The sequence below is a fragment of the Heloderma suspectum genome, chromosome 10 (genome assembly GCF_057233095.1).
Source record: "Heloderma suspectum isolate Gila_16-S chromosome 10, 16-S_ref, whole genome shotgun sequence".
Classification (NCBI taxonomy): domain Eukaryota; kingdom Metazoa; phylum Chordata; class Lepidosauria; order Squamata; family Helodermatidae; genus Heloderma; species Heloderma suspectum.
The window spans coordinates 3,034,587-3,316,514 of NC_139467.1; the positions used below are offsets into that span (position 1 = coordinate 3,034,587).

Sequence of the window (281,928 nt, forward strand, 5' to 3'; positions counted from 1 at the left end):
GCTGGCAAACTAAAATTAAGGTTAAACATGCCCTAGTACTGATTTCCAAGTTTTATAAAAGTGTCTGTTAAGGAAATCAATGTAAAACATATAGCGCTTAAAATTAAGTATTAAACCATCAGTTTTCTCCAATACAGCCATCCATTTCCCTTTTCTGTGCCATGGAGATTGTTGATGCCTTATTAAATCTTGTGCACACTAGCTAATTCCATTAGGAAACTGGTGACACTTCTCAAGGTCTTTATGTCCTTGTTACAGAGCAAGAAATCTATCTTCTGGCAATCTGATGAGTTTGTTCTGATTTGTTTGAGGCAGATGAGGACAGAGAGAGAGCACTGAGCCATCGGCTTCTGGCCTCCCTTCACCTGAGTCAGCCGTTGCAGTAGCAGCACAGCAAAGAGAGAGAAAGACAGAGTCCAGGTTCAGGCGATCAGTGAGGGAAATAATGCACCCTCCCCACATGTGCCAGTCGCGCAATCGGGATTACTCTAATTACTCACGCTGCATTGTGGGTTGGCACATCATCCGAACCTGTGTGCGGCATGAGCGTAGTGCATTTTCGCCCACCCTACAACCGATGTCTTGCAGTATGGGTTGTAGGGTGGGTGAAAATGCACTATGCTCACGCTGCACGCTGAGTTCAGACAACACGGCAACCCGCAACACGGCGCGGGTAATTAGTGTAATCCCGGTCAGTGACTGGAGCACAGGGGTGAGGGAAACAACCAACACTGTGTTGTTTCGCCCATGGATATTCTGAACACCGTCTGAGAGAAGACAGTGCGTGAATGAGTGAGTGTGTGAATACTGATTTGTCTTATCTCTCCCCTCCTGCCATCCATTTCCCTTTTCTGTGCCATGGAGGTTGCTGCTGGCTAAATGTGAGTCCAAAGGAATGCTTTTCTATTCACCTCTACCCCAACTTTGCACTCATTGAAGTCACTTGACTCAGTTTCCCTTCTCTGTGAATTGTGGGTTCTTGTTGGAAGAGAAACATGTGGCTTGAAACAAGTGCTTTTGTATAGCTTTGCCAATTTCCCCTCTCTCCCCCAGTTTTGCACTCATAATCTTAAAGTAACCACTGATCAGGGTTTCTCAATAACCTTGAGGAAGTATATTAAATAAGATGACACAGGACTATCACTTTTTGTTTTGCTTTTATTTCAGCATTTTGGATCTATGAACGATAAAGATACTAACTTAGTCAGTTCAGTTTTAATGTTTATAACTCTAGGTCATTACACTATAACAGAAAGAAACCATCCAGAATATCACAAAGGTAAAAACAAGCAAATTGAACATAGATGAAAGAAAATGACTGATAATTCAGGGCTGGCAAACAAACTAAGTTTAAAAATCCCCCTTTAGTACTGATTTCCAAGTTTTATAAAAGTGTATGTTAAGGAAACCAATGTAAAACATATAAAACTTAAAATTAAGTATTAAACCATCAGTGTTCTCCAGCGGAGCCAGTTTCTTCGAGTGACCAGCCACGGTTTATCAAAACTTGGTTTGTCAGAACTCTGTTTCTTGTAAAAAAATATTAATTATTTTAATATGGTGTTTTTATTATTTTATCCTGTCTGCTGTTCACTGCTCCAAGATTTTTGGATGTGGATATATAATATACAAATATTATAAATAAATATACAAATATTATAAATAAATACACAAATTTTATAAATCAATAAATAAATATTCTGCCCTATTAAATCTTGTGCTAATGCCATTAGGGAACTGGTGAGTCTTCTCAAGATCTTTATGTCTTTGTAACAGAACAAGAAATCTATCTTCTGGCAAAGTGACCATTTTCAGTTGCCTGGTAGATCTTAGAGGGTAAGAAATCAGTTGCCTTGTAGATCAAGTTCCACTGCCCCACAATTGCAGCTGCACATCCAGGTGGAGATCCCTTCTTTCACCCCTCATGATAAGCAACTGGATTCCCAGGGGAGGTGGATGACCCCTGAAAGCCACCCTGATAAAACTGGTCCTGGTTTGGGTGACATGCTGACCCACCATAAGTTGTTGCAGACAACAACCCATCATGGTTTGGCACATCATGTGAACCCAGTCAGTGACTGCATTCACACGGCACATTAACCCATTGTGGGTTGATTGTTCGAAGAACCCACAATGGGTTAGCATGTCATGTGAATCCAGACCAGTTTTATCAGGGTGGCTTGTTTTTCCCGAACATTTTGAACACTGCCCTTTCAGTGGGTCATCCACCTGCCCTGGGAATCCGGTTGCTCATCATGAGGGGTGAAAGAAAGGATCTCCACCTGGATGTGCAGCTGCAATTGTGGGGCTGTGGAACTTGATCTACGAGGCAACTGATGTCTTACCCTCTAAGATCTATGAGGCAACAGATTTCGCAGTGAGGTGGCAGGATTATTAAAGTTCTAGCCTTTATGCTCAGCAGTTAGCCTTTGTCATTGGACAAGCTGAAAGCCTACGGCATTATGCTGACGTATTGCAGGGTCTCGAGCCAAGTACAGCACTGCTAACTCACGTTAATCAGGATCGAAGGAGAGACCTCAGTCTCTGTCCATTTCCATTTCTAGACTGCATTCGCCCCCTTGGCAGGACTCTGGGATTCCTAATTACAGCTTAGCCAGCCGTTTGGTCTCCCCATCATCACCTTCATCAGCTAAATGGGATTGAAGAGCATGAGATGTTGTGGTCTGAGGTGATAACCCCATAGTCTGTCCCAAAGCTGGTAAAGGCACGATGGGCTGTGCCCACAGAGGTTCCCAAGTGGTTGTCACTAGCATAGTATCACAACAACAACATGTTTATTGCTTTTAGCCATAGGCCATTGCAATGGAGCAGAACAAGCAACGTCCCTCAAAATGGATACAAATGAGAAATGCTAGGGAGGGGTTATACATGATATTTGAATATTACAAATAAAATACACCTTAAAACATCCACTAAAATAGAAACCTAGATCATGTTAAAATTGTTCACAAAAACTAGCTATAGAATCAACATTCATATAAGTACTAGCATAAATGTGAAATAAGGAAACACATGAAACTTGAAAATACTCAAAAATACAATGAAACTTAAAACTTGTTAAAATTCCTTACGAGGTAGACTTATCAGATCATTAAATCTCCCTTACGGACTACTGCCATCTCCTTCAGAGTTCTAGCTCTAATTTTCTTTGCTACGATTGCATACAAAGCAACTTGATGAGACACATATTCCTGTTCATCAAGTAGTAGATGGATTATTAGATGCTGGACTGGCCATCCAGTATAATGTGACGCAAAGTGAGACAAGAAACGTTTTCTAGGACAGGTATACAGTGAACAGCACAATAGTGTACTAAATCCTCCACACAACTGTTCCCACATACACAAAGTCTCTGATTAACAGGGATATGAGAGTACCTGCCATCCAAATAAGCAGATAGCATCTGTTGGAATCTTAGCTCTGTAAAGGCCTTCCTCAAGACTGGATAGATAATGGTTGTTGGGTACTGAGACAACTGGTGGTCTTTTTTAAAGGCGGCAAACCATCATGAAGAGCGGTTATTATTAATAATCTCCCTATCAAGGGAATGATGGACTTTTTCAATTTCTTGGTTAAAGCTGGGCTGAAAGCCAGACAAAGCTGCAGAACCAATGGAGATTGAGCACAGGTTCATTCTTATCTGGCAGGTCTTTGCCCATCCCTCCTGTCTCAGTTGTTCATACCAACATTTCTTAGGGAGTCTAGAATCTGCCAATTCATTCAGTCTGCACCAATATTATATCATACTTTTGTTAACTCTAGATTCGATAGAGGCAGACCAGACTCTGCTCTCAGCAGGGCTGCTGGTGTGCCTGGGGGTAAACCGAGTATTTTCCTTATACAACCATTTTGAAGTATTTCCAATGGGGCAATATTCCCTTCACCCCAGATCTCGGCTCCATAGCACATTTGAGGGTCTACTTTCCCAACAAATATTTTTAGGACTGGCTCTACTAGTTGACCACACCTGGAGAAAAAGAATGTCAGGATCTGTAGTATGGATCTGGATACTGTCAATTTGATTGCAGCATAGTGTGTTTCCCAACTAATTCTTTCATTAAAATGGATACCCAGATATTTGAATGAGCTACATTGTTCGATAGGATGGCCGTCTATTGTCTGTTTGTGCTTTTTGTTTCCTTTCTCGAAAACCACTATCTTGGTTTTAGAGTAATTAATACTAAGATACTAATTTCTACAAAAAGAACTAAACTTGACTAGCATGTGTCTCAAACCTATCTGGTTAAGTGACAGGAGGACTGCGTCATCCGCATACATCAGAATTGGGACCTTGTTTGAGCCAAGAGTTGCAGGGGAAGGTTGGGGATTCCATTTCTTGCGCTAAGTTATTAACAAAGTAGTTAAATACGAAAGGAGCCAAAATACAGCCCTGACGGATTCCCTGGCCAACTTTAATGTCTTCTGTAAGGTGACCATTTAATCCCACTCTTACCCAGGAGACATTTTTGTGATGGAGTGTTTTAATTAACCAAAGAAGTCTTGCATCAGTGTTGGAATCGGCGAGCTTTTCCCATAAATGGGCCCTGTTTACTGTGTCAACTGCAGAAGTTAAGTCAAGTGATCGTGATCAGCCATGAAGTCCTTTGTGTTCCCCTTCTGAAACAGAGAAAGATGCCCTCTTCCTCCTAATTGTGCTCTAATTTTTGTCCATCCTACCCCTCACATGGCTCACCCTTTTCCATTGAAACCCAAAGTTCCATTAGTGGCCCCCAAACCATTTCCATTATTGGCCCCCAAACCGTTTCCCGAGCTCCCTCCCTGCTCCTTATTCGGCAAAGGATAACTCCTCTGTCTTTTCTTGCTCTCTCACTATTGATAGGATTCATCTGCCAACCCAATGCTACGGTGCTGGTGTACTAAGCAATTTTTCTTTCTGTAAACTGTTGTGGTAAAATAAAAATTATGTGTTTCAGCTGTTAGTATTCTTGAGCCAATTTCCCCATTTTGTCAGACTACAGTGCATAATCAACGACGCACATGCCACGGTAACAATCCCAGTGTTTCTGGATTTCTCAGGTACATGTGTATATATATATATATGGGTTCACACACCTGTGTGAATGAGGACATTCAATAATGCAACTTTTCCCCAGGACTCTCCTGAGCTTACCTTTCCCACTCCCAAATTAGCATATGCTATTTGAAGATGAATTAATTGACTTCACGATATGGATATCATAGGGGTTCTTTATTTTGATTCAAGCAATAATAATTTCCCTCAACAACTCCCCCTCCCCCAGTACACATCATTTCTTGGCCTGGGAAGAACCGATGGAGGAGGAATTGCGAGTAGTGAAAAGGAGATCACAGGCTGTGGTCACAGGTTTTTTACCTGGACCATGGAATTTGTGACACGAGCTCCATAGTGCCCTGCCCAGCATTTCGTGTCTTTCCCTTCATGCTGGAAAAGTACAGAGCGAGCTCCACGGCCATAATTTCTGAACACATGGGATACCTGCAGAGGCAAAGAGAAGTGGATGAAGACAGACTGAGCCACAGTTTGGACTCAGCAAAACCTTCTAAAATCATCGCAGACTTGTAAAGAACAAAGCATACATTCGGAATGTGTTGGTGTTGAAGGAGCACAAGCTGCATCACCAAATGTTAATTTCTTATGGTTACATAATACAGTAACTTTAAAATGATCATACCTGACTGCTCCAATTTAGGTTTTTGCTGGTTACTATGCCTCCTTAAGGTACCATTAGTACATACCCTCCAGTCCCATGCACACACACACACACACACATTTTAGTTCTAACTTATTTTGGATCATTCTATTTTATACTATTCTATCTAAATTACAAACATACATAAATTGATAAAATCTTATTTATGCAAATCATAGATGTAAATCGTACATGTTTTTTTCTCCTTCCCCTGCCCCCCAATTAGAAAGCAATACCCCTACTGGTTGCAATTTGCTGTATGCATCTCTGGTGTGTTGACCATGGGTGCTTCTAGACAAGGCTACAATCACTCTGCCTCATTCAAGGAATGTTACAGGTGGTCTAGACATTGTCTTCTTCCTCTTGTAATCCTCCTGTGTTTTCCCACCCCTGCATTGATCTTTTTCCTTAATGCAGAAAATCTGTTAAGGAAAAAGGATGCAGTTGTGGCACATTGCCTTCAGATGGTGCTAGGAGTCCTCTGTCTGGAAGCACTCTCCAGTCCAGTCCATTATAAAGATGAAAGAATCTCAGCTCTTAACAAAAGGCCTCGGGGCCTGCTGTGGCAAAGAGCACCTTTTGATACTTGGCATTGTTCCGCTCTGGGATAGGGTTCGGATTGGCCCTGAACTCAGAAATTACTGTCCTTTGGTCACCTGCCAAGAGGGTGACATGGATTTTGTAGACGCAGCCGCAGTCTTCACGGGCGCCCCACCTGCAGAGAAAGGAGGAGATGTTGGGGTAGAGCTGGAGCAGCAAAGCAAAGGACTGCATGGGTTGCAGAAAGATAGCACTTTCCCAAAAGCACTGGAGCTTCAAATGCTCCTGCTACTTTGCAAGCCTGGCGTTCTCCTTTCCCCCTCCCCAATAGATTATGTTAACTGAGATGGGGTAGGGCTAAAGAGGAGCTGTACTGACCAGTCAGAGATCAAAATATCTGGTTGCTTGGTGTCCAAGAGATGCTCTGAATAACCTTCATGAAGCAAATCGACCAGCTGCCATTTTGCACACCATCTTTAGAGAGAGGGGAAGAAACAAACGAAAACATGTTAGCATAACCATACCATGTCCTAGTATGCTGGCTTCCAAAAGTCCTCCCAATGGGTCTTTCATGCCTACTAAAGAATTGTGCAGTTACAATGTGCAAGGCACTGAACATAGCGACACACTCCTTATCCTGGAGAAGGCTGGCAAAATCACAGTAACATGAAACAAACAAAGAATGTGTAATAAGTTTGGGTCCATATCTTAAGAAGATAACATGGTGGTTTTTATTAAACAGAGTTATAACAATGAACAGTTCTTTTCTGGAGCTCCCTCAGCCAGTCCAGGCTCCACCGCCTCACCCTACTTTCTAGGGATCATCTCCAAATTCTCATCCCAATGTTTCTTGTAAGGAAATGTCTCTAAATTATTACAATCGCTACAGAACGTGGTGACCTGCAAAGGGAATAGCAACGAACAGTGGCAATAGAGGGAGGAGAAACTATGGGTCTACCTCCAGTGTTCAGCTGTGATTCAAAAGGATGCTGTAAGCCAGAATTCTCTATGGCTTCCCAAGTGACAAGAAAATGGAGCTGACAAAGAACCGTCTGGGAAAAGCTCCCACAACAGACTCACTCATGTGAAGAAGCAAAGCAGGTCTGGGCCTCGGCTCCTTCAACACAATCCTTATTTTGTTCAACACGCCAGCCGTCCCCTCCATTTTGGACTTTCCAGTGCTGGAACTGCCCTGTGGATACAAAAGCAAGGATGTTAGGAAAGCTGGCACAGAGCAGAGGTAGTGTTTTCAGATTCAAGGTGTAAGTTGCCTTAAATTGAAGTACTTCTGCTTAGTAAATGGGCTGCTTGTGAACCAAGTTAGAGTTTCATTTTATTTATGTTCGGGTCAGATGGCCTGAAGAGAGGGTTAGGGGTCAGATCCCTCCGCTTTGAATTCAGTATGATCGGGGCATTCCTAGGGGTGTGTCTTCCACCTGGCAGTGCCCTCTGTAACTTAGGTAACGAAAGTAACTTGTCTGCCTTTACAGCACGTCAAAGCCCTAAAACACTCTTTCAAGCTTTCAGAATCGCCCTGCACTCCCACTTCACCGGTGGGAGTAATTAGCCTCGGTAATTATGCACTTCTCTGATGTTTTTGTTACTTCTCTTCCTTGATGTTGTGTTAAATAGCTTCCCTGGTGTTGTGTAAAGTCGCTTCTCTGATACTTAAAAGCTTTATCAGAGTGGCGTTCTAGTGAGGTCTCAGGATCATGGGCGCCTGTCATTGTGAGCAGGGAGAAAGTGCCCCGAGAAGGAGAAATGGGGGGTGGAAGCTATAACTCTGTGACAGTTTGCTGGAATGGGGCGAACTTGGGTCGGGGGGATTGCCCTCATGTCATGGGGAGCTTTCAGATGAGGTACTGGATAATTGGGTTGTTTTTGGAGAACTGTGAATTAGTTACTCTCCATTCACAATAATGTAGTAGCAGGGGGGAGCCTGGACATGGACCGTGAAACAAGCCTCTCTCATTGGTTGAGCAGCCCCTGCCTGGTTGATGACATTCAGTTCTTCTCCCCCCAGCCAACCCGGAAGTATGGTCCTTTTAAGCACTGTGTGACCCATGAAAACTGGATTTTAAAGGTATGGTACACTTGGCTTTTCTTGCTTCGTGTGCCCCTGAGAGAGCAAAGCCGATTCCATGAAAATCCAGATAATATTCCAGCGCACTTCTCATTCCGTTGTCATGAAGATCTGCCCCAGGAGATTCCATTCAAAAACGATCCCAGAAATATGTCTTATCTACTGTTAGATGTTGACTTTTTTTTACTTATAGGGTGTCTCTTTTTGTACTGCCTACTGCAAAAACCTGTGCAAAACTGCTTTATATTGTCATGGTGATGCCCAGATCTGACAATGATTTTATTCTTTATTTTATTGTTTTCATTCTTTGTTTTATTACCCATTCGGCTCTTTTAACTCTGGTTGTTATTTACTCTGCTTTATAACCGGAGCATTTCTAGAAACGGTATTTGCAAATAATATAATATAATATATTAGTGTGTTTGAATTTTTGCAAAGTCCAGTGGCCTTAAGCAATAAAAGTTTGATTGATTGACTGACCAAGAGACCTATTTTCAGGGCCCAAATTCAGCTCCGGAAAGTGTTGAGGAATGGCAGAATGCACCTGAGAACGGGCAGAGTGCCATAATGAGCTTCTACACATCTGAGAATAGGGAGTAAGCATTTCCAGGTAACAGTTCTGTATTTTTGCTTGTTGAGCCCAGTTTAGAGATGTAGGCATCCCCCCTCCATCTCCCCCTGCCTGTCCCATCATTGCCAGCTCTCTCACCTGTTCCACAAGGGTTCTTGATCAGGTTCCTCCCAAAGTACCCCCCTTGACAAGCCATTTTGAGCAGTGACTGGCAGCATCAAAGATACCCTGCTGAAGCTTCCAGCTAATGGGTTGCTCAGTTAAGAATTCAGCAAGCAATGGATGCTCTCCTTCTCTTCATTGGTCTCGTGTATGAATTCACTATGAGCACTCTCTTAAATACATTTATCCAGGGCTAACAGGTGAGCAGTCTTCACCTCTGGGAAGTACCTCCTCCTAGCTGACAGAGGAGAACGACACCAAGGGGAGGGGCTTGCGCTCATTCCCCAGACCAGCTCTAGCTGGCTAGCAGGCAGAAGCCTTCTGTTATGGCTCATAGCCAAACTGTTTGTCCACCGCTTGGACCGAGCCCTGCTTTTTCCTGCTTGGCAGGAGAGGCACAGCAGGCATAGGAGAGATGGAGGCCTGCTCTCAGTCTTCTGTATTCTCTGGCTTGCAGCCTGAATTCTTTCCACAACTATTTATTTACTTAAAATATTATTTAAACTATTTCTAGGCCATCTTTCCAGAGAGGAGCCCTCCCAAGTTGGCTTAGGACAATAAAATAGACAAACACAATTTCATTTAAAAAAAATTAAACCATCCAAACAAAAACACATAATCAGGGGAGGGCCAGAATAAACAAGGTCTTCCTAAAAGCCTGCAATGGTGGGGCCTGGCAGGCCCTCCGTGGCAACCCTTTCCAGAGTTGTGGGGCCTCTGCAGGAAAGGCCCTCTCTCGTGTCCTTGCCCACCTAGCTGCCCTCAAAGGTGGGCAAATAAAAGGGTTTCGGTTGCTGTTCTTCAAGTGTGGGTTCGTTAAGTATTTTTTTATTATTATTATTTATTATTAAATTTATTAATCGCCCATCTGGCTGGTCACCCAGCCACTCTGGGCGATGTACAACATACAATAAAACAATTTAAAACAATAAAATTCTACCATAAAATTTTTTTTAAATACCCTAACCCACCCCAAATGCCTGCCTGAACAACCACGTTTTTAATGCACAACGGAAGCTCATTAAAGAGGGGGCATGACGGAGTTCCCTAGGGAGGGAGTTCCACAGAGTGGGGGAACTCTGTTATTGAGAAAACCTGATCAGAGGTCAGTCAGATCTAACCACCACAGTCAGTCGTGCAGCGGGGTGGACGGTACACGAGCAGAGTCCCCAGACTGCCCTTCGGGCCCAACCTCCAGTACATGCACTCAGCATCCTTGGTCTCCCGGAGAGGGGGTCTGGTGAAGACCAAGGACTCTCAGAAGATAACAGCCACTCCCCCTCCCCGATCCCCAGCCCTCGGCTGCTGTGCATACGAAAATCCGGCTGGACACATGGCTGCAAGGGTTGGAGCTGCAGCCTCTGCCAGCCAGGTCTCCGTAATACATGCCAGGTCTGCACCCTCGTCCAGGATCATGTCATGGATGAGGGAGGTTTTCTGGGTAACAGACCTGGCATTGCAGAGCAGCAAACGAAGGCCAGAAGATGAGGTCATGCCTCCCCCAGCCATCCTTTGGCTCTGGACAGGCCCGGAGCAGGGGACAGATACTACACATCTCTCCCTTGTTACCTGGCATGGCCTGCCCCTAGCGCTCCGCCAGTGCCTGCCGCCCAGCCTCGGTATGTTCTGGCCCCCAACACTCCCCCCACTGCCTCCATCAGGTGGACACATGCCCCCTCGCTCCCGCCTATCAGGCAGGCTATCCACCCCTAAAAACACAACAAAATCCCCCCCCCACAAAATAAAACAAACAAAACAATTAAAATCCCCTTAAAAATGCTAGGCAGGAGTCCACAGGGAAGGCCTGGTGGTGGTGGTGGTGGCGGCGGCGGCGGCGGCGGCGGCAGCAGCAGCAGCAGCAGCAGCAGCAGCAGGCCTGGCAGCAGCAAGCATGCCTCTTCCCCAGTGGTGGTGGTGGTGGTGGCTTCTCCTGCAGGCCTTGGCTCTCCCAGGCCACCTCAGCCAGCCAACTTATGTAGCCCCTCCAGAGAGGGGCAGGTGGAACAGCACAGCTGGCTCGGTACCTGGGGGCCTGGTCCTGCAGGGACTGGCGGTCTGCCAGGCAGAAGTCCACAGGGAAGGCCTGGTGGCGGCAGCGGCGGCAGCGGCAGCAGGCCCAGCAGCAGCAGGCGCGACTCTTCCCCGGTGGTGGTGGTGGCCTCTCCTGCAGGCCCTGGCTCTCCCAGGCCACCTCAGCCAGCCAGCTTATGTAGCCCCTCCAGGGAGGGGCAGGTGGAGCAGCACAGCTGGCTCGGTACCTGGGGGCCTGGTCCTGCAGGGACTGGCGGTCTGCCAGGCAGAAGTCCACAGGGAAGGCCTGGTGGTGGTGGCAGCGGCGGCAGCAGCAGCAGGCCCAGCAGCAGCAAGCACGCCTCTTCCCCGGTGGTGGTGGTGGTGGTGGCTTCTCCTGCAGGCCCTGGCTCTCTTTGAGAGAGTACTTTGGTCCCACACCATTAGGCTGATTCATTTGAAGCCCCTGATTATGTTTTTCCAGGTTCTTATCCCAAATGAGCATACCACCAATATACATTCTTGTCCCTTTTGTCCCTCAAAGATTTGTTGCACTTTCCTATGGAATGGTGCAGGAGAGAGCTTTAAAACAATTTCCAGAGATGTAGCCCTTTTGTCTGTTGAAGCAAAACCAACAAAGAGTCTTGTGCTGCCTTGTTGTTGTTGTTGTTCAGTCGTGTCCGACTCGTGACCCCGTGGACCACAGCACGCCAGGCCTTCCTGTCCTGCGCTCTCTCCCGGAGCGTGCTCAGGTTCATATTCATTGCATCGGTAATGCTATCCAGCCATCTCATCCTCTGCCGTCCCCTTCTCCTTTTGCCTTCAGTCTTTCCCAGCATCAGGGTCTTTTCCAGTGACTTTTCTCTTCGCATTAGGTGGCCAAAATATTTGAGCTTCAGCTTCAGTATCTGTCCTTCCAATGAGCAGTGCTGCCTTAAAGACTAGCAAATATATTAGGGTGCATCCTTTTCTGGGATGGAGTCCAGTTCATTAGATGCATGTCTGACTCTAGTCCAAAAAAGCATACTCCATAATAAATTTATTAGTTTTATCCAAATAAAGATGTCCTAGAAACTGTATTCAGGTTTTGAGTCTTAGTCTGTGGGTGTCTCTACATTAAGCAAAACACCCTGCATCCTTTCTGGGGTTTCTACTTCGCTTTCTTTGTGGGATTAGGGTGGGCTTCTATACACAGCAGACACATGGTTTGCATAGAGGAAGCGCCTCCCTCCCTCCCTGGCATGTGTGTAAAAGAGCCGAGGGTGGGGGGGATCTTGCTTTCAGCACTTAACTGGTTCCCCGCAGCCCTAGGCACACTTACTTGGGAACAAGCCCCATTGAAGTCAATGGGCTTACTTCTGAGTAGACATAAGAACACACTGTTCTTATGTCTGTTTTAAATCAGGGATGTCAAATCTCTTCCAGCCTACGTGCCAAATTCTATTTTGGAGAAGCTCTCAGGGGTCACATCCCAGTGGTGGGCTGAAGGCAAAGGGGTGGGGCCAAAGACAAAAGGGGTGGGACCAAAATACCTGAGCCACAGGAGAGGCATTTCAGCATTTCCGAAGGGAGGTGGGGGATACGCAACAGCCAGAAACCACAGAACAAGTAGTGGCCCTGGAAAAAGGGGTGGGGCCAGAGGAATGGGCATGGCCACTTGAGGAGTCCCGGGAGCTGGATTGTGCCCCAGGAGGGCCTGAGGTTCTGCACCCCTGTTTTAAATGAACTGTACTTGAGTTAATGCATTGCAATGTAGCTGGAAGTGGAAAATGCTCTCTCTCTACATATGCATTTAACTGCTTGCAGTCTAGATACAAAGAGCCATCCTTTTTTGTGAACCCAATAGGTAGGCATTTCCACCGTTTCTGTCATTTCTAAGTCCACCAATTTATCCAGTTCAGTTTCAAGACGGTTTGTCTGTTTGTTTTTATTTTTGCACAGCTAGAGAATAGGTTGGTCTATTTTGTTGGTTCATTTTGTAGGTAGCTCCATATTACATTCCATGTTTAGTTTAGCCACTTCCTCAAACACATCAGTGAAATGATCCTCCTCTTTGATCCTCCAAGAAGTACATTATTTTGATCTAAATCCACTGCTTCACATGTTTTAAGTCCTAGGGCTTTTCTAAGGACTTCTCTACACCAGCATTTTAAAAGGGGCTTTCTGCTTCTGTTTTAAATGCAGGATCACAACAACTCCCTTTTTCATGTGCTTCCTTCCTCCTCCTTCCCCCTCCTTCTCCCCAGTCTTCCATATCTTTCATTGATCTTGCTCCTCTTCTTGCCACTTTCCCTCTTTTTCATGGAGGAAACTGAAGCGGAACACAACGAGGTAATTTGATAGCTCATTATCTGTGATCTATTTAAAAACGGAACAAAGGGCATTTAGTGCAGGAGGTGCCTTGAATGATCACGGTGTCATGTAAAGAGCACGCAAACTTCTGTGGAGGAGCATTCTCAATCGCAGAATAAAAGCTCCGTGTGAAGGAGCCCTTAAGTGGCACCTTTTACCGAGGCGTCTGCTCCCAGATTCTTTCTAATATTAAGATCAGCTCCTTTACATGTGTTTTTTCCCCAGGGTTTTTCTTTCTTTGCCTTTATATATGTTCCGTTACCCAACCACTATAATTTTCTTCACTGGAGTCAGAGCTGCCTCCTTTCTGTAACAATGTATGCACGCTCTTCAGCTTTTCCTTACCACTCTGAGTTTGCTTGCAGACTCTAGTAAGTGCCCCATCTTTTGGCATTTGTTCAGGGGCGATCCTAAAGAATGGCTGGTGGGGCTCTCCTAGTGACAGCCCAGTTACTTGTTTTTAACTGCAAGCACAGTATGCCTGCCGCTGCACTTCTCTCTGGTTCTTTTTCCTCCCTTGTGTACTCTGTCATGCCCCTGCTCCCATATCTTTCCGTCAGCACTTCTTGATAAGGTTAGGTTCCCCAAAGGGCTGCAGGATGTTCATCTGGCTCCATTCGAGAGCAGTGACTGCAACTTCGAGGGCACTCTACTGTATGGGTCCCTCCCTCCCTGAAGCTTCCCGGCAGTGCATCTCTCCACCTGTGGTACACCAGGCAGCAGCGGGTCACCAGGGCCCAGCCTGGCACCCAGCTCAGGATCAGCACCAACAGTTCATCCAGCAATGTGTTCAGAGATGCACTGGATTTCCTGTTTGCATGGGAGATCCATGGATGCTCTCTTGCTCTTCATTTCTTCCTGCACTTGCCTTCTGGTCCTCTTCTCTGTTGTGCATCCTGGGTGCACGTGTTCAGTCTGTTCCCACATCCACAGTGCAGCCATGCGGGGGGGGGGGAGGCAGGGCATCAGTGAGGAGCGCTATCTTTGTTGTCACCCAAATGTGGGCATTAGTGGTTCCTCTGCGCCTGTGCAGGAGCTAGCATTTATGTTTGGAAAAGGGGGGGGGGCACTGATAGCCAATAAGCATGTTTTATGCACCTATGCAAACCCGCAGGCCTCTCTGGCTTTCTATCTCACTCTCACTGAGGCAGGATTGGGCAGAGAGAGAGCACCGAGTGTTCAGCCTCCGTTCTCCCTTTACCTGAGTCAGCAACAGCAGCACAACAGAGAGAGAAAAAGAGAGACCCGGAGAGAAGAAAGTGAGTGAGTGAGTGAATGAGTGAGTGAGTGAATATTGACTTGTTCTTATCCTCTCTGCCCGTTTCCCTTTTCTCTGCCATGGGGGTTGTTGCTGACGACATGTGAGTCCAAAGGAGGGCTTTCCTGTTCACCCACCCAACACACACACACACGCACACACACAAAACTTCCTTCAGCTACGTGCATAGTAAAAGACAGAGGAAAGAAATGGTGGTTCAGCTATTAAAGAAGGAGGGCAAAATGATAACAGATGACAAAGAAAAGGCAGAAGTGCTCAATTCCTGCTTTGGCTCAGTCGTCTCCCAAAAGAGGGTCTATGATTCCCCCCTGGCAAAGGCAAAGTACAGGCTGAAGGAGCAGGATTGCAGCTTGGGATCGATAGGCATAAGGTCAAGGAACACCAAATTACTTTGAATGAGTTCACATCTCCAGGGCCAGATGAACTACATCCTAGAGTAATAAAGGAACTGGCAGAAGAACTCTCAGAACCACTGTCTATTCTCTTTGAGCAATCCTGGAGGACGGGGGAAGTGCCAGATGACTGGAGGAGGGCTAATGTTGTCCCTATCTTCAAAAAGGGTAAAAAGAGGAACCTGGGAACTACAGACCAGTCAGTCTGACATGAATCCCTGGGAAAATTCTGCAGCAGATGATAAAGCAATCCATCTGTAAGCACCTTGAAAACAAGGCAGCGATTACTAGAAGCCAACATGGATTTGTCAAGAACAAATCTTGCCAGATGAATCTGATCTCATTTTTTGATCAGGTAACCTCTCTTGTGGACTGTGGGAATGCTGTGGACATAATATACCTCGACTTCAGCAAAGCTTTCGACAAAGTGCCCCATGATATCCTGATGAGCAAACTAGCTCAAAGTGGGCTAGATGAAACAACGATCTGGTGGATCCACAGTTGGCTACAGAACTGGACTCAAAGAGTGCTTATCAGTGGGACCTTCTCAAACTGGGGAGAGGTAACGAGCGGGGTACTGCAGGGCTCAGTCTTGTGCCCAGTGCTCTTCAACATTTGTATTAATAACTTGGAGGAGGAGGTGCAGGGAATGCTGATCAAATTTGCAGATGACACAAAATTGGGCCAGATAGCTAATACTTGTCAGGGTGGAAACTGAGCCAATAGAGCCCCAGAGCTGTTCTGATTCTGAGGAGGAACAGCAATTGGTGGGAGAGGAGCTCACTCATCTCTCACAAGCACAGCAGCTGGCAGAGATTCCTCCTGCCAGCATTCCTGGGATAGATAGTGACCCTGGCAGTGAGAGAGCGCTGGAGGGGGGCTGGCTGGACGCTCGACGCGGACGCAGGGAGCGACAACAGATGGAGGACGCAGAAAGGAGGCGTAGCGTCGTTTGGCGCACAAACAGCGGTCGCGTCCCGAGGACCCAAGGGAAAGAGGGAGGAATTCTCCCTAGCCCATAAGTTCAGGGTCTTCCCGTGATTCTCCTTCAAACGGGGACCAACTGCCTTTCCTGGAGCTTAGGCTACTCTGCTATCTTTCCCTAGTGCTGTTCCTTGCTTTGTCGCTAGTGATTAGTATTCTGAAAGAGTCATAAAGTAATAAAGGAATAAAGTCTCGGAAAGAATTCCTCGTCATCTGTGTCCTGAGTTAGCTATTGGTGGGGACTGCAAGAGGCAGGTAGGGCGCTCCTGACAATACTTTGGAAGGCAGAAACAAAGTTCAAAGTGATCTGGATAGACTGGAGCGCTGGGCAGAAAACAACAGAATGACATTTAATAGGGATAAATGCCAAGTTCTTCACCTAGGAAAAAGAAACCAAATGCACAGTTACAAGATGGGGGATACATGGCTCAACCACACTACAAGTGAGAAAGATCTTGGAATTGTTGTTGATCACAAGCTGAATATGAGCCAACAATGTGATGTGGCTGCAAAAAAGGCAGATGCTATTTTGGGCTGCATTAACAGAAGCGTGGCTTCCAAATCCAGAGAAGTACTAGTCCCCCTCTACTCAGCACTGGTTAGGCCTCATCTGGAGTACTGTGTGCAGTTCTGGGCACCGCACTTTAAGACGGATGCAGACAAGCTAGAGAGGGTTCAGAGGAGGGCAACAAAGATGATCAGGGGACTGGAAACAAAGCCTTATGAAGAGAGACTGAAAGAACTGGGCATGTTTAGCCTTGAGAAGAGAAGACTGAGGGGAGATATGATGGCGCTCTTCAAGTCCTTGAAAGGTTGTCACAGACAGGAAGGCCGGGATCTCTTCTCGATCATCCCAGAGTGCAGGACACGGAATCATGGGCTCAAGTGACAGGAAGCCAGATTCCGGCTGAACATCAGGAAAAGCTTCCTGACTGTTAGAGCAATACGACAATGGCGCCAATTCCCTAGGGCGGCGGTGGGCTCTCCCACACTGGAGGCATCCAAGACAAGGCTGGACAGCCATCTGTCAGGGATGCTCTGACTTGGATTCCTGCACTGAGCAGGGTTTGGAGTCGATGGCCTTGTAGGCCCCTTCCAACCCTACTATTCTATGATTCTATGATTAACTTTGCACTTATTGAAGTTACTTGACTCCGTTTCCCTTCTCTGTGCAAAGTGGGTTCTTGTGGGAACAGAAACATGTGGCTTCAAATGAGTCCTTTTGTCTAGCTGTGTGGATTCCCCCCTCCTCCACTGTTTTGCACTCATGATCTTAAAGTGACCTCTGATCAGGTTTTCTCAATAACTTTGAGGGAGTGTTTTAAAGATGTTGACACAGCAGTATCACTTTTTGTTTTGCTTTTATTTAAAAGTTTCAGCTTTGTGAACTAGAAAGATACTAAAATGCCCCTGCTGTTTTCGATTTTCTTTTCCTTTTATTTAAACTAAGCTGCAGCACCCCCCACCCCCCACACATGCTGCTTGATGGAAATAATGCCCTGGAGTGATTTGTTACAGGGCCACTGTCACAACTCTATGTTAAGGGTGAGTTGGCTGGATCAAATTCTGCCATTATACGCTGAGATGGGGTGGGTGAGTAGGGTCTATGGCTTATATTGAGAAAATGGCTAAGCAGACTGCTCTGAAACCTCGCAGTGTAAGAGAGGTGGGTTTGAGGATGGTACGTGCCAGTTTTGAGGTACAAGGGTCAAGAAATGTCTTATCTATAGGAGTTTAATGTCCTTGCTGTTTCAATGTTCTTTTCCTTTTATTCAGACTAAGCTACAGCAACCCATCCACCCCACCCCCGATGCAGCTTGATGAAAATAATGTATTTGAGTGAGTCAATAAAGCAGTTTAGCCCTGCCCTCCTGTCGTCTGACCCTGTCCATTCTAGCACTAAGGTCTTACCCACTTTACACAAAATCTTGTCAGATTGTTTCTTTAGGAACAACTTCTGAGTTTGAGAGTATGCCATCCTCTGGTTCTCCGAAACTGCGCTATCTGCTCATGCTCAGAACGTTTGTCCAGCCAATATTCGGGGTGTGTGTGTGTGCTGTTGTTATTTTTAATGGCGTGTGTCCGTGCACAGACCGGGGGCAGAGGGATGGCCGTGGTCAGGGACAACCTGTTGATTGCTCCTCCAACAGCCAGAATTGCTCCAGACCACCCCCCTGCCGCTGAGCAAGCGAATAAACAGGAGAGTCACCCTGGGTGGCCCTCACCCTTCCGTTATCAGGCAGGGCGTTAGCCAAGCCAGTCTCCAATCAATCTGGTTTACAAAACCACATTTGACTTCAAAAGAGGAAGCTACTCTAAAATGAGGTAACTGGTGAAAGGGAGTTGAAAGGGGGAGTCAAGGGGGTTAAATCCCCTCAAAATGCTTGGGGGTTACTCAAAACACAATCATAGAAGCTCAGCTAAAACGTATACCACAGGTTCGGAAAGGAAGCACCAAGTCCAAGAGGTTGCTGGCCAATGTAAAAAGGGATCCAGGGCAGATCTGGGAAATTTCAGGCCAGTTAGCTTAATGTCTGTTCCAGGTTAATTGGTCGAAACCATTTTTAAAGATAAAATTAGTAAGCATATAGACGGAAAAGCCCTGCTGAAAATTAATCAACGTGGCTTCCACAAGGAAGTACTTCCTCGCTAACCTTTTGTACTGTCTCACTAACTTTTAGAGTTCTTTGAGAGTGTCAGTAAACATGTAGACGGGGTGAACCAGTAGACATTGTTTACTTGGACTTCCAAAAGGCTTTTCACAGTGTCCCTCACCAAAGACACCTAAGCAAACATAGCAGTCATGCAATAAGAGAAGAGGTCCTTTTATGGATCAGTAACTGGTTAAAGAACAGAAAACAGAGAGTGGGATACATGGAAATCACCTGCCTGCCACCTCCCAAAGAAGAGTGATGGCTGCGTAAAGAATGCAAGTACAAAGCGACCCCCCTGTGGCATCCTGCGTTTCGGCACTCTGCTTAGTAGAGGCTCTCGTTTTTGCCTGTCAAAGAGCTAGTTCCACCTGAAAGTTTGTGTGCCAAGTGAGGGAGAAGAAGGTGGGGTGGGGGGAGTGTCATGTTGCGAATTCCTGGCTAGCCTACCTAGCGATGGATGGCCCCAAGAATTTTCCCCTCACTCAAGCCTCAGTTTCCTTAGTCCTCGTTTGAGAAGCATTGAAAAGTTCAGTTGTTGTTTCTTTGCTGTTAAGAGCCCTGCAGTTCAAAACTGCCCTGTAACTGTAAGTTTACTTTTGCAAAGGGGAGGGGATCATAGCCGATTATAGTGTGTAAAGCCATGTGAAAAGCTTTCAGAATGACAGTAGATCTCTCCTTTTCTCTTTGCAGAAGAAATGGTTTTGTTGTTTCTCATGTGTTTGAAATAGCTTAGATTTAGATTTCCAAGTAGACCCATTGAAAGCTCAGAAGCACTGGCAATGATTTTTTACAAGCTCCCTAGTTTAGACAGTCGCTTCCCCTCAGCAGTCTCCGAGCGACCAAGCCGAGAAAGTGTGAGGGGAGGAGAGTAAATTTTTAGCGTGAAGAGGCATTATGAGAGCAAAAATAATGTAAAGGCTCAGCTTCAGTAATGCAGTAGGCCAGTAGGACTTGATTAGAAGTAGCCTAGAAGGGCTTGGGCCTATTCAGTTTTTAGAACGTCAGAGTCTGTGTGAGCTTATCTCTGTCAGTGTTCTCAGAGCAGAGCCAGGGGGAGTCACCCAACTCCTTGTCCGCCTCTGGTCTAGCCTTGGTCAGACTACAGTGCATACTCGACCACGCGCATGCCACGGTAACGATCCCAGTGTTTCTGGATTTCTCAGGTACATGTGTATATATATATATATATATATATATGGGTTCACACACCTGTGTGAATGAGGACATTCAATAATGCAACTTTTCCCCAGGACTCTCCTGAGCTTACCTTTCCCACTCCCAAATTAGCATATGCTATTTGAAGATGAATTAATTGACTTCACGATATGGATATCATAGGGGTTCTTTATTTTGATTCAAGCAATAATAATTTCCCTCAACAACTCCCCCTCCCCCAGTACACATCATTTCTTGGCCTGGGAAGAACCGATGGAGGAGGAATTGCGAGTAGTGAAAAGGAGATCACAGGCTGTGGTCACAGGTTTTTTACCTGGACCATGGAATTTGTGACACGAGCTCCATAGTGCCCTGCCCAGCATTTCGTGTCTTTCCCTTCATGCTGGAAAAGTACAGAGCGAGCTCCACGGCCATAATTTCTGAACACATGGGATACCTGCAGAGGCAAAGAGAAGTGGATGAAGACAGACTGAGCCACAGTTTGGACTCAGCAAAACCTTCTAAAATCATCGCAGACTTGTAAAGAACAGAGCATACATTCAGAATGTGTTGGTGTTGAAGGAGCACAAGCTGCATCACCAAATGTTAATTTCTTATGGTTACATAATACAGTAACTTTAAAATGATCATACCTGACTGCTCCAATTTAGGTTTTTGCTGGTTACTATGCCTCCTTAAGGTACCATTAGTACATGCCCTCCAATCCCATGCACGCACCCACAAATTTTAGTTCTAACTCATTTTGGATCAGTACAATTCCTGTGTATTGTACTTCATGCTATTTTATACTATTCTATTTTATTTAATTTTACAATCACACATAAATATATAAAACCTTATTTATATAAATCTTAGATGTAAATTGTACATGTTTTTTCTCCTTCCCCCACCCCCTAATTAGAAGGCAACACCTCCATCAGTTATAACTTGCTGTATTTATCTCTGGTGTGTTGACCGTGGGTGTTTCCCAGACAAGGCTTTTGTTCTTCAATCAGTCTGCTCATTCATGGAATGTTACAGGTGGTCCAGACATTGTCATCGTCCCCTCAGAATTCTCCTGTGTTTTTCCACCCCTGCATTGATCTTTTTCCTTAATGCAGAAAATCTGATAAGGAAAAAGGATGCAATTGCGGCACACTGCCTTCAGACAGTGAGAGGAGTCCTCTGTCTGGACGCACTCCATAATAAAGATGAAAGAATCTCAAAACCTAACAAAAGTAACTTAGGCCTTACAGGCTGCTGTGGCAAAGTGTACCTTGTTATACTTGGCACTGCTCCCATCTGGGATCGGATTTGGGCTGGCCTTGAACTCAGCAAGTACTGAACTTTGGTCACCTGCCAAGAGGGTGACATGGATTTTGTAGATGCATCCACAGTCTTCACGGATGCCCCACCTGTAGAGAAAGGAGGAGATGTTGGGGTAGAGCTGGGGCAGCAAAGTAAAGGATTGCATGGGCTGCAGAAAGATGATTTTCCTAAATGCACTGGAGCTTCAGATGCTCCTGCCTTTTAACATGGAATACCTGCAGGGTGCTAAGAACTGCAGGGTGCTAAGAACTGTAGAGGGCCTGGAAGCAGCATATTGACTGCTCTTTGAAAACGTGGGGGTAAGCACACCTTAGGGTGAGATTTCTCCACCTTGCCATTAAATCCACAAGGGTTACTAGCCCCAAATACTGTGAACAGCCCCACCTGCCCACACATATTTGTTTTCCGCATTTCACTCCTGAAAGTGTGGAATGGGTGTGAGGGGAGAACCAATTTGTGAAAAGATTCCCTTCCTGGCTGTAGGTCCCTTTTGTTGAGCACAGGTGACCAAGAGTGTGGCTATTTGCAAGCCTGGCTTTCTCCTTTCCCCCCTCCATAGAATCATAGAATAGTAGGGTTGGAAGGGGCCTACAAGGCCATCGAGTCCAACCCCCTGCTCAATGCAGGAATCCAAGTCAGAGCATCCCTGACAGATGGCTGTCCAACCTTGTCTTGAATGCCTCCAGTGTGGGAGAGCCCACCACCTCCCTAGGGAATTGGTTCCATTGTCGTATTGCTCTAACAGTCAGGATGTTTTTCCTGATGTTCAGCCGGAATCTGGTTTCCTGTAACTTGAGCCCATTATTCCGTGTCCTGCACTCTGGGATGGTCAAGAAGAGATCCTGGCCTTCTTCTCTGTGACAACCTTTCAAGGACTTGAAGAGCGCTATCATATCTCCCCTCAGTCTTCTCTTCTCAAGGCTAAACATGCCCAGTTCTTTCACTCTCTCTTCATAGGGCTTTGTTTCCAGTCCGCTGGTCATCTTTGTTGCCCTCCTCTGAACCCTCTCCAGTTTGTCTGCATCCTTCTTAAAGTGTGGTGTCCAGAACTGGACACAGTACTCCAGATGAGGCCTAACCAGTGCTGAGTAGAGGAGAACTAGTACCTCCCGGGATTTGGAAGCTATGCTTCTATTAATGCAGCCCAAAATAGCATTGGCCTTTTTTGCAGCCACATCATATTGTTGGCTCATATTCAGCTTGTGATCGACAACAATTCCAAGATCTTTCTCGCTTGTAGTGTTGTTGAGCCACGTATCCCCCATCTTGCAACTGTGCATTTTGTTCCTTTTTCCTAGGTGCAGAACTTGGCATTTATCCCTATGAAATGTCATTCTATTGTTTTCTGCCCAGCGCTCCAGTCTATCCAGATCACTTTGAAGTTTGTTTCTGTCTTCCAAAGTATTAGCTATCCCGCCCAATTTTGTGTCATCTGCAAATTTGATCAGCATTCCCTGCAACTCCTCCTCCAAGTCATTAATAAAAATGTTGAAGAGCACTGGGCCCAGGACTGAGCCCTGCGGTACCCCACTCGTTACCTCTCCCCAGTTTGAGAAGGTCCCATTGGTAAGCACTCTTTGAGTCCGATTCTGTAGCCAACTGTGGATCCACCGGATCGTTGTTTCATCTAGCCCACTTTGAGCTAGTTTGCTCATCAGGATATCATGGGGCACTTTGTCGAAAGCTTTGCTGAAGTCGAGCTATATGATGTCTACAGCATTCCCACCGTCTACAAGGGAGGTTACTTGATCAAAAAATGAGATCAGATTTGTCTGGCAGGACTTGTTTTTGACAAATCCATGTTGGCTTCGAGTAATCACGGCATTGTTTTCAACGTGCTTCCAGATGGATTGCTTTAGAATCTGCTCCAGAATTTTCCCAGGGATTGATGTCAGACTGACTGGTCTGTAGTTCCCAGGTTCCTTCTTTTTACCCTTTTTGAAGATAAGGACAACATTAGCCCTCCTCCAGTCATCTGGCACTTCCCCCGTCCTCCACAATTTCTCAAAGATAATAGAAAGCGGTTCTGAGAGTTCTTCTGCCAGTTCCTTTATTACTCTAGATTGCAGCTCATCTGGCCCTGGAGATTTGAACTCATTCAAACTAATTTGGTGTTCCTTGACCATATGCCTATTGATCTCAAGCTGCAATCCTGCCCCTTCAGCCTGCACTTCGCCTTTGCCAGGGGGGTCATAAACCCTCTTTTGGGAGAAGACTGAGCCAAAGTAGGAATTGAGCACCTCTGCCTTTTCTTGGTCATCTGTTACCATTTTGCCATCCTTATTTAATAGCTGAACAACCATTTCTTTCCTCTGCCTTTTACTATGCACATCATAGTAAATGTGCATAGCTGAAGCTGAAGAAAGCCTTTTTGTTGTTTTTAGCACCCCTCGCTAACCTCAGCTCGTTCTCAGCTTTAGCCTTCCTGACGCCATCCCTGCAATTCTGTGCTACCTGCCTGTACTCTTCCTTTGTTACTTGGCCTTCTTTCCACTCCCTATATGTATCCTTTTTTGTTTTCAGGTCATCCCTAAGCTTTTTGTGAAGCCACATTGGCTTCTTCTGTTGTCTTCCACCTTTTCTTCTTGTTGGAATGGTTTGTGATTGTGCCTTGAGAATTTCCTTTTTTAAAAGCTCCCACCCATCTTGGACTCCTTTTCTCATTAGCGTCGCTTGCCATGGGACCTTACTGATCATTGTTCTGAGTTTATTAAAATCAGCTTTCCTAAAATCCAGGGTACGCGTTTGACTACACTCGGCTTTTGCTTCCCTTAGAACCAAGAACTCAAGTGCAACATGGTCGCTTTCCCCCAGAGTTTCTGTAACTGCTACTTTATCCACTAAGTCATCTCTGTTGGTTAGGATCAAGACAAGGATAGCTGATCCTCTAGTTCCTTCCTCTACTTTCTGTAGGAGGAAGTTATCCGCCACACAAGTCAGGAATTTCCTGGAGGGGCCATGTTTTGCAGAATTTGTCTCCCAACAAATATCGGGGAAATTGAAGTCCCCCATTACTACTACATCATGCTTCCTTAAAACATTGGCTATTTGCTTTTCAAAAGTTTCATCCTCGTCTTCTCCTTGGTTGGGTGGCCGGTAGTAGACTCCAACCGCCAGGTTCCTTTTATTCTTTGCTCCATTTATTTTGATCCAGATGCTCTCGATGGGGCTACCAAGCTCATCCTCCTGTATTTCTGTGCAGAGATATGTATTTTGCACATACAGTGCAACCCCACCTCCCTTTCTGTTCCTCCTGTTCTTTTGGAACAAGTTATATCCTTCCATTGCTGTAGTCCAGTCATGAGAGTCATCCCACCAAGTCTCAGTTATACCTATCAAGTCATAATTTCCCTCCTGTATTAAGAGTTCAAGTTCATTCTGTTTGTTTCCCATACTCTGGGCATTAGTATATAGACATTGAAGACCATGTGCTTCATAGTCTGGCTTTCTTCCTACATGTGTCTGAAGACTATTATTGGGCGCTATCACAGCTGTTCTCTCCGTTGCAGTGCATGCGCCTACGTCCATTGTTACCCCCAACATTACATCTCCCTTCCCCGTAGGATTCAGTTTAAAGCCCTCCTGATGAAGTTCTTCATGCTGTGGCCAAACACATTCTTCCCAGCCTTTGTGTGGTGCAACCCGTCCCTTGCCAACAGCCCATCTTCCAGGAAGTATTGCCCGTGGTCCCAGAATCCAAATCTCTCTTGTCGGCACCACCTTCGTAGCCAGTAATTCACCCGGAGTATTTTTTGTTCCCTTTCTATCCCTCTTCTAACTACTGGAAGGATGGATGAGAAAACTATCTGGGCCCCAAAGTTCTTGCGTTTCCTTCCCAAAGCTTCAAAGTCTGACGTGATTTCTTCGTACCTCTGCTTGGCGGTATCATTTGTTCCCACATGGATGAGAAGAAAGGGATACCTGTCCGTGGGCTTTATGAGTGCAGGCAACCTTTCAGTCATGTCTCTAATTCGTCCTCCCAGGAGACAACATACCTGGCGAGTCCACGGGTCTTCACGACGTACTTGGGTCTCGATCCCACGTAGCAAGGAGTCTCCCACTACTACCACTCTTCTCTTCTTGTTGTTGTAGGCCTGGGTTTCATCGCCTCTGTTTGACTGACCTTCAGCCTCTTGCTCACTCTCATGTAGGTTCCCCTGTGATTCTTCCTCTGCAGGCTGTCCTCCAGTCTCATCTGCAAGTACCTGGAATCGGTTCCACAGCTCCACTGCTTCCACTGGTGCAGAGTGGCATCTAGTTCTTCTTCTCCTAACTGTCACCCTTTTCCAAGGAGTATCCTGTACTCCATTTTTCTTCACCTCAGCATTTCCCACTGCCTCATCTTGCTGTTGCTCTTCAAGCTTCTGGTCTTCCCTTTGCTGCTGTAGTTCCCCCATTCTGTCCAAGAACTCTTCGTGTTCTCTTATTCCCTGGAGGGTCGACAGTCGCTGCTCCAGTCCACTTACTTTTTCTTCCAGCAGCGTGATCAACTTGCACTTGTTGAAGGTGTAGGCCATGTTGTTCTCAGGCAAGAAAACAAACATTGCACACACCATGCAGGTCACCACCACTGGAGAGTCTTGTCCTTCCATAGTCTCTTTTCCCTTTTTGTGTCTAGCTTTGAGATTGTTCTAGACTAGCCTGTGCCTGTTCCTCTACTCAGTAGAGGTTAAAAGCAGAGTCCCACTGGTGTGAAAGTGTGTGTTACAAGACAAATAAATGGAAAAAAGTTAGTTAAAAATAAATTTAAATTTAAAAAAATAAAAAAAAATGTTAGGGGCCTCCCCCTTGACCTCCCCTGCCGAACTCCCCTGGCCAACTTCTGTTTGCTCCCCCTGTTCGCTCACTCTGGTTGCTCGCTCTCTGGGAGCTTGCTTGCTTCTGTAGTCCCTGGACCAGCTGGAGCAGCTTGCTCCACAGTAGATTATGTTAACTGTGACGGAGCGGAGCTAAAGAGGAGCTGTACTCATAGAATCATAGAATGGTTGGGTTGGAAGGGGCCTACAAGACCATCGAGTCCCACCCCCTGCTCAATGCAGGAAGCCTGATTCTCAGGCGGTCTCTCATCCAAGTACTAACCAGGGCTGACCCTGGTTAGCCTCCAAGATCAGACAAGATCAGGCACATCGAGCCCTATACTCACCAGTCAGAGATCAAAATATCGGGTTGGTAGGTGTCCAAGTGATACCCTGAAAAACCTTCATGCAGCAAACCGACTAGCTGCCATTTTGCACACCATCTTTAGGGAGAAGAAACACAAAACAAAAGAGAACATGTTAGCGTTACCATACAGTGTTATAGTATGCTGGCTTCCAAAAGCCTTCCCAATGGGTCTTTCATGCCTACTAAAGAATTGTGCAGTTATGATGTGCAAGGCACTGTACATAGTACTACGCTCCTTATTCTGGAGAAGGCTGGCAAAATCACAGTAACACGAACGGAACAAAGACGTGGCGACCTGCAAAGGGAATAGAAATGAACAGTGGCAATAGAGAGAGGAGAAGCTAAGGGTCCACCTCCAGTGTTCAGCTGCGATTCAAAAGGATGCTGAAAGCCAGGATGGCCTCCCAAGTAACAAGAAAATGGAGTTGACAAAGAACCATCCGGGAAAAGCTCCCACAACAGACTCACTCGTGTGAAGAAGCAAAGCAAGTCTGGGCCTCAGCTCCTTCAACACAATCCTTGTTTTCCTCAACACACCAGCCATCCCCTCCATTTTGGACATTCCAGTGCTGGAACTGATCTGTGGACACAAAAGAGAGAGTGTTAGGAAAGCTGGCACAGAGCAGAGGTAGTGCTTTCAGATTCAAGGTGTAAGTTGCCTTCAGTTGAAGTACTTCTGCTTAGTAAAAGGGTTGCTCGTGCACCAAGTCAGAGTTTTATTTTATTCATGTTCGGGTCAAATGGCCTGAAGAGAGGCCACCCCACACAGGCCCTTCGTAACACAACTTCCCAGATTACACCACTAAGAGGACAGGACTAAACTTATGAAGTAAATCACCCAAATGCATTCCTTGGGAAGGGATGCTGCATCTTAGTTGTAAACAAATGAAGAAAAAGGAAATCTGAATAGCAGGCATGTTTCATTATCTGTAAACTATAGAGGTCAAACTTATACATAGAAGCAAAATGGGAAGTGATAGTGCTGTCACAATTTAAAATAGCACCCCCCCCCCAGAAGCTTCTTGAATCTTGAGAGGTATGTGACACTCATCAGAACCCCATCCTTCGCCATCTCTCCTTCTTTTACAGTCTTTATTCCTTTTCTCCTCCAAACTCAGGATTAACTTTAACCAGGGGATTACATTCAAAAACTATCCCAGAAAAGATACATTACCTATTGTTAGATGTTGGCTTTTTTGTTCCTTGTAGGGTGTCTCTTTTTGCATTGGCTACTGCAAGAACCCATGCAAAAGTGCTTTACATTGTCATGGTGATGCCCAGATTTGATAATGATTATTTATTTTTATTGTTTTCGTTCTTTGTTTTATTGCTTATTTGGCTCTTTTGGCTCTGCTTTTTATTTACTCTGATCGGAGCATTTCTAGAAATTATATTTGCAAATGTGATTTGTTGTATTATATCTTTTTGAATATGTCTGAATTGTTGCCAAGTCCTGTGGCCATAAGCAATAAAAGTTTGACTGACTGACTGACCAACCAAGAGAGCTATTTCCAGGGCCTGAGTTCACCTCTGGAAAGTGTTGAGGAATGGCAGAATGCACCTGAGAACGGGCAGAGTGCCATAATGAGCCACTACACATCTGGGAATAGGGAGTAAGTATTTCCAGGTAACGGTTCTGGATTTTTGCTTGTTGAGCCCCAACAGTTTAGAAATGTGGGCATCCCCCCTCCATCTCCCCCTGCCTGTCCCATCATTGCCAACTCTCTTACCTCTTCCACAAGGGTTCTTGATCAGGTTCCTCCCAAACTGCCCCCCTTGACAAGACATTTCGAGCAGTAGCTGGCAGCGTTGAAGGTAAGGATGGACAAAAGTCCCTTACCTGGTCCCGCAGCTGTTTTCGGTGGGGGGGGAGGCGCTCCGTTTCTCCCCCCGAAATTCTGGGGGGGGGCGCCCCGCCCCTCCCGGCCGAAATTCAGGCCGGGGGGGAGGTGTCCCATCCCTCACTACCGAAATTCAGGCTGGGGGGGAGCGCCCCGTCTCCCCGGCCGCAAAATAAAAAAGTAAATTGGGGGGAAAAAAAACGTGATAGGCTACGTAACGATTTACATAGCCTATCACGGCTAGATTTTCAAAGTCAGCCATGATAGGCTATGTAAATCTTTACGTAGCCTATTACGGCTGACTTTGAAAAAAAAAAAAAGCGCGTACACACATGGCGGCGCCCATGGGCGCCGCCATTTGCGTTCCTTATTTGGGAACGAGTAGTCTACGTAAAGATTTACGTAGACTACGGCGAAAATAAGGGCGCCGCCATTTGCATACGCACTTTTTTTTCCCCTCAAAGTCAGCCGTGATAGGCTACGTAAAGATTTATGTAGCCTATCACGGCTGACTTTGAAAATCTAGCCATGATAGGCTACGTAAATCGTTATGTAGCCTATCAGTTTTTTTTTTTTTTTTTTTACTTTATGGGGAAATGGCGGCGGCGGCAGCCGGTCGGAAGACCGGCCGCCGCCCCCGCCCCTGCCGAAACGTCGCTGAAACACCACCGGGACCCACCGCCGAGAGGGACATTCGCACGAGGTAAGTCCCATCCGGGGGGGGGCAGGGGGGTGTCGGAGAATTTCCCCACCAATTTCGGGGGGCCGAATGTGTTGGCATTCGGCCTCCCGGAGATTCGTGGAGAAATTCTCCACCATCCCTAGTTGAAGGTACCCACTGAAGCTTCCAGACAATGCGGCTCTCAGTTAAGACCCTTCACCTGTGGCACACCAGGCATCAGTGGGTCCCCAGCTCAAGGTTTTTGGGCAAGGTGATTGAGCAGGTGTTGGCGATGCAGTTGAAGGCACACTTGGAAGAAACCGATTATCTAGACCCATTTCAGTCAGGCTTGGGGCTTGGGCATGGGACAGAAATGGCCTTGGTCGCCTTGGTGGATGATATGAGGAGGGCTCTGGATAGGGGTGAATGCTCCTTCCTTGTTCTCCTCAACCTCTCAGCGGCTTTTGATACCGTTGACCACAGTATCCTCCTGGATCGCCTGGAGGGGTTGGGCATTGGAGACACCGTATTGCGGTGGTTCTTGTCCTTCCTCTCTGGCAGGTCCCAGAGGGTAGCACTGGGAGAAGAGGTTTCGGACCCATGGCCACTCACTTGTGGGGTGCCACAGGGTTTCATCCTCTCCCCAATGCTATTTAACATCTATATGCAGCCGCTGGGGGCTATCATCAGGAGGTTTGGGGTGCGGTGACATCAATATGCGGATGACACGCAGCTCTACCTCTCGTTCAAATCTTCACCAAGGTTGGCCGTAGAATCCCTGTCCAAATGTCTGGAGTCGGTGAGTGGCTGGATGGGGAGGAATAAGCTGAAGCTGAACCCTGACAAGACCGAGGTACTTTTGGTGGGAGACAAGAGGAGGCTGGGGGATGTTGACCTGGTGTCGAATGGGGTACGGCTACCCTTGAAAGACCAGGTCCGCAGCCTGGGGGTCATTTTGGACTCCCAGCTGTCCATGGAGGCTCAGGTGTCAGCTGTGAGCCGGACAGCGCTGTATCAACTCCATCTGATACGGCGGCTGCGCCCCTTCCTTCCCGACCATCTGCTCCCATCGGTAGTACGTGCCCTGGTCTCCTCTCGTTTAGACTACTGTAATGCGCTCTACGTGGGGTTACCCTTGAAGACGGTTTGGAAGCTGCAGCTGGTACAGAATGCGGCGGCTCGCCTGATTAAAGGCAGCCGCCAGCGAGATCACATCACTCCAGTGCTGAAGGAGTTGCACTGGTTACCAGTTGCTTTCTGGGCCAAATTCAAGGTGTTGGTTTTGACCTTTAAAACTCTATGTGGTTCCGGCCCAGCCTAGCTTAAGGAGCGCCTCCAGCAACACCAGACAGGCCACTTAACAAGATCAGCCTCGGATGGCCTTCTCTCTGTCCCATCAGCCAGGACAGCTAGACTGGTGGGGATGAGAGAGAGGGCCTTTTCTGTGGTGTCCCCCACTCTGTGGAACTCCCTCCCTAGGGAACTCTGCCATGCCCCCTCTTTAATGAGCTTCTGCCGTGCATTAAAAACATGGTTGTTCAGGCAGGCATTTGGGGTAGGTTAGGTATTTGAGAAAATGTTTTAATTGTAGAATTTTATTGTTTTAAACTGTTTTATTATATGCTTGTACATCGCCCAGAGTGGCCGGGTGACCAGCCAGATGGGTGATTAATAAATTTAATAAATAAAATAAATAAAAAGATCAGCAGCAGCAGTTCATGTGACAGCAGGTTCAAATTCAGCAAGCAGTGGATGCTCTCCTGCTCTTCACTGGTCCTCTGTAGGAATTCACTGTGAGCACTGTCTTAAATACATTTGATTGATTGATTGATTGATTGATTATTAAATTTATTAATCGCCCATCTGGCTGGTCACCCAGCCACTCTGGGCGATGTACAGCGTACAATAAAACAGTTTAAAACAATAAAATTCTACAGTAAAAACATTTTCTAAAATACCCTAACCCACCCAAATGCCTGCCTGAACAACCACGTTTTTAATGCATAACGGAAGCTCATTAAAGAGGCATGGCGGAGTTCCCTAGGGAGGGAGTTCCACAGAGGGGGAGCCACCACAGAAAAGGCCCTCTCCCTTGTCCCCACCAGTCTAGCTGTCCTGGCTGATGGGACAGAGAGAAGGCCATCCGAGGCTGATCTTGTTAAGTGGCCTCTCTGGTGTTGCTGGAGGCGCTCCTTAAGATAGGCTGGGCCGGAACCATATAGGGTTTTAAAGGTCAAAACCAACACCTTGAATTTGGCCCGGAGAGCCAGGGCCTGCAGTAGAAGCCACCACCACCACCGGGGAAGAGGTGTGCCTGCTGCTGCTGGGCTTGCTTCTGCTGCCGCCGCTGCCACCACCACCACCACCACCATCAGGCCTTCCCTGTAGACTTCTGCCTGGCAGACCGCCAGTCCCTGCAGGACCAGGCCCCCAGGTACCGAGCCAGCTGTGCTGCTCCACCTGCCCCTCCCTGGAGGGGCTACATAAGCTGGCTGGCTGAGGTGGCCTGGGAGAGCCAGGGCCTGCAGGAGAGGCAAATACCACCACTGGGGAGGAGGCGTGCCTGCTGCTGCTGGGCCTGCTGCCGCCGCCGCCGCCACCACCACCACCACCACCACCACCAGGCCTTCCCTGTGGACTCCTGCCTGGCATTATTTTTAAGGGGATTTTTAATTGTTTTTGTTTTGTTTGTTTTGTTTTGTTTTTTTTCTGGGGGTTTTGTTGTGTTTTTAGGGGTGGGTAGCCTGCCTGATAGGCGGGAGCGAGGGGGCATGTGTCCACCTGATGGAGGCAGTGGGAGGAGTGTTGGGGGCCAGAACATACCGAGGCTGGGTGGCAGGCGCTGGCGGAGCGCTAGGGGCAGGCCATGCCAGGTAAGGGGAACGAGGGAGAGATGTGTAATATCTGTCCCCTGCTCCGGGCCTGTCCAGAGCCAAAGGATGGTTGGGGGAGGCGTGACCCCATCTTCTGGCCTTCGTTTGCTGCTCTGCAATGCCAGGTCTGTTACCCAGAAAACCTCCCTCATCCATGACATGATCCTGGATGAGGGTGCAGACCTGGCATGTATTACGGAGACCTGGCTGGCCGAGGCTGCTGCTCCAACCCTTGCAGCCATGTGTCCAGCTGGATTTTCGTATGCAGCCGAGGGCTGGGGATCGGGGAGGGGGAGTGGCTGTTATCTACTGGGAGTCCTTGGTCTTCACCAGACCCCCTCTCCAGGAAACCAAGGTTGCTGAGTGCATGTACTGGAGGTTGGGCCTGAAGGGCAGTCTGGGGATTCTGCTCGTGTACCGTCCACCCCGCTGCACAACTGACTCCCTGGCCGAGGTGCTTGAGGTGGTCTCTGATGTGCGTGTACAGTCCCCTAACTTATTGGTGTTGGGGGACTTCAACGTACATTCGGAGGCCATCCTCACAGGAGCACCTCAGGACTTCATGGAGACCATGCCTCCTGGGAGCTGCACCATATTCTAACTGGGCCCACCCATGTAGCCGGTCATGCACTAGACCTTGTGTTTGTTTCTGGAGAAGCGGGGAGTGATCTGGAAGTCGGGGGTATATCCACCACCCCCTTGTCATGGTCAGATCACTATCTGGTGACATTGGACTTCTCGGTTCCACAACCCCTCCGCAGGGGTGGAGGACCCATTAAAATGGTCCACCCCAGGCGTCTTATGGATCCAAATGGATTCCTGAACGTGCTTGGGGATTCTCTGGGGCACGCCAACGGCCACTCGATCGAGACCCTGGTGGGTGGCTGGAATGCCGCAATCACTGGGGCATTAGATCAGGTGGCTCCGAAACGCCCTCTCCCCCTGAACAGGGCTCAGACTGCACCATGGTTCAATCCGCGGTTACGAGCTCTGAAACAGGAGGTGAGACGGCTAGAGCGCTGGTGGCGGACGTCTCGCTCCAAAGACGATCAGACACGGGCTAGAGCTGTATCTTCAGCCTATCATGTGGTGGTGAAGGCAGCAAAAAAGGAATATTATGCTGCCTCTATCGTGTCTGCAGAGTGCTGTCCCAGGAGGCTGTTCCAAGTGGTCCGGAGCCTGGTCGGTCCAGTTGCTCCGGAACCGCTGGAGCATTCGAAGGCCTCCTGTGAGGCCCTCCTGTGAGGCCTTGGCAAGGCACTTTGTGGATAAAATTGATCGGATTAGGAGTGTTATTCCGTGTGCTGTGGATACAGTTAGCAAGCGTGAGGCGGCCTGTGGCAAACCGGTTTTGTGGGATCGGTTCCAGCTTCTTCCTTCTGATGAAGTGGACAAGGTGCTTTCATCTGTACGGCCGACCACCTGCTTACTTGATCCTTGCCCGTCTTGGCTCATTATGAGCTGCAGATAGAGGCTGGGTGAGGGGATCAGGGCGGTGGTGAACGCCTCCCTTGAGGAGGGAGTGATGCCATCAGCACTCAAGGAGGCAGTGATAAGACCACTCTTAAAGAAGCCCTCCTTGGATCCCCAAGTTTTGAACAACAACCTTCTCCCATTCTCGAATCTGCCATTTTTGGGCAAGATCATTGAGTGATGCAGTTGAAGGCACACTTGGAAGAAGCCAATTATCTAGATCCATTTCAGTCGGGCTTCAGGCCTGGGCATGGGACAGAAACGGCCTTGGTTGCTTTGGTGGATGATATGAGGAGGGCTCTGGATAGGGGTGAATGCTCCTTCCTTATTCTCCTCGACCGGCCAGATGGGCAATTAAGAAATGTAATCAATCAATCAATCAATCAATCAAATAAATAAATAAAACATACCAATACCATTTCATTAAAAAAGGAATTTAAACCAAAACAAAAAAAACCACATAATCAGGGGAGGGCCAGAGTAAACAAGGAGCTTTTTGGACCCTTCCTAAAACCTGCAATGACAGCCTGCAGTGATGGGGCCCGGCAGGCCCTTGGTGGCAACCCTTTCCAGAGGTGTGGGGCCAATGTGAAAAAGCCCCTCAATTGTGTCCTTTCCCACCTAGCTTCCCTCAAATTTGGGCAAATGAGAGAGGTCTTGGTTGCTGTTCTTCAAGTGTGGGCAGACTATATGGGTCCTTGAAATACTTTGGTCCCAAACCATGTAAGGCTGATTTGTTTGAAGCCTGATTATATTTTCCCAGGTTCTTATCCCAAATGAGTAGCAGGGTCTATGGCTTATGTAAATTTGGTCCTGTTTAACCTCAGAACCTGCACCAAATGGGTCCGAAGCACCCCAATGGGTAACCAGGTTAATCCCAACAGGTAAATATCACAGAACATCACTACAGACAAGATTGTAACTTGAAACCATATTTATGGCTTTATTGCTGAAAATTCAAGAGAAATACAAAACAAAGGAAATAGCATGGTGGTTATATAGCATTAGAGATTCTCTCTCCAGTTACAGGGAAAGAGAATGCAACAAAAGCAGAAGATAAATCAAAAGAATTGCAGTTGCCAAAGCTGGTACTATGAACTTGGCCAATAAGATAAAGGCTTGAGCTTCTAACATTGTTATGACTCCTCTTTCCAACTTACTCCTGTTTACTACTGGCAGTTCAAAGCTAAATGAAAACAATTCAACCTATGTGTTAACCCTCCCATGGCCTCCTCCTGCTTCTTATTTGAATACAAAACTTATCTGAAGCATTACTAAGTTCCTCTAGGCATAGGAAGAGTAGAGGAAGGAGTTGGAGTGAACAGAAAACTCAAGACCTAGGAATAATTCCAGTTGTCACCTCTGAAGATGGGATTCCAAATCCCCTCCTCAGATATAACCTCCAAGACTCACAAGCTTAGAAAACACTCCAAGCCCCAAACCCAGAAATAACTCAGAAATCATTCTAAGTCCCAAAGTTGAAGAGTCTAAAAAGGTCCATAGTTACCTAAATCCGTGCGTCTGGTGGCACGGCAGAAAGAGGGACGTGGAGCAGCGGCGGCGGCAGGAACAAAAAAACACCACCCCAGAGCTCTCATTCCCTGGGCTTTTATACCCCTGCCTTGGTCAAAGGTGGGGCCCAAGGAGCAATGAGACAATCAGCCTCCAATAGGAAATGGGGTGCACGTTAGAGCATTTGCTCACCAATCAGAAACAAGGTGTCCCACCTATCTCCCGTAATTTCATGTGCCTGGGGAACGTGTCTGGCACCATTACAAATAGGCTACTTTGAAATGTCCCAACATATGACCCAAAGTCTACCATCTGGGTATGCTATCTTGATTGACGCATTGCTCTTCGGTATATCTTCTTTGAACTCCCGGTCATCTTTGGCCATTTTTGGTCATATCCGCCCAAACAGCTCCTCCTAGTTGTCGCTCGTGCTCAGGGCTACACTTCCCCGCCCAACTCGCATTGAGTAGGGACATTCTCTTATCAGCAGGTGTACACCACAAGAAGTCAAAATAGTACTTTTCCTCCTCTCAGTAGGCATCCGAGCATGCTCAGCTCTGCTGTTCATCTCACTTAGACACTCTGCCAGCACGTCGTGGCTTTGAGCAAGCTCTGTGAAGACGCGCGTAAAGACTGCTGCATCCCCCCCCCTTTCTTCAAAAACAGTCCTGAAAAATCTCAGAGTCTCAGTTAGTGAAATAACATCATTTAGTATAGAATCAAACTTCATGGTCTTCTTGCCCAGGGGTCAAGAGTCTGGAATATAAAGCTGCTTATGAGTCTGGGGTCTTCTACGGGCTCTTCTTGTAGGCCTCTCCCAGATTAAATCAGCCATCTTTACTCTTTGTTAACCCTTTTCAGTACCAGATTAACAGTTTATATTGAGGAAATGGCCAAGCAGACTGATCTGAAACCTGACAGTGTAGGAGAAGTGGGTTTGAGGATGCTCCGTACCAGTTTTGAGGTAGAAGGGGCAAGAAATGGCTTATTTATAGGGGTTTAAAATACTTGCTGTTTCAATTTTGTTTTCCATTTATTTAAAGTAATCTACAGCATTCCCCCTGCCCCCGCCCCTCCAATGCAGCTTGATGAAAGTAATGCATTTCAGTGATTTCTCAAATCACTTTTGCCCTGCCCTCCTGTTCTCTGGCTCCATCAATTCTAGCTCTAATGTCTTATTCGTTTTACACAAAATCCTGTCAAAATTGCTTCCTCAGGAACAACGTCTAGATTTGAGAGCATGCCAGCCTTTAATTCTCTGAGGAAAAATGAGAATAAAGTTTATCTGAAACTGCTTTGCCTTGGAAATGTTATAGGACAACTTTTCTTTCCTGTCAGAAAGTTCAGGAGTTCCAGAGGCCAGATGTGGGGCCCACCAGCCAATCCCCAGGCCCCCTTTCCCCCTCCCCTGAACTGTTATCCCTAATCAACTGAACAGCATGTGGGGCGGGGGTGTGGAGAGATAACTGGGAGTACAAGAGGCCTCCATCTTAGCTCTCGAGCTTGTTCTCTTCCCCTTTAAAGAGCTGTGTTCCTTCCCACCCATCTCTTCAAGTTGCCTTACCCACATAAATAGTACCCTAAATTGTAGGAAACAACCTCCTACTCCACTATATACAACAGTAAGTTACAAGAACGTGTGTGTGTGTGTGTATTTAAACAGCATACATCTTCCAAAAATGAGGGAGGAAAAACCAAACAACCCACCCCTCCACCAACACAAAAGTCTTTTCACCATTATTCTGCCCATCTCCGAGTGCTTCTGGATGGATGGCTCATAGCATTGTGTATCTTTCCCACAGGGTTCTTGTTAAGCCTCCTCCTGAGAAGAAAGGGGAACCAAAGTCCCTCCATGTTTGACCTGTGTTTCCCCCTTTCCATGATATGCTGGGGACGTGTACATGCCAAAGAGCAGGTACTATCAGCAGTTAGTCTTTCGTCCCTGAATCTTGGTGCTCTGCCCTGTGAGTCAACACAATGGAATGTTAACAGCCGTCTGGCCTTACCCAGCTTCCTGATAACGTGAGAGATTGCAGTCTGCCAGCGTTCTTTTCAAGAACTGACTCCCTTTTTTCTCCCAGCAACTTAAATCACATCACTGAAGTTTGTGAGACAGGATTTGCCAACTCAGCATCACTTTTTTTTTTTAGTCTGAAGCAACTTGCTTACTGCTTAGTATAAAGTGTGTACCGCCCCTTGTTCGGGGCTGATTTCTCTTTGAGATTTCTGCCTTGCTCGAGCAATAAACGTGTCTGATCCAGAAGCTTACCCGTATCTAGTTATTTTTATTGGACCATCAGCTAGCCAACGAACCGAGGGGCCCTTTCTCCCCTCTTACCACATTCCCAAAGGGCTGCAGGACACCCACCCAACACCACCCTGCTTGGGGGGAAGCAGTTGGCAGCCTCAAGGACTCCCCACTTAGATAGTTCCCTCTCCTACTGAAGTTTCCACTAAAGAGATAACATTTTCACACTCAAAGTGCAATTTGACTTACATCCAAATACTTCTGCTTAGCAAGTAGGTTGCTCATAGCAGATTAAAATGGCCTGAAATGAGGCTAGTCCACAAAGGCCTTCCTAACACAACGGGACTAAATTTATGTAATAAATCATCCAAAGGTATTCTTTGCATCAAGCTGCATCTGGGGAGAAGTGAGGCAGCTTACTTTAAATGAAAGGAAAAGTGAAAAAGAAAGTTCAGACAGCAGGGTGTTTTGGGTATATTTCTAGTTCTGAGAGCCCAGACTTCTAAACAGACGCAAAACGGAAAGTGATGCTGCTTTCAATATGCAAATACACACACAAGTTTCTTGCAAAATATGTGACATTCATCAGAAAGCAAATAATAAGCATCCTTTACCCTCCCACCTTCCGTTACGCTCTTCCTCATTTTCCCTCCAAATGCAGGATCAACTTTTAACCAGGGAAACTATTTTCAGGGCTTCAGCTCCGGAAAGTGTTGAGGAAGAGCAAAAGACCTCTGAGGACATATGCAAATGACTTTTCCTCATAACACCACAAGTGACCTGCACACATCTAGGATTAGGGAATGAGCATTTCCTGGTAATGGTTCAGAATTGTAGTTTGTGGAGCTCCACAACTTCCTGGTTCAGAAATTTGTTGATCCCCCCCCCCGGCCCCTTACCCCCTGTTCCTTCCCACAGGGATCCTTGATAAGGTGAGGATCCTCCCAAAGGGCTGTAGGATGTTCACCTGGCTCCACTCCATTGGAGAGCAACGACTCACAGCCTTGAGGGCATTCTGCTTGGATGGGTCCCTCTCCCACGGAAGCTTCCAGGCAGGGGGTCTCTCCACCTGTGACACACCAGGCCCAGGGTCCGGGCTAAACCCAGCTCAGGATCAGCACCAGCAGTTCTTCCAGCAATGGGTCACCTCCACTGGGCACCAGAGTTCCTTTCTGCAGAGGAGATCTATGGATATGCTCTTGTTCTTCTTTCTTTCCATGTCTGGTCATCAGTCTGAACATTGCAGAGGAGGCAAGGGACAGTGATATCTCTGATCAGCCACATTTGGGGGCCCAACCCTCCACCAGAGAGAGTTCCTCTGCTGGGAGCAGCCATAAGGTGGCATCCAGAGGCCAAGAGTGCAGGGAAGGTGTCGTTCCCTGGGGCCTCTCCTCTTGACCCACCCCTTTTCAACCCCAGAAATGTTACCGGCAGCAGCAGAGTGGTTGCTCCGGCCTGCTTTTTCCCTTTAGTGGCAGAGCAGGCACATGGGAGAAAGATGGCTGCCCTGCATCTTGCCTTTCCTGAGCAAATATCTCCCCATTTCCCTTCTACCATGCAAGGAGCATAGAAGGAGCCTAACAGCAGCACCGAGACCTTCTATGTGCAGTAAACAATGCTCAGAGCACTGTTGTGGAGTTGGGCGGTAATATTAGGAGGGGCCCTTTGCCTCCTAAACTTTGGATACGTGCCCCAGGGAGATGCGTTTGGTCCCCTTCTTGCTGATCTTGAGGAGAGCCGTGAAGGCCTCTTTATGCCACTCAGCATTTGGATGATTTTCAGGGGCTGTGCTTTGACAACTGTTTTATCTGCTGCTGTTACTTGGTTCTTTTATCTGCTGATGGCGTTTTTATCTGTTTCATGAGATGGCTTATCTACGGATGTTGTTTTAATAGTGCTGTGTTGGTGTTTATCGCTTTACGAATTTGTAATTTTACTGACTGCTGGTGGCCTGTGCTGGGAGGGCAGCTGATCCTGAAAGGTGGCTTTAAATCCAGAAACGACTAGTGAGGGAGTGTGTGAGCAGCAGCAGCAGCTGCCGCCCCGGTGGGGTGGGCACGATGTCTGCTGCCGCACTGAGGTGTCTGCCACTGCAGAGCCCCGAAGATGGTGTGCCCCCACCAGTGGAGTCATAAAATCATAGAATAGTAGGGTTGGAAGGGGCCTACAAGGCCTGATGTCAGGAGCCACTGGGGCAGCTTGTTAATTTTTGACCCCGGACTCAATGGCCTTCAGGGTGGGGGTGGAGTGGGGGGCCTTAGACGGCCTTGAGCGTGACTTCTGTTGTGAAGCACATGGCCGTAATTGCTCTTCCTGCTCTGCAGCGGTTTCTGCTTTCCTGATATGTTAGAGCAAAAAGACAAACCAAAACCCTGTTTGCCAACCCAGATAAAGAGAGAAATACTCTTGGGCATGTGCATGTTCGCAGTTTAGACTCACATCTTGGCACCATCAGGACTACTGGAATAAAATGGAGTTTGCATTTGCTGCCCTGATGCTAAGCGCCTTTACAGGGGAATAAGCACCATTTTATGTTTTGTAGAAAAGGAGGATTTGTATTAAAAGTAAAAATAGTAAGATGTAACTATGCGCAGGCCCAGCTGGTTTTATTCCTCAGAATCTGGTGTCTCCTTGGGTGGAAGGAAGCTAGAATCACCTCAGCAGCTCCACTGCAGCATTATATGCAGAGGAATGGCAGCTGTCTCCCTGTTCTGAATAAGCAGCTGTCCCTTCTCACACCCTCCCACGAGGCAAAGGCTGGGAGCGTGACAAAAGCCATTGGCCCCGAGGCCCAGCAGTCCTGGCAAAACGGAAAGGGCAGCGCTGTGTGCTCCTCCTGCTAAGCAAGCAACTCCCACCTTCTCCTTATGAAGGCCAGCCTCTGAGGTAACAACGGGAGGGCCGCACCCAGGATCTTTCTTGCAAGGGCTTTCTGCACTGGACAAAGATAACATACCTGTGGAAATGCAGGACAGAAAGGAGGCAAGAAAGCTCGTCCTACATCCCTGTAGTAGCCACATATTAGTATATTTCTCCTCATCTTTGTGAACCAAAGAGACACGAGGGGTTGCAAGGTGAATTAAATGCAGATATTGATGTGTAAATGGGACGCCCACATCAACTAATGCTTATTCTTTTAAAAAGATTATGTGGCCTAAAGCAGGGGGTAGCCAATGTGGTGCCCATGGGCAGTAATACGCCCCCGGGCAACTTCCTTGACACTCACCAAGCTGCCCTACACCTCACACTTAAAAAAAAAAGTATTATTGGCAGCTGGGATTGCTGTGAAATAGGTTGCTGTTGGTGCTGAAAACTGTGGGTTCAGCAGTTCAAACTGTTCAGTGTGTGTTGGGGCTCCGACTCCCCCCCCCCCCGTACTCAGTCTTTTGTGCAGGTTATTTTGTTCTCTGCCACACCTCCCATGGCAGCCATTTTGTGAGGGCACCCAGGACAGTTCTCAAATTGCCACATGTGCCCATGGCCCAGAAAGGTTGCCTACCCTTGGCCTAAACAGAGGTTTACAGCAAACAAAGATCTTTCCTGATGTAGGTTCTCAGGTCACAGTTATAGCAGAGGCAGTGAGAAACTTTGTTAAAAAGGCATAATCTTGTTTAAAAATCAGGTGGATTCATGATTTATGTCAAGTTTACATCTGGGTTGAAATGCTGCTGCTCAGTTTACAAGGAAAAGAAAATCTAAGGGGACAGGAGCTCTTTAGTATCCTTTTAGGGAGCCCAAATCAAAGAACTAAATAGAAACAGAACAGAACGTGATTGTGTTGACAATATAAACACCCACAGTGTTCTTGAGAAGTACATGTCATTTATCAGAACCCCTTTCACTGCCTCACTTTCCTTTATGGTCTTGATCACTTTTTCCCACCAAATTTGGGGTTAGGGAACTATTTTTAGGGCCTGTGTTTAGCTCGTGAAGTACATCTCATCCACTTTGGCCTTCAGCTGCATCGATACTGTGGGGGCTTCCAGGGATATCTCTACACCAGCCTAAAATCCTACATTTAAAACAGGGCTTTTTGCTTCCATTTTAAATGCAAGCTCACAACAACTCCCTTTTTCATGTGCTTCCTTTCCCCTGCTCCTTGTCCCCGTATCTGAATCTCCCATATCTTTAATTGATCTTGCTCCCCTTCTTGTCTCTTTTCCTCTTTTCATGGAGGGAACTCAAGGAAAACACAATGGAACAAAGGGCATTTAGTCCAGGAGATGCCTTGAAGGTGAACTGCGTCATGTAAAGAGCCCGCAAACTCCATGAAGGAGCAATCTCAATCGTAGGATAAAAGCTCCATGTGAAGAAAGCCCAGGCGAGGCTTTAGCACCATCGCCATGCCACATTCATGGAACTTTACGGGGATTCCAGGCGACATCCCCTGCCACTCACAGCGCTCCTTGTTTTTTCCACCACTTCTTTTGTCTTTTTACCATGAAAAATCCATTAAGGAAAAAGACAGAATTGCTGCAAACTATCTTCTGAGTGTTAGCAGGAGGAGCCCTCTGTCTGAAAGTCCCCTGAGTGAACCTTTTGACGTTACACAGCATGCTATCAAAATATATTTTTTAATATTCCAGTTTGGGGAATTGGAAACTGTTTCTTAACAACATCAAAGCCAGTGAGCAGGCACAGTACATTGTAAGCAGCTAAAGAGAATTAGAAACATTGAATGAGAAAATGGATGGAAATACATGGATTACAACGCATGCTGTTTGCAGCTGGCACATTTACAAAATATAGTGCAACAAATGATCCATTCTATGAAAAATACATCTTTCCATCCATTGTTTTGGACAGCCACAAACTACAAGCAGTTGCATGGGAAGATATAGTACGTGTTTCATGGGGAATAGCATGCCATCAGATTCATGCAGCTGAAAGGTTTCATCCAGCTGATTTGTACTTATTTCATTTCTATACCACCCAATAGCCGAAGCTCTCTGGGCGGTTCACAAAAATTAAAACCACACGGCACACAATGAAACAATTTAAAATATTTTGTTGTTGTTCAGTCGTGTCCGGCTCTTCGTGACCCCATGGACCATAGCACACCAGGCCTTCCTGTCCTGCGCTCTCTCTTGGAGCGTGCTCAAGTCCATAATTTAAAATATATAGAACATTAAAACCACATTAAAACATCGTCGTAGCACAAACAAATGATGCTGTAAGTGATTTATGGTGAGTGTGATATTGGTGGTAACTCACGGAGAAAACTCTTGTACTGTCTATTTGGTTGCAGTAGTTGTATGAGGTATTCAAGTCCAAAACTGAAGTATTGGTGTCTAAAATGCTGAAGAAATGTTTCTCTGGCTTAGCCTCCATTGCAAGGAAAAAATTAGGCGGGGGCAATTAAAAAACAGAATGAGCAAGGAGACAAATCTTTAAAAGCTGCTAAAATATCCTCTATAAACAAATTCTTTAAAGGTTTTAAAAATATACATCCCAGGGTGTTTTGGTTGAAAACAACCTTCCTCAAGGGCATAGTAGAACACTGAACAATCTTCTGGTCTTGCCAAAGCTGAGATACTCCTCTCAAAACAACATCTCCCTACCAAATCTATAGAGCAGGATTGGAAAGCTGTGTCACCTTCAATGGTGACTCATTCTATGGGATTAGATGCAGACCTTGTCTGCCTTTCACATGGAGTTGTCCAAGCAGCTATCAAAGATGAACTCAATTACTACACATCATAAATGGGAGCACAATACTGCCACGTACTTTCAAATGTGTCTTCAGACTGATGTGGTGCCTGCCTCTTATCTACCTAGTTATAGGCATAAAATCAGCAACAATGCATGCTGGAAGTGGAAATGCACTTGTGAATGAGTACTCCTGAATCTCTAATATTTTCTCCGGTTCTGCTAACAGTAATTGTTCCACTGGTTTTGTTGTGAAGCCAACACAACCAAATGGCAACATAACAAACTTTAGAACAGCGGTGGGGAATTTTTATCTTCTCAGGAGCTGAATTCCAATTGGGGAGGGGTCTTGGGGGCCACATTCCAGCAGTGGGTGGGGCCAAGGACAGAGTAGGTGGGGCCAGTCGTAATTCTTACCAATCTGGACATTTTCTCACCAAGCCTACTCAGGAGCCCCAGTGCAAGCGCTTTCAGGCATACAAAACACAGCTCAGTTCTGCATATGTCTACTTAGGAGTAAGCCCCAATGCAACAGCAGGACTGGTTTAAATACCTTGCTCTTTCAATCCCTTTAAACTTTAAATGGAAAAGACCCTGATGCTGGGAAAGACTGAAGGCAAAAGGAGAAGGGGATGGCAGAGGATGAGATGGCTAGATAGCATCACCGATGCAATGGATATGGACTTGAGCACACTCCGGGAGAGAGAGCAAGACAGGAAGGCCTGGCGTGCTACGGTCCATGGGGTCACGAAGAGTCGGACATGACTGAATGACAGCAATAACAAACTTTAAATAGTCTGGGTTTTTAAACTTTAAATTCCCCACTGATCCGAGACAAAATGGAATTTTTCTGCAGAGTACTGAAGAAAGGCTGTCTTCGGCTCTTCTCTCTGATCAATGATAAGGGGCCCGCCCGCCCCGCCCCACGCTGGAGGGAGAAGTGGTGAGGCCGGCAGAAGAAACTCACAGGCTGGATGGGGAACGCCTACGGGCTGGACTGGGCCCATGCAGCGGAGGCTCCCCTTTCCTCCTTTAGAAAGACCCCAACTGATTTCTTTTCTCGCTGTTGCAAAGTTAGTTACTTTTGGAGCACCTGAGATGTTCGTTATTTTGCTTGAAGTGTTCTTACCAGGCTCACTGATTATGAAATTTATGAACTGGAAGGGGGTTTGTCTGGGCCAGTGAGTTTTTGTTTTGTTGACCAGCCCTGTTATTTCAGAATCCACCATAACCTACAATGTCAGTCTCTATAAAGCACAAAGCTGCACCTGCATGGACTTTAGTGACACAATTGTGCAGCATGGCTATGTGGCGTGCAATGCAGGGATGCGTTCTCTGTTAACTTGTATCGCACAGAACTCTTGCTTTATATTTCCCACTCACTCATGGTGTATGGCTGCTTCACAGCAGCCCTTTTCAGCAGTGCCGACTTGCTCCTGTTGCCAAAATCCCATGAGAGATCAGTTCCCATTGACAAATGTACTTAACCAGTCCTGCTTGTCCAGTTATAAACTGCTTCCTGGGTTCTCTGTATTGCTTGCTCCAACAGCATGACAGGAGCAACTCCACAGGGAGGTCCTCAGTTACGCTTTACAGCGAAATGGTGTGAAACATTCCATAAGTATCTGGATCACCAGTTTTGCGCTGCTGCATTTTTCTCAATGTACCATGATACACACCACACATGATGAATGCTCTCATGTTCTGCAGGAAAGCAAAACTTCTCTGTTCTGTTTTAATGGCAGCAACCTCATTGCTGCCCTTTGTCAACCATGGACATTTCACAGCAAAGATCCCACTACCAACAAGATTCAGCAGGTACACATGTATACATGTGAGTTCGCATGCATGTGTGAACAAGGACAACATTCGGTGACAGACCTCTGTTCTGTGTCTTTTATGACCCTAGCTTTCCCACTCCCGAACTAACTTGCTATTTGAAGGTGGATTAATTGACTTCATGGTAAATAAATCCTAGGGGTTCTTTATTTTTAGCAAAGCAGAAGTAATTCAGAAGGTCCCTGTATCTCACCCTCACACCCCAAATCCGCAAATGGCACCCTCTCATCACATCACCAGCATTATGTCCAAGGCAACATCGCTGTCCCTCATCTGGAGCAGTTCTCCCTGAGAACTGCCAGTGGAGGAGGGAGGAGCTGGCAGTGGCAGAAGCACCATCCCAAAAAGAGATCACAGAGGTGCCTCGGAGAGCTTTACCAGGACTGTAGAGTTTGTGATGCGAGCTCCATAATGCCCTGCCCAGAACTGTGTGTCTCTTCCTTCATGCCTGAAATGTATGTAGCGAACTCCAGGGCCATAACTTCTGAAACTGTGGGAGACCTGCAGAGGCAAAGAGAAATGAGTGAAGACAGAGTGAACCACAGTTTAGACTCGCATAAGGGTGCAATCCTATGCATGTTTAGACAGAAAAAGCCCTACAACTCCCAGCATTCCCCAGCCAATGATTCCCCAGCATCATTGGCTGGGGAATGCTGGGAGTTGTAGGGCGTTTTTTCTGTCTAAACATGCATAGGATCGCACCCTAATTCTTCTAAAACAATCACAACATGGAGAGAGGGGTTCCACTGAGAAGGCATTCAGAATAGGTCAGTTTTAAGGGGCACGAGCTGCATCATCAAATTATAATTATAATAATTTAGTAAAATAACTTAAAAAAAATCTCACCTGACTAATTAGGTTTAGTTTTTTGCTATTCCACAAAACCAGGGTACTATGAGCATTTCTACATCAGGCTAAAATCTTACAACTTTACTGGGGCTTTCTGCTTCCATTTTCTTTGCAGGATTACGTCGGGCTCCTTTAGAGCACCTGAAGTGGGACTGAAAACTTCCTTTCTTGGCCAAATCAATGCTCTATATAGTCAATGAAACCACGCCATCTACTGGCTGAATTATAGTCCTACACGAGCATTACACACTGCTGATATGCCATGTTAATTTCTATTTCAGCTTATCGCTGATCTTTTTGAAAGTGGGATAACTGGCGAAAACATGGGAGACATCGTGTAAAGGACCTGCAAACTTCCATGAGTGACCAATGATGAGCAATGACGAATAAATTGCTCATGTAGAGAAGCCCTATGCCTCCTTAATCCACATTCCCATGCACACGCACCAAGCTTAGTTTTGGATCATTACAATTTCTATATATTTTATTCCATTCAATTAAATTTTGTAGCTATACAAAACATTTTATCCAATTCCCTGCAAACTCTTAGAGGTACATTGTGTGTGTGTGTGTGTATGTACACACACACACACACACACACTGTACATTTCTTCTCCCCTACTCATCTTTTAAAGGCTATTCTCCTATTGCTGTACTTAACCCTAGTCTATTGACCATAAAAAAGATGAAAGAATGAAAAAAATAACCAAGCATATTGAATCTCAACAGCCAACAAAGGTAAAATAGGCCTTGCAGGCTGCTGTGGAAAAGAGCACCTTTTGATACTTGGCGTCATTCCACTGTGGGATGGGGTCCGGATTGGCTGTGAAATCAGCAATTACTGAAATTCGGTCACCTGCCAAGAGGGAGACATTGCTTCTGTAAATGCAGGCACAGTCTTCGCGGGCACCCCACCTGCAGAGAATGGAGGAGAGGGTGGGGTAGAGCTGAGGCAGTAAAGTAAAGGGCTGCAAAAAGATAGCACTTTTCCAAAGGCATTGGAGCATCTAATGCCACCTAACATGGAACATCTACAGGGTGCTAAGAGCTGTAGAGGGCCTGGAAGCAGCATGTTGACTGGTCTTTAAAGGTAGGAAGGGTGGATGCACCTTGGTGTGAGATTCCTCCACCTTGCCATTAAGTCCACAATGCTTACTAGCCCCAAATACTTTGAACAGCCCATGTGACCACACGTATCTCTTTTCCTCATTCGTGGCCTGAAAGGGGTGGGTCGGTGGGTGGGGGTGAGAACCAAGTGGTGAAAAGATTCCCTTCCTGGCTGAAGGTCATTTTTGTTCCGCACAGGCTATTTGAAAGCCTGGCTTTCTCCTTTTGCCCCTCCCCAATAGATTATGACACGAAGTGGACCTAAAATGGAGTCGCACTCACCAGTCAGAGATCAAAATTTCAGGTTGGTAGGTGTCCAAGAGATTCTCCCACAAACCTTCCTTCAGCAGATCTATCAACTGAGACTTTATACACCACCTTTGGGGAGAAAGGGAAAAACCCAAGGAACACATGAGTGCTATTCTACTATGTACCGTGTGCTGGACTCCAAAAGCTGTCCAACGGACACAAGGGTCTTCATGCCAACCAAAGAATTATGCAGTTATAGTATGTACACAGCAGCAAACTTCCTGTCCAGAGAACGATGGCAAAATCACAACAGCATGAAGGAACAAAGAATTTGAATAGCAATAATGGCAATATGGAGCAACAATGGCAATATGGAGAGGATACACTATGGGCACACCTCCAGCGTTCAGCTGCAATTCAAAAAGTTGCTGTAAGCCAGAATTTCCCAGGGCTCCCCAAACATCAGGGAAATGGAGGTGACGAAGAACCACCTAGGAAAATCTCCCCAAACTCACTCACCGATAGGAAGAGGCGAAACAGGTCTGGGCCTCAGCTCCTTCCACCTGGTGCTTGTTCTCTTCCACGTGCCACCCGTCCCCTCCATGTTCGACCTTCCAGTGTTGGAACTGCTCTGGACACAACACATAAATACAGGTCGTGGTTTAGACAGCTGTTTTAAGGTGCCAGTTGACTTAAATCCAAGTACTTCTGCTTAGTAAATAGGTTGCCCATAGCAGCATGTGTCTTGCATTTTGTTTTTGTTTTAGTGTCAGAGGCCCTGAAGAGAGGCCAGTCCATAAAGGCCTTCCAAACCACTGACCTCGTTCACATGTATTGACAACCCAGACTATGGTTTGAATATGGGTTGTTGTTGGATCGTGGGTTTTCGCTACATGCAAACCCTGCACTATGGTTTAACTATGGGTTATTAACCATGGACAACCCAGGAAGAGAACCCATGCTTTGTTGCTGGGTTGTGAATTATTTATTTATTACATTTTTATGCTGCCTAATAGCCAAAGCTCTCTTTCAGGTCACAACAATTAAAACAATAAAATACAAAACCATAAAATACAGATTATAACATATAATATAAAAGTTTAAAACTATAACATAAAAATAAAATAATCAACAGAAGCAAGCAGCAAAACATTTAAAATACACGACCGGATAAAAACAAACTGCTTAGCAACCCACAGTTAAACCACAGTGCAGGGTTCGCACGTAATGAGTTGCCCACCTCCACTTTACAGTCTTCATCCCCTTTTCCCTTCAAACCAAAGATTACCTTTTAATCAAAGAAACTATTTTTAGGGCAGAATTCAGCTCTGGAAAGTGTTGTGGAACAATAAAATGCCTCTGAAAATATGCAGAGTACCTTTCCGCACACCTAGCCACTAGACAACTGGGACCAGAGTCCAAGCATTTCCAGATAATGGTTTTAGATTTTTGCTTTTTGAGCCCCACTATGTCTCAATTTAGAAATGTGGCCTCTCCCCTCCCCTGTTCCATCATTCCCAACTCCCTCACCTTTCCCACAGGGGTTCTTGATGAGGTTCCTCCCAAAGGGCTGCAGGACACCCACCCGGCTCCACTCCATCCGGGGGTAGTGACTGGCAGCTTTCAGGGTGCTCCACTTAGAGGGGTCCCTCTCCCACTGAAGCTTCCAGACTGTGGGGCTGTCAATCAGGTCCTTCCACCTGCAGCACACCAGGCGGCAGCGGGTCACCAGGGTCCGGGCTGGCACCCAGCTCAGGATCAGCACCAGCAGCTCATCTGGCAACGGGTTCAAATCCACCAGGCAATGGATTTCCTTTCTGCACAAAAGATCCGCGGATGCTCTCCTGCTATTCACTGCTCCCATTTCTGGTCTCACCACGATCAGGTGCCTAAAAAAGTGAAATACATTTTTACCTAAAATGTTCTGGGAAGGATTTGTTGTTTTCAGCCACTGAATCCCAATTCATTTAACCCCATCCCCACACTCTGGAAATGAAACACCTCAACCCGCTTTCCTGCTCTGGTGCTTGGAGTAAATGGGAGTCCAGATTACCTCCGCCCCACAAGTTCAAACCCTGGTCCTCCCATGACTGAGAAGGGATGTGGTGAATAACAGCACTATCTACTCTGAAGTAAGTCCCATTGAGTTTAATAGGCCCTCTTACCAGGCAAGTGTCAATAGGACTGCAGGGCAAAGCTGATGCCCTTGAGAATAATATAGTCAATGAATCAGAGTTGGGGCGGGTGGGCGTGCGGGGGGGGTGGGGTTGTAGGCATCTAGTCCAACCTCCTGGTTGATGCAGGTGATCCAGAGCTCAGGCATCATTGACAGATGGCTCCAGAGCCTCTGAAGGGAGGCCCACCACCCTTCTAGGTCATTGGTTCCATGGTTGAACTGCTCTTACCATCAAGACGTTTTTCCTAATGTTCAACCAAAATCTACACTCCAATAACTGAAACCCATTAGACCTAGTCCTGCCCTCTAGGGCAGCAGAATACCAGCCTTTGCCCTCTTCTATGCAACAGCCCTTCAGGGATTTGAAGAGCATTAGTATATCTCTGCTAATCTTCCCTTCTTCAGGCTAAACAGGCCCAGTTCCTTCAACCTTTCCTCACAGGACTTGTTTTCCATCTGACCATCTTTGCTGCCCTCCTCTGAACCTGTTCCAATTTGTCTGTATCCTTCTTAACATGTGGTGCCCAGAACTGGACATACAGTCAGGGCCAGAAATATTGGAACAAGGACAACTGTTTTGGCAGTTGGCCTCTGTACACCACTACATTGAGGTTGAAAGGAAACACACCCAGATGGGAGCAAAGTCAGGACTTTCAGCTGTAATTCGAGGGGTGTGACAAAAGTGGGGCACTAGCCATTCAGGAAGGACAGCCAGTGGCATACACACACACCCATCGTTGGTTGCTCATAAGTAATGGAACGAATAGTTGAATCCTTGTTCCAATATTTCTGGCCCTGACTGTAGTACTCCAGATGAGGCCTGACTACTGCAGAATAAAGTAGAACTATGACTTCCTGTCATTTGGACACTATGGTTCTATTAACACAGCCTAACATCATATCCGCCCTTTTTGCAGCTGCATCACTTTGCTGACACATGTACAGCTTGTGTTTGACTACAATGTTCATAGCCTTTGTATCCAAGCCATGGATGCTTCCAAGGCATGTATCCTCTGTCTTATTCCTGTGCATTTTTTAAAAAATTCCCCTCTAAATGAAGAACTTTGCATTTGTCTCAGTTTAATTTCATTTTGTCAGTTTCAGCCCAGTTTTCCATTCTGTCAAGGTCATCTTGAATTTTACTCCCATCTTCTGAGGTGTTTGCTATCCCCCCTAGTTTTGTGTCATCTGCAAATTTGCCAAGGATTACTTCCACTTCTTCATCTAGGACCATAACGCTATGCTTGTTCGGACAGCAAAAAGTCTCACAACTCCCAGCAAGGACTTAGAACTCGCAGACTAAGCATGCACAGGGTTGTACCCTAAGTCATTTATAAAAATGTTGAAGAGTACCAGGCCCAGGACAGAGCCCTGTGGCGACCCACTCGAAACCTCCCTCCAGTTTGATGAGGAAGTGTCCAGGGTCACTCCTTGAGTAGTTTTCCAACCAGCTGTGGAAACACCTGATATTATCATGTAGCCTGCAATTAATCAGTTTGCCATCCGGAATATCATGGAAGACTTTGTCAAATGCTTTGCTGAAATCAAGTTATATGAAATCCACAGGGCTCCTACAACCCACTAAGCTAGTAATCTGATTGTTTAAAAAGATAAAATCACTGTTGGCTCCTCACACTGGGGGCGGGGTGAGAACGAACGACCCCCTCCCCATTGTTAAAGGAGCAACGGGGCGTATGTTCTAGAACAGGAGCAGTCGCACCAGCCCACACCAGCAATGACTTAGTGGATAAAGTAGCAGTTACAGGAACTCTGGGGGAAAACGACCATGTTATACTTGAGTTCTTGGTTCTAAGGGAAGCAAAAGCTGAGTGTAGTCAAACGCGTACCCTGGATTTTAAGAAAGCTGAATTTAATAAACTCAGAAGAATGATCAGTAAGGTCCCATGGCAAGCGACGCTAACGAGAAAAGGAGTCCAAGATGGGTGGGAGCTTTTAAAAAAGGAAATTCTCAAGGCACAATTACAAACAATTCCAACAAGAAGAAAAGGTGGAAGACAACAGAAGAAGCCAATGTGGCTTCACAAAAAGCTTAGGGATGACCTGAAAACAAAAAAGGACACATATAGGAAGTGGAAATAAGGCCAAGCAACAAAGGAGGAGTACAGGCAGGTAGCACAGAACTGCAGGGATGGTGTCAGGAAGGCTAAAGCTGAGAATGAGCTGAGGTTAGCGAGGGATGCTAAAAACAACAAAAAGGCTTTCTTCAGCTACGTGCATAGTAAAAGGCAGAGGAAAGAAATGGTTGTTCAGCTATTAAATAAGGATGGCAAAACGATAACAGATGAAAAGGCAGAGGTGCTCAATTCCTACTTTGGGTCAGTCTTCTCCCAAAAGAGGGTCTATGATTCCCCCTGGCAAAAGCGATGTACAGGCTGAAGGGGCAGGATTGCAGCTTGAGATCGACAGGCATATGGTCAAGGAACACCGAATTACTCTGAATGAGATCAAATCTCCAGGGCCAGATGAATTGCATTGTAGAGTAATCAAGGAACCGGCAGAAGAACTCTCAGAACTGCTGTCTATTCTCTTTGAGAAATCACGGAGGACGGGAGAAGTGCAGATGACTGGAGGAGGGCTAATGTCATCCTTATCTTCAAAAAGGGCAGAAAGGAGGAACCTGGGAACTACAGACCAGTCAGTCTGACATCAATCCCTGGGAAAATTCTGGAGCAGAGTATACAGCAATCCATCTGTAAGCACCTTGAAAACAATGCCGTGATTACTCAAAGCCAACATGGATTTGTCAAAAACAAGTCCTGCCAGATGAATCTGATCTTATTTTTTGATCAAGTAACCTCTCTTGTGGACTGTGGGAATGCTGTGGACATAATATACTTCGACTTCAGCAAAGCTTTTGACAAAGTGCCCCATGATCTCCTGATGAGCAAACTAGCTCAAAGTGGGCTAGATGAAACAATGATCCGGTGGATCCATAGTTGGCTACAGAATCAGACTCAAAGAGTGCTTATCAATGGGATCTTCTCAAACTGGAGAGAGAGGTAACGAGTGGGGTACCGCAGGGCTCAGTCCTGGGCCCAGTGCTCTTCAACATTTGTATTAATGACTTGGAGGAGGAGGTGCAGGGAATGCTGATCACATTTGCAGATGACACAAAATTGGGCGGAATAGCTAATACTTTGGAAGGCAGAAACAAAATTCAAAGTGATCTTCATAGACTGGAGCGCTGGGTAGAAAGCAACAGAATGAGAATGACATTTAATAGGGATAAATGCCAAGTTCTGCACCTAGGAAAAAGAAACCAAATGCACAGTTACAAGATGGGGGATACGTGGCTCAACCACACTACAAGCGAGAAGGATCTTGGAATTGTTGTGGATCACAAGCTGAATATGAGCCAACAGTGTGATGTGGCTGCAAAAAAGGCAAATGCTCATTTGGGCTGTATTCATAGAAGTATAGCTTCCAAATCCCGGGAAGTACTAGTTCCCCTCTACTCTGCACTGGTTAGGCCTCATCTGGAGTACTGTGTCCAGTTCTGGGCACCACACTTGAAGAAGGATGCAGACAAACTGGAGAGGGTTCAGAGGAGGGCAACAAAGATGATCAGGGGACCGGAAACAAAGCCCTATGAAGAGAGACTGAAAGAACTGGGCATGTTTAGCCTTGAGAAGAGACGACTGAGGGGAGATATGATAACGCTCTTCAAGTACTTGAAAGGTTGCCACAGAGAGGAAGGCCAGGATCTCTTCTCCATCACCCCAGAGTGCCGGACGTGGAATCATGGGCTCAAGTTGCAGGAAGCCAGATTCCGGCTGAACATCAGGAAAAACTTCCTGAGTGTCAGAGCAATACGACAATGCAGCCAATTACCTGGGGAGGCGGTGGGCTCTCCCACACTGGAGGCGTTCAAGACGAGGCTGGACAGCCACCTGTCAGGGATGCTCTGACCTGGATTCCTGCATTGAGCGGGGTGTTGGACTCGATGGCCTTGTAGGCCCCTCCAACCCCACTACTCTATGAGTCTGTGAACCACCGAGCGCTCTGTGGCACCTGGAAGACTGACGCATTGATGGCGAAGCCAGAGCCCGGCCCCAGCTGCGGGAAGGAGACCGTGAGGCCTGCAGGCGAGGGAGCGGACAGAAAGCCTGCACACGAACAGGAAGGGGCGGGGCGCAGACCTGCAGGGCTGCACGAAGCGGGTCGCCTCTTTGCGTCCCGAGGGGCATTTCTCGCCCCTCCCCAGCAGCGGCCGCGATGCATTCCGGGGAGCCGCTTGAAGCAGGAAGCGGAGCCGGCGGGGCGGTTCCCGTGTAGACAGGAAGGGCCGCCGGGCGCTGGGGCAGAGAAAGGGCTGTCGACTGCGCACGTCGGGGGGGGGCGCTCTTTGCCCAGCCGCCCCCGCCCCGCCCCGCGCGCAAGAGCCGCCTCCCGCTCGCGCTCCCGGGCATCCCGCCTCCGACGCAAGGAGGCAGCGCGCGGCCGCCGTGAACGAGCCGCCCTTGCGCCACGCGTGGCGAGAAGCGGAGTCCGTCACGGCCGCGCGGCTGTGCTCGTTGAGGGCTGGCTGGGGCACGCTGGGGTTGTGGGGCCTTTTCTGCCCAACCGTGCATCGGGGGGCGCCCGAAGTGATGCGTCCGCCGCCTTCAGCTCCCGAGGGGGCCCCTCCATGGCTGTTTGCGCCATTACAGCTGTAACCCTAAGCGCACCTGTTGTTGTGCAGTCGTCCAGTCGTGTCCGACTCTTCGTGCCCCATGGACCAGAGCACGCCGGGCCTCCCTGTCCTCCGCTCCCTCCCGGAGCGTGCTCAGGTTCATATTCATCGCATCGGTGATGCTATCCAGCCATCTCATCCTCTGCCGTCCCCTTCCCCTTTGGCCTTCAATCCTTCCCAGCATCAGGGCCTTTTCCAGGGAGTTTTCGCATTAGGTGGCCAAAATATTTGAGCTTCAGCTCCAGTATCTGTCCTCCCAATGAGCACTCAGGGCTGATTTCCTTTGGGATGGACTGATCTGACCTCCTTGCAGTCCAGGGCACTCGTAAGAGTCTTCTCCAAGACCCACTGAACTCAACGAAACTTCTGAGTAGACGCATCTTAAGGTCGGGCTTTACAACCACATTTTTCAGCTCAACCCAGAGAGAGCATTAAAATAAGTTTTTTAAAAATAATCTATTCTATTTTTTGCCTCTGCAGGTCTCTAGCGGAACGGTGGAAGTTTCATGTGCCTGATGAGGTCGGAGCGCGGGGAGAGCTTAACTAGGGCAGCGGGAGGGCCGGGTTATTCCAGGAAACTCGGGCTGCGCGTCCCTGCTCCGCCATCCCGTCCACGCGCCCCCAGCCAGCCTCCTGGGACCGCCCGCCGCCCCGCCCGCGCAGGGAAAGGCTTCCTGGGTGGGCTGCAGCCGGGTGCGCTTTCATTTCCGCCTCCTTCCCGGAGGGCCGCCCCCGCCCCCGGCTCCGTCCCAGGGTTTAGCGTGGCCGTTGTGGCGCACAGACGCCTCGCGGGGAGACGCGAGCGGGAGGGGCTGCGGGGCTAGAGCCCTGGGCCCAAATGCCCGCCCCGAGAGCGGCAGGTGGCGAAGCTGCTGCCTAGAAAGAATTTTAGGGCGTGATCCTTGGCATGCTTTGACAGAAAAAGCCCTACAACTCCCAGCATGCCCTAGCCAGCATGGCTGGCTGAGGCACGCTGGGAATTGTAGGGCTTTGTCTAAACATGCATAATTTTGTGCCCTTAGATAGACAGACAGATAAAAGCAAACTCCATTTTATTTCTGTGGCTGTGATTTCCATTCATTTCATGTATTACATTTCTATACCACCCAATAGCCCAAGCTCTGTGTGCGGTTTACAAAGACTTAAAACCTTAAAATTACAGTATTGCACATAACACGAAAACCATTTACATGCGAACTTATAAATGCACACGCACACACACGCACGCGTGCACATAACATTAACAATCAACAACAAGAAGTCCAAAGACCCACTGAAAAACCCCGCATGCTACCAAATGCCTGAGAGTAGCAGAAGATCTTAACCTGGTGCAGAACAGACAACGATGCCGGCACCAGGCCAGCCTCTCTGGGGAGAACGTCCACAGTCAGAGCCAGCACCGAGGAGACCCTCTCCTTTGCTGCCGCTCTCCAAGCTCTCCTCAGAGGAGCGTCTTGGGTGCAGAGCATAGCGTGCGGGCTGGTTCATGCCAGGAGAGGTGCTCCATCAGGCATTGCTGCGCTGGTGCTATGATTTAAGTGAGTTCAAAATGCCAAACCGCACAGGCTCAGAGGTAGGTTGTCTTTAGTCAGGGTTGGCAAACAGTTTTGCTGTTGTTCTAACGCGTCAGGCACACAGAGGCAGTTTTGAAGCATGGAAGGGCAGTTGGAAGGAGGGGAGAGAAACGTTAGTTGCATCTTTGTGTTATTTCATGCAATGCTAGTTGCATGAATTTGCGCACGCAGCCATCTAAAGGGTGGTGGGGGAGGCAGAAGACACAAGTCCAGGGCCAAAACTTACCTTGCTGCGCCACTGTCAAGAGGTTGAGTTCCATAGCCTTGAATGGGATGAAGGGTTTTTCTCACACTGTATGCAGGAACTGGCTTACCTGGTGCCAGGGTGTTCCTGTTATCAGTAGCAACTGTTTTGGGAGTGTATTGTTCCAGATTTGGGGGGGGGGGTCACCTGAGGGAATGTTCTTGCATACAAAATAAAAATCATACACATGGAAAATGAGCATGTAAGAGGCCAGGAGAAAATGCTTCCCTTTTCCTTGCTAGTTTTATACGCAGGTGGATAGGGGCGGAGGGATGGAGGAACGTGCAGTCATGTAAGGCCCTCCCCCATCCCCATAGCCTGGGGTGGTACAGCCCAATCACAGCACTACTTTCCTCTCTGCTACTGATTGGAACTGGGTAGAAGAGGAAGAATTGGACAGACCTGACTGTGCACTGGGGAAATCCCGTTGTTTGCATGCGTAGGGTTTTGGGCACTGGGTTTTGGGGTGGAGGTCAAAGCGGCTGCCTTCACTGATCCTGACATATGGTCAGTGGCTATCCTGTAGGGCTTGAGATTCGTCCTTCCCCCCTTAGCATTGAGAAGAGGGGCATGGGAGTCAGGGGACAGCAAGTTGGCCTCTGATATGGAAGGCTAGGATTCCAATCCTGCTTCTGGCAGGCACTCACCGAACGGCTTTGGGCAGGTCACTGTCTTTCAGTCTCACTTCCACTTCTGTAAAATGGGAATTCCTGTGACCTTTGTCGCAGTAGAGTTGCAAACGAAAACAGGGTTCCTCCTATGGCTATTACTGGGATCATGGAGGTGGCCAGAAAACACACCACCTCAGAGCACTGCCTTCGAGAGTCCAGTTTATGCAGCACGTTCTCTGCAGCAGGGTGTCCTCTCCACATTGCATGGTGTGGAGACAAAGCTAACCTTGAACTAATTCCCCTTAGGGACATAGGAGGCTACCTTATGCCGAGGCAGCGCCTTGGTCCATCTAGCCCAGTGCCGTCGACACTGACTGGCAGCAGCAGCTCTCCAGGGTTTCAGGCAGGATTCTTCCCATGCCCAACCTGGAGATGGTGCTGCGGGCTGAACCTGGGACCCTCTGCATGCAGAGCAGGGGCTCTGTCACAGAGCCACAGCCCCTCCCTTCGGTTGTCACTCCAGAGCCTGCGGCGAAGGAGGTCTCACAACTTTCGGAAGACTGCTTGCGCGTCTGACTGCTGGCTGTCTCCAGTTCTCCACGAACAGCCTGCCACCACCGGGCTGCTGTGACGCCATGTGATGTTCCCAGATATTCATGTTGCTGAAGGGGAGGTGCAAGAATGGAGGAGAACGTCGGCCCCAGAGCAGTTAGGAAGCTTCTGCAAGGTCCTGTTTGGCTGGGGGAAAGGCCTCATGCTGGCTTCAGGACAGGGCTGCTGTCTGCAAGGGAGTGTCAAGCAAGGGAGCACTGGAGGCAGGGAGACGCTGAGGCCAGCGCCACGCTGAGGCCAGCGCCACACTGAGGCCAGCAGGAACGGAATCTCAGCTCTCCTGAACTGATGCAGCAAAGCAGACCTTTGGGGCGGGGTGTGTGTGTGCTAAATCGAAGCGTCTCTGCTCCCAGTACAAGCTGAAGATTAATTCATGCCACTCTTCTCAGGCAATCCAATATTTGTAATACATCCAGAAACAGGTTAGTCCTCTTCATTTGCACTGCCGCTGTCAGCGCAAAAACCACACGTTCCTTCAGCCTCCCTGGTCCCACCAGGTAGGTGATGTCCTTGGGCAAATCAAACAATTCTTCTCATGGAGACAAGGTGCGGCCCATCCGGAGTTGGAGGCCGGCAGCCAAAAGAGGCCATCCCGGGTGGGAAGAGGTCAGAAGTGCTCCCGGCTGGGTCTTACCATGACCATGGACTGAGTGAACCGGTTTCTGTAGGTCATCGCGCAGAACCGCGTGTTGTTCCCAGAGTGCATGAAGCGTACGTAGCGAACTCCAGGCCCGTAATGTGTGAACACGTGGCAGACCTGCAATGGAAAAGGAACATGAGTGAAGCCCAGCTGAGTCGCACGTTGGCCGTAATTGTGCTAAAGGGGCGAGGTGAGCGATAATTCAAGCGTCAGTGTTGAGATATGTGACAAAGGTGACCCAAAAGGGCCCTTTGTCTTTGTCTTTCAGCTGTGCTGAAAGGCCTTTGCCCAACCGCCTCACACCCAATCAGTCAGTCAGCTGATCTCCACCCAATAGAGCACGCTTTTCACTTCCTGAAGACAAGACTGAAGGCAGAAAGACCCACAAACAGGCAGCAGCTGAAGGCAGCTGCCGTGAAGGCCTGGCAAAGCATCTCGAGGGAGGAAACTCTGCTTTTGGTCATGTCCATGGGTTCCAGACTTCAGGCAGTCATTGACTGCAAAGGATTTTCATCCAGGTATTAAAGGCGATGCTTAAGTTTGAAAGGATGTTGGTTTGTTCCATTACTTATGAGCCCCCAACGATGGGGGGTGTGTATGCCGCTGGCTGTCCTTCCTGAATGGTCAGTGCCCCACATTTGTCAAACCCCTTGAATGACAGCTGAAAGTCCTGGCTTTGCTCCCATCTGGGTGTGTCTCCTTTCAACTTCAGTGTGGTGGTGTACAGAGGCCAACTGCCAAAACAGTTGTCCTTGCTCCAATATTTCTGGCCCTGACTGTAAGTGAAGAGCAACTACTGATCTGGGATGATCTGGTTTGGGATGCAAATAAACTGAAGATTTTATTTTGAGGTGATTTGGATGATAAATTAATTGGCTGTTTTTGCTGTCTGTGAAATTTAAATAAATCCTAGTAATTATTTCTAAATTTGCATCTGTAGATATCAACTAACATATGCAAATGTTATGCAGATTTATGTCCCATGGGCCTGGGGCCAAACCTTTTAAGTGCCTCCCCTCATTACCCATTCAGCCATTTGCCTAAGGACACAGGCAAATGGGTCTTGCTGAATTCTTCCCTTCTGCAACCCTCTCTACCCAATGTGGGTGAAAGCAAGGGGTGAAGTCTGACAGAGCCCCAGCTGCTGCTCAGCTTGGAGGAAGGAGAGGGTACAAAGAGGCTTTTGGCCCATGTGGGAGAAAGCAGACTGGGGACATGGGAAAGGGTGTGCCCTTGAGATCAGGGAGCTCAGAGCCAGACTGGACCTTGCCCCGACCTCTAGTTGTCCATCCTCGTTCAAGGAAAGGTTAGGCCCAAAGTAGGGAGAGTTCTGAATAGTGGAGGCTGGTGGCTCCGATGTCAGTGAGATGGTGAATCTGCTCCGGGTTTCAGTCAGAACTGTATAGGGGCTCTCCAAGGTGCTGAACCCTGTCCTCAAAATGGATTTGGCACCTTGGATAGCTTCTTTAGAGTTCTGACTGAAACCCGGAGTGAATTTACCGCCCCACTGACACCGGAGCCACCGGCCTCCACTGGTTATGAAAAGGAAGAGATTCCAGGTTAGTGTGGGGATTTTGTGCTAGGGTTGCACAAAATGTGGAGTGGGCCATGCGTCTGCTGATGACCAGCCCAGGAATCAACCCTTCTCCATGAAGCTCACAGGAGTCAGGTGTCAGCATGCCAAGCAAAGGAAGAAACAGCTCCCACGGCCCAAGCCTAAAGAGTGTGCCAGTGTTCTTGAAATAGCACCTGATGAAGCCGCAAGCCATTTGGCCATGGGATAAGATCCTTCGTCGCTTCAAACTTGGCAATGATGGTGCTCTTGCTGGATGCCAGAAGCTTGACACAGATGGGATATTCACAGTCAGCGGAGTGGTAACGAATAATCCAACTGGGGGAGGAACAGAAGAAGAGACAGCGTCACCCACCAGAATGTCCCGCAGGCTGGAGAGTATCAGTTCACCAAAGCATCTCAAATTAAGCCAGTTTAAGATTGTCCACAGAGAGCTAGTAGCTGCATGGGAAACTGGAGGGAGACTCCTTAGAGTGCTGCAGCCCTGCCCTGTCCTCGCAGCAGCCCTGCTCGTGAACGATGCGCCTGTTGTGACGGCTGCTTGGAATGGGGCTGCAAGGCCAGGAGGCTACACGGTCGGTCAGTGGGGGAAAGATGCTTGCCGTGAGCTGCGTGTGACTTAGGCCAAGTTAGCCTTGAGATGTTTGTGAGAGAGTGTAGGGATGGTTCTTGAGCAGAAAGTAATTTCTTCAGCTCTCCGGGGCAGAAAGAATTGGCTAGAGCAGTTCCGCAACCTGGAGCTCTCCAGATGTCTTGGACTCCCAGCATGCCCCAGCCAGCCTGATGGCTCAACACAGCTGCCTTCTCCCAAAAGTAACAGGACGTGGGCATGCCAGGCTGCTGCAGGAAGCATCAGGCCCAAAAGAAAGGCACTGGACGGCCAAAGCCAGGGATTGGGGCGCATGCAGGGGGTGGGGGTGGGATGGTGCTGGTTGATGGTGGCCCATAAGAAGGCTGTGCAGTGGGTGGAATGCTGGTCACCACTGAGGCCATCCACAGACAGAGGCAACTGGCATTTGGGGAGCTACAACTGGCGGGCCTGCCTAAATGCTCTGTGCAGACAGGCCTCAGCCTAAATCTGATGCCCTCAGAGGAGATCCTGTGGTGCGGCATCTTCGCTCCCCCCCCCCCCCCCGACTAGGCCACGGCCAAATAGCTGAATGGGTGGTGGAGGCTGGTGGCTCCGATGTCAGTGGGGCGGTGAATCCGCTCCGGGTTTCAGTCAGAACTCTAAAGGAGCTCTCCAAGGTGCTTCACACCAGCATATTTTAGTTTAATGCTCTTCCTTCCAGGAACTCAGCTTCTGGCAAGGCATTGCAGCCCTTTATAATGGGAAGAAATGTATGAAAGCCAGGAACCAAAGAGAAGGTTGTAGATTTGGGGGAAGAGGCATGGCCACCTGGGAACCCTGGAGGGCTGGATTGGGACCCCAGCCAGGGTGGATTTGGCCCATGAGCCTGAGGGGCAACATCGCTGCTGCAAAGACGCAAGGCCTGATGGGGTGCAGGGCCAGGCCATCCAGGCTCACCCATGAGCAGTGCATTTCCGGGACTGCCTGTGCCAGCAGCAGAGACAGCATTGGTCCCTTGTATTCATGCAGACGCAAACCAGGAAGTGATCTGGCGGGGTGGTGGGGGTGTTCTTGTCTTTTTATGCACCATGGACTTTCCGGGTCTATTTCATCTAGAGAGGCCCGGGATGGGGCCGTGGGGCGGACAATGCGTCGCTAGAGTTGGGGGCAAAGCTGGGAGTCAGTCAATCCCACTGAAGGGGCCAACCCAACAGTACAGAATTGAATCACTTTTACAGCAGTAGCGGGCAACTGTTGTTTGAGAAGGCCGGGCTGAAGGCGTTCTCATTTCTTGCCTCGTGGTGGCATTTCCCGGTGCAAAACGTGTGAGCAGGTAATCTTATGCTGAACAACATCTTACTCACCGGTCTGAGATAAAAATATCCGGTTGGTAGGTGTCCAAGAGATCCTCCCACAGACCTTCCTTCAGCAAATCAACCAGCTGCCATTTTGCACACCAGCTTGGTCAGGTAGGAAGAGAGAGAGGAAGAGGTATGTATGTATAGCATGTCAGTACCCAAAAGGCCCCTCCACTCGAGGGGAAGGTCCTAGGATCATGCCCCTAAGGCATGGAATGCGCTGTACAAAGTGACACCCTCCCTGGCCTGGAGAAGGGTGGCCTCTTCAGAGAAGGAGACAAGCACCCCGCCCTCCACTACTGCGTTTCTAACAATTACGCAAACGAACAGAATGATACCTTCAGTGAAGCCACGGAACTACCAATAAAAGCTGCAGAGCAGTAACATAATAAAATCTCAGCTGCAACTGAAGCCCACCTCAACTGCAGTTTAAAAGGGCAGGATGAATAAAAAGGTCTTCAGCGCTGATTTAGCCCATCTGCTGCCTCCTTTGAATCAGATGTAAAAGAAAGATCAGAATTGGGTGTCATCAGAGTACTGACATAAATGCTATGGTGGGGCCAAGCAGGACCTCCCAACATGGCTGCTTTCTGGAATCAGTCCTCCAGCTAGGAACAGAGCCATGGAAACGCCCCCCCCCCCCATGCCCAACCCAGAAAGCCCTTGCCCAAGAAAGAAATATTAGCGACCGGCTGATAGCTGGAATATTTTTTTATTTATTTAAAGTGTTTTTGTCTTGCTCTTAAGCCAAAAAGGTTCCCAGAGTGGCTTTCAAACCACCGTTAAAACAAGCCATTTTCATGTATTTATAACAGCGCCAAAGAAAAAAGGTTGTTTTTGCTCATCCCTCCACAGGTTAAGGGCTTCAAGCAGCCCTTTTGCTGCCTGAAGCCTAACGGTAAATGGTACGCTCACCCCAAGGCCAACCAGTTTTGGAACTTGAGGCAGAAAGTCCCAGAAGCACCTCTCCCTGGGAGTAGAAGTACAATAAGAAATAAGTTAGGGTGCAATCCTATGCATGTTTAGACAGAAATTAGTCCTACAACTCCCAGTATGACCTAGCCAGCCAAGCTAGCTGGGGAATGCTGGGAGTTGTAGGACTTATTTCTTTCTAAACATACATAGGATTGTGCCCTTAAATAACTATTCATTGCTCTTTCATGACAGCCAGCATCAGCTGCATGAGGCAGATGCCTCTCCCTGCCCCTGTAGGGCAGGCCCCGGCAAAAATACTTGCACTGGAGAGAAAAGGAGACATATTCCAGGTTTCAGCTGTGGCTCATAAGGGCGGTGCAGATCAGAATACCCAAGTGACAGGGAAGACACAGAGGCAAAACATGCCTTGGTGTAAATGTTAGTGGTTGCGACACTGACTCACTAGGGTCTGAGGTTCCAGCCAGGAGGGCGCTCGGCTCCCCTCAAAGGGTGAAAGGTCTCCCCCACCATCCACTCCTTACGATGGCCAAGCCAGGTGGGGTTGTGATCTGCTGTGTACACGAATAGGGGGTCAGAATATGGCACACGTGGAAGGCAGCTGCATTGAGTCAAGGGGCAAGTTGTCTTTAATCCAGGTACTCTCGCTAAGATGGGCTGCCCGTTACAGGCTAATGTTTATTTTTCATTGAGTCACATGGCTTGAACAGAGGGCAAAGGAGCTTCCAGGCTGACACAAGTCCTCACACATGAGGGGGACACATAAGTGCTGTTGCACTCACACCCTGCTTGTGGGCTTCCTGTGGGCAGCTGGCTGACTGCTGTGTGAGCAGAATGCCCCACTCGCTGGATTGTCACCTTGCTGTGGTGAGTGGGCTTGTGTGTTCTAATGAACCCTGTGAGCGAAGCCGTCGGGAGTTATGTACTCCCAGCAGGGACACCCATGGCGGCAAGGTCAAGGGGGAGGAACCAGACAAAGAATCCAAGAAAGTCCTCAACGGCAGAACAGGCGGAAGATAACAAGATGTATGTTATAATGGCTGTGAAGGTGGATGAAGGCTGCAACAGATAAAGGACTACCAATTGTCATGTTATTCATGCCATTGGATTAGAGCCTTTTTCTGTGAAGACTGCGTGTTGATCATTGTGCACTGATCTCCACACATAGAACAAATTCACGCACAGGCGTCTTCCAGTCCACCTAACCAATCAAAAGTCCCACGGTGATCAGCGAATGGCAACGGGGGCAGGACTGTGAAATCCAGAAGCCCCTAGTCATGGACTGGCACATGGGTGGTGGATACAGATTCAGTCATCCTGACTCAAGGACCGAGGCAGTCGAGTAGTTCAGCAGCTGCATCCACGACTGAGCAGTCCTACTTAGGATCCACTCTGACCACCCCGTGTAGGCAGGGGGCTAGAAAAGGTGCCCTAAACATAGTCTGCCTCACTCCTCCCAGACTGGATTACCGCGTCCAGTGGGGTCACCACTTAGCGGTCGCAAAAGACAAATGAACTTTGGAACATGGAATATACGGACACTGCTGGACAATACAGGCAGTGAACGCCCTGAACGCAGGACTGCCATCATTGCAAGGGAGCTGAGACGTTTTAACATTGATATAGCAGCACTCCAAGAAACCCGAAGAGCAGGAGAGGGACAACTGAAGGAAGAAAAAGGAGGTTATACCTTCTTCTGGAAAGGACTGCCTGAACAAGAACGACAAATACATGGAGTAGGCTTTGCTATTAAAAATGATCTTATGAAGCTCTTGTCAGAAGTTCCTACTGGCATTAACAAACGACTCTCAACCTTTCGAATAAAACTCGCCAAAAATCAGCAGGCAACTATTTTAAGTGCCTATGCACCAACGTTAGATGCTAATGAAGACATCAAAGAAAAATTTTACCCCCAGCTGGACACCATCTTATCAGAGATACCTAAGGAGGATAAAATTATCCTCCTGGGCAATTTCAATGCAAGAGTTGGGTGTGATTTTGATTTGTGGCCGGGGATCATTGGGAAAGGAGTCAGCAATAGTAACCAGAATGGAATTTTACTTCTGAATAAATGTGCAGAGCATAATCTTGTTATTACCAACACACTCTTTCGCCAGAAAAATAAATTTAAAACATCATGGAAGCATCCTCAGTCAAAGCACTGGCATCTGTTAGACTATGTAATTGTCCGTGCCAGAGATCGTTGTGATGTACTCCTCACTAGAGCCATGACGAGAGCTGACGACTGCTGGACAGACCACTGATTAATTTGTTCTACGATGACCATTAAGATTGTCCCTCAACGTAGGCTCTCCAAAGTCTTCCTTCTCCAAGAAAGAAAACTAAGATGTAAAATCAACACCCAAGCCCTTCAAGATCCTATTAAGCGAGCCTGCTTTCAAACAACCCTCAAGGAACATCTATCTATGGAAAGCCCTGAAAATGTCGAGGAACACTGGAATAAACTGAAGACCTCCATTATCGCAGCCTGTGAACAAACTATCAGATACCAAACTAAGAAACATCAGGATTGGTTTGATGAGAATGATAGGGAGATTGAACATATTATTGATAAGAAAAGGAAAGCCTTCCAAATATGGCAAAAAGACATCAACTATGCCGCTAAGAAAAAAATCCACGCCAGTGCAAAGGCTGAGGTCCAAAGAAGAACTAGAGAACTTAAGAACACCTGGTGGATAAAGAAAGCTCAAGAAATCCAGCATCTTGCAGATGTCCATGATGCACGGGGTTTTTTTAATGCCACAAAGGCCATCTACGGACCAACAAATCATGGTACAAACCCCTTATGCTCAATAGATGGTGCCAAACTTCTAAAGGACAAAGAGTCTATTGCACTGCGTTGGAAAGAGCATTATCACAACCTCCTTAACCGTAACTCTATTGTGGCTGATGAGTTCTTCTCGCAAATTCCACAAAAACAAACCAGAGATGAGCTTGCAGTATCCCCTAGTCTGGAGGAAGTCAGTAAAGCCATCAACCAAATGAAAAATAACAAAGCTAGTGGACCCGATGGGATCCCTGCTGAAGTTTTTAAAGAAGGTGGGCCTGAAGCTACACAACAGCGTCACAAGCTCATCAAAACAATCTGGATGAGGGAGGAGATCCCAGCAGACTTCAGGGATGCCATAATTATCACTCTCTTCAAAAAGGGCGATAGAACAGATTGTGGAAACTATCGAGGCATCTCCCTTCTAGCTACAGCAGGCAAAATCCTGGCAAGGATCCTCGCAGACCGCCTTCTATCTATCTCAGAAGATATCCTCCCTGAATCCCAAAATGGCTTCCGCCCCTCCAGCGGGACAGTGAATATGATCTTCACTGCATGACAGCTCCAAAAAAAAATGCAGGGAGCAAAACCAACCTTTGTACATGGTGTTTATTGATCTGACTAAGGCCTTCGACACTGTAAACCGAACTGCTCTCTGGACCATCCTTCTGAAAACTGGATGTCCTAATAAATTTGTGAACATCTTGCGGCTCCTCCATGGCGGCAACAATTTTGGATAACAATGGCTCTCAAAGTGATCCATTTAAAGTGGGATCAGGCGTTAAACAGGGATGCGTCATTGCTCCAACCTTATTCGTTATCTTTATCGCTATGATTCTACACCTTGTTGAAGGAAAACTTCCCACTGGTGTAGAAATCATATATTGAACGATGGAAAACTTTTTAATCTCAGTAGGCTGAAAGCAAAAAGTAAGGTAATTACAACCTCTGTCAAAAAACTTCAATATACTGATGATAACGTAATCTGTGCACATTCAGGGGAAGATCTCCAAACTATCTTAAACATCTTTGCAGAAGCATATGAAAAGCTCGGCCTCTCGCTTAACATCAAAAAACCCAAAGTGCTTTACCAGCAAGCACAAACCAATCCCTCTATAGCGCCATCAATCCAGCTTAACGGTGCGATGCTGGAAAATGTTGATCACTTTTCTTATCTTGGCAGCCATCTCTCCACAGAAGCTGACATCGACGCTGAAATTCAGCATCGCCCGAGCTCTGCGAGTGTGGCATTTTCCCAAATGAAGCGTCGAGTGTTCGAGGATCGGGACATTCGCAGGGAGACTAAAATGCTTGTTTACAAAGCCATTGTACTACTGACCTTGCTGTACGCCTGTGAAACATGGACCATCTATAAACACCACTTCCAACTTCTCGAAAGATTCCATCAACGCTGCCTCCGAAAAATTCTGCAAATTACTTGGGAAGACAGACGGACTAATGTCAGCGTACTGGAAGAAGCAAAGATCACTAGTGTTGAAACAATGATTCTCCAACATCAATTTCACTGAACCGGCCATGTTGTTCGAATGCCTGATCATCGTCTCCCAAAGCAGCTACTTTATTCCCAACTTATGAATGGAAAATGGAATATTGTTGGACAGCAAAAGGGATTTAAAGATGTTCTTAAAGCTAATCTAAAAAATTTAACATAAGCATTGAGAACTGGGAAGCTCTAAACCATGAGCATTCCAACTGGAGATCAGCCTATATTAAAGGCGCTATGGACTTTGAAGAAGCACGAGTACGGGGCGAAAGGGAGAAACGAGCTCAGCGGAAGGCACGTCAAGCAAACCCTCACCGTGACCGCCTTCCCCCTGGAAACCGATGTCCTCACTGTGGGAGGCTGTGTGGATCCAGAATCGGCCTTCACAGCCACCTGCAGACCCACTGTCAAGACTCTACTCCTGGAAGACAATCTTACTTGGTCACGAGTGATCGCCATGATGATGATGATGAACAGAATGCTGGACTAGATGGACCCTTGGTCTGATCCCGCAGGGCTCTTATGATGTTCTCAGACCACGCTGATAAGATGGATAGGCTAACCCATTTTCCTTTCTTGTTGTCTTCTTTAGGGCAAAGCCCTTTTAATATATCATAAAATCTGTTTAGACTCAAGCTACGTCTGGGTAGAGAAACATTGCTCTTTGCTTTACAAGGAAAGGAAAATCCAGAAGGGCAGGAACACTTCAGTTCCTTTTTATAGAGCCCAAACATGCAAATAGAAGTGGAATGGAAACTGATTCAGCAGTCAACATAAAAAACACCCACAGTATTCTTGAGAAGTATGTGGCATTCATCAGAACACCATATGGAATGAACACCTTTCACTTTTTTGCTTTCCTTTTCAGACTTTCTCCCTTTCTCCTTCCAAATTTGGGAAGAATTTAATCCAAAGCAACTATTTTCAGGGTTTTTTTTTCAAACTTTGCCAAGTGCTGAGTAATGACAGAATGCCACCTCAGAGCATAGGCAGAGTGCATTTCCTCCTCCTACTGAGTGAGCACAAGTAGATCCTACGTGTCTGTGATTAGGGGATATGTATTTCCAGGATGAAGGGTATGAATCCCAGGCAGATGTAAAGAGCCCCGCCACTTCCCAGTTCAGTTATTTGGGGGTACCACCCCATCTTCTCCCTGCCTGTCTCTTTGTGCCCTGCCCTCTCATCTTGCCCAGAAGCATTCTTGAGAAGGTTGTGCCCGAAGGGCTGCAGGACGCCCAGCCGGCTCCACTCCATCTGCGGGCAGTGCTTTGCAACCTCGAGAGCAGCCTCAAAGGCACCCCGTCTGGATGGGTCCCTCTCCCACTGAAGCTTCCAGACGGTGGGGCTGTCAATTAGGTCTCTCCACCTGTGGCACACCAGGCGGCAGCAGGTCATGAGGGTCCAGGCTGGCGCCCAGCTCAGGATCAGCACCAGCAGCTCATCCGGCAAGAGGTTTAAATCCACCAGGCACTGGATTTCCTCTCTGCACGGGAGATCTGTGGATGCTCCCCTGCTCTGCATTGGCTCCATGTCTGGGCTCCCTGTGATCAAGGCTAATTGCTTGCTTGAAAATATGATTTGGTGGAACTCTGATATTGCCCTGATACTTCTCACCTTGGTAACTGCAGTTCTTATCACCGTTTCTGTGACCTGGAAAAGATTAAGAAAGCGGTGTTTCTTGTTCCCCTCTTTGCAACAAACAGGGACGCACTTTTGTGTGGGTAGGCCAGAAGGCCGGCCGCTGGGAGCCTTCCGGGAACTTGGCGTGCACACGCCCACAGGTGGAGCATCGGCACGGCTGGGGAGAAGCCCTGACTGGCCTGGGCGTGTGCGTGCATGTGTGTTATTCTTGTACATAACAAGGGCTGCCCCTGTATTTGTCCCCGTGGGGTGCAATAGGCAGAATTTCAACAGGCGCATTTCCTAATTTCTCTATACTGAGAAAGGGCTGCACCTGTTGAATTTTGGCTTGTCTGTGCTGCGTTTTACGCAGTTGCCAAGTCACTGGCCTGTGAGGTGAGAGGGGGTGCTTTGCTTGGATGCCAGGCCTGCTCCATTCTGGTGCTTGCTTTCCAAATCTGAGGGGCGACATGGCTAAGGAACCTTACATTCTAGACATGTGCTGGGAGCAGTGAGCAGGGGAGGACCTGCGGCATCTCCACCTAAGGCAAGATCTGCGGGGAGGGGCCCTTTTCCGGTCAGTCTCTTGTCCCCATCCACCCTCCCCAGCACAGCCAATCGGGAGGGACTGTGAGAGCTGGAGGCCAAACACCTGGAGGGAGCAGCCCTGGCCCGGGCAATAAGGGCTACAAGAATCGCCCTCTTCAAAACACAGGTATCACAGACATGGATCTCTGATGCAAGATGCAGAAAGGGCACGCCTGTTGGGAAGATGCAGATGAGCCCGTAAGAGGGCACCCAGCCACAGAGACAGCAGCAGAGACCGCCCCCGCCCCCCCCCCGCCAAGTGCATCAGGTGCAGCAAAGGTCCGTTTGCTTGCGCTTGCTTTTGCAGCTCTGAGCCCTGTGAAATGGACGTCTCCCAGCCTCCCTCCCTGCGATATGGGGCTAACAACACCCGACCACGCTGCAGCGCTGTCATCAACGACTCTCATCGCCAGCGCTCCATCTGCCAAGTGGGGCGAAAATTACGGAACAGCTTATTTCTCCCCACCTGGTGCAGGAAACATTTTGCAGGGCAATTTCGTTTTAAAAGGATTAGCGCGTAGGGTGGCCGTGCGTCCTACTGGCAGAGGACTGTCCCCATTCGAAGGGCTGTCCTGTCCACGCCCGGTTTCGGGAAAAAGAGCTGCGAGGGAGGGGGCGGGGAGTTGCCCATCGACACCTGGCACCTGCGCGGCCGACCGCGCAGGCGGGCCCGGGGGTCACCTGCTCGCCGTCTGGTGCATCACCGTGGGATTCGCCCGCCGCACTGGGGAGATGAGGCGGCCTTTGCCTTGACGCCGCGGCCAGCGCTTGTGAACGGGCACGGCTACGCACAGCTCGGCGGATGCGGAGGGCGGCGAACGGCTGGCCGTGGTAGCCGGCCCCCATTTCGGCGCGGGGCCGGCGGGCGGGGGCCGCGCTGCCGCCTCCTGCTCCCCCTCGAGGGCGAGCGAGCGAGCCAGGCCGAGAGGGCGAGGCGCGGGAGGCGGCCCCCCGGCGGCCGCTCGCTCCTCCCCGGCCGTTCATCGACCTCGCAAGCGGCGCAGCCTCCCCGCCGGGAGCGCGGCAGGGGCCGGAGGCGGGCAGGAGGGGCCCGAGCGAGGTCAGTGCGCGGCCGCTGGGGCTCCGGCCAGCCGCGCGCCCACTGGCTGCGGGAGCCTCGAGGCTGGCTGCGCGTGGCGCTCTGCGCACGTTCGGGGGCGTCTCGCCCCCGCGATTACGCGTCCCAGCGCCGAGCGCTGGCGACCCCGCCGGGCGGCGGGAGGCGCGCGGCCGGGCGCCGGGAAAGGCGCCTTCCCCCACCGGTGCCCGCAGGCCTCCAGCTCCCGCAGGCCTCCGGGGCGGCGGCGCGCGGGCCGTCTCCCCAAGCGCGGACCGGTGGGGCTGCGCTGGCGGCGCGCGGGAGGGGGCCCGGCGGGGCGCGGTGCCGCCGCCGGCTTCCGTCCGGCGGAGGCGGCGGGCCCCTTCCGGGCGTCAGGCGGAGGCCGCCGGAACGCTGAGGGCCCGTCCCGGGGGGCTCGCGCCCTGCGCGGCCCCTCTGCAGTCTCGGCTGGGCCGGAGGGGGCGCCCTGCGCCGCCCTTCTCAGGCGGGCGAGCAGCGCCGCCGGACCCCCCGGCGGGCGGGGGGCGGGGGCCCCTCCCGCTTCGGCCAGGACCCGCCCTGCGCCTCCACGGGCGGGCCCCCGCTCTGGCCGCCTGGCGCTGTCCAAGGAGCGTCTTCCGCGGAAGCGAAACTCTGGGCCGGAGATGATTTTACGGCCTCTCGTGGGGCGGCTCCTAGTTGCGCGGTGCGCGATCTACGGCGGACGAAGCTCAGTTTGGGATGGACGCCCCCAGTTCTTTGTCCATTTGTACGAGTATCGGCAATTACTGGAATGCGGGCAGCGCATCTGGCCTGCACCAGAATGCAGTGTTGAGCCAGATGTAGCGCTAGAGCATCTCACACGGGACAAAGTTCTCCTGGTGGTCTGGGCATATCATTTGGGGTGGCCCAGTTTTGGGGTGTACCCCCGTCCCTAATCGCTCAGTGTATTGCCTGGGGGCGTCCTGTATTAATGTGCCTTGCACCTTGCGCTTTTGATCAGAATGCTGGTGCGTTTGGAAGAGGACAGGCTGCTATGGAGATGTACAGTGTAGGGCACCCCAAATCTTCTTTGTGGGTGCCGGAGTCTGGACCTGTCGCTTCCTTCAGACTGCTCACACAGCTCTCTGTTGAATAAGGAATTAGAACTCAGATCCAACCGCAGCTGTGTGCTAGTCTCTGCGATGTCACTACAGGACTCTTAGAGAGAGGTCTCTGCCCCAAGGAGCTTATGATAAAACATTTGATGACAGAGAGCGGGAGGAGCAGGGAGAAGGTCACCAAACAGGAAGTCCTTCTGTGATGATGAATAACAGGAAACAGGTCTCCTCTCAGGGGTCATCCGCCTGATAAACATTTTATAGCAGTCTCCATCAAGTCCAGCTTTTACCAAATGGTTGATCACTGAGGAGGCACCCTCACTGTTCCCTGAATGGCATTTGGAAGCCCCCCTCAATAACCCCCAAAGAGTTTTCACAATCATGGCAGGGGAAATAAGCCACCGTGGCTCATTTCCCCACCTTGTGGATTTGCATAATTGCCCTCGTTGGCGTGGCTTGTGTTGTGCAAAACTGGTAAGGACTGCTTGTTGCCATGTTTAACAAGGCACGCAGAACCCATGGCCTATTTTAGACCTGGTTCTCATAATCACTGCAGCCCTCCGTGGCTTATTAGCCATGGTGGGTTGTGGTGCCCATGGTTGCCAGGGTGGCGATCCAAGCCTCTGCGGTTTCTTGTTTCATGCAAACCCAGCAAGGATGGGTTTTTGGGGTGGGTGACAAGCTACCCAGAACCCATGGGCTGTTTTAGGGTTGTGGGTGGCTTGTCAACCACCCCAAAAACCCACCGTTACCAGGTTCACATGTAGCGAGAAACTACGGTGCATCCCCGCCATGCCCCGAATATTCAAAATGGTGGCCTCTGCGGTAACGAAAAGCCCCGCAGCGAAATTCACCCATGGTGGCTTCTTACTATGTGTGAACTGGGCCTTGGAGTTCTGGGGTGGCTTGTTAGCCATGGCAATGAGCCACCCTCGCTGGGTTCGCATGGCATGTGACCGGCACGCGCAGCGGGGGAAATAAGCCACCATGGCTGATTTCCCCTGCCATGATTGTGTGAACCTGGTCAGCGTGTGTAAGGGTTCCAGTGTTCTACCTTTGGAGGAGCTCCCCCCATGTATCTGCATGCACTGTTCTTGCATGCACCAGCAGCTTGTTTGCATGATTTTGTGTGGATGAGGAGGAAAGGCTTCCAGAGTCCTCAAAGCTGATCTTTGGAAAGCCTGACGTCTCTCCCTGTGGCCTGAGTGTCTCTGAGGCTCAGCGCCACAGGGCTGAGCCCTCAGCCGCCCTCCCAGTTCAGAACTGGGGAGGAGGACAGGCCTGTCCCCTCCCAGGCACCCAAGGCCTCAGGTACAGGATGATAAACGACAGGGGTTCAGCAGCCACGGAATTGAGCTGGCTACCAAAGCCAGCCCCGTTTAGCAGAGCCCTGCAGATGCAGCTCGGTAATGCTGAGGAGCCAGCTTTAGCGTTCAAGGGGCAGTCTGGCAGTGGAGCACGAATTCGAGCAGGCTGACGGGTGAGGAGCCCGCAGCGCTGGGGGTCGTGGTATCTGCCAAGTCAGCTCACGCAGAAAGTCAGCCGGTGTGGAGGTAACCCTGCGAAAGCTGTACTTTGTCTTCTGACTCTTGCTGCTGGGTGGGACGAAGCAGCCATGACTCAGAACTCTCTGCTCTCCTGCCTTCCCCAGCCTCGGATTCTGGAGTCCAAAGCATTGCGACACCGTCACCCGTGACTTAGCCATCCGTGCTCTGGCCTGAGGATTTCAGCTTGTCCTCTAAACCAGGTCTGCGCTCGTGTCTGAAGGCTTTCAGCAGTGTTGCTGGCGAGGCGGACACCTCAGAAGGACCATGAGCAGGCTGCAGAGGTTGCTTGGCTTCTTCTGCCTGTGGATCCCTCAGCTGCGATGCCAAGGGTCCAGCGCCACCCAGCCGGAGCAGGTGCACCTTTCTTACCCAGGTGAGTGCTATTGCTCAGGATCTCTTGGGGTTTCAGTCTCCCTACAGTGGTGGTTGTCCTTTATGCCCTACATTGGGGGCAGAACCTCGGGCGCATGGGCCAAATTCAGCTCATTCGGGGCCCCAATCGCCCCCCCCCCCCCGGTTTGTGGTTTCCCAGCTTTTGTGCATATTTTTCTCAATTCTGAGAGGCTGAAATGGTTCTCTGGAGGCTGGGTGAGTGGCAGGAAGAGCTTTAAGTGAAAACAAGCTGGTGTTTGGGGTATGTTTGGCCCTGCCCATTTTGCCTTTGGCCCCACCCAGCCCTGCAAATTCAAGAACTTCTCCAAAACTGAATTTGGCCCTTGGGTTGAAAGAGGTTCTGCAGCCCTGTCCTAAAGGGTCTGGACCAGGCTATCTTAGAGACTGCAGCCCCCAATAACACCAGGGCGGCATCAGAGGCCCTGCTTTCTGACGTAATTAGCGAAGGTGGATTGGTGGGTACCAGGGAGGACTTCTTCCCCTTCCCAGGGGTGCTGCCACAGTTCTCTGCCCAGTGAGAACTCCAACACATTCTCTCACTTCCCACTTTTCGATAGATTTTGAGGATTTTGTTTTTTTTAATTCTGGAAGGCGTTCTATGATTGCTGCTGTTTTGAGTGGTTTTTGTTTTTGTTTTGCTGGTTTTATGTTGCTCTCTGTATTACTGATTTAAATTTGATTTATCCTTAATGTGTGTTTTTATTACTATGTTTTGTATTTCTTGTAAGCTGCTTTGAAATTCTGTTTTGAAAAGCGATGTTCCAATTATGTAAATAAAATGAAACAAATCCTGCCTGAGGCAGCATGAGGAAGAGGGAGAGGAAGGGAAGAATGCGGGTTTGTGTGTAGCTGGCTTTGAGGGACGCAGGGTGGGGAGGGAGGGTGGGTCTGGGTTCCTGAATTCCCATGGCTTCTTTACATAACCATCACTGTACAGCAAGGATAGAAAGTTAAAAGACTGTGACAGGGGAGGTCTGAGGTCATGTTGGGAGGCCTCGAGTTGGTCTCTCTGTGTCTCCATCTGTCTGTCTGTCTGTCTGTCTGTCTCTCTTTCTCAGTGTAGCCTACCTCACAGGAATGTTGTGAAGATCATGTAAATGTAAGCCTCAGATACAGGATACAAAGTGACACACTGTTAAAATGACAATAGTTTCCACTTGAAATTCGGGGAAATGGTATCACCAGGGGTCCCCAGCACAGCGCCCACGGGTGCCATGGTGCCTGCAGGCCATGAAGCAGTCCCCAAGATGCTGCCCATGGGCACCCAGAATTTATTGTTATTGTTGTTATTATTAAGTAATTATCCTTTTTTGAATATACACACATGGATTTGTATGAAATGCATACAGCTTTCTAGCAAGTAAACATCAGCTTCAACAAAAGCAGACCCAATATCCAAATAAGAATGCATTTGACGGTGGGGTCTCCATGCCACCTGTTCAAATACTGAAAGCGTTGTAAGGTCCTCAACCCATTGCATTACAGGAGGTGTTTACTCTTCCAGTGTTATAATATCAGTCTTTTGGCCGTCCAAAGGGCGTGGAGAATCCATTTACGCTGACCATTGGTTAGTTTCCATGAAGCAGGTAAGTAATTTAAAAGTGCATATGCATCAGTGAATGCTAAAGACTGTTCCAGTTCAAAATATATCTGTGTAATAACCTCCCACCAAAAGAAGCAACTGCTGGACTTTGCCAGAACATGTGTTTAAAAGGAGCATTAGCTGTATTGCACCACCAGCAATACGTCGAAGTTGACGTTCCCTTATTTCAGAGACGTTGCGGTGTCCATTTCACACGAAAGAAAAGTTTTTGTTGAGTAAGACGCAGCTTAAGATCCACAGATGTGGCAGGTAGACGCCAAAGTGATGATCCACTGAGGAGGCATTTTGTGGTGGTGCCCACAGGGGTTTCTCAAATTCCCAAATGGGCCCACGGGTCCAAACAGGCTGGGGACTCCTGGTATCCCTTTACCCTGGCGGGCCATAGATCTGTGATGGAGTGCGTGCTTTGCTTGCAGAAGGTCCTGAGCTCAATCCTAGACTAGAGCTGGGAACAATCCCTGCAGTCCAGTCCATAAGTGCACACATGCTGTGATTGAAGTTAGCTGCTGGTGCCTTCCGCAGGAGACCCCACCTCCATGATGGTGACCTGGACAACCTTTGATCCAGCAGAATCCATTGTCATGTTTGGCCTGGATCCCGGAGAGGCCTTCACTCTCTTGGCCAGAGGAAACGCCTCGCAGTTTGTGGATGGCGGGAAGTTACACCGCGCCATGTTCATCCATCGAGTTTCCCTGCAGGGCCTTGTGCCAGGACAGCGCTACGGTAAGGGCAGGTCGTTCTAGCGTGCATTTGGGGAAAGCCGCAAAAGACATGCAATAGATCCACATTAGCTGTGCTACCCAAACCCCTTGCAAAGGACAGCAGGGTCTGATCCTGGAAAGAGGGACACTGGAGGCGAGGATTCTGTCTCTCTGGTGTGTTTCGGTTTGAGATGGGCTTACTATAAGCCAGTGTGGGGCAGTGGAGAGAGCGTCGGGCTTAGCCCAGGGAGACCCGAGTTCCACCCTCGGCTCAGTCCTGAAACGCCCTGAGCGGTCTTGGGCTGGTTGCTGTTTCTCAGCCTACCCAACCTCGTGGGGTGGTTGTGAGGATACAGTTGTGGAGGAAGGAGAAGGAGCACATTTGCATCACCTGGAGCTCCTTGGAGGAAGGTGGTGTAATCAGTTGAGGTGAGCGGGTGATGCAGGGACCTCAGGTGGGCGGCTTTGGGGCCATTGAGGGTGGCAGAGGGGGCGTCACGGCACACGTGGCCCACAGGGGCACCATCTCCCCGATCGTTCTGCACTAGCCCCCTTGGACGAACGACCAAGCACATGAGCAGCGCTTCTGCAAGAGAACGTCCTTCTGGATTGCACCTTGTGTTAATTAGTGGAAGGGCCTCTGCTTGGAACCTGCTGGATTCTCTGCACCGGGCTTTGAGATTTCTTAGGTGCAGAACCTCAGGCCTGGGGGCCCAATCCAGACCACCTGAGGTCCCAATCCAGCCCATCAGGGTTCCCCCGATGGCCATTCCCCTTTCTCTGACCCTGCCTCCTTTCCCCCCAACCACCAGTCATTTGGGGGCTTCCCAGCTTGTGTGCGGTTTTCCCCCCATTCTAAAAGGCTGAAATGCCTCTCCCAGGGGTGGATTTCCGGCAGTAAGAGCTTTAAATTACAATATGCTGCTATGTGCCCTTTTGCTTTTGGTCCCACCCACGTTCCCCTTTGACCCTGCCCACCACTGGCATGCGGCCCCCGAGAGCTTCTCTGAAATGGGGTTCGGCCCGTGGGCTGAAAGTGGTTCTGCACCCCTGTCTTAGGCCAACTAGGGCTGCTTTGGTGGGAGGTGAGCCAAAAGCAGCATTTCCAGACTGACACTCAGGGGCCTCCTGAGCCAGTCTTCCCCCCTCTCTGTCTCTGCAGCTTATCGCTGTGGGAGCCGGCAAGGCTGGAGCAGGCCCTACGGCTTCCAGGCCATGCTGAACGGCAGTGACTGGAGCCCGCGCTTTGCTGTATTTGGGGACATGGGCCTGGTGAACCCCCAGTCCTTGCCAAGACTGCAGCGCGAGACTGGGATGGGCTTGTATGACGTGGTGCTGCACGTAGGTATGATCGGAGGGGGCCTTCTCCTGCCTGGGTTTTTATCTGGAGGGGCATGGAATGCCAGCTCCCCCTTAGACCCCTCTAGAGGTTGAAGGAGAGGGCAAACGTGTGCACTTAAAAAAAAAAAAAAATCCCCCTTTCACCCCCTGCAAATAGTGCTTGCCCTGTTTGATTCTGATTCTGTTTCTCTCGACAGGGGATTTTGCCTACAACATGGACACGGTAAGAGGTCTGTGGGTTGCCTACATTTGGGATCTGGAATTAAGTGGTTTTAAAACCATGGCATGTCAGCCGCTGTAGGCCAGCCTTGCCCAACCTGGGGCCCTCCAGATGTGTTGGACTACAACTCCCAGAATCCCATCTGGAGGGTGCCATGCTGGGAAAGGCTGACCTATAATCATGTGCAGAGAGGATCTTCCTTGTGTCTCAAAGTGGGTGGCCATGTACTGAACATATGTGCCGGCTGTGAACCCCACCAGGTCTGCGTGGGCATGTTTGTGGTGGCTGCCTGGCTGTTTCTGATCGACAGCTCAGTGTGTTTCTCTACACGGACAGGAAATCACAATGATGTAGCACAGGAACCCACATTGCGTAACTGTGCATCGTGTCCTTTACTTTGCTCCAGTAAGGTTGGGCGGGTGTTCCAGGATCAGATCTTGCCACGGTGACGAGACATGTGCCACAGTTACATTGAGATTGACGTTACTGTGATACTATGTGGGGCTGCTTTCGAGGGTCCCTGGAAACATCTGGTGGGCCAGAACATGGCCGCAAGCATGCTTGTGGGAACACAGGCGAGGGAGCACACGATGCCCGCTTCAGAAAAGTTACGCTGGCTCCCTGTCTGTTTCTGGGCACACTTCTGGGCCCACCATCCCTTGCAGCCCCCGACTGGCTTTTCCCCTCGGTGGGTCAATGACAGCCTATCACAGGGCCCTCTGAGATGTGGCACCAGCATTTCTCTTCCCAAGCATTCTGTCCTGTGTCTCACAGTCTGATGCCCTTGTTGGAGACGCCTTCATGAGGATGATTGAGCCAGTGGCTGCCTTGCTGCCGTACATGACTTGCCCAGGGAATCACGAGGAGAAATAGTGAGTAGCGATGGGCCGGCCACAACCATCAGCAACTGTTCCAGCAGCCCTTGTGCTCTGCCTCCATGTAAATCACCGTCCCTGGTTTTGCTTTAAGAGAGGACTTGGTTCTTATCATCGTGTTGGTTTGACCTGCTGGCCTCATTCTGATTCTGATTTCAGGGAGACTTACTTGCAAGTAAGTGTGCCTAGGGTTGCACCTAGGGATGTATGGATTTTGTAAAATCCATTCCGTCTGTGTTTCACGGATGTTCGTGAAATATCCTTTCATTCCATCATCCAGTCATTGGCGGAATCAGATTTTTTTCCAATTTCCCAAAAATCGCATTCGCACAAAAGCACAAATCCACCCCCCTGCACATCCTCCCCCAAATACACATTTTCCTGCTTTAGCCTATGGGGGAAATGCACATATCCAGACATTGTTTTTCTGCTTTATGTATTTTTCTACAACTAAATTTGTGGAAAATTCTGGAAAGTAAGAAAACCCTGGTCCTCAAGTCCATGTAATCCATGCGACTCGGGAAACACTGGTCTGCTGTGGGATCTGTGGGTCAGATTCATAAAAATCTGAATTCATTTGATTCCAGTGAGGATTTCTGGGACACGCCTAGTTGCAGCAGGGCTGGGCAATGTGTGGTCCTCCAGATGTTTTGGCCTACAACTCCCATCATTCTTCACTACTGGCTATGCTGGATTGCAGCCTGAGTAGGTTGATGGATGCATCTCGTCTCCAGTGCACACGCCTGTAAATGCACACACCGCGACATGAAAGTGCCCAGTAGGCTACCACTCCATGGGCTGGTGAGGCTCAGTTTGCATGGTGGAGATTGCAGGACAATGATGTTTTTCTGGCATCCCCTTAAGCAAAAGAACAAACACTTCCTTGGCCTCTAAGTTGTTCAGGACCGCTGTTGCACAGCCAAGTGATACAGGAGCCCAGGGCTGTTTAAAAAGGGAATTGTTGCATTGTATGGTGGTATGTGACTGTAATTTGCGCACGTAGCACATGTTGCTACAACACACCTGTGCATTTTCTGTGTGCGCAGACATGTGTGCTCACGCATGCATGCACACACACTTGGTTGCTTAAGATTCACATTCCATGACATTTAGAAGCCTACACAGAGTGGCAAAAGTCCTCGCAATGGGGGAATTTTGGTAGAGTTGGATACAAATTCAGACTGAGAAGTTCCTTTGTCCGCAGCCCCCTCGCTCGCCCCTCCTTCACCTTCTCCCTTGCTCCCTCTTTCAGCAACTTCTCCAACTACCGCTCTCGCTTCAGCATGCCGGGTAACACGGAGAGCCTCTGGTACAGGTGAGTGTCCTCCTGTCCAGCAGGGGGCAGCCTTTCTGAGCCACAAGTAGGAGGTGATGGCAGAGGAAGAGGGAGAAAGAAACCTTCCTGTCCGACCAGCCATTTTAGCCGCTCATGCATGGTGGATTAGCAAAAGGCTTTGCAGCTGGCATGCTGAAACAATCATAATAATGCATTTGTGTATGCCAGCCTTCCCCAACCTGGTGCCCTCAACATGTTTTGGACTTCACCTCTCAGCTGCCCCAGCCAGCATGGCCAGTGGTCAGGAATGCTGGGAGTTGTAGTCCAACGTACCCTGGAGGGCCCCAGATTGGGGAAGGCTGATATATGCTGATTTATTTTAAGAACATCAGAAGAGCCCTGCTGGATCAGACCAAGGGGCCATCCAGTCCAGCATTTTATTCACACAGAGGCCAACCAGCTGCCCACGGGAAGCAGGACATGAGTGCAACAGCCACCCCTGCCCATGTTCCCTCCCAACTGCTGTCCCTAGGCATACTGCCTCTGATACTGGAGGTAGCATACAGCCATCAAGCCAATGATAGCCTCATTACTGATAGTATTTGACGTCATTTTCAGTGCAGGCTCCCTGGAAATGGACTGTTGCAAAGGCTCATAAGGTGGAGGGAATTGCTGGCTGATCTCGGGTCACGCTGGGCTTCTGGGTGACACTGCGTTGGTGTAAATTGGTGGAGTGACTTCAGAGTCTCTCCTCAGAATGCCTGGCTGTTATTTTACAGTAGCCAGGGGATAAATCCAGCAGGCTGTACTGAGGGAGATGAGACGGGGAAGCCGGGCCGTTCAATTGTTTTCCCCACCTCTTCCCTCTGCTTCCCTTTTCCCTTGTGTGTCGTGTACTTTTAGGTGGTAAGTGTCAGGGTGGACACTGAGCCCATAGAATCCCAGAGTAGTTCTGATGCTGAGGAAGAGCAGTCGCTCCTTCGGGAGAGGAGCGCGCTCCTTTTTTCCCAGGACCAACAGCTGACGGAAATTCCTCCCACCCACATTCCTAGTTTAGAAAGCAGTCCAGGGAGTGACTCAGCACAGATAGCAGACTGGGGGGGATGCGCGGTGCAGACACAGAGAGCGGCGCCAAATGGTTCGCGCTCAAAGAACGGTTGCACCCAGAGGATCCAAGGGAAAAGGGGAGGGATTCTCCCTAGTCCTTATATTCAGGGGTCTGCCAGTAATTGCCCTTCAAACAGGGACCAACTGTTCTAACTTAGGGCATAGGGATGCTGCTGCTCAGATCTAGTTGCTACCTGTAGAGCTGTTAAGTTGTAAAAGAAGAATAAAGCTTTGAAAAGAATCCCTTTGTCTGTGTCTGGACTTGGCTACTGGATTAGACTGAGAGCCCTCCAAGGAGCCCTTGACAGCAAGACTGTGGACAGGGACTCCCTTGTTTTACCGATTGCACATAAGCCATTCCGGGAGCCTTTTTGGCCGAGGAGCGGGATAGAAGTGCTTTAAAGAATCTTAAAAAAAATAAGCTTAGGGTGGAGGCAGTCATGAGCCTGGACCGCTGCCCTCATCTGGGCGTTCTGTCGTGGAATCTCTTGCTCTTTACACGATTCCCTTGGGCCGCTGACTTCCAGCTCTTCCTTCCAGCTGGGATGTCGGCCCTGCGCACATCATCTCCTTCTCCACCGAGGTGTATTTCTTCTTGAAATACGGGCAGCAGCTGGTGGCAGCACAGTTCCGGTGGCTGGAGAAGGACCTGCAGGTGAGGAGCGGGACCCTGAGGCTGGGTGGGCCGAGCTGCGGCGGGCGGCTGGAAGGGGCTGGGGAGACTGGAGGCTCCAATGTCGGTGGGGCGGTGCATCCGCTCCGGTTTTCAATCAGAGCTGTGAAGGAGCTGTCTGAGGTGTGAAGCAAAGCACCGTGGACAGCTCCTTTAGAGTTCTGACTTGTTCTGACTGAAACCTGGAGTAGATTCACCACCCCACTGACATCAGGGCTGCCAGCCTCCTCTGGGCTCACCCGTTCCCTGCCGACTTCTTTCCCCTTTGTGGCAGGAGGCGATCCGGCCGGAAAGGCGCAAGGAGCGCCCTTGGATCATAACCATGGGGCACCGGCCCATGTACTGCTCCAACAACGACAAAGATGACTGCACCCAGCACGAGAGCATTGTGAGTCCGAGGAAGGAGCCGAGAAAAGCCAGATCCTGCAGAGCAAATTGTGTCCATCAGTGTTCTGTATAACTACTTCTGTTTTACTCAGATGTTGGAAGGGCCAAGAAGCTATGCAGGCAACCCCTTCTGGACGCTAAGATTGTACTGGGCCTCGGGCCCCACACTTTCAAGCATAGCGTTGCAACCATGAGGGTTAGGAACTTTTTTTTTTTAATGCAAGCTGAGATTCTTGGGAACCTGAGTTCTGAGCCCAATACTATGTTCTGGGGTGCTGCAGAACTGAGTCGTTGGGAAGGGAGTTTCCAAGAGTTGGTGTGGATTGATTTGTTGTCTCTCCCTCTCGCCCGCCCGCCCGCCCGCCCCAGGTTCGCCGAGGCCTTGATCCGCACCAGTATGGCTTGGAGGACTTGTTCTACAAGTATGGTAGGTTTTAAGGCTCTGCTTTTCCAGCGGGCTTTCTGCCAACACCCCCATTCTGCCCTGTGAGATTGGGTGAGGGGATACAGTCAGACAAGAACCCCAACAATGAAGCTGCTGAATCTCTGTGACTGAGGTCGTACTTTGCACACAGGAAGTCCCAGGTGCAGTCGCCAGTGTCTCCAGTCAAAAGTGGCAGGGCTGGGAAAGGCAGGCAAAAGAAGGCCCTTTGGGTACAACTAGCCTGTGGGACTCAGTGCCACAAGGTGTGATGATGGAAACTAGCTTTAAAACAAGCATTAGACCAGCCTTTCCCAGCATGGTGCCCTCCAGATGTGTTGGGCCAGGTTGGAGAAGGCTGAATTCTTTTGCTGGTTTGTTCCTTATATTTATACCCCACCTTCCCCCACGAGGCCCAGGGCGGCGCACATGACTGCCCTCTCCATTTTCTTCTCACAACAGTCCTGCCGGGAGGTTGGGCTGAGGGTTCTGGACGGGCCCAGCGTCACCCAGTGAGCTTCATGACCAAGTGGGGACTTGAACCCGGGTCTCCCCAGTCCAGTCCAGCGCTCTCACCACGGCACCACGCTGGCGCTCTCTGAATTCGCCTGTCCGTCGCAACATGGAACCTCCGTGTACACAAGAAATCTACCTGATACTGAGAAAATAACAGCGACTGCTGGCCAGTCCCCTTCATGCCCTGATCACGAACTTCCCAGGAGCAATTGGTCGGCCACTGTTGGAAACAGAATGCTTGGTTCAGATAATCTGATAGGAACGTAGGGAGCTACTTTAAACCGAGTCAGACCTGTGGTCTGTCTAGCCCAGTCATGTCAACAGCTCCCGGGGGTTCCAGGCAGGCCCTTTCCTCGCCTTCCCTGGAGATGCTGCCGGGGACTGAACCTGGGACCTTCTACATGCCAAGCAGGGCTCCGGCTCCGAGCGACAGCCCCGCGCCACCACGGCAGCCCCGTAGGGAGCTGCCTCATGCAGAGCCAGGCCTGGTCCATCGCGCTTCAAGGCCCTTGCCAGCCCTGAGGCCCTCCCAGCGGAAGGTGCCAGGGCAGGAGCCGGGGCCTTCCGCAGGCTGGGCGGGTGCTCCGTCACCAAGCGACGTGCTTTTGGGGTGCTGTTCTAATGCAGGGGCTTAGCTGCTGCTGGTCTGGATTCTGCCCTCCCTGGGGGCCGTGCTGCTGCTGGCTGTCATTCGCCCACAGAGCTGTGTGGCGCTGACGGCGGTTGTGGTGAAAGCGGTGGGGGCCGGTGGCGCCGAGGTCAGTGGGGCGGGGGATCCCGTCCAGGCTTCAGTCAGAACTCCACAGGAGCTCTCCAAGACTCACCGGCCCACTGACCTTGGAGCCGTCGGCCTCCGCCAGGGGAAGGGGGTTATTGCTGGACTCGTCCGGGGAGCAGATGGTCAGGCTTCAGAGATCTGGCCCTGAGGCAGGGGTGCAGAACCTCAGGCCTGGAGACGAAGCACGGCCCCCTGTGGCCCAAATACGGCCCTCTGGGTTTCCAGAGCACCACGGCCCTTTCCCCAGCCACCAATCGCTTGGTGGCTTCCTGGGCTTTCTGCAGTTTTTCCTCCCATTTCGGGAGGTTGAGATGCTTCTCCGAAGGCCTGGTTGCTGGCAGCGAGAGCCTGCAGCTACAATATGCCGGTACGTTTAAGTATGTTGGCCCTGCCCCTGGTGCTTTTGGTCCTACCCACTTTTGCCTGTGGCCCCGCCCACCCCAGCACGCAGCCCCAGAGAGCTCATCTGAAATGGCGCTCGGCCCTCGGGCTGCAAGCGGTTCTGCACCGCTGCCCCGAGGGAACGCCCACTAGCATCGGCTGCTGTTCCTCCCAGGCAGTCTCCTCTCCTTGGGGACGGGGACTTCTGCAGCCCCAGCCTCACTGCACCTCCTTTTCTTTTCCCCATTTGCCAGGGGTCGATCTGGAGCTGTGGGCCCACGAGCACTCCTACGAGAGGCTCTGGCCACTCTACGACTACAAGGTGATTCCAGACCTGGGAACGGGCCAGGGTCCAGTTCAGGAGGGCACCTGGAACGTTGGCGCTGCTCGCCCTCAACGCTGCTCACCTTCCAGCCTGGAAGAAGCGGGGAGCCCTGCCACTAACCAGCAAGATCTCCCTGCGGGAGGGGGGCAGCGGGGAGGGGGTGGGGGAGAGACCTGGAGCCCTCTCCATGCTGGAATCCCCCTCTCTGTCATGCCCTTTCCATGGTTCTGCGAGCAAATGAGAGTGGGAAACTGGCCCCGATCCATGTGATATCTTTTTATTTGTTTGTTACATTTCTATACTGTCCAATAGCCAAAGTTGTTTGGGCAGCTCACAGAAGTTAAGACCCTAAAATACAATGTAATCAAACCTTAGTTTAAAACAGAAGAAAACCAGTGTAAAAACCAGCAGGATGAAAAGTTCTAAAAATGCAACAACACCATTAAAAACAAGACCAAACTAAAAAGCCTGGGAGAATAAAAAGGTCCTCACCGGGCATTGAAAAATCCTCCATGTAGGTGCCAGGCAAGCCTCTCTGTGGAAGGCATCTCACAACTGGAGAGCCACCACCGAAAAAGACCTTGCCTTTTTTGATGAAGGCTCGAGGTCCCTTCACTCTGAGAAATGCTCTGTCCCCAGGCAACTGGTCAGGAATGGAGGGGTGTTTTCTGCAGGCTGGCTGCCAGCAATCTCTCCATTGCTGCATTCCTGCTGTTCATGACCTCCGATGACGTTCTTTCTCTCTCTCCCCCTCTTCCCCACTCTCTTTGCTCCCTCCTGCAGGTTTACAATGGCAGCACCAAGGCCCCCTATTCCAATCCTGGCGCTCCTGTGCATATTATCACCGGATCAGCTGTACGTGGCAGGTTTGGGTGGGGGATGGGCTTAATTTTGAGGGAGGGCACATTTTCTGGGACCTGTGAATTGATAATAGTAAGTCTCTGAGCATATACAGAGTTCTTTGCATTGGAAACTGTCCTATGCCAGGTCATACTGTTTGTGCTGATAGCTCAGCATCATGGTAAACTCCCTTGGACATTGCCTTGCATTTGAGCTTCTTCCCACCCCCTGCCTCCAGGGTTGTCAAGAACGGCTGGACCCCTTTATCCCTGAGCCGCGAGAATGGAGCGCTGTGCGGATTGAGGATTACGGATTCACCCGCATGCAGATCTTCAACAGGACCCACCTCTGGCTGGAACAAGTCTCAGATGACCAGGTAGGTGCTGCTGGTTCTCCAAATAGCAACCTGAACGCAGGGATCTCCAGGGCGCGTCCGTCTGCCTCCTGCTGCCTCCAGGTTTGCACCAGCCCCTCCCCCTCCGGGGTCGAAGTACATGCAGCATTGACACCACTCTTCTTACCCCTGGGTGAGAAGAAGCTTCTGGGTTTCTGATCCCAACCCCTTGCTCCAGCCACAAAGACTTGCCTGTTTAAAATGCGCTAACTGGGACCTCCAGACATGTCCCGTCCCTGCATTGTCTGCAACACCCTACATCTGATATGGCTGCCTCCCTGAGCTTGCAGCCGGATCGCACAGCTTTCCCTGGAGTGTCCCTGAGCCCCAAATCCCTGTTGTTGCCTTTCAGAACGGGAAAGTGGTGGATGGGATATGGCTGATCAAAGAACGGCATGGCCCTGAAGCAGGGCACTAATTCTGCTGAGCTGGATGATCCTCCGTGACATCGCCACGCCCTGCCTGGTCCAGACGGCTGGAGACGTTTTTGCCTTCTGATATCCAGCAGCCTCTGATGGAGGAAGAAGAGGACGTCACAAAGCCAGCCCCCCTCGGTGGTTGTCATGTTGCACATTGCCCGGGGACTCTGCCATGTCCTCTTCCTGCCCTGGGACAGGATAGCTGACACACTGGGAATCCTCATCAGCCCCCTACCCAACCTTTTTTTTGGAAACTTCCGAGTTAGCAGGAGACCCATCCAAGGAATATTTCTTCCCTGGTTTCGCCCAAGCGCTTGGCCAGGAGTGAAATTGCAGCCAGGCCAATTGCTCTTTGGTGAGGTACAGATAATGTCCCTCTTGTCCAGCAGTTGGACCAGCCTTGCATTTGCCAGGACCTGAATGAGAATCATGCCCTTCGGTGCAGGCTTATAAACAGCCTCCCTCCTGTTTGCATGTGGGAAGCGTGAAATACATCCACGCTGACTAGGAAAGGGAGCCTTGCCCACACAGATGAATCTTTATTCCTATTTATATAAGTATAAATATACAAATTATAAAATACAAAATATATAAGTATATGAATTATAAAATATATAAGTATACGAATTACAAAATATATAAATATAAATATATAAATTTATATTTATTTATATGGTGTGAAAGAATGTAGGTATATATGGACAGACAGGTAGACTAGTAAGAAAAACACTGTGGACTGGAAACCTTTGTGGACTTATTTGCAAGGCTGCTTCGAAGTAGGTCACAAGAGCCCTCCCTGATTAGAACACACGTCCATCTAGTCCAGCATCCGGCCTGCTGCAGTGGTCAGACAGATGCCTCTGGGAAGCCCACCAGTAGCACTTAAAGGCAGCAATGGCCCGCTCCCACTGTCGTCCCTTAGCAGCTGCTGTTCAGGGGTACTGCCTCTGAATCTGGCCATTCCACATAGCCATCATGACTAGTAACCATTGATAGCCTTATCCTCCAGGCCTTTGTCCAATCTTCTTTTAAAGCAGCCTTAGCCGGTGGCCATAACCCCATTTTGTATACTACTATGTCTTGCTGAGAGAGTAGTATACAGCAGTCCTGCAGTGTAGCCCACTGTTATACCCCTATTGCAGGTTGGAGAACTGTGCTGAGAAGGTAGTTTACAGCTGGTGTGATCCTGCCTTGGTGTCTGTGATCCCAATATTAGCCTTTTCTACAGCACAGAATAAGTTTTGGGCTGTGTGTGATGTTTTTCTACATTGTTTTACAGGTTTGGGGGTCTTTCTGGGCTGAAAGGTGACTCAAATATATCAATCAATCAATCAATACATCTATTCTGTTCCACAATACAGTCGTTTTCTTCTCTTGCCCCTCAGCCAATTTGCCCCTCGAACAGAGGCAAATTTTTGATTCAGATCTCTGATATGAGCATGACAGAATGAAAATTGAAAGGCAAAGTCTTCTCAGTTTGTAAATTTCAGGTGAAATTAACATTCAGTGGTAAACTGTGAATGTTATGCAATTTCAGGCTTTTGCAAGACTCTAAGAGCAATGAAACTTAATGGCATCAACACAATTGTGTGATTGTGTTTTGCTGTACCATTGAACCGAGAGTTTTGCTGTGGCATTAAACAGAGATGACTAAAACTTGTTAATATACAAGACATTACTTGAAGAAAACTTAAATATAGGGAAAAAACCTGGAATGGAGTGTCATTTTTAATTCAAAATCCTTAACCAGTTATTTGTATCAATGTCCAAGTCAGCAGGTACCGGACTTTGAAAGGCCGGTCAATCCCAGTTCTTAAAAGATGCCATGCAGGGTATTCACAGAAGGAGCAACGAGTCTAGCCAGGAGTGGGCAACATGGCGCCCACAGTGGCACGGCACTAGGGACGTGTGGAGCGATATCACTCCATTGACTTCAATAGAAGCAGGGAACAGGGTGCCCTGTTGAAAAACGGCTTGCGGGGGAGGAAGCAAGGGGCTGGGCTTCCTCAGACTACCCCTGCTCTAAAGGATAGAGACAGAAGGGGTGAGAGAGAGACGGGTGAAAGGTGTGCGAGGAGAGTATGTGGATGTGTATGAAGAGGGGGAGTAGTGTGTCGTGTGTGGGGCCTTGGCCACACCCATCACTGGCATTGGGCCCTGAGAAGGCTACCCAGGGGGAAATGTAGCCCTTGGGCTGCGGAAGATGGCCCGCTCCTGCTTTAGCCGCTCTCTCCACGAGGGGGTGTCCTTGCTCTCTGCATTTGCTCTCTCTCTCTCTCCCCACTTCTCAAACTTCTGTTCTCTGAACCAGACTTTTTTCCTTTTCTTTTCTGAATTATTCGGGGAGGCTCACTTGACCCTTTCACATGAAAAGCAGCTTTGCATTTATTGCATTGCAGAGCTTCATTTGCATGATGAAAGCACCGAAATCCTGGGAGATTTCATTTATCTTCTCTTGCCTTTAAGCAGCGGTCCAGCTAGCCAACTTCACTAGTGCCCCAGGCCAGGAAGTGTCAAATGATGCAGTATTTAGCCAGGAATAATTATTAAAATAAATGGGGAACATAAAGGCAAATGCTATTTTGGGCTGCATTAATAGAAGCATCGCTTCCAAATCCCGGGAAGTACTAGTTCCCCTCTACTCCGCACTGGTTAGGCCTCATCTGGAGTACTGTGTCCAGTTCTGGGCACCACACTTTAAGAAGGATGCAGACAAACTTGAGAGGGTTCAGAGGAGGGCAATGAAGATGATCAGGGAACTGGAAACAAAGCCCTACGAGGAGAGATGGAAAGAACTGGGCATGTTTAGCCTTGAGAAGAAAAGGCTGAGGGGAGATATGATAGCACTCTTCAAGTACTTGAAAGGTTGTCACAGAGAGGAAGGCCAGGATCTCTTCTCCAACATCCCAGAGTACAGGGCACGGAATCATGGGCTCGAGTGACCGGAAGCCAGATTCTGGCTGAACGTCAGGAAGAAATTCCTGACTGTTAGAGCAATATGACAAGGGAACCAATGCCCTGGGGAGGTGGTGGGCTCTCCCATGCTGGGGGCATTCAAGGTGATGCTGGACAGCCACCTGTCAGGGATGCTCTGACTTGGATTCCTGCACTGAGCATTGAGGGGGCTGGACTCGATGGCCTTTTAGGCCCCCTCCAACCCTACTATTCTATGATTCTATGGTAATTAAAATGATGTTCAGAAATCATTAGAATTATTATTCCATCATGATTAATTGCAACAAGGAGTCTTGTGGCACCTTAAGCACCCCCCCCGCCCCATGCCACAACAGAGCGTGCAGCATTTCAGATGGTCTCAAGAAGGCATCGCCCAACTTGGGATTTTGGATTTCTGACTCCCAGCCTGGCCTGGGAACCTTTCTTTTCATTTTTTTTTTTCGCAAGGGGCTAACCCACTCCAGTATTCTTGCCAAGAAAACCCCATGGAACGTATCACAAGGCTAAAAGATATGACGCCAGAAGATGAGCCCCTCAGGTCGGAAGGTGTCCAATATACTATTGGGGAAGAGCAGAGGGTATTTCCAAGTACTGCCAGAAAGAGTGAAGCGGCTGGGCCAAAGCTGAAAGGACACTCAGCTGTGGATGTGTCTGGTGGTGAAAAGAAAATCCGATGCTGTAAAGAACAATATTGTTTAGGAACTGGAATGTCAGATCAATGAATCAAGGTAAGCTGGAGGTGGTCAAACATGAGATGGCAAGATTGAACATCGACATCTTGGGAATCAGTGAACTAAAATGGATAGGCATGGGCGAATTTAATTCAGGTGACCATCATATCTACTACTGTGGGCAAGAATCCCTGAGAAGAAATGGAGTAGCACTCATAGTCAACAAAAGGGTGGGAAAAGCAGTACTGGGGTACAATCTTAAAAATGATAGAATGATCTCAGTACGAATCCAAGGCAAACCATTCAACATCACAGTAATTCAAGTCTATGCCCCAACCACTGAGGCCGAAGAAGCTGAGGTTGATCGGTTCTATGAAGACCTACAACACCTTCTAGGACTAGAACTAACACCAAAAAAAATGCCCTCTTCATCATAGGGGATTGGAATGCTAAAGTAGGAAGTTAAGAAATCACCGGGATAACAGGCAGGCATGGCCTTGGTGTACAAAATGAAGCAGGACAAAAGCTAATAGAGTTTTGTCAAGAGAACATGCTGATCATAGCAAACACGCTTTTCCAACAGCACAAGAGACGACTCTACACATGGACATCATCAGATGGTCAATATCGAAATCAGATTGATTATGTCCTCTGCAGCCAAAGATGGAGAAGCTCTATACAGTCAGTCAAAACAAGACCTGGAGCTGACTGTGGCTCAGATCATGAGCTTCTTGTTGCAAAGTTTTGGCTTAAATTGAAGAACGTAGGGAAAACCACTAAACCATTCAGGTATGACCTCAATCATATCCCTGATGAATATACAGTGGAGGTGAGGAATAGATTTCAGGGATTAGACCTGATAGACAGAGTGCCTGAGGAACTATGGACGGAGGTCCGTAACATTGTTCAGGAGGCAGCAACTCAATCCATCCCAAAGAAAAAGAAATGCAAGAAAGCCAAATGGCTGTCTGATGAGGCTTTACAAGTAGCTGAGGAAAGAAGGGAAGCGAAAAGCAAGGGAGAAAGGGGAAGATATATCCAACTGAATGCAGAGTTCCAGAGAATAGCAAGGAGAGACAAGAAGGCCTTCTTAAATGAACAATGCAAAGAAATCGAGGAAAACAACAGAATGGGAAAGACTAGAGATCTCTTCAAGAAAATCGGAGATCTCAAGGGAACGTTTTGTGCAAAGACGGGCATGATAAAGGACAAAGAAGGCAGGGACCTAACAGAAGCAGATGAGATTAAGAAGAGGTGGAAAGAATACACAAAAGAACTATACAGGAAAGATCTGAATGTCCCTGATAGCCATGATAGTGCGGTCATTGAACTTGAGCTGGACATCCTCGAGAGTGAAGTCAAGTGGGCCTTAGGAAGCATTAGTAACAACAAAGCTAGCGGAGATGACGGTATTCCAGCTGAGCTATTTAAAATCCTAAAAGGTGATGCTGTTAAAGTGCTGCACTCAATATGCCAACAAATTTGGAACACTCAGCAGTGGCCACAAGACTGGAAAAGGTCAGTTTACATTCCAATTCCAAAGAAGGGCAACGCCAAAGAGTGTTCAAGCTACCGCACAATTGCGCTCATTTCACATGCCAGCAAGGTGATGCTCAAAATCCTACAAGCTAGCCTTCAGCAGTATGCGAACCGAGAACTACCAGAAGTACAAGCTGGGTTTCGAAGAGGCAGAGGAACTAGAGATCAAGTCGTCAACGTTCGCTGGATCATGGAGAAAGCAAGAGAATTCCAAACCTGTACGAGGGTCAAGAAGCAACAGTAAGAACCGGACATGGAACAACTGATTGGTTCAAAATTGGGAAAGGAGTACGACAAGGCTGCATATTGTCGCCCTGCTTATTTAACTTATATGCAGAGTACATCATGAGAAACGCCAGGTTGGATGAATCACAGGTCGGAATTAAGATTGCCGGGAGAATTATCAACAACCTCAGATACGCAGACGATACCACCCTAATGGCAGAAAGAGAAGAGGATCTCAAGAGCCTCTTGTTGAAGGTGAAAGAGGAGAGTGCAAAAGCTGGTTTGAAACTCAACATTAAAAAAACGAAGATCATGGCATCAGGCCCCATCACTTCCTGGCATATGGAAGGGGAAGAAATGGAAGCTGTGACAGATTTTACTTTCTTGGGCTCCAAGATCACCGCAGATGGTGACTGTAGCCCTGAAATTAAAAGACGCTTGCTCCTTGGGAGGAAAGCTATGGCCAACCTAGACAGCGTAGTAAGAAGCAGAGACATCACCTTGCCGACAAAGGTCCGTATAATCAAAGCTATGGTTTTCCCTGTAGTAATGTATGGCTGTGAGAGCTGGACTATAAGGAAGGCTGAGCGCCGAAGAATTGATGCCTTCGAACTGTGGTGCTGGAGAAGACTCTTACGAGTCCCCTGGACTGCAAGGAGGTCAGATCAGTCCATCCTAAAGGAAATCAACCCTGAATGCTCATTGGAAGGACAGAGACCGAAGCTGAAGCTCCAATATTTTGGCCACCTAATGCGAAGAGAAAACTCCCTGGAAAAGACCCTGATGCTGGGAAAGACTGAGGGCAAAAGGAGAAGGGGACGCGGGGGATGAGAGGGCTGGACAGCATCACCGATGCGATGAATACGGACGTGAGCCCGCTCCGGGAGGGAGCGCAGGACAGGGAGGCCTGCCGTGCTCCGGGCCGTGGGGTCGCGAGGAGTCGGACACGACTCGACAACAAAGACGTCTAACTCACAGAAAAGCTCTCCTTGGTAATAGTCTTTGCAGTACAACATTGGTTGTGTCACTCATGTAACTAAACCAATCAAGTACTCAATCAACCAAAACGATTGAAATAATTATGAAAAGGTAATTAACAATCACTTCATGCGCAGCTGGCCAACCAAAACTCCGCCCACGCGCGCGACCCTGACTCCTGACCCCCCTTCCCCCCCCAAATCAGCTTTGCTGCCGCAGCCTCAGCACGAGGGCGCGTCCCCTTTAAAAGCAACTTCTCCGCCCCCCGCACCTCACCCATCAATCGTCCTCCGCGTCAGCCAATGAGAGTAGTGCTCCCCCCTCCTCGGCTCGCCCGGCGAATGGGCGATGGCTTCTTAGGGGCATTGTTCTGCCTCCGCCAGTCAGGAGCGACGCGTCCTCCTTCCGGTCCCCTTAGCTACCCTTTGGGCGGGGGCGGAGGACTCTGTTGCCAGGGCGACGGGGAGCGGGGCTATCCCCGGATGTTGCCTGCTTCGGCTTGGCTGGCTCCCAAGATGGCGGCGGCGTGAGCGGGGTAGTGTGAGGGAGCTGGAAGGTGGCGGTGGGGGACGGAGAGGGAGCGGCGCGAGCGGGAAGGCAAGTGGGTGAGGGGGCGCAAGAAGGGGGGCCTGGGGGTCTCTTGCTACGGCTGGGCAGGGGGGCTAAAAGCGGTTGGGGCGGGGGGCTCCTTGAGTTTGGGGGTCTCATGTGGGGGGGTCTTACGGGGCTGAGAAGCAGCCAAATGGAGGTGGAGTTGGGGGCAGCTGGGGTGTGTGTATGGGGAGGGGCACTCCGGGGGGCATCGTTTGTAAAGCCTGGGTGCGTGTGGGTTGAAGGGTAGGGGTAAAAAGCTGCGGGGCTGAGGGGGGGTGTGGTTAGGGGGTATCATGAGGGGTGAGATGCGCCAAAGTGTGAATGTTTGGGGGTGAAGATCATTGGGGAAGGAGCAGCTGGGGGAGATGAGGGCAGAGGAGAGGAAGTGGGGTCACTATGGTGAATAGAGAGTTCAGGATTTCATTTGTAGTAATAGTTGTAGACTACTTTTCCACACACAGGCCCTTAAAGTGGCTTGCGAAGTTGAATTTTGAGCATATGTTTATAAAATGCAATGAAAATTAGTGGCAAAACCAGTGTGTCACATAGAGGTGGTGGTGGAAATACGGGAGAGAACCAGGACACGGACTGGTCATAACATTAAATGGTCTTAATACCTCGACGAAAGGCCTGAAGCTGTTATGGGGAGAGAGTTCCACAATGTCAGTGCCACTACCATGTCCCATGTCACTGCCAAATAACCCCCTGATGGTCTAAGCTGAGGACCTTAACAGGACAAGTTTATATGGGACAAGGTGGCTCTTCATTATTTTTTTCATTCCAACAAAAGACATCCTCAGCATAATTTTTAACTACTACTTCCCTTAGGATGATGCCTTTTGGGGTGGGTAGTCACCAGAGGACAGATACAGGTAACTGTCTGGAGGGCTGCTTGGGGTGACATGGTGAAGACTGAGAGAGAACAATTCACAATTGCTGTCTTCCATTGCCTTCCAATGCCACCCCCAGCCCAAATTATGGAATGCTCCTACCATGGACTTGGGGTGTTCTTTGGGCTCAGATACGTTGGTGGATTTAAAATCTCCTTGCTTTGGTTTATTGCCCTTCTTACCATGCGTGCACAAGACACTTCTCTAAGGATACTACCTCTCCAATTTCAGAGAATAAGTCTTTCTGGAACACACATGCTTGAGGCAATCCAGCTCCAACTGGTGTGATAGAAAACTTTTCCTGATGTGACTCGGACCCTATTCCACCTGAGGACAGCCTGATGTCATTGTGGTGGAGACTGTTTCTAGTAGCATGTTAATCAAAATGCAAAGGAATCAAGCATGGGTAATGTTCAGATTGTGTAGTCTGGGGCAAGGAGTGCCCTCGTAAGGTATTCAGGGAGCAACAGAGACAGGTCAGAGCTTTCCCAGAAAATAAAAGCTATTATTGAAAACAGTAACTCACTGGTTAATTATGAGGCATTCCCAGGAGGGGAGAACAAGGGAGGCTTGTGGGGGCAATTGGTGGTAAGGAACTTCAGCTTAGATGAAAAAGCTGTGGAGAAGGAGGATAGTTGCAGTAGGACTGAGAAAAAGGCAGGAAAATAGGGTGAGAGAGGAGAGATTATTACCTATCCTTTGACTTCGGCGCAGTCTGGACGGAGAGCACATGTGATGATCACAGGATGCAAGGTGGACACCAGCCAGGAATTTACAAGGGAGTGGAGGGGAGAAGACGCATAACAGGAATGTTGAGGATGGTGGTGGTGGTATATCCAGGCACTTACAGACTTGGGTGTTGAAGACCTTGCAAAAGGAGGGGTGGCTCTATGAGGGTGCTTTCCAGGAACAAACAAAAGATTAACAAGCAGGTGACAGGTGAGTGGTTTCTCCTCGGATTTTTCTCGTACAATGCCTTTCTCTTTTAGGGTTCTAAGTAGCCAATTCAATAGGTGTGCTGTGAGAGTTTATTAGATTGGAACTGGGTATGGCGTTTACACAGTTGGACTGGGGGGAGTCCTATGCCTGCTGAATAGAGGGTGGGAATAGAAGAGAACTAGTGTATGCTTGCTGCTTTTTTGCCATTTGTGGCCAATCCTGTGCTAGCTCAGTTCTCCAGCCAAAATGGAGGCTCTTGGAGTAAAGGTGCTGGGGAAACACTCAAAATGGTAGAGAAATGTGTTTCCTTGGCACCCCCCCCCCCACAAAAGCATTTGAGATGAGAGTAGGTGGGGGAGCCAGTTATGGAGCAGTGCAACCATGAAGTGTTGGAAATGAGGAGTTTAGAGGGTGATGGAATATGCAGAGTGCTGTGTGCAGTAGTTTAGTACGTTCCAGATTTTTGCTGTTTTATAAACAACATATGCTTCGTGCCCACATAAATGATCAGTCTGTATTTATTGAACCTAAAATAACCTAGAACATCGTTTTTCCACTGAAAGTTGTAAAGCACTCTTCTGCAGCATGGCAGGATGATCTTCCACCTGGTTCTGCCTTTGACCTCACTTGAAGCCAAACTTATTTTAGCACAAGCCTCGCCCCATCCAGAGGCCTCCCTTGTCATCTTGAAGTGAAAACAGGGAAGAACTATCCACTTCTGCCTGGTGGAGAAGTCAGTAGCTTGCTTGGACAACAAGCTGGTGTTTGTTTTAACTGTTATAATAAGCTGCCTTGAGCATTTTAATAGAAAGACAGAGTATACATGTTTTAAACAAATGAGGGTGCAATCCTATGCATGTTTAGACAGAAAAAAGTCCTACAGCCCCCAGCATGCCCCAGCCAGCATTGCTTTTTTCTGTCTAAACATGCATAGGATTGTGGTCTAAAAGGCATAACAGAGGGGCATCTGGATTGAGCTCAAGGGAGAATCCTTAAATCACACAGTATGAAATGGTGGGCAGGGAGCAATGGAGCTTTGCCTTGAGTAGGAAGCAGAGATAGGTCACAGGAGAGGTTTCCATATGTGGAGGAGAGTGGCAACTTCTTTTGGTTGCTACAGTCAGGCAAGATTTAATTTTCTACACTTTGAATCTTGAGGGTGAAGCCACATGTCAGTGTGGAGGCAGACGTAGATTGATTTTGAGAGGCAGAGAAGCGACATATGCCATTTCAAAAACCATCTGGCAACAAAACCCTTGACTCCCTTCTCAAAGAACGCCAATAACTGCAACTGTCTAAAACCCCTGTTACGGTTATTAGCTACTCTTCCATGTTCAGTCAAGCCACAACTAGCCCAAGTGGTGTTTGGAGAGCAAATAACTTGGAGGCTGAGGAAAACAGGGCATTGCGTGTGGTAGGCAATGCTACTTTACAATAGCAATTTTGAATGTGGTATTGGAATGCAATTTAATGTGGGACAAAATGGACCCATATCCAAAATATTACTCTGCTCTCTTTTTGTTTGATGGGGAAGAATCAGATGAGATTTCTGCTGCAGCCTACTGTGAACTCTTGGAATGGAGCATCAGAGTATTTGCACAAACTGGTCTCTTTCCCCCATCATGTTTGGTAACTGCATCCCATTGAACAGATGCCTCCAATAGATTTCTAAATCACCTTCAATTAGCTAAAGTGGGAATGCCTGTAATTGCTGGGAAGTGAAATGCAAGTGTAAATTAAAAGTGAAGTGAGATTTAGCCTCTATCCACCCAGAGATATTTCTACTTATGAAAGAGAGGGAGAGAGAGACCCACCAGTGATGTGCTTGAAAAGTATTGCCTTTCTCTAAAACCTATTGATTGGTGGATGTGCTTTTGGGCTGTTCTCTCTACAGAGTTGCTCCTGCTGATTGATGCATCTCGTTCAAGTGGACAGAGCCCTGTTGATTAGTACATCTGCTGTGACAATCAAGGCTGCGCTGCAACACACAGTGTGTATTGTGGTAGTTATAGCCACTAGCTAGCAGACCTAGAGATGGATTACTGGCTGAGCAGCAAGGCAGACTCATCCTTGCATAATGTTCAGACCGTAGGATGTTCCACAGTTGTAGTGCAGCCGCTGAGAACCACTGCCTATGTGCCCCTATTTGTCCAGGCTTTGAACACAGGTGGCAAATTCAGGAAGGGCCTCTCTGGTGTTTGGGATTGTGATGGAACTCCTCTGATTTGGCGGGGGGCGGGGGTTGGATCTGTTACGGTGTGAGCAACAACACTACATTTTTGGAAATTATGTTCCCCTTTAGGTTGTTTAGGACCTGCGCTTCCTACGGTAGGCTCAGGAGAATGCCTACAACCTATGTTCACCTTTTTTCCAGTACTTATGTGTGGTTCACAGCTTCCTGGAGAATACAATCTCATCAGATATACTAATAGGAACTCCAATTCTCCAAGTGCCTAGCCTTAAGTAGGCAAAATGGCACCATCCATATACAGGAGGGAAGTATCAGCCCCAAGGTTTGCAAAAGTACCCCACCCACCCCTTAGGAATCCGCACCACTACCAGAACAACCCGTTGAGAACTGAGCATGCTTGGTGTCCATGGAATGCTGGCTGACTGCTGAGGATGGGGAATGGAAGGGGCTGAAATGGAGTGCATGGAAGAGTTCATGGCTGGCTGGAACCCTGAAAAAGGACATTCCACATCACAACAGTTTAGATTGTTTCAAGGATAAGCATTTCGCTCTTATGCTTACAGAAGTGTAATCTGAGAATGCTCTAGCACAGGGGTGGGCATCTTGTGGCCCTCTAGATGTTTTGGCTTACAAGTCCCATCAACCCTAGCCAGGTTAGCCAGTGGTGAGGGATGATGGGAGTTTTAACATCCATAGAGCCAAAAGTTGTCCACCCCTGCTCTAGCAAATATAAAGGTGTGAAAGAAGGGGAAGAAAAAGAAGCTGCAACATGCATTTTGGAGAAGGACCATAGCTCAGTGGAGGAGCCCCTGTTTTGCATGCAAAAGGTCCCAGGTTCAGTCCTGGCAGCATCTCCAGGTGGGGCTGGGAAAGTATCTTGTCTAAAACCCTGGAGAGCTGCTGCCTGTCTGTAGCAATACTGAGCTAGATGGGCTGGTGGTCTGTCTTGGTGTAAGGCAGCATCCTATGTTCTTACCACATCTCATCCTGAGCTGAATATACACCATCGTTTTCTCAGGGCTGACATAATATCCTAGGTAAAGTAATACTAGTTCACCAACTTGCATTTGGCACCAGCCATGTTTATAAAATGACATGGAAGTTGGAAATTATGCTGCAAAATTAATTATTCATGCAACCAGTATCTATGTTTGTAGCCTGCTTGTTTTTCAGAGAATACAAACACCATCTTAGCCTCACAATAGCTGTGTTGCATTGTTTAGGCTGAGTGTGACTTGCCCAGAGCCACCCTATTTGCTTGATATATTAAGGTGCGATTTTATGCATGTTTAGACAGAAAAAAGGCCTACAGCTCCCAGCATCCCCTGACCAGCCCTTAATGGGAATTTGCATTTGGATTTTCTTCATCCGGGCTCAACACTTGTTGCTGCATTAGCTGCAACCACTTATGGTTGGATGTGTCTTTTGGACCTCTTGAGCTTGGTAGGCGATGGAGACAACCCAGTTATGGTAAATGCTTAAAGTAAGGATGTGGTTTTTGTGTTCACGTAACTCCTCATCGGATGAATTTCTGTACGCTTATTTACCCAATCCCGTGTCAGCAGTTCTCCCCGGGGTTATCTTGAGGGAGCAACCCATGTGATGCAAAGAAGGAATTCCAGAATGTCTCAGTCACACACCCTTGCTGACTACTGTCAGATGATCACAGAGTCACTGTTTCTTTATGAAACTGAATTCTGTCCACCATAGAAACTGATACTGATTAGCCTATGATGTGTATGAGAGAAATGACTCAAACATCTAATTTATATTGGTCTATAATAGAAACGAGTCTGGTCTTGCCAGGAGTTTATTGTCTTTCAACTCTTTTCAACCTCTGTTTTAACCCTTGAACATGTCAACAAATAGAGGTTGAATGCAAGGGTTTGTATCCCAGGATAACTAATCATATAAACAGGTTCAAAAGCCCTCTGAAAATGTTTCACAAGAATGACAGCCATCCGATGGCTAAAAGCAAATCTGCAGCTCTTGGCTGCTTCTGACAAGATGTTGCTTTTGTGTATCGTTACCAGCTTGGAATCACTTCAAAGGAGGAGAGGATCCCTTTGCAAGGAAGCAACCAAAGGAAAATGCAAGGAAGCAGAAGCTTAAACAGTAACTACACTTGGCAAGAGTCAGTGGCACAGTTACAAATTTGTACTTGTTGTGTTCATTATAGAGGGGACAACTTATTCAGCACTGAAATGTCTGCTATTGGAGTGGCTTCTCTGCAAATGATGAGGGCTAGAAACTTGGTTCCTTATTAAGAAAAAGAAAAAAGAACTAGAATTCTTGGGCTCTAATGAGATGTGGGGCAAAAAGCACAGGGAGTGAGCTGTGGAGCAAGTTAGCCAAGCCACAGGCTACTGGGTAGCTGCAAATTGCAGTTTGCTGCAAACCTCCAGGTGGGGGAGGATAGATGTGAATGACCCTGGCAATGTGAAAGAATGCTTTCAATGTGAAGGCGCAAACAAGGTCTGAAAGCTAGCCAAGGAGTAGCTTTCTCTTGCCAGTGAAAACATTAACTAATCCTGACAACATTTTAAGGAAAATGCTCAACTTCTGGTAAAGGAACAAACCTGCTGGATGAATAAATATATTGTTCTTTGCATGTTGCAACTCTGGCTGAGGATAAAAAGACTTTTAAAAAATATGGATGAATCCAGAAGCATGTTTTAGTTGAGGAAATGAACTGTTTGTAAGCCATGAGAGAAGAGGAGCCTGGCTGTGTACAAGCTGGCCTGTCTAGTATTGCCTAAAGTTCTGGTCCTAGGATAAAAGAAATAATTTTCTCCTCTGAATTGTTTTCTAGGCACACATACATACATACATACATACATATTTGGCCATAAAGATTAGAACCTCTCCTTAAAATTGCTAGTTGAACTTTACTGCTTATTGTTATGAATAAAAATATACAATAACTGCCCATTCGTGATCAGAACAAGGTTTCATGCCATCCAGCATTCCATCTCCAGTAGTTGCCTGCCAGAAACTTACACGCAAGATAGGAAGATGAAGAAGATGGCCTTTCTCTGCTTGTCCATTCCCAGCACCTGGTATTCTACGGTTTATTGCCCCTGCATGTGGAGGCTCCATTTAGCTAGTGGAGGATGGAAACTTCTACTAGGGAAAATTACAACATGAGGGGCTTCTTTGTTTTTTAAAAGAAGTTTAGTAAGGGGGACATGATGGAGGTTTACAAAAGTATGCATGATATGGAGAAAATGGATAGAGAAGGTTTCTCCCTCATGATATTAGAACCCAGGGCCATCCAATGAAGCTAAATGGCTGGAGATTCAGGAGAGATAAAAAGTACTTCACACATCATGTAGTTCAACTGTAGAATTTGCTACCACAAGATGTAGTGATGGCCACTAACCCGAACAACTTTAAAAAGGGATTAGACATTGTCGCTTATATTAATTCCAGTATGTAGAGGCAGTATGCTGGGTAACACGAGTGGGAGGGAACATTGTATTCATGCTTTTCTTATGAGCTTCCCATTGGGGCATCTAGTTTGCTGCTGTGGGAACAATGCTGGACTAGAGAGGCCTTGGTGCAGCTCTTGAATTTGTCTAATTCTCTTTTTAAAAGCCATCTGAACTCGAGGCAATTTCCACCCATTTTGTTAATGAACTGTATGTGTTACTCTTTTTATTTATATAGCGCTATCAGTATGCATGGTGCTTCAGAAAGTTCAAGAGGACAGGTCCCTGACCAAGCTGCTTCTAAAATTTGACACAGAGGAAGGGGGGGAGGAGTAGAGGCAGAGTAAACAGGGAAGCAATATGGGCTTGTTTCAATTGCTTAGACTCAGGCTTAATTACAAGAGTGTGTTACAGTAAGGCATGGGAACCAGGGGCCTTTGCCAAATACTTCACAGAAAGTTGTGTTTTGAGGAGGGATTCGAAGGTGGCATGATGCAGGTGCTCCTTGGGTTGTACTATCATGAGAGGAAAATGTATCCACACCATTCATGATTTTAAAGGCCTATCTTGTATTTTCCTATATTAGCATTTTAAGATATACTCAAAAGCACCTTTTGTATGTCTTTGTGAAATGAAGGTTTTGCACCCTCCCTGGGGTAAGTCACCTCTAATATGATCTGTGCTTTTCACTTTTCTATGAAATGGACATGTGTAGCAAGGTTTGTGATGTGATGTGAAATTCCTTGATGAAGATTTTGCTAACATTTATCAGCACCCCCAGAAGGAAACTCTTCTTTTTATAAAAATAGGCCAAATTTGTTGTGATTCTGGATGAACAAATATTGCTGCAGTGCATTTAAAGAGGGAATAATATATGGCTTATCTGGCAAGGAGAAATGCCTGAAACTGAGTATGGAGCCATTGGGGCTGTAGTTCAGGACTGTCTTCTCTGGCAGGCAGTAGTTCTCTGGGTTCTCAAGCCAGGGTCTTTCCTATCACCTACTAATGCTTTAACTACAAATGATGCAGATTGAACCTGCTCGTGAAGCTCAAGCTATAACCTTGTCTAAATTGATGGATGAAATGGAGGTATAAGAAGAGAAGGGAGTTCCGTTCATTGACATCAAATCAGCCATGTTGGATTTTTGAAAGATGAAAGTTGAGGAAGCAGGATTCCAAAATAGATGTAAAGAGCATCTTTTATTTTTCAAGACTTCCTCTAGATACCTTGCTCCTTGATTTTGCTCTTTTAAATTTATTGATTTAAGTGGGAGGAAGAGAATCAGGAGGGGGAGGAGATAATTTTACATCTGTGTTGGATGCCTGATTTTTCTCTGGAGCCTTATGTTCTAATTTTGAGTGGCTAAAGAACATATGGAAGTGTGTCTCTTTGAATATCTATGCTTGAGAAAAAGATATGTTCCATCTGTTAAGCAAACAGTTTCATATATTCCTATTTAGTATAAATGCTGGTTAAGCGGGGAGGAAGCCTTTTGTCTGTGTCCTTGACTTTACCCAAAATTCCATGGAAGTACGCTTTGCTGTTAAGGGGCTTGAACTAGACACTATCATCTTAAAAAAACATATTAGTATCTGGGATGCAGATGGTCCCAGGTCCAGTCCCCAGCATCTCCAGGTAGGGCTGGAAAGCTCTTGCTTGAAACCTTGGAGATCTGCTGCTGCCAGTCTCTGTCAACAGTACTGACCTACACAGACCAGTGATCTGACTCAGTATAAGACAGCTTCCTCTGTTCCTAGAAATGAGGAATCCTTTCTTAGCTTTGATTCCTTTGGGTGGTGTTGATTTTGAATGCAGTTTTCCTTGGTGATCCCGGGCAACTTGCTGATGCAAATATCCTGATGTATGGAAATGTGATAATTTGAGGAGAGGAACTGCAAGGCAGAAGGGGAACCTTCTTGAGGAGAAATGGAGCATTATCACAATTTTAAGATGGCAAACTGAAAACTGATTAAAAATGGAGGTACTCCAAGAATCCTTCAGGCTGTCCATGGTTATGCCTGTATTTCCAGCATTTTAAAGCCGCATTTTCTGTCAGACTAGCAGTCAGAGTTGTTTACAGCAAGGAAATAAAATAGCATAAAACAACACTAAAAAGTTAATAAAACATTAAAACCTGAAACAATTATAATAGCCAAAGCCAGATAAATAAAGCAGCAGCAGTTGAGAACATTGCAGAATCAGACAGAAGGATTGTCTTTAAAAGCAGATAAGTTTTTATCAGTCGTTGAAATGACAATAAGGAGGGATCTCCTGAGGCAGCATGTACCACTCTGGTTTTCCCCCTTACCCTCCCCATCTGTCCAAAAGATAGAATGCAGAGTCTCTACCCAAAGAGGGGATGCAGAGCTTCTCCTTTCAGTCTCTGAGAAGGGGAGGAACATTTGGCAACACGTACTTCCTAAAATATGTAGGACTTGGGCTGTTGAGCTTTAAAGCCGGGCCCAGGTGGTATCCATCCTAGACTTCTTAAAGAACTCAAATATGAAATTGCTGAACTTCTAACAAATACGCAACATGTCCGTAAGATCAGTCTCTATACCAGAGGACTGGAGAATGGCCAATGTAATATCAAATTTCACTGCCAATACATCCCCCCCCCCATGGTATGGGAACCCCTGGAATGTTAATGGCCAGCCCATTTCGACTGTGAATGACTTTTTGTTGCTGTTGTTCAAGACATTTCCTGGATACCCTGCCTCTTGCCCTTGAGTTCAGCTGCACCTGCATCTCTTAATAAAAACTGACTTCTCCTGGAAAGGCTGTGGAGACATGGAGGAATTTGTAAAGCGGAGACAGGCAATTGGCTTTTAAAAAAATAACTCTATATAGCCCAAGTGCAGCTGATAATTCAAAGCAGTTTTCGCAGCCAGTGCGAGGGCTCCCTAAGGATTTGCGGCTTGCTTTTTCCAAGGTTTAAGCAATTCTTAAGATGGAAGCTGTGCTGTGTTAACTGTGCTTCTTCTCCCCCCCCCCCGTTTCTAGTGCCCCCCTTTCTCTCCAGGCTTAATGGGAACACATTCATTCAAGAGAGCGAGATGCTTTCTGAGTGCTTTGCTGATTTGGCTAATCCCAGATAGCTAATTCTCTTGTATGGGCCCAGTGAGGCAAGTTGCTGTGTAAGCCCCAAACACAGCTCAGCAGCAGTGTTATACACCCATATTGGGGGAAGAAAAATATTTGTGTTTCTTTGCATTCCTCAAAGGAAGAAAATCTCTGTAGCTTTTTGCCAGCTCCTGCTGCCTTTGTGCAGTCTTAATGGTACGGTTCAGAACTAGGCTCGCTGCATAAGTCAGAGGTAGGAGAAAAATCTCTAGCTCTCAGGGCCCCAGATGTATGATGTTGATGCCTAGAATTTTTTTCTTTGAAAGCCCTGGGCTTCCTCCTTGAAATAGCAGTTCTAGAGCCTAATCATCTGGGAGCATCGCTTGTGCAAGCAGCACCTGAAAAGAGTCTGCCACAAATTGGATCCAAGCACAGGCTACTGAAGGAAATAAAGCTCAGTCCCATCTCTCTGCTTGTATGACAGGTCTGTTGAAAGCCCTTTCTGGATCTGGGTTGTATTTCTAGTTTATTTTACCACACCACTTGCCTTTCCCTCCATTCATATCCCTGTTGAAGACATCGGCACACCATTCTGGACTTGCTTGCTGGTGAAGTTACATCTGTGGGCTTTTCAGGCCAGGTGCTTTGCTCAGAAGGACCAAATGGCAAGGGTTTGGGAAACTCACTCTTCTGTGTGGTGTTGCATTCATACAGGCACATGATGGAATGTGTGCTTTGCTACATCCTGCTGATGGAGACAGACAGGGAGAGGGGTGTAATCTGTTGGCCTGCTAAAGGGATTATTTGAGTCAGGCGGAGAATGAGAAAAGCAGGGTCCCGATCACTGGTGCAAGACACTCTCACAGATTATGTCCAAAGCAAGCGCCATTTATATAAGTAAGCTAAAAGCCAGTGTATTTTGCAGGTAGTAGGTACTGGTTTTTCCGAACCAGGAAGTCTGTGAAAGATCCTAATAGTCTGCCCTATTTGTACCACCTGTGCTTAATCCAGATAACTAGGCAGCCTGAAGAAATACCAGAAAGTGCTTTGCTCTCAGCTTCATTTAATCCATTGTTAGGGTGCATTCCTGGACATTTTCTGTGCTTTGGATGGTTCAGTCATCACCTATCCTCCATGTGTCCTTTTTCTTTGTTTACATTGTGGCCTTGAAAATCAGTTAGGATTTGGAATGCTGGGGATGCTTTTTGAATCAGTGAGCTGCACTCTGGGGAGCTCTTGCTAACATGGCGAGCAAGCAGTGAATGGCTTTAAGGTTGAGGGAAGGCAGAAGAGTATTTAGAGTGTAAATGACAAGGCAGTTGGCAAGGAATGATTTTAATGGGCAAGAATTAGGTTTAAATGATTTCCATTATAAATGGCTAGTATAGTTCATGTTTCAAAACCAAGTGAGATGGAATGATGTGTCATAGAAAGAAAAGGCAGTAATTAATAAAACAAATCTTAGTTAAGTCAGCACACAGCAAAAAAGGGTTGGTAAATCAACAACATCCAGGCATTTCAGGGGTGAGACCACATATCTGTGTCTAATTAATGCTTCTGGGAGTTGGTTGGGGCCCTAAGACCTGCTATCGGGTGAGAAGGTACTCAAAACATTATGTTGCATCTTTTAATTGCATATTTGCTCTTGTACTTTATGGAAGAAACTGGGGAGAGCAGACACTTCCCAGGTTCTCTAGTGGGGAAGTGTCATCTGTACTTGGTCCAGTGCCAAAGCAGCTGAGGTGAGCAGCAGACCTGAGTGAGGAAAGCCAAGGATTGTTTAAGAGCGAGAGCTTCTTCTGTGAGAGACTAAAACTCACGTAAGGGTGCAATGCTATGGGGATAGGTGGCTGCCTCCATACTCAGAGGCAATCATCTATCCAATGCAGGGCAGGACAAGTGCAGAGGGGATTGTCCCCTCTGTGCTTCAGCTGCCTTGCATTTGCGGCTAGACAGAAGATTTCGGCTGTCTAGCTGCGGGAAGGTGGAGTGGGGGAAGCGGCTGCTAGACGACACATGGGATGTGTTGTAGTGGCATTTCTGCCTTCCCTGCCCTGGAACACTGAGAGCCAGTGTGGTGTAGTGGCAAGAGTGTTGGACTAAGAGCTGGGAGATCCAGGTTCTAATCCCCTCTTGGCCATGGAAGCTCACTGGGTGACTTTGGGCCAGTCACAGACTCTCAGCCCAACCTACCTCACAAGGTTGTTGTTGTGAGGATAACATGGAGAGGAGGAGGATAATGTAAGCCGCCTTGGGTTCCTTGCAAGAGGAAAAAAGGCGGGGTATAAATGCAATAAATAAAAATAAACACCCTGTTTTCGCTACTCCATGATCCTCTTCTGAGCGCAGAGTACGGGGCCATTCTGAGCTGCCTCCCAGGCAGCGCAGGAGGAGGGGAAGGTCAGTTCTCCAGGAACCGTGGGCTCGAGGTCAGTTCCTGGAAACCGACATATCCTATGGCTGTCTAGCCACTGACTAGTGGTCATAGGATTGCTCCCTATGTTTTTAAGTAATGGGCATGTTTCCTGCTAATGAAAATTAGCAGCAGTGCTATGGGTTCTGCCCAACTTTCTTTCCCCCAGTCACACATGTGTGTTTAGCAGATAAAATATGCTGTAATTTTGGTAACAATGTAAAGGACTAATTAAGGGTCTTGCTCAGTCAGCTTGCAGTTTAATTGCCACCAAATGGTAATCACTTGGTGAAGTGCTGCTGCAGTCACAAGCCCTGTGATGTTATTGTTCTGCACCTGAGAGGTTTGTGCAATACATGGAGGAAAAGGACATTCCCTTTCAGGGGCCACAACTGGGCTTTCTCTGGGGGCTGGGGTGGGGTGATGATCTGCTGAGGGCCCTTAAAAAATAACTTAACTCCTTTGTGGCGCTAGACATGTATTTATGATTATTCCTTTAATGTTTATGTCTTGTCTTTCCTCTGAGGAGTTCAAAGTGGCAAATGTGGGGTTCCCTGGTAGTCTCTCATCTAGGCACTGACCAGATCTACTTCGCTCTGTCTCGTCCCTTCAGGCCACCATTCCTAGGAAAACAAGTGAAAACATGTGCGTGTGTGGGGTGTGTATGTAATGTGTTCAGTGTGTAGTTCCCTTGCGTATGCAGAGATCGCTCCCTGGACTGTAGCTCAGTAGTAGAATACATGCTTTGCATGCAGAAGGTCCCAGGATCAATCTCTGGCATCTTCAGTTTGGGCTGGGAAAAGACTCCTGTCTGAAACCCTGGGCTGCTGCTGCCAGTTGGTGTAGACAATACTGGGCTAAATGGACCAATGGTCTGACTTGACATAAGGCAGCTTCATATGCTCCCCTTCCCATCTGGCTTGTCTAACCTGACAGTGAGCACTGCTGCAATGTGTGAGGATGCTCACAACAGCGCCGTAGTTGAACCTTGTCTCCAGATTGTCAGAGAAGGCTTTTTGAGCCTGGCACCTCCACCAGAGGTAGTCCTACCATAAGGCAATGTGAGATGAGTGATGAATTTTAGGCACTGTTAAGGCCATCAGAGTAGGGAAGATGGGCTTGACCCTATTCTGGCATAATCTGTCAGGTTCTCCTATGTAGTCTCTGTTGACAAGAACAGTGGATTGTGTCCTCGGTTTTAAAGAATAAAGTGGAGTTGCCTCTTGAATATTTTGCTCTGGTGCAGAAAATGCCTTGGGCTGGCCCTGGTGGCTGCATAACTGTTTAAGAGCTGGTCTCCAATGTGCATGTCTGCTGTTTTCATGCTTCTTAGGTGGGATAGCTGGAGATGCCTGTGTTGGATCTGTTCACATTCCTTGCATGCTTGCCTTCCCCATTCTCCCTCCTGCACCCCTCTTCCCTTTGAAGATCTTTCAGGCGCTGACCGCAGCTAAATTGGCTAGGCCTGTTTGCATCTCCCAGAGTGTCTCAGAGCAGAGGTTAGTTGCTCTGTGTGTATGTGTTTTGAGAGATCACTTGTCTTCCCCCATTTGGTGATGCCTGTATATACACTTTTGCCTCCTAGATATGTTAATTGTTAGGGAGAAATGAAATCACAAAGTGCCTGGGCCTGTAAGTGATAAGCATATATGTATGTGCGTCCACAGCCAGATAGACAATGGTCAAAATACCCCTTTGGAACAGAGGCACTCTGTACTCTAGCTTTGCTGAGTTCTTTGGCATCTGCACATCAAAAAATTGTGTGGCAGAATATTTCAGCAGCCCTTGTATGAAGCTGGCAGTCAGTGTCTGGCAGTGGCTGACTTTCCCAAACGTGGCTAATGGGAGTAACTCCCCTGGCAGCACGTGTGAGGGATTCCAGAAGCCCTCTGCATATCTGTCTGGTTATAGAGTAATGTGCTTCAGCCAGCAGCTGATAAGTGAGGAGACCCATTAGGAATGCTGCTGAGGCCAGTGTGCTTTAATGGACAGAGAGGAGCTGGATTTGGATAATGGAGACACGCGTGCAGTCCTGAAACTCATATGGCGGCCTGGGGCAAATCTCTTTAATTCAGGCTTGTAAATGCCTGCCAGTCCCAACCAGCATGGCCAGTGGTCAGGAAATATGGGAGTTGTAGTCCAAAACATCCAGAGAGTACCATGTTGCCTATCCCTGCATTAGGAAACAGTTGTAGAGTGGCTAAGAGTGTGAGCCATAGAATCATAGAATAGTAGGGTTGGAAGGGGCCTATGAGACCATCGAGTCCGACTCCCTGCTCAATGCAGGAATCCAAGTCAGAGCATCCCTGACAGATAGCTGTCCAGCCTCATCGTGAATGCTTCCAGTGTGGGAGAGCCCACTACTTCCCTAGGTAATGGGTTCTATTGTTGTATTGCTCTAACAGCCAGGACGTTTTTCCTGATGTTCAGCCGGAATCTGGCTTCCTGTCACTTGAGCCCATGATTCCGTGTCTTGCGTTCTGGGATGATTGAGAAGAGATTCTGGCCTTCCTCTCTGTGACAACCTTTCAAGTACTTCAAGAGCGCTATCATATCTCCCCTCAGTCTTCTCTTCTCAAGGCTAAACATGCCCAGTTCTTTCAGTCTCTCCTCATAGGGCTTTGTTTCCAGACCCCTGATCATCTTTGTTGCCCTCCTCTTAACCCTCTCCAGCTTGTCTGCATCCTTCTTAAAGTGTGGTGCCCAGAACTGGACGCAGTACTCCAGATGAGGCCTAACCAGTGCTGAGTAGAGGGGAACTAGTACTTCCCGGGATTTGGAAGCCATGCTTCTTTGAATGCAGCCCAAAAGAGCATTTGCTTTTTTTGCAGCCATATCACACTGTTGGCTCATATTCAGCTTGTGATCTACAACAGTTCCAAGATCCTTCTCACTCATAGTTTCGTTGAGCCACGTATCCCGCATCTTGTAACTGTGCATTTGGTTTCTTTTTCTTAGGTGCAGAACTTGGCATTTATCCCTATTAAATGTCATTCTGTTGTTTTCTGCCCAGCGCTCCAGTCTATCCCGCCCAATTTTGTGTCATCTGCAAATTTGATCAGTGTTCCCTGCACCTCCTCATCCAAGTCATTAATAAAAATGTTGAAGAGCACTGAGCCCAGGACTGAGCCCTGCGGTACCCTGTTCGTTACCTCTCCCAGTTTGAGATGATCCCATTGATAAGTACTCCTTGAGTCCGATTCTGTAGCCAACTGTGGATCCACTGGATCGTTGTTTCATCTAGCCCACTTTGAGCTAGTTTGCTCATCAGGATATCATGGGGCACTTTGTCGAAAGCTTTGCTGAAGTTGAGATATATTATGTCCGCAGCATTCCCACAGTCGAGCCAGGACAACCTATGTTCGAAACTCAGCCTCAGCCACAAACTCACTAGATGGCCTTAGGCAGGCTACTCTCTCATCTGTCGTGTATCTCTGAAATACATAGCTGCTCCTACTGGCTTGCCTCAGTAGGAATGTCTGAGAATAAACATGAAGTACTAGACAATGTTTGAGGCGCTGCATAAATAAGTATAAATATGAATGCCATTTGAACAGTAAAAAGTGCTATAGAAATTATTGATAACTGCTCCAAAAATTGTTTGTATGAAGAAGTGAAACATTAGGTCTCCTATGGGGAATCAGTTTACTCTTGATGTATTCTAAATTCTAAGCATGAACTGAGATGAGACATAAAACTGAAACTTACAGTTCCTGTATCTGCTACCCTATTTAGTCCTCCTCCAAAGTGGCTTAGTCTTACTCTTCCTGCAGTTGCTAATTATTCTGGGTGACAAGAGCATCTTCTAGCCTTTAGATTCCTGCAGCAGCTTTTCCAGAGCTGGTTTTGTGCATCAAAGTAGAATGAAGATGGATTGGTTGATATATGAAATGGGGAGCTTTGGAAAAAGCTTAAGTCTGTGAATTCTGCCTATTGTACATATTTGCTGAAGTTCATATCTAGGATAAGACTAGAGTTGCAGAAACTGCAACTCTACCCAGGTTGACCCATTCTTTCCCCACAAAAAACAACGTAAAGTGACGTATGCAGATAGTTGTGGAGTGAGGGAAGCCAAGATAACCCATTTAAGGGGGTGGGGTCTGTCAGGAGGTGATTCTTCATTAAATGAGCAATTTTGGATCCTTTGGTGTCAAGTATATCTTTGTGGTATTGCATAGGAAGTTGCTTGAGAAATGTGAGGAAGGGCCAGGTCTGTTAAGCCTCACCATCTGCTCATGAATGTCACAGGGAAGTCTTTATCTCTTATTTTCGCTCTGCATGTGGCTGCATTCCCACTGCAAATATTTAAGTTTGTCTGATTAAAAACAGAGATGCGCAATGTGTGGGCTGCATAACATAGTGGACACATGGGGGAGATTGGGAAAGTGAAATCATTCTCTAGAATGAACAACGAAAGAACTTCTGTCAAGGCTTTTAGGGAATGACAAAGTATTTAGAAGGTTGTAGGGTAATACTACAGCCCTTCGTTGCTTCCAGAACCTGAGTTGGAATTCCTTATGGTTCTTTCAGACTTGAGAGCAACCTTCCTCAACCTGGTGCCCTCCAGATGTGTGGGACTACAGCTCCCATTATCACCAGCTGTCATGTTGGTTGGGGTGATGGGAGTAGTATTCCCCCACACCTGGTTGAGGAAAGCTGCTCTAGATGCAGTCCACCAAACCCTTTCAAATGAATGGCAGTTGTGCAGGAAGCAGTCATAAGTCTGAGCGGTGGAGTGGAAATGGAGCTGTTAGGATTATGTTAGGATCTCCTGTTCATCACTCTGTTAGTTTGTATCCATCATAGTTCATTCCTGGGTCTGCTAGCCATAACTGACTCTGTGGCGAGCTTTGGTTGGGAGTACCAAATATTTATATTATCATAGGAAATATAAATGGCCCTTTCTTTTGAACTAGAATGATGTTCTGGAGTATCACCTCAAATCTCCTGACAGGCCTAAGATGTAACTGGCAGATCAGCTGGTTGCTGCTCCCTTTTTTCATATTTGGCTCTTTAGGATTATGCAGGGTTGCTATAACAATTGTCTGTATAGATCTTTTTACAGGGAATTCTGAGATCATCCAAGGAATGGACACTGGCTGGTGTTTTTAAATAGTTAATTTCAAATCTCCTGCATTCTTATTTGAAATGCAGTATGGTGCCAGATAAATCTTGGCTGAAAGTGATGGGGAACAGCTGACTTAATGGGAGTTGATGGATATAAATTGTGATTGCCCAGTATGTTCAATGTGGTTTGTGAAAACCTCACTTGGTATGGATGTATTTCTCTTACTCCACAATATTTTCATGTTTGGGATCAAACATGCTTGATGGGAGCCCACCTTGGCAAACCACTGTGTCTGTTGGAATTGCTCTAAGTGAGTTTATCTGCTCAAGCAGTTGAGAGAGCAGGCTAGCTTAACCCTGAGAGCCATTGTATAGCAAAGCAAGTAGGGAAACAGCTGTAGAGAGTAAATTAAGCTTAGAAGGCCTGCAAATAACCTGCAGGGGGAAATAGCGTTTTCTGAACTCTTTCTCCCCCCCCCCTCGCCCTGCCCAGTGATCTCCTTCTGTGTCCCGAAATTTTATTTTTATTTATTTATTATTAAATTTATTAATCACCCATCTGGCTGGTCACCCAGCCACTCTGGGCGATGTACAACATACAATAAAAACAGTTTAAAACAATAAAATTCTACAATAAAAACATTTTCTAAAATACCCTAACCCACCCCAAATGCCTGCCTGAACAACGTTTTTAATGCATGACGGAAGCTCATTAAAGAGGGGGCATGACGGAGTTCCCTAGGGAGGGAGTGCTTTCATTGCATGAATCAACCGATATGCAGGCGATGTGCTGTACATAATATAGTATCAGCAGCTCTTCTAGTTTATAAATTGTATAGATTTAATTTTTTTAAATGAGTATGTTACAATACCATTTATAAGCTGATCCGGTACCAGTCAAGATCAGGCCAAACCTCAATGAAGGAACCTGAATTAACAGTCAACATTTGTATTCAACAGCCAATCAAGCTGCATTAATAAACAAGGCTTGTTTCATCTCATCCTTTACATTGATGTCAGGTTTCAGCTTATCAATACACATTGCATGTTTAATCTTTCACCTTTTGGAGGCTCCATTCAACTGCTAGCACAGAGATCTTCACTAACATTGCTCTACAAGCATATTTCTTCCTCATATGAAAGGTTCAAGGTCTAGCACCTGTTTCATTATGCTGAACATCAACCAAATGCTCCTTAGATGTTTTTGCATGGTCAAAAAGCCAAGTGCTCCTTATATCTTTTTGCATGATCAGCTCTGTTGAGTTGATAATTGCATGATCAACTCAACAGGCTACATTTCTTTGTTTCTACCGTATATAAATACCTCAATGTGGGCTATGCAGCTGGGGATTGCAGCTGAAAATGCAAAGGTCACCATTTTACCATAATTGTGCAAGGAAGGTAGGCTTCTGTTATGATTTCTGATAGTGGAAACCCTTAGAGACCCAGGCTTGGTATCTCCCAGAAAGTAGAATCTTCTTCTGGAGGCTGAGAGGGGGGAGAAATAACCCACAATCTACCATGTGTTGTCCAGTAAAAGGGTAGATTTTTTTAAAAGAGCACAATTAGTGCTAGCAGTACTATCTGCTGCCAGACTGCATTAAAATCATCATTATAGCAAATTCCTCTTGGAGGCCACTGGGAGATGAAGATTGATTATACATAAGTGAAAAGGGATTTTGGTTTCATTTGTGATTGCTTTATTACTTAAATCTTTTGTTGCCTTTGGGGTTTTTGTTCAGGTTGGCACAATGTTGTAGAGGTGAGTTGTCTCTATGTTTTATCATGGAGGCTGACCTTGGCTTGTCCTTGAGTGGAGCCTGTTTTAAATAAAAAGGCCGGCTTCTTGACTGTGGAAGTGCTTTGGGTCTGAAGTCTTTTCCTTGTGCTGTTTCATGAGTTGTCTAGAAGTAATGGCTAATGCTGTTTTTTTCTGTGACAGGTAAACGTAACTTGACTGATGTCCACAGAAATAGCCCATTGCTACATCTTTTTGTTAGTTTCTTTTATGGTTGCTTCCATTTAACAGCTTTTAATTAGTTTGGTTTTAGTAAGAATGGGTGTTAATGTCTCACATACCTTGGTGTACATCAGCTTGAACACTTCTGTAAGTCAGAAAAGCAACTCGAGTGCTATAAATAGATGGTGGAAGGAACAAGGACAAAAACCTATGTAAAATGCAAGAATTGTCTTCCTCCGTGATGTGTGGGGTCACAGCAGAACTGTGAAATGTTTGTGCTGTGTGCTCAGATGAGCCTAAAGGTGGTTCCTCTTAGGCCCCTGTCCTGTTGCCAGAGGTTCCTGCACCTTGTTCTGTGATTCTTATGCACACTTTGGGAGGAGAGCTGCGAGGTCCTTGGATATTTTCCACATATTAGAATTAAATTGGCTGCTACTTGATCTGCGGCAAGAATGTAAAGAATACATATCCATGTTAAGAATACATATCCAGTTTTCTCTTCCATGTTCTATCCTAATTGTATGTGGCACAAATGGCATGAGGGAAAATTAGAGGCAGTTCTGGGGTCTCTTGTGAGAACAGTCTGTGCACCGCAGTTCTTTCTCTCCATGACTGCCTATTTGGGGAAGTACTGAAAGTGATTCTCTGAGTTTGCTGGTTGAATTGGATCTTGCTCTAAAGAGATGAGGATTCAAATTCCAGGAGAAGGAACCAGAAAGTGCTGTGCAGAACCTAAGTGACTCAGCCTTTGGCCAGGAAGATGGCTGAGAAATATGCCCGTTTCATCCTCCTGCTGTAATAATGATTGGAAATTTAGTCATTGTGTGGCATTTGGGAGTCTGAATCTGGAGGATTTGATTTCCTACAAACTCCCAGAAAGTTTTAGCTGACAGAGTCTGTTTTTAGTATGACTGGAGAACGAGGAGTTAGTGGACCTGTTTGTGACTAGTTATTTCATCTTCCTTGGTATGCTGCCTCTTGCTGGCTGCTCAGTGAAAAAGGCCAGGGCTAGTGGATAAGAAAAGAGCCCCTGTCAAACTCTGCAGGTGAGTTGCTCTGCATTGGTTCTTTAATGAGAGTTGTCCTGCAGAAGGCTAAAGGCCAAACTAGGCATGATGCTGGGATGCCTGTGGCTGGGTCTCCTCCTGTGTATGTGTGCATGTGCAAAGCAGCTGTGAGTGGAGCCTGAATTAGATTGGGGGAAAGGGTATTTCTGATGTAACTTGATTTATTTAATAGATGTGTTCCCCACCCTTCAATGTAAAAACATTTCTAGGGTGGCTTATGTAAATCAAACAGAAAACAACAATATACAGAAATAGGATAAATAAAAAAGCAAGATAAAAGGAGTAACTGAAAGAGCCCTACCGCAGGTTAAAAATTAGAAGCCTAGGAAAATGAAGATATTTGCCTGGTACCAGGAAGACACAGTTAGTGCCAAGCAAGCCTTGCTGGGGAGAGCATTCCATAAATGTGCCACTGTAATTGGGAAATACCCCCCGCCCCCGCAAGCTGCTACTTGGCTCACAGTGAAAAAATGTGCAGGCATCCAGTTCTTGTATCTCCCAGAATCTTGTCTACTTTGGCTCTTAGCTATGTAGAGATTTCTATAAGAGCATATAAGGTTAAATAGGCACAAACTTAGACTTAACCCTTGTCCAACAGGGGGTACAAACTTGCCCCAACTGCACTTTGAACTGCAGATTTTACACAGATATAGTCCTACAACATAGGCCTGCCATGATATTATTGTCTTCTGTTATCTGCATAATGTCCCCATATTTCAGCCTTTTACCATTTTCTTTTTGGAAACAAAAATATGCCTCGGGCATAAAGTAACCCAGTAATCTACTGATTTTGCCATGAGCGTGTCTTTATGCCCCAAACACAACCAACTACTGGGATTTAAAAATGTCCCATGGGTTTTTCCAAAGAAAACTACTCTAGGGAAGCAGGCTTAAGTACTCTGGGCGTCAGTAGGTTGGCACGAGCCATGAGATTTTGTTGGGTGAACATTTACTTCACCAGAGACATTCCTTGTGGGTTGACAAAAACACCCCACTGACCAAAAAACATTAATTTTTAGTAATAAAGCTTTACCTAAAATTTTATGTTGATAATTTATTATACTTTTCTAATACTTCAAGTTTACAACATTTTTTAAACACCACAGACACATTTGAGATTGTGGGGCATTTTACCACCCCAGAATACATTGGAAAATGGTTTGGGGTAGTAAAATGACCCCAAAACACATTTGTGTATAGTTTTTAGGGTTGTTGGATGTTAAAAAAGAAGATTGCACAAATAGTTGGAAACACTTGAGGCCTAGTCTTATATGGGCATTAGACCTTGAGACTGTAGGGCCTGCAGTATAGGTGGTAGTGATGGTGGGGAGGTAGAATTTTAAAATGTTTCCTGCTTAAAAAAATGTGTAGTGTGGGGAATCATTCAAAAATACAATTTCCCACCAGCAGATTTAAGGGGTTCAATGCATTCTACCACATTCTTTTTTTAATCTGAGACCAGGTCTCTGACTCCTCTGACCTTAGGACCACTACATCTAAGAACCCAGTGGGCAGTTGGAATCCAGGTACAGATTGAATCCTGTTTCTCATGGTTCTTGAACAAACAGAGGATAGTTCTTACAAAGTGAATTGTTTCTCATGTGGCTGTATGTTGTGCTTGTGATCCTTCGCTTGGGGGCACTAAATGTGTTCTGTGCTTCCCCTCATCCTTAATTCTCACTGTGCTTATTTGGGTTTATCTCCACCAGAGTCCCTCAACCCATGCATTTACTACTTTTTCATCTCACATTGTAGGCTGTTGCTTATGAAAGTTCTGGGTACCTCATCATGTTTGATTTTCCTCCTTTTGTGACAGCAGTTCACCTGTGGAATAAGCAGCCTAGATTTACGTAGTCACTTGCAGGGGCTGATGTTGGCCCATCACAGAGTTGGTGTGCCTAATGGGACATCTTGCTGGAGACCTTCCTTCCAGTTTTGCAGTGAGGGGTGTGTGGCCATACTTCCCTACAGCCTTCTAGAGGGGGGAATACCTCAGGGACTGCCTCTTTGTATATCAGCTCACAAGCCAGTTGTCAGGTGATCAAGATATTTTGTATGTCCCCACTGACTGTGTTTGTATGCAGCTGTAAACTAGGTTTTTGGTGAAGCCTGACTTGCCATGAATGTAATGTGTGCTTGTGCATGCAGCTGGTTTGCTCCCACTTGCTCCTTCCGCTAGTGTGAATGGCTAAACTAACCAGAAAATGAAAGCTTACCTTGAATCAGATGTGTTGCTCCAAAACAAGCCAGGATTTGTATGCCAAGAACAAATCCTACGTTATGATCCTGGCTTTTTAGAAATGCTATAAGTGTCCTTGGGAAGACATTGGTCTTGAAAGGTGGCTAAGTGGAATGAATACATAAAAAAGGGTACAACAAACCAGGATCATGTTATGGTAAGCCTTATTTTATGGTTAGTTGAGCCATTTGTGCTAGTGGGAAGAGCCAAGTGGGAGCAAATGGGCTGTGTGCAGCCTGCAGCTCCTTCCAAACTGGCCCTTTGTGTGAGGTTACAGCTGTGCAAGTAAGAAGCAGGGCTTTGCCACGATGGCAGTATTCTTTGGAAGTGCTTATTAGAAGAGAGGAGGAGTTCACCTCAGGCTGCTTGCCATTAGGGCTGCAAGACTTCCTTCCACCACCATCTGGATAATTAGGTAGTTCTCTAAACTGTGTTTAGATTATTGATTTGGGATTTTATTTTACTGTGGTGTGTGTTAAATATTGTATCGCGCTTAGAATGTTACATTAAATAAAGCAAATAACACTGAGTAATACTGAGGCACAGTCATAGGCTTAACCCTGACTCAGTAATACAGTGAGGGAATAATCCTGCTCCACTAACCTCCTTGCTTCCTTGTAAAGCAATATTATGGATCCTAAGTTTCCTTTCCCATGGGGACTCTGAACCCAAGGATGGAAGTGGATCATGTATTCTCGCCAGAGCTCAATTTTTGCCCAGTTTTCATCCTGGGTAGCTCTGCCTCCCCGTCCCTGCAGACAATATCCTCAGCTATTGAAGCCCTCTGGAGAGGGTTGAACCAGTGCGACATAGTCGTAGGTAGCATGTCAGACCTGGACAAGGGAGACTTTGGTTATGAGGATGGGTGGTTCACTTAAGTCTCCCTTGCCTGTGTGCTTTCTTTGGGGCAATTAAAAATTAGCTGTGGAACTCCTTGCCCACACCTAAACAGTCACAAAATCCTGTTACCTGTTAATTGGCTGTTTCCCTGAATGGTGTGTCCTTGCAGATGTTTTTGAGATGGTGCATTTCCTCTGCTGGTGCGTGGTGCAATAGGCAGCCAGGAACTTGAATCTCTTGGATGTTCCTTAGCTCGGACTCTTGTCTTTCCAGCTGGAGAATTGTTCTGCCCCACCTCTAGTTGCAGTGAGAATTGGAATGAATAAAATTCCCAAAGTTCCTTTGAGAAACCACAGTAGTTAAATTCACTTAAAACCCATCCAGGTTTGTAGATGTTGTCTTCGACGGTATGTCTTCAATTCAAATTGCCTCAGCTAGAACTCAGTAGATTGTCTTAGCAGCCCCCAACCTTCAGCATGGGAATAGTGGCCTACATGGTTGTAGTTGTAAGGATTGCTGAGAGAATGGATGTGGCACGTGTTGAACGCTCCAGAGTATTATGGCACTTGAAATTTTAGCATGGCCATAGACGTCATCATTCCTGGGTCGGCACTGGCTTCCCTCAGAATTCTGGGCATTAATCAAGGTGATGAGGTTAACTTGTAAGACCCTAAACACCTTCTGCTGGGCTTGATTTGTAGATGCACAAGAGTGGTTCTTTCAGGAATACTTTTTAAGAAACGGAAGTGTGTGTGGAGATATGGTTCGGTTTAATGTTTCTAAGTTGCCTATGCTGACTCCATTGTGGGGAGTTGGGGTAAAGCAGGCTGGATATCCAAAGAAACATGTTAATGGGCCCTGCTATCTAAGCAGCTTGTGGACACCATCTGTAGACTGCATATTGAAAGCGTGAGGTCTTGGGTTTGGCAATTAATAAATGGCATGCTTTCCTTGCAGCATTTTGCAGTGTGTGTAGAGTGGGGAGCAATTGAGTATTCGGTTGTACTTTGTGATTCTGAGTAGCTCCCCTTTGTGGATATGGGAAGTTCCTAGATCAGTGTCTCTCACATCTTCAGTGTTTCAGGACCCTAGGTTACCTTGTCCTTCCCCCTGTACTCACTTCTACTTTTTTCCTTTTTATGTGGAACCACCAGATGCTGTGCTCGATTGGCTGTTTTTGTTTCAAATGCTGCTGCCTCATTGGCTGCAGGCTGAAATCTTTTTGGGCTATCCTGGCTCTGGTTTCCTCTGGCTTTAGTTCTTCTTTCTGTTAACCCCTTTCTCTTCTGCACAATTGTGTACATGACACGCCAACAGGCTAGAACACAACCAAAATCTAGTAGATGGAAGAGCTGCCAGTGGAAACAATAGCAAGGAAATCTTATGAGCCTGAAGTCATTCATGTGTGTTGGGTGTGTGTGCGCGTGTGGGAAAACCTTTAAAATTTAATCCTGACACATTTCAAGGCATACTATGGGGCTTAGAGGAATTTGTCTCTTATAACTCTGGATAAATAGTTTGTACCATAAAACCTCAATAGTTCTGTGTGGTTAATAAGTGTCTGTAAAATTCTAATGTTCTGATGCTGGGTCCCACTAGGCTGAGAGCTCGGCTCCCCTCCCCCACAGGAGAACTTAGAGCAGGCAGAGAGAGGAAGAAACCTGGTGAAGAGTCTTCGCCAGGATTGTGAACAGATTGCAGCACACTTTATTATGTTCCTTTAAAGCTAGAGACAATTTTACATTGTATGATATATTTCTGAAGTCCCAAAGGCACCAACAAGATAGTACTAAAAATGTGATTCTTTGCGAAAGCTAATGTGTCTACATACAGTTATAATCCATTGTCCTGAACATTATGCATGCCCCAGGTGTAGAGTAATTTTAAAAGTTTTTCCTTACTCTAGCAATCAAATTTCTGGTTTTATATCTCATAATAAAAATATCTAAGTCCTTGCTGTAGAGTAGATAATTTTTCAGTCTCAGTTGTCATATTATTACACATACTGAATGGCCTAAAGCTATGAAGATATGATGGGTTCTTAATATCTGTTAGAAGAAGTGACAGGTTTAAAATTGGAAACTTTTGCTTGAAGGATAAGATTTCCCCTTTCTTAAAAGTACTTATTGGGATCCTCTCTCTTTGCTTTCTTGGATTTTTAAAAGCTTCAGGCTGCTCCCTTGCCTCTGACATATTTAAGTCCTGTTTCTAGTGCTGGAAACCCTGCCAAGTGAAACAGTGAGTGAGCTGTTATAAGGGTCCAAAGTCCCAGTTCTGTTGGATCTGTACTGCTGTCCATTTGAACTAACATAAGCAATGAAGTTGATATGAGGGGCAGGGGAAGAGAAAATATGGCCAATGGCCATGCTGGCTGGGAATCATGGGAACTGCAGTCCAACACAACTGGAGGGCACCAGATTGGGGAAGGCTGGGCTAGACAGAGGGAACACTTGTGTCCTGGGAAAAGGTTCCAGTTTCTCTCTGCAGATAATGGCTGAAGGAAAAAGGAAATGACTCTGGACTGAAACTCTGGGCATGTGGCAATGTGGAAAGGTATACGGAGATCAAATGACTCTGTCCGTGTGTGTGTGTAATTGGCGGGGTCATAGATATTCTGCCTCTGAAATCTAGAAATGATTACAGAGGGGAAAGCAGTTGATAAGGAAATGTGATTTCATAGATAGCTGGGTGTCTCCTCTCTTGTTTGGTGCTGGACATTGTTTATGAATGTGTGTGTAGTCCAGTGGATGACATTTGCCATTTCAAGGGCCACAGTAAGAGGTGAGATAGGGAAGCAAGGGTGAGCCCCCATGCATAATTTGATAACTTCTGTGCCTGTTACTTCTATAGTCACAATCCTTAAAGCAGCTTAGAATCTCCCATCCCTGTCTCTCCCGTTCAAAGCCTGGGGGCAAGGACATCTCCCACCCCCCTTTCCCCATCTTTGACAAGGCTTTAGCTGAGCCAAACCTCACCAGGATTCAGCATTAGACCCCAGTGTTCAGGGTGTGCTCTAGAAGATGTGGAGTAATGGTTACCTTATGAGCACATGTAGAGTGCTTTTTCCCTATCCTCCCCTTCCCCAGTAATCAGCTCACACACACCTAAGATTAGAAGGCTTCCAGATCAAAGGATGCGTGGCCTTTGAATGTGTATCCATCAGTTCATCCATACTCAAAGTTACAAAACAGTGCAGGACTGGACAAAGAATGTAGACTGTCTCCTCCTCCTCCTGTGTGCCTGCGTCATTTTGCCATGGGCGGCACTGTTGCTGCCTTCTCTTCTGCCACCCAGTGCAGAGACTGCTAGTGGGAGGGGGTGGTGCTTCAGGGTTTGCAACGTCAGGAAACTTGTGTAGTAGCTGAGGGAATGCGAGTGAAGGAGTGTGCGTGTCCCTGCCAGGATCAAGTGTCTCTTCCTGGGGCAAGGCAACTGACACACTCTCTTCTCCTGAGCAGAGAGGAAAATCCAGTCTCCTCTTCCGGAGGGGGAGAGTCTTGCTGCTACATTCTCCCCTCCACCCCACCCTCCTTCGCCCTGTGATCTGTTCCTCTCCAGCACCCTGAAACTGACTTTGCAGGAAGTACAGCAATGATAGAGGTAAGCAAGTTAATTTGCTTGCCAGTTGCTCCTTCTCTTGCTCCTCCTCCCCCATGGAGTTTCATGGGTACGGCGCTTTCAGGAAGGGTGGATTCTCTGTCCTTGCTGTGGAAGCAGGAGAAGGCCAAGCTCTCCCCAACTTTTTCATCTAAGCAGGGCACTCTGGTGCAAATGGAAATATTCCACTGCTCAACTTGAAAGACACCGCGAGGTTTTTATTAGGCTGTGAAAAAAGAGGAGAGGTTTGTTATGGGGAGTGTGCGGGGTTGATTAGCTCTTTCTGTGTATGTTGAATTTCAACCTAATTATATTTTGTGTAGAAATCTTTTACTTCAACTTTCTGGAGAAAGGGGACCTTTTTAATACTTTCTAGAACAAATCTGTATTATGTTTGCTTTAATTCTTTTAAATAAAATGGCTTAGCACTAACTAAAATTAGGGCTGCCCATTTACTTCTAAAAATGGGAGGGGGCGCAACAGCATATGACCGCTAAAATGTAATTATGGCTTTCTTGGTCAAATTGTCTTCAGTGGATGTCTGCACCGCCCAGTTGATTGTGGCCTGTGAGAATTTGGGGTGGGGGGGTGCACATGGGGTTGGGAATGGGTGAGGTTGTTGAGAACTGTAAAAACGTGGTAAGCTGTTCCTGTACTTGTAAGTCCGTGTACATATAACAGGGCTTGAGAATGAAAGCCCCATAGATAATACAAACTTCTAGGTGCCTCTATGTATGTGACACACCCATTTACCCAGACTTGCATACAGTGTTGTAAAATTGAGTGTGTGGTTGTGAGAAGTTTTTTGGAAGGGGCTGTAGAGAGGGAAATAAGAAAGGAACAGGATAGGGAAAAGGTTTTGGTGCAGGAGGTATTGTGGGGAGGGGACATGAATCATAGGAATGTGGGAGGGGACAGGAAATCTTACCCCTGGTGTTGAGTGCAGGATGCAGCATTTACCAAGGCATACATGCCTACAGGTGTCGCAGTTCCCCCTAAGCCATCATTTTGCAATTACTTTCACAGAGTTTTCTGCTTCTTTGAGGACTAGAATCATAATGAGACATTCTGAAGAACCGCTCTGGTAATTTATAGCAGAAAGAAGACTAGAAGTATTACGGTGAAGCTTCAGAAATTTACTGATTGAATGTGGCACAACTTCTGCAGGCTGCTGTTTTGCTTTGCTTTGCTTTGCTTTGCTTTGCTTTGCTTTGTTTTATTATATTTCTATACTGCCCCATAGCCAAAGCTCTCTGGGCAATTTACAAAAGTTAAAACATTTAAATACAATATACAAAGTTTAAAAACTATTTACATAAAACTTAAGGACAAACAACATATAACTAAAAACAACTTTTAACTAAAAACAATTTGTTTAAAACATCCAACAATAAAACACAGCTTAAAATAACACTGCTTAAAAATAATATTCAGAAGTCAGCAAAAGGAACAAAAGTTCTAAAAAGGGAAGGCCTGCCAAAATAACAGCATCTTTAATGCCTGCTTAAAAACCTTCAGCGAGGTCAGCAGGCGCATTTCAACCGGCAGGTCATTCCACAACTGAGGGGTGGCAAAGGAAAAGGTCCCCTTGCATGTGGCTGCCAGTCTTGCATTAGGCAGCCGCAGCAGAGAGCCCCCAGAGGACCTTAGGTGGCAGACTGGGATGCGGGGAGAAGGCGCTCCCTAAGGTACCTTGGACCTAGACCATGTAAGGCTTTAAAGGTAAAAACCAGCACATTATATTTTGCTCGGAAACAAATTGGCAGCCAGTGTAAAGATTTTAAAACCAGTGTTAATATGGTCTTCACGGGATGTCCCAGAGACCAACCTGGCTGCCCTATTTTGTACCATTTGGAAGTTTCCGAACTAAGTATAAAGGCAGCCTCAAGTGCAGCACGTTGCAGAAATTGAGCCTGGAGGTTACCAGCACATGCACCACCATTACCAGGTCCATATGTTCCAGGAATGGGCGTAGCTGGCGTATCAGCTGAAGTTGATAACAGGCACTTCTCACCGTTTCCTCCACCTAGGGTGCCAGGAGAAGGGTTGGGTCAAGAAACACTCCCAAGCTACGAACGTGCTCCTTCGGGGGAGTGCAACCCCATCCAGAACTGGTTGACATACCTCAATACCTGAAGTAGGACCCTTCACGATGAGCACCTCTGTCTTGCTTGGATTCAATTTCAGCTTGTTCTCCCTCATTCAGCCCACTACCAACTTCAGGCAGTCATTCAGAGGAGCCATAGCTTCCTTGGATAAAGATGTTAAGGAGAAGTAGATTTGGGTGTCATCAGCATACTGATAACACTCAGCCCCATATCTCCTGATGATCTCTCCCAGTGGTTTCATGTAGATATTAGGGATGGGCGGATTCCCTACCTGCCGGTCCGTGGGGAATCCACCCGTGGGGGGGAGGCGATCCATTCCTCCACCCAGAATCCTCTTCGGCCGGCTCTGTGGCGATTCTGCAGAGCCGCCAGCCGGCTCCGAAGCGCCAGAGATACAGCTGCCAAGCCGTATTGCTGGCTGAGGGGTATTGACTGCAAATGCAAATATTTGTGTAGCCCATTGTATGGAAAAAAACGCAGGGACGCAAATGGCATCCAGAACACCATTTGCGTCCGTAAAAGTCTTAGTTTAAGCTAAATGCAGCCATTTACGGCCGCATTTACCTTAAACTAAGACCTTTACGGCCGCAAATGGCGTCCTGGATGCCATTTGCGTCTGCAGTCAATCCCCTTCAGCCAGCGATATGGCGTGGTGGCTGTATCGCTGGTGCTCCGGAGCTGGAGGATCCATCTGAAGAGGAATCCGGCCTCATTGGAGTCCATGGCGGAATTCTCTGCCATCCCTAGTAGATATTGAACAGCATCAGGGATAGAATGGAGCCCCAAGGGACTCTACATAATAGTTCCTTTTTCGAGGAACAACTATCCCTGAGCGACACCATCTGGAACCATCCTGAGAGAAAGGAGCAGAACCATTGCAGAGCAGTGCCCCCAACCCCCAACTCCCTCAGGCAATCCAGAAGGATACCATGGTCAATGGTATCGAAAGCCGCTGAGGCATCCAAAAGAACCAACAGGGATGCACTCCCCCTATCAATTCCCAGGCAAAGATCATCCACCAAGGCGACCTTGGCAGTCTCAATTCCGTATCCCGCCCTGAAGCCGGATTGAATTGGGTCCAGATAATCAGTTTCATCCAAGACTGCTTGGAGTTGAATAGACACTGCCTTCTCGATTACCTTGCCCCAAAATGGTAGATTACTTACTGGCCTTACTTACTTTAAATTATAATGTTATTTAAAACATTTATACCCCATCTCCTAACTTATTTGAAAATAAGAACCTAGAAACCTTTATTTGAAAAGAACTTCCATTGAAAACATCCTGAAAATAATTGACCAAGGTGGGTCGTGACTGCAAACATGGAAAATCCAAGTCTTTAAGCTAATTTACTCCTTTGCTTACTCGATCATAGCCAGCCTAGGAATGTACTGCAACTTCTTTTGTTCTATACCTGTACTTGAAATAAGAATTCTGTGTAACTCTAAAGTTCACAGTCTGCATTTTGAACATGAGCCGTTTTTTTAAAAGCCATCTCATAATTTGCTCTGTTTGTTAACAGAAATGAAAGGCAGAAGACCTAGTTAGGTGGGTAGAGAGCAGTGCACAGACTGTAGTAAGAGTGGTTGTTTATATAAAGTGCCATCAGTGTACATGGTGCTTTACAGAGCTTAAGAGGGCAAGTCCCTGCCGCAAGGAGCTTGCAATCTAAAGTGCAATAGAAGGGAGAGAAATAGAAGCAGGGACAAAAAGGGAAAGTGTGCATTTATTTCTGTTACACGTATGCAGGCTTAATTACAATTGGGCTAATGGAGATTAAGGTGTTATGCCAAGTGTTTCATGGAAAACATTAGGTCTGAGAAGGATTAGAAGGTGCAGGTATTCTGTGAGGGAGTTCCAGGCATAAGGGGAACCAAGGGAGTAAACCTTTTGTCGTCTGAGGGTGATAGAGCTGGAAGAATGGAGAGAAATATATAAAAGTGGGGAGATAAAGTGAGGGAGGGGAACAAGACTCGGGGAGGACTTTGTAGGTAAAGATGAGTTTGTAGCAGTGTGTCCATCCATCAGCGCTAGTGGACTTGTGTGCTGAAGAGAGAGAGCGAATGTGATGGGGATCTGAAATGCCAGCCAAAGTTTTACAAAAACATGGGGAACCCTGTTTCCAAGTCATTGAGTTCTGCGCTAGGAGAGGCTTCCATGGCTTACAGCACAATAATGGCTTTGCAGATTTCTAGAGCCCAGGATGATAATTGTTGTGTGTAGCTATTTATATTTACTTTGCAATTTTTGTTCCCTGTCTACCAAAGGCTAAGCCTTCCCTTGAGCCCCCCCAGGCCCCCCCCCCCCACGCTTTGCTGGCAGCACAATGGAGTGTAAATGCCACTGCACTCCAATAGGCCTTTCCTGGAATTTTCATTCCAGAGCATCAAGCCCAAAGAGGCAGCTGAGTGGCCTTAATGGCTTGGTGGTGCCATTGCCAGAAAGCCCTTTGGGGTAATATTGAAGGCAAAACTGGGCACTGATTGGCTTATTGTGGAATGAATTTTTCTAGGTGCTAGCTGAGGTCGAGTTCATGCATATGATCAAGTGAGGTCGAGTTCATGCATATGATCAAGGTGTTGGGTTTCTTTACATGTTGGAGAGGAGGGAGGTGCAGTACTGAGCAGGATTAATCAAGTTAATGTCTCCAGAACCTCTGTAAGCTTATCCTACAGCAGACCAAGCCATTTTTGCTACAGAGTAATGCCAGCCACTGCTCTTCTGAAAGAAGAGGGACAAGCAATGAGGTGGCCAAGTTTGCTCATGACACCAAATTATAGGATGGTTAAAACAAAAAGGAGCAGCAAAGAACTCCAGATGGATCTACCCAAACTGGGGAAGTGGGCATTAAAATGTCAAATGTAAGCAAGTGTGAAGTGATGCACGCTGGGGCAAAAAATCCTGACTTTGCCTATATACACTGATGAGGGTCTGAACTCTCAGTGACTAACCAGGAAAGAGCTCTTGGGGTTGTGGTGGATAGGTTGATGAAAACATTGATCTAGTGTGCAGCTGCTGTGAAAAAGCCAAATTCGCTATTGAGGATTGTTAGGAAAGGGATCTAAAATAAAACTGCCAATATCATAATGTCTTTATACAAATCTGTGGTGCATCTGCACTTGGAATACTATGTACAGTTCTATACACCTTGAAAAAGGATCTCCTAGAGCTGGAGAAGGTGCAGAAAAGGGCAGCCAAAATCATCAGAATGCTGGAGCAACTCCCCTATGAGGAAAGGTTACAATGTTTGGGGCTTCATTGCTTAGAAAAATGGTGAGTCAAGGTTGGACATGATAGAGATGTATAGCATTATGCATGGCATGGAGAAAGTGGATAGGGAGACATTTTTCTCCTCCCTCATAGTACTAGAACCCAAGGTCATCCCATGAAGTTGAGTGATGTGACTACTAGGCAAGATGGTATATATCACCTGCCATATCAGAGGCAGTCTGCCTCTCAATACCAGTTGCTGGGAAACACGACCAGGAGGGTGCTGTTGCTTTTGTATTCTGTTTGTGGGCTTCCCATTGGGGCAAATGTTTGGATCCTGTGAGATCAGAATGCTGGACTAAAGAGGACTTTGGTCTGATCCAGTATGGCTTTTCTTAAGTTATGTTCTTATGAAAGGTTGAACAAAGTGGATTGTGGTGCTGTGCTGCAGCCAGTGCTCCTAAAATTGTATTTGGGTAGCAACTGAAGAAGTTGTGTGGGAACAGGAAAGGTGCAGGGATCAAATAGTGGGACTTTGTACGTAAGCCAAAGCTGAGCAACTTCTAGATCGCCGACGTACACTGCTTCATCGACTGTATTGAACTGCCCTGTATTTGTCATGGCACAACTGTTTTGGGCTGGTACATTCTGCCTACATGCGTGACACGGCATGGTGATGGCACAAAGTAGCTTCATTGTGTCAGCACCGTGCACTGGAACTGGAGAGGCAATTGATGATCTCCAAGGATTGTACTGTGCCTGCATGTACTGCTTACAAATACTTGTTGCTGTTGACTTCACAGTGGAAAGAACAGTCCAATAACTGATGCCTGTCCTGTCACTCTAGTGTGTGGTGCTATTTGCACTGGTTACTAGTCCCAGCTTTACTTTTTAGCATCCACAACATGCTTGTGCAGCTGATCTCTGTGGGTGAAGGCCTTGTGTCCAGATGGGTCTTCATGCATATCGAACCTGTGAACAGTGATTATCCAGGCACGAGGTCTTGGATTACAGAGTCATTCAAAACCACATGGCATGAATACATTTTTGCTTAAGGTGCTGTGGGCTATAGAGCTAGACTGGTGAAGGCATGTACACCTACTGCAGTGCCCAGCCTAGAACATAGCACAGCCCCCTCTCCCTCCCCCACCCCTATCCCACCTGACTCACCAGCAACAATAGCTGTGTAAGGCTCAAGAGATCCAGACCAGGGTACTGCTTGGTTGAGGAGGGCAAAAATGATGATGATGCATTCCCCTTGCTGAATGAGCTCTAGCGGTCCTGTTGATGGTCCACAGACTGCCAGTTGCCTCAGCTATGTTTCTGTCATAGTTGGCCAGCAAGGTCATTAGGAGAAGGGCTGTAGCTCAGTGGCAGACCATGTGCGTTGCATGCAGAAGTCCCAGGCTCAGTCTCCAGATAATACTCAGAAGGACCCGTGTCTGATCGCTAGAAAGCCACTTCCAGTCAGGGTAGACATTACTGTGCTAGTTGGACCAACAGGCTGACTTGGTAACAGGCAGCTTCCTAAGATGTGACATGGTCATTTTCAGGGGAATGCATTATGTTTTTTCTGAAAAATTACTCTTGCACAAACGGCAGGAGTACCCTTAGTATCTCTGTAGATGTTCGTAGACTTTTTTTTTCATGTAACACCTATGTTAAGTTCCTCTAATTTACCCATACTAGTAGATGTTGTTCCAACTTTTTTTTAAAGTGGCGCAACCAAACCAGTTTATATCTGATCCTGAAGAAACAAGTTCTGTCAGTCTGCTGCTCTCTCTCCTTTTTTATTTTAAGGTGGTGGTTATACTTCCAGCCAGTGGCAAGATCTTAACTGCTGGGTGTATGCTAGTGGAGGTGGGCGTGCTCTGCTCCTCTGTTTATCCACAGCTGTGAAAAAGTGTTGGTTTATGGCTGACTAATTAAACAAGGCAGGGAGATAAAGGGAATTTGACCTAGGTTAAGGTTGCTGGCTATGGTTAGAGAGCCCTGGGGGTTGGCCTTTGAGCAATTTAACCTCCTCCTCTCCTTCAGCTAACACATGGGCCCCTTTGCTAAGATGGCAGTGAAAATATATTGGCTCTAGCTTAAAACAGGAATCTTGAAATCTGATGACAGTTCTTAGATGGTTAAAATCTCTTGGGACGGGACTCTGTGTATCCCATTAAAGCTGCTCATCCATGAAGTAACAGTAGCTGATTACTGCTGAGGTTATTCTGGGAGTAAATGTACTTCACCTCTGTACAGTTTGCATGGCCGCCTCAGTTGGTGGGGATTAAATTGCTGCTCGTTGCTTTTCATAAAAGAGGGAGCAGGGCCTTCTGCTGCAGTTGATCTGAGGCTGTGGAATGACCTCCCCAATGATGCCTCCCCCCCCGCCCCGTGTGTGTGTGCGCGTGCACACACGAGCGTAAAATCCAACTTTTCTGAAAGGATTATATTTGTTCGGTCATGTAATGAAGTCTCATTGTCCCTATTGCGTAGGGTTGTATTTTGTGGGGTGGGTGGTGGCAGCAATATTTCTTTATTGCACACCCAGACCATTGCTTTAAACATGGCAAAACAGGTTTAAAACATGGCAAAACAGCATAGAAAAATTATTTTTAAGACTAAAAGGCCACGAACAGCAAAGGCTTTCATATACAGATCTATGTAAGAAGGAGGATGGGGTATACCACATTTAAAAACATATTATGATGCATACCAACTAAGACATATGTTAACAATAATAAAGGAAGGGGCGAGGGTAAATTGGATAGAAATAGAAAGGGAATTGATGGGGTTAAGGGAAGAGGAATTACAGAATATGTTATATATTAAAAAGTATATAAAACAACAAATAAGAAACCATGGAAGTACAATAAAAGGATTATTAAAAGCATGGAGCTTTAAGAAAGAGAAACTAATGCCAGGGGTTTCTCCATTAATACCAATTTGGGTGCACCCGGAGTTTGATATAAAAGGGAAAGCAGTGGGGAAAAATAAGTTGAAAGACATAAGATTGACCCAAATGAGAAATTTTTATGAACAGCAGAACCCTATAACACAAGAAGTGTGGAATAATCATGTACAAAGTATGGGGATGTCATGGTTAGTATGGATGCTAATCAGTAAATTTATAAGAATTAGAAAGATAATAAGGCAAAGTACAAGAGAGAATGGGAAAAACTTATAGATAATTATCAATTAGGAGGTAAGGGTATAATAACCCAAACATATAAAATTCTGACACAGCAGGTGATAAGGGGGAATGTAACAGTAAAGCAGCTATGGGAAAGAGATATTGAAGAGGAGATAGAGGAAGAAGATTGGAAACAATTTTTAGATAGATTTCCCTTTCAAGCAATAACCACCAAAATAAACGAAGGTGGACTAAAGTTGGTTCAGAAGTGGTATTTGACACAGTGAAGTTAGCAAAAGTGAATAAGAATCTATCGCCTTTGTGTTGGAGAGGATGTGGAATTAACAGTACTCAGATACATATATGGTGGGAATATAGGAGGCTTAGAAAATTCTGAGACAAGATATTTCAAGAAATAGAAAGAATTACTGATCAAGAGATTTGTAAAACACCAGAATTAGCTTTATTGACTATGTTTGTAAAAGAAAATAGAGAGATTAGAGAAAAAACATTAATTGGCTTCTTGTTGACAACCATGAGGCAATTAATTGCAAGTAATTGGAAGACAGCCGGGATGCTGACAGTATCTTTGTGGAAAAAGAAAATTTGGGACATAGCAATAAATAAAAAGTTGACACAGAAGTTAAGAGTGCACAGAGGAATAAAGAAAAGATACACCTTCAAGAAGGACTGGCAAAAATATATAGACTTTATGAAAAAAGATTTGAATAGAATAATGTTGGTAGAAGCTTATAGAAATTTGTGGGGCTCATGAAAAGAAGGTAATAAAGGAATGAAGCAGGATTATTACCTCAGAATAGAAATGGAATATAAAGGAGGGGAGAAGAAGAATCCTGAAACTGTCCAAGCTGGGGGAGGGATTGGGGAGGGACTCTGAATCAATATTAATGTGGTGTTGTATTTTCTTTTGAAAAATAAAAAAGAATATTGCTTTACAACATGCCAAAAATAAGTGTTTGCACCATAAAATAATAACAAATATAAAATAAGCTGCCCCAAGCCTGGGTGAGGTAGAGTAAAAATAATTTAAATAAACATACTCCTGTTGTTTAGAGTAGGCACTGAGTAATGGAGGATCCTACGTTTTCAGTAAGGGGTCTTCTAACCAGCTTTTTCCGATCTTAAGTCTCTATTCCAGAACTAGGGGAAATGGTAGTAGACCACCACTAAATCATCTGGTATTAGTGGAACTATTACCAGTCAGATATGAACTCTCTAGTCGTGGTAATGACACAGCCAGCAGTGAACTTCCATTTATAACTATTTCTTCATTTGAATCAGACAGAGGGGGACGGGGTCTCTCAGTATTCAGTATTCTAGCCCACTCTCTGCCTTATGACAGTCTTGTACCCATATTCAAGGCAGGTGTCTGTCAAGCATTTTTGTGAAAGCTTCCAAGTAAGGGGATTCCAGAGTAAGCTTCTTTGATGGTGTGTTGACTTTTGGTCAGTTTCACTCCCTAATTCTTAACTCAAGTTGTAGAAACCCATCACTATTTCTCCTAACTGTTGGTGCAGAAGATAAGAATTGGTTCACTTTTTTGAAATGTCAGAGACAGAGGCCTCCAACAAAGTAATTGCAGAGGTAAATCTGATCAGGATTGTAAAGCACACTGAAATGTATTAATAATCAGGAAATTTCAGGCATTACCTGGAAGCTGAAAAGAAGTTTGTACTTTCCAATGCATCAATGTTATTTGGGGTCAGGAGGAATTTTCCTTCATGTGGGCCAGTGACTACGTGGTGTTGTCTTCTGCCGACTTGCTTTAGCAATCCGCATTTTCCTATTCCTCCAGGCATTTTTTATATGATGTGCTTTATGAAACCCAGCGTGGTGTAGTGATGAGAGTGTTGGACTGGGAATCGGGAGATCTGGGTTCTAGTCCCCACTCTACCATGGAAGCTCACTGGGTGACTTTGGGCCAGTCATAGACTCTCAGCCCAACCTACCTCACTGGGTTGTTGTGAGGATAAAATGGAGAGGAGGAGGATAATGTAAGCCGCCTTGGGTTCCTTGCAAGAGGAAAAAAGGTGGGCTATACATGCAAGAAATAAAGAAAATAAATTTACCCTTACTCTGTTTGCAGTATTATCTAATCTCCACGTGGCCTGGACTAATTTGTGAATAGAGAATAGAGGGACCTGATTTGGTCTGGGGGCTTGATCTTAGATTCTCAGGCTCCAGCTGCTTTGTCCAAGGGTCCAGTAGCCCTTGATGTTTGGAGACCGCTGGCTGTGTACTCCTCTGCCTGCTTTGTCTGGTGCTCTTACGTATTTGCTCAGATGAAGCAGATTTTCCCATAAACATTGATGGAGGAGACACCCCCCCCCCCCGGTGGCTTCCTGAGGCAGCATTCTTACAGAACTTGTAGGGTTCTGGAAATGTTCCTGGTTTGGGGAGAGTTCTTGCACATCTGTATGTACTGAATGATCCATGCCAAATTCTTCCTTTTCTTTTTCTGCTGCTGTCCCTGCCTGGTGCTTCATCGCTAGGGGAAACCCTTGTGCACAGTCAAGCAGCAAGGGCCAGAGCAGAAATTAATGGCTAGAGTATGTCTCCTGTCCACTGCTTGTCCTAGCAGGTCTTGGGATGGTTTGCCAGAATTGGGGAAAAAAGCCAAGGAAAATGGGAACTAGCCACTTCCTGCAAAGAACAGGCAGCACAGAAGTTAAATAGTGTGGCAATAATGTGTGATAGGTTTGAGTGCTAGCTAGTTCTGCTTTCTAAGGCATGTGTGAATGTGCTGTCCTGCAGCATCTGTGATCCAGTGGTATCAGTCAACAGTTAGCCTTGAGGGCAAATCCCCATAAGGCTTTGCCATAGCTTTAGCCTGGTGACTCACCACATTGGGCTCTCTCACAGCCCCCCATGGATTCCCTACCAGTCCTCCAGTATGGGTGCTAGGGGAGAATGCATGGTACCCCTTTCAGCTTCTAGGAATACGTTGGTTTTGCACCAAAGGGTCAGTCCAAAGTGATGTGTAGATGCATCCCAAAGATCATAGTGGTGAAACATCCTTGCAGAGTTCTGGGGGTGGGTGGGGAATAAATATATAATAAGCTTGTCTTTTCACTCATTTTACATGTTTACCCTGGAGCAGGCGTGGCTGAATGGTTCTTTTCCCTTCTCAGTACAATTCTGTCTTTGTTTAGCTAGCATGTGATGGATTCCATGCAAACAGTGTGAAATTGCTAATGTACTCTAAAGGGGCAGCAGTTCTTCCTGGCTTTTTTATGACCTGAGGCTGAGGGGCTCCATGCAAGCTTTGTCCTTGGCCATTAAGTCAGGTCAACAAGGGGTTATTAGAGCAAGTTTCAGTGAGCCAAGTAGGTGGTGGTAACACTATCTGTATTGGGTGTGTATACTGGGCCAGGCTGGGGAAGGTATGTGTGAACAGGCTTAAGAGCAGCTCTGTTGGCATGGGCAGGGCTGGCTAGGTCTCTTTGAAGACCACTGTGTCTCTCCCCCCACCCCATACTTGAGCAGATCACCCTGTTCTGATTAAACATTATTAGTATTTCAGTGTGTGCAAATATACCTTCCAAGTACTTGCTGCTGCCTGTTTGCCAGCAGTAATAAGTGACCAGCAAGAAGAATGAACTGCACCACTAATATGTTACTGTTAATTCCTGTTTGATCATGGACACTTGTGACTTGGCCAATTCATGGCTCATGTAATGAACTTTAATTGTGAGGTGTTGAGAGACACTTGTTCGCTAGGTGTGAAGGACAGAAACATTAGAAATAAGCCACAGTGGTCATTTGCTCAGCTGTGTCCAGCTTGTATGGTTGGTGTTTCCTATGTTGCTCACTTCCCAGTGAAAGTTGGGTAGGGTTCCAAACGAGAGAAGTTGCCTGCAGTCTTCCCCCTCCACCCAGCCCCAAACCTGTGGTGCTTGGAGCACTGGGAAATGGACTTTTCTGAGTATGTCCTTGGCTTGGGTTGAGTATATAGTCTTGCGTTCAACTCGGTCCCAGGTTCAGTAATCTCCAACTAAACGGCATGGGGAAGATTCCCTTCTTCCTGAGGATCTTGGAGACCTGCAGCCATTCAGCATAGATAGCTTTGGATTAGATGGTCTGTTTCCCTAGAAAGGAGCTTCATATGAGGCCTGAATTATAAAGTGGGAATATGTTTGCATGTACCTTTCTTTTCTCTTCTGTTATTAGCATCTTATCCCACTTTACTCTGCAGTAACTGCTACCATGGAAGCTGCTTCTACTTAATCCGCCAGCTGTAATTATTCTCTGTTTACATCTGTGTCTTCCTTCTCGCACTTCATACTGGGAGTAGCTGCTTTGCAGGCATGCACACAGGGAGTAAGGGAAACCCAGTATTTAAGAAAGATGTTTCTTCCCAGGAGGACAATAGTTCTTGCTCCCTCCTGAACTGAAAAATATGGGCATTGTTGAGGATTGCCAGTAGGAAACTTCTAAGCGGAGGAGAGCTGGTCTGTATTGTTGTGGGTAAAACTAAGCTGCGAATTGGGAAGTCCCTGCTTTGGATCTTGCCTCATCCGTGAGCTCACTAGCTGGCCTTAGGCAAGACACAACCCCTCAGTCTCCAATCTGTAATGGGGATTATTCTCACATACTTCATGGATTATACTGTAAGGATTATAAAACAACCTCTATGAAGGGCTTTGAACACTGGAAAGCAGTATAGTAGTGACTATACAAATGATGACTGTATAGCCCCAAGCAAGGGGCATTTCTTAGCAGTGATGCCTGGTAAAAAAAAGGCTTTTGTGTTCTTTGGAGCAAAGATCATATGGAATTGTGGGGTGGGGCAGGAAGAGAACCGATATGTCGAAGCCCAGAAGCCCAAGCACGTTCTTAGAAGCTCCTGAATAGTAACTAAATTGGTCACTAATGCCACACCATCCCTTTGAGGGGTGCAGAGTTGTGTAGGGGAAGCTAATCAACATACAGGTTTTTTTTACAAGATGCAAAATTGAAATTGACTCTTGTGTTGCACACTAGGGTTGAAGCTTAATCCTTGGTTTGGAAAACTCAAGGCCATTAAGGCAAATGTGTTCTCCAAGTGTGAGCCACAGGATTTTGAGCATTTTGTGGTCCAGGAGCACCTGCCAGGATATGTGTTTCACAGCAGACAGTATTAAGAAACTTCTACCCAGCCAATGGGTTGAGGTGAAGGGAGGAATCAGCAGTCATTTAATTGAACAGAGGATGGGCCAAAAAGTAATAAATGGGAGTTTCTGTGCTCAGATACTGTCTTTTGGTTGCGGCAGCCTGTGGAGGTAAGCACACCAGGCCAAAAAGAAGTCTCACGAAGAGGAATGGGCTTGTAAGTCTGAGTACACATTTACTGCTTTCCTTAGCACCAGTACTGTCTTTCTGCTGAGTTTTATCCAGATCTGTGTGTGTCTAGTGAAACTTCTCTCTAATCCACTTTGCAGTTTCTTCTTTAGCTGTGCTCCCTTAATCATTGCTACCAGGGGAAAAGGTGGGGGCATGCATCCTTCTCTAATGAATTTGTTGTGTGTATCCTTAGCTCAGAACAGATGTCTCTTAGAGCTGTAATAACCAGCATGGTCTGGAGTTTGTCAGCTCTTTTCTGTCTAGTGAAGATCTGTTGAGTCAGATGCTCATGTATTCTCTGTGGTCTCCATGCAAGCCCACACTTGGGTTCTATGTCTCCACAGTTCAGTGCTGGCACGAGCCTAAGTTAAGGTGGTGCTCTTGTGTACCAGTTCAGAAGTAGCATGTACCCTGTTTTATTTGTGTCTTGTTCTCTAGAGCCATGAAGGCATCAACTGTTCTTCACACCACAGGTTAGAGAGAAAAGTAAGAGTAAGCCTGGAGATGGCTTTGCCTGAGGACTAGCTGTGCATTGGATTGTTTTAGCTCTCGGTTTGAACTGGATGGAGAGACTTGGCTTTTGAGCTCTGTCTGGCAAGCACGTCATGATTCTGGTGGTTTTAAGGGTGTGGGAAAAGCTGAATACCGCAGAGGAGGAGGAAGAGAGCTCTGAGAAATGCAAGCTCATCCCTTGGAGATCAAATTGGGGCTGTCTTCAAAACAGCTTTTGCAAGCCTTGTTTCCCTTCTGTTTCACGGCAGTTCCTGCTCTAATGTGCAGTGGCAGGCCAGAAGTGGGAGGAGGATGTGGTTACTGACTCCACTGGAAGGCTTTTCTCCCATATGCTCTCCTTAATTTAGCAATCCAGGAAACCAAATGGCTATAGTGCACAAAAAGGGCATCTTTAATTACACTTGCCTGCTCCATTTTTCCCTGGATTTCGGTGAGAGAAGATATGGTTGCCATTCAGCTGGCCTGTTCTAACTGGTGGTTGTTCTGTGCTCCATCTTGAGAATTTGGTGGGGAGGGCAGAGGTGAATTTTGAAGATAGCTGCTGTAGGTAGCAAATTTGGAGCCAGGGTGGGTGTTAATTTGTCTTGTGATTTTTCAAAAGCCAGAGAGAAGTTCTGAGCAGGACTCCAAGTTAGGAAAGTGAGGCTTAGGGTAGCACCTCCCTACCCCAGTGGCTAGTAGAAACAGATGAAATTATGCAAAGTAAACCTAATCTGCCAGTTGTCTTAATCTACATATTGTCTTCTAGGTGCAGAACTTGGCTCTGCTGTTGGTGAAGAGTTGTGAATTTTCAAGAGCATGCGTTTGTTCCTGATCAGCAGCTAGTTTTGCCAGCAACCCACTCTCCTTCAGAGTGGAGTGTGCCAGCAAGGCCCATGGCCACCACTTCCTCCACACAGTTTGGCAACTGGGGGTGATACTAGAGGGGGTGGATTTAGCTCTGGAACCTCCAGTTGTCACTCTGGCACGGGCAGTAAATTCCTACAAGCCAGCATCAATTGTCTAGCAATGAGCCCTTTGGTGTCAGCATCAACATGCTAGGAGAACCGGGCACCTGGGTTCCAGATTTTTTCCAGATTACGCTCCAATTGTCTCTCACTTTCCTCCTAATATTGACCTGCAAAAAGGGTGCTGCCTGTCTAGCAGCCCTTCTGGCTTATGGGCAAACCCCAAGAAAACAAACTGCCTTCTGGAACTTGTCACTGTGTGTTAATGGAGACTGTGTGCTCATATTCTTGCTGTGATTGGCCATTTCCTTAACATTGTCAATGACAGGATATTGGCAGTTGAGCATACTTTTGTCCCACCCTCTGGTAGCAAGTTGAGGGCGTTGGTTCTATAGAACAAGAGGCACAGCATGCATGAAATTATCTCCTATTAGAGCTACAGTCATGTGAAAAAGAAAGTACACCCTCTTTGAGTTCTATGGTTTTACGTATCAGGACATAATAAAAATCATCTGGTCCTTGTTGTTGTTGTTGTTCAGTCGTGTCCGACTCTTCGTGACCCTATGGACCATAGCAGGCCAGGCCTTCCTGTCCTGCGCTCTCTCCCGGAGCGTGCTCAAGTTCATATTCATTGCATCGGTGATGCTATCTAGCCATCTCATCCTCTGCTGTCCCCTTCTCCTTTTGCCTTCAGCCTTTCCCAGCATCAGGGTCTTTTCCAGAGAGTTTTCTCTTCGCATTAGGTGGCCAAAATATTTGAGCTTCAGCTTCAGTATCTGTCCTTCCAATGAGCACTCAGGATTGATTTCCTTTAGGATGGACTGATTTGACCTCCTTGCAGTCCAGGGCACTCGTAAGAGTCTTCTCCAGCACCACAGTTCGAAAACATCAATTCTTTGGCGCTCAGCCTTCCTTATAGTCCAGCTCTCACAGCCATACATTACTACTGGGAAAACCATAGCTTTGATTAGATGGACCTTTGTCGGCAAGGTGATGTCTCTGCTTCTTACTATGCTGTCTAGGTTTGCCATAGCTTTCCTCCCAAGGAGCAAGCGTCTTTTAATTTCATGGCTACAGTCACCGTCTGCGGTGATCTTGGAGCCCAAGAAAGTAAAATCTGTCACTGCTTCCATTTCTTCCCCTTCTATATGCCAGGAAGTGATAGGGCCAGATGCCATGATCTTCGTTTTTTTAATGTTGAGTTTCAAACCAGCTTTTGCACTCTCCTCTTTCACCTTCAACAAGAGGCTCTTTAGATCCTCTTCGCTTTCTGCCATTAGGGTGGTATCATCTGCATATCGGAGGTTGTTGATAATTCTCCCAGCAATCTTAATTCCGACCTCTGATTCATCCAGGGTGACAATATACAGCCTTGTTGTACTCCTTTCCCAATTTTGAACCACTCGGTTGTTCCATGTCTGGTTCTTACTGTTGCTTCTTGGCCATTGGAAAGGTTTCTCAGGAGACAGGTAAGGTGGTCTGGTACTCCCATCACTTTAAGAATTTGCCACAGTTTGTTGTGATCCACACAATCAAAGGCTTTAGCGTAGTCAATGAAGCAGAAATAGACGTTTTTCTGGAATTCTCTTGCTTTCTCCATGATGCAGCGAATGTTGGCGATTTGATCTCTAGTTCCTCTGCCTCTTCGAAACCCAGCTTGTACTTCCAGTAGTTCTCGGTTCACATAGTGCTGAAGCCTAGCTTGTAAGATTTTGAGCATCACCTTGCTGGCATGTGAAATGAGTGCACTTGTGCAGTAGTTTGAACACTTTTTGGCGTTGCCCTTCTTTGGGATTGGAATGTAAACTGACCTTTTCCAGTCTTGCAGCCATTGTTGAGTGTTCCAAATTTGTTGGCATATTGAATGCAGCACTTTAACAGCATCATCTTTTAGGATTTTAAATAGCTCGGCTGGAATACTGTCATCTCCGCTAGCTTTGTTGTTACTAATGCTTGCTAAGGCCCACTTGACTTCACTCTCTAGGATGTCCGGCTCAAGTTCAGTGACCGCACTATCATGGCTATCAGGAACATTCAGATCTTTCCTGTGTAGTTCTTCTGTGTATTCTTGCCACCTCTTCTTAATCTTATCTGCTTCTGTTAGGTCCCTGCCTTTGTCCTTTATCATGCCCGTCTTTGCACAAAACGTTCCCTTGAGATCTCCAATTTTCTTGAAGAGATCTCTAGTCTTTCCCATTCTGTTGTTTTCCTCGATTTCTTTGCATTGTTCATTTAAGAAGGCCTTCTTGTCTCTCCTTGCTATTCTCTGGAACTCTGCATTCAGTTGGATATATCTTCCCCTTTCTCCCTTGCTTTTCGCTTCCCTTCTTTCCTCAGCTACTTGTAAAGCCTCATCAGACAGCCACTTGGCTTTCTTGCATTTCTTTTTCTTTGGGATGGATTGAGTTGCTGCCTCCTGAACAATGTTACGGACCTCCGTCCATAGTTCCTCAGGCACTCTGTCTATCAGGTCTAATCCCTGAAATCTATTCCTCACCTCCACTGTATATTCATCAGGGATATGATTGAGGTCATACCTGAATGGTTTAGTGGTTTTCCCGACGTTCTTCAATTTAAGCCGAAACTTTGCAACAAGAAGCTCATGATCTGAGCCACAGTCAGCTCCAGGTCTTGTTTTGACTGACTGTATAGAGCTTCTCCATCTTTGGCTGCAGAGGACATAATCAATCTGATTTCGATATTGACCATCTGGTGATGTCCATGTGTAGAGTCGTCTCTTGTGCTGTTGGAAAAGCGTGTTTGCTATGATCAGCGTGTTCTCTTGACAAAACTCTATTAGCTTTTGTCCTGCTTCATTTTGTACACCAAGGCCATGCCTGCCTGTTATCCTGGTGATTTCTTGACTTCCTACTTTAGCATTCCAATCCCCTATGATGAAGAGGGCATCTTTTTTTGGTGTTAGTTCTAGAAGGTGTTGTAGGTCTTCATAGAACCGATCAACCTCAGCTTCTTCGGCCTCAGTGGTTGGGGCATAGACTTGAATGACTGTGATGTTGAATGGTTTGCCTTGGATTCGTACTGAGATCATTCTATCATTTTTAAGATTGTACCCCAGTACTGCTTTTCCCACCCTTTTGTTGACTATGAGTGCTACTCCATTTCTTCTCAGGGATTCTTGCCCACAATAGTAGATATGATGGTCACCTGAATTAAATTCGCCCATGCCTGTCCATTTTAGTTCACTGATTCCCAAGATGTCGATGTTCAATCTTGCCATCTCATGTCTGACCACCTCCAGCTTACCTTGATTCATTGATCTGACATTCCAGTTCCTAAACAATATTGTTCTTTACAGCATCGGATTTTCTTTTCACCACCAGACACATCCACAGCTGAGTGTCCTTTCGGGTTTGGCCCAGCCGCTTCACTCTTTCTGGCGCTACTTGGAAATACCCTCTGCTCTTCCCCAGTAGTATATTGGACACCTTCCGACCTGAGGGGCGCATCTTCCGGCGTCATCTCTTTTAGCCTTGTGATACGTTCCATGGGGTTTTCTTGGCAAGAATACTGGAGTGGGTTGCCATTTCCTTCTCCAGTGGACCACATTTTGTCAGAACTCTCTGCCATGACCTGTCCGTCTTGGGTGGCCCTGCACGGCATAGCTTATGGCTTCACTGAGTTACGCAAGCCCCTTCGCCACAACAAGGCAGTGATCCATGTAGCAGGTCTTAAAATTAGGTAAATACAACCTCAGATGAACAACATTACATATTACACCGTGTCGTTATTTATTCTACAGAAATAAAGCCAAAATGGAGAAACTGTGTGTGAAAAACTAAGTACACCCTTACTGCTTCCATAGGTTGTTGTTCTTCAGTCGTTAAGTCTTGTCTGACACTTCGTAACCCCATGGACCATAGCACGCCAGGCCTTCCTGTCCTCCGCTCTCTCCCAGAGTATGCTCAAGTTCATATTCATCGCATCGGTAACACTATCTAGCCATCTCATCCTCTGCCGTCCCCTTCTCCTTTTGCCTTCAATCTTCCCCAGCATCAGGGTCTTTTCTAGGGAGTTTTCTCTTTGCATTAGGTGGCCAAAATATTTGAGCTTCAGCTTCAGTATCTGTCCTTCCAATGAGCAGTCAGGGTTGATTTCCTTTAGGATGGACTGATTTGACCTCCTTGCAGTCCAGGGCACTCGTAAGAGTCTTCTCCAGCACCACAGTTCGAAAGCATCAATTCTTCGGCGCTCAGCCTTCCTTACAGTCCAGCTCTCACAGCCATACATTACTACTGGGAAAACCATAGCTTTGATTAGACGGACCTTTGTCGGCAAGGTGATGTCTCTGCTTCTTACTACGCTGTCTAGGTTGGCCATAGCTTTCCTCCCAAGGAGCAAGCGTCTTTTAATTTCATGGCTACAGTCACCGTCTGCGGTGATCTTGGAGCCCAAGAAAGTAAAATCTGTCACTGCTTCCATTTCTTCCCCTTCTATATGTCAGGAAGTGATGGGGCCAGATGCCATTTTATTTATTTATTTGTTTGTTTGTTTATGTATTATTAAATTTGTTAAGCACCCATCTGGATGGTCACCCAGCCACTCTGGGCGATGTACAACATACAATAAAACAGTTTAAAACAATAAAATTCTACAATAAAAACATTTCCTAAAATACCCTAACCCACCCCAAATGCCTGCCTGAACAACCACGTTTTTAATGCACAAAGGAAGCTCATTAAAGAAGGGGCATGACGGAGTTCCCTAGGGAGGGAGTTCCACAGAGTGGGGGCCAGCACAGAAAAGGCCCTCTCCCTCGTCCCCACCAGTCTAGCTGTCCTGGCTGATGGGACAGAGAGAAGGCCATCCGAGGCTGATCTTGTTAAGCGGCCTGTCTGGCGCTGCTGGAGGCGCTCCTTAAGATAGGCTGGGCCGGAACCATATAGGGTTTTAAAGGTCAAAACCAACACCTTGAATTTGGCCCGGAAAACAACTGGTAACCAGTGCAACTCCTTCAGCACTGGAGTGATGTGATCTCACCGGCGGCTGCCTTTAATCAGGCGAGCCGCCGCGTTCTGTACCAGCTGCAGTTTCCGAACCGTCTTCAAGGGTAACCCCACGTACAGCGCATTACAGTAGTCTAGACAAGAGGAGACCAGGGCATGTACTACTGATGGGAGCAGATGGTCGGGAAGGAAGGGGTGCAGCCGCCATATCAGATGGAGTTGATACAGCGCTGTCCAGCTCACAGCTGACACCTGAGCCTCCATGTACAGCTGGGAGTCCAAAATGACCCCCAGGCTGCGGACCTGGTCTTTCAAGGGTAGCCGTACCCCATTCGACACCAGGTCAACATCCCCCAATCTCCTCTTGTCTCCCACCAAAAGTACCTCGGTCTTGTCAGGGTTCAGCTTCAGCTTATTCCTCTAAGATGCCATGATCTTAGTTTTTTTAATGTTGAGTTTCAAACCAGCTTTTGCACTCTCCTCTTTCACCCTCAACAAGAGGCTCTTGAGATCCTCTTCGGTTTGTGCCATTAGGGTGGTATCGTCTGCGTATCTGTGGTTGTTGATAATTCTCCCGGCAATCTTAATTCCGACCTGTGATTCATCCAAACCGGCGTTTCTCATGATGTACTCTGCATATCAGTTAAATAAGCAGGGCGACAATATGCAGCCTTGTCGTACTCCTTTCCCAGTTTTGAACCAATCAGTTGTTCCATGTCTGGTTCTTACTGTTGCTTCTTGACCCTCGTACAGGTTTCTCAGGAGACAGGTAAGGTGGTCCGTTACTCCCATCTCTTTCAGAATTTGCCAGAGTTTGTTGTGATCCACACAATCAAAGGCTTTAGCGTAGTCAATGAAGCAGAAATAGACATTTTTCTGGAATTCCCTTGCTTTCTCCATGATCCAGCGAATGTTGGCAATTTGATCTCTAGTTCCTCTGCCTCTTCGAAACCCAGCTTGTACTTCCGGTAGTTCTCGGTTCACATAGTGCTGAAGCCTAGGTTGTAGGATTTTGAGCATCACCTTGCTGGCATGTGAAATGAGTGCAATTGTGCGGTAGTTTGAACACTCTTTGGCGTTGCCCTTCTTTGGAATTGGAATGTAAACTGACCTTTTCCAGTCTTGTGGGCACTGTTGAGTGTTCCAAATTTGTTGGCATGTTGAGTGCAGCACTTTAACAGCATCATCTTTTAGGATTTTAAATAGCTCAGCTGGAATACTGTCATCTCTGCTAGCTTTGTTGTTGGTAAAGCTTCCTAAGGCCCACTTGACTTCACTCTCGAGGATGTCCAGCTCAAGTTCAATGACCGCACTATCATGGCTATCAGGGACATTCAGATCTTTCCTGTATAGTTCTTCTGTGTATTCTTTCCACCTCTTCTTAATCTCATCTACTTCTGTTAGGTCCCTGCCTTCTTTGTCCTTTATCTTGCCTGTCTTTGCACAAAACGTTCCCTTGATACCTCTGATGCTTCCATAGGTATGAAGAGGCTAAATAGCAGCGAGATGCTGCTAATCAAATGCCTTTGATTAATTGATCATCAGCAAGTGTGACCACCTCTATAAAAGCTGAACTCTCAGGAGTTTGCTGGTCTCGAGCATTCAGGTGCGTGTTAACACAATGCCAAAGAGTAAAGACATCAGCAGTGATCTTAGAGAAGCAATTGTTGCTGCCCATCAAACTGGGAAGGGTTATAAGGCCATTTCCAAACAGTCCATCATTCTACAGTGAGGAAGATTATTCACAAGTGGAAAACATTCAAGACAGTTGCCAATCTTCCCAGGAGTGGATGTCCCAGCAAATTCACCCCAAGGGCAGGCCGTGCAATGCTCAGAGAAATTGCAAAACATCTAAGAGTTACATCTCAGACTCTACAGGCCTCAGTTAGCATGTTAAATGTTAAAGTTCATGACAGTACAATTAGAAAAAGACTGAACAAGTATGGTTTGTTTGGAAGGATTGCAGGAGAAAGCCTCTTCTCTCTAAAAAGAACATGGCAACATGGCTTAGGTTTGCAAAGTTGCATCTGAACAAATCACAAGACTTCTGGAACAATGTCCTTTGGACAGACGAGACCAAAGTGGAGATGTTTGGCCATAATGCACAGCGCCACGTTTGGCGAAAACCAAACACAGCATATCAGCACGAACATCTCATACTAACTGTCAAGCACGGTGGTGGAGGGGTGATGATTTGGGCTTGTTTTGCAGCCACAGGACCTGGGCACCTCGCAGTCAATGCATCGACCATGACCTCCTCTGTATACCAAAGTATTCTAGAGTCAAATGTGAGGCCATCTGTCCGACAGCTAAAGCTTGGCTGAAATTGGGTCATGGCAACAGGACAATGATCCCAAGCATACCAGCAAATCTACAACAGAATGGCTGAAAAAGAAAAGAATCAAGGTGTTGCAATGGCTCAGTCAAAGTCCAGACCTCAACCCGATTGAAATGCTGTGGCGGGGCCTTAAGAGAGCTGTGCATAAACAAATGCCCGCAAACCTCAGTGAATTGAAGCAATGTTGTAAAGAACAGTGGGCCAAAATTCCTCCACAACGATGTGAGAGACTGATAAAGTCATACAGAAAACGATTACTTCAAGTTATTGCTGCAAAAGGTAGCTCTAGAAGCTATTGAATCATAAGGTGTACTTAGTTTTTCACACACGGCTTCTCCATTTTGGCTTTATTTCTGTAAAATAAATAATGACACGGTGTAATATGTCATGTGTTGTTGTTCATCTGAGGTTGTATTTACCTAATTTTAAGACCTGCTAAGGACCAGATGATTTTTATTATGTCCTGATACGTAAAACCATAGAACTCAAAGAGGGTGTACTTTCTTTTTCACATGACTGTAGCTTATAAAATGTTGCAAGCTTTTGATTCCAAGAGGAGGTGGCTCAGCTGTGAAGGAAGCTAGAAGAATCACCTTTGGGTTTGAAAGTTCGCAGGTGACCTTGATCCAGTGAAAACTTCACCTTGAGGAGGTACTCGGGGGCACCTAATAAGTGTTAGGCTCAGTGTGTTTATGTTTAACCTATTAGTTTTGCTGCAGTGCTTAAATTGTGGCTAACTCCATGAACATTCTCAGTGGCCTCTTCTGTCTATCCAGATTCCAAGAAGGTATATCTAGCCCAGGGATAGGCAACCCTTGTGGGCTTGTAGGCATATCTGGATTTTTGAGGAAGTATTGAGGGCGCCACCACAAAATTGGCTGCCATTGGGGTGCTTGGCACTGTGATGGAGAAAAAACAAAGGACACTAAAGTCATTGCAGAGAAGAATTTATTTGAAATATCTTTAAGAATATTAAGATAAACTCAGGTAAAGGTTAACATATAGAAATATGGAGAATGGGAGTCATTGAAACTTTTGACCTTCTGCATGCTAAGCATGTGCTCTGTTCTGTGAGTGAACTCACACATAAGCACACAATAGCTCACTCACCTACTGTCTTGTGGGACAGAGGAAGTAAGCATTTATTGAGGTTGGAGATGCTCAGTACTTTCTCTTCTTCATACTTCTATCCCCCACAGGTAGCACTGGATTTTCCTGGTTGATGGGAGCTCCGGTCACCCCTCTACTCACTTAAGCTCACACAGGCAGGCAGACACACATTTTTCTTGAGGGGAGTGCAACTCACAAATGCTGCTTACAGGACTCACCCTTGACTCTTCACATCTTCACTTTGCAGTGTGTGTTCCCATCAGGGGTGAATGGGTGGATAGGTTGGTGGGCTTGTGATTTCCTCCTCCTTCCCAGCTCTGTTGCAACTTCCTTCCTCCTCCCCCCACCCCGGCTCGCAGTTTCCTTCCCTGCAATTTCCTCCTTCCTCATCCCACCTTCCCCACAATTTCCTCCTCCTCCTCCCTTCTCTCGCATCTTCCTTCCTCCTCCACCCCGGCTCATAATTTCTCTCCTCATTCCCCATTCGCAATTTCCTCTTCTCTCTACACCAGTCACAACACCCTTCTATTCTTCCCACCCCCCATGCTTTTGCTGTGCTTACTTTAGGGAAGGAAAGGCCACTGTGGCTGCGGGAGGAGTGGTGATGCCCGTGGGAAAGGCTGGGGGCAGGGGCAAGAGCAGCGTCAAGAAAGGCTGCAGAGGTGGGGAAGATACAGTGGCAAGTAAGGGAAGGCTGCAGTGGTGTGGGGGGGGGTGAAGGAAAGGAAAGATCACAATAGGAGGCGAGGAAAGGTCTGGAGTCGAGTGGGGTTGGACTGGCAAACTTGAGGATCTTGGTACCCACTAGTGTGCCCAGGGGCACTGTGTTGCCAACCCCTGATTTAGCCATATGTCTTTTCACAACTTGTCTTCAGGAGCAATGGTGTTGAAGAGAGGGCTTAACCACACAGGCCCAGTCACAAGCTGCAGTGAGAACAAGTTTGTGTGCACCTCCTCCTCCCCTCCCCTTTTAGGGGAGAATCTAAAGCTCAGTGGTAGAGTGTATGCATTGTATGCAGAAAGACCGAGGTGCTATCCCTTATTTAGAAGGAAGAGAGCAGGAAGCTATAAGGTTTTGCTTCTAAGTTTGTAGCAAAACAAACTTTCCCATGTTGTCTAAACACAGCAAAGTATGGTTTGAGCACGTTTGGACGAAATAGCAAACATTTTGCCACAAACGTAGAAGCACAACCTTCTGATTTCCCTTCGTATGTGATTGATTAGAGAAAGGGGAGGAGGGAGTGTGCTAGCTGGAGGTTTTCCACAGCTCACACTCCTAACAAACCATGGCTTGTCCTTGCATCTTAACTGAGGGAGGATGTGCCTTCTTGCCCTGTGTGGCAGAAACATCCAACCGTTCCCAGCTTTAAATCACAGATATTTGCCAGAAAGCCTTAAAGCAGTGTTTGCAAGGATTCAAGGGACGTGGAGTGGGGTCAAGCATAGAATGCAAACAGGACAAGTTTAACACAGATGCAGTGTGGACATCTGGGAAAAGAGTCACAGATATGACACAGGTGTGTTACGTAGCACCTCAGATCCAGTTTAATTGGCTTTAAGATGTGACTTCCCAAGAGCTAGTTGCATCCGGCAGTGTATTCAGGGTCATTGCGGCAGCCTCCAGTCCTGGTTTCTCTGAAGGATTCACTAAGGGGATCAGAGGCTCCTGCAAATTTTTGTGGGTCACCAGTTCAGATCCAGAGCAGGTCTATAGCGAGCAGTTTCGCCAAATGGTTCCCACTTGGGTCACAAAGTGGGCAGGCTCAGAACTGTTTCTGGTGGATGGGTGCCAGTGTTGCCACCAGCAGCCGGCGCGTCAAGGTAGCAATGCCGTGTCAGTGCTGACCCTTCCTGGCTATGGGGTGAGGTGCTTTGCCAGACTTGCTGTGGTGACCATATTTCCATTTCAGACCAATTAAAGATACTATCCTTGCCCATTTGGTGTAGCAAACCCTGATTCACACCCTAAAGAGGCATTCCTGTCTCTTCAGGAAAAGGTCTAGTTTTCTTTTCTGCCTGGTTTCTTTCTTTCTTTCTGTATTCTGAAGTTTCCTATTCTTACAAATAACATTTTTAAGAATAGGAAACTTCAGAATACAGAAGTATTCTTTCATTTGTTGTTGTGCATAAAGTAACATTTTTTTAAAAATGCAGTTCTATATTTTCACACCACTCAATGTAAAATGGAGAACAGATTATTTGGAGTTGGTATTTTACTTATTTATAACAACATTTTTCATTTTTATCCTACCTTTTGACTTCCACAGAGAGGTGCCAGGACTCAAACTTGCCTCATTCTCCCTCCAAGCCAGTGCCCTCCCCCCCAACTCCCCAAACTCTTCTCTGATCTGTAAACCTTGGCTCCTATTCACCAGTTGGGATGAGAGGAGGACTCTTTGGGCGTGCAAGAATTGCACTCCTGATTGTGTTTCAGGGATTAGGGATTTAAAGCAATTTTCTATCTTGTACCCCTTTGCGGTCAAGTCCATCTCTGGCAGATCGTTGAAGTCTGTTACAACAATCGAAGATGATGTATGTTCACTTTTATCCAAGGAGCAAACGTTATCTTGCTGCTTCATCCTCCTTTGTGATATAAAAACATCACCTACATCTGTGCATTCACTTTGTGCTTGAAAGCGAAAATGTGAACCAAGATGGATCTTTCATGGCTTTTGTTTTGTCCTTTGTTGTTGTTGTCAAATTGTGCTGTTCAAGCCGATCTCCTTGGAAGGTCAGGAATTGACCCTTTCTGCAGTGCAGAGTCCCTCCACCTTGTCATGTCTGAGAAATTTGATAAGGGGTTGCCTCAGTGCTGTCATAGACCTGAAATCAAATTACTACCAAAAAGTGAGTGCATGTGTCTTCAGTGGGGGGGGGAGGGGTAGAGAAGCCATCCATTTACAGTGACCTTGTTCACATGTAACGATCAACCCATGGTGGGCTGTCATGCCATGCAAACTGGCCCACACTGACCCAGTTCACATGTAACAACAACCCATGGATTGTTTGGGCCATGCGGGAGGATGCTAGTGTGCTGTCTCCCGCTTGCTGCTTTCACTTTGCATCTGGTTTAGAAAACAATCCAGGAATGCCACTTTCCTGGATTATTCAGCATGATGTGCGAACCCAGAACTTGGAGTTGTTGAGAGGGAAACAATTATGCGAGGGCTAAGCAATCTTTGCATAACTCATGCTTCGCTTGATATGACAAGCCATGTACACGGGTTGGATATGCAAAGTGGTGCTTGCAGTCACCGTGACTCATTGTGGGTTAAATAATCCATGATGAGCCACATCATGTCATGTGAACTAGGGTACTATCTTAAGAATGGATTGGTGCAGGTTAGAAAGATTGTTTAGGAACATAGTTCACATTGCAAATCCATCAGGAGCTTGAAGGGTCTTTTCCATAAACCTGATTTGCGCGAACATGATCCAGGACCCTATAGGCAACCTACAGGCCAAGTGAAGCCTGATTCTCTCTCCAAGCCTGTATCCTTTCTCCAGTTTTTGTCTCCAAAGCTGTCCCTGACTGTCTTCATGTGAACAGTGTCATTTCTGCTGGTCACGTTGCTTGCATTCTGTGCTGTCCAGGCACATTTTAAGTGTAGTGCCTAGCATTGCTGTGCCTTCCTGAGAAGGATGGCACTTTCACACGGGAGGCAGGCTGGGTGGTATCCTACATGAGTCCTCTTCCTGAACCAGATGGGCAACCTGTGAAGGGGAGGAGCGAGGGCACACCTCCTGGAATGTCCCTGTTCTCTATCTGCAGTGGTTAAGCTATCACTTCCCTCTTAAGAGGAGTCTGTACTCTTGCCCTGTCTCACTGGAATTCCTCTAAGTCTATGTGATAACTTTGCATGCTTTAACCTCTTGTGCTGTTCACAGAGAGAGGAATTGGTTAGGAAGGAAGCAGCAGCAGCTTTGCTTTCATTATGTTTGTATGATACCATTGTTGTATATATAAGAATTTAGTATTTGTTTTTATTTCTTAAATTAATACTCTACATTTTGTTCTGGTAACTCACAAGGCAGCTTGGTTTAGTGTTAAAAAAAAGTGCAGCATGGAAAATTAAGGGAGATAATAGATCCCAGCCTCTTCTGGTTAGCTGTATAAGTCTAGTCTGTGGATGATTTTCCTTCTCCTGGGTTGGGCAGTATGGTTAAAAGGAAAGAAACTTGATCGTCAGTAGGTGAGATCATCCTGGGTATAAGCAACCATTTTGACTGCTGCAGCCATCTTCTCAGTATTGATTCCTAGTAGTGGTTTTCAGCCTGTCGGGAGCAAAATGTTTCCCTGTTTCCTTAGCCTCTCTCTTGTCCTTCGTCTTTATGTCCTGCCGGCATAAACAAACCTGGCGCTTGTTTACACCACCAAGGGAAAATCTGTTTGGACCCACCTTGGTGTCAGGCTTCCTTTCCAATGCTGGCCTTGCAACCCAGCAAAGTCCACTTTTCTAAGCTCTCTGCAAAGTCTTCCTCTGCCTTTATGTCTAGTGAAGAAGAAACTGTGACAAGATTCACTCCTCAGTGCTGATCAGAGTCTCTTTGAATAGTTTCCTAATGTGGTTGGAGGCACCTTCCCTGCCTAGGTGAAGAGATGGCTGCTGCCCTAATTGAGCAAAAACAACAGGGATGTTTTCATGATTACACTACCAGCCAGACAGGCTTGACTAGGGACCAATCCTGCAAAATGTGGAGTGCTTCCAATTGTAGTCTATTTCAGGAACACCTTTTGGGATCATCAGGACTTGATCACCGGTGGGACTGACTCAACCGTCTTTCCCCTCGAGTGGAGGAGACCAGCAGGCTTCCTTCAACATGAAGCCTTCCTTGTCCTGCTTGGAGTACAGATTATTCAAATCAAAAGTATTTCTCAGAGTAGGAGGTAGCTTTCCCAAAGGATCCATGAGGCAGTGATGTGCAAATGAAAGCAGAACATAAAGGCCAAAGAGAAGCTGGGAAAGGACTGAGCTGGGGTGGGGAGAAAAAAGCTCACACCTTAACAAATTATGGCTTGCTTTGGCACTGGCCTCAGAAAGGGAGGCCTTTACAGTTCATCACGATAGTGATCCATGACTCCTCTTCATTCCCAGCATCTTGTGGCCCAGAAGTATTTTTAGAAGTGCAGGAATGTCATTGGGAATCTTTGTGTTTAAAGTGCTACTTGTACACTTTATCTATTGTAGCTTGTGTAAAGAGGAGTGTGTGAGCTTTGATTGCATCCATCTGATCCTCATGCTTTTGGGTAAAATCTCACTCCAAAACACACCTGATTTTTATGTGTATCTAGTGAGTGCCTTTCATATCTTCGAGTTGTCTTTTGGAAGCTTTGAACTGCTGTTGTGCTGATCTTGGGAGGCCTGCTGTGAACCTGACTTGGAGCAGTGATCCTGCAAAGTGTTCTGCCCTGGATCATGCAAACACCAGCCTTGACTCTGTTGATGTTAATGCTGCCTAAGGGTTGTGGCCCCATTCTTTCCTATTGGTAGAGGCCATAGCTCAGTGGCAGAGCACCTGCTTTGCCTGCAGAAGGCATCTCCAGTTGAAAGGATCAGGTAGCAGGTGATAGGAAAGACCCCTCTCTGCCTCAGACCCTGGAGAGACATTGCTTCCAGTCAGAGTAGACAATACCAGACTAGATGGAAACGTATCCTCAACCCTATGTAAGGAGCTTCCTGTGTTGCTTGCTAGTACAACTTTCAAACAACTAGACTAGTCTTGCTAGCCTAGCTGCTTGCAAGCTTGCCTGCATTGCCTTTCTCTTAATATCTTCAAAGTGCCGTAATCGTGTAGAACTACAAATGACAGAGCGCAAGGCAGGGGACCACCAACCTGTTTTGAGCAAACACAGTTAAGGATTGAGATGCTTTTTGGCTTTTTCAGTCAAAGATGTGGAGTTTCAGTTGCTTACAACAGTTTGCCTAAAGCTCCTTGAGGCACTTGAGTTAAGCAGACTTTTACTCAAGCAGCCTGAAGGAAAGCCTGTTTGCCTGCCTTTCTCTGGTTTACCTGCCTTTGTCCGCCATTGACACCATTATCCTACTGGCTAAATAGGCTATTCCTGGACCACAGCTGGAGGAAAACCAGCTGTTACAAAATCATGCTGGGAAGCCCCATAGTCTTCTTTCAGAGTTCAGACATTAAGACAGTTTACAATCATCTCTTTCTCCAGAATGGCAATGGTGTTTAACAGAAATACTCCATGTGTCCTGTGTAGGAAGTGGGGAGGAACTGGGTAGTCCGACTTCTGATCTCTCTGCTGGAACCCACAAGTTTCTCTACTGGAGATCACAGCACAGCTACTTGACAACCTGTGTGGTGTAGTGGTTTAGACAACTGCTAGATAGAACTGGGAGACACAGATTCAAATCCCCATGCAGCCATACAGCTTACTGGGTAACTGTGAACCAGTCACTGTCTCTCAGCCTAACATACCTCACAGGGCTGTTGTGTAGATAAAATTATGCTGTCTTGATCTCCTTGGAGGAATGGCGGAATACAAATGTTGTTGTTCTAGTAGTAGCAGCAGCAGTAGTAATAATATAATTGAAAATCCTTCTGAAATAGGATCTCCACTAGTACCAACATGTACATGTGCTATTTTCTAACCAACATGCCACAAAGCATTTTGAGAGCATCTGCTGTCTGTTTGTGAATGTGTGAGTGCTGGGGATGTTTCTGCAAAACTGGGTTTGCTTAAATCTTGAGCTATTGCGTTGCAGGCTGCCCAGCCTTGAGCGAAACTATATATCTCCATTTGTCTGTTTCTTTTTTATAATTTCATATCTTTTTTTAAAACCCTCTGTGTTTTCTTTTAGGTCTGCTAGTCAACATCACCATGTTCAGCAAGAAGAAAAAACGTATTGAGATATCTGCTCCCTCCAACTTTGAGCACCGGGTCCACACAGGATATGATCAGCAGGAACAGAAGTTCACGGGGCTGCCAAGGCAATGGCAGGGCATTATTGAGGAATCGGCCAAGCGGCCAAAGCCACTGGTTGATCCAGTGTGCATTACGGCTGTCCAGTCCAGCTCTCAAAAGGTAGATGGGTCTAGTTTTGTTCTCATGTGGTACCTGAACTTCATACATTCTGTTGAATGGAAGTGTACTTCTAAGCTGGAATGAGCAATAAAAATCTAACTGGTAGTTGCAGCCCATCCCCATTCTGATATGGGCAGATGTGAGCTCCAGACCCTTAGATGTCTGTCTAAGAAGTGGTGGGTGGTGGTGGGGAGCTTCCTGAACCTCATGCTACAAATGGCTGGAGAACAAGACCTCTAAAGTAGCTGTGGGCTAATTTTACACAATCACTTTGTCACCATAAGGTTGGTGTGGTGTAGTGACTAGTCTTGAGAACTTTTCAACACATCTCCAAGAGTGCAGCATGCCATTTCCTGGAGAAGTGTTTAGAAACGTAACCAGGTGATAAGTCTCTGTTGCAGTATGCCATGGAAGCCTAGGAGGGCATTTGCAAGACTGTTGACCACATCAAAACAGCTACTTGAATTCGGTTCTGATGACCCAGTGGAGGAATTCTGTGGAACCTGAATGGGAGTTCTGACCAAGTCAGAAGTTTGTTATTTTACTCACACAGTATCCAATTTGTCCTTTGTTTTTGAGCTTGGATGTAGGAGTGACTAGAGTTATGGACCTTGGGATGTAATGCAAGAAGTTGCCCGTTTTGAACACAAAGAAGAGGCTTCCTTACTGAACCACCACCAGGCATAGATACTGGAACTGCTAGTTCAATTCTCGGATATGGAGTTAATTTGTGTCTGATATGTAATGAGTTTGCAGTCCACTACTGTGTACATTTTGGAGTGGGGGGACATGAGCTGCGAATCTGACACATGTCATAAATATGTGACAAGCCCAGTCACTAGGGCCAGAATATTAACACAGAGATTGGATCCCAGTACAGCAGCCAAGGGGTAAAATGTAGCACGTGTGCCAGCTCTGAGTTGGCCTCTGGGGACAGAAGCAGCTGGTTTCCAGAAGTGTCACAAGGCTCGGCTCAGAGCGGAGGAGCTGAAATTCCTCCTGCTCAGGGGGGTTGGTATGGGACTGGGTGCTAGCAAGCCAGAAACTAGATTCTGGAAACAACATAGTCTGTGTCCACACAGTCAACCGGTATTCAGCCAGAACTGGAAACTGCGAAGCCTAGAGGTGTGTGTCTGTGACTGGGAGGGGGTTTGCTTCCTGCACTTGCTGATTTGTTTTCTTCTGGAGAACTTAAAGATAAAGTTGGGTAAAGAGAAAAAAGGGCTCATCCTTGACAGGCTCAAAATTGCTAAGCTTAGCAGGATGGACATCCATGGTGGTAGGGAGAGTGGTTGTGTTTTGCTGTTCTCCTTTGCTATGAAGACTTGGATTCCTGCATTGAGCAGAGGGTTGGACTCGATGGCCTTGTAGGCCCCTTCCAACCTTACTGTTCTATGATTCTGTGAAGATAACTAGGGATGCTTGCTTCACCTCATAGTTCATGCCAGTAGCAGGTGGAAATGGGAATTACTGGTAGGGTTATTTCATAGAGAAGATGTCTGTATAGGCATTAAGTCAGCAATGGTTAAGTTTCCAAGGCTAGCAGGATTCAGGGCCCTGACAGGAGCAAAAATGTGTATGGGTCAGTTAAATGATGCATTGTATTGCAAGATATAGAACAGGCAAAAATGACACTTTGTTAAATCAAAACGTTTGGATGTTTTTTAACTAGGCCAAGTGGTTTATGCCCAAATGTTTAAAATTTTAAAAATCACATGGAATGTATGTTTGTATGCCCAGGTGTGTGCTGTGGCTGATCTAGACAGGCGACAAGCAAAATAATATTCCTGCTCTGTGGTGTGTTTTTAAACCGGGCAACTGGAGAGGGCAAGCCAGGAGTGACTGTTGGTCTCTTCAAGCTGGAGCAGCTGGTTGCTATTCCAAAGAACCAGGCAGGCTGGTAAACACTGCCTTGTCCCTGACCAAAGAAGAAGTGGCTTTTGAATTTCAAAACACAGCAGAATCTACACCTTGTAATTTTAGCGGAGGGTGACTCGGGAGTGATCTCTTCCGGGGGAGAAGTGAGGGAAAGCCTTATGTCTGAATGAAAGCTGAGACTTGTTGTTCCAGTCCTTTGACAACCTAGTGAAGAGCATGGTGAGAGCTGGTCTTTGTCCAGGAGGCTGTGATGTCAGGAGATTTCTGTCTTAACCAGGAGTCCACCTGTGCTTCTGTGGGGGAAGTGCCCCCTCCTCTCTTCCCGCCATGTGCTCTAGTCTCCACCCCAGTATGTTTTAGCTGCAGTATGCCAGTACGTCCATCTTCCTTGATAGCAACCCCTAAAACCTCTCAATCCTTCCTGCCCTTTTCCCATTGCCCCACACTTTTCTATACTGCTCATGATGGCTGACAGTGCTCCAGTTCCCTGAGCAGGCTAGTTTGTGCAGAATTTGGGTGATGGTTCCTTGTGGGAAGCCACACAACCATACCTCTCCCTGCCTTCGCAATAAATAATTTGGCCGTTTTGTGGGGCTTGTTTTCCCTTGGAGGCGTGATACTGGATACATTGCTGGGGAGGGTGAGGCACTGTATTGGCTTCTCCTCGTTTGGAAGATGCAGTGGGGAGAGGCCCATGTTACCCTCCCTGATGGGCAAGACTCCTGTTCCATTGGCCACAGCTGTAGGGTGGAATCTTAAGTTTCTGCAGCCTCTGCAAAATGCCTCTTGTTTACCAAAGAGAGTACTTCAGAGACTCATTCAAAGAAACAGGGAAACAGGCAATTTGTTGCTATTTCTAGGCTGTTTCCTGATGATCCCAAGCAAAAGGAAGAAATTGTGTTTACAGCTGTTGCTGTGCAAAGTGAGTGACTCGCTTGCTCTTTGTTTATCATGATTAGGCATCTGGTATCTGCTATGAAAGGTAGATCCCTGAGAATCTCCTTTTGCACTTTTTAAAAAGCCCTCATGGCTGTTGTATATCTTTTTACATGTGGACAGTGAGTGCTCTCCATTAGGTATTGCACTGGCACGTGGTGCAGCTCTTGTGCTGCTCCTGTTAATTTCAGTGGGGCTTTGGCAGGCGAAACACTTGAGCAGGCCCAGTGCATTGTCCATCTCCTAGGGTTGAGGGAGCGGAGCATCCATTACTTATTCTGTAGCTTGTGCCTCCCTTGGGACTCCCCCGCATGGGACCTTCCCAGATGCCCCCTAATGCCCCTATCCCCACCTTGCTGCTCCTGCAACTACATGCCCGTGCAGAAGAAACCTCCTGTTTCTACTCACCACTCGTATTGGGTACAGTTAATGTGAAATTAGACAAGCTTTGTGCCAAGTGTTCTCACTTGACTGCTACGCGTTACTGACTTGCGCTGTGTATTTTCAGCCCTAATTGGGAATGTTTTTGGCCCAAAATTTGGACCTTGTTGGCTCAAAGGCTGGAATGTTTTTTGCACTGAACCTGAACAGCCATTTTTTCTGGCCTCCTCGATCGCTTCAGCTGAGCAGTGGTTCAGATCCTTGCTTCCACTTCCAGATCCACTCTCTCTTCACAGTGTGCTTCTCAGGATCTTTTGGCTCTTGATGTTTCTTGCTGCTTAGATAAAGTCTGAGCGGTCTGTTAAGGAAATCTTTATGCACTTACATGGCTCATATGAAAGACGTTTCACAGTGTGGAGTTATGCATTGCGTAGGCTGGGGCTAGAGATCAGCGCTTGCCTATTAAATATTCATTGCGGGTAGCCTACATCGAATAAAAAGGGTTTGGGGGTTGGGTACTGAAATGGAGCCACAGTGGCATACCATAGGTTGTGTGCTAATTTACCATGGCGGCGGGGGTGGGGGGGCTTCTCTCTCTGTCAGCAATCTCCCCTGCCTGAGATGCTATTGGGGGGCCTCTTTATACAATCAGCAGGACGATGTGATAAGGCTTTTCCTGGACATGTACCATTTCAAGCTATGGAAGATTTGCATCGCATATTTGAGTTTCCTGTTGCCAGGGGAGAGGCAACATGTTTCCACAAAGAAAAGTACCATGTCTCCCTAACTTGCTAGTTTTCTGTATGTAGGTAATTATTTTCATGGGGAAGCATTCATATTCTGCCCCACCCCTGTCTGCAGCCTGAAGTAGCATAATCCAGGAAAAAGCTTGCTGATTGTATAAACTAGATCTCAGTCACCTTTTGCAGCAAGATCAGGGGTTCCTGGGGTTGCTGAGGGTGCTCAGATCTGCTTTTCATCATACAGGAGGGTAGTGATGAATAAGAGTGTGTCTTTTGGATATATACATTTATACAGTTATCTTCCCCCCCCCCCCCCACACACACATTTCTAGTAGGCATTGGGGAGCTCAAAGCATACTGTTTTGCAGCTAGACAATAACTCAGACGTTGACTTGAAATCTGCACTTGATGTGAATGTGCTTGTTCCCTTTATTGGCTTGGTCCACATGTGAGGCTGTTGGAGAGTGTTTGCAGCCTGCTGATTAGAGGAGTTGGTGCATGACATTCCAAGGGTGGATTGGAGGTGACAGCATTGTGTTTGCTTTGGGTAGGGGTTGGAGGAGCAGGTGCAGAGCTGGCTAAGTGGACAGCAGTCAGATAAATGGAGGGCATATCATACTATACTTGCAGCTTGTGTGTTCCGTTTTGGCAGGGGCAGAATAACTGAACCCTGCGTTAAAGCGTATATGCCGGTTGTCTGCCATGTATGCTGCTTTCTTTCACCACTGAATAATCCCAACCAGTCCCACTACGTCTTGGATTAGGAATGGTTTCCAAGGCAGAGGGTGTGACTGCCCTGTAGGCTGGAGCCCTTATGCTACTTGTACTAGTAACGGAGCATTGCATGTAGGCTAGGAATAGGCAGAGAGTAGCTGAAGCTGATTGGTGGGAGATTCAGGACAGATAAAAGGAAATATTTCTCACACAGCGCATAGTTAAACTGCGGAATTCGCTACCATGGGAAGTAGTGATAGCCACCAGTTTGGATGGCTTTAAAAGGGGATTAGACAGATTCCTGGAGGAAAAGGCTATTAATGGCTACTAGTCTTGATGGCTATGTGCTCCCTCCAGTACCAGAGGCAATGAGCCTATGTACACCAGTTGCTGGGGAACATGGGCAGGAGGGTGCTGTTGTGCTCATGCCCTGCTTGTGGGTTCCTGGTCGACAGCTGGTTGGCCACTGTGTGAACAGAATGCTGGACTAGATGGACCCTTGGTCTGATCCACCATGGCTCTTCTTATGTGCTTATGTTCTTGGTAGTTTGTTTCAATCGGTCACAGATACAAGAGGTATGAATGGTATAAGTCAGCATTCCCCAACCTGGTGCTGTCCAGATGTGTTACACTGCAACTCTCAGAATTCCCAGCCAGCATGACCAATGGCCATGCTGGCTGGGAATTATGACAGTTGCAGTCCAACACATCTGAAGGGCGCCAGGTTGGGGAAGGCTAGTATATAAGTCAACATCAATCAGCTAATGGCTTTTCTGTTGTGTCTGGCCCAGGTTTTGTTTTTAAGGCCTCTGGTGTAAAATCAGCAGCAACATGGCAGAAAGAGCGCATGGAGTGAAAGGAGTGATCCAAGGAAGCTGTCCTTCTACATTCACTGACACAGCTCTAGAATCTGTACAACAGGCACCATACAGCTGACTCTGCCTCCCACACCCCTCTGCAGTCTGCACCCCTCTGCAGTCTGCACCTCTCTACCACTCTTGGGCTAGATTCTGTGGTGTTTCAGGGTTACTAGGGTTGGATGTCTTGGTCACATGTCCCACCTTTGTAGCCAGAATTCACTTCATTCACAGCCTGGCAGTGTAAGCTCAAGAGTGTTGTGGCTGGCATGCCTGTCTAGTTTTGTCAGAAGTTCTTCTACCTGCGTGGCGAGGCCTGGCTGTTGTGTTCACTAACCTGCAGCATATGGCTGATCGGTGTGCTATGCAGAGTGCTTGGCCCAGTGCAATTAGAGGTGTGTGCGCTGGAAAGGCTAAGCAACAAATTGGAAGATGCTGTGGTTGAAATGCCATGGGGACATGGAAGGTCCTTTAAATGTGAAAAATTTGGATGAGAAAATTGTTGAATTTACCTCAGAGGATGAGTTGCACAAAATAGATGGTGCGGGGGGAGCCTTTTCTGGGTCCATTTTTCCTTGGTGGAAGGCAGCACAAGTGTAGCATTTTGCAAACCCTGCCTTCTGGCAAGAGTAGGCAATGCTGCAAACTGGAACAATCTGAAATCGAAGCTTTGCAGGCTGATCTGTTTTAAATAATGTAATACATTTTAGCTCAATAACATCTTAAGACTGTGATTTAGACAACAGGGAATCTTGCACACTCAGATAACAAATCGAGCAGCCTTATGACTTCCTTTCAGCCATTGCTTTCCAAATCCAGCACTGCTGCCCTGTGTAGTTATCCGTATTTGCGGCTTTTAAAGAATGATCAGTGCATGGATAGAATGAGCTTACAAGAGAAAATGATCTGGGGCAAGAACAGCTTGTTAACGACCTCACTTCTCCTGTATATGAACACCTTCTCTTCCCCCGCCCTCTGCATTTCCTGCTTCTGGATGCTTCGTTGTGTGTGCAAAAGCTGAACCCTCCTCAGGTCACTGTCAAGCTTCCATCAGACACCTTAATTTTTTGTTTTGTTCTTTATGTTGCTTATCGTATTTTCTTTTGTGTTTGTATGTCTTTTCCCTCCCTTCCATTTTCTGTACCCCGTGCATAAAGACCATCGTGCGAGGGAACAAAGCTGCCAAGGATGGTTCCCTGGCCTGGCTACTAGATGAGTTTGAGAACATGTCAGTGTCACGCTCCAACTCTCTGCGCAGGGACAGTCCTCCTTTCCCACCCCGACACAACCAGCTGTACCAGGAGAATGGCCTGAGCGAGGCCCTGGCCAGGCCCCGCCACCACCATCACTACCACCACCCTGAGGAGGATGCTGGGGGCAACAGAAGCAAAGAACACAAGGAAAAGAACCGCCACGGATCCAAGAACGAACTGGATCAGAGCAGGGAGAGGAGCAGGGACGACAGGACTGCCATGCAACATCCACGGGGGCAGGAGCCCACCAGCAAATCTCATCAGTCTTCCAGCCACCATTGGCTACCACCTCCCGAGTACCACAAGCCCGTCTCAGACAACAGACACAGAGCACATGAGCGGGATGGGAGGAGGGAGCCCCCTGCTGAGAGGGAGCTGTCTGACCGTGTGGTCAGGAGGGAGCATGTTGATGGTCCTGACAAAAGACCCAAATCTACATATACTGGGGAGACCAGCCCACAGTTGCCCCGGGAAAAACGGCCCCTCTCAGGGCCAAATATCCGGACCCCCAATATCCCTGTCTCTGAGGGGGTCATGAAAACAGCACAGCAGACTGGACGGCCTTTTAACACATATCCACGAGCAGACACAGATCCTGTCCGGGGTGCTCAGGTAAAGATTCTCACTCATCTTGTAGCTTGGGGCGCATTAGGCCTGGCCAGCCAGGATTGATCCGCTGGAGGCACCATACTCTTGGTACGTGAGCTTTTCAGCAGTTGAAGAAGCCGTTTTTGTTACCAATTTAAGTAAGGACTTACATATCCTTCTCTGCATAGTCTGGGTGGTTAATTGTGTGGTGGGCCGTGAGCTCTTTTGGAACCACAAAGGCTGTGTCTTCTGTGCTCTGCAGCTGTGATGGTCACAGACTACACCATCTGCAGTGGCTGCTTCTTTGCTCTTCTCCACTCCCTGAACCATTGCTGTGTTGTCTGTCCCACACCAGCCCTGCCACATTTCTCCTTGGAGCAGCACTCCCTTGCTTTGCCACCCACCATATTCCTGCAGTGTGTGGGCAATCCTGCCTTGCTTCTCCTGTGCTCTAGCAGTCCTTGCTTCCACTAACCTGAGCCACTCCTTTGCTGCCCACCTTCTGAAGGAGATCTGCACTCTGTTTGGCTCTCCCTGTGTGCACTCTTACAGTCCTGTGCAGCACTCTGTCCCATCTTCTCCTGTACAGCAACTCTTCTTTCTGTCTCTCTTAATAGAAACCCTACAGCAGTGCAACACCTTATTATATTGTGGATGCTCCAGGCCTCCATCACAAGGGGAATCTACTGAACAACTGCCGGATATCTGACACCTTTTTCTGGGTTCATTTCTTGCACCTCTGTCACCTTTCTTCCTTCTCCTCCAAGAACAAAACCATCCTTAGCTGCAAATTCTCTTTGCATCCAGCTAACCACTAACCTCTCCACTTTGGTTGCTGTCCTTTGTGCTAATCCAACAGGAAGTTAGGCTGCTTTCCTCTTCCTCTTTCTGTCAGCAGTGTGGAGTTGGGTGTGTTTGTTCTAGGCAGAACTCTCCTACAGGCAGCTGGAGAGAGATGAGCTGCTAAGGCCCGATTCAGCCCCTGCTGCTGCTTTCCTTTTTCCAGGTATGGCAGATGGGAGGGGCCAAAACTCAGTAGTAGAGCACATACTTTATACATGGAAAGCCCCAGGTTCAATCCTGGCATCTCCAGTTAAAAGGAAACCATATGTGTGGGCTTTCCAGAGGCACCTGCTTGGACGCTGTAGAAAGACAAGGGTGCTGCGCTAGACGGGCCTTAGGTCTGATCCAGCAGGCTGCTCTTAGCTTCTTATGATATAGGTTAGAAAGACTGGAAAAGACCTCTGCCTACATCTCTGGGGAGCTCCTGCTGGCTAGAGCAGGCAACATAACCCATCATGGGTTAATTAACCTTTGAGGGGCCATAGCGTGTGCTGTCTGCCATTCTGAATATGCAGCCCCTAACCAGGGGTTGCTGTGGCTTGTCATGTCAGATGAACCCAGCCAGGGAGGGTTATTCAAGGGTTAACAACTCTCACATAACTCTAGCACAGATAGTGGGTTATGCAAGGGTAGTTTAACCCTCAAATAACCCTGGCTGGGTTCGTATGACTCAACAAGCCATGGTTGCGTATTCATAAATGCAGGTAGCATGTACTGCGGCCCCTTGAAGGTTAATTAACCCACAATGGGCTGTTGTGTCATCTGAACCAGGTTCATGCCCAGCTGAATGGACTAGCGGTTTCTCACTTTGTATTAGCTTCTTAGGCAAGAGCAACCCACAAATCTCGGTATATGGGAACATGCAGATTGATACAAACAGATATTACTTCTGATCAGATCTGTGTATTCCTGAGGGGGGAAGGGAGGAAAGGAGGGCATTAGCACACAAACCTTGACCACAGGTTAAATTCATGTTTCACACATTACCAGGACTAAAAAAAAAAAAATCTCAAACCCCAAGCTACCAGTATCGCAACACTAGTATCCGATATCCAGTATTCAGGGCTTAAAGGTCCCCTGGGGTGTTCCTTCTCTGCATGTTCCCTTTCTAAGTATGCAAGATGCTGAGGGGGATCCTCACACCTGCCATGCCTATGTAAAAGTGAAGTGTGATCCAGCCCCAGGTGTCGGTGCAGTGAGATTTCCCCTTTCAGTTCTTAACACAAGTTTTTTCCCTCCTGTTTCTAGGCAGACCATAGACCTGGGAAACCCCAAGAAACAGCATCCAACGGCCCTATAAGTGGAAGCAGCAGCTCCTCCAGGGCCCCCCAGTCCGACCCAGCGAGATCCAGGAACCCAGAGCCACCCCACCCAGGACTCTCCCAACATGCCTCAGACCCCCACTTAACACATGTCCCACCACCCGCGCCTCAGCCTCTGTGCTCCCAGCAGCCCCCCACACCACAGCTGGCACCACAACCACCTGTTCCACCTCCCCCAGCCCCGCAGCAGCCTCGATCCCCACAGCGCGAGCCCCAGCGGGTCTCCCATGAACAATTTCGAGCCGCTTTGCAGATGGTGGTTGATCCGGGCGACCCCAGGACCTACCTAGACAACTTCATCAAGATTGGCGAAGGCTCCACAGGCATCGTCTGCATTGCCACCATCAAGAGTACCGGGAAGCTGGTGGCGGTCAAGAAGATGGACCTGCGCAAGCAGCAAAGGCGGGAGCTGCTCTTCAACGAGGTGGGAGTGGAACCTGGGCCTGCTCTGGAACCTTTGTCCACCTGCATGTGTGCACGTGTGTCAGTGGTGGTGTTTCCCTCCCTCTTCCCGAAAGGGGATGGTGGTGGGATTCTGGGCAGTTTTGGCAGGATGAGTTTCCTTTGACTCAGTGAGCCTGGGAGACTTGCGGTGATTTTCTGCAAAATGGGCTTCTTTGCCAGTGTGCAGGATTCAAAAGCGTAAAGTGGGGCAGCCATAAGCACTGGTAGTCCCAGCTAGAATCTGTGCGCTGGGATTGGGATCTGATTTAGTATGTGTGACATATTTTGTGAGCCAAACTAAACAAGTACACTATGTTAATTTTTATGTGCTGCATAAATATGAGTTTTCCCAATAGCTACAAGTATTTCAACTGAATTATTTGATAAGGAGGAAAAATTAGCAAATGTGCACTTAATGCTTTAAATGTTCAAATACATTTAAAGCTTTTCTTGGAAATTATTTTTATGGAATACTTTGAAATATTTTAGGACATGAAAACTCAACAGTGTACACTTGTATACATTGGGGCTATTCACACAACATGACAGCCCACCGTGTGTTATTTATTTAACACACAGTGAGACTATGGCACGTGCAGCTGCCATTTTGAATATGCAACTCTCGCTTGGAGGTTGTTGTGTTGTGCAAACCCGGTAAGTGTGGGTTATGGGAGGGTTAAACAGCCCTTGCATAACCCATGGTCTGTTTTAGGGTTATGTAAGCGTTCTTTAACCCTCGCATAACCCATGCTTGCTGTGTTCACATTACACAATAATCCCTGAGCGGGTGTTGGATATGCGGAGGCATTGTGACTTGTCATGGGTTAAATAACCGATGACAAAATAGCCAGTCATTACTTACATTTAGAGAAGGGAAATGGAGGTACTGGAATCTAGCATGCCCAGAGAGCTATGCTTTGATATATATTATATATGCATGCATGAATGTAAGCTTTGTAGAGATTGTTGCCTGAAACTGACCAATCTGACTGATATCCATTCATGTATTACTAATTCAGTTTAGCTCAATTCTTTTGCATTTCGTAATCTTTGCCAGTGAGCATTTAATTTCCTCTAGAAGAAAATGCTCCATGATCATTTCAGAGGGAGGTATCACAGGAGTGTATTTGGCAAGAAGGCTAAACGAGCAATATGCACAACAATTATGAGCAAGTTCCATTGTGGCTTTTACTTGAACGTTTCCCACTGAGATTTGTGTGCTTCAGGACCCATCTAATGGTGAGGCTTGAAGCAAAATGAAGCCCCACCCCCACACCCATCCTCTTGGGAAAATGGGGAATGGAGGGAAACAGTAGTGGACCTGAGCTGTCTGTGTTCCAGTTTGCTTCAAGGATTTCAACATCTAGAGTGAACTGATCCTTTCCAGATTACCTTTAGGGTTAAAAATTCTGGTGTGTGCTTAGGTTAGAAGCCTCTGCTTTTTGGCCCTGAATTTCTTCTGGAACATGTTATCCAGCAGCTTTTTCCTTTTCCACTGCCACTGTCCCATTTTTTCCTTTCTAGGTCGTCATCATGAGGGACTATCAACATGAGAATGTGGTGGAGATGTACAACAGCTACCTGGTGGGAGATGAACTGTGGGTTGTCATGGAGTTCCTTGAGGGAGGCGCTTTGACTGACATTGTTACGCACACGAGGTATTGGGGGGGGTGGAGGAATGTTTGTGGGTTTTTTTTTCCTGTGGCACAGCTGCTGCACTAGTAAGAATTGTGGCTGGCCTTGGGGAGAAACGCTTTTTCCATGCTGATTTCCTTGAATCCTCTTAACCACTGCAGAAGTGTGTGACTTAGACCTGGTTTAGATAACACACCAGCCCACCATCACTTTATTAACCTTCAGGGCGCCATGGCATGTGCTGCCCACCATTATAAATATGCAGTCCCCTGCTGGGGCTTGTGTTGGGGTTATTTTGAGGGTTAAACAATCCTTCCAGAACTCATGGTCTGTTTTAACCCTCATACCATAAACCTCAGATAACCCTACTGCTCAGGTTTGGATGATGCGACAAGCAACATCAACCCCCAGCCAATGGTGGCTGGCACGTGTGTGCTAACTGGTCCATTGTGTACAGTGCACTCTGTGGCCAGCTAAAAGGAGTCAGAAGCATGCTTGTGTTGATATTAAGGCCTGCAGGGAAAAGGAGCATTTCTGAAACGGGGGCTGGGGTGGGGGGTGAGGTTTTTATTTTTAAGTGCTTCACTATGGCCTGACCTTGCCCTTGCAACAGGAGGCTCCCTCTTCACTTCAAAGTCAGCTCAGCACGGCCAGTTTGGGACACAACTGAAAGTTCCTGTGTTTAACTTGGAGCAGAGCTTCAAACGATGGTCCTCCTGGGACTGGCTTCTCCTGGATTATTAAGTTTGTAGGCTAGACTGTTGAAGGGGGCGGCTCACTAGTTATGTTACTGGAAATGTTTATGGATGCAGGTTTTCCCAAAGGTAGGGAGCCCAGAAAACCAGTAGGACAAAATAATTGGGGGGTGGGGTACACTGATGGGGAAGATTAGTTGGCTTTTCTGCCTTGTGATGTAGTCAAGGGCTTGGGAAGTAGTTGGGATGTCTTGGGTGGGGTGGGGGTGGGAAGGATGATGACCCAAAGTTTATATTTCCACTCCATTGCCTCCTGCTTAAAGGCAAAGTGATGGAAGGTTTTCTCCCCTTTCATAATAATAGAACTCAGGGTTACCCAGTGACACTGATGAGGAGTAGGTTCAGGATAGACCAAAGACTGTCCTTCACTCAACACATAACTCAGTTTGTGGAATTCTCTGCCACAGATGTGGTGATGGCCAGTGGCTGAGATGGCTTTAAAAAGGGGGTAGGCAAATTCTTGGAGGGGCGGGGGAGGGTGTATGTAGCTGAATGGAACCTTTGTGTTCAGAAGCCACTGAATGCCTCTTGCTAGGGAGCAACAATGGGAGTCTTTGCCTTCATGCCCTGCTTGTTGGCTTCCAGAGGTTTATGGCTGGCTACTGTTGGAAAAAGGATCCTGGGCTACCTGGCCCCACTTTGGCCTGTTCCAGTAGGGCTGCTCTTAGATTCTTATGAGAAGAGGGGAATGTGTGACAGGTTCTGGGTTCCTTCTTCTGCTTTCAGGATGAATGAAGAACAGATTGCAGCTGTCTGCCTGTCTGTCCTGAAGGCACTCTCTGTCCTCCATGCACAGGGTGTCATCCACCGAGATATCAAGAGTGACTCCATTCTACTCACGCATGACGGCCGGGTGAGTTGCAAATGCCCCAGATCTTGATTTTGAGCTTGCAGAGTCCTTGGTTTCCTATCAAGCCCACCGATGTGTTGACTAGGGGAGGAATCGTGCAGTCTCTAGTATAATGTTCTCTATCTGGGGCTGTCTTTAAAAACAGTCTGGAAACTTGAGCTGGTGCAAAAGTCAGTTTCCGGAATGTGTGTAGGGACTAGGGAGCTCACACCAGTTTTGCATCGTTTGCATTGGTTACCCATATGTTTCTGGGCTCTGTTGAAAGTGAGCCTGTTCTGGTTTGGGAACAGGTTATTTGAAAGGCCACCTACACCCATATGAACCTTCCTGAGCTCTTCTTTTGGGCCTACCCCAAAAGTTGATCAGGTTGATGGTTACAAGGGACAGGGATGCTCTCCTCATTATATGATCAGTTGTTTTTGTGCAGCTTACACGTTTATTGTAAGCTGCCTTGTGAGCGCTTGCCCTAAGGGTAGAAATAAGTAAAAAAGAGAACAGAATGCACAGTCTGTAGCAGCCTTCGCCAGGTTTAGTCCAGCACTTCTAGAGAGCACCCAGGTGGGGACAGCTAGTCTATGGTCACCTTTTGCTGAAACCGCCAGGGCCTGCAGCACCACCTGGAGGTGTCTTTTCAGTGGTGTGGCCCAATCCCATCATTCCCAGGTGGACTTCACAAGCCATCTCCAGACTCCTGAGAAGGCAGTTATTTCTGGAATCTCAGGTGCCTCCCTCTGCTACCTCCCTTTGGAAGGCCCAACGCAATTATATCCTGTAATGGCTTAAATTTTCTGCCAATTTTTTTTTAATTCAAGCCATGTTGCTTTCTACACACAGGCATGGGGCAAAGATAATTTTTTTGTAGGCTCTTGCCCTGTTGTGAAAATATTCATGAACCTTTAACCCATTTGCATTTCATAGGTTTGGTTCTGGACTGAAGGTGTCTGGGATGAGAAATAAAAACACAGCTTGGTTTGAACTAACTCTGGAAATCAGCCAGAGTGCAGCTTTCTGCCCATTCTAAGAGGCTGAAATACGTTTCTAAGGCTTAGTTACTGGCAGTAAGAGTAAGCTAAAACATGCTGGTATTTTTGGCTCCACCCCTTTTGTCTTTGGCCCTGTCCACCGCTGGAATGCGCCCCCCCCAAGCTTCTCCGAAATGACATTTGGCCCGCAGGTTGAAAGAAGTTAATAGAATCATAGAATAGTAGAGTTGGAAGGGGCCTATAAGACCCATCGAGTCCAACCTCCTGCTCAATGCAGGAACCTTAAGTCAAAGCATCCCTAACAGATGGCTGTCCAGCCTCGTCTTGAACGCCTCCAGTGTGGGAGAGCCCACCACCTCCCTAGGTCATTGGTTGCATTGTCATATTGTTCTAACCATCAGAAAGTTTTTCCTGATGTTCAGCCAGAATCTGGCTTCATGTAACTTGAGCCCATGATTCCGTGTCCTGCGCTCTGGGATGATCGAGAAGAGATCCTGGCCTTCCTCTCTATGACAACCTTGCAAGTACTTGAAGAGCGTTACCGTATCTCCCCTCAGTCTTCTCTTCTCAAGGCTAAACATGCCCAGTTCTTTCAGTCTCTCTTCATAGGGCTTTGTTTCCAGTCCCCTGATCATCGTTGTTGCCCTCCTCTGAACCCTCTCCAGTTTGTCTGCATCCTGTGTGGTGCCCAGAACTGGACACAGTACTCCAGATGAAGCCTAACCAGTGCTGAGTAGGGGGGAACTAGTACTTCACATGATTTAGAAGCTATGCTTCTATTAATGCAGCCCAAAAGAGCATTTGCTTTTTTTGCAGCCACATCACATTGTTGGCTCATATTCGGCTTGTGATCTACAACAATTCCCAGATCCTTCTAGCTTGTAGTGTTGTTGAGCCATGTATCCCCCCCATCTTGGAACTGTGCGTGTGGTTTCTTTTTCCTAGGTGCAGAATGTGGCATTTATCCCTGTTAAATTTCATTCTGTTGTTTTCTGCCCAGCACTCCAGTCTATCCCGCCCAATTTTGTGTCATCTGCAAATTTGATCAGCATTCCCTGCACCTCCTCATCCAAGCCATTAATAAAAATGTTGAAGAGCACTGGGCCCAGGACTGAGCCCTGCAGTACCCTGCTTGTTACCTCTCCCCAGTTTGAGACGATCCCATTGATAAGCACTCCTTGAGTCCGATTCTGTAGCCAATTGTGGATCTACCGGATCGTTGTTTCATCTAGCCCACTTTGAGCTAGTTTGCTCATCAGGAGATCATGGGGCACTTTGTCGAAAGCTTTGGTGAAGTCAAGATATATTATGTCCACAGCATTCCCACAGTCTACAAGGGAGGTTACCTGATGAAAAAATGAGATCAGATTCATCTGGCAGGATTTGTTCTTGACAAATCCATGTTGGCTTTGAGTAATCACTGCACTGTTTTCAAGGTGCTTCTAGATGGATTGCTTTATAATCTGTTCCATAATTTTCCGACAGATTGATGTCAGACTGACTGGTCTGTAGTTCCCAGGTTCCTCCTTTTTACCCTTTTTGAAGATAGGGACAACATTAGCCCTCCTCCAGTCATCTGGCACTTCCCCCGTCCTCCATGATTTCTCAAAGCAAATAGACAGTGGTTCTGAGAGTTCTTCTGCCAGTTCCTTTGTTACTCTAGGATGCAGTTCATCTGGCCCTGGAGATTTGATCTCATTCAAAGTAATCAGGTGTTCCTTGACCATATGCCTATCAATCTCAAGCTGCAATTCTGCCCCTTCACCCTGTGCTTTGCCTTTGCCAGGGGGGTCATAGACTTTCTTTTGGGAGAAGACTGAGCTGAAGTAGGAACTGAGCATTTCTGCCTTTTCTTTGTCATCTGCTATCATTTTGCCATCCTTATTTAATAGTTGGACCACCATTTCTTTCCTCTGTCTTTTACTATGGATGTGTCTGAAGAAAGCCTTTTTGTTGCTCTTAGCATCCCTTGCTAACCTCAGCTCGTTCTCAGCTTTAGGCTTCCTGACACCATCCCTACAATTCTGTGCTACCTGCCTGTACTCTTCCTTTGTTGCTTGTCCTTCCTTCCACTTCCTATATGTGTCCTCTTTTGTTCTCAGGTCATTTCTAAGCTTTTTATGAAGCCACATTGGCTTCTTCTTTTGTCTTCTGCCTTTTTTTCTTGTTGGAATTGTTTGTAATTGCGCCTTTAGAGTTTATTTTTTTAAAAACTCCCACCCAGTTCTGCACCTCTGCATTAGTGTGTGGGGTGGAATCACTGAATGGCAGAGCACAAACTTTGCATGCAGAAAGTCCCAGTCCATCCTTGGCATCTCCAGTTTAAAAGTATTTCAGGTAGCAAGGCTGGGAAGGGCCCTTCTATGCCTGAGACCATGGAGAACTGCCACCTACCAGAGCAGACTGAACTAGGCTAGATGGACCTGTGGCATGGAAACATAAATCAGCTTCATATGTTTGTGCCTTTTTTGTCCCTGTCGTTACTTTTTTAGAAAATGTATTGGAAGTAGACCTGTTCCGTGGAGGCAGGGCTGGAAAAATACTTTCCAAAACAAACCCCTAGAACAGTCTCCTTCAGAGCCTGCAACACCATCAATGTCACCTTCGCTTGGCTTCCTTGCAGGTCAAACTCTCTGACTTTGGATTCTGTGCGCAAGTGAACAAGGAGGTGCCGCGGCGCAAGTCCCTGGTCGGGACACCTTATTGGATGGCGCCAGAGCTCATCTCCCGATTGCCCTATGGGCCAGAGGTAAGTGGGCACCAGGAGGAGGGGCAGATAGAAATATGGGCTTTGATATATGGAAGAGAGCATTCCTTCTGGATAGGGAACAGTTTGGCAGGGGCAGTGTCAGGGTTCTTACTGGGCCCAGAGAAGGACAGCTCAGCCTGCTTACCTGGCATCTGAGGGAGGTTCTGGGCTTTGATGCTGAGAAGGAAACAGAAAGATTTTAGGTACCAGGACTGGGAAAAGCCTTGCCTGAAATCCTGAAGAACTGGTTGAACTCTGATGCAAAGAGTTGTGGCTGCCTCCCTTCCATCACCCCCAATTTAAAAACAAGAACAAAAAACTTCCACTATATACTTGCCAAAATCTAGACTGGGCATCTTTTGGTGGTGTTGCAAGACCTCCCCGTCAGGGCTGGTCTTTGAGGCCGGGCAGGATTAATGAGGCTCACATTTGCTCTAGTTGGTAATTTGTTTCTGCCAGACCAGAGGGTCCAACTGCTGCTCTTGTCATCATTTGGTTCCTCTTAATTTCCCATCCTTTTTTTTTCAGGTCGACATCTGGTCCCTTGGTGTGATGGTGATAGAAATGGTTGATGGGGAGCCCCCTTATTTCAATGAGCCCCCTCTAAAGGCAATGAAGATGATCCGGGACAACCTGCCCCCCAAACTCAAAAATGTGCACAAGGTATTTGACTCCTTTTCCTGCTCTCTGCTTTTCCCCGCTTGGCTTTTCTACTTTGGGAGGATCAGATTTGTGATAGGAATTGAAAGTTGGACGTCCAAATACTGGTGTAAACAAGCACCTAGATTGGTTACTCCTCATCAGAGTAAAGCAGGATGAGGGGTGTCTATAAGACTACCAAGTGGCTTGACCTCTGAAACAAACTTGGTATTGTCACTGACTTAGGATGTCACCTGATTGATGAAATCTTAGGGCGTGATCCTATCCCAATGCTCGTAAGGCTCTGAACTCAGAGGCTTATGGGCATCCATTGCAGAGCGGGAGGAGCGGTGGAGGTGATCTTTGCTTCCGCACTCCTTCCACTCTTCATTTCCGTTAGATGGGCTTTTATGCCTGTCTAGCTGGGACACTGCGGAGGAGATGGGAAGGAGGCTGGAGAGGGCCGGGAACACTTTGTAAGCTGGCCTCTCCAGTCCCTTCCCTGCTCACAGAAACAGCCCCTTTACCTCCTCTCTGAGATCGCTTTCCCGACCTCGGAGAGGCAGCCAGCATGGTTCTCCCTGTGCTGGCTGCAAGGGGTTGCAGGGAGGGAGCGCAGATGCCTGGAACAGAGGATGGAGCACTGTCTCTGACCTCAGAGCCAGGAATCCGGGATATCCTGTGACCCCCCAGACGCTGCCGTGGGGCCATTGGATTGCTCCCTTAGTCTATTAATTGTACGAGTCTGAAATTGTTTTCAAATTCAATGATTAATAGTCATGAAAGGGGAAAAAAACTGTGCCTTTTGTTTTTGGACCATAACCATATGTCACAGTGGGCACCATCTGAGGTGTTCCCTCTTGTGTGAGTGAAATGTAGGATTGCCTGTTCTAGGAATTGTAACCCCCGACCAACTGCCTTAATGAAGTTTTAAATGGATCAGTTTTAATTGCCTAAAGGTTACCCTCTTACTCGCTGAATTTTCTGTAACCAAGGAGGACAGCAGGTGGCTCTTAGCTTATCCAGCCATTGCTCTTCCGTTGTAAACTACAAGTGGAATTGCAATTGACTTTCCACACTATTGAGAGCTTTGCACTTTAACTATGCATGTGTACATCCTGCTGTGATCTCTCCACACCAGTGGGCGTGACGTACGTAACTGCTGTAGGTGGGGCCATTTGAAGCTCATCACACATTCATTATAACCTTTGTGGGGGGTGTTTATGACCCCATTCTTCTTTATTTATCGCTAAAACACTTTCATTAACAAAAAATCTAACCAGAAAGTATTTTAGTAGTAATTTAGTAATAATTAAAATATTGATTAAAAAAATAAGACTGGTTCAGAAAACGGCACATATAATGAATATGTGCTGGGTTCACGTTTCTGATACATCATGGCCCATATCAAAATCCCATCCTTCAAAAAAGATGGAAGAGTAATGCTAAAGGCATCTACACCTGTGGAAATTGTGTTATTCTTCTGTTTTTATGGGAAAATTTGGATGGCTTGTGGTCTGGGAAAAAACAGAAGAACTTGTGGATGTTCTGTAAAAAGTGAGCGAAGAAAGCAGGGCAATTCCATACTAAACCCTTTGTGTGGAAGTACCTGTGAAGATTTGCTCTGTTAAGTTTTTAGTCCAATTACCACTGTATGGGGCCAAACTTTGGAGAGAAGCAGTAACATCAGATTTAGAAATCTTGCAGAAGAAACGTTTAAGGGAAATTTTAGGACTTCCTACTGGGATTTCATCCGGTCCTCTCTGAGCCAAATTTGGGTTAGCTCCTGTTGCAGCCAGAATTGATCTATTTGATGTGTGTATTGGAATAAATGAAATGGATGAAACCAGCTGTACCCAAGTTAATGTTTGTGTGTGTGTGCCCGTGATGCTCAAAGATGGTATGGCTATTAATAGCATGCATTTTTTGAGGTGGAATGAAAAGCTTAAGAAAAATCATGTCAGGGCACATTATGTTCAAACACTGATCTTCCAGCAGTTATGTAGAGCCTTCACAGAAGTTCGATTTCAAGTAATGCCATCTGCATATATTGAAGAAAGATACACAGGTATTCCTCTGCAGGAGCATAAATGTGTTTTTGGATGCAACCAAATTGGCATAATTCACTATTTACTGTTTTTGCCCTTTATATGCAGATCCAAGGGGGAAAGTATTCTGTCTCAGTATTGGGATAAAGCACCACAAGCAAGTGTGATTGAACGTCTAATGGATAATCAATTTTCTATAACCTACATGGTGGGATTGTTTGTCATAGCAGCTAAGAAACTACATTTGCATTTTTAAACGATTTCTCTTATTGATTGAACAGGATTAACATGGGTAGCAATGGGTGACCAGTTTTATGAATATTACGTATACTCTAATGCTTGATAGATTATTTATGTAACACATGGACTGAGAGGCTGCAAAGGCCTTCGGCTGTATGCAGTAAAGCCATGTTCTGCTGCTGATTTTTACAGAGCTTGCTAGTGGCATCAGATGATAGCAGACATTGACCTGGTTTGTTTGTAATGGCAGGAGCAAGTGAGTGCGCTGCCTCTGGCACACTCCTCACTTCCGCTTCCATTTTTCAGCCTGTGATTGCCCTGGTCGCAGGTTGCTTTCATGATGTCTGAACGTGGGCACTCTGGGTAGCTTAGGGGTTGAACAACCCAGAGTTCACCCAAGGACCTTTAAACCACCCAAAGTGCCTGGGTTCGTCGGGCAATCAAAGGTTGTGAAGTGAAAGTGAGCCATGCGCTGGAGGGAGTGTGCTTGCTCATGCCCGGCACATTGTGGGCTTGCTTTTTGTCTTCAGCTTCAAGTGGAATCACTCCATAATTAAATACAATTCAACCTTATTAACTGTAGGGCTAATACAGTTGATTTCAAAAATGAATTGGTCCCACTAAATTAGGTCCCTACAATCCTTCCCAATGAGAATAGAGATAGACTTGGGATTTAATATCTATTCTTTTAACTGAAAGAGTACAGTTCCACAACAGGCTTAGTTAAAAGAAGATATGGTTTTATTGAAAGTAGAAAAGATAATTATTATGTGAGCTCCCTCATTATTAAGGAAAATATAGTGGCTGGTAGTCACCCCACTGGTAGGTAGGTAGGTAGTGTGTGTGTGTGTGTGTGTGTGTGCGTGTGTGTGAGAGAGAGACTGAGAGAGAGAGAGAGAGAGAGAGAGAGAGGGGAGGGGGGAGAGAGAGAGAGATCCTTCATTGAGCTCTGGAGCAGGCTTCTCCAGAGGCACCTAGTCACCTGTCTGTGGGCTTGATGGTTGCTCTTGGGATCCTCAGTGAGGGTGAGGGAGTCTTGGGCTCTTACCTGGGGCAGCCTCTTCAGCCAGTGCCACTTAAAGCTGTAAATCATTGGTGCTAATGGGGCTGGAGTGGTGGGGGGGGGGGAGAAACATTTGGAGGAGCTGTTGGCTTCAGCCTGACCATCCCTGGCTTCTCCACAGTGCTGGAGTTAGGTTGCACCAGTGAAATTAGGCATGTGACCTAATCCCTCCAGCAGAGGGATATCACTTCTGCTGGCCAGCTGATTCCTGGTTGAGGGTACCTAAATCAGGAGCTGGTCTCAGACCTCCAGGATGGGGAGTTCAAGTCTGTGTGGGCTTGGCATGGGAGGGGAGCCACCCAGAGTAAGGGAGTAGATAGGTGGATGGAGATGCCGGGAGAGACAGCCCCAGAACAAGCAGATTCTCCAGACCTGTTTCTCCTTTTGGACCAGCACTGTATGGGGTCCTGTGCTTCACCCCTCTGCAGGGGATAGCACACTTTGTCATCCCTTTTCTCCTTCCCCCTGAGGTGCTTTGCAGCTGCAGGAAATTGTGGTTGCTGAGAGGGAATTCCAGGATGGAAGGCACTTCTCTGTCTGCTTGTGCCATTGGGAAGGCGGCATGTCTTTTCTCTTTCAGCTGTGACTCAAGCTGCTTTGCTTTGCTCTCTTCCTCTCTCCAGGTTTCCCCTTCCTTGAAGGGATTCCTTGACCGCTTGCTGGTCAGAGATCCAACACAGAGAGCCACAGCAAACGAACTCTTGAAGCACCCCTTCTTAGGAAAAGCTGGGGCCCCTTCCTGCATCGTGCCCCTGATGCGACAGAACCGGATGAGATGAAAAGGGGCAAAAGCAACTGGACATCTTACCAAAGAGAGAGAGAGAGAGAGGAAGCCTCCATCGTCCCTGGCCAGTCCCCCGCAAGGCAGCTGGAAACCTGCCAGCGATGATGGGGGCTCTGTGATGCCTCCCAGCCCGGTTCCCTGGGAGAGTTCTCTCATTTTCTCCAGTGTGGGCACAAAGAGCTCGGCAGGGAGACCTGTGATATATGTCCCTGTGGAGGGCGCTGCCTTTCCTCTCTGCCTACTGTTGACACTGGAGCTTCAGGACCCATAACTGACATTCGGCTGGCCGGCCTGTCACTGTTTCCCCATCTCTGGCAGGGACACTCCCTGTACCACCGTTATGTACTACTGAGTTGGAGTGGAGTTTAGGCTGTGGGTTTGTTTGTTTTTTAAAGACTGTAACATTTCTGATTGCTGTTTAGTCGTTTATATCATGGACCTAGGACAGTGGTGCTTAATGGGTTAGTGGGAGGCAAAACACAATTCATCTCCAGTCTGGGATTTCAGAGACTGTTTGTTCTTCTCTCCCAGCAGCACTTCTTTCTCCCAGCTAGTAATGACAGAGGAGGTGTGGAGGCCATTGGCAAAGGATACCCTGGAGGAGTGGGAAGATGCCCCCTGTGTGCACATGTACACACACACACATACATACACACACACGGTTAAGACGCTTCTGAGCACCTCAGTTGCTGCGGATAGCAGGAGGGACAGCAGAGAGCGGAGCTGGGCACCCCCTTTCTGAGGAATCCTCTCCCCCAGAACTGAACATTTCTCAGACTGTATACTGGGGGAAACACCCTCACCACTGATGCTGCTTTTCCTGGTATGGGAGAGAAAGGAACAAAGCAAGATGGTTTCTTGGGGGCCCCAATCTCAAGCAGGGAAGACTCTCAGCTGTATCGAACCTTCTTCCTTTCAACACTTTTTTCTATAAATTCCTCCTGGTTCTTAACTGCCACTTGTACTTCTGGGTTCTCTGTCTAAATGGAGAGGGCCATTTGCCCATCCAGACCCGGTCTCCTGTTTTTTAAACTGCCCTTTTCCACAGGGACCAAAAATATCCTGGACTGTCCTGTGAGGCTACAGGTTGGGACTTTCAACCAGCATTCCGTTTTGCAGAAGAGCATCCCTGCTGCCACAAAGGAAGCAGACCTCAGGGTGGGACGTGCTTTTATATTTTTGGAGTGGAAAGGGGGACCCCTGCCTAGCAGCAAGCCCTCCCCTCTGAACTTCTACACAGCGTGCTTAGGAATGCATGCCCAGGTACCCACCTCTAGGCCAGGCCAGGCCATAGGCAGGCACAACTCATACCCTGCTAGGTTTCCTACTGCTTAGCTAGGAACTGCACCCATTGATGATTCTGACCTGAAAAGGATAGTTTTGTTCTCATGCCCTTGACTTCTTGCTTGATTTTTGCCTAGCCCCAGAAACAGCCAGGTTGCTCGCCATCCCTTCCTCAACCCACTGCATCCCTTAAGGATGTGACATGAAAGGATGCCTGACCAGAATAGAGCTGCGCTTGCCCCCCCAATGCCTTTTGCCTCCCCCTCCCCCACTTTCTCTCTCTCTTTCTCTCTTCCTGCTTGGCTCCTTGCTCCTCTAACTAGTGGCAGCCATGCCCTCTGCTTGCTGTTGTGCTGTGTGCTTGTTCCTCATCCATATTGCAAAATGGTGGCTTGTGGATTTCTTCAGCCTGAATGTGGCTGGATTTGTGGGCTGCCCTGTTGGGGGGGGTCTCATTCCAATCTTGATTCAAGTACGCCAAGAACAGGCATTGCTGTGGGTTTGTGCTGCCTCAGAAGAGGACTCTGCAGGCTTGTGCTTGGGGAGAACGTACAAGGGAGGTAAGGGTGTGGATGAGCCCTCCTGGGCATTACTAATGTCTTCAGAATGTGTCCAGCAGTGAGGTGGTGTTGCTCCACCAGTGGAGGAGACAGACCACTCCTCTCGTTAGGAGCTTATTGCCAGCTTGGCGAGAGACTGTGCCACCACTCCGGATCTTTAGAACGGCAGCTGATCCGAGCTTATAAAGTGGCACGTTCCTCGACTCTTGCGTTGTGGGCCCTGGTGGCTCTTTGGAACCACCAAAGCCTCTTCAAGGCCTGCCTCGGTAGTTGTTGGGGTACAGTAGCAAAAAATGGAGGCCGTCCACTTGGCTTCCAAAGTATGCCCAGTGCCATCTTGTGGATTGGGCAAGGCAGGAATGTTGGAGCAGGAAGACTGGAGGGAGGGAGGCAGCTGACCAGAGGCCAAGTCAAGTGTGGCTCCCTCCAGCCAGTCTTCCCTCCTGGGCTCAGGGAAGGCTTTAGCCTTAGGGCAGCAGAATGGAACAGGGGTGGCATTCTCAGTCTCCTCTGAGCACCTCGGAGGGAGGCTTGCTAGGAGCCAAAGAGGTGTCGGGGGATTGCCTGCCCACGGACTTGGAGTGGGGGGACGGGGGTGGGCCCCTTTTGAGTGAGTTCAGCTGCCTTGATGGAGAGACAGCAGAGCACCATCTCCAGAGGGCCCTGCTGTTCCCCTTGCCACGACTTCCCTTGCATGCTGTATAGTGAGGGATTTTCTGCATGCAGAGTTATGGGGGAAGGGTCTTGTTTTTCTTCAAGGGTTTGGGAAACTTCCTTCCTACCTGGTTTTCGATTCTTACAAGTGTATATTACACATCTCCTTCACCATGATACTACTGTAGGGGTGGGGGTGGGTTGGAGAGAGCATCTCATTTGCTTAAGTCCCTTCTAGCCTCAAGTCGTCTGTATTTAACACAGCAGGTGCCTCTCTCACTCTGCACTCCCCCTCCCCCTACATAAAACCAGGATTTCCTAGCTGCTGCTTCTGCCTGCGTTTAGGGGACTCTCCTTGCAAAGTGTCTATCAGTTGCTTGCTTCCTTCTCAGAGAAGGAGCAACCCATCCAAAGGAAATAGCCAGTTTTTTAAAAATTCTGTGGTTTTCACTTCTCACTGGTGTAAATTGGGCGCAAACTGGTGTATTTAGGAATACTTGTTTGGGCGAATGGGAAAAGACTGTAGGGCAAGATTTGCAAAAGGGCCCAGGATGCAGCCCTCCCCCACCAATGCTGTTGGCCAGCAAACACCATGGTACATGACACTTCCATATTTTGGTTTTCTGTTGCTGCTGCTTCTCTCAAACTGACTGGTATTTCACTTCTTCCGGTATCCTTGCTTCCAGCCAGCCTCAGATTTTCTGACCTGCCTTTCCCTCCCATTACACCTGCTCTGCTTGCAGAAGGTGTGTGTGCTTGAGCATCAACGCTGCTCTTGCAGGTCTGTCTGCTCTGCGCCACAGTGAAGTTGAACTGTCACCGGTGGCTTCCTCAGAGTTTTCCATTTTGAATCTCAGAAAACACTAGTCTTCAGGGCCTAGCAAAGGAATGCTCAAACCTCTTCCTATGGCCAGGGTCCAAGCATCAGTCTTTCGCCAGCGCTCTTGACTTACCACCATTGTAACCAAGGGCAATCCAGGTCTTCTCTAAAAAGCTGGATGTTCTTAAAAGCTGGGAGCAAGTTTTAACTCTACTGCAGTTTTAAATCTGAGCCACTCTGCTGACATAATCTTCTGGTAATTCTCATGTAAATGGCGACCCATGGAAGGAGGTCAGCAGCCAAGAATTGCTGGCTATGACTCTCTGACCCACCCACCCACTTTTCTGACTGCCACTGCTGTCTACTTCAAGAATCTTGTTTTTAATAGCACTAACACTTCATGGATGCAAAAACACTACACTTTTACCTGCATGGAAAAAGACTTTAAAATCTCACATACTTTGAGATACTGTCAAGGGAAGTCATAAACAATAATTCTTCAACTTTCCCGATTCCACACAACCTTGCTACCACAATATGACTTTTTCCCAGTTCCCTGAGATGTAGGACTGGAATTTTAATTACAGGCCTGGTAGAACCGGCCTCAACACCCCTCCCTCTCCTCTGCCTCCTTGTAGCTTGAAGATTTTTATATAACTGGAGGCTTGGGAATGAGGGTCTTTTCCCCCCTATGAGAATGACTACTGATTCATTTTGTGGGTTTTTGTTACCTTTTTTAAAAAAGAGAAGTTATTTATATTGTAATTTTTTTTTTGTAAGACAACAGTATTTTGCGTTTGGATGATTTTTAAAAATCTGTTTCAGACAGACTGCTGTGACTAATTCTAGTAAAGATTCTGTTATGAATTGTATAAAGAACCTGGATTTCATGTCGTGAGATTTGGCTGTGGGCTTTGTTTTGGTCCTTTTCAGATGTGATGTTGAACTTGGTTTAAGTAGTCAAAATTCTAGTTTTACAATTACAGAGGTTTACTATTTCCTTTATGTTTAACTCTCTTGGGTCTCTTTTTGGGGGGGAGGTTCACCTTGGAGTTTTGTGTATGCATGGTTAAGAGCTGAGATACACAGTCACTTGGCACAGCTCTTCCTGGAGTGTACCACTTCACATTGCAGATAGGGAGCCCTATATTATGAAAGTTCACTCATTATTATTAAACTGCTTGCACCCAAGTTTTCTATGTGAAGGAGAAAGTTGGACTAAACAAATTTTTATATGGTGTAGCATTCAAACATGTTTCCCATATCTCTACTCTGAATTGATAACAGTCTGGCAATAGCTGCGGCATGTGGTCTTTCTGATTGTGTGTACATAAATTGTTCCCAATATTGGTGAGGCATTTGCTGTCTAGAGTGAATTCAGACAACCATTTTGTCCCCCCACGTGAGTTTATTGGAAATCCAGACAAGCCGAAAACTTCAGTGATGCGAACTCAGTTGCTTTCAGTATGACAAATTAAGAGAGGCTCTCCCCCGCTTCCCATTCTTTTCTGGGGTACAAAATATGACATCCAAAGGGCGACGGGATTACCTATCAATGCAACCTGCCTCCTTGGTACTCGTGCATGGAGTTTTCATTTGGATTTTGCATTCTTTTCCCTCTAAAGTCTCAATGTTAAACTGGACAAAATGAGCAGAACCCCCTTTTTTTCTTCCTGCCAGCCTTGGAATTCCCCCTCCCTACTGTTGGCTGCTTTTAATAGCCCACAGCCGTTGCAGCAAGAACCCCGGGGCTTTTTCTGCTCAGTAACAGATTTCTAAATTAGCTCAGTAAGAGATTCTAAATTATTTTCTGCTCAATAACAGATTCTAGAAAAGTGTCTGGCTGGTGAGCTAGTGGTGGAGGGGAGAGAAGTGCTGTGATGCTGGGAATACAGAGCAGTGGGTTTTCAAAGGAAAAACCACCACTTGGATGGGGACACCAGTGATTTTGGCAAAACCCTTGTATGTATTGCCAGCACATGCTGCTAATCAGCCAGACCCACCCAAGAAACTAAGTGGGGTGTGAGGGGAGCTTTATATCAGACTTCCTCAGCTTGATGTCTTCCAGATTTGCTAGACTGTAAGGCCTGTCATCCATGCTGGCTCAGAATTATGGGAGTTGTAGTCTGACACATCTGGAGGACACCAGGTTGGGGAAGGCTACTTTATATGATAAGCTTCTGAGCTGGGGGAGGGGAGGAAAGGAGGAATAGTTACTCTTAAGTTAAATGAAAGTTTATTAGTAAACCAGTTGCCTACTTTGACTTCTTGAAAGACCTTATGAACTATTTAGAGTAATTGTCATCCCTGTGTATTGGCCTATAGAGGGCATAAAGATGGCCAGGTTTCAATGCATCATTTTTTGTCTCCCCATCACTGCCATTTTCAGATTTCACTGCCCATTATCAATGCTTTGATATTCAGCTTGCAAATCATTCCTTCTTCACTCACAGGGGCCAGGATCAGCCTTGGATTAGTTCCTGGTTTGATGCACCACCTGGCTACCATTGCTCAGTGAGAACAAATTGTCGATATTGCAGGGGGCCACGCAAGAGGCGCTGGGTTTGTTCAGAAGGTGAAAATTCCTCTGGGGTCTCGGCATCTCGGCCTTCTCCCTCCCAGCAGCGGTCCTACTTTCAAAAAGATAACGCTTTTCCAGGGCTAGCCTGATCCTAGGCATGTAATCCTTTTACAAGGGCCATCAGCTCTAGTACATCTGAATACACTTCTAGTCTGGCTTTGTGTAGGTCTCAGCCAGGAGGAATATGTGTTTCCTGGCCACCCAAATGTGCCTCTGGGCCTCGACTTGTGCGAGGCCAGGGCTGGTGCCAAAGGTAGGCATAGTTTGCCCCCCCCCCCAGCAGGGCCCCCCTGACAAGAGCCCCCTGGACTTCCTCCTCTTCACCACTGCAACCTGCTTGTCCACCTGCCTGCCTTTGAGCTCTGGCCCAGACAATGGTGAGAAGGAGCAGCAACAGATGTCACTGTTGACTTGCTATCTGGCTTTCTGCCTAGCAAGTAAGTGAGCGGTAGCAATGGTGAGAAGATGTAGAGTGAGAGCAGTGTTGGTGAGAAGGCAGACTCACTGAGAGAGGGGCCCGTTGAGGGTGCCTCGCCCAAGGGCCTTCCAAAACCTGGAGCTGAGTTTTGGGGCAACCCTCAATCCCAGGGATGTAGGGTAGTGTGAAAATGGGTCCTGCCCTTAGATTCTGCTTTGAAATCAGCACTGGGGTGCCCTCCTTCAAGTCCAGCAACAGTAAGTGTGTAAATTCCTCTACCCCAGAGGTGGACAGCCTTTTTGCGGCTGGGGGTATTGGTGCCTGTGGAACCTTTTTGGGGCTGCATGAGTGGGCAAGGCTGATGGTAAACAGGTGGCGGTATATGCCCTGGACATACATGTGTGTGTGCGCGCGCACGTACACACACACGCACTCCCCCATCCTGTGATTATTTCTGATCAGGATTTGGGTCGGGGTGTGTGTGTGGCTAGGTTAAACCCTGAATCTGGTCAGAGTTCCACTGTACCTCTTTGTCCACATTTTAATAAACGGGGAGCCCCAGGCTGAGCATATTCCAGCAATCTAAAACAGGAGCTTCGTTGTGTATAATGACTATAAACCAAACTCATCTGCTAGGAGACCAGTGTGAGCCAAGCCTGTGGCAGTTGCTCCTGCTCCTTCATTGCCATAATCTGCATGACAGCCAAATCCTAAGTACCATTAGGTGCTGCCCCCGCCCCCCTTTAAGCATAAATGCTGAGTTGGGCTGGACTGTAATTCACCCCTTTCAGCCATGGAAGGGGATGAATGGAGCAACTGCATTTTATGTACTGAAAGGGGGTTAAAGGTGGACTACTTTGCCTCATTTGCTGGGGCAGCACAAGGGTGGTTGTTTCAGGTCAAGCAAGTTTGAAAGATAATCTAATTCCCCTTAGGTTGAGAAACCAGGGGCCAGCTGGCCCGGCTGCCTGTGGTGCCAATACCTCGGCTCCGGGTTTGCTGTTCTCCTGAAACGACTGCAACAGCTGGGGAGCCTTTGCTTTCCTCTTCTCCAGTGGAACATGCTTCCTTGTCCACCTGTAGGCAACGTGGGGACACAGGCTCAGGAGTTGCTGGCAAGGCTATGCAGCACCGCAGGGCTCCTGCTTGGGGTTACCTGGCAAGGGGCGCATATGCTCTCCTCCCCCCTCCCCCCTCCCCCCTCCCCCCTCCCCCCTCCCCCCCTCAGTCTAAGAGAGCAAGAGGCAGGATTTTGCTCCCCTGCGGTCTTTCTGGTGCGGGAAGCAGGATGATGGCCCTGCTTCGGGCTCACCCACGGCGGGGCCGGCGTTCTGTCGGAGAGCCCCGCGGCGGCTCGCGGAGAAGGGCCGGGCCCGTGCAGTCCCGCATCCCCGCCTCCGCTGCGGGCCCACCCGTGGAGACGGGGCGGCCGGGAGGATTCTGGGTAGCAGCAAGCGGGGTTTTAAGACACGGAGATCAGGAGCGAGTTCTCAGTTGAGCAGAAGGAGGCCAAAGGAAGGACGCAGCCCCAGGCACGCTGCTCGGTGGGGCTTACTCCGAAGCGCAGCGGAGTTCCGGAGTAAACGTGCAGCGGATTGCCCATGGCACCCCGATCCCATGTTTGTTTACTTGTAAGTGCGTCCGACTTGGTTCACGGGGCTCACTCCCAGGTAACTGTGTCTCAGACTGCGACCTCAGCGCGCAAGGCCGGCTTCAGGTGGCGTAAATTTAAACGACAAGAACGCCTCCTCCGCCCCATGCCGTTCGCCTAGAAGGTCGCGAGTGCGGCGAACTCTCCCACGCACGATCACTCCGGAGTAAGTCCCGCAGCGCTCAACGGGTCTTCCCCTGCAGCGATCCCGCCTCCCCATTCAATCCGGATTAACGGCTCGAGCAGAGGTAAATTCTGCTCCCGTCTTCAACTCGCCCAACCCCGGGGGTGGATTTACAAGCCCCGTCCCGAGCTCGGGCGCGCACCCCCCCCAACTTTTCCCACGCTCCGACCACCGCCCTGCTGAGTCCGCAAGGGGGCAGTCCTCTGCAGGTTTACCTCGGAGTAAACCCCTCAAACAGTGGGATTTACTTCCAAGTAAGCTTGCCTAGGAGGATTGGGGCTCCTGGCTTAGGGGCGCGCCGTATGTATACTGCGAGGCAACTAATCCGAATTAGCTGCGCAGATTGTGAGAATGATCGGGGGTGTAATAAGCCCGGAAGGGGCGGGCTTGCTCGTGGCCCCCCCAAGGGGCGGAGCCATTCCTCACTGAAATACGCCTCCGGGCCCCACGCCACCGGTCGGCTCCTGCCCTGAGGAGATCTGCGCGCCCCTCCCCGGAGCTGGTCAGTCTTTGGGAGCCACGTCCCGGCAGGCGGAGGGGCGTTGCGGGGGCGGGCGAGGGAAACTGAGGCTGAGCCATGTCATTTGCCTTGGGCTGGGGGAAGACGAGGCTCGAGCCTCATTTGCTGGGGCGGCATCAAGGGCCCCTGCCCAGGCTGCGCCCCATAACGGCGTGGTCCTCTGCTCACGTTTGAGAGCTTTTCGCCGGGCACTTTTCAGAAGTTGGATTTCTCTCTTCTCCCCCTGCGCCTCTCTGTTCTCTCCGTCTACTTTTGACTTGGGGTGGGGGTGTAACCAACCTTCCCCAACCGGCGCCCCTCCAGATGTGTTGGACTACAACCCCCATCATTCCCAGCCAGCCTGGCCAAGGGCTGGGAATGATGGGAGTTGTACTCCAACGCATCTGGAGAGGCCCCGGTTGGGGAAGGCTGCTCCATAGTTTCTGTTACTCTGCGGCCCCACTTGTTCAGGGAAGGGTCCAGTGTTTGACTTGTGAAGTCTCTGTTAAAGGCTGCTTCTGAGCATATGCAGAATACCTCGCCTTGCATCAGCGAGAAGCCAGAACCAGGCTTATGGGGCGGTGCGTGTGTGTGTGTGTGTGTGTGAAATTTGCAGTGGCGAAGAAAGCAATGGCTGAAATAAAGCAGTGGTTGACCTACGGTCTGCATGGAAGTCCTCCCTGATCAAGGAGAACCCCTGCAAACTGACTTGCCTTCTTCCATACTGGCTGGTGGTTCCTGGGAGTTGTAATGCCGCACATCTGGAGATCGCTGCTTATTTGCAGTAGGTCAGCCAGGAATTCCAACTCCCAGTGGCTGAATGCTAAAGACAACAAAAAGTATTTTCCTCCTCATGGATCAGGCATCTGGAAACAAGGAAGGTTGGGGGAAACAGGAGTTAGATGTGTGTGCTAAAGGATTTGACTGTGAGCTCTGGTTCTAGTATGAAAGAAAACTCCGGGCTGAGCATGTACCCAGAGGGTCATTGTTCCTCTTCCTGAGCCATTGTTTTGCACCCAGCTCCAGCTGGTAGACCTCATAGTTACTGAAAAACCAAGTCATTCCTGCAAGCCTACAGTTTGCTCATCCTTAACCTAGTCAATTTTCAACCATCCTGACATTATACGGGCATGACCTTTCAGAGATGTGGTTGGTAAATCCCAATTTCACCGTAGACTCACCACTGAAAGTGAAGTGACAGAAATGCTTGAAGCCAAGAACCTGGTGCAAGAAAGTTTCTTTCTACATGCTCAGAGGCAGACTTGACTTTTTTTTACATGTTCTTTCGCCAAGGCCATCTGGAACCAAAATACCTCTTGAAAAGCTACCTTTTCCATTGAGGCAGGGATGTTGAAGGACCGCTGGGGTGCAGCTCCCCAGAGCTTCTCAGGAATGGAAAGAGGGTCAACACCCTGCTTTCAGGCTGGCTTAACCCTTTACTTAACTGCTGCAGAAACTAACCCTAAGTACAGGCTGCTACACTTGCACATAATTCTTCTCCCGGTACCCTTGCCTCTCTGTTCTCTCCATCTCTGTCAAACTTTAGACTAACCCCTGGGTGGGACTCCTCTCCTTTGCTTATGTTATTCTAGCAAATGCGATGGCATATGTGTTTAAGGAGTAGTGACAACAATTTCCAGAGCAAGGGGCTATGATTTCACAGTCAGCATGAGCCACAAATCTGGAAATTAAAGTGTCCTTCAAAGAAGGTGGGTTCCTCCATGATGGCAGAGTTCTGCCCTGGACTGCTTCCAGCAGGCACTAATCTCCTTCAGTGGGGTGGGGTGGTGTCCAGCAGCCCCACCTTGGTCTGGGTAGCCACACACCACCCTGCAGCCACTTGGCAACCTGCCACCTTTGCCATCCTGATGCCCTCCAGATGTGTTGGACTGCCAGACTGGCTGGGCATGATGGGAGTTACAGTCCAACACTTCTGGAGGGTGCCAGGTTGGCGAAGGCTGATGGATGCGCCTAGCAAAACGTCTTCCTCCTGGAGCTGCTTCTTCTCATGCAGAGCACTCTTCTGGGCACGCTGGCGGTCTCCCCAAGCCCTCTGCCTGCCCACCCCGCAGAGGTATCTGGGCAGCGTGATGAATTTCTCCTGGAGGCTACAGTGGGGCTCCTTTCCAGATTATTTCACTTCATTCTTATCCCACTTTCCAAGTTGCTCAGGATAATGGTATACTAGTTCTCTCCTCCACGCCCATTTTTATCCTCCTAATAACTCAGGGAGGGCAACACCCAAGGTCACCCCAAGAGCTTTGTGGCTTAGTGGGGTGGGTGGGAGGATGAATCTGAGACTCCCTGGTCATAGTCCAACACATTTTAACAGCTGCATTGCACTGTCTCTCTCCAAGCCATCAAGGGCCTTAATCAGAGCATTGTAATTTCTCACGTTGTGAGGTTTACGATTCAATGGCAAGCTGGAGGATGGGTTAAAAAGTTACCTTTTATGGAACTGCCAAGCCTGGTTGGTAAGAATCACTCTTTAAAAAGAAATGTTTCTAAGTAGTTGTGGAAGAAGTTGTGATGAATTTAACTGTGAAGATGTTACTTTCTTCCTGAGGCATTTTATGAGCAACTTCTGTTGAAATAACCATACTTGGTGATCAGAAGGCTGGTGGTGACTGCCCCAGTTCTGAAAATTCTAATTAAGTTTCCAGTCCTCATTCTTATGCAATGGGTTGACTTCTAAAACTAGGTGTGGGGGATGAGGACTGGAGCCAAAACCTGCCTTCTGCCTTGGATGGTGGGCTGTCAACTGATGTTTAAAAAATAAATCTGTAATTACAGGAGTATTAATAGATTAAATCAGCATATATTTGCATATTAATTGAGACAGTCATTCCGAAGAAAAAAAAGCATTATTGATTTGCTTAGTTGATGTTTGAAAATATTACAACAGGTAGCACCCTGGAAGTTGGAGCAGAAGCAGGACAGCCTCCCTAAGATGGCGGCTGTATGTATTTACATTTAAAGAAAAACCCTGCCAAATTATTCAGGGCCACCTTCTTAAACATTTAATCTAATGATATATTGCCCAATCAGCCCTGCCTGGAAGCCCTTCTCCCTGCTCCTTAGAAATTAAATTTGAGCCAGGTGCATCAGACCAGGACGTGTTGGTTTCTTACGATCGCTGCTTGTAGGCGTTTGTACAATATGGCGGGACTAAGGGGTGAGCCAGTCCCATGATTTGATGCTGTGTTAAGCGGGTTTTTTTTGGTGTGGGGGGGTGTAAATATTAATTTGAGCTGCCTCCTCTGCCACAGGCTCTCTGCATAACCTTGGTCTTTGACCCTAAAGGCTTTTATTCCTCCCTTGCCAGAGCTGGTAGCCCAGATGGCGCCCTCTTGTGGGCCAAACCAATTCATGCACAGCCTCTTCGTGGGCCTGGTTGTCGTGGGTCTGGGTGATGCTGCACTTTTGCTCGGAAAAGGTAGGCATATGCCAGTGACTTGGTGGGCCTGCTTGATGGCTACTACATTGTCTGTTTTACATTCTCTACAATCAACAGGGCTGTTCATCATGGGGCCTCCTTCTAGAGCAGAGGAAAGTGCAAGCTTTAGGGTTTCTCAGCACCCTTTCTCTTTTGGCGCTGGGACTGTGGTGTTGAAACTGATGCGTCAATCAGCCGCCTCTGAGGCAGTCAGGGTCCTTCCGGCTACCAGAGGCTGAGCCTAAGAATGGCGGCGGGGGGGGCTGCCTTTGTGTCCTGTATGAGGCTGTCCTGAAGGCACCTGGCTGTCCACCCTTGGAAACAGGGTGCTGGACTAGATGGTCTCATCCAGCCAGGTTCCTTTTTGTGTCTCTTAAGGAGTTGGAAATCTCCTGGCTTGCACCAAGCAGCTGCTCCTATGGGTAAAACGAGGTGCGTGGCTGCTTAGAGGCAGATGGCTGGCCGTGGAGCAAGGGGACCCCGCCTTGCTCCATGGCCAGCAGTGAACTGGCACAAGCATCTCGATAGGTCTGTTGCAAGCAGCGGAGAGTGTGCTTTCTTGCGGTCACAGTGACTGGATGTGAGCTTCCCAGGAACTGGAGTGCTGAGGCCAATGGGGCAGAGGGTGACCGAGTTTCCCTCGTCTCTCCACTTACTTAGTGATCAGCATTTCACTTCTGCTGGTGGATTCCCTCTTCTGCAACAGAGTGCCTGTGGGGAGAGCTGGCAGGGTGGCACCACAGAGGTCAGCAATGACAAGACAGTTTTGTAGAATGACTCATAGCAACGAGGAGGAGAACCCCGGCATTCAGCATCCCAGCGCAGCCTCCCACTGTGCCCTCTCCCTAGCACATGGCACGAAGGACTCCCAAAATCAGGGCTGCTATGTGATGGGAAACCTCAGGATCCTTGGAATCATTGCAAGGGATGGGGGGGGGGGCAGGATGGCATCACAGTGCCTTCACTCCGGGTGGTCCTGAGCATGGCCCAGCCCAGAGAGGGATTTGCGCTTTCAGGGCCAAGCCCCAGGGTCAGGTATGTGACGCTGCAGAGGTTCAGCCAGCAGCCATGCTCCCCTCTGCCTCTGGCTGGCTTGTGTGGAAGCCTTGATGGGCAAAGGGTGCTGAAGGTGCCCCCCCAGCATTATTTTAGCCAGCTCCCACAAGGAACAAAGGCCGCTTCCCCTCCCCACCTCCCAAACTCCATCACGCTTGAAGCTCCCTTATGTTGACTCAGACCACTGGCTGTGCCTTCTAGATGTGCCTTCCCCAACCTGGTGCCCTCCAGATGGTTAGACTACAACTCCCATAATCCCCACCCAGCACAGCCTTTGGCCATCAACCTTCCCTAACTTGGTCCCATCCAGACAGCTTCGACTTGCAGAAGCTCTCTGAACTTTCTGGCCCTGCCACCCAAGAACTGAGAACGGCAATGTTGGGGGTTGAACGTCTGACGCTTTGATGGTGTCCAAATGCTCGCAGCAGAGGACCTGCCGCTGCGCCATATCCCCCCACACCCAGCTTGCCATGGAGTAGCTCCCTAGGGGCCGGCCCTCTCGCATTCTTTTTTCCTTTTTGCACCAATGCTAAAATTCTGTACCAAGAGAAGCAGAATCCTGTGGCCTGTATAAATTATGCAAATGAGAACATTTGCATAATTTCCCTTGAATTGCATAGCTCCTGACATTTTGATTGTGCTGTGCCAGTTTATTTTGGTTTGTTGTTCTTGGGGAGGCTAAGGCGCCATTCAGGGTGCTGAAACAGAGAGCTCTGACCTCTGGCTCCTGAGTCTCATGGTGAAAGCATTTCTTTGCAATCGTAAGTGCTGGAAAGTTGATTTTTGAGATACTCAAGAAACAGAGTACCACATTCTGGGCATCTCCTGTGTTTTTGCAGAATCATGGCCCTGCCTGGAGGGGTGGTAGCTTCAGTTTTTATTGTGTGCCATCCTTCCAAGAGAGAGGCTGTAGCTCAGTGGTAGAGGCCCTGCTTTGGATGCACAAGGTCCCAGGTTCAATCCCTGGCATCTCCAGGTAGGGTGAGGAAAGACTTCAGCCAGAAACCCTGGAGAGCCGCTGCTGCCAGTCAGTGTCAACAATACTGGGCCAGATGGACCCAGGGTCTGACTTGGTATGAAGCAACTAATTATGTTCCTGTGTTCTTTCCCCCTCTTCCTAGATGCCTTAATCAAGCTGTTTTTGTCTACTCTTATGGCCTGTTCATTTAATGGTGGCTCAGTCCTCAGACAGGACAGGAATTGGATCACCTCAACACACTCCTTGTTGGACATAACTCCACAAAATCCAGCTCATAACACGTTTGTGATCCCAGCCCCCTGCGCCTGTCTAAGATCCGCTCTCCCCCTTTCATCCCCTCTGTCTGTGTGTCTGCTCTGCAGGGTGTGGAATACCGAACCCTCCAGCTCACAGCACCTACCAGTGCCAGCCCCCACTGTGCGAGGGCCCACTGGGCTCCGGCGTGGTTAGATCTGGCACCATGGTGGAGCTCTACTGCCAACCGGATTACATCCTAGCCAGCCTGCCTGGCCTCGCCATCTGCCAGGGAGGGTGGTGGCGCATGCTGAGAGATGTGGTTTGCAAGCCCCAAGGACGTAAGTAGCACAGCCTCCCTGCTCCCCTGTTCTTGGTGTCCATTCTGCCTTCCTGCTTGCGCTCCCTCATGCCAGCTGAAGGCAGAACGAACCAATTGGAATGAGCACAATTTGCTCATTGGACTTGCCCAAGGGACCTGGCCCAACAGCGCAGTTCGGAGTCCAGAATGTTGATGGGTTCTGGTGCTCCTGTGCCACCTTCTGGACAGCAGTGCAGCTGCAGTGCAGTCACTGATTTGGAGCTTGATGGGGAACCCGCCCTGCCCGTGTCTCTCTGGAGGAGGAGGAAAGAAACCGCAAAAGGATCTTGCAGAGCCCTCTGCCCACAAAGCTGGAGTCATCTTGGGCTGTGACATTCGGGATCTAGGCTGCTGCTGCTTCTCCCCCAACCTGCCCCAAACCGTTCCCAAGAGGAGAGATGGCAGGGAGGGGGTTGAAGTGACCCACTGCTCTGTTGGGCATCAGCTGTCATGAGCCATCAGTGAAACCCTGAAGCTCTGAAAGGAGCAGCTCAATTTTAGCCCCAGAGATGCAGTATCCTAGCAGACGGCTTTGGAAGCATATTTCCTCGGCCGGAGGCCCAATTTATTTCAGTGGGGTTTGCCATTTGGTAAGGTAAGAGCCCGCCTTATTGGACCAGCGCAGGTTGATTTAACAGTCTTTGCCAACCTTGGGTCCCCAGATGTTGGACTACAACTTGCATCATCCCTAGCCAGCATGGCCAAATGACTGGGTATGATGGGACTTGTAGTCCAACAACATTGGGGGACCCGAGGTTGGCAAAGGCTGATAAGCGCAGGCAACCTTTGAATGACTAAGAATTCTCCTTGGTTCTGCCTCAGTCTATTGACAACTCTTGGCGACAATATTGTTTGCTTACTGCCAGGGCACCTGAGGCAGTTTACAATTTAAAATATTTGAAAGACAACAGCTAAAAGGAAGCTTCAGGATCAGAGGCAGAATTGGCCCTGAAAATATAAGCGTGTGTCTGCTGTGGGTCCACAGCAGGGCTGGTCTGTTGCACTCATCCCTTGGTTATTAGCTCACATCCTTGCAGCGTTGTTTTACAGTAGCAACAATCCCCGCCCCCAGTTACGCTGCTGAAATGAAGAACATTTGAGTGTAACCCAAAGTGGATTTGTGTGTGGAGGGATTGTGAGGTCGCTTTGGTGTTGGTGCTCAGAACAGCTGCCCGGGCTCAGAATTCCCTAGTTCTAAATGCAGTGGAGGCTGGTGGCTCCATTGTCAGTGGGGCAGTGCCTCTGCTCCGGGGTGCAGTCAGAACCAAGCTCCTTTGGAGTGCTGACTGGTTCTGACTGAAATCCAGAGCGGATGCATCACCCCACCAACTTTGGAGGCCCCAGCCCCCCCATCTCAATGTCTGTTTCTCACACCAGGCCCCAGCTGCAGAAGTGCTGGTAGAAAACAAAGCACATCTTGCGAGCCTGAGGCCCGCCTGCTACGCCGGACGTATTCATGTATTGCCTTTCTATCCTGCCCTTTTCCCTCTCGCAAGGACTCCAAGGCAGCTTACACTGTCCTCCTCCTCCTCCATTTTAACCTCACAACAACCCTGTGAGGTAGGTTAAGCTGAGAGTCAGTGACTGGCCCAAAGTCACCCAGGGAGCTTAATGGCCCAGTGGAGACTTGAACCTGGGTCTCCCAAGTCCCAGCCCAACGCTCTAACCACTGCAGCACCTGTCTATCAACATGGTTGGTAGTATTCAGCACTGATATCCCCCCCTACCTCACAACATTAATTGTCTCCCTTCGATCTCTCCCCCCTCCCCCCACTGCTGTAGCTCCACATCCCCACAGGTTTTTCGCTGTTGTCTCCATCCCTATGATCATAGCTGCCACGGTGACTTTCTCAGCCTTGGTGGGGACAGTCACAATGTGCGCAATGCTGAAGCCGAGATGCTCCCTCTGCCGCTGCACCAGGTGAGTTTGAGAACCCCCCCCGCTAATCGCACACTCATTCTCCAAGTGCCAATCCTCATGTAGCCAGAATCCATGTACAAGAGAGGGGCTATGAGCAGGCTTCGGGGAATCCTAAGGTTTGCAGAGTATTAAAAAAAAATAGGAAAAATTAAGGAGTGGGGAGGGAAACTCAGAACGGCCCAGTGAGAAATCAGCATGCTCGGTGGCCACGACTGTTGTGGGGGTGGGATGTGGGAATGGAAGACCAGAATGGAGGAAGAATGGCATGGAGTGCCCTGGGAGAGAGTCTGGGTGGAACCCTGAACAGGAGCACCACATACTGCAGCACTTTGTTGCAGACTCTGCTTGTGGAATCATGTTTCCATAGAAGCCAGCCTGGTGTGCCCTTGTTTCCTTGGAGGAGGTTTCCTTCAGTCCTGAATTCCTGACTGTTATGGGATGGAGTCCTGGGGTTGGGGAGAGGTAGGCGAGCTGGGTAAAAGCCCTTGGTTCCCAACTCTCGTCTTCACCCAAATGTCATGCCGTCTGCTCAGCCACAGTGTAGACCAGAGTTCCCTTCTTGACCTGGTTTTGAGGCCCAGCCCTCCTGCCCTCTGTAGTCGCCAGATTCCCCTTCCAAATCCAGTGATGATAAAGCCCAGAAGTTGTGGCCCTCGACTTCCTCCTAGAAGACACAACCCTTACAGCTGTGCACGGGAGGCAGCACGTGCTCCATTCCCACGTTTGCAGAATTACAGTGGCCGTGGCTCCGTGGCTGAGCCCTGCTTCACATGCAGGAGGCCCCAGGCTCGGTCCACAGCAGCATTTCTGGGCAGGGATGGAAAACCCCTGGCCTGAATCCCCGGAGAGCCTTTTCTGCCAGTCGCTGGGCTAGATGGACCACTGGTATGTTCCTGAGAGTTGGAAGGGATCTCAAATGCGATCCAGCCCAACCTCTGCCCAGGGCAGGAAATCCACTACCACAGCACCCCTGCCAGGTGGCCTCCAGCCTCTGCTTGGAAACCTTGAAGGAAGGACAGTTACCACCTTTCTAAAGTTTAGTTGAAATCGTTAGATTTAGGTCTTCAAGAACAGCCTTCTCTTGGCCTGGGGCCCTTGAGATACGTTGGGCTGCAACTTCTATCATTCCCAGCCAGCCATGGCCAATGGCTGGCTGGGATTGATAGATGTTGCAGTCAAACATCTCTCGAGGGCCACAGGCTGGAAGAAGGCTGTTCTTGAGGGTGCTCACCAGAATCCCCCCCCTCCTCCTCCACAAGATATGCCAAGCTCCATCCCCATAATAAATGTACTACAAAACGATGATGTATTTGCACAGCACTTTATAGAGCGTTCACAGCCTTTCATGCCCAATATCTCGACACTCCCTACAATGGTTCTGCGAGGTAGACCAATGCTGTCCCCAAACTCCAGCCAGGAGGCTAAGAGAAGAGAGGCTTGGGCAAGGTTACATCCAGGGGGACATTTCCCAACCCTCATTTAACTTCCAGCATCTCTTGCACTATGCCGGCAGACTGGCTGGTCCTACTTCTCCCCGAGAGCCCGGAAGTCTGGCTTTCCCAAATTCTTTGCCACAGTGACCTTTACTCCCTCCTCCAAGGTGGGGATTCCGCCACGATTATGTTCAAGAGAACTTTGGGCATGGCTCTCACGCCACGATGTTTTCTCCCTGTCAACAGCACGTACGAAGCCTTTGACGACTCGGACACCGCGGAACACGTGGACGAGCTGTTCGTGAGCCAGTCATGCAGCGGTGTGGGGCCCCTGCCCTCCTATGAAGAGGCGGTCTACGGTCACACAGGAGGGCCCTTGCCGCCTGGGGGCCATGGCCCAACCCCCCTGGTCCTTTCCCAAGACATGTTGTCCTGCCCAGAACTCTATGGCCCCAGCCACATTGCTGGGGGAGCCATGTTCCTGGACAGACCTCCTTCGTACCAAGAAGCCTTGGCAGCAGCCACTGAAGTGGAAAATGTCCCAGGAGGAGGGCCACCACCCGCAAGGCCCCCACTCTTGTTCCCAGTCCTTCGAAAGGAGAATGGCCCCTAGCAATGGTCACAGCACTCAAACTGGCTTGGAGGCAGAAGGGTCTCCTTCCTCTTCCAAAGGACCCCCCCCCCCAGTGTTCGATACTGGGAATGCCGCCAGGAAGCCTCGAAGGCTATGGTTGTAAGGGTATATGCCCTCCTCGATCTGGTGCCTTCCAGATGTGTTGAACTGCAATGCCCATCATTGCATGGCCATGTGGGCTGGGAATGATGGGAATTGCAGTCTAACACAAGTCAGGGAGGGCTGGTATGCACAGTTTTCGGCAGGAGCTCCATCTGCTTCTAATCAAATACTACCATGGGAACAGGGCCGGGGGAGTGTGCCCTTTCAGTGGCTCCAAAGGCATCCCCTCCTCCATGCCATTTTGGGGAAACAATTGAGCTAGTCAGATTTCTGGTTCAAGATGGAAGTAGAAGTTCTCCCCTAAGAATTTGGTTTATTTCTTTTTTTTAGTTGACATTTTAATTTTTTTTAAAGTTCTTTGGTTGCCATATTGAAACTGCTATAGGGTGGTGGTTATTTTTTTCAGAGCAAAATGTGAATGTTGGATATGGGGGAATCTCAACCAGAGGTGTTGGTTTGCTACTAGGATTCCTCTCAGTTTGTTTAGTAAGCCCTCCTCTGCCCCGCCCCTGTGCTTGCTGTGCGTTTGCTGGGGGCTGTATGTGATGATGGGGAAGAGGGGTGCAGGTAGGTGGCTGGCTGGCTCCGCCACAGATTAATCCCCTGCACCAGCCGTGCGTGGGAATCCTTATTAGTGGGTTGGGGGCTTGTTCTTAAACCTGTCCCCTCTGGTAACAGCCCATAGTTTTGCAGGAGCAGCCAAGTAAAGACCTGATTTGGGGCTTTGCTGAAGAGGCAAAGCAAGGTTAATGCTTGCAACAACTCCAGGGAGATAATAACCCCCCAACTCCAGCAGCCTTGGTTGTGTGAATATGCTCCAACATACTTGAATGCTGTTAGTTGTGTTCAAAATCTTTTTTTAAAGCTACATTAAAACTCCTTATTCTGTACATAAGGACTGTTTTTACTTCCACTAGAGAGGCGAGAGAGTGAACTTTCCAGGGTTAAAGGTAGAACTGGGGAGTTGGTGGATTCTGGTGGTATGAGTTTTAGGGTGGTAGATGTATTTATTAAAATTGTTTCCAAACAGCTCGCCATCGAGACATTATTTCCCCCCATCCCCATCTCTCCACGTGAAGCGCAGCTCTGACAGTGCCCTGCCTCTCAGGATTAGGTCTGAAGGTGCATGACTTCAGGAAGCACCCCCCCCCCCGGGGCCGCATAGGGCAGGTTGTCATTCTAAGGTGGTTGGGGAGGAAACATGCTTTGAGCAAGGTGGGGCCTGTCCATGGACAGGTGAATGGCAGACAAAGCTCTCCTGTTGAGTAGAAGGATAAACACTAGGCTGGGTGTATACATGCCTTGATCCAGTCCCTTTTGTGATGGCTTCTTGTTGGCGTGGCCAGACCAGGTCTTAACTGCCTGCTGAACAGGTTTGCTAGGTGCAGCCTTCCTGGGATTGTGAAAGGCTTTACTTGGGGTGGGGGAGTGAACATCTGTACTCAAGAGCTGTTTCCTATGCGCACAGGATGGGTGGGGCATCAGGGCTCTTGTAGCTTCAGGAGTTAGGGGCGCAGGTGGTTCTGTCAGGTGCCGCTTCTTTCATCCTTCCACGACAAGCGCCACCTGCCATCGCTCCTGCCACCATGCGCACACTTTTAAATTCCACTATGAAACCTACAGGTTTCCCGCTCTCCTCCTCCTGAACTAGATCCCTGCTGGATCAGATCAAGGGGAGATCCACGTGGGGCAACATGTTGTCTCCAACAATGTCAGGAAGACAACAGCACCCCCCCCCTCCACCCCGCTGATGTCCCTCTACCAGCAATTGCTACTCACAGGTAGATTGCCTCCAAAGCTGGAGGCTCTACATGGCTATTATGTCTAGTCCCCTTTTGTTTAAACAATTTTGGTAAACAATTTTTCCACCATAGACCTGTTCAAAACAGCAGGCATAGGTACTGCATCGTATGCCATGATATCCGGTTTAGAGAGAAATAAGCCCTACAGCTCGCAGGCAGCCATGCTGTGAGTTGTAGGACTTATTCCTGTCCGAACAGCCAGGGGCCTGAGCCAGCGGCCCATCTTCTGGCCGCAGCCCCGCTGGCTGGGCAGCGTTGGGGGCTGGGGGACCGTCTCCGCCGAAGCAGGCAGAGGGTCGCGCTGCCCGCTCCCCTAAGCGACGGCGAGCGCCAGGGCGCTGCGGGCTGCCGGAGCCAGCGTTCCCGCCCGGGAGACAGTTTGCGCAGCTTGGCTGCCTGCCTGCGGGGGTGTTCCTGCAGCCGCCCCAGGCTGCCGCCCCGCCCTGGGGCTTAAAAGGCGGGCCGCGCGCCCTGGAGGCGCGGGCCCCGGTCATGGCATCGCGGCAGCGGCAGCGGCAGCCCGGGCCGCCGGAGGCGCAGCCCGACTGGCGGCAGCGCTTCGACGCGCTGTGGGGGCTGAGCCGCAGGGGGATCCCGCTCCGCCGCGGCGCGGACTGGCGAGCGCGCTGCGCCCTGAAGCCCTTCGAGAGGAACCTGCTGCGCAACGCCAGCCCCGAAGGTAGCGCGCGCGGCGGGGCTCGCGGGGCGCTTCGGCCGCCCGCGCCTGCCTCGCGGGCGCCCTCCGTCCGCGCCGGTGCGCTGGGCACGCCGCGTCCTGTGCGGCGGCTTTCCCCGCTCCGGCGCCCTCCGGGAGCTGTGGGCCAGGTCCGTAGCCGGCCTAAATTTGCCCCCCCCCCCAGCAGGGGGCAGTTCCTGTGGTTTGCAGGCCTTTCAAAGACAAAATTGTAAACTTTTTAAATTATTTGCTCGTAATTTTTTAAAGGGAGGACAGAGAAAATGTAGGGCGGGCAAGCCCCCCTAGCTGCAGGCCCACTGTGGGCCACGACGGGAGTTGTAGTCCAACACATTATCTGGACGGTGCCGGTTTGGGGCTCTCCGGTCCTCTGCTTTGGGGCGTCAGACTCCCTCCCAGCCTTGCCAGTTTGCACCAGTAAGTCGCCCCGCTTAATCAGGTGTGGGGCGGAGGGTGCTGCCAAGAGCTAAGCTCGCTGAAGGAGCAAAGCATTTCCTGAGAGGCTTCAGCTCTTCTGTGGCCTTTGCCGAAGCACCACCGGCAGCTTCTTTTCCGTGAGAATTAACAGAACTGTGTTCGGCACCACAGTTAAGTCTTCGTACGGTCTAGCAACTCAGGTTTAGCAAAGCTTCTTGACTCCTAATTTAAGCCTGCGCCAGACAGACAACAGTGTTGCAGCATAACTTTTAGAAGAAGGGCATTTAAAAAGTATTTATTTATATTTATTTATTACATTTCCGTACTGTCCAGTAGCTGAAGCTAATGGAAAGCATCACATCAGAACTCCTTTTCCTCTGCATTTTCATGGGGAGAGGTTGATTAGCCTCGCCACCTATATTTCCTAAAAACAAAAGACCTTGCAAGGAACAACCCATGTTTGCAGTATGTAGGCTTTTAAGTTGCACAGACTTCTTAACATTTTTGGCTTTTGCAAAACAGCCATTTCTCATGTAAACCAGAGGTTGGCAACCTGCAGCCCTTGGCCCAATTCCATACAGGTGGGTGGAGTTTGGGGGGAGAGAAGGAGGGTGGGTGGCAGGGAACAGTGGTGGAAAAACCAAAATGGAAGGTGCAATGAAAGCGGGTGGGGAGCCCACTGCAAGTGATCAGTTCAGACTCTGGCAACAGCAATTTGTCCCTTCCTGGAGAGGAAGGAAGAGAAAGAGAGAAAATTGGCAGCAGTGCTGGGATGTCACACAACATTGAAGGATAGTTAACCTGCTCAAATGCCGGCTGTTGACTGTTTGCATTTGAGCAATTGGAATGTCTATGGCCCCTTCATGGATCACTGCCTTGTTGTGGCGAAGGGGCTTGCGTAACTCAGTGAAGCCATAAGCTATGCCGTGCAGGGCCACCCAAGAGGGACAGGTCATGGCAGAGAGTTCTGACAAAACGTGGTCCACTGGAGAAGGAAATGGCAACCCACTCCAGTATTCTTGCCAAGAAAACCCCATGGAACGTATCACAAGGCTAAAAGAGATGACGCCGGAAGATGCGCCCCTCAGGTCGGAAGGTGTCCAATATACTACTGGGGAAGAGCAGAGGGTATTTCCAAGTAGCGCCAGAAAGAGTGAAGCGGCTGGGCCAAAGCCGAAAGGACACTCAGCTGTGGATGTGTCTGGTGGTGAAAAGAAAATCCGATGCTGTAAAGAACAATATTGTTTAGGAACCTGGAATGTCAGATCAATGAATCAAGGTAAGTTGGAGGTGGTCAAACATGAGATGGCAAGATTCCCAAGATGTCGATGTTCAATCAGTGAACTAAAATGGACAGGCATGGGCGAATTTAATTCAGGTGACCATCATATCTACTATTGTGGGCAAGAATCCCTGAGAAGAAATGGAGTAGCACTCATAGTCAACAAAAGGGTGGGAAAAGCAGTACTGGGGTACAATCTTAAAAACGATAGAATGATCTCAGTACGAATCCAAGGCAAACCATTCAACATCACAGTCATTCAAGTCTATGCCCCAAGCACTGATGCCGAAGAAACTGAGGTTGATTGGTTCTATGAAGACCTACAACACCTTCTAGGACTAGAACTAACAACAAAAAGAGATGCCCTCTTCATCATAGGGGATTGGAATGCTAAAGTAGGAAGTCAAGAAATCACCAGGATAACAGGCAGGCATGGCCTTGGTGTACAGAATGAAGCAGGACAAAGGCTAATAGAGTTTTGCCAAAAGAACACGCTGATCATAGCAAACACTCTTTTCCAACAGCACAAGAGGCGACTCTACACATGGACATCACCAGATGGTCAATACCGAAATCAGATTGATTATGTCCTTTGCAGCCAAAGATGGAGAAGCTCTATACAGTCAGTCAAAACAAGACCTGGAGCTGACTGTGGCTCAGATCATGAGCTGCTTCTTGCAAAATTTCGGCTTAAATTGAAGAACATAGGGAAAACCACTAAACCATTCAGGTATGACCTCAATCATATCCCTGATGAATATACAGTGGAGGTGAGGAATAGATTTCAGGGATTAGACCTGATAGACAGAGTGCCTGAGGAACTATGGACGGAGGTCCGTAACAGTGTTCAGGAGGCAGCAACGAAATCCATCCCAAAGAAAAAGAAATGCAAGAAAGCCAAGTGGCTGTCTGAGGAGGCTTTACAAGTAGCTGAGGAAAGAAAGGAAGCGAAAAGCAAGGGAGAAAGGGGAAGATATATCCAACTGAATGCAGAGTTCCAGAGAATAGCAAGGAGAGACAAGAAGGCCTTCTTAAATGAACAATGCAAAGAAATCGAGGAAAACAACAGAATGGGAAAGACTAGAGATCTCTTCAAGAAAATTGGAGATCTCAAGGGAACATTTTGTGCAAAGATAGGCATGATAAAGGACAAAGAAGGCAGGGACCTAACAGAAGCAGATGAGATTAAGAAGAGGTGGAAAGAATACACAGAAGAACTATACAGGAAAGTTCTGAATGTCCCTGATAGCCATGATAGTGCGGTCACTGAACTTGAGCCGGACATCCTCGAGAGTGAAGTCAAGTGGGCCTTAGCAAGCATTACTAACAACAAAGCTAGTGGAGATGACAGTATTCCAGCCGAGCTATTTAAAATCCTAAAAGATGATGCTGTTAAAGTGCTGCATTCAATATGCCAACAAATTTGGAACACTCAACAATGGCGGCAAGACTGGAAAAGGTCAGTTTATATTCCAATTCCAAAGAAGAGCAACGCCAAAGAGTGTTCAAACTACCACACAATTGTGCTCATTTCACATGCCAGCAAGGTGATGCTCAAAATCCTACAAGCTAGGCTTCAGCAGTATGTGAACCGAGAACTACCAGAAGTACAAACTGGGTTTCGAAGAGGCAGAGGAACTAGAGATCAAATCACCAACATTCGCTGGATCATGGAGAAAGCAAGAGAATTCCAGAAAAACATCTATTTCTGCTTCATTGATTACTCTAAAGCCTTTGATTGTGTGGATCACAACAAACTGTGGCAAATTCTTAAAGTGATGGGAGTACCAGACCACCTTACCTGTCTCCTGAGAAACCTGTACGAGGGTCAAGATGCAACAGTAAGAACCAGACATGGAACAACTGAGTGGTTCAAAATTGGGAAAGGGGTACGACAAGGCTGCATATTGTCACCCTGCTTATTTAACTTATATGCAGAGTAGATCATGAGAAATGCCGGGTTGGATGAATCACAGGTCAGAATTAAGATTGCTGGGAGAATTATCAACAACTACAGATGCAGATGATACCACCTGATGCAGATGATACAGATATGCAGATGATACCACCCTAATGGCAGAAAGCGAAGAGGATCTAAAGAGCCTCTTGTTGAGGGTGAAAGAGGAGAGTGCAAAACCTGGTTTGAAACTCCACATTAAAAAAACTCAGATCATGGCATCTGGTCCCATCACTTCCTGGCATATAGAAGGGGAAGAAATGGAAGCAGTGACAGATTTTACTTTCTTGGGCTCCAAGATCACCGCAGACGGTGACTGTAGCCATGAAATTAAAAGACGCTTGCTCCTTGGGAGGAAAGCTATGGCCAACCTAGACAGCATAGTAAGAAGCAGAGACATCACCTTGCTGACAAAGGTCCGTCTAATCGAAGCTATGGTTTTCCCAGTAGTAACGTATGGCTGTGAGAGCTGGACTATAAGGAAGGCTGAGTGCCAAAGAATTGATGCTTTCGAACTGTGGTGCTGGAGAAGACTCTTACGAGTGCCCTGGACTGCAAGGAGGTCAAATCAGTCCATCCTAAAGGAAATCAACCCTGAGTGCTCATTGGGAGGACAGATACTGAAGCTGAAGCTCAAATATTTTGGCCACCTAATGCGAAGGGAAAACTCTCTGGAAAAGACCCTGATGCTGGGAAAGACTGAAGGCCAAAGGAGGAGGGGACGGCAGAGGATGAGATGGCTAGAGAGCATCACCGATGCAATGAATATGAACTTGAGCACACTCCGGGAGAGAGCGCAGGACAGGAAGGCCTGGCGTGCTATGGTCCATGGGGTCACGAAGAGTCGTGCATGACTGAATGACTGAACAACAAAGGTCTATGGACATTCCATAGTGCCACAGCTGCACAGCAAATGACTAGTGGGCTTGATGGCCATCTCATGACTGGGCTAGAGGAACTGTATATATGAATGAGCTGGTTTTCTTTTGGGGCTTCTGCCACACTCCTTCCAGCCAATTAACTGGAAGTGTGCAAAGGAATCTGGTAGAGTAAGAAGGGTGATTGATCAGTCTGACTATTATTAACCCAGTTTCCAGGCATGGGTATTCAACAGCTGCTGGAATGCATTGTGCTACATTGGATTGATTTGATTGAAATATATTTATATCCTGCTTTTCTGTCCATGAAGACCTTTTCCAATGCAGCTAAACAATAAAATAAAACCCATAAAGCAATTTTAACAAAACTAAAACTAAAAACCACAGGCTAAAAGCCACAGCGCAATAAAGGATATCACAGCCGTGTAACCAGCAACTAGCAGTGACTCAGGGCATGCTTCAGGTTGTACCTATCTCCAAAGTTGCTGAACAGTGTTTTTGCCAATTTTGTGAAAAACAATTAGTGATGGAGCGGAGGAGGACCGCCTCTGAAGGCCTTCAAAGACTATTTATTTTACTTAAGATCATCCTCTGAGGCTCCCACTCCAGGTGTGCCCACCAAATGAGGCGAGGCAGGTAGTTATAGGAGAAAGGGCTCTATTCTGCTGCTGGTTTTAATTTGGTTTTATGAAGTTGTAATGACTTTATTCTTTGCTGCTGGTTTCATCTCGCTTTTATTTTGAGCTAGTGTTATTTTTTGTTTTAACGTTTGCACTATATGTGCAATGTACTGTACACTGCTCAGAGAAATTCCCTTATTGGGTGCCTTAAAAGTATGATAAATAAAAATAAATAATATGATAAACAATTTAAGACACCCCTGCCACACCTTTCCTCCAAAGAATCTGTGGCAGCTCACAATAAAAATAAAAATGTAACAGTTGAAACATCTTTCAGTGTGCAAATAAACATTAAATGTTAAAAGACGACAGCAGAAATAACAGTGCCACAGCAATCAGAATATTTGAAATATTCAAAAACAGGGACACATTAAAAGTAGCAAATTAATGTTGCATGCTAAAAGCTTTGCTAAAAAGGACCATCTCCACCAGCTTCCAGAAGGTCATTAATGAGGAATCCCACAGTCTTGGTACAGCCTAGTCAAGGCTATCAGAAAGACTTCTGTGAACACTGCTGTTTATTGTATGGTAGAACAAGGGACAAAGAGCAAAGACACTGTTGCGGACCCACCTGAGTGGTGATCTGGCAGGGGGTACTGGGAGTTGTAAGGCCGCGGTGGCTTAGTGGTTAAGACACTGAACTGCAGACTGGAAGGTCGGCAGGACAGCAGTTTGAGACCCAAGTGCCGCATGATGGAGTGAGCTCCCGTCTTCAGTCCCAGCTTCTGCCAACCTAGCAGTTCGAAAGCAAGAAATTGCAAGTAGATAAATAGGTACCGCTTCGGCGGGAAAGGTAACAGCGTTCCGTGCACCTCGGTGTTCAGTCATGCCGGCCACATGACCACGGAAGCGTCTTCGGACAGCGCTGGCTCTTCGGCTTAGAAACGGGGATGAGCACCGCACCCTAGAGTTGGACACGACTGGTTGGGGACACCTTTTTACCTTTTACTGGGAGTTGTAGTCCAACACATCTGAAGGGCACCAGGTTGGAAAGGCTGAGTTAGGACTTCAGAGGTCAAAATCAGCACCTTGAACACCATTTCTCTTTCCTCCCCTCCAGAACCTGCCTCCTGGGTTCTGTGTAGTGCTGGAAGTGCCCAGGATCAGGGCCAGTAGCCAACCCCAAGCCAGAGCCCTTCAGCACTATATAGTACAGCAGCAGAAGATTTCAGGCTGATAGGAAAGAAAGAAAACGTTTCCTTTCCCCTCTTTTCCATTCCTAAAACTTCTGTTTAGCGGCTAATGACATCTCTCCTTCTCTCCACCCTGCCCCAGGCCAGCGTTGTTATTTTGGCACCAGAGGTAAAAAAAAATAAAAATAAAAAATCTCACAAGCGGTTCTCCCTCCCTGACAGTAAAAATGCAATCTGAACAAATTAAATAGCTAACAAGTTGCTGTAATGTCATGCCCCAAATCTGCTGCCTGAAGCCATTGCCTCATTTTGCCTAATAGAGGGACAGCCCTGACAAGAAGTCTCCTGTTTCAGACGGGCTGGGCTCCATATCTTAGGGTGTTGCATTTGGTTGCAGCTCTCCACGTTCATGTGTATGCGGCTGTATTTTATACTTAAAGGTCGTTTGGATCTTTCGCTTCCCAAACAAAGCAGTACCATAGCAGACAGCTCTTTGCGAGGCTGAGCCCGGGGGTGTTTTAATCATGCTTCACGGCCGCTCTGGGACAGGGTGGGGCAGGGTGGACTCCTCAGCGGATTAAAACCCATCGGTGCCTTAACTTGAGAATCACCCAGACCTGTGGTTGGTTTCCCAGCCCAGCGCTCCAAACAGTTTGTCGCAGGCTTTGTTGGTGCTGTCAGCCTGGGGGTGGGTGGGGGAGAAGAGCCCCATAATAATCATAATTAATGGGCAATCAGAATCCTTGCGTGTTTGCAGAGCAATTCTGGACCTCTTTGGCCTCACCCGTCACTACTACTTCACATGGCGCTTTCTTGTGGTGGCTGCTTGTGAGGTGTCATCGTTGAGGGAGAGAACAAAGGGCCCATGAGCCCCCAAACAGAGTAATGCAGCCTTCTGTGAAAGCTTATGCCATTAACAGCATAAGCCTGTATATGTCTACTCAAAAGTAAGTCCCACTGAGTTCAGTGGGGCTTACTCTGAGGTAAGTGGGTATCGGATTGCAGCCTGGTCCCTTTCATTTTCTTCAAAACACAGTCTAAACCAGCCTTCCCCAAGCTGGCACCCTCCAGATGTTTTGGACTACAACCCCCAACATCCGTAAACATTGGCCCTGCTGTCTCGGGCTGATGGGAGTTGAAGTCCAACACATCTGGAGGGCACCAGGTTGAGGAAGCCTGGTCCAGAATGTCCTGATTTCTCAGATGTGCGAGTGGAGGCTCTTTCTTCCTAATCACAGCCCCAGACTAGGAGCCACTGGCAAGGAACAGACACTCTGTATATGCCCAGAAGTACTCTGTCCTTCATGACTGTTTCACATGTTCTGAGGCTCAGCCCTGCCTTGGCAGGCAGGCGCTGAGACCTGGCTCAGAAATTTAAGCCCTTTTGCTGAAAAAAACTAAATAGCCCCTCAAATCCAAACATTAATTAATTATCCAGGCACTAATTAAGACGGGGCACAAGGCACTGGTCAGTGTGCCCTGCGCAGAAGAACCTCCTGGCGGATTGTGCCACAGGGATTGGATCCACTTCCCTGCCACCTTTTCTGCCTCATAGGAGGGACAGCCTCTGGCTGACTGGAAATATAGCATCTTCCCATCTTCGGTCCAGACCATTTTCAGGATGCCGGCGGGAGGTGTGGGTTAGGTCAGAGAAGTGGCATGGAAGGGAAAGCTCCCGGCTGGCTTGTGCTGGGCCTCCTCTTCTACTTTCTTTTGTGCAGGCTTGAGTGTTTCGGAGCCAGCTCCTCTGTGCCCTCCTGATGCACCCTGCAAGCCTCTGGACTATGACGGTAAGGGCTGGGGCTGGGTTTGTAACAGCAGGACGTGGGCCTCTCCTTGCGAGCTTGGAATTAGCTGGGGTCTGCCACTTGGGGTCTCCTGCAAGTTCCATCCCCATGAGGGGCGTGTCTCTGAGCCCCTTCCTGGATGGGGCGCAGCGCTTTTTTAAAAAGGACCCAGGGGGCGTAGTGTGCCTTCTGCTTGGGCAGGGGAGTTAAGAAAGGGAGCGAGGTTCTTTCTTTCTTTAAAAAAAGACACAACATTTGCTCTAAGCTTATGTTGACATTTCTCTGAAGCTGCGTCCTGCCAGAGGTGGAAGGTGTTCAGAGTCCACCTGTGTGCTTTTTAAAAGAAGTGGGGGGGGGGACAGAACTTCATGAGACCACTTACTAACCCCTTTCCCTCCCCTTTGGGCTCTCTTTGCATCTCCTCACAGGCCTTTTCAAAGGCTGGCAAGTCAGCACTGAGCCCGTCGCTGCGACTAGCAAGGAAGTCCCCCCGAGGTTCATTTCACCTCACTACAGGTGAGTGCCTTCCTGGAGGTGGGCTTGTAAGCAGGCTGAGTCTTTGGGCCTGGCTGGCACACCACCTTCTGTCCTTCTGTTCCTTCTAGCTGGTGCATCAAGCAGCAGTGCATAGACTTGCTGGCTGAAGGCCTCTGGGCGGAGCTGCTGGATGTGTATCAACCAAACATCACCGTCCTGGACTGGTAAATGTGGAGAGGGAGGGAGGGAAGGCAGGCAGTCTGGGCGTGCATTGGATCCACAGTCTTTATGGGCCTTGTTGCATATGGCCTGGTTTGCATGTAACACTAACCCACTGTTTATTTAAGCCATGGTTTGTTACCCTATCCAGGGTTTGACTGGCAGATGATTGAACAAACCTTGGTCTGTTTTCTCAGTCCCTGGGATGTTTGTTTCCCTCCGCCTTTGCCTGCTCCCTCTCTGTTTCCCAACTGCCTTTGAGGTACTGCAGTATTGTCATGCAAAGACGGTGGGGATGTTGTGTTGCATAACCCACCAGGGAGCAGTAGGTTATGCGAGGATTTTTTTTAACCCCCACATAACTCTGAAAAACCCTCGCATAACCCTAAAACAGACTATGGGTTATGCAAGGGTTGTTTAACCTTGGTGTAACCCACGCTTGCTGGGTTCAAGTGACATAACAACCCCTGAGCAGGGGTTGCATATTTATAGTGGTGGCTGCGCTCTCTCGCTCTCTCTGCAAAACAAGGAGCCTGCCTCATGCCATGGGGCTGAGCTGGAGAAACTCCAAGAGTGCATTCAGTCTAGGATGTTGTGAAAATGCTTTGATAGGTGATAGTTAGATACCCCCATATATTCAGCCAGAAAGGTGACTGTTAAGATGAGCTCCTCCTGGGCACCACTGGAGGGCAGCAGTTGTCCAATGATAAAATCTAGTGTATTTCTACTGCACAGAGAAAAACCAGCAGTGGCAGCCACGCATGCACAGGCGTTTCGAGAAGCCTTTTGCCACTGAGGTCTCTGGGTGCCCATGGCAAATGAGTGCTCAGCTTGCCAGCAGTAAATGAACTCCGTCTGTCCGTCTGTCCGTCTGTCCTTCCTTCCTTCATTCAGGTATGAGAACAGCAAACTGGCCAACTCTGTTTACGAGCTTCACGTCCAGCTCCTGGGAACTGATGAGGACACGGTGATTGGTGAATTTTGCCATGTGGCACAGGAAAGAGTGCAAGATGGGGAGAACAAGGACTGGCATGATGTAAGGACTGGGTTGGGAAGTGTGGTTGGTCCCAGTACCTCATTCCCTGACCCTGGCATCTCCACCAGCACTGCTCACTCCCTGATCCCTAACCCCAGATCTGTGGGAGCTGCCTGCAGTTGCTCCAACACTTGGTGCGTGACCAGAAGAAGTCTTTCCTTGGAAATAGTATGTCTTTATATTTCATTAGTTGCTCATCACGATACATGGCTGAGGCCTGGAATCAGAAGCATCTTCTGAGTTTGAACCATTTAATTCAGGTTGTTGGATGCACCTTTTATTGCAAGGTGTTGAGTTGAATTATGATGACCAAACATTTTTCCAGAACTTATGATCAGCAAAGTCAAGACAGGCCTCTGTGGGTGGGTTCCTGCTGTTCCTGCATTACAGATGAGAAAAGTTAGGCTGAGAGAGCATGGCCCATGGCTGCACAATGAGTCTGTGGCAGAGGGGCAGCTGGGTGGGATTTGAACACAGATCTCCCAGATCCAAGTCTACCTTTGTTGATTGGGCCACACTGACTGCTGTACCCACCACCAATTTTCCTGTGTGTGTGTGTGTGTGTGTACGTGTGTGAGATAGAGAGTGAGTGTGAGTGAGTGGAGGGTAACTGGGGTCAGAGTGCTCTGCAGGGCAGCATCTCTGTGGTTCTACCTGGTGGACTGAGACCCTTTCCCCATTCCAATTTATTTCAAGGTTTCTCACGTCTTCCAGCGCTATGGCTCGGGCGTGCGCTACGTCCACTTTCTGCACAAGACTAAGGATGTTGAGACACCAGCGCAGCTCTTCCGGACAAGAGCAACAGACAGCAGCGTCTCTGTACAGTTGCGGGACTGATGGGGCTCATGGTGGGTGGGGGTCTAGCTGGAGTTGTGGGGTGGTAGGACCCAAGGATGTAGGGCCACCATAAATCACCCACATCTTGTAAGAAGGCAAAAACTCAAACCTTGAACTAGAATTTCTTGCCATTGATTAAATGTTGATATTAAAGTAGCACATTCGTAGCATTTTTGTGATGTGCATGTGTATGGATGGAAAGGCATTCTGCTCATGTTCAAAGGCAGGCAGGCTTGTCTTTAGTATTGCACCTCATGTTTATCTTGGGAAGAAAAGTGGTACTAGAAACACATTCAAGGGCAAAATTCTGGTCCCCCTTTCCTCAAATTAATCCCGCCCTCCATCTCGGACACCAGCTAGTAACAGGACTTCTTAGCATGCTTTACATGCCACACAGCGCAGGTTTACTCAGAAGTAAGACATCTTGTGTTTGGTGGGGTTTGTTCCCTAGTAAGCATGGCTAGGATTGCAGCCTCAGTCCCCCCATCACCACATCTGTATGGTGGCAATAATACTGGCCTACCCTGCAGGGAGATTTATGTGAAGGTAGTTCCCAGGAAATACTTGCTTTTTGTGTTGCATGGGGCAGAAGTGCTGGGGAGGGGAGAGTTCAGTGCTCAGTATCCCCAAGGAGAGGAGCAGATACCACAGCCACTGGGATGGAAACTTGGCATGAATAATTCCAAGTCTATTAAAGCTGGCTATGGTTAAATTGCTTTGAGGGAAAGACACTCTGCAGATGCTCAGAGGCACCATCATAATTTGTTCTTCCCAAGTTAAAAGGCTGATCTCTGGCAGTCAGAACTGAGAGCTGACGAGTCTTGACTCAAGCCCCATCCTACGCCTCCCCTTCGCCCTTGTAGGGTCCTGCCAAGTTGGAGATGCCTTTAAGGAAAAGAGTAAATTGAAAACAATTTGCTTGGTGGGGATTATAGTATTCTGCTCTTGGGTTGCTGAAAGCCCTTTCCAATTAAATGTTTACAAGAGGCAAAAATGAAAGCTACCCATCATTTGCTGACCTTGAGCTACAAAAAAAAAACACCAACACATTTCGAAAGTCATGTTCCTTTGCTTTTAATTACGTTTATCATGGCAAGGCGCAACAATAACAGCCAAGACGAGATGGAGGGAACATTTGCTGCAAAGTGGATCTCAGGGAAGCAACGAGAAGAGAGAATGGCTTTGAAGATGGAATGCCTGTCTTAAAAATGCCGAGAACAAAGCGGGACATGAAAGATCTTGAAGCGTCACAGGGAACAAATCTTTCAAGCAAGGTGACAAGCCTGCAGGCCTCCAGAGCTGGGGAGCAGCTCCCTTCTGACTGGCACATTTACTTGCCGTGGCTATTGGCGGGTGGGGAATGCAGGCACTTGTTGAGCTTCTGCTCTTCTGTGGCATCATTGTGCTCTAGTCTGTGGGAGGCTTGGATGCATTCTTTGCTGTAGCAAGATGAATGCTGGTGTTCTGCTTTCCATGTGGACATTGAGATCTTCCAGGGTGGCAGAGTTTGCTGCGACTGTGGCGCATGGGAAGAAGGCAGGATCCTGGGAAGCAGGTCTCCCAGAATCTGCAGTGGCAAAGGAGTGGCTTCATGGGCACGGCGTTGTGGGATAATGCCCCCTCAGCAACAACAGGCAGTTAGCTGGTGGGGTGGTGGCAGGGATAAGGCCACGTTGCTGTGGACTGATGGGGCCGATGCGGCAGGCTCCCCTCGTGTCTCGCTCCTCTCTGGCTCGGCCTTCTCAGTTGCACTTGCAGTAGTAGGCAGAGATGGAGTTGTCCCAGTTCCCAAAGAGCCCTTTCTTGTACTCCTGGAGCCGAGGGTACACCCCGGTTTTGAACTTACGGGTCTTACCGCTTTTGCCCTTTATGGACCACACGGTGAGTTCACAGCGCTGGCCCACCACCAGTGAAGAGACCTTGTTGTTCAAAGATGGGGGCATGTAGGGCTGGTCTTCGTTCGGCTGAACCACGGCAACGATACCACCACAGCATTGGTCGTAGTAGGGGCTGTCGTCGGCATAGAGCTGCGCGCAGACCTTGGTGCCATCCGGGTTCTTGAGGTCGGCGGGGACTGGGCACTGGGCCCACGCCCCAGCGAGGAACAGCGGGAGGAGGAGGAGACACGATGAGGCCCTCATCTTGACAGCAGCAGTGCAGGAAGGGAGTGCTTCAGACCTGTTAGAATGGAGCGCCCTTCTATATACAGCTGCCCTCACCTTGGCAGGGTCCAGAGCCAAGGCCAGCGGCTGGAACTTGGGCTGGGTTCCAAGGCCCTGGAGGGAAATGATAGTGGGAAAGAGGCAAGCTGTGTGTACCCAAAGAAGGCCTGGGTGGCTGATAAAGCCTGATGCCTGGGTGAGGGGCTGATGGCCCTTTTCGCATAGGGGCTGTGCATTTACAGCCAAATGTCACACTCTGAATCCCTAAAGTCATGGTTTCCTTTCCCACATGTGTCCGCCTTGCACCCCTTGTTCTGATCGGTCCATTTCTCCTCCCAGACCGGCTGCTGGAGCAAGGGACCGAGGAGTCCTGATGCTTCTCATGCCCAGATATAAAAAAGTTGGAAGCTGTATATCAGTGTGGTGCTGGCTGAGGATTGTGGGAGTTGTAGTCCAATGCATCTGGAGGCGACCGGGCTGGGGAAGGTTGCTCTGTATCAAAGTCTCTTGCTTTCCAACGGCTAGGCTCTACCAGCCTTTGAACCAGCAGGCTATAGAAACAGTGGTTGGGTCCTGCTCTTCCTCCCTGCACACTGGTACAGCAGACAACTTGGACTCTTGGAGCCGGACACCTAGCGACGGACGGGCCGGCCCTACCCTTAGGCAGAGTGAAGCACTTGCCTCAGGTGGCAGATGCCAAGAGGTGCAGCAAAATGCCGAAGGAGAGAGCGGTGTGCCGGGCGGCCCGCACGGCGCCCCCTTCGCTGCCCTGCTGCCCTCAGGTGCGGAGGAGGACACTGTTCTTTGGGGAGGAAGAAGCACGGCTATGCAGAGCCTTCTGAGAAACAGGAAAGTGTGGGGGCTCCAAAAATGCACATTGCAAGTCTGTTGTCCCCGCTCCCTTCAGTCTCGGGGTGTGATCTGGCCTGCGGGGAATCGTGCTGGGAAGAAGCCTGGCTGGCTGGCTCGCCGTGGCCTCCCAGCCCATGCAAACCAAACAGGCCCCTCTTCTCCATCATCCGGATAGACACATGCCCTGGCATGTGCATAGACCAGTTTAGGTCTGGCAAGGTCCATGAACTGGTGAGTTTTTAACACATAATATATTTGTGCATTTTCATATATGTTTAGGCAGTCATTTTTTTAAAGAATAATAATTAAAATTGTTTTTATATTCACAGGTGAAGACACTGCAGTGCTCTATTTTGTTTATAGTTGGGAGGAACTTGGATTTTAAAATGTGTGTGTATAGATGTAAAGCCTTTTATCTTCTTATATACCTTTTTACATATTAGACCATTAGGTCGAAACACATTTGGTTTTCCTTGGTACTGGTTACTCCTGGTATTGTTGGATATTACAGTACAACAGCGTTGTATCTTCCTCTGTTTTCTTTTAATGTATGTTTTTAGCCTGCAGAGATAAAATAATATTGCCAGATATTTCTGTATATTTGTTATCTTCACCAGTTTGCCTATTGATCATTTCATCACTCCCTGTCCATGCACCCTGGTGTGGCTGCCTGGCTATCCCTCTTGTTGTAATCCTGATCCAAGTGGAGGTCTAACTTGGGTAGCAGTTGCACAACACCAGGGACATTTCCCTCCCCCCCCACATATCCCCCCTGTTTCCAGTCAATGGAAGGCAGAGAACTGTGCTCCCCGCTTCCACTCCAGCTATTGCATATCTAATCTTTCCAGCTTGGAACATTTCTACTTTTGCTCCACTTTTACCCACACCTGCCAGCTCTCCCACAGCCCAGGTGTTGACTTCCCTTGGGAGATGAGCCCTCCTTCTCTTGGCTTCTGGTGAACACACATGCCTCAAGGTCATCCTTATTCTAAGTTCACGCTGTGGTTTCCAGGTGGCAAGGGCTTACTGTTCTGGTGTAAGGATGTGCGATGCTGGAAATTCTGTTCTGTTTAAGTCCAATGAGAATCTGCAGTGTTTCCGTTCCAGTAAGCGATGGCTAATTGTAGTGGATTCCCCTACGCCCCCAAATCTGGAAATGTTCTGCACATTTCCCCCCCGGGTCCCATCCTTTGCGCAAAAGGTAGTTTGTGCAAATTGGATCTTTGGTTTGGGGTGATCTTGAAATTTCTGCAAATGGGCCATAATTGTTTTTATTGGTGATTTTGCGCAAGTATGCATGATCGCAGGTCTGCTATGTAGCCCCACAGAGGCATATTCCGCTCTTGTAAATTTCCTTGTCAGTTTCATCCTCTCCACATACTATCTGCTTTAGCCCAGCAGAGCCATATTATGTACTTGTCAAAGAACTTGTCAATTTCATCCCCCCCTTCAGCACCCGAGTGAGGAGGGTCAGGGGGGAAAGTGCTGAAGTGGAGGATGACATTGAACGCTTAGCCTCTTAAGATATTTTTAAAAATAAGACCCCATTTGCATACATTTCAAGATCTCCCCTGCTACCCCCCAAAGATCCAATTTGTGCAAATTGCCAGCATTTTTTAGAAAATGGAATCCGCATATTGGATTGACTTGCTACAGACTGAGCTGACGCCAGCAGAGGGAAATGGAACAAAATCCACCAAGGCCAAACTAGAAAAATCTGTTGATCACCCCCCAAACTGGAATTCTCATACATCCCAGTAAGAGAGGCAGTGGTTGTTCTCTGTTTTGCTGAGACACTGGGCTCCCCCCGCCTCTTCTTTATTGCGGCTTTGCTTGCTCAGCGCTCAGGCATTCTGGTACTCTCACCGTCCATTCTGCTCTAATCAGGATCCATCCCGTCCCCAAACACACGCATGACAAAATAAGCCGTCTTGTGCAAAGAACAGTCACAACGTGGGTTTCCCTTTTCCTGCCCCCTTTGTGTCCTTTGTGAAGAGACTGCAACAGAAGAAATCAAGGCATAGAAGGCATTCGCGGCACAAAACTGCCCGCAACCCCCTCCCCGCCCCTTGCGAATAGACCCGCGGAAGGTCTTAGTCGAGGACGCAGCGACTCTACAGGGGCGGGCTCTAATCTCCGCCCCCGTCACGCTTCCTTTATCGCAATTGGCTTGTTTCCCTCGTGACCCTCCCCTCTCCGCCCTCTCGCCTTACTCTACCACCTTCGCTCCGCCCCTTCCCCCCTGCGTCATTCATTCATCATCACGGCCCAGACTCCGTCCGCTCCATCACGCACGGAGAACGGATGACGCGCGTCTCTAAATATGCATAGGGCGCCCAGAACCCTTTGCGGCAAACTGGTCGCGCAGAACCGGAGAAAAAGCGGCGCTATCTTTCCAAAGAGCTTTCCTAGGACCGGGAGCGGAAGAAACGCGGCCCAGCGGGACCCGCAGACCTTTTGGTTTGCTTTCCAACTCGCAGCCCGGGGTGGCTCGCTCTTACGTGGGGAAACCTCCGGCGGGAGAGCCCCGCGCCGGCCGCCACCCTTGCTAGCTTTGCGCAGTGGCAGTATCGTAGCCAATGAGGTTAATCCGAGGCGCGATTATTGCTAATTGAAAACTTTTCCCAATACCCCGCCATGACGACTTGAAATATAGTCGGCAATGGCAATTTTTGACAGTCTCTACGGAGACTGAAGCGCCGTGTTTCCAAAGACAGACAAACGCCGGAGGTGCCTCTTCTCTTTCCTCTCCTGTGTTCTCCGTGTAATTCCCAGTTTCGGTGCGCCCCGAGTGGCGTGTTTCCATTCTCCGCTGTTTTTCGGCGCGTGGTCATCTGTCGTCCGCCTGAATCCGCACCGGGAGCCCTGTGACGCCCCCCCTCCAGTCGCCTTTAGCGCTCTGCGGAGCGCTGGAGACGCCCCCTCCCCTACTCCCCGGTGCCGGGGCGCTGCGCGCTACGAGGAGAGTGCCGACGCGGTCGCCAGACAAGCCCCCAGGCGCCCAGCTGCGGTAAACGCCCCGGGCAAGTCTGTTGTTGAGTCGTCTCCGACTCTTCGGGACCCCACGGACCAGAGCACGCCAGGCCTCCCTGCCCTGCGCTCTCTCCCGGAGCGTGCTCAAGTCCATATTCATCGCATCGGTGATGCTATCCAGCCATCTCATCCTCTGCCGTCCCCTTCCCCTTTGGCCTTCAATCCTTCCCAGCATCAGGGTCTTTTCCAGGGAGTTTTCGCATTAGGTGGCCAAAATATTTGAGCTTCAGCTTCAGGATCTGTCCTTCCAATGAGCACTCAGGGTTGATTTCCTTTAAGATGGACTGATTTGACCTCCTTGCAGTCCAGGGGACTCGTAAGAGTCTTCTCCAGCACCACAGTTCGAAGGCATCAATGCTTCGGCGCTCAGCCTTCCTTATAGTCCAGCTCTCACAGCCATACGTTACTACTGGGAAAACCATAGCTTTGATTAGACGGACCTTTGTCGGCAAGGTGATGTCTCTGCTTCTTACTATGCTGTCTAGGTTGGCCATAGCTTTCCTCCCAAGGAGCAAGCGTCTTTTAATTTCAGGGCTACAGTCACCGTCTGCGGTGATCTTGGAGCCCAAGAAAGTAAAATCTGTCACTGCTTCCATTTCTTCCCCTTCCATATGCCAGGAGGTGATGGGGCCAAATGCCATGATCTGAGTTTTTTTAATGTTGAGTTTCAAACCAGCTTTTGCACTCTCCTCTTTCACCCTCAACAAGAGGCTCTTGAGATCCTCTTCACTTTCTGCCATTAGGGTGGTATCATCTGCGTATCGGAAGTTGTTGATAATTCTCCTGGCAATCTTAATTCCGACCTGGGATTCATCCAAACCGGCGTTTCTCATGATGTACTCTGCATATAAGTTAAATAAGCAGGGCGACAATATACAGCCTTTGTCATACTCCTTTCCCAATTTTGAACCAATCGGTTGTTCCATGTCCGGTTCTTACTGTTGCTTCTTGTCCCTCGTACAGGTTTCTCAAGAGACAGGTAAGGTGGTCTGGTACTCCCATCTCTTTCAGAATTTGCCAGAGTTTGTTGTGATCCACACAATCAAAGGTTTTAGCGTAGTCAATGAAGCAGAAATAGACGTTTTTCTGGAATTCTCTTGCTTTCTCCATGATCCAGAGAATGTTGGCGATTTGATCTCTAGTTCCTCTGCCTCTTCGAAACCCAGCTTGTACTTCCGGTAGTTCTCAGTTCGCATACTGCTGAAGCCTAGCTTGTAGGATTTTGAGCATCACCTTGCTGGCATGTGAAATGAGCGCAATTGTGCGGTAGTTTGAACACTCTTTGGCGTTGCCCTTCTTTGGAATTGGAATGTAAACTGACCTTTTCCAGTCTTGTGGCCACTGTTGAGTGTTCCAAATTTGTTGGTGTATTGAGTGCAGCACTTTAACAGCATCATCTTTTAGGTTTTTAAATAGCTCAGCTGGAATACTGTCATCTCCACTAGCTTTGTTGTTACTAATGCTTCCTAAGGCCCACTTGACTTCACTCTCTAGGATGTCCGGCTCAAGTTCAGTGACCGCACTATCATGGCTATCAGGGACATTCAGATCTTTCCTGTCTAGTTCTTCTGTGTACTCTTTCCGCCTCTTCTTAATCTGATCTGCTTCTCCTGGGCAAATTAACAGGCCTGAAACGTGAGGATGGGGGACCAGAAGGGTACTTCCCCGCGGGCTCCCTCGGCCTGGTGGCTTCCAGGCTGGATTGCAGCTCCCGGAACCCCAGACTGTTGGTTACGCTGGCTGGGACTGATGGGAGTTGTAGTCCCAAACATCTGGAGGGCATCAGGCTGGGTCTTGCGGACACAGCCAGAGCGGGAGAGCACGGAGTCTCTCCCCTGCCCCCGAAGGCCTCCTCGGCTCCTGTCGGCATTTTCTCCCCGCGCGGAAAGGGTCCGGCCTCCGGAGCGCGGGGGGGCTCGTGGAGATGGCGGGGAGCGGGAGCCGGGCGGTGCCGCGCATTCCCAGGCCCGGAGCGTGGGCGCGCGGAAGAGGCGGCCCCTGGTGCTCGGAGGAGCTCGGACCTCAGCGCGGGCCAGGGCGGCGTCCGGAGCGGATGCGTCTCCCGCGCAGGCGGAGGGGGTGCGCGCCTCCCCTCCCGCCGCGTGTGGCTGCGAATGCAAGTCGGCCGCCGGGAGCACAAGGCGCCTGGAGGAAGGCACCCGGCGGCGCGCGAGGGCCCCCATCCGTTCGCCCCTCGCGAGGAGCGGCGGCCCGGAGCACGGCTGCTTGGCGCCTCGGCGGCCGGCGGGCCTCCCCCTGCGGCCCCCGCCACGCGGGGCCTTGGCAGTGGCGCTGCGCTTCCCCGTGCGGCGCTCGGAGCGCCCCCTCCAGGCTCCGCGCAGCCTCCGTCCTCCGCGCCGCCCACCCGCGGGCCCTCTCTGGCCCCGGCAGGCGCCTTCTGGTGCTGCGCGAGCCCACGTCTTGCTTGTGGGCCCTGTGTGTGCGTGGGGGGGGTCATACAGGACGGTCAGTTGCGGCCTGTTGTGGCTTGGTGGGCCCCTCTTCTCCTGCCCCGTTAGGCCCAGCGCCCGGTGAGGGAGCTCTTTCCCAGTGGGTCAAGCACATTTTAATTTATGGATGAACTTGACTAAATCAGCACAAGTTGATATATGTCTAGAGGAATTGTTTTGAAGAAAACAGTTTGCTTTCCTTGCTTTTGGGCACCATCTTAGAACAGGCGTCCCCTGTAGTGTGAGGAGAAGTGGGGGCGGCGGGAATGGCACTTCTGGAGTGCTGCTTGCCTTCCACAGTCTTGATGCGTACTTCTATTAGAAATAATTCATTTTTAAGACGTGTTGCTTGATTAATTTTAGCTGATTAAAAGGGTGTTTTAACCCCCCCAACAAATCTGACAAATTATTAAAGGTTTCAGCACTACAGTCTATCAGTAACCATTTCCCTCTGCTAATCCCCAGTATGAAAATATCTGCAAATTCACAAGCATCTGCCCACTAGATCTGCATTTTTGCAGAGTATAAGATGGTGCTTTTAATAGAGGACACTGCTGAACAGTCCACATTATCACATGTAACATGAACCATTAATGCACACACCTTTCTCCCGCTTTTTACCAGTGCCCCAATTAATTCCCATCCTTTTTATCCTCCACAGCTGCTGATGGCGGGGCACCACTGAGCCAATTATGTTTACTCAAGCATTGTCCCTTTAGCTGTTGTACCTTTAGCCCCATCTAATTCTAATTCTCACCTCTAATCAGTGAACAGGTTTTGCCACCATTGTGGGACCCAGTGAATAGGAAATAACAGCAGATGCACTTTGCAAATTGGCACAATTTTGGGGGGACACTGAATGAGGCGCTGATGTGCCTCCTCCTCAGGCCATTGGCTGCCACACATGACTGGCCACACTTTGGCAAAAACATGCGCAGCCTCGTCTCCTGCATTCGAATGTGAAGGGAGGTAATTTATACACCCATTTCATATTTCCCACCTAATAGTTTTATGTCTCTGGACATGCTTCAGTTGTTTCTTTGAGAGCCACTGCTAAGTAGTTTTCTGCCATCTGTGAGTAAGGTTGAGTCACAAATTATCTTTAGTGCAGGAATAGGGGAAGAAGTGGCTTGATTATATCCCATGGGCCACAGAAATGGAAACATCCTGAAGGAACATCAAAGAATGCTTCAGGTTTTTTAAAATGCATGATGAACAGCAAACTCCCATAATTTTGCATCAGGCCTTCCCACCCAATAGGTATCTGTCCATAAGGTAGGATCCTAGACTAAGCATTAGGAATGGCAGAGAAATCCGCAGTGGATTCAAATGAGTTCAGATTTCTATGAATCCACTGCAGGCCAGCTTTTTCCAAGTTCTGCAGATTCTGCATGCTTGTGGAATTTTTAAACAACGTTTTTAGGGGGATTTGCGCATGCATATTAATGCCTATGGGCACTTACACCAATGCACTCTAATGCCAATGCACATTTGTGCTGATGCACGTTAGCACTAATTCACACTTGTGCTGATGCGCATTAATGCTAATGCACACTTGTGCTGATGCAGGAAATTGAATGAAATCTTTGTACATGCCTAGCCCCCCTCCCCTGATTCCATCAATGAGTGGATGACAGAACAAAAGACCCCTGACAATTGTGAAACACAGACCAAGCGGATTTAACAAAATCCATACTCCTACCAACTGATTTTGGTTTAAATCTGGCTTGATTTCAATGTAACTGTCATTCTGCTGCTCTCCTGGCTTCAGCCCTCTCTCCTCCTGCCCCAAATAAGGATTGCTGTGGTAAGAAAGAAATATGTGGGAAATGGGAGACCAAGAGTTTTAGCTCTCCAGAACTCTTTATCAGGCTGGATGTTAAGCAAAGCAGCGGGGTGGCGGGAGAGAGAAAAAAAGCTTGTTTGGTGCTGAAGCCATAAAGTCTGCTTTGGACATAACCTTAAGAAACTTGGGGGTGGGCAGAACAACCCTGGGGGCGGCGGGTGGGGCTGCAGGGTGAATCCGGGGCAGAGCCTCACCAAAGTGATCTGGCCAGAGTGGGATGAGTGCGTGGAGTTTTCTGTTCTGTTCCCTGCACAACCTGCCCCCTGTGCTGTTTTCTCCCATTGACGCCAATGTGAAGGAAATTAAGTAGACAGGCTCCAGGGCTGGCATGGTTCTTGATCCCTTCAGGGGGGTGTCAGGGGAACAAGGAGGCTTTAGATCCTGTAGAGCTGAGATACCTCCCCCCACGCTCCTTCCCCCAGCACCATGGGTGGAGCACCGCCAGCAGAGCATCTGCACCCGTGGCGCTTTCCATGGGTGTCCTGGGGCTCCTCTGGGTGCATAAGTGCTGTCTTGCCAGCGGAGCAACGATGCTGCCTATGCCCAGGAGTTTGCAGCCTCAGTGAGATCAGGCCAGCCTTTCTCACCCTGATGCCCTCCAGATGGGTTGGACTACAGCTCCCACCACCCCCAGCCAGCACAACCAGGGGCTCTCCTAGGTGCTCTGCAGGCTTCAAGAGACACAGAGGATGCTGAGCATGAAGATACATGCAATGGCTGATTCACCGTTTCGGAAAATATAACCTGAGGCAGTGAGCTGGCTCTGTCTGCAACCTTAAGCAAAACACACAGGTCCATAAGAATGGAAGAGCATAACAAGAGCTGTGCTGGATCAGCTCTGAGGCCTTTCCAGTCCCACATTCTGTTCACACAGTGGCCAACCAGATGCTCCAGTGGGAAGCCCGCAAGCAGGTTGCTTGTGAGGTAGGGAACAGAAGTAAAGAGAAATGTGGCAATTTTACTATTAGCAAAGCTGAAGATTAATTTTAGGTGGTGTACTAGGTTAAAAAAGTCAACATATCCCACCAGTATCATAATATCTGTTTCTGTGTTGGGCTTTGAAGTCTGGATGGAGTTTCTAAAGGGCCACTATTTAGCAACCTTTCCTTTGTGAAGATGTTCAGCCCTTCTATGAGAACATAAAACCTCCCTTTGTGGATCAGGGCAAAGTGGGTCCATCTTGCCCAGTATCCTGCTTCCAACAATGGTCAATCGGTTATCTCTGGGACACTCCTAGGCAGAATGCAGAAGTGATGAGGATGCTCACACATGATCTGACACTCAGGCATAGTGGTCCTTTGTCTCCTGAATTTTCTCTGTCATCTTCCACTTGTTTGATGGGACATCCCAGTACATCAGGCCCTGTGGGTCTGAGCTGTCTCCCCCTCAGCCACCTTCAATAGTACTTTAAAAATTTCAGCCTGCGGCAGCTGCCTTACTTTACCTCATGAAATGGTTGACCATGTGGGTTTTACTGCGGCAGGGGCAAAAAAAAGGTTGCCACAAGCCCAGTCATGTTCCTCCCTCTCCTTTTGGCCTCACCTCCACCTCTATATTTTGGCATTGGATGGGAAAGACTTCCATTTATTTAAATGAAAAAAGAAGCAAGTGGAGGTGTTTAATTGAATTACATGTCGAGGGGAAAAATTACTAATCCCATCAACGCGTCATTAGCTCCTGGGTGATTAATGCTGACATTAAGTTGAATAATTCTCAGCAGGCTTTGTGTGTGCGGGCGGGTTCTGTGGCTGTTTGGACTGAAAAGAGACTGGTTAATAATACTTCTCTGGCAGAAATTCTTGGCTCGTCCGACAGGTAGAAGGGGGCGCTGGTGCCCGTAGGACTGGTGGGCTAAGCTACAGCATTTCAGATTGTGCGGGGCCATGCGCAGTCTGAGAGCAAGCAACCTAGCATGCTGTGGAAGAAAGCTAGGGAATTTTGGTGCGCATCTCTCCAATCTTGTGGTGCCCGGCCAGATCGCCTGGAGGAGGAGGTACGGCTGCACAGGAATGAGGGATCCCGGAAGTATTTATCTTGCTGGGATGGAGTTTGCATGGCCTCTGAACCATCCCCCAGTCTCCCGTAGGGGCAGCAACAATTAGAGGCAAGATCTGGGGGGAATGGAGTTGTACCCCAATAGAATTCTCTATATGACAAATTTATATTGGTTCCACTAAATCCTGGAATATTTGTTTGTTTGTTTCATTTATATCCTGCCTTTTTTCCTCCTTAAGGAACCCAAGGCGGCGTACATAATCCTCCTCTCTATTTTATCCTCACAGCAACAACCATGTGAGGTAGTTTGCTGCAGATGTGACCATTTTGTTAAGCCTGCAGTGGGTTGGTGTCAGGCTTGTGGAATCTACTTTGTTTCTTGACTTGAATCCTGAGATCCACCAACTGGAGCTTCGTGCAAAAGGCAGTCACTTCAGCCGAACTCCAGCCATCTCTGGCAGGACATCCCAGAGGCTGATGGAGTTTTTGAATCTCCCCCTCTGAGGTCAAAGAGAACATTCCAACCTCAGAGGTGGAGATCTGTTTTCACATGCCCCCTCCCAGCCCCAGCGGAAGCCTCCACAGCTCTTCCCTCTCCAGTGTTGAAGGGAAAGGGGGAGGAAGGCATGCCCAGGGGTGGACCAGGAGAGGTGTGGATCCACAGCTCTCTTGGCCCCCAGACACCCCACTCTAAGCCAGCTCCTGCCCTATGCCAGCCATGGCAGAACTACATTTCCCAGAGTTTCCTGCAAATGACGGTTAAGCCAGTTTCTGTCTGTTGGGTAGAAATGGGCACTGTTTGATGTCCAGTTGATTTCCATATCTGTAGCTGGAAAAGAATCCGACTGCGGATCCTGAGCAGAGTGCTTAGGGATCCTGGGATGCTTTTTTGTGTATGCTTTCTGTAGCAAAGTCTAACTTGGTTTGCTTACTTGAGTCATCTGGGACTATTTATTTAGTTGTTTGTTCATTATATTTATATCCCACCCTTCCTTCAAGGAGCTCAGGGTGGCCTGTGTGGGGCTTCCCCACTCCATTTTATCATCACAACAACCCTGTGAGGTAGGTCATGCTGGGAGATACTGAAAGGTTCAAGGTATCCCAGTGGGATTTGAGCCTGGGTCTTCCTGGGCCTGTTCCAACACTCTAACTGCCTTCCCCAACCCAGTCCCCTACTGGCTAGGAATGATGGGAGTTGCAGTCCAACACATCTGGAGGGCACTGGGATCGGAAAGGATGCTTTAACTACTACATTTTATTGTATCAGTTTTATAAGCTAGCTTTTTTTTTGATGAAAAGTGGTCTATAAGTATAATAATAATAATAATTTTGTTCTGCCACCTTTCAGAGGTAACTCTGTCAGAGGAATATCGGATCTGCCTTACACTGAGTCAGACCCTGGGTCCATCTAGCCCAGAATTGTCGGCACTGACTGGCAGCAGAGGCTCTCTGAGGTTTCAGGCAGGGATTTTTTCCTGCCTTTCCTGGAGATGTTGCTGGGGTCAAACCCGGACCTTCTGCATGCAAAGCGGGGGCTCTGCCACAGAGTGGCGGGCCCTTCTCCTGCTTCTCTGGGCAGGCCAAACTGTCCTGTATGTGTGCATATGGATGATCTTGCTCTGAGCAGGACTTTGGCAGTAGATGGCTTTTTGATCTGGTTCAACCCTGTAGAATTCTAAACCACGCACGCTAACAGCCTCCTCAAAGTGCAGGCAGACTCTCCCAAACCCCAAGAAAGGCAAGACACGAGATGCAGGGGCCTTTGCTTCCCATTGTTTTATTAAGACATTTGGGACATTTATAAAAGAACAATGTAGACAATAACTTTGGTGGCACTGTATAACAATTAATAAATAGGAAAAAAATAATTCCTGTAATAAAGTTGTAACAAAGTGTGCTTGATCATCAAGAACAGCTAGCAAAGAACAAATAAGTTATTTTAGTAGCTTATAAGTATATTCACAGTCTTTGAAACAAGAGGTTATTTTGTACAAAATATTGAATTTACTGGGCATGCGCCATCTGGGTGCACTCTATTTCAATGGCGCATGCTCAGGAAATTTGTGCCTTCTGGAAATAAATTAGAAATAAATTATAATGTCTCTCTCTCTCTCTCTTTCCTCTCTCTCTCTCTCTCTGAAACCTCCTGTCTCCTGGCACCGGCTACAGTCCACAATGCAGTTTCACCTGGGTAACCCTATTTTAAAAGGACTTCTCTGTGTAAGATTGTGAGTTGCTGCCAGAACAAATTAGAATATCTCAGCTGCTCTGTTTTGCTCCACAGCTGCCTGATCCACGAAGGGGCTGTGTCAGAATCCTCGGATTTTAAGTCAAAACCAGCGTAAATTCTGATTTTGTTTCTGGTATAATTTTGGTGGCATTGCTGCAGTGTGCGCAAAACCAAGTCCTTCCAGCAGGGGGCAGCCTCGCTTGTCTGTTCCAAGAGATTAAGCTCCCATACTTAACAATTCTCTCTTTTAAAAATAATAGCCATTCCAGCAAACAGACGCTGATGCATGAATAAATAACAGTTTTATGAATACAATCCACTTTAAATAATGATTCTCCCCCTCCCTCCCTCTTGAGCTTGTTAATTCCAGACGCAAGGAAATTAAAATAAATTACATAAATAAAACAGCCCTTTTTGTAATAGCGTTCCATCATAATATCGCAAGCGCACACTGTTTCTTGAGGCACTTGTGGGGAATGTGTCTCCTGCCAGAGGAGAATTGCGTCTTGACGGTAAATGTTATGCAACAGGCTTCTGGGACTGGTGAAAAGCTTCTAGTAAGTATGTTGCACGAGACCGTGAGTCCGATTCGCTCGCTGTGCATGGCTCTTTGGGGGCTGTAGCACGGAAGACACCAATAAGGTCAGAGACCCACAAAACCGTCAGTCTTTCACCAGCCTCAGGAGGATCCGCTTCGGAGGCCAAAGCTCAGCTCTGAATCGGGCTTCTCCAACCTCCAGATGTGTTGGATTACAAATCCCATCACCCCCAGCATGGCCATTGGAGGATGATGGGCATTGTACCTGAACACACCTGGAAGGCAGCAGGGAAGGCTGCATGAAGCATGTGGCTGGAGATTGCGCCTTCCCCCAGTTTGCTTGGAGGAGAATTTGGGGGCGCCAAGATCTTCGCTGGATGAATGCGGCTGGAGGATTTTCTGCTCGTCATCCGAGTGCTGCTCTTTGGGTCAGTGGGAAAGGGGGCGGCTAGGTCTTCGTGTGGCGCCATTGATGGGCCTCAGCTGGAGGGCTGGGGGTGGCGATGGTAGCTGTGGTGGCTGACGTGACTGATGTCCTCCTTCAGCAGACGGACGAGATTGAGGCCTACGGCTGCCTCGAGACACTTTGGAGACTGCTGAAATGGAGAAAGAGAGCGAACATAAGCAGTTGCATATTGGGCCAACATGTGATCTAGCCCAGCGTACTGTCTCCAATGGAGGGAAACTAGGAGCCCCCAGAAAATGGGAAAAGCAGGATGTGATGGAGATAGGAGACACCCTGTGGTGTTTCTTCCCATTGTCAGTCCGCCGGCGACTGCTAGACGCTGAACATGGAGGTCCCATGTCTAACAACCAGGACTTGCAGCCAATCTATGAGTGTATCCAATCCCCCTTTGAAGTCCCTTATGATGGTGGCCCATGGGGCATCCCGTGGCAATGATTTCATACGATCCATGAATTGGCCACACAGGCCCTTTAAGCACGCACCCTACTTTATAGCAAGGGGGCTCCAGAAATCGATGCAGCAAGTCACTTTGGTGGTCTTATTTACGAGGCTGAGCAAAGACGAGGTCTCCCTGAAATGAAACCAGACTGGCTTCTGGCTGCCTGGGCCTCACTCACCTCTGCATTGCTGGTGTTGAATTTCTGGAACTGCTCCTTAAACTCCTGGAGGTAACCAGATGCCTTGTGGTGTGAAGGCTTCAGGTGTACCTGAATGAGAGAGGAGAGACCAGGCTACAACCTTCTCTTCCCTTCAGGTCCCAGGAGGCGTTCCCCTGCACGGAGACTCTTACTCACACAGGCCGAGAGGGCATTCCTGAGGGGCATCAAGAACCCCAGCACCTGGGAGACATCTCTGGACAAGGCGGGCTCGCTCTGGTTCTGCAGGACAGAGATGGCCAGCACTACCTCCATCTCCACCGCCTCCAGCTTCTCCCATTTCTGCTGAAAGAGGAGTCAGGACAAGGCGATCAGGGGCATGGCCGTGGCTGGTGGGCGCTGTTCTGCGTGGCTGGGAGTGCTCCCGCGTCACTCGGGGCTTTGGCTGAGGCAGCTCTGTGCACATCCCGGCGACGGCGTCCCGGCGACGGCGTCCCGGCGACGGCGTCCCGGCGACGGCGTCCCGGCGACGGCGTCCCGGCGACGGCGTCCCGGCGACGGCGTCCCGGCAGCGGTGCAGGAGTGGTTTCCAGGCCCGTGTTCTCACAGCCACCGTGGGGCCCAAGTCATTTCCGAGGTGGTCGGGTGCTTCTGAGCCAGGAGCCCCCCGCTGTGAGGGGCTGGGGTGCGCCTGGCTGAGGGTACCGGACTCGGGCTCCCAGAGGTCAGGTGCCGACGCCTCACCTCCTGGGCCACCCGCCCTTGGCTTTTGCTACTTCCCTCTGAGACGTTCCCCTCTTCCCAGGCAACTGGTGGCAGATGGCTGTTCATGGTGGTCGCCCCCGTTTCAGAAGTTTTATGGCAGAGCTGCAGCTCCTCAGGGCCAGTCCCAATGCAAACCCTCTGCGCTCCCCCAGAAGGCAACTCCTCCTCCCTACCCTGACCCCCTTGCTGTCTGAATGTGCCTGCCATGCATTTCAGCCGTCCCCACACTGGTGCCTTCAGATGTGTCGGACTACAACTGCCATCATCCCCAGCCAAACAGTTGGTGGTTTCATGGCTTCTGTGCAGTTTTCCCCAGCACCCCCCCAGATAGGCTAGACTACAAGTCCCAGCATCCCCAGCCAACTGTGCAGGGAGTTGTAGTCCAACCCATCTGGAGGGCACCAGGCTGGGGAAGGCTGCCAAAGGCCATCCAGGTGACCGCCCCTCAAATGCAGGGTTGTCCCCCTCACTGGGTGCTATGGGCCGAGCTGGGGCTCACGGGAAGCTTCCCCTTTCCTGACACGCCCAAGGAAAATGGGCTCCTTCCACCCCCTTTCCTCCCCACCCCCGTGCCAATCAATTTTAGGCAAGTCGTGGCACTCACCGTCAGTTTGTTCAGTTTGTCTTTGGGTCCTCGGAGATGCTTGCTGGAGCAGTTGTGCCAGGGCGCCACCCTGTTCATCCTGAGTTCCTCCTTGAATGAAGTGGGAAGAGGCAAAAAATGGGAAGGCAAAGTTGATTGCATGCTTAAGAAGAGCCCTGCTGGATCAGACCAAGCGGGGTCCATCTTGTCCAGCATTCTGTTCACACAGTGGCCAGCCAGCTGTCGACCAGGAACCCACAAGCAGGGCGTGAGTGCACTCGCACCAATGCACTTTAATGCCAACGCACACTTGTGCTGATGTGCATTAACGCTAATTCAAACTAGTGCTGATGCGCATTAGCACTAATGCGCACTTGTGCAAATGGAATGAAATTCTTGAACATCCGTAACCCCCTTCCCTGATACTGGAAAGAAGCATCGCCAACCAGTGGAGGCGGGTGGCTGCAATGGCAGGGGGCTGGTGCATCCACTCCAGGTTCAGTCAGCACCAGTCAGAACTCTAAAGGAGCTTTCCAAGGTGCTTCCCTTGGGCTTTTTTTTCCCCTGAGGAGGGGAACAACAGCCTGGTGGGGGATTTCTGAGTGCGGAACGGGCTGAGCACCCCAACCCTCCAGCTGCTCCTTCACCCGGAATTGCAGCCTCCTCAGGTTGCTTTTCATTAAAAAAAGGAAAAGGGATTTAATGTGTCATCTCCCCTTCAGCCAAATAGTCCTTTACTTTAGCTGTTATTACGGGCACCATCTCATGCATGCTTGGGCAGAAAAAAGTCCTGCAGCTCCCAGCATTCCTCAGGCAGCATGGCCGGAGAGTCTTTTGCATAGACAATTTCTGTCTGGCCGTCCAGCCCCCAAAGAGCCCCAAGGCGGCTTCCAGATTGGACATGCCTTCCCCAGCCTGGTGTATTGGACTACAACACCCATCATTCCCAGCCAACATGGCTGGCCAGGGTCAAGGATGCTGTCCCAGACCATATCTCAGGGTACTTAGGCAGGTCCGTCTACTTACATATTTGTTCCTGAGGGCTTTGAAGGCGGCATCGTGATCAAGTGGATTTTGGTAAATGGCGAGGTAACAGCGCTTTGCCGGAGCCGCATTGGCGCTGTGGCTCTCCAGGAGCATCATCATGGCAACGGCAGGCAGCAGGAAGAGCTTTACAGCGGCTGAATCAGAAAGGATTGGGGGGAAATAACAATAATGTTCTCCCTGTCATGACATCCCCCCCTGCAGAATTCCGGATAGCATCGAAGCTGAACATCTGCATTGTTCCAACACGTTGACGATGACGCTTGTGCCGCTCCCCGTGGGATTACGGCGTTTCTGCTGTCTTGCTGAAGGCGAGCCGAGAAGCAGAGCACTGCTGGATCAGGCCATCTCATCTAGCCACCTTTTCCCAACAGCCCACAGCTTCTGAGATGCCAGTGAGGCCTCAGTGCCCCAACCTTCCTGCCCCCACTGCCCCCACTCCAAGAGCCGACTGCGTTCAGCAGGAGTGGGCCTCCGCTGCTGCTTTCTGTTCTCCTGATGCTTGGAAAGGGCTCAGCATTTTTCACTGCTGTAAGCTGCCTGCCCCAAAGTTCTCAGAGGGCTGGGAGGTAAGAGGGTAAAATACAGGAATAAGAGGGGTGCTTGTGGCTACAGCCTGGGCATGAGCCAGAACACCTACATCAGGGGTGCAGAACTTCAGGCCCTGGGGCCAAATCCAGCCACCTGGGGTCCCTATCCAGCCATGACCTAAATGGAACCTCTGTGTTCAGCCAAATCTGCCTGCCAGTACTGGATGCTGGGGGCAGACGGCAAGAGCAGGCCATTGCCTTGTTTGTCAGGCTGGCTGCTGATGGGAACCGAGTGCTGGCTCGGACTGACTTTATCTGATCCTAGATGGCTGCCCTTCTCCTCTTAGCAGAAATTACACTGAGGAAGTCCTCTCCTCCTACAGCCTTGCATGTTCCCTGCCCTTTGATGATGGAATTTAAAAGGGAATGGCTACCCATGTGTTGGCTTTGGGCACCTTGTGACGGTGCCAGGGTGGTGGTGGTGGGGCGGCCCAAGCATTTCACCAGTGCTTTCCCGCCCCCTTGCCAAAGCAATTCCGTGCAGAGGCAGGAGCTGAGATGCAAATACATATGCTTCCTAATTACATGCGCATCAGATTTCCCTCCTGTTTGCATCTCTAGGTTTATAGTTCCTGAAAGGGCATTAATCGGTGTCATTATAGAATCACACACCATTTCACTGCGGTGCCCTGAGACAGACTATTTGGCTTTGTTCGGTATTCTAAAGCAGACTTCCCCAGCCTGGCACCCTCCGAATATGTTGGACGGCAATTCCCATCACCCAGTGTGGCTGGGCATGATGGGAGTTGTAGTCCAACACATCCGGAGCATGCCACGTTGGGGAAGTTGGTTCTAAAGCAATGCTGGGACACCTCTAGGTAACCTTCCTTCCCACTACAGAAGGGTTGACAGGATCCTAATCTCTCTGTTGTGGCTTGGTAATTAAACATTTTGCCCGGTGTTTCTTGCATCTTAAACAGCATAATCTTGAAAAAAAGTGGGTGGGTGGGGGATGTTTGGGTCAAACCTCAGCATAATCCAGTCTGCACAAATGCGGCAAAGGGACAAAATCTTCGTCGCTGCTAATTAATACCGAGTGAGTGGGTTGGCTTTGCTCACCTTCGGCGTGCTAATGAAATTGGCAGCGTGTCTTGCATTGTTGCTGTGTTTAATGGAGCTTGGCGGACATTTCGATAATGGAAAGGAAAAAAAGAGAGGGAAGGCATGTGGGTGTTTGGGCGAATGCCTATCTGATGAATTGTTTGAAGCCCAGGGCAGGCCATCTGCTCAGCCGTGTGGCTCTGTGGCCATAAGAGGCGAAGCTGGGAGTGCCCGTCAACCAGGGTCACCTTGGCCGGGGGATCTTTCAGGCGCGCGTCTGATTTCTGCTGCATAGGAAGTACCATTCCACCAGCTTGTTGGCCTTTCTAATTCCTCTGTAGTTACTTGGAGTCATGGAGGTGAGGCAGAAACTAAGCTTCCCCATGGACGTCTTTTGAAGATGCACTTAGAAAGGCCGATGCCAGGCACGGATGGAGTCATCGCAAAGCGATTCTACCATGTGCAGTTTGCAAGGCCACTGTGTGAGCAGAATGCTGGGCAAGATGGACCCATGTCTGATCCAGCAGGGCCCTCCTGATGTTCTTATATAGCAGCCTTCCCCACCCTTGGGCCCATCAGATGTGTTGGACTACAACTCCCAGAATTCCCCGGCCAGCTATGATGGATGTTTCAGTCCAACACATCTGGGGGGCCCCAGCTTGAGGAAGGCTGGTGCAGTTAGAGCTGGTGGTACTATTTATTTACCCCATCAGACCACACCCTGGTAAAGAAGGACCTATCTCTGGGTCAGTAAATACCAGCTCTGGCCACAAGGGGGTGCCTCACAGTTACTTCATCATGTCCCGAAACAACAGAAGAGAGGCAGCTGTGACTCTCCAGATGTTGGTGGACTCTAACATCTCTCATCAGCCCCTGCCAGCATGGTCAGGGATTATGGGAGTTACAGTCCATCAACTTTGGGGTGGCGGGGGGGAGACAAGTTCCTCACCTGTGCAAGGAGCAACCACAGAAGAGTGACAGAGATGAGCAATTTTCCCCATTTAAAAACAGCGTGTTTGTAAATCCATGGAAGAGGACAACCAGGGAGGGGGGAAGGGGGCAAGCAGGGCTGGAAATAGACCACCTCCATCTCCCTAAAGCTATGAACGTAAGAGCCTTCCCCAACCGGTTGCCTTCCAAATGTATTGGACTGCAACTCCCATAATCCCCAGCCCAGCCACACTGCCTTTGGATGATGTGATTTGTAGTCCAACACATCTGCAAGGCACCCAGTTGGGGAGGGCTGAGCTACAAATTCCACTAAACAACTCCATTATCTCCCTCAATCCCTTTAACAGCAGGACATTTTCTCCTCTGATTTTCAGCCTGAAATTCACTTTCTTACAAGAGAAAGCCCATGGCACCTTGTCCAGGGGCTTTTTTAGTGACAAGGAAGAATAATAGCTCTCCGCTTCCTTTATGACAGCCCTTTAAAATCTGAAGAGTATCATTAAACAGCCTCAGCGCATAATCTTCCTTCCCCGACGCTGAACATAGGCGGCAAGTTCCCTCTGCCTTTCTTCTGAACAGCTTGTATGATAAACGCTAGATCCTCTTGGACGCTCTCCTCTGACCTGTACCAGACTTATTGCCAATGTTCCTAAAACACAGCACATAAAAATGCATGCAGGTGCCAGCTGTGAACTGCCAGAGAGGGTGGCCATCTTAGCGGGTGCATCCTAGACAGAATGTTACTGCAGCTAATCCAAATCCCAGGGGTGCTGACCACCTTTTGAAAAAGCATTTGGACGTGTTGGTTACTTATGTCCTGTTTAGTTTTTACTGTGATATTCTAGGGAGGGTGATGAAGTGGGATAAGAGAGAGTTGGCAACCTCGAGTCAGATCAGGAGCTCTTGTCTTGTTTCTTTTTCTTTATCCTGGATATTCCCTATATATAAAATGGCTCCTAAAGGACCAGAGACAGCCAGCCAAGGTGTGTGGGTTGAAATACTCTGGAATTTATTGTTCCTGCAGATGTGGGTTAGATTATTAGCCTGCAGGGACTCATTCTTATCTTTGTACAGCCCCTAGCTATTTAAGGCCCTTGAAGAAATATTATGTATTATTATGCAATTAATATTTCAAGAACTGTTATCTTGCGATCAACCACTCCGAGAGATAAACGCCTACAAATTCTGACTGTGTAAACCAGCTCACGTTAAGGAAGGAAGAAGCAAGTGAGTGCACTCCGCTTTTTAAAGTATACCCGCCTCCTCTCCCACTCCGGTCCTGCACTTAGATGCATGTTATCAGAGCAAGGCTGGCTCTCTCCGGATTAGGGAATGGTGAGTCAAGAGCCCTGGATGGGAGCTGCCCACTCACCTTTAACTCATTTCAGGTTCACCCCTTGGCTGAGGAGTCAAGCTGAACTTAAAAGTGAGCTCAGCCTCAATGTATTTTAATTCTAAACCTGTTTTCTGAGGTGTACTCTGCCTTTAAACCTGTTATGTATTCTGGGGCGGGGTGGTGGAACTGTGAGTTAGTTATTGTTTTGAAGCTTGGCTGCTTGCTTAGGGTGACCCTTCTACTTGCAAAACCTGCACTCAGCATCTTTGAATCTGCACAGAGAGCGCTGATGTGGTCCTCCACAGCCTGAGCAGGAACAGGTAAGCCAGGGCCTATCTGCAGGTTTTATGCATCTCTTGTGTTTTGTTGACCTTGCTGCCCAGAATTCTCAGCCCGCTTGCTCCGGATGGCATTTACATCAATCCAGCCAGGATGTTCAGGCCTGGGTCATACAGTGCCCAGCCCCCTTCAAGCTGGCATGTTGAACCTCTTTCAGCCTGAAGGCCAAATGAAATTCCTGAGGAGCTCTTGGGGGGCCGCATTCCAGCGGCCGGTGGGGCCAAAGGCCATAAGTCCAAAATACCCCCAATGCCAGCGTATTTCAGCTTAATGCTGTTATTACCGATAACACAGCCGTAGGAGAGGCGTCACAGCCTTTTATGATGGGGAAAAACACAGGCAAAAATAGGGAACCAACAAACGATTGGTGGTCGGGGGGGGGGCAGGAAAGGGGGTGTGGCCATCTGGGGAACCTCAGAGGGCTGGATTGCAACCCCAGGCAGCCTGGATTTGGCCCGAGGGCCTGAGGTTTTGCTGCCTTGCCCCTTAAGTACTTCCTGACAGCAGGACTGATTATAAACCAGGGCCCCGTTGCTTCCTTGGGATTCTTTCTGTTTGTCCCTTGGAAGCTACCAGCTAAGCTGCATCCGTCATCTGCCCCCCTTTCCACTGGATACATGATTCAAAGGGGACACAGCCTTCCACACGATGGTGACATGTATTATATCCTATTTCAAATAATAATTATTTCCAAAATTGCATCTCTCTGTATAAATTAGCATATGTAAATCAATGTCTCCTTTTGTCCTCTTTTTTGGTGATGCTGTCCCTCTTTGGGGGCAATTCAGAAGTGGCCATCCTACTGCTATAGCCTTGATCAGCCTGATCCTAAACCTCTTTCCTTGGAAGTAAGGCCCATTCATTTCAGTGGAATTTACTTCCAGGTAAGTGCCCCTTGACTTGCAGGTGCATTGATGCTAACGGAGCAACACTCCAGGCCTCTAGGTAATCTGGGAAATGGCTAATTGTACCATTACTGCAGTGAGGAAAAACTCTGATAAATAAAATACTGGAAGGAATGACAGGTTTTGAGCAGCGCCGGAAGATAATTACCTTGACTCCACAGCCCTTCCTAACCAAAATCATTTGTCACTGTTTAGGGCTTCAATTATTTCTCTGTAACTACATTTGCATTGGGAAGTTGAGTAATTGGCCAATTAGCATGAGGTTGAAAGGGGTTTGGTCCATGAGCTGGGGGTGCAGTGGCAAGAAATGGGGCTTGGAGATGCAGCAGGATTTGTTGAGCTGACCCCTGAGTGCCTTTGTGAAAGGTCGTCCAACTTATTTTTAAGGAGCACAGAAACTGTCAGGTGCAAGAACTTGCTGGGTATGATCATACCTCACTGTACAGTATGTGAACGTTTCCTCCCAGTAGAGGCGCTGAGGTGAGGAACCCCTTTCATCCTGGGGCCAAATTCTGTTTTGGAGATGCTCTTGGGGGCCACATTCCAGGGATGGGCAGGGCCAAATGCAAAAGGAGCCAAAGTACAAAAAACTCTGCATATTTTCGCTTACGTCTCTTTCTGCCAGTAACGAAGCCTTAGGGGAGGCATTTCAACCTTTTAGAATGGGGAAAAAGCCTGCAGAAATGCTGCTCATGGGGAAGTGGGTGGGGCCAGGGGAAGGAGCGGGGCTGTCTGTGTTGCAGTTTCAGTCCTCCCATCAATGCATGTGAATGCCAGAAAAAGCTGCACCAGCCGAAGTTCCGCCTGTCTCCGGCTGCTTAGAAGGCACACGGGCTAGATCTACGCTACTGCTTTATAGCAGTATCAAAGTGCGCTGATGACTGTTGGGGCAGATGGCACATTCTGTCTACTGCGATCGTAGTGTCGTTTCCTGCTTTTTATTCCACATTATCTAAAATACCACAGCAAATGTCATTGTGTGTCCTACGAAGTATAAATGCACAAGAGGGATATAATGTTACCATGATGGGATCATAATGATATGACACAAGGTGTCTATCTGGCCATACTCCCTGTTAGGAATGAGCCTTTCCTGCACCGTTCTCCTTTTGCCCCGTCCTAGTCGATTACTTGAATGAGTTTTAGACAATTAATTAAATCGATTAAAATCCGCATACCTCTGCATATGCCCCCCCATATAATTCTAAAGGAAACAGCATGCCTCTTTGTTTTGGAATGATGCATACCTCTGCCCCAAGACATCGCATCTTCAAAGAGGCATTTGGGGCTCTCTTTCTTTTAGGAGAAGGCTTGCTCATGGCCTTTCATAAGCCCACTGTATTCAGGGTGGGGGGATGTGTGGCCCTCCAGATGTGGTTAAACTATGACTCCCATCAGCCCTTGCCAGCATAGCCAATGGTGAGGGTTGATGGGAGTTGCAACCCAACCACGTTTGGACAGCCACACCGTCCCCAGCCCTGATGTAAAATAATCTTAGTTTTGAGCTCCTGACCAATTAAATGAGGGCATCTAGTTTTAGTTGATGGAAATGTACTTGGATTGATTCATCCAACCAATGAATCCACCCAGCACTGAAGCCCAGTGCAATCCTTTTCTATCTCCATGCCCAGAACTGACGGTAGCTTCACACATCCTTCTTCCCATGTCTCCTGAGGGAAAGGAAACAGCGCCCAGGCTGCCTGGGGATGGAGAAGTGATGCCTTTCTCCAGCCTTCCCCAACCTGCCCCCCTAGATGTATTGGACTACAACTCCCAAAGTCTGGGAGTTGTAGTCCAATACATCTGGAGGCCCCCGGTTGGGGAAGGCTTCCTTACTCCTGGGGGATGGAAACTTTCCCCAGCATCCAACCACCATTTCTGGGTGGCAGCAGGAGTGCTCTCTAGCTTCCAGGGGCCAGGAGATGTTATTGGGAGGGTGGGACCAGGGAGGCCCTTGAGGGGGCCAGGGAGGCCCTTGAGGGGGCCAGGAGGCTGCTGGGTGGCTGCCGAGGCTGCCTTCCAAGCTGATTGCTTCGGATGGCAACTTACACCTCACCGAAAAAGAGGACCCAGGAGGGACAGATTTGCATTGACTTTGTGTCTGCTAATTTAGATCTCTAGATGCCAGTTTTGAAATCGTGACTCTCGTTTCACCATGCAGTGCATCCCCCCGCTCTAGTGGGAGACCCTGTGCCCAGGTCAGCTGTTTGCCTGCTCAGTCTGCTACTGGGCTACTGGGGTGGACTACTTCAAAGCCCTGCTCTGCTCTCCCCTTCTTGTGGTTCTGAGTCTTTAAATCGGACTTTAAACTGGACACCCTTCAAAGAGAGGATGCCTTCCAATCAGGACTGTGCTCTGACAGCCCTTCAAACAGAGGACTGTTTTCTGTATGTAGGACACATTTATTTATTCATCTTTATTTGATTTGTCCCCTGCCTTTCTACCAAGAAAATGGCACTCAAGGCAGCTATATGGCCAGCTTCTGAGATCTCTGGTCCCATAATTTCCCATAATTTCCTCACAAAACTGCCAAAGTGCTTAGAAAATTCAAAGACCTTTGGAAGAACCCGGATTTCAAATCTCCTGGTAATGGGTCATCTGGTGTGGTTGCTAGCAAAGAGGTGTAGGAGACAGACGGTTCCATGGAGCCGGAACTGGGAGGCCCTCCTGACCACCCCAGGATTAAACCTTATCCCGGATCATCACAGGCCTAGTTCTCACTAAAATGGTAAATCTCTGTCTGGCCTGTACCACCTCAGACTGCTGACATGATGACTGAATGCCCTGCTGCACAAATTCCCTGCATGCCAAGGGAAAAGAGTTGGCTGGAATAACTGTTCCCCCTGACATGCTAGCTTTCTGTGTGCAGGGAATTCTTTTGTATGGAGAATTCAAGTATGTGCCAGCTTCCACCTGAATAGGTACAGCCCAGATACAGGCTTGCCACCCTCATGACAACTAGGCCCTTGACCAGCGGAATCCCTACATGGGCCCATTAAGGGTGGGATGGAAACTGTTTGGGCCCTCTGTGCACCTTACTGGTTCCACATCTTCCCGTTGGTTCTTCCATCTTTTGGGAGAAGGAAAGATGTTGCCCCAAAGGACCCAGTGCCCTCTTAGAGGGGGGGCAACCCAAGCTCTGTCCCAGGAAGTCCCATCTTCATGGCTGAGCCGTTGTGGCAAAGAAGAAAGGCTTTTCGGTTCATACCTGTGTTGTTGACCATCATGTCTCCTGCAAGGTCTCTCTGGTTCCTTCCTGATCAAATGAGGCTTCTCCGTCACCTGGAGGTGCTTTGTCTGTCCTGGCTCCTCCATGGGCCCTATTTTTATACCACTTCCTGCGCTTTCCATTTGTAAAATAAAAAGAAAATGGATCCTGAATTGGGGATATACCAGCGGAGTGGGAAACTTTCCCGCCATGAGATTTGGAAAGTGAGCCCAGGAAAATGAAAACTGACAGGTGTGGTGGCACTTCGTCAGGAATCTGGGAGGGATTCCTCGGTGCTGATATGCTCCTGGAGGGTGATGTCATGCTTACAGTGTGAAACGTGTTTGCCCTGGGCCAGAGGAGGCGGCGGAGGAGGCAGCTCCTGTTGTTCAGGGCACTCGACTTCCGCACCTTCTCAGCAGAAGCAGCGATGCCTGGCCAAGGGGGGCTGGGAGGCCACTGGTGTCCACCCTTTCCGGAGCCTGGGCGTGGGGCTTTTTTGCCTTTTGTTCTTGCTCTAGGAGAAAAGGTATCAAGGTGCAGAGGCGTGTGGGCGCACAAGGCTTGTTCCTGTTTGTGGCTTTCTTGTTTTCACTTTTTGAGGAGACGAGATTGTGGAACTTCTTTGCCTGTGGTGGAGGTCAGTGGAGGTGGAAGAAGATGCCACAAGCTCTGGTCGTGGGACGTGTGCTCCATGATGAAGCAATGAAGAACTGAACAGATTTGGGTTAGATTCCCCCCCCCCCATTTTGTCTGTTTTCTTTCCCACTTGTCCCTCCCTTCTTTCATGGGGATTTTAGATTAGTCTGTGTCTTTCTTTCTTTCTTTCTTTCTTTCTTTCTTTCTTTCTTTCTTTCTTTCTTTCTTTTCCCCCTCCTGATTTTAGATTTTTAAAGTCTTGCTTCCTTCTGAAATGGAGCACTCTGCTTCTCTTATTGTAGCCAGGCAGGCAGAGCAACACATTGAGTTGTTCCCCGCCCACGGTCAGGCACACTCAAGGCCAGTCAAGTTATTCTGGCGCCAGAAGGAGAACATCACACGGGCACTTCTCCCCGCCCGCCCCGGGCCCTGGCAGCAAAAGTACAACGCGAATTAATCAGTGAGCCATTTGCTGCCCTTTCATGGAAGCTGTGCCATGGATAAAAGGAATGCCTGGGATATCGGTAAAATATTCCTAGAAAGATTGTATTGACATACATAGCTTAACAGTTTCTCCAACGTGGCTGAAGGGTGGCTGTTGTTTTGGGCATGAGCGAACTGCCAGATCATGAACTCTTTTCTCCGTGCAGAAATGACACCCTTGTGGAGTTTGGGGGGTCTCTCTTTCTGCCACCCTGTCACATCTGGTTACATTGGGGGAGCATTCCAGTTTACCAATCAGGCAATTTTTCCGCCTCTTGGGGTCGAAGCAGAGATTTGAATCCATGTTAATGACTGTGACTACGGAGTCAGCTGTGGTAATTATTCTGGATTAATCAAGGTGGGAAGCAGGGTGGCATCTGTGCACTTCTTTCATTTGTATTCCCCCTCCCCGCTTCCTCCAAGGGGCTCAGAACAACCTTGTGAGGTTGGTTAGGCTGAGAAGAAAGAGTGATCAGCAAAGTGAAGTAGAGGAACAGATAAAGGCAGGAATAGGTGTCTCAATGGTGCCTCAAAACTCTTAATGGATTGGCTTTAGTGTGGGGGGTGTGGGGTAGGAACCATTTGGGCTCCCACTTGAGGCAGTAAAATGTCTTGAGCCGGCGCTGAGAGTGACATAATGGCAATGGCGATCTGGAATTTCCACAAACGTTCTAACTGCTCCGACTGAAGGAATGGGATCAAAGTAGTCAGTGGCTTGAGAAGCAGTGACCTGAGGGGGAAGATGGGTGGAGGAGATATGGAGGGGGCACTGAGAAAGACCGGCTGGGTGGAAAACTCACAGAGTCTGAGACAAGGTAATACGGTGACAGGAGGGGTTCTGTGCTGTGGACAAAGGGGGAAGGCAGGAGACTCTGGGCTTCTTCACATGGACCTTTTATCCTGCTACTGAGACTGCTCACTCACGGAAGTTTGCGGGCCCTTTAGTTGACGTTGTGAACCTCCAGGGCGCCTCCTGCACTAAATGACCTTTATTCCATTTTTAAATAGGTTGGAGATAACAAGCATCTCTACACCAGCCTAAAATGCCGCATTTAAAAGGGGGCATTCTGCTTCCGTTTTAAATGCAGGATCACAATGGACTCCCTTTACATGCGCTTTCTTCCCCCCCTCCCCTTTCCCCCTCCTTCTCCCCCTTATCTGAGTCTACCATATGTTTCACCGATCTCGCTCCTCTTCTTGCAGCTTTTCCTTTCTCACGGAGGGAACTCAAGCAGAACACAAGCAGGGTAATTTGATAGCTCATTATCTCCAATCTATTTAAACATGTTTAAATAGAATGATCGCGCTTGTGTTCTGCTTGAGCAAGAAGAGGCAAGATCAACGAAACCTATGGAAGACTCAGAGAAGGGGGAGGAGGGGAGAAGGGGAAGGGGAAAAGGATGCACGTGTAAAGGGCGTCCATTGTGATCCTGAATTTAAAATGGAAGCAGAAAGCCTCCTTTTCCATGCGGGGTTTTTGGCTGGTGGAGCGATGCTCTCAGGCGGGAGGCCCAGGAGCCCATGAAGCTGGCACCCCATAGAGGCAGTGGGGCAGCACTGCAGGGGACATTTCTGTTTCTGTCTGAACTAACGGATGGACTGCATGAGCCACCGCCCTCTCCGCCAGACCCTGTTCCCCGCTCTCCAGAACGGGGGAGCTGTGTATTTCCATCAACCCTTCTTGGTCTCTCTCACACACAGACACACTGTTGCATGTGTCTTGCTGTACCACTGATTTTTAAAAAACTTTTAACCTTCTTGGTGTTAATGTATTTTGAGTGTATGATTCTCATTCTCCTGGTGTATGATTTAAATTCATAGCACTTCTTCTTTAATTAAAAGAAAATTGCTGTCAGGAATCTTGTCTGGGCTGTCTGACTTCCTTAGCTTTGGAGGGTATCAGGTTTTCCTCCAGGATCAGAGTTCAGCACTAAAAGATCCATCATGTGTGTGCGCGGTTTAGCTGGAAGTCATACGTGCGCCTGTCTCCATGGGATTCAGATCATGTAATGTAGCAGATTAATAACAGTGACCCACTTTACAGATGCTCATTTTGGGGATTGCTAACATCTGTTAAGCATTTTTGAGTGTATCTTGTTCTCTCTCTCTCTCTCTCTCTCTCTGTGTGTGTGTGTGTGTGTGTGTGTGTCTTGTTTTGGATTTTCATCCAGCAGACACTGGTTGACTTGGCACAAGTTAGTGCAACTGAGGCTTTTCTCATGTCATCACTCAGTCATGGGATTTTACTGGGGTTACAGACATCATTGACTTCCAGTGGCAACCCTCTTGTGTTTTCCCATGGTCTTTTCTATCTTTTCTTCTTACCGGGAAAAATCTGTTAAAGAAGAAAAAGACAGAATAGCTGCAAAGGCCTTTTGGGGGCTTAGTGCTAGAAATTTTATGGGGAAGGGTGGTCCAGATGTCATCATCTTCCACTTGCAACCCTCTCATGGTTTTCCACTGCTTCTCCCATCTTTTTCCTTACCATGAGAATCCATTCGGGAAAATAAGATGGAATTGCTACCCAGTTCCTTTGAATGGATAGCTCTGGGAGCCCTCTGTCTGGAAGTGCTCTGGTCTCTGGATGGGTCCAGCTGGGATGCCCTCTGGCCAGCCGCTACGGCTAGATAGCTTGTCTTTGGAGTCATGGCCAGCAGCCCCCCCCCCCCCGGTGCTCATAAGGCCAAAGAGGTACGGCGGTCGTGCCACCCCTCGCTTCTGGCCCGTCCACGTGCAGTCCCTCGCCGTCTCACCCGCTCTTCTGCTTCGCCTCATCTTTTCCCTCCCCTGCTATTTCTTCTCATCAAGTCGGAGTGCTCGGGATCGAATTGCTGATCCCAGGGCAGGTCACGCTGCTCGCTCCTTTATGACCATCTCTTGTCAGCATCATTTTCCATCCCAGCCGGCTTTTTGTCTTGGAGCTGTTGAACGGAAATCTTCAAGGAAGCTGTCAGGTGGGTCATTTTCCTCCAGCAATGAAGGTTTATTTAGGCCTCATCAAGGCCAATGAGTGGTACAAATTGTCCTTTTCAACGGGGATGTGGCTGGTGTGTCCGCCTTGAATTCTGTCTCCTCTGCAAGGCCGCTCAACCTTGTGGTTCAGCTCTTGGCCCTAGGGAAGAGGTGTGAGGCTGTGATGGGAATGGGGGGAGCTTTTTGCATCAGGGCCTGGCACGTTGGAGGGTGGGGGGAGTGCTGGAGGAGGAGGAGGAAGAGGAGGAGGCGGCCACCTTGAAAGGACTACTGTCCTTGTGAAAAAGTGAGCAGCTGTTTATGGGCAGCAGTGGACGCTGGGAACACTTGTGTGCTGCCAGCATCTATGCCTTGGCTCCCGGATACCCTCCAGTGTTTCACGGGTGAAGACGGGGGCATGCTTTGTCAGTCCACCCCCTTAGCTGTTACACATCATGGGAAGCTCTTCTTTTTCTGCCTGGTTCTGCAAGAGCCCTGCTCTCCAGCGCTTTAGAAGCCAAGGGTCAGGGGTGGGGTGGGTGGTTGTTTTTTGGTAAAAGATATATTAGGGGGGGAAATCATTACCCTGCAGTTCTGGCAGTTCGAAATATTCTTCTGGAGTGGCAGTCATGTGTGAAATAGAGGACTGTGCAAAGCACTCAATGTCTTAGTGTTCATGCCCGAGTGCGAACCTGCATGTGGACTAGAGATGAGATGCGCCCGTTCCCTGCACAGACATTTATCTTCCAGAGCTGCCATGCTGGCTTGGAATGATGGGGGTTGTAGTCCAACGTATCTGGAAGGTGCCAGGTCGGGGAAGTCTGCTCCTGGGGAGGGAGCTGGGCCGTGGGGAACAACAGAACAGGCATCTCACACACCAATCTGTCTTTCACACGGCATTATTCCCCAAAAGCCAAACCAGGGACAATATCAGGAACAGTGGAGGCTGGTGCCTCTGATGCCAGTGGGGTGCTGCACCGCTCTGGGTTTTAGCCAGAACCAGTGAGAAAACTTGGACAGCTCCTTTAGAGTTCTGACTGAAGCCTGGAGCGGCTGCACCGCTCCACTGGCATCGGAGCCACCAGCCTCCCCTGGCTGGGCTAATGATTTACCGGTGACTGCGAGCAGAAAACGGATAGGCGCGGTGGGGCTGTATGGAGCTTCCTGGGCTGGCTGTTGCACCCTCTCCCTTTCTTCCCAACACATCAATGTGTAAGGAAAGCAATTTGAAACAAGGGCACCCACAGTCTCCCGCATTCTGTCTTTCTACGGAAAGGGGTGCTGTGAACTCGATGGGCTTTCCTCCTGCCGCCCCGGCCTGCTGTCAGTTGGCGGACACGAGTTTCGGAGAGGCGTGAGACGACACCAGGGTGCGGTCTTACCACAGCCGTGGTTGTGAAGTGAACCTGTCTGCTGCGGCTAGTGAGGGCTTCCCCCCAGACACATCTGCTTCCCGGTGGGGCGGCAAAAGGGAAGCAGGTTCTGCCGCAGGAGTTGCAGTGGTGGGTCAGGCAGAAGGGTGCTCACGCTTAGCATTGTCTGTGCTTTCTGACAGCAGCCAGCCAGACGCCTCTGTGGGGAAGACTGCAAGCAAGATGTGATGAGGAGACACCCCCTGTCCCCGTTAATCCCCAGCATCCGGATGTCCAGCTTGTATGGCGAGAGCATGTTTGTGGGAGACAGATCTCTGGGTGGTTTGCAGTAGATCAGCCATGTCAATCAATCAGGGCTGGCACTGCATTCTGGCACCCTCGGGCAGTTGCCGGAGCTCCAGTGCCCAGATGGGCCCCCTTGGAGATCCTCCCCCCAAAACTTGCTCTCTGAGCAGCCCCAAGACACTGCATCTAGCCACCATTTTGATTTCCAGTCATGCCTCCAGCACAGTGTTGCTCCTGGGGCATTCTGGGAAATTAAAATGGCAGCTAGGCCCAGCTTCTTGGCACTGCTCAGAGTCTGCCTGCTGCCCACCAGCACCACCAGGCAAGCCTGCCGGGGCTCACCGGCAGATGAAGGCTCTGCCAGAAGTCGCATTGCCTGGGGTCCCCTGAAACCGAGGGATGGCCCTTTCCCACGTGTTCAGCAACAGCGGCGGCAGCAAAAAGGCTGCGGCCCCCCGCACGCTGACTTGCCTGATCAGTGGGAAAGTTGTGCAGCTCTGAGCCTTGGTGTTCCCCAGCTGTGAAATGGGACTTTGTGCTTAAGAGTGCCAACACAACCTGCAGTTCTTTAAAGTAGCCATTTTGTATACATATACATACACATATTCATCCACACTTCTGCCATAGCTGGCCATGTGCTAATGGCTTTTCTCTCAGCCTCAGTGTTCCTCACCTGTAAAATAGGAGCATTTGACCAGGTTCCTGTGCAACTCTGCTGGCCAGTTTTAGAGGTTTATGTTAGAGTCTCTGAACTGTAGTAACTCAGATGTAAATTTGTACTTGTATATTACCCCTTTATGGCTCATGGGGGTGCAACAGACTCTGCCAATAATAATATAATAGTGTTATTTATTTTATTTAGTACATTTCTAATCTGCCCAATAACTAATGTTCCCTTGGTGGATTGCAACCAGTTTTAGTAACATACATTTTTGGCATAGACAGACAGACAGACAGACAGACAGTAACAAGGGAACTGGCCCCATCACATACACCGTGTATCATGCTGATACATCTAGAACATATTTCAGCAATTTGTCCTGCCAGAAGTATTGCCAAAACTGCCCTTATGGCTGAATTAGGGTTGCGACTCAGTCAGATGTATTTCAGTACTGAATAATAGTATTTTGTAATAACGGTAATAATAACAGTATTTTGTTGTTGATAATTAGGTGGTTAATGAGTTTCACATTCTCAGTCACCTGAATCCATTCCAATCTGGTCTGGATTCAGGCCTGGTTTGGGGAAGGAATTGGCCTTGGTCATCCTGATGGATGACCTTCTTTGGGAGAGAAACAGGGGGAGTGTGACCCTGTTACTGATTCTTGATGTCTCAGCAGCTTTGATACCATTGACCACAGTATCGTCCTGGGCCGCCTCCGTGAGTTGGGAGCTGGAGGCACTGTTTTCTACAGTGGTTCGACTCGTACTTGTGGGGTCAGTTCCAGAGAATGGCATTGGCACCTCAGCCCCCTGGCAGCTGAGCTGTGGGGTGCCACAGGGCACCATCCTGTCCCCAATGTTATTCAATACCTATATGAAGCCGTTGGGAGCGGTCATCAGGAGATTTGGGGCGAGGTGTCACCAGTACACTGATGACACCCAGCTCTGTTTCTCTGTGACCTCTGAATCGGGAGGGGCTGTGCGCATTCTGAACCGGTGCCTGGATGCTGTTATGGCTTGGATGAGGGCTAATAAACTGAAGCTGAATCCCGGGAAGACAGAACCCCTACGGCTGGCAGTCCCCAGGTCCAGGAATTGGTGTGTTTGCCTGTTCTGGATGGGGTTGCGCTCCCTCGGATGGAGCAGATCCATAGTTTGGGGGTGCTCCTGGATCCATCTTTGTCACTGGAGGTCCAGGTGGCCCGGAGCACCCATTACCAACTCCGGCTGGTACGCCAATTTCACCTGTTCCTGGATAGGGACCGCCTAGCATGGCCACGGAGATCCATTCACTGGTAACCTCATAATTAGACTATTGCAATGCGCTCTATGTGGGGCGACCCACGTGTGTGGTTCAGAAGCTGCAGCTAGTGCAGAATGCAGCCGCCAGGGTGCTCACTGGGACACCCAGCTCTGCTCTTCTGTGTTAAAAGAGCTGCACTGGCTGCCTATTAGCTACCGAGCCACGTACACGGTCGTGTTGTTGTCATATGAAGCCCTAAGCAACTTGGGACCAGGATACCTAGCAGACCGCCCTCCCTTGTACATACCCAGGCGACATCTAAGATCTTCAGAGGAGGTCCTGCTGGTCATTCCGAAACGAATGGAATGTCGCCATGAAGAACCTCGACAGCAGGACTTCTCCGTAGCGGCACCTGCCCCCTGGAAAGCCCTCCCTCGTGCAGTTTGGGGGCAGAAAATGGGACATCTTTTAAACGCCTCCAGAAAACACGCCTTTCACCCAGGCTTTCCCTGCTGTAATTAAATTAATCACGCTGCCCTTAGTTTACTGCTCCTTGTGTGGCTTTTAGTGTAATTGGAATTGTTTCTAATTTGCGTTTTTAATATTGTATTTTAAATATGATTTTAATATGTATATGTAAACTGTTTAGGAATTTTATTATATTTAGCAGCACATAAATATTACAAACAAACAAATACAAATAATCCTTTCAACAACCCTGCAAGGTAGTCTGGGCTGAGAGACAGCAAGAGTGCTTCTGAGATGTTGTGTGGTTCCTAAGTCAGACCAGCTCTTGTGCAGTCATTCAGTCTGTGCAAAATGTCACTGAGTCTTTGCATTTGGTTAATAATGATTATTGTGCATGAATATGTTTTATGAGATGTTTTTTCTTTCTTCTTTTTTCTTCCCCTATGAGGAGAGACTGAAAGAACTGGGCATGTTTAGCCTTGAGAAGAGAAGACTGAGGGGAGGTAGGATAGCGCTCTTCAAGGACTTGAACGGCTGCCACAGAGAGGAAGGCCAGCATCTCTTCTCGATCATCCCAGAGTGCAGCACACGGAATCATGGACTCAAGCGACAGGAAGCCAGATTCCGGCTGAACATCAGAAAAACCTTCCTGACTGTTAGAGCAATACGACAATGGGACCAATTACCTGGGGAGGCGGTGGGCTCTCCCACACTGGAAGCGTTCAAGATGAGGCTGGACAGCCACCTGTCAGGGATGCTCTGACTTGGATTCCTGCATTGAGCAGGGGGCTGGACTCAATGGCCTTGTAGGCCCCTTCCAACCCTACTGTTCTATGATTCTATGATTCTTCTTCTCTACCCCTATTCTTGTGGGTTCCCCCCTTTTGTTTTTCGTTTCTTATTGTTGTTGTTTTGTTTCTTATTGTTGTATTTGCAAATAAATAAAAAGCCCTGGCAGTTAAAGCGATATGAAACTGATTCAACTTTGTAGGGTAGACATGGCTTTTGTTAGCCTTTGGTGTGTTACAGGGCTGGGCATTCAAAACAGCTTTGGGTGACATGAGCAGGTTGAAATATATCCTTTTGGCACCTAGGGATGTATGGATGTTGTAAAATCCATTCTGCCTGTGTTTCACGGATTGTCCGGTGCCTTTTGCTCCGTCATCTGCTCATTGATAGAATTGGATTTTTTCTAGTTTCCTGAATTTGTACAAATTCGCATTTGCACACTTTCGTACTCACAAAAAGCAGAAATCCACCCCCTCCCCAATACACCACACACCCCCCATGCTCATTTTCATGCTTTAGCTTATGGGGGAAATACACATTTTTGGCTGCTGTTTTTTATTTTATGTATTTTTCGATGCCTAAATTTGCTTAAAATTCTGGAAAGCAAAAAAACCTGGCCCACAAGTCTGCGGAATCTGTGCGACTCGGGAAAAGCCAGTCCACTGTGGAATCCACAGGTCGGACTCATAGAAATCTGAACTCATTTGATTCCGTTGCGGATTTCTCCAACATCCCTGTTGGCACTCTGCATCAGGACTGTCATTCAGAAGAGGGGGGAACCTTGTTCTCTGATGCTCCAGAGGGCAGAAGGACTAGAACCAAGGCATGGATATTGCAGGGAAGCAGATTCTGGCTAAGTGTTAGGAGACATTTCCTAATGGTGAAAGCTGCTCAGAACAGCTTTGTTATGATCTGCCCTTCGGAGATGGAACAGATACCCTTGGGAGATGGCGAGCTCTCCTTCTCTGGAGACATTTAAGCAGAGGCTGGACATCCTTCTGTCAAGGAGCTGCACCCTGTATATTGCAGAACCTGCATTGACTAGATGACCTTTGAGGCCTCTTCCAAATGTGTGACTTTACCATTCGCGAGATGCGCGAAGCATCCAGAGAAGCTGATACGGCTGTGTTGAACCAGAATAACAAGGCAAGACCTTAAGAAGACAAATGATCTCTAGGGTGCTAATCAGAAAATGAATAAGAACATCAATGATATGAGAGACCATTTCCTTTTGTAGCGAGAGAGGATACTTGTGCAGCCACTGAGAAAGAAACGGAATCAAATAATCCACATTTAATGCTTAATCAGCATTTGTACAGTAACAAATTACAATGTTCAAAGTGATTCACATTCATCCTCTTAGTTATCCTTACGACTGCTGGCCTGCACAGTAGGGCACTATTTTTATGCCCCTCTTGCAGGTGAGAAAGTTGTGGCTGAACAGTGGATGTCTTAATGCACTCATGGCCGAGGGTCGAGATTTGGACCAGGGAATCCTCACCTAACAGCATTTTCACACTATTTAGGATTTAAAAAAATACAAATAATACACATGTAAAATAAAAGTATCCAAAATTTGGAATTTGCATTTTGAAAATGTGTTAAATTTTGAATCTATGGAGAATGTCATATTGGGTGTTATTTAAGAGGAACTGCAGGAGGAGGAAATGGAGAGAGGCTGAAAGACGGAGGCTTTCGGGGCGCGCATGCGTGCGCGAGGACCAAGTATCAGCATGCCTCCCTTGGTGTTGAACTTCAGGGGATGAAGGGAGATCTGTCCAGCAGGTGGCTCCAGACAGCGTGTTGCCAAGGCATGTCACAACCATGTAATATAGAGAGGGATTTGATAAAAGCAACGGAGCACAAACTAAAATAATGGTGGTGAGGTTAATAATAAAATACCATCTTCTAACTGATATAAATTAATATATCAATTCAGGGAACGCTTTTTTCCATCTGTGTCTTTAGCTTGTCTGCATCACTTCCCATCCTGCAAGCAGTCAACAGGAACTGCAACACACATCCCCAAGTGTGCAGTACTTCGCTTCAGGAGCTTTGTCTTAACAGATGCTGACTGCTGAGGCAGTTAGTAAGGGTTGGCAATTATATGCTTGCAGGCATGTGAAGGTGTGAGTAACTCTTGAGTCCTATTTAAAGAAAAGGCAGGGGGAGTTTGTGGCACCTGTAGAGTCCCAAAGAGACGGAGGTAAAACAAGCTAACAATATCCCACACTTATTTCTTCCTTGGGTGGAACAGGAATCTCCCTCCAACTGCCTTTGAAATGGTTAATTAAAGGGTCAAAGCTATGAGCAGAATGTGGGCTCATAAGGGGTGTTTCACAGAGCTTAATGGGAACCGGAGCTAGCCCCCAGACTCAATGGCACAAATAACTAGTCATCTCTACAGACCCTTCCCTTCCCAGATCCAGCATCAGAGAAAGTGAAGAGGTCCTGTGGGCTTTCAAAGGTAGACACTGCTATTGAAACTCCCAAATTTGCATTGGTTAGGTAGACTGCTCCTGCACAGAGGTCACTGTGTATAATAGATAATTGTAATAGTAATAATAATGCAGGTTGTGGCTTTCCAGTGCTGCACAACTCTGATTTGCTCTTCTTCCACCACCAGCATTCAGTGGCTGAATGTGCTTGTCTTTATTTGGTTGCAGGCACAGAGCCAGTAAGAAGCTGTAATGCTGCCTTCCTTTGCCAGGCCAGCTGCCCCCACTAAGCCTCTGAACAAGCTGGCTATCTGGCTTTTCCGGTTCCATACTTGAAAATATACTTGCCATTCTATCCTGCAAAGAAAACATGGCATCGTTTAATTTTCAGTTTTAGTCGCTGTCAGTGTATCACATTACGTTTGGTACCTCTACCTGGGCGATGCCCGAGCAGGCATCACGGCCTCCCCATCCTCATCACAGCCCAGCCCAGCCACGTTCCTAGCATTATGCTGGTGGGCGACGCCCTGGCGCCCGCCCCCTTCCCTTCCCTCGCTCAGGGCGCCTCTCCACGCGCTCTCCGTTCTCCCGCCCCTCTGCTTGCGCTCCGCTGCCCTTCCCCCTTCGCTTGTGCTAACGCGGGCGGGACTGCGACTGATTTATGGCCTTAACTGGGGGGATTAAAATGTTGCGCATCGGCTCACAGCGGCAGAGCCGAGACGGCGGGTGGGGCGGAGGGGGCGACGGCTCCCGGCAGCTGCCCTCGGAAGGCGTCTCTCCCGGCGGCCACACTGCGCCGCTGTTTCGTTCCTCAAGTGCAGCCCTTGAAGGGAGGGGCAGAGCTGGGGGGGGGGGGAGAGAGAGAGAGGAGTGAAAGATGCTGCTAGAGACCCCCCCCCCGCCTCCGTTTGGAGAAAGCAGGAACAGAAATCTTTTTTAGCACCATGCAACCCATTCTCCAGGTGTCGGAGACCACGTTATGCATTGATGCTCAATCTGTGTAACCCGAGGCAAAATAAACACTTTTGGGGGGCGGCCACCTGTCCTCTTTTACTGGGGACAGTTCTCCATTTTGAAGGCACCCTTTGTTAGAATGGCTCTCCAGTCCAGATCCAGTTGAAAACCAAAAGGTGGGAGAGCAAAAGGGCCTTGATGCTGCCCATCCTCAGCACCTGGATGACAGACTGAGCGGGACGGTGCGCAGGCTGCCTTCTGCACGATGGTGAGAGGAACTATATTTCTATTTCAATTGTAATAATAATTTCTAAATTTTCATCCACATGTATAAATCAGCATAGGCATATTTTATGCAAATTGCAATCATCTTTTTTTGGTGATGCACATTGCAGTTGCTGAAAGAGCACGCAACTGTGTGTGTGGCACGCCCCCCCCTGCGATTCCAGCAGTGCTGACCTCCAGAAGTGAGAGGGGTCTGCAGAACACCCCCCCTCACGTTTCACCAAGGAGAGCGGGGACATGCCTGCAATGCCCCAGGTCCCATGCTGAGAGCCACTGTCTACGCCCCCTCCCAGGCAGCTTCACCTCTGGAGGGCTGTATGTCACTGTTCTGCAGTTGCCTGTCTCTGCCTCTTTTGAAGCCAGGCGGGGCTTGTTGGCTTAATGATATCCTCAGAAAACACCGTGATCATAAGATCAACGCTTCAAAAGAGACCCTGCTGTGGGGCATTGACACAGGGGGCTGTGCCTCTGTTCTCCCCATAACTTCTGGAGACCCTGGGGAGGGAGCTGAACCCTGAACCATGTCATGTCTCACCATTTGTGCTAAACCTTTTAAAAAGAGACTTTCAAAAGCAAAAATGGGGAAGCATATTAAAGCCTGCTCAAAAGCCACCATTTCCATCAGGGAAGCCTGTCCCCCGAAGCCTGATGCATGTGCCGCCTGGTTGTGTTTATTCAGTGCATGCTTAGGACAACTATCGCTGTCCTTTAATTTATTGTTTTAATATTCTAGATCATCTCACCAGCTCCAAGGGGGAGGCCTGGCACTGAAGACAGGTGGTGGGGCTGAGCCCTCGTTCAGACTGAGCAACTGGCTTGACGGTGCCCGCCTGACTGTGAAGTGAGTGGAAGGCCCAGCTCAGCCCAGCGAACCAGAGGCCTGGTGCAGTTAGTCCTGCAGCCTGAGCTTCCATCTCCAACAGCTGCTTGTCTTTTACTGGCAGCTTGTCCTTGATAGTCATGATAGTGCGGTCACTGAACTTGAGCCGGACATCCTAGAGAGTGAAGTCAAGTGGGCCTTAGCAAGCATTACTAACAACAAAGCTAGTGGAGATGACAGTATTCCACCTGAGCTATTTAAGATCCTAAAAGATGATGCTGTTAAAGTGCTGGACTCAATATGCCAACAAATTTGGAACTCTCAACAATGGCCACAAGACTGGAAAAGGTCAGTTTACATTTCAATTCCAAAGAAGGGCAACGCCAAAGAGTGTTCAAACTACCGCACAATTGCACTCATTTCACATGCCAGCAAGGTGATGCTCAAAATCCTACAAGCTAGGCTTCAGCAGTATGCGAACCGAGAACTACCGGAAGTACAAGCTGGGTTTCGAAGAGGCAGAGGAACTAGAGATCAAGTCGCCAGCATTCGCTGGATCATGGAGAAAGCAAGGGAATTCCAGAAAAATGTCTATTTCTGCTTCATTGACTATGCTAAAGCCTTTGATTGTGTGGATCACAACAAACTGTGGCAAATACTTGAAGAGATGGGAGTACCAGACCACCTTACCTGTCTCCTGAGAAACCTGCACGAGGGTCAAGAAGCAACAGTAAGAACCGGACATGGAACAACCGATTGGTTCAAAATTGGGAAAGGAGTACGACAAAGGCTGTGTATTGTCGCCCTCTTATTTAATTTATATGCAGAGTACATCATGAGAAACGCCGGGCTGGATGAATCACAGGTCGGAATTAAGATTGCCGGGAGAATTATCAACAACCTCCGATACGCAGACGATACCACCCTAATGGCAGAAAGCGAAGAGGATCTCAAGAGCCTTTTGTTGAGGGTGAAAGTGGAGAGTGCAAAAGCTGGTTTGAAACTCAACATTAAAAAAACTAAGATCATAGCATCTGGCCCCATCACTTCCTGGCATATAGAAGGGGAAGAAATGGAAGCAGTGACAGATTTTATTTTCTTGGGCTCCAAGATCACCGCAGACGGTGACTGTAGCCATGAAATTAAAAGATACTTGCTCCTTGGGAGTAAAGCTATGGCAAACCTAGACAGCATAGTAAGAAGCAGAGACATCACCTTGCCGACAAAGGTCCGTATAATCAAAGCTATGGTTTCCCCAGTAGTAACGTATGGCTGTGAGAGCTGGACTATAAGGAAGGCTGAGCGCCGAAGCATTGATGCTTTCGAACTGTGGTGCTGGAGAAGACTCGTACGAGTCTCCTGGACTGCAAGGAGGTCAAATCAGTCCATCCTAAAGGAAATCAACCCTGACTGCTCATTGGAAGGACAGATCCTGAAGCTGAAGCTCAAATATTTTGGCCAACTAATGCGAAGAGAAAACTCCCTGGAAAAGACCCTGATGCTGAGAAAGATCGAAAGCAAAAGGAGAAGGGGACGGCAGAGGATGAGATGGCTAGATAGCATCACCGATGCAATGAATATGAACTTGAGCATGTTCCGGGAGAGAGCGGAGGTCAGGAAGGCCTGGCGTGCTCTGGTCCATGGGGTCGCGAAGAGTCGGACATGACTGAACGACTGAACAACAACAACAACAACACCTGTGGTGCTTGGGGAAGCAATCCCTCCGGCTTCCCTGAGCGGCTGCCCTCCAGATGTGTTGGACTGCATCTCCCAATGGCCATGCTAGCTGGGAATGATGGAACTTGCAGTCCACCGTCTGGAGGGTACCCACTCAGGAAAGCCTGGTCTAGATGGTTTGTGTTCAGGTGAGCTAAAAGTTCTCAGTCAAGATCTTCTGGCTTGAAATTGGAGGAGCGAGGGGCCAAAAAGGGGAATGAAATCTCTACCCTTTCCTCATCAACGTTGCAGCTGCCGCCATGGGGAGCAGAGCACTTACTGGTGCTAACAGCTGATGGCACTCATTCTTTTCCCAGAAGTCCCTTGGGAATGATGCTGCATCGTCACAAAACATTATTTCCAGACAGATCCGGGGGTGGGGGTGGCAGCCAGCAGCTGTCTGAAATATCTCTGTTTCCTGCTGCCAGTAAGCCCCCCCCCCTTTTCTGCATTTTGGGTCCCTACAGAAAACCTAGGAAAACACCCCCCTTTTTGCTGGTGGACTTCAGCCTGGCCATTGTTCTAGGGAACCCTGGTGTTCCTCAATGACAGGATCAGAAATGGCAGACAACTTCCCTGAAGGGCCTGCTTGCCAACACCCCGCCCCCCGTTCTCAAGGGCCCCCTACAATGTGCATCTGTCAAGTAAGATTTGGGGGGTTCTTGGGTGTGCTGTCAGTTCCCAGTGGGCATGTGTTATATATTGAACCTTGACAGTGGAGGCTGGTGGCTCTGATGTCAGTGGGGTGGCGAATGCACTCCGGGTTTCAGTCAGAAGCAGTCAGAACTCTAACGGAGCTCTCCAAGGCGCTTCAGCACTGGCCACCAACCTCCAGTGGGCCTTGACTGTGGAATTCAGGCTCCACGGACCGGTTAGTAACTTAGCCCTTTTACTGAGACAGCTCTGTTCCCCAAGATCCTCTGCAGCCTAAGGGTGTCTTAGACAAACAAGGGCTTCCAAAAAAGTTGTCAGCTGACCAGGGAAAGGGCTGTTTTGCTTTTGTTTTGTCAGGATCACAAGCATCAAAGATGTTTCTTTCCCCCTGTGCTGTTCTAATTTTTGGCTGTGGAGAGACAACTTTTGATCTGATCTCCTCTCTTAAGCCTGTCAAAAACTACTGAACTTCACCTACCCAAACTAGTTGGACTCCGCCCCTAGACCTGTTCTGGCCACGCCCCCTGATCTAAAGGACTCCTCCCCCTGGCCCTGCTCTTCTAGTAAGGACAATTTCGCTCAGGGGTCTCCAAGCTTTTTGGACCCATGGGCACATTTGGGAATTTGAGAAACTGCTGTGGCTGCCACACAAAATGGCCCCCCATGGTGGATGTGGCTAGTCACATGATGGCGGGCATGGGGGCCTGGTTAGTCAGAAGTGAGCTAAAGAGGTGGTGTGAGGGGGTGGAAGAGAAATAGCAATGCTGGAGCCTGGGAGGGAGGGGGAAACAGCAAGGCAAAGGGGTAGAGAAAGCACAAGGCTAGGAGAGGGAGAAACAGTGAGCTAAGCAGTTGGGGTGGAAGTAGCAAGGCTAGAGGCCAGGCAGGAGGGGGAAATAATGAGGCAAAAGGGAGAGGAAAAGCAAGGCTAGAGGCTAGAAAGGGAGGGAAGAAGAAGGGAGCCAGCTACAGGGAAGGGAGAGAAACAGTGAGGAAAGGGGATGTGAGAGAGAAATAGCAAACAGGAAAGGTCTGTGTGGGCAGAGGAAGATTGTTTTTTAAATTAAAAATACATTTTGAAGGGGGCAGGGAGTGGAGAGTTTCGTGGGCACTGTTGGAGGTCCCCACAGGTGCAATGGCACCTGTGGGCATTGTGTTGGGGACCCTGATGTAGCTGAAGCATTGGCAGCCTGTGTTCTTCCGGGTCTGATTGCTGTGGTGTTCCTTGAATGCACCAAGCTTGCATCCCGCTGGTCTGGAGGGTGGGGCTGACTAATTGACCCACCCACCGACCCGGTTCCTTCACATATACATGATTGGGCTGGGGTGGGAAGTGGCTATGGGGCCTTGGGAGTGACTCCCTCTTTGCTGCTGGAGTGAGTCAGTCCTCGCCGGATGACTCATGCCTCTCCAATGTCTCAAGGAAGAGGGCTTCTTTGGCAGAAGTCTCTCACTGCGACCTCTCTCCATCCTCCTTCACTCCCCAGCGGTGTCTCACTCATCCTGTCTGCCACCCACATGCCCCACCTTGCGCCGACAACCTTGGAGGCTGCATCGCTCGACACTTTTCCTGGGGTTTTTCTGCTAGCCCCTTGGAGCACAGCATTCAGCTCCCCAAGTACAGGAGGGAAATCAGGTGGCCTGTGCAGGATCGGTGGTGCCGTTTAGAATAAAAGAGCACTGCAGAGTGTGCGTGCGCCTGAGCACACGCACCGGGGTAAAACCCGCTTTGGTAGGGCCTTTGCCTGCAAATTCTGGTTGCTGGATCTGGGGCATCATGGCAGGCATCTGCTGGCCCTCTCTGAGGCTACTTGGGCTGCGCGTCTTCCAGCGCTGACCATGACACTGACTCGCTTGGCTCCTTTCCCAGGCCTTGGCGTGGCTGCCTGAGCTGCCCCAATGGTTCTAATAAGACTTGCGGCCTTCCCCAAGCTGCTGCCCTCCAGATGTGTTGCCCTACATCTCCCCAGCTGGCTGGGGGATTATGGGAGATGTTGTCCAACATATCTGGAGGACAGCAGCTTGGGGAAGGCTGAAAGACGAGGCACATTTCCAAAGTTCCTAGTCCCATACTGACAATTGCTTCGCAATCCTCATTCCCTGCACTATCACACATTTTCGAAGGCTTTTTTGCTGCCTGTTGCATTCTACAATAGCCTTGTTCTCTGCTGCTTTCAAAGCCAAGAGGGGATTGTTCTTTGGGGTGAGGGTATACTAGAAAAATGAAATGGTCCAGCAATTAAAAATGTAATGGTCTAGCAACAGTTTGAAGCAGACCTCCACCACTGTGGGAGCGCGTGAAAGGGAAGGCCTTAGCAATCATGTGCAGGGCCTGTGTGCACAGGAAGCAAGGAGCAGTCACACGCGCGCACCCCCTTCTGCAATCTCACTGCTGGAGATTCGGGAGAGGGAGCTGCACCCTAGAAAAGGACAATGCTGGCGTCCCACACAAGACGTTCCCAAAAAGCATGTAGGCGCGCACACCTCGAGTTCATTTGATTGTGTTTGTGTTCAGGGTGAGAACGAAGGGGCCAAGCCAAAGGGTTTGTGGAAGCAGCATTAGGTAGTTCAGCAAGAGAGATCTAGGCATGAGGAGGATGGGCAGAGCTCTGTCCCTCTGAGGGAGAGGGCCTTTTCTGTGGTGGCCCCCACTCTGTGGAACTCCCTCCCTAGGGAACTCCGTCATGCCCCCTCTTTAATGAGCTTCCGTCGTGCATTAAAAATGTTGTTGTTCAGGCAGGCATTTGGGGTGGGTTAGGGTATTTTAGAAAATGTTTTTATTGTAGAATTTTATTGTTTTAAACTGTTTTTATTGTATGTTGTACATCGCCCAGAGTGGCTGGGTGACCAGCCAGATGGGCGATTAATAAATTTAATAATAAAATAAAATAAAAAAATGTACGGAAAGCAGAACTGGGGGCCCTCCCATGAGGCAGGGTGAGATTTTCTTTCTTTCTTAAATGTATGTCTCACCTTTCTGGCCAGCTTGCTTCAAGCCAAAGATCTCAGGAGTCCCATGGAAAGGCTTCACATGATCAATTCTGTGCAGAATGCCTGAGAGAGCACCACCTTCATTGCCAACCTGCCCGGTCACTGAGGTCATCAGAGGGCATGTCCCCGGTGGTTCCATATGGACCCATGGCCCGGCTGGAGTCCACCAGGAAAAGAGCCTTCTGTGTGGTGGCCCCCTTCCTGTGGAACTCCCTGCCTTTGGAAGTCAGGCAGGCGCCAATGTTGTGTTGCTTTGGGATGCCTTCTGAAAACATTGCTATTTTGAGAAGACTTCCTTGGGTGACCAGCTGCCGTTTATTAAATTCAGAATTTGTTTATTTTAAAATGTTTTAATTATTTTAACATGACGTTTTATTCTTTTATCTCTGCTGTTCAACGCTCTGAAATCTTTTGAGATGGAGTGTTATATAAATATTGAAATAAATAAATAAATAAATAAATAAATAGCTTACTGTCATATTCCTGTCATCAAAGGATGGCCCTTTGAATGCCCACATGGTATAATGTTTAGAGTGCTGGAGTTCAGACTGAGGAGACCAGGGTTCAAATCCTTATAGAGCTACAAAGCTTACTGTAGGGCTGTTGAACCTCAGGTCCGCGGGCCAGATTTGCCCCCCCCCAATGTCCCAGGACATCTCTACACCTCCAGTTTATTGCACATTCATGACTGGCCACTCACTGAATTGTGTGGGGCCATTACATGACGTCGTCGTTGTCCAGTCATTATTCCACCATTTCCTCCCACCTATCCTGTGTTTTCCTCAGGTGGAAAAAAGTGGTATTTTTCCAAATATGCGCACATGGAGCGCCATGACCTCCCCATGCTTTTCTCCCCTAGCGCGAATGAACCACTATGCGTTGGTGGCTGTGGGCGGCTGTTTTGGCTGTTGGGGGTGTGGCCATGATGGCGAAGGTGGTGAGGATGGGCAGTGGGGTGTGTCGCCTTGTGGGGTGTGCGCCACTTTGGTCCTTGCCATTTTCGGCCTGCAGTGTTCTGAACAAGGCGGCAGGTTGGCAGAGCGGAGGGCAGCAGAGCAGCATGACGCCTCCCTGCTGTGCTCTCCCAGATTGTCAAAAATACTGAATGGGAAGGGGGGGGGATTGGTGGGGGGACTGTCTGCGTGTCTGTCCCCATCCACCAGTAAAGTGCCAGGGGAGGGAAAAGGGCAGGAACCAGGGAAGAGCTGTCGCTATGCCCCGAGCGCGTGCAACGCTTTTTTGCGGAAGGGGGCGATGCCTCTGAGCGGCATCACTGCCCCCATGAGAGGGAAAGAAACGAAAAATAACGTGACGGGGACAGTCATCGAAAGAGCACGACCCAGTCCTGCAATGTTACTGGATGGGGAAAGAGCCAGCATTGGGGTGGAATTCTCCGCCTGTGTGATGGAGCCCCCAGTCTTGCCCTCCAGGGTTCTCCGGATCGCCATGCCCCCTTTCTGTAACCGCCAAACTTTGGGTGGCTTCTTGACTGTTGCACATAACCCCTCCCCAGTCTAAGAGGGTGAAATGCCTCTCCTAAGGCGTAGTCACTGAAAGTACGAGCTTTCGCTAAAGTATGCTGGGGATTTGGCTCTGCACCTTTGGCCTTTATCACCGTCCAACCTCCAAGAGCTTCTCCAGAAGGGAATTCGGCCCAAAAGCTGAAAGAGGTTCAACACCCCTGGCTGACTTTGGGCCAATCACCACCTCTCAGCCTAGCCTGCCTCGCAGGGTTGTTGTTGTCACAGGGTTGTTGCAGGGATAAAGTGGGTCTGGGTGGAGAACCATGCAGACTGTCCTGACGTCCATGGGGAGTGGGGATATAAATATAATTAAACAATAAAGAGCCTATGTTCTGCTCTTTCCAGCACCAGGTGAAGACCTTTTTATTTTCCCAGGCATGTTAGCCTTTTTGCTCTGTTGTTTTAAATCTGTTATTGTATTTTAAAATCTGTGTTGCTGCTATGGTTTATTGTGGATTGTACTTTTATATTGTAGTTTTAAGCTTTTAATTTTTATACTGTATTTCATGATGCATTTTGTGGTTTTAATTGTTGTGTGCTGCCCAGAGAGCTTTGGCTGTTGGGTGGTATAGAAATGGCATAAACAAACAAACAATAAAATAACAATTGTTTGTTTCTCCTGCTGCAGGCACCGCTGGTGTCAAGCGGCGCTAAGATGAGAGCCACCACGTTGGAGGATATGATTTCAAGAGTCTTTGTAGAAGTCATGTTTGAGCATCGCTGCTGCCTCTCCCCCCCAAGCACAAATTCATAGCACATTCCATTTCTCCATCTTGCCCTACTTGCCTCTCCTGGGCTAACTACTGAGTGAAGCTATTAAACCTCTTTGATTTCCTGACACACCAAATGGCTACTGTGTCCTCTCTCTCCCCCCACCTTCCCCTGGTGCCTCTGATTTATTTTAGCAGCAAAGAGAGTACAGCGAGCAGGGCTGGGGGGCGAGGGGAAAGAAAGGGAAAAAAGGGGGTGAATGGCGTCCACCATCTCAGCTTCTGCATCCCGGCCTAAGATCCCGCTGAGGCAAATGCCCTGATTAATTCTGTTGATGAGCTCGGTAACGATTTCAGATCATGTTTTCCAGCTGACTGAAAAGGAAGGTTAAAAGCGAAGCAATTGGAGAGAGACAGGACGTGGCGCCCACATTTCCCTTTCATGGAAGCATTTGGGGGCACTGTCCCTCTCCCTCTCTCTCTCTCTCTTTCTGCCATTTCAGGAAAACAGAACTGGAGGCAATGGTGTTTCGACAGATTAAAGGCTTGGCGTTGGGCTTACAGTAGCTGCAAGGCATTCAGGCCACTGGGCCTATTAAACACAACTTCTCCAGGCGCAGTCAGATTTGATTAGATTAGTCTGGGTTTAATTTATAGGCCACCTTTTTGCAAAATAAATTATTGGCTCATATTCAAATTGGTGCGCATAAAACAGGTACACAAACTGGCTGCTGGAATGTTCAGCGCGTTGACCAAGGCCTATTTTTGCATGCTGGTGCTGCCCTCCACCTTCAGAATGTAGCCCAAGCCATAGCCCAGCTCAGCAGCAGAATGGGTGAGCCACATATCTGGAATGTATAAAGAAATACATTTAAAAGGGTACCTTTAAGCATGTACAAAGTGCAATTCTTGGGTAAAGCACAAACTTACCATGACTGGGTAAAACTACTGGGTAAAGCACAACCTTGCCATGACTGCTTGGGGGTTGCACCCTGACTTGAAAGGATGAGACGTCCATCCATGGCATTAGCCATTGTAGCTTCCTTTGTGGTCTCCCATCTGTGGAATCCGAGACTGTAAGACCCTCAGAGACTACTCCTCTTGTACTTTGGAAAGCATCATACATATTGATGGCATCATATAAATAAATAAGAAGAAAGAGGGAGATCTGAGTAGGACTTCCAGTGGGTAGGACTACTTTTTCCAACCTGGTGCCCTCCAGATGTGTTAGAATACAATTCCCATCATACCTAGACAGCATGGCCATGCTGGCTGGAGATTATGGGAGCTGTGGTCCAACACATCTGGAGGGCACCAGGTTGAGGATGGCTAGTAACGTCGGAAGCTGCCTTCTACTGGATCAGAACACTGTTCCATCTAGCCCAATATTGTCGACATGGACGGGCAGCAGCGGCTCTCCAGGGTCAGGCAGGAGATTTTCCAGCCCTCCCTGCTGGGGATCGAACGTGAGATCTTAAAGCAGAGGCTCCACCACTGTGTTATGACCCCTCTCCAAAATTATAGGACCACAGGAAGCTGCCTTATATTCGTCCTCCATCTAACCCGGTATTGTCAGCGCTGACTAGCAGCAGCGGCTCTCCCTTCCGGGTTTCAGGCAGAGAAGAGTTTCACCCTACCTGGAGATGCTGCCAGGGACTGAACCAGGGACCTTCTGCCTGCAAAGCAGGGGCTCTGCCATGGAGCTAGGTGGAACCCTTGTGCCTGGTCTCTGCCAGTGGTCCCTAAGGTGAAAGCAATTATGCAAAATTAGGAAATGATCCAAATGTGCAAGATGTATGCAGATTTCCAAATGAGGCGCTGGGGGATGCCACAATTGTGAGAGGTTGATGCAGGTTTGTTGCTGTCATTGTTTCTAAAGCATAGATTATGCACAAACTTGAACTGGCACATCATTCCCCTGTGCCGTGGGGTTGGGCGGATGTCCTCCAGATGCGCCCCCTTCCAGCCTTCAGATGCTCTGATCCTATGAGTTATCTTGACTCTGGGCAGCAGCGGTAGCCGAGAAGGCTGCTTTTGCCCTGATTTGCCATTCACTCTCACTGCGTGTCACCTCCCATGAGGCTCTGTCTCCCCCCCATTCTTTGCCACTGAGCTAAATGGCTTTGCCTTGCCTTGCCTCCTGGACTCCATTCTGGACTCGGTGTGGGGTGAGGTCAGAGGCAAAGAGAGGCGCTGGAACAAGCAGGGACTCATTCCAGCAAAACCCCTAATCAAGTATGAGTGGCTGAGGCCAGTTCCCCAGACAGATGCCTGTTCTTGAAATCTCCCAACCTTTTGCTAGGAGAACCAGAAACAGCTTGGCAGGCGATGCTTATAGACACGGAGCAAAATATTAAAAAGGGGGAAGCCTTCATTAATTTTTTGGAAGAGAAACCAAGCGAGCATGGCTGTGGTAGGCGGTTTAAAGATGACCTAAAATATGCTTAAGAATGTGACTGGAATATTGATGCAAAGATTAGCAATCTATAAGAGTTTTTAAACAAGTAAATGGAGGATGAGAGGCAGACTAACATCAAGGCAAAGGTTCAGTGACATTCTCAGGTAGCAGATTTTGGGTGCCGTTAGGGGTGGTAGAGCTGGAGACAGACAGATGGGCAGTTTCCCTTCCTCTCCATGGAGAATGTCCCAATAATGCATTGTGCCCAGTGCTGTACCAGGATGGTGATGGTGGTGCCATTTTGCATTTTTAGGAGGAACAGGGAGATGTGCAAGAGAATATGGGTTATCCTAAATTTTCCTCACAGCAAGCCTGTGAGGAAGGTTAGGCAGAGAGACAGTGACTTGTGTATGGCCTACACAGAGGTGTTCATAGCTGAGTGGGGGGCTTGAACCCAGTGTTTCTAGTCAATGCCCTGCTGGCTCATCTCAAGCCCTTCTTCCTTGAGGAATTAATTGCTCTTTGCAAACCCAACCTCACCCTTGGGAAGCCAAAATCCAACAGGTGAAGCATTGCTCATCACCAGTTGAATGTCTGCCTGTGCATCTTGTCAGTTTAATTTTATCTCCTTAATCCTGGCACACAGCTGTCAAAGAAGCAAGCAGACAGACACAAAACAAAACAGCATCGGATGGCCTCGGATGGCCTTCTCTCTGTCCCATCAGCCAGGACAGCTAGACTGGTGGGGACGAGGGAGAGGGCCTTTTCTGTGGTGGCCTCCACTCTGTGGAACTCCCTCCCTAGGGAACTCCGCCATGCCCGCTCTTTAATGAGCTTCCGCCGTGCATTAAAAATGTGGTTGTTCAGGCAGGCATTTGGGGTGGGTTAGGGTATTTTAGAAAATGTTTTTATTGTAGAATTTTATTGTTTTAAACTGTTTTATTATATGCTTTGTACATCGCCCAGAGTGACTGGGTGACTAGCCAGATGGGCGATTAATAAATTAAATAAATAATAAAAAAATAAAAAATAGCATGGCAGTCCCAATCCTCCCAGTTAAAAATGATGCTAAACCTCAGCTTCCTCTGTTTTGGCCCAGGCAGATGTGCTGGGCTGTTTGCAGCTCTGAGGGGCTGGGTAGACAGGCGTCAATCAAAGGATCTGTTGACAAACGAGGGAATGTGAGGGACTGTTTTATGTCAGGGTTTTATGGGCCATCAACCATTTATCCTGACTGGCAGGGAGTGCCTGGCGAAGGATGGTGACCGTGATAGATTGTTAGCTGGCTTGACATTTATATGCTGGGAGAGAGAGCGAGAGAGAGTTTAGTTGCAAACCGTGTGGTCTGCAGTGCTTAGATCAACTTTTCCCAACCTGGCACCCTCCAGATGTGTTGGACTACAACTCCCAGCATCCCACAGGGAGCATAGCACCAGGTTGGAGAAGGCTGGCATAGAGAATATTAGTGACAAGGTAATCAGTACAATGTTGTGTGTTCCTGCCCCTAAGTTAGATTTATGGCCAAGCCGAGATACTTTTTTCTGCCCATGTTAAAAATGATGACCCCCCTGCTGTGACCCACCACATTCCTGGCAGGACCACCCCAGAACTGGATGAGACTCAGAGAAGGTGAGCCCTAGTGTTTGCAGGGGCCAAGAGGAGTCAGAGGATGTTAATAGCCCAACCGAGATCACCACCTAGGGGATGCCCCCACTGGAGGAGGCTGCAGAGTTGTAAGAATGCGCCTGGACAGCCCCATCTCCCCTCTCTGGACCTACCAGTATCACCCCAGAACCCCAGCAACAGGTGGAAGCATGTCCGGAAGCTAGAGACGCAGTGGCCATCTGGCAGCACCTCAAATATCAGGGGATATGGCCACAGGTCCACCCCTGCAAGAGGACAGGAGCTCCACTTCTGAGATGGAGGCTGAGTGACCACCTAGTCTCCAAGAGCAGCAGCAGCTCAAGAGACAGGCCAGAACAATCAGTATAAGAAGAAGTGCCTGGTTGCAGAGGAAGGCTCTTCGTGAGTAAAGGGCTCCTTCTGAGCATGACTTCTTCCAGAAGCCTCCAACGTTCTGCAGCTGGGCCCTGGGTGGGGCTCTGGAACCTCCATCTTATAAGCCTCAGTCCTGGGCAGGCTGGGCTGCTGGAACAACATTTTTACACCAACTCTGGTCCCTGATTGCCTTGCCTCTGAGTACCTGGCTTTCCCTCCACTGGACCTCCTGTGAATAGACCCTGAGTTGCCATGGTGACTTTGCATTTGGACTCTTCCTCACTTAGTGTTGTGCTCTTTGCTTGAACCTTGCTGGCCTAGGCCTCAGATTGCTCTGTGACTTTGCATCTGGACGCATCCTTATTTGGTGCTGTGCTCTGGTGTGACCCCTGCTCTGGTGTGACCCCTGTGGGCTTGATCCTGGACTGCTTATGGCTCTGCATAAGAACCTTCTCCCTGCTGGAAGCAGGACACTTGATAAGGCAGGGTTTGACCCACTTGGCAGGACCAGCAGAAAGAGCACAGCCCTCCTGCTAATGCATTCTGGGTACATTGAAGGTAGTGGAGTGGGGAGACAGTCAGACGTCTCCCCCGCTCTCCCTCCACCAGACTGCCAGAGATGGCTCAAGACATCTCTAATGCCTGGGCCTGAAAATCCACATGGTAGTCAAAAAACCGAACTAAATAATTAACAATCTGTTGCCTTAGTTTTAATGGCTGCAGAGGCAGACTGTCTCTCTCTGCCAGCAGAAGGGCCAGCCCCATGGCGCAGCCCATCAGGACAGTCTCTTGCGCAAGATGCAATCAGGCTTCTCAGTGGCCTGTATTCCCTACAGTGCACCATGCTGCGGTGCCGTCTTGGATTTTCCACCTCTGGCACCAGAATGCCTGGAGTCCCTCACTCATTCCCTGGGCAGGATGATGGCCCTTCCTTCCAACCCACCCCCAATCTGCGTTGTGTCAGAACTGACTTATTAATTGATCTATGTCCCGCCTTTCTTCCCATCAGCCCAAGGCAGCACTTGCCGTTTCCCCCCCCCCATTTGATCCTGGAAACATCCCTGTGAGGTAGGTCAGACCGAGGGATGGTGGCTGACCCAAGGTCGTCCAATGAGCTTTGTGGCTGGGTGTGGATTTGAAGGGATTTGAACCCAGATCTCCTCACTCTGAGGCTGACACTCTGAGCCACTAGTCTGTGTTGGCTTGCAATGCCTCAGGATGCTCTGAGTCAGACTTCCCCCACTTAGTGCTCTCCAGCTGTGCTGGACTGCAACTCCCATAGTTCCCAGTCAGCATGTCCATTGGCTGCTCCAAATCCATCTTATTTTAAGGGCTGAGTGTGGCGGATGTCGTTATTTATTTTTAATGGCAAGGGGTGCTTCCAGAGGAAGCTTTTATTGGACAATCGCAGTGCTACATTTGTAGAATTTTACAGGGGGTTCAGGCGTTGTTGCTTCAGTTTGTAGCCCTCCTGTATTTTTCCATCGCTTCTCCTGTCTTTTTTCTTGCCAATCAAAACACCTGTTGAGGAAGAAAAGGCAGAAGATCTGCATGATGCCTTTTGATGGGTAGCGCGAGGAGGAGCCCTCTGTCTGGAAGCAACCTGGGTCCACCCTGCCTCTCTTACTGGGGCTGAATTTCAGCAAAAACACACACCAAGGAGATCGTTTTAAAATTGGCTACTTGGTGCATCGTTCTGGGGGTGCGTGGGAGTGGTGAGCTGGGATGCAGAGTTGTGAGGATTCTGTCCAGTGCAACAGTGAGAAAGGGGGCAGATTCCCCCCCCCTTACAAACTAAACTTAGAATTTGCTGCTGTACTAGCTTTTTTCCCCTTGGCAGGGGGAGAAGGCGAATGTGAGCCTCTGCGTTGGGGTGGGGGTGGGGATCCAGCTTCATCTGGAACATGTGTATGTGTGTGCCTGTGCACCCGTCTTTTGCTCTTGTCCTCTTCTGGCATTGCCAAACCAAAATGTCCAAAGAAGAAGGAATGCTTCTGACTAGCCATGGTGCCTCCAACCAGCAACAGTGCCTGTTTCCTGCCAGAAAGTCACTTTGGGTTCGAGTTACGTTGGATAGTTCTGCTTGCAAGTGTATGGGGGCCTGTAGAACAAGTGGCAGGTAAAGAAAAGGCCATAGTTGTGATCTGTTTCCTCACATAGCTAGGAGGGCCTGCATGCTTGGCAAATCCCAGAGGGATTGTAGACCAGCTAGGCTGTTAGTGAAAAGAACTAAGAGCCCTGTGGCGCCTGAAAGATGACTTACAAATGTATTCTGGCATGAGGTTTTGTAGGCAAGAGCTCTAGGAAGTGTATGGCATGATGAGTTTCTTGGTCTTGAAGGTGTCACAGGACTCCGGGTTGTGTACGCAATGGCACCAGGAAGTCTCAAAGTAGCAAAGGCCTTTACTTGGAAGTGTTGAGGGGGGTATTAGGGGAGGGGGATATATTTGGAGCGGGCTGACCACTTTGACCTTGACCTTGACTACCACTCTCACTTGTGCAACCAAGTGGGTATAGCTGGCCGGCAAGACTCAGTCAACAGGGACAAACCCCATTTGAGAGAAGCAACCTGTACAGATACTTAGGTACTGTAGAGGGAGTGCCTCTGAGCACATACAGAGGGCTGCTCTGGTGTAACACAGTGGCTAAGTGCATGAACTGTGAACTGGGAAATCCCTGGTCAAAATCTCCCTTCAGCCACAATCTCTCCAGGCCAGCGATTCTTCGGCAAGCCACCCATCCCTCAGCCTCAGCCTCCAGTCTGTAAAATGGGGATAATGAGACCTGACTATCCTGTAGGGCCGTTGCAAAGATGATTGGGATAAGGCACACGACATGCTGTGGCCAGAAATGTGCTATGTGAATTGTATGTTTCATTTAATTCAGGGGTGTTGAACCTCAGGCCCCTGGGCCGGATTCCCAGATGGCCACACACCCCTCCCCTGGCCCCACGTCCTTTCTCCCAGCCACCAATTGTTTGGTGACTTCCTGGCTTTTTGCACAGTTCCACCCACCTCCCAGTCTAAAATGTCGAAATGCCTCTCCTGAGGCCGAGTTCCTGGGAGGAAGAGCTTTAAGCTACAATATGCAAATAATTTTGGTACTTTGACTTTGCCCCTTTGGCCCCGCCTACCACTGGAATGTGGCCCCCCAGAGCTTCTTCAAAATGGAATTTGGGCCTCAGGCTGAAAGAGGTTCGACATCCCTGATTTAATTGATACAGGTGGAGAATCTAGAATGGGTAAAGAGACGTGTGTGTTTATGCCCATTCTTCACTTGCTTAAGAACATAAGAACATCAGGAGAGCCCTGAGGCTGGATCAGACCAAGGGTCCATCCAGTCCAGCATTCTGTTCACACAGCGGCCAACCAGCTATCGCCCGGGAACCCACAAACAGGGCACGAGTACAACAGCACCCTCCTGCCCATGTTCCCCAGCCACTGGGGTACACAGGCTCACTGCCTCTGGTTCTGGAGGTAGCATGTAGCCATCAGAACAAGTAGCCATGGAGAGCCTCCCCCTCCTCCAGGAATGTGTCCGACCCCCTTTTAGAACCCCCCAGACAGGTGGCCATCGCCACACCCAGTGGTAGCGAATTCCGTAGTTTAGCCACGCGCTGCGTGCGTCTCCCTCTGGGCTCAGTCAGCACCACCTGCAAGGGCCTGGGGGCATGTGGAGGTCATTGCGCCCCCTCCTCCCCCTCCTCATTTCCAGCCCGCTCAGAAAGGGCGGGTTACCGGGCAGCAACACAGCCGGGAAGGGCATCCTCGGGACCAGGACGTCTCAGCGGCCATCCATGGGCCCCTCTCACCCCGGCCCCAGCGGGGCGCCTTTGCCCCAGCGCTCACAGGGCTGCCTTTGGCTCAGCCCCTCTGTTCCTGGCGTGGTGCCTTCTCCCCGTTTCATACCCATTGGCTTAGGCGTGCGTCTTGAGCTGAATCTGCGAAGAGGTTCTGGGACGAAGCCCTGTGTGTGTGGGAAGGGGGGGCATTGCAAGAGGTACCAGCTGGTGCTGCTCTGCTTCGCTGGGTCCTTTGCCAGCTGCTGACCCACATGTGCCCCGCACGGCTGGTGGCAGACCGGGAGCACCGCCTGCCGGAGAAGGGAGCGCAGGGCAGGTGATGAGGCAGCTGCTGTGGCGTGAGCCTGACCGGGCTGCCTTCCAGCTCAACCTGCCCCGCGGCTGCAGGGTCCGTGGAGCAGGGCCAGCCGCTGACTTTGGCAGGAAAGGCTCTTGGCGAGGGTCAGGGCCGTCTGTGTTTTTGCAGGTGCTCCAGCATGCCCCGGCAGGAAGCAGAGACCTTGGCGTGCATCCAGGAACAGCTGGCAGCCTGGAAGGATGCCAGCGGTGTTTAAAAAAGCGAGATAGGGGGAAGACAGTGTGTGAGTCAGATCGGCAGAGCTGGGGGGCAGGGGGGAGGTGAAGGTGGGAGAGTGAATGGGGCCACAGCAGTCCTAGCAGGGCTTAAATTGGTCGGGGAATCCTCAGCTCCAGAACCTGTTCTGAATGAGGATTGTTATGAGTTTGGGGTTTGTCTGAATGACCTTTCGGAGGTCCCTTGGAGCCCAGTGCTCTGGCTGGAAACAGATTCAGGATCCTTCAGACTGTGTAATCCTTGACTCTTAAGATTTCCCTCAGGAGAGCTGTCTGAGCACCTTCCTTGAGGGTGCACCTCTTAAAACCTGACGAAGGACAACGGACAGCTCGCAACACTCTGGTGATGTGTTTCAGTGGGAGCTGGATGGCTCAGGAAGGCATAGAGGATGGGTGGAGATGACTTGCCTTCCCCACCCCCCAGACATAGGAAGGGGGCGAGGGAGGTCTCTGTGTGCAGCAGTCTGTGAAGGAATGGGCTCTCCATGAAGGCAGCGAGCTGACTTTGCTCTCCGCAGGGAATCCCAGGGCACAAGGGGTTCCCCTAGTCATCTGATGGGGGGCAGGAATCTGTTGGAGGGCTAATGCTGTGGATCCTCATCTTAGGCTCAGCCTGCACATATGTGTAAATGAACCTTAGATCCCAGAAAGGCCTTAAGTCTCTAGTCTTCTACAGAAACTGAACCCTGGGCAAGCCTGGAACCCCTGAAACATCTCAACACTCAGCAGTGGGGTGCACACAGAGAATGGTATGTTTTGAGCAGGCTGTGGCAGAACGTGCTTGTGGAAGCAAAATAGCCTCCCCTCTTTTTCAGTTTATAGCACCGGGCCCTGGATGGTGGGCACTCCTGCTCAATGGGTTCTGAGGCTGGTGGCAACTTCAAAGTCCCGGATGCTGTGTTGCGTGGACTTGTCCTGATGGAAATTGGCTTGTTTTTAATGTGGCCCCCAAGCAGTCTGAGGCCTGGAGCTGGCAGGGCAAGGCAGCAGCTTGGATTCTGAGTCATCGAAGCAGCTCCTTAAAATATTGGGCTGCTAGACTGCTGCTGAGTTAGAGGGCTGATCCTACTTTGGGTCTCTTTCCCCTTAACTGCCCCTGTCAACCTGATCTGGAACTTTCCACACCACTTTGTGGGAATGCAGGGCTGTGAAGCACACTGGGGCAGGGGCAGCCCCAGGTGGGCAGGATTTGGCCTGAGGTTGCCCACCTAATTTACAGGGATGGGGAAGAGTGGGGGTGCCTGTACGTAATGCAATACTGTCCAGGACACACACCACTGTGACCACCCCAGAGCCAACCTGGTGTGTACCCCCCAGTCTTCTCCCTAGCGGAGCGCTCTGTGATTAATTAAAGACTGGAGCACCAGCGAAAGGGCAGGGAGATCAAGTAGAATAGATGATGCACCTTGAGGGAAGTGTAAATGAGCTCCCTGCCCCTCCCGACCTCACTGACAATTTTCCAGATGTCATTCATACTCTCTTCTGTTCAGGAGGGAAACTGCATCGCTTCTCTATGCCGCGTCTTTTCTTTCTTACCTTGAATAGAGGCCCTTCCTTCCTTCCTTTCTTCCATCCATCCATTTTAAGCCAGTACTTGAGGTTTGGAATAGAATTTTCTAGTTTCTAAAGACCCACCATGCCAGATTTCAAGGCTGCCTGAGCCCCATGCCTTTGCAGCCCAGAGGCCCGCTCCTTCGTCCCGGCAAGCTAGGGTGCAACTACTGTTGAAGCCAGGAAAGGCATTCTGTACATGCTCCAGGATATTCCACTGTGGCTGTATGTCGTTCCAGGGTGGCTATGTGCATTACATTACGCAGCACAGTCCTCTGTTTGAATGGCTGCCAGGGGAGAGTCCTCAGCTTGAAGGTTTCCTCTGCCTGAAGGGCTGCCAGGTCTGAGTTGGTTTACAGATAAGGAACCCTAGGAAGGGAGAACAGAGCCGGGCCTTGGCGTGGCCCACCTGCAGCAGGCAGCACCTGGACAGCAGCCTGAGCAGCAAGCGCACAGGGCATGTGGCCAGAGGCTTTCCTACTGCGATGAAATGCATTGTCTTTCTCTTTAAATGATGGCAATTCTGTCTAAATGTGCATCTATACATATCAACAAGCAGCTGCAATTTTAGTGCAAAATCTATGTCCTCTTTCATCCTGTTTTTGGCCACCCTTTCCCCCTTAGCCACTGATTGTTGGCTTCCTGTTTTTGCTGTCCTAAAAGGTTGAAATGCCTCTCCTAAAGCTCAGTGACTGGCAGGAAGAGCTTTGAGCTACAACATCCTCGAATGTTTTGTATTTTTGCCCCTGCCCCTTTTGCCTTTGGCCCCACCCCCTTTGCCTGCAGGCCCAACAGTTTCCCCAAAATTGAACTTGGCCCTGGGGCTGAAAGAGGGTCCTGTCCTCCTGCTGTAAATGTTGACCGAGCAGACATCCAGGCACAAGGTGAGTCTATTTCTCTGTTTTGAGCTGCGGCGGGAGAAAGGACACTGAAGCGACTGCAAAGTGCCATTTCTTCTGTGGAATGAGCACATTTCCAGATGAAAGCAGGGCCATTCTGGCAACACACCGTTTTTCTCAAACCAAAGATGAATCCCCGCTTGGCCTCCCAGCCACGGCTGTTACATGCTGCAGACATCTCTCCTCCATCTGCCGTGTCCATTGACTCTGCAACAGCCTGTCCGGAGCCGGGTTAAAAGCCAGGAGAGCGGCTGTTTGTTTGGCTGTGGAAATGACATTTGCCCTGCCAAATGTTACGGACCATTCGAAAGAGATCTCGGCAGCTTCAGAGTGTGAAATGGCAAGGCAGGCCTTCCTTCTGGCCTAACTGCTGGAATGCGGCTCCCAAGAGGGTCTCCACGCCTGGATTTGGCTCACACACTGAAAGTGGTTCAACACCTCTGCTTTGCTTGCATGTGCACTCCAGCCCAGATCAGAGGCCTTTCATTTCCCTGCTCACAGACTCAGCGTCTAGAGGACCCTGGGGAGGGAGCCCAGTCCTGGGGCATGATGATTCTAGCAGTGCACACTAACAGGACGTCAACGCAGCATCTCCCAGAGGCAAAAATCGGGTCCCAGTGGGCAGCAATCATTTCTCCAAGGCAGGAGCAGGGACCAGATGGTACAGACCGTCCATCGGCTAAACAGAGGCAGGTGGGCCGTACGACAATTTGGCCTAAGTTTGATTTCAGTTTGCCCCCTCTGTAAATGGCGGGATGGTGCTTTTATTAAAAAGACAACGACGAGACCCATGTGTGGAACATATCTAGCCAGCGAGCGCTACATGCGCTGTGTTCTTCAGCTCTGCTTCCTTCCACTCCTCCAAGATGCCCCCCCCAGCAATCCAGCGTGTTAACTTTGCTGATGGGGTGACCTCCTGCGCCGTTTAATCAGGGCTCTGGTGTACAGCCTGTAAGATTAATTTACGGGGGCTGCCGTGACAGCCGCTGGGACTGCTAATGGATGATTAATTAGATGTTAATGAGACAGCGGCATAGATTAATCCTGCCCAAAGGGGCTCAGCAGAAGTGTGGTGGAGGGGAAGGGGTTGAGGTTTCTATGGGGAGGAAAGCAGTTTACACTGAGATCCCATGGGGGGGGTGTTGTTAGGAGAGAGTGGAAGGATGGTGCTGTGGTACCCCTAAAGGTAGAGTGCTGAGGATGGACCTGGGAGAAAGGGACTGGGTTGGGGTGGGGTGGGAGAGGCAAGAGGGAGTCCAGTCTCTTCCCCAGGAAGCAGAGCAGCTCCCGGTGTCTCAGATGCTCATGGATAATTCATCACCACCTGCTTAGGGAGCGCCAGGATGAACAGCAAAACTGCTGAATGTACCCCCCCTCCGCCGCCCCCTGCCCGGCCATTGCCTTAGCCCTTTGTTGTCTTCCTCGGAAATGCAGGGGTCTTCCAGCAATTGTTACAAACTTGGCAGAACTGCGATTCCTTTGAAAGTGGAGAGGAAGAGGTAGTGTGTGTGTGTGTGTGTGTGTGTGTCCTAGGTCAGATGTGTGAATAGTGAGTGCTATTAAAAAAAGAACTAGTCTAAATTTTACACCAGTGGAAAACCAAATAAATGAGGCAAATCAAGCTAATCCACCTGTATTTGTTTATTTTCCTCCTTTCTGTTTGCATGGTGGAAGAAGGCTGAAGGAGCTATGCTGGGCGCACTGAAGCACATGACCTCTCCATGACCCCTGGAATTCATCCCTCTTAACTCCCTCCTGGAGATATGACAGCACTCAAAAGGTTGCCACAGAGAGGAAGGCCAGGATCTCTTCTCCGTCATCCCAGAGTGCAGGACACGGAATCATGGGCTCAAGTGACAGGAAGCCAGATTCCGGCTGAACATCAGGAAAAACCTCCTGTCTGTTAGAGCAATACGACAATGTGACCAATGACCTAGGGAGGCGGTGGGCTCTCCCACACTGCAGGCACTCAAGACGAGGCTGGACAGCCATCTGTCAGGGATGCTCTGACTTGGAGTCCTGTACTGAGCAGGGGGTTGGACTTGATGGCCTTGTAGGCCCCTTCCAACCCTACTATTCTATGATTCTCATTTTCTCAGGTTTCACCTGGCAACACTGCACCTGGCTGTGTTCGAGGTGATCTCTGAAAGATATGGGCAGCATCCTTGCAGAGCATAAGGACTAGAAAACTGATGTATTTGTTTTACATGGATTCAGAGAGCCTTGGGATGCTGGATTCTGGGTCTAATGCCAACATCAATGTTTGCACAGTGCAGTCTAAGAAGAGTCTGGCTGCTGGATTACACCAAAGTATGTGTGTGTGTCTGGGGTGGTGGTGGGCGGCATCCAGTACAGTGCTCACTTCCCCACAGTGGCCAACAAGATGCCTCCTGGGAAGCCCACAAGTAGGGTGTGAAGGCAAGAGCCCTCTCCTACTCCCTAAACAACAGGTATTCAAAGGTAGACTGCTTCTGAACATGTAGGTTTTATCATGGTGGCTAATAGCTCTTGAAAGAGACTTCCCCTCCTCAGTGATGTATCCAGTCCCTGCTGAAAGCCATCTAGGCCAGGAATATCTTGTGGTAGGAAGTTCCATAACTTAATTACACATCATGGGGAATCTTGTAGCTTTTGTGACAGTAGCAGCCAGTAGCACTAGACCAGCCACCCCAACCTGGTGCCTTCCAGATGTGTTGGACTGCAGCTCCCATCATTCCCAACCAGCACAGCCATTGATCCATATGCATGGGGATTCCAGTCCAACACATCTGGAGGACAACAGGTTGGGGGAAGGCTGCATTAAACCAGTGCCTGATATAATCTCAGTTCTCAGACCTATTTCTATTTCTTAACAGGCCTAGGAGGAGCAACAGGGGGCAGGAGCATCGGCAGTGGACAGATGTGAGGGCTCTGAATTAGTTTGTTCTCTCTTGAGCAGGGGAAAGCACAGCAATTTCCCTATGCGGTTCCAGAGCAAAGCCGAAGGGCATTTGGGGAGGCGTGACTCTGAGATTGGGTTCACATAGCACGACAACCCACACTCAAGGTTGAGTGTGGGTTGTCCTTGAACCATGGGTTGTTATGTTCTGTGAACCCAACGATGCTAACAAACCATGATTTGTTAACCACAAACAACTCACAGTTTGCAACCCAACAGCAAATCATGGGTTATCTTCGTGGGTTCTTCGCGGTTAACAAACCATGGTTTGATAGCATGGCTGGGTTCACACAACACAACAACCCACATTTCAACAACAACCCACGGTTCAACAACAACACACACTCAACCCATCTCAACCTTGAGTGTGGATTGTCATGTTGTGTGAACCCAGCGATCGTGTGTGTGTGTGTTCCAAAAGAAGGCTTTCGGGTTCCCCAGCAACAGTCCACGGCCTCTCCTTCAGCTTTCTCCCAACTCCCCTCCTGCCCATGCAAGCAAAGTAGACCATTGCCACGTTGTTAGAAGAGGCGATGAGTGTTTGTTTTGTGTGGCAGAGCCGGGTACTTGGAAATTCCTTGCTTTTGGCTCCTGCACGGTCTAAGCCCCCCCAGACTGATTTCCTGAGGGGCCCTCAGCCTCAAGTCAAGAACGTGGGCTCGGATGACCCGCTGTCAGGTCTCTTCATGTCTCCGGTGAAGCCCGCTTTCCACGGTGCTGGGCGGGGGGGATGCCAGCTGCACAAGCCTGTCCTTCTGACCCATCACGTGGCTTTCTTTGGCACCTTGAGACAACATCTTCTTGTCGGAACAAATCTGGAGATTTTTTTTTGCAGTGGGGGATGGTGGGGGGGAATGTTTGTGTGAAGGCAGATGGGAATTGAGGGCTTTCTGGGGAAAAGGGTGGTAGTCAAGGAGATGGGGGGAGGGGTGATAGGGCAGCAGTAGCTAATCATGGCTTGTGTTGTAATAGAACCGATTAGCAGCAGGGCAAAGACCAGCAGGAGGCATTTAAACTGGTTTATTAAGCTGGTTGATGTGAGCTCTGTGTTATGTATTTCCTGCTTTTTCCTGTTGTAGTTGATATTGTTGTTTTATTGTTCTGATTACATATCCTGTTACATTAGGCGTTTTTGAAATAGGGCAGTATAAAATATGTATTATTATTGTTGTTATTGTTTCTGTTGTTATCTTAATACCAAGGGCAATTAACCTATAATTAACCTTGGGAACACATTGCAGCAGGATGCTGTGATGGCCATAAGCACAGAGAGCCTTAAAAAGGGAGATTAGATAAATTCAAGGAGAGGAGAGGAGCTACTGTTACTTTCAACTGTGCTGGTGCAGGACTGCATCCTGGAGGATTGTGCCCACAATAGCTAGACATGTGGAATGGTTAGGCTCTGACTTGGGTATGTTTCCAGAGGCAAGGAGTTCCACAGGTGTACAGCCACACCAGAGAGGACTCCACAGCACGCTCTGATATGTATTTGTTTATTTAAAGCCCGTTTGTCCAGCTTTTCAGCTGGAAAGTCTCACAGAGCAGCTTAGGGATCATCAAAAAACAAGACAGTGTTGATATGGTTTTGATGCACAGATAGAATAATGAAGATGTTTTTGGCAGGTCTGGATACATTGTTACAGGCTGAGTTCCCCCCTCAATGCCCAATGTTATTTTGGGGGGCTTGCTGGGGAGAGAAAAACCCCCAACTGTGAGATGGAGGGGAACCTGTGCTCCTTCAACCCTGTCTGTGAATTGATGGATTCCACGCATGGAAATGGAGGGAGACAGAGACGGTAAGGTTCTCTACAAAAAGTGGTAGTCCCCCCCCCCTGGTTTTCATAATGGAAGAGCTGTCAGTTTAGGACTGGTTCCACATGGGACCGGATGTCCTTGGAAATGCCTTTTAATGCTTTCTCTCCTCAGTCCCAGATGTGCTGGGACAGGATCACCCCTGTTAAGAGCTGCACATAGGCACTGCCAGTTAAGAGATGTTCCGCAAGAAGGACCTGTGCTCATGTATCATATCGTTTCTCCAACCCCACATTATGCTCACGTGTAAATAGTTTGCATTAATTGAGAGCGGTGGCTTGTGTGATGTTACCAGGAGCGCTGTGAGGCACCCCTCCAACTGTGTGCTCTTTCGCTGCCAGCCTGAGGAACAGAGGTAGCCTGACCATGGGGCATTTTCTCCAACTGTCCCAGTTTTCGTTACCAGTCCCTTCCCACTTTTTCTTTCCTAGATGTGCCTTGTTAAAACAATGTAATTTGCTAGAGTTTTAATGCTTCAGGCTTCAACTTCTTTCCCAAGGTCCCCAGAACAGAAATTTCTGAGCATGTATCCTGTCTCTATTATGTATTATTTATTTATTAAATTTCTTGTCTAAAAAAAAGCAGGGGGGAAGACTGAAGGTGACTTACAAAATTAAAAAAATGTAACTTTTAAAGCAGTTCAAAACAGCTGCACATGCATATACATGTATACACTTGAACGCTAAGGAGCCATGCAGTGCTCAGTGGTGCAGTTTGGTTATTTTAGACTCTGGAATCATCCCATGAAGCTGAATGGTGGGAGATTCAGGACAGATAAAAGGGAGGACTTCTTCAAGCAGCACAGAGTCAAGCTATGGAATTTGAATTTGCTACCAGAAGATGTAGTGATGGCCACCACCTTGGCTGGCTACTAGTCATGAGAGCTGTATATTATCTCCAGTGTCGGAGGTCTTCATATGCCAGTTGCTGGGGAACACGAGCAGGAGGGTGCTATTTGCACTCCAACTCTACTTGTGGGCTTTCCAGAGGCACTGGAAAAGCAGCGGTTGGCCACCGTGTGAACAGAATGCTGGACTAGACAGGCCTTTGGTGGGATGCAGCGTGACTTCCCTTATGTCTTATGCCAACGTGACTCTGTCACACACTTCAAAAAGTGCTCAGCCAGCCCTGCTGCATTTGGGGGCTCTCCTGCTCATCCTGCGCTCCAAGTCCTGCCCTGAAAAGCACCACTGGCTGTGGCACGTGCTGGGGCACGTTGCACCTGTGGCAGCATGGGATCAGTTCTGTTTCCCTAATAGGTCTTTAGCCGAAGGCAGGACCGCCGCCATCTTGGTGTTTACACTGAGGGAGGACCATGCCGAGTAAAAGAACGTGGCATACAGCCCACACAGCAGTGAATAATGGGGGCAGGGGGCTTTTGGTATGTGGAAGGGGGTGTTACAAGTGTGCCCCTACTTTCACTTGTGAAATGTTGGTGGTTGTGCCTGCTGGGTGGGTGGGTGGGTGGGGGCAGATTTTGGGTGTTATTACAGGTGGCTGAGCAGGAAACAGACAGACCTGACTTACAGGGCACAATCAAGGAGGACTTTCCCATGCCAAACAAGAGCACAATAGTTGAGGCGGCTCCTGGCGGTGCTTGCATTTCTCACACATAACCTTTATGCCACAGAAACTCCTGCTGTGTTCTGGTTTGTAAAATCTGGACCATAAATGGAAAAAAAGGTCCTGTACCCCCCCCCCACAATTACTGCAGTTGAAAAATAAGCTCCAAACCACATACCTGCTGCTGCTGCTCCCCCTGAAAAGGTTAGAACACCAGAAGGCAGAGAAAAAGAGAACACAAGGTATGATTACCTTTTAAAATCTCATTATTATTTTAAAAGAGGCTCATGATTTTTTTAACCAGATCCCGTCTTTTGACAGCTGGAAACATAACATTTGCATGTGTGGGGGACAAGAGGCCCCATGGCACGGGTGGGAGGGAAGGAGGAGTGGCTGACGGATTTGCAGAGGTCTCAACCAGGACTCAATTTTGAAGCAGGGCTGGGGGGCGGGGATGTGCATCAGGGGTCTGACAGAAGCTTGCTTCAGGTCACAGCCAACAAACAAACACAATTAAATAGAAAGGGAAGCCATGGAGGGTATACTGGGACGGAAGGCCCGAGAAAAGCTGGTGAGGTAGATGTGGTTGATTTCAGAAGAGCCTCAGGTGTTCCATGGAGCTGTTAGATGTGAATGAAGGTGGCAGCTTGGAAGAAATTACAAGGGTCAAAGTCAAGTGAGAACAAATCCTCCGGTTTTCTCCTATGGATGCTACAAAATGAGCCCCAAAGAGATACAATTTAGGTAGACGATACCTTCCGTCCATCTCTGTTGGCTTCAGAATCTGCTGGCTTTGCAGAACTACACAGCACTCGTGGGATGGGTTTGGAAAGCAAGCTTACATCCTGGCAAGACCTGGCAGCTTTGGTTTTGCTGTTACCGTTGTTCGACTGAAATTATTTTGATAATACTTCCAAAGTCCCTAAGAGCCATGCTTTTCTCCACTCCCCACCCTGGAAAGACTTTGCGCAGCCTGTTGGAGGGCAGCCTCAGAGCCTCATGTGGCCTAGTTGCTTGCGCCCCTCCAGATGTGGCTGGGCTGCAGTTGCCAGCAGCCCGAGGCAGCATGCTTTGCGGTCTAACACAAGACTCCAGCTTAACGCAGGATTTCTGGCTCCCCCCCGCCCCCGGACGTGGTACAATAGAAACGTCAGGAGAGTCCTGCTGGATCAGACCAAAGGCCTACCTGGGTCAGCACCCTGTTTGCCATATTGGGCCACCACATGCCTCCGGGAAGCCCATCAGCTGTCAAGCCTCATCTTTTCCATTTGGCCTTTTAAAAAGGGTAGTTCTGATGCCTTCACCGCAGAGGGGCTGGTGGCTCCGATGGCAGTGGGGCGGTGAATCCACTCCGAGTTTCTGTCAGAACCCGTCAGAACTCTAAAGGAGCCATGCAAGCTGTGGTGCCAGTGGGGCGGTGGATTCAGTGCCCCACTGGCATTGGAGCCACCAACCCCCACTGCTGTGCTGTTTTAATGCTCTTGATTGTATTGTTTTGAGGTTTTGTTGTTTTAAATGGATGTACACCACCTTGATGGTTTCTTAGCAGATAAGGCAGTATATAAATGGCAATAATAAAGACAATAATAAATAAATACATAAATGAAATAAATAATAAAATCAATAATAAAATCAATCAATAAGCTGGCCACGAGTGCAACAACTCTCCCCAGCAGTTGTTCCCCAGCAACTGGTATTCGGATGTCTCATATTCCCATCCTGACTAGTAGCCACTGATAGCCACCTCCGCCTCTTCCGCTGCCTCCTCCTCCTCCATTTATTGGTCTAATCCCCTTATAAAGCTGTCTAAGCTGGTGGCTGTCACCACATCTTGTGGCAGTGAGTTCCATAGATTAACTGTGCACTGTGTGCAGTAGTGCTTCCTTCTGTCTGTCCTGCGCGATGCATCTTCCAGAAGGCGTGAAGTGATGTTTGGTGATGACTCAGTGGGATTCCCGCCCCCTAGCCAGGAGGAGGGGGCGAGTGTCTCTGTGTGAAAAGAGCCACAGACTGAGGTTCGAGAGTGGGAGAAAGAGACATGGGAAGCGGGGGGTTTGGACTCTGCAAGCCAGGGGTGCAGAACATCTTTCAGGCCAAGGGCGTTTCAGAGAAGACCTTGGGGCTCGCATTCTAGTGGTGGGCGGGACTGAAGACAAAAGGGGCGGGGCCAATTTTAAAATAATAATAATAATAATAATAGATAATAGTCTATTACATTTCTATACCACCCAATAGCCAAAGCTCTCTGGGCATTTTACAAAGATTAAAAACATTAAAAATACAGTATACAGAGTTTAAAAGCCATTTACATGAAAAACACATGAACAGACAATATACACAAGAGAACAATATCTAAAACAACTGCAGACAAGCAATCTCAACCCATCAACCATAACCATAAGACAATCCAGGATTGATTAAACTTATCCTATGCTGCCAAATGCCTGGGAGAAGAGAAAGGTCTTATCCCGGTGCCAAAAAGATAGCAATGTTGGTGCTACCCCCTAGGTTTTTGGGGCCTCATGCGGGAGATCATTCCATAATTTAGCAACTTATTTCAGCTTCAAGCTCTTCCTGCCCATAACGAAGCCCCACGAGAAGCATTTCAGCCTTGTAGAATGGGGGAAAAACGGCACAACACCAGGGAAACCCCCAACCAATTGGTGGCCAGGGGAAAGGTGGAGGCATCAGGGGAAGGGTGCATGACCATATGGGGAGCCCCAGAGGGCAGGACTGGGACCCCCAGAAAGCCAGATTTGGCCCCTGGTAAGTTAACAGCATGTTGAGGACCTGGCTGTGCTTCTCGTGCTCTGATGTGGGGCAACGGACTTGGCTGTCTGTTGGGGCATTCCAGCTGCGCCTCCACCAAAGCTTGACTTGTATATTTGTAAATAAACATAGGTATCTCAAAATGCCAGTACGCCTCCAGGGACCACCTTCCAAAGGAAACGAAACCAGGGTAAGCAGCATGCACCTGGAACCTGCCACCATTTGGAAAAGTAGGTTGAGCATAACAAGGGGACAACCCCTGGCAAAAAATGTCTCCCTAAACACCTCCTCCACACTATGCACAATTTTATAAGCCTCTATTAGGTCCCCTATTACTCACTTTGTTCTAAGCCAAATAGCCCCAAACATCATAGTCTTTCTTCTTAGGGGAGTTGCACCAGCCTCCTGATCGTTTTGGTTGCCCGTTTCTGCACCTTTTCCATCTCCACCATCTCCTTTTTGAGCGGTGACAGCCAGACACAGAGCTCCAAGGGTGGCTGCACCGTAGATTTGTATGAAGGTGAGACGACACTGGCGGTTTAGCTTTTGATTCTTTTCCTAAGAATCCCTGGCCTGGAATCTGCCTTTTTTCCCAGCTGTCTTGTGCTGGGTCGACGTTCCCATTGCACTCTCTGCCACAACCCCAAGACCTCTGCCCTGCAGCCAGTGTGGCTGCTGAATTTGCAGGCGCACGTGGGTGTCCCTGCTTGAGGGAATCATCACAGGAAGCTTTGGAAACACGAAAAGAGCCTTGGGAAGCCTACCCTATGTTTGCAGGACCCGCTGTCCAGGCATCCCGCCTCACGCTGCCTGCGGGAGGAGATTTCTTAAGCCAGGAAGGTGTCTCTCTGGACTGCCACTTTGGCACCCAAAGCCACGCGGGCCCTGCAGCCTCCGATCTCGTTATTACTGTTTGTGCTGAGAAAATAACAAATAAGAAGGATGAGTAATTTAATTAATCTCAGATCCCTGCAGCGCTGGCTCTACTGTGAGGTAATTGGTTGTGTCAGAACTTGTGAGCTGTTTTAGTTTCCAGCCTCCCACCGTGCCACTCTGAACAGGGCAACTCCAGGGCTGAGGCAGCCCTGATGCCATCTGATACGACCCTGGCAGCTGCAGTGGCCATCTGAGTTTCCCCAAAATGCGATGCCCTGCAAGTTCCATCATTCCACGGCATGCTGTGCAAAAATACATGGTGGCCACCATGTTTTTGTATTGACTACCATGTCTTTTAACCTACAATGCCCCAGAACAACAGAACATCCAGAGCACTGCACTGGGGGGGTGGGGGGTGGGAATGGCAGCCACTGGGGACTGGAAGCCTTACTGTTGGAAATGGGCCACGGCTACTACCCAAGTTTGCCAAGTGGAGACATTGGACCTGATTCTGGCACACTTGTGGCAAAATGGCATCCTGTCAGCAACCCCTTTTCTTTTTCTTTGGCCATCCCCCCATTGTGTGGCTTGGCCCCCTCACCTGAATTCTCTCCAGCAATTTGCTCTGGACTGGAAGAACCTCTCAGCAGTATTCCTGGCAGCCTTGTCTGTGAAGCCTGGGTTGCATCCATCGCTCTGTGGTGATGGCGCACAGGCCTGCTTGTCAGCAACAGGAAGCTGCAGCAGATGGTCAACGCGCTCAGAAATGCCTGCCTTCTTGCAGAGCCCATTCTACCACCAAGAATGCCTGAACCATTTGGGGATTTTGAGTAAGGGGGAAAACATGACTGGGTGATAGATGGTTCCTATCGTTGAACTTCATGACGTGGTGTGGAGAAAGTGGAACCCCACATAATTTGGGGGTCATTCTATGAAACTGATTGTCAGGAGATTCAGGACAGATGCAAGTGTGGCATAGTGGCTAGAGTGTTGGACTGGGAGCTGGGAGATCCGGGTTCTAGTCCCCACTCAGCCATGGAAGCTCACTGGGTGACTTTGGGCCAGTCACAGACTCTCAGCCCAACCTACCTCACAGGGTTGTTGTTGTGAGGATAAAAGGGAGAGGAGGAGGATCATGTAAGCCGCCTTGGGTTCCTTGCAAGAGGAAAAAAGGCGGGTTATAAATGCAATAAATAAATAAATAAATAAATAAATAAATAAATAAATAAAGAGAATCCTCCTTACTGCTCTTCTACAAATCTATGGTGCAGCCACCCTTGGAATTCTGTGGTCACTGCAAGCGATATTGTAGAATCAGAAAAGCTGAAGAAAAGGGAAACCAAATAATCAAGGGGCTGAAGCAAGTCCCCTATGATGAAAGGTCACAACGCCTGGGGCTGTTTAGCTTAGCAAACGGGGGACTAGGGGGAGGAATGATAGAGGTGTACAAAAATTATGCACGGTGTGGGGAAAGTGGCTAGGGAAAAGGCTTTCTCCCTCCCCTCATACTAGAACCCAGTGGGGTCATCCATGAAGCTGATTGGTGGGAGACAGATAGAAAGAAGCAGTACTTCACACAGGAATTTGCTACCACAAGATGGAGTGATGGCCACCAACTTGGATGGCTTTAAAAAGGGCTTCTGCAAATTCATGGAGGGCAAGGCCATCAGTACTGACTAGTCAGGGACTACTGGGCAGTATGCCTCTGTCTACCAGCTGCTGTGGGACACGAGCGGGAGGCTGCCAGGGCACTCGTGTCCTACTTGTTCCACAGGCGGGGTGGCTGGGTGCTGTGAGAACGTGTGCAGGACAAGATGCTCTGATTCATCGCGGCTCTTCTTGTGTTCTTCTTCACAATGTGCATCGTTAGGCCATGGGTCTATCTACGGCAGCCTTCTCCGATCTAGTGCCTTCCAGATATTTTGGACTACAACTAGGGATGTACAGATGTTGTTAAATCTGTTCCATCTGTGTTTCGGCGATTATCAGACATCTTTCATTCTGTCATCTGCTCATTGATGGAATCAAGTTTTTTTAAGGGATGTATGAGAATTTTGTTCCACTTGCACAAGTGTGAATTTGCACAAATCTCCACCAAAAGTAAAAACAACAACACCCTGGTCTGCAGGTCTGTGGAACCAGCATGACTTGGAAAAAGCCAGTTTGCAGTAGAATCTCCAGGTTGGATTCATAGAAAGCTGAATTCACTTGAATCTGTTGCAGATTTCTCTGATATCCCTAACTACAACTCCCACCAACCCTGACCATTGGCCATGCCAGCTTGGGATGATGGAAACTGTAGTCCAGAACATCAGGAAGGCTGATCTTTGGTGGTTAGCTTCAACAGCTAAATGCAGCCCCCATCTTCAAAGGTGAATACCAGCATCTGGGGAGCAAAGGCAGGAGAAGGCTGTTCTCTTCATGTCCTGCTGGTGAGTGGGAGTTTTCCAGAGGGATCTGTGGAAAAAGAAGTTAGGAACTTAGGAAGCTGCCTTATACTCAGTCAGGCCCTGGGTCCATCTAGCCCAGTGTTGTCAACACTGACCAGCAGCAGGAGCTCTCCAGGGTTCCAGGCAGGAGTTTTTCCAGCCCTTCATGGAGATGCCAAGGACTGAACCTGGGACCTTATGCATGCAAAGCAGGGGCTCCACCACTGAGCCACGGCCTCTCCCCTAGGGTGCTGGGCTAGGTGGAGCACTTATCTGATCCAGCGGGGCTCTTTTTATGTTTTTAAGTCATTGCCTGATGCTGCAGGTTCCTGCTGAATTCAATAACTCAGCATGCTTAGAACTGGCAACCTAAATTAGGGAACCTTTGAGCACACGTGGAATCAATTTCCCATGTTTCTCAGTAGTTCTTCCAAGTTATCCACTCGAATAATTAGGGCAGTCTTCCCCAAGCAGCTAGGCTGGCTGGGGGATGCTGGGAGTTGTAGTCTAACACATCTGGGGGGCACCTGGTTGTGGAAGGCCGGTGGAGGGTCTCCAGATCAGAAGAGGAGCCCATTTCTGTCTGTTTAGCACAGGGGTGGGGAACCTCTGGTCTGTGGGCCAAATGCAGACCTCAAGCTCTCACTCTGGACCTCTGGACTTTCCCCAGGCCATGCCCCTCATCCCCCCCAGCAGTGGAGGCTGGTGGCTCCAATGTCAGTGGGGTGGGCATCAGCTCCTGATTTCTGTCAGAACCAGTCAGAACTCTAATGGAGCTGTCCAAGGTGCTCTGCATAACCCCCCTTCTGGGTTACGGATATTACTTGCTCCCTTCTGCTCTGTCCTCCCAACTACAAAGCTGATGGAGGGACACTTTTTATTTATGTATTGTTCACTGGAAGTTTTTTGAGATTATTTTTACACAGTAAAATAAACCCCGCTCCCTCTTTCCGGATTATACAGCTGATGGTACAAGACATGTCACGATAAGTCTCTATTTCCCATGTTTCCCTCCCCGCACCCCACTTCCCTACAGGCAGGGCTGGTGTCCAGGGCCTGCCAAGGGCCCACATCCCAGCATGGTCAGGCACCTGCCAAGGGCCCACATCCCAGCAGGGCCCCCCTGGGCGGGCTCCTCCTCTTCCCCACGGCTTGTTCACCTGCCTCTTGCTCCGGCCCAGACAACGGTGGTGGCGGTGGTGAGGCGCAGCAGATGCCTTGGCCTCCTGGCTCCGGGGCAAGCGAGCGAGCGGCAGCAGCGATGAGGAAGAGGAGGAGGAGCGAGGGTCGTCTGTGAGAAGGCAGCCGCCCTGAGGGAGGCGCCCCCTGGAGGGTGCCTTGCCCACGGGCGCTCAGGGACCTGGGGCTGGCCTGCTGCGTGCCAAGTGCCGGGTCGTAGGTACTGGTGGAGGGAAGCTTGCCCAAGTCGGGGAAGGGGGGCGAGTGCCTGGGTGCAAATCGCCCCGCCCGCGCGCGGCACCGAGGCAAGAGGCACGTCCCTCACTCTGCCCAGTCGGCTCTGGCGATGGCCCACCGCCGGAGCGCAGGCCCCGGCCGGCTGAGACCCCCTGAAGGGAAAAACGCCCCCCACTTCTGGCGTCGCAGCCGCAGCCGGGCCCCTCGGGGTTCGCGTTGCCCTTGTCAGGGGACGCCAAGCCGCTTCAGCCAAGGGCCGGTGGGGGACGGCCTGGAGGTCCTGGCGGGGCGTGCGGGAGACGCGCGGCTTCGGAGCCCCGCGCCGGGAATCTCTTCCCCCAGCGCAGCGTAACGGAGCGCTCGTCTGCCGCCGCCGCGCCCGGCTTCCTTCTGCCCTGCTTTCGCGGTGAGCCGCTGTGAATGAGGCTGCCTGATCTTGGTGACCTGACGAGCCCTGGTCTGGCTGGCTCCGTCAAGCGCCGGACTTCGTGGGAGGCGCAGAATTCAATCTATATGCAAATATGTGTGCTAGACAGATAGATAGATATAAAGATAGATATATATATCAGTGGCGTTTGAGCTGATTGGATCTGCTGTAGTGTAAAGAGCCAGAAGACGTGTACATGATGCGAGGGAGGGAGGGAGGGAGGGAATGTTAGTTCAGCAGCTGGAACAGCAACCGATGACACTTGGCCTTGCTCTAACCACTAGACTTGGGTTCCCTTTCAGGAGCCAGGATAATGCAGATTTATTCATTGCATTTGTAATCCACCTCCTGACGACGAGTTCTGGCCAAGATTATTTTCGGCTCTGCTGAAATCCCTCCCCCAGTTTTGTTACCCTGTTTGCGGGCAATTGGGGTGATTTTTCGCGGGGGGGGAGAATTGGGACACTGCAGACCTTGAGCAGGTGTGGCTCATCGTGCAAGGCTGCTCCAGAATCCTGCACTGTCATCCACCGTGGAAGAGCGGCCCTCCGCAGCACCTGGTCACCCTGCTGGTGCCTCTGACGGGCATTCCGACGTGACACACCTTGTTGGTGGCGGAGGGGAGCGTCTCTCCGGGGGGCTGCTCGGAGGGCGCGCGCCCGGCCCCACTCCCACCTTCCTGCAAACCCTTTAAGTGCCGCCGCCTGAGGGCCTGCGGGGAACCTGCTTCCCAGGCCCATGCAGCCTCGAGGTGCACGGAGGCGTGGGGCTCTCTCGTGTTTAAATGCCTGGTTGCTTTTCTCCTGTTTTCATTTTGTAACACCGTTTCTCCCTCATTGATTTATTTGCTTTGCAATGTTGTTTGCTGCTTTCGGCGTTTAAAAAAATGGGAACGCCGTTTATAAATGAATGAATGAATAAAAATGACTCCACAGTATCCATTAAAGGAGACAGGTTGAGGCGGGAAGAGAGAATGGGCTTATTTCCACTCAGCATCTCAGCAAAATGTATATTAACCAAGGCCCCAGGGTGAGTAACAGTAGATTATTCAATGTCTTAGTAAAAATATTTGGGGGAACCAATGGTAATAAACTATTTTTTAGGCTGCAGTCTTATGCACATATGCTACAGAGTCAACCCTTGAGTACTGTGGGACTTATGTCTGAGTAAACATGCATAGGATTGCACTGTTATTCAATGAATGGTGCGGCTTTGTATCAATCTCTCCACCCAGTGTTCCTTTCCTAGACTTTGCTTCCATGGGGCACCTTTTATTCCTGGTTTTAAATCAGAAGGACATGTTATTCTTACACTAGGAATAAATAAATACCTGTATGTATTACAGGTATTTATTACACTAGGAATAAATAAATACCTCTATGTATTTTCTCTGAATATTTTCTCTACTGGCTCCCAGAGCAATGAGCGGACATCCTCGTTTTCATAACACAGCCCAGTTAATATTGTCTTTTGGTGGCTTTGCCCTGCCAGACAGAGCTCTGGGATGGGTTTGGCAATGTTTCTCGGATTTGTCTATGCCTGTTGATCCAGGGAATCTTCCAGTCTTCCATTACTCCCTGCTCACGATGATGTTACTGCCCATCTGTTAGTCCAGAGGGGTGGGAGCTGATCCCTCCAGGAGGACTGGAGAGGGGGTGGTGGTTTAGAACACACACCTCCCTGCAGGAGTATTTCAGACTACAGACCCGGACCTGGCTAACCCCTGCGATTTGGCTATTGTCCTCTCTCCAGCTTCCAAAGAGTGCTGTCCCAGGGAAGAGGTGCCCTCAAACCCACCCCACCTGCTTTCACTGCCACCAACACTAGTTTTACCACAGTGGCACCCTGCCCTTGGGGGCAGTGATGGCTCTCCTCTGGATGGAGGGCAGCATCCCCACTCCCCCCCCCACAAGAAGTTCCCATGGGAATGATGCTACATAATCATGTTGCAGTCGGGGGGGGGGGAAATGACATCTGCCAGCCATCTAGAGGAGTTCCACCATTGCTGGTAGGGCTGCACTATCACCCCAATTTTGCTCCCTCCCTAATCACCAAAATGACTCCCCCATTCTACCCCTCGCAAATGGGGGTGGAGGTGGATGTTGGTTCAGCTTTACTCTTCACTAAATGTCTTCCCCATCTACAGCTAGGTCGGGGATGCATTCAACAAGCTTCTCTACCAGGTGCTCTGGTCACAAGCAGGGCACCTCCCCCCCCCCCCGCCCGGGAAACCCTGTACTTTCCTTCTCACAATGTCCGAATTCTGAACTGGTGCCCCTTGGTCACATTTTAAAGGAAGGAAAAGCTCTGATTATTTTCATCAGCTTTACTGAAGCCTGTTAGAATCCAGTTAAACTGTTAGAAGCACAAGGGTGAAAGCCCCCCACCCCCAAACCCCTGCTTGGCTCCAGGGTGTGTCTCCCAAAGGTCAGTTTGTGGGGGAGGGGTCTGCGAGGGCTCCTTCTCTTTGCGACCCTCCTCGCCCTCTTAAGTCTTCCTGGCAACAGGGCCTGGGACCCAGAAACTCAGGGGGGGGAAGGTAATCTTCTCCCCACTTTGCAGAGGCAGCAATGAAGCTTTAATATTTGCTTCTCTATCAGGTTGAGATCAAGGAGCAAAGGATCGTCACCAGGACTGCAATAATTCCCATTCCCCCTCTCCTTTTGGGAGAGCCAGTGATTGAAGCTTTGGGTAGGTTTCTAGGGCAGCTTGTGTTTAGGAAGAGACTTGGGGATTTGGCAGCTGTCGAGAGCTGTCTCATTTTCCTATCCTGCTATTTGAATGGCACTAAGCGGAAGTCTTTCTGATCCATTCCCCTGCCAGGTATGACTTCAAAATGCCTCTGGCTTCCTCAAGTATTTTCAGATCTGTCAGGAAAAGCAGCCAGTGAAGGTGTCTGCAAATTGCCTGGATTTCCAGATCTGTCTTTGCTCTGGCAGGTTCAGCCATGCTCACTGGACAGGAGGAGAAAAAGCTGTATTTCAGCTGGTTTTATTTTTCTAAAATAAGTATCCCACTGCTGACACCTTGTTGCCACATCACACAGCTGTTTGGGATGCAATCTTGTTCCTCCTCCAATAGTATGAAACCAGAGAATGTATAAATTTACTTTGTTTTAAAAAAGTATTATGTTGTTGTTGTTGTTCAGTTGTTCAGTCGTGCCCAACTCTTCATGATCCCATGGACCATAGCATGCCAGGCCTTCCTGTCCTGCGCTCTCTCCCGGAGCATGCTCAAGTCCATATTCATTGCATCAGTGATGCTATCTAGCCATCTCATCCTCTGCCGTCCCCTTCTCCTTTTGCCTTCAGTCTTTCCCAGCATCAGGGTCTTTTCCAGAGAGTTTTCTCTTCGCATTAGTTGGCCAAAATATTTGAGCTTCAGCTTCAGTCTCTGTCCTTCCAATGAGCAGTCAGGGTTGATCTCCTTTAGGATTGACTGATTTGACCTCCTTGCAGTCCAGGGGACTCGTAAGAGTCTTCTCCAGCACCACAGATCGAAAGCATCGATTCTTCGGTGCTCAGCCTTCCTTATAGTCCAGCTCTCACAGCCATACATTGCTACTGGGAAAACCATAGCTTTGATTATGCAGACTGTTGTCGGCAAGGTGATGTCTCTGCTTCTCACTATGCTGTCTAGGTTTGCCATAGCTTTCCTCCCAAGGAGCAAGCATCTTTTAATTTCATGGCTACAGTCACCGTCTGTGGTGATCTTGGAGCCCAAGAAAATAAAATCTGTCACTGCTTCCATTTCTTCCCCTTCCATATGCCAGGAAGTGATGGGGCCAGATGCCATGATCTGAGTTTTTTTAATGTTGAGTTTCAAACCAGCTTTTGCACTCTCCTCTTTCACCCTCAACAAGAGGCTCTTGAGATCCTCTTTGCTTTCAGCCATTAGGGTGGTATCATCTGAGGTTGTTGATAATTCTCCCAGCAATCTTAATTCCGACCTGTGATTCATCCACCGCGGCATTTCTCATGATGTACTCTGCATATCAGTTAAATAAGCAGGGCGACAATATGCAGCCTTGTCGTACTCCTTTCCCAATTTTGAACCAATCGGTTGTTCCATGTCCGGTTCTTACTGTTGCTTCTTGACCCTCATACAGGTTTCTCAGGAGACAGGTAAGGTGGTCTGGTACCCCCATCTCTTTCAGAATTTGACACAGTTTGTTGTGATCCATGCAATCAAAGGCTTTAGCGTAGTCAATGAAGCAGAAATAGAAGTTTTTCTGGAATTCCCTTGCTTTCTCCATGATCCAGCGAAAGATGGTGATTTGTTCTCTAGTTCCTCTGCCTCTTCGAAACCCAGCTTGTACTTCCGGTAGTTCTCGGTTCGCATACTGCTGAAGCCTAGCTTGTAGGATTTTGAGCATCACCTTGCTGGCATGTGAAATGAGCGCAATTGTACGGTAGTTTGAACACTCTTTGGCGTTGCCCTTCTTTGGAACTGGAATATAAACTGACCTTTTCCTGTCTTGTGGCCACTGTTGAGTGTTCCAAATTTGTTGGCATATTGAGTGCAGCACTTTAACAGCATCATCTTTTAGGATTTTAAATAGCTCAGCTGGAATACTGTCATCTCCGCTAGCTTTGTTGTTAATAATGCTTCCTAAGGCCCACTTGACTTCACTCTCGAGGATGTCCGGCTCAAGTTCAATGACCGCACTATCATGGCTATCAGGGACATTCAAATCTTTCCTGTATAGTTCTTCTGTGTATTCTTTCCACCTCTTCTTAATCTCATCTGCTTCTGTTCGGTCCCTGCCTTCTTTGTCCTTTATCATGCCCGTCTTTGCACAAAATGTTCCCTTGAGATCTCCGATTTTCTTGAAGAGATCTCTAGTCTTTCCCATTCTGTTGTTTTCCTCGATTTCTTTGCATTGTTCATTTAAGAAGGCCTTCTTGTCTCTCCTTGCTGTTCTCTGGAACTCTGCATTCAGTTGGATATATCTTCCCCTTTCTCCCTTGCTTTTCACTTC

The 281,928-nt window shown here is 48.5% G+C and overlaps 10 protein-coding genes, 1 long non-coding RNA gene and 1 other non-coding gene across 25 annotated transcripts; 6 read left to right on the forward strand and 6 right to left on the reverse strand.

The window, feature by feature from the left end:
• Positions 1–5,209: 5,209 nt before the first annotated feature.
• LOC146337457 (F-box only protein 17-like) lies at positions 5,210–9,215 on the reverse strand. Its single transcript, XM_084814655.1, has 5 exons — positions 9,044–9,215; positions 7,332–7,443; positions 6,630–6,725; positions 6,288–6,426; positions 5,210–5,497 (listed from the first exon to the last, which is right to left on the reverse strand). Exons 1-5 carry the CDS (start codon positions 9,099–9,101, stop codon positions 5,360–5,362), a joined length of 543 nt encoding a protein of 180 aa, XP_084670781.1. The 5' UTR covers positions 9,102–9,215; the 3' UTR covers positions 5,210–5,359.
• Positions 9,216–20,057: 10,842 nt separating this feature from the next.
• On the reverse strand, positions 20,058–35,031 carry LOC146337458 (F-box only protein 17-like). Its single transcript, XM_084814654.1, has 5 exons — positions 34,741–35,031; positions 26,854–26,965; positions 26,366–26,461; positions 21,170–21,308; positions 20,058–20,350 (listed from the first exon to the last, which is right to left on the reverse strand). Exons 1-5 carry the CDS (start codon positions 34,829–34,831, stop codon positions 20,213–20,215), a joined length of 576 nt encoding a protein of 191 aa, XP_084670780.1. The 5' UTR covers positions 34,832–35,031; the 3' UTR covers positions 20,058–20,212.
• An 8,493-nt stretch (positions 35,032–43,524) lies between these two features.
• Positions 43,525–54,196, reverse strand: LOC146337459 (F-box only protein 17-like). Of its 4 annotated transcripts, none has more exons than XM_084814653.1 (6): positions 53,023–53,300; positions 48,217–48,575; positions 47,206–47,317; positions 46,720–46,815; positions 46,107–46,245; positions 43,525–44,982 (listed from the first exon to the last, which is right to left on the reverse strand). In XM_084814653.1, exons 2-6 carry the CDS (start codon positions 48,548–48,550, stop codon positions 44,833–44,835), a joined length of 831 nt encoding a protein of 276 aa, XP_084670779.1. In that variant the 5' UTR covers positions 48,551–48,575; positions 53,023–53,300; the 3' UTR covers positions 43,525–44,832. The 4 variants fall into 4 exon arrangements, with proteins under 4 accessions (XP_084670779.1, XP_084670777.1, XP_084670776.1 ...); XM_084814651.1 differs by lacking the exon at positions 53,023–53,300 and adding an exon at positions 53,551–54,196 and having other exon boundaries at positions 43,711–44,982; XM_084814650.1 differs by having other exon boundaries at positions 43,711–44,982; positions 52,895–53,332.
• Positions 54,197–54,591: 395 nt separating this feature from the next.
• LOC146337460 (F-box only protein 27-like) lies at positions 54,592–69,188 on the reverse strand. 2 transcript variants are annotated; one of them, XM_084814657.1, is made up of 6 exons: positions 68,853–69,124; positions 67,578–67,613; positions 65,799–65,896; positions 60,745–60,840; positions 58,986–59,127; positions 54,592–57,353 (listed from the first exon to the last, which is right to left on the reverse strand). In XM_084814657.1, exons 3-6 carry the CDS (start codon positions 65,819–65,821, stop codon positions 57,204–57,206), a joined length of 411 nt encoding a protein of 136 aa, XP_084670783.1. In that variant the 5' UTR covers positions 65,822–65,896; positions 67,578–67,613; positions 68,853–69,124; the 3' UTR covers positions 54,592–57,203. The 2 variants fall into 2 exon arrangements, with proteins under 2 accessions (XP_084670783.1, XP_084670784.1); XM_084814658.1 differs by lacking the exon at positions 67,578–67,613 and having other exon boundaries at positions 68,853–69,188.
• On the forward strand, positions 69,149–85,167 carry ACP7 (acid phosphatase 7, tartrate resistant (putative)). 3 transcript variants are annotated; one of them, XM_084814648.1, is made up of 14 exons: positions 69,149–69,231; positions 71,962–72,230; positions 74,424–74,576; positions 75,717–75,899; positions 76,093–76,118; positions 76,890–76,987; positions 78,243–78,305; positions 79,914–80,028; positions 80,321–80,434; positions 80,803–80,860; positions 82,784–82,851; positions 83,638–83,709; positions 83,933–84,070; positions 84,441–85,167. In XM_084814648.1, exons 2-14 carry the CDS (start codon positions 72,122–72,124, stop codon positions 84,504–84,506), a joined length of 1,263 nt encoding a protein of 420 aa, XP_084670774.1. In that variant the 5' UTR covers positions 69,149–69,231; positions 71,962–72,121; the 3' UTR covers positions 84,507–85,167. The 3 variants fall into 3 exon arrangements, with proteins under 3 accessions (XP_084670774.1, XP_084670775.1, XP_084670772.1); XM_084814649.1 differs by lacking the exon at positions 75,717–75,899 and having other exon boundaries at positions 74,376–74,576; XM_084814646.1 differs by lacking the exon at positions 69,149–69,231 and having other exon boundaries at positions 72,020–72,230; positions 74,376–74,576.
• A 6,074-nt stretch (positions 85,168–91,241) lies between these two features.
• Positions 91,242–175,896, forward strand: PAK4 (p21 (RAC1) activated kinase 4). 5 transcript variants are annotated; one of them, XM_084814645.1, is made up of 9 exons: positions 91,242–91,410; positions 149,646–149,869; positions 156,536–157,243; positions 159,311–159,808; positions 161,353–161,486; positions 162,945–163,071; positions 166,675–166,800; positions 167,329–167,463; positions 171,414–175,896. In XM_084814645.1, exons 2-9 carry the CDS (start codon positions 149,666–149,668, stop codon positions 171,567–171,569), a joined length of 2,088 nt encoding a protein of 695 aa, XP_084670771.1. In that variant the 5' UTR covers positions 91,242–91,410; positions 149,646–149,665; the 3' UTR covers positions 171,570–175,896. The 5 variants fall into 5 exon arrangements, with proteins under 5 accessions (XP_084670771.1, XP_084670767.1, XP_084670770.1 ...); XM_084814641.1 differs by having other exon boundaries at positions 91,372–91,472; XM_084814644.1 differs by lacking the exon at positions 91,242–91,410 and adding an exon at positions 95,240–95,288.
• Positions 175,897–179,124: 3,228 nt separating this feature from the next.
• LOC146337463 (sushi domain-containing protein 6-like) lies at positions 179,125–191,413 on the forward strand. 4 transcript variants are annotated; one of them, XM_084814659.1, is made up of 5 exons: positions 179,125–179,522; positions 183,551–183,661; positions 186,059–186,271; positions 188,074–188,212; positions 189,892–191,413. In XM_084814659.1, exons 2-5 carry the CDS (start codon positions 183,565–183,567, stop codon positions 190,256–190,258), a joined length of 816 nt encoding a protein of 271 aa, XP_084670785.1. In that variant the 5' UTR covers positions 179,125–179,522; positions 183,551–183,564; the 3' UTR covers positions 190,259–191,413. The 4 variants fall into 4 exon arrangements, with proteins under 4 accessions (XP_084670785.1, XP_084670787.1, XP_084670788.1 ...); XM_084814661.1 differs by having other exon boundaries at positions 179,159–179,790; positions 189,892–191,406; XM_084814662.1 differs by having other exon boundaries at positions 179,231–179,708; positions 189,892–191,406.
• Positions 191,414–192,662: 1,249 nt separating this feature from the next.
• Positions 192,663–203,752, forward strand: NCCRP1 (NCCRP1, F-box associated domain containing). The gene is made up of 6 exons (XM_084814302.1): positions 192,663–192,862; positions 200,946–201,014; positions 201,440–201,527; positions 201,617–201,712; positions 202,602–202,743; positions 203,440–203,752. Exons 1-6 carry the CDS (start codon positions 192,676–192,678, stop codon positions 203,578–203,580), a joined length of 723 nt encoding a protein of 240 aa, XP_084670428.1. The 5' UTR covers positions 192,663–192,675; the 3' UTR covers positions 203,581–203,752.
• Positions 203,753–204,637: 885 nt separating this feature from the next.
• Positions 204,638–206,044, reverse strand: SYCN (syncollin). Its single transcript, XM_084814303.1, has one exon. It carries the CDS (start codon positions 205,719–205,721, stop codon positions 205,323–205,325), a length of 399 nt encoding a protein of 132 aa, XP_084670429.1. The 5' UTR covers positions 205,722–206,044; the 3' UTR covers positions 204,638–205,322.
• Positions 206,045–209,144: 3,100 nt separating this feature from the next.
• On the forward strand, positions 209,145–209,285 carry LOC146337466 (U4 spliceosomal RNA). Its single transcript, XR_014785232.1, has one exon. It is a non-coding gene; the product is annotated as a U4 spliceosomal RNA (small nuclear RNA).
• A 9,154-nt stretch (positions 209,286–218,439) lies between these two features.
• Positions 218,440–229,946, reverse strand: LOC146337467 (uncharacterized). The gene is made up of 9 exons (XM_084814445.1): positions 229,858–229,946; positions 225,352–225,371; positions 222,371–222,445; positions 222,123–222,277; positions 220,984–221,207; positions 220,182–220,443; positions 219,947–220,093; positions 219,770–219,859; positions 218,440–219,282 (listed from the first exon to the last, which is right to left on the reverse strand). Exons 1-9 carry the CDS (start codon positions 229,944–229,946, stop codon positions 219,166–219,168), a joined length of 1,179 nt encoding a protein of 392 aa, XP_084670571.1. The 3' UTR covers positions 218,440–219,165.
• Positions 229,947–230,856: 910 nt separating this feature from the next.
• On the forward strand, positions 230,857–239,584 carry LOC146337468 (uncharacterized). The gene is made up of 3 exons (XR_014784907.1): positions 230,857–231,237; positions 231,452–231,673; positions 239,065–239,584. It is a non-coding gene; the product is annotated as an uncharacterized LOC146337468 (long non-coding RNA).
• Positions 239,585–281,928: the final 42,344 nt, after the last annotated feature.

Bases quoted from the DNA above. Each gene is read 5' to 3' on its own strand.
- LOC146337467 (XM_084814445.1), bottom strand. From the start codon at position 229,946: ATGGAACCGTCTGTCTCCTACACCTCTTTGCTAGCAACCACACCAGAT. The intron at 220,444-220,983 runs GTGAGGGGGACA...CGGTACCCTCAG, and splicing joins AGCTCGGCCCATAGCACCCA to CCAGGCGCACCCCAGCCCCT. The intron at 219,860-219,946 runs GTGAGTAAGAGT...TCTCTCATTCAG, and splicing joins GGAATGCCCTCTCGGCCTGT to GTACACCTGAAGCCTTCACA.
- PAK4 (XM_084814645.1), top strand. From the start codon at position 149,666: ATGTTCAGCAAGAAGAAAAAACGTATTGAGATATCTGCTCCCTCCAAC. The intron at 159,809-161,352 runs GTGGGAGTGGAA...TTTCCTTTCTAG, and splicing joins GGGAGCTGCTCTTCAACGAG to GTCGTCATCATGAGGGACTA. The intron at 167,464-171,413 runs GTATTTGACTCC...TCCTCTCTCCAG, and splicing joins AACTCAAAAATGTGCACAAG to GTTTCCCCTTCCTTGAAGGG.
- ACP7 (XM_084814646.1), top strand. From the start codon at position 72,122: ATGAGCAGGCTGCAGAGGTTGCTTGGCTTCTTCTGCCTGTGGATCCCT. The intron at 75,900-76,092 runs GTATGATCGGAG...TTCTCTCGACAG, and splicing joins TGACGTGGTGCTGCACGTAG to GGGATTTTGCCTACAACATG. The intron at 78,306-79,913 runs GTGAGTGTCCTC...TCTTCCTTCCAG, and splicing joins ACGGAGAGCCTCTGGTACAG to CTGGGATGTCGGCCCTGCGC.
- LOC146337458 (XM_084814654.1), bottom strand. From the start codon at position 34,831: ATGAGAGCTCTGGGGTGGTGTTTTTTTGTTCCTGCCGCCGCCGCTGCT. The intron at 26,462-26,853 runs GTGAGTCTGTTG...TTCTCCCTAAAG, and splicing joins TGCTTTGCTTCTTCACACGA to ATGGTGTGCAAAATGGCAGC. The intron at 21,309-26,365 runs GTGAGTATAGGG...CTTTCTCTACAG, and splicing joins GATATTTTGATCTCTGACTG to GTGGGGCATCCGTGAAGACT.
- NCCRP1 (XM_084814302.1), top strand. From the start codon at position 192,676: ATGGCATCGCGGCAGCGGCAGCGGCAGCCCGGGCCGCCGGAGGCGCAG. The intron at 201,015-201,439 runs GTAAGGGCTGGG...ATCTCCTCACAG, and splicing joins CAAGCCTCTGGACTATGACG to GCCTTTTCAAAGGCTGGCAA. The intron at 202,744-203,439 runs GTAAGGACTGGG...ATTTATTTCAAG, and splicing joins AGAACAAGGACTGGCATGAT to GTTTCTCACGTCTTCCAGCG.
- LOC146337459 (XM_084814650.1), bottom strand. From the start codon at position 53,292: ATGCCCGGGAGCGCGAGCGGGAGGCGGCTCTTGCGCGCGGGGCGGGGC. The intron at 48,576-52,894 runs GTGCCACAGAGC...TCACTTTTTTAG, and splicing joins TCAATGCGTCAGTCTTCCAG to GCACCTGATCGTGGTGAGAC. The intron at 44,983-46,106 runs GTGCTCTTTTCC...TTGCCTCTGCAG, and splicing joins ATGACGCCAAGTATCAAAAG to GTCTCCCACAGTTTCAGAAG.
- LOC146337460 (XM_084814658.1), bottom strand. From the start codon at position 65,821: ATGTTTCACAGGCGTACAGCAAG. The intron at 60,841-65,798 runs GTCAGTAGTACA...TACCTGACCAAG, and splicing joins TTTCACAGGCGTACAGCAAG to CTGGTGTGCAAAATGGCAGC. The intron at 57,354-58,985 runs GTGCTATTTCAA...TTTCCATTGCAG, and splicing joins ATGGCTTGCGGCTTCATCAG to GTCTGCCACGTGTTCACACA.
- LOC146337463 (XM_084814659.1), top strand. From the start codon at position 183,565: ATGGCGCCCTCTTGTGGGCCAAACCAATTCATGCACAGCCTCTTCGTG. The intron at 183,662-186,058 runs GTAGGCATATGC...TCTGCTCTGCAG, and splicing joins TGCACTTTTGCTCGGAAAAG to GGTGTGGAATACCGAACCCT. The intron at 188,213-189,891 runs GTGAGTTTGAGA...CCCTGTCAACAG, and splicing joins TCCCTCTGCCGCTGCACCAG to CACGTACGAAGCCTTTGACG.
- SYCN (XM_084814303.1), bottom strand. From the start codon at position 205,721: ATGAGGGCCTCATCGTGTCTCCTCCTCCTCCCGCTGTTCCTCGCTGGG.
- LOC146337457 (XM_084814655.1), bottom strand. From the start codon at position 9,101: ATGGCTTGTCAAGGGGGGTACTTTGGGAGGAACCTGATCAAGAACCCT. The intron at 6,726-7,331 runs GTGAGTCTGTTG...CTCTCTCTAAAG, and splicing joins TGCTTTGCTTCTTCACATGA to ATGGTGTGCAAAATGGCAGC. The intron at 5,498-6,287 runs GTGCTCTTTGCC...TTGCCTCTGCAG, and splicing joins ACAATGCCAAGTATCAAAAG to GTATCCCATGTGTTCAGAAA.